General features: G+C 44.6%; 27 protein-coding genes, 4 long non-coding RNA genes and 1 other non-coding gene across 63 annotated transcripts; 19 read left to right on the top strand and 13 right to left on the bottom strand.

The window, feature by feature from the left end:
- The first annotated feature begins 21,038 nt into the window (after positions 1-21,038).
- uggt1 (UDP-glucose glycoprotein glucosyltransferase 1) lies at positions 21,039-33,901 on the top strand. Of its 3 annotated transcripts, none has more exons than XM_049740639.2 (40): positions 21,039-21,119; positions 23,250-23,368; positions 24,056-24,197; positions 24,285-24,361; positions 24,449-24,582; positions 24,655-24,767; positions 24,835-25,009; positions 25,082-25,178; positions 25,241-25,319; positions 25,393-25,493; positions 26,141-26,240; positions 26,313-26,373; positions 27,100-27,191; positions 27,329-27,479; positions 27,547-27,666; positions 27,734-27,819; positions 27,908-28,043; positions 28,122-28,253; positions 28,333-28,497; positions 28,768-28,888; positions 28,975-29,073; positions 29,176-29,273; positions 29,408-29,614; positions 29,697-29,828; positions 29,894-30,024; positions 30,144-30,239; positions 30,307-30,409; positions 30,491-30,570; positions 30,653-30,842; positions 30,914-31,072; positions 31,147-31,232; positions 31,312-31,396; positions 31,489-31,580; positions 31,694-31,883; positions 31,962-32,144; positions 32,249-32,409; positions 32,499-32,613; positions 32,679-32,795; positions 32,961-33,114; positions 33,231-33,901. In XM_049740639.2, the coding sequence occupies exons 2-40, from the start codon at positions 23,338-23,340 to the stop codon at positions 33,248-33,250; spliced, it is 4,611 nt and encodes a 1,536-aa protein (XP_049596596.1). In that variant the 5' UTR covers positions 21,039-21,119; positions 23,250-23,337; the 3' UTR covers positions 33,251-33,901. The 3 variants fall into 3 exon arrangements, with proteins under 3 accessions (XP_049596596.1, XP_049596597.1, XP_049596598.1); XM_049740640.2 differs by having other exon boundaries at positions 21,047-21,119; positions 29,179-29,273; XM_049740641.2 differs by lacking the exon at positions 21,039-21,119 and having other exon boundaries at positions 23,291-23,368; positions 24,062-24,197.
- A 1,888-nt stretch (positions 33,902-35,789) lies between these two features.
- On the bottom strand, positions 35,790-41,497 carry LOC125980996 (transcription factor Sp3). Of its 2 annotated transcripts, none has more exons than XM_049740773.2 (8): positions 40,961-41,497; positions 39,525-39,740; positions 38,877-39,431; positions 38,548-38,751; positions 38,260-38,467; positions 37,925-38,120; positions 37,589-37,785; positions 35,790-37,463 (listed from the first exon to the last, which is right to left on the bottom strand). In XM_049740773.2, the coding sequence occupies exons 1-8, from the start codon at positions 41,012-41,014 to the stop codon at positions 37,207-37,209; spliced, it is 1,887 nt and encodes a 628-aa protein (XP_049596730.1). In that variant the 5' UTR covers positions 41,015-41,497; the 3' UTR covers positions 35,790-37,206. The 2 variants fall into 2 exon arrangements, with proteins under 2 accessions (XP_049596730.1, XP_049596731.1); XM_049740774.2 differs by having other exon boundaries at positions 37,925-38,117; positions 40,961-41,496.
- Positions 41,498-42,077: 580 nt separating this feature from the next.
- Positions 42,078-44,971, bottom strand: ola1 (Obg-like ATPase 1). 2 transcript variants are annotated; one of them, XM_049740866.1, is made up of 11 exons: positions 44,818-44,971; positions 44,434-44,531; positions 44,232-44,375; positions 43,995-44,122; positions 43,570-43,745; positions 43,418-43,498; positions 43,244-43,341; positions 42,972-43,112; positions 42,745-42,841; positions 42,466-42,588; positions 42,078-42,333 (listed from the first exon to the last, which is right to left on the bottom strand). In XM_049740866.1, the coding sequence occupies exons 2-11, from the start codon at positions 44,529-44,531 to the stop codon at positions 42,232-42,234; spliced, it is 1,188 nt and encodes a 395-aa protein (XP_049596823.1). In that variant the 5' UTR covers positions 44,818-44,971; the 3' UTR covers positions 42,078-42,231. The 2 variants fall into 2 exon arrangements, with proteins under 2 accessions (XP_049596823.1, XP_049596821.1); XM_049740864.2 differs by lacking the exon at positions 44,818-44,971 and having other exon boundaries at positions 44,434-44,546.
- Positions 44,972-45,362: 391 nt separating this feature from the next.
- On the bottom strand, positions 45,363-48,925 carry tra2b (transformer 2 beta homolog). Of its 2 annotated transcripts, XM_049740909.1 has the most exons (8): positions 48,729-48,923; positions 47,208-47,347; positions 46,981-47,128; positions 46,684-46,872; positions 46,463-46,578; positions 46,239-46,394; positions 46,097-46,167; positions 45,363-46,011 (listed from the first exon to the last, which is right to left on the bottom strand). In XM_049740909.1, the coding sequence occupies exons 1-8, from the start codon at positions 48,759-48,761 to the stop codon at positions 46,001-46,003; spliced, it is 864 nt and encodes a 287-aa protein (XP_049596866.1). In that variant the 5' UTR covers positions 48,762-48,923; the 3' UTR covers positions 45,363-46,000. The 2 variants fall into 2 exon arrangements, with proteins under 2 accessions (XP_049596866.1, XP_049596865.1); XM_049740908.1 differs by having other exon boundaries at positions 46,684-47,128; positions 48,729-48,925.
- A 223-nt stretch (positions 48,926-49,148) lies between these two features.
- senp2 (SUMO specific peptidase 2) lies at positions 49,149-53,222 on the bottom strand. Of its 2 annotated transcripts, none has more exons than XM_049740786.2 (17): positions 52,845-53,222; positions 52,597-52,658; positions 52,420-52,502; positions 52,224-52,287; positions 52,060-52,141; positions 51,827-51,977; positions 51,607-51,713; positions 51,447-51,523; positions 51,321-51,369; positions 51,113-51,170; positions 50,823-50,972; positions 50,619-50,750; positions 50,331-50,555; positions 50,175-50,254; positions 50,002-50,086; positions 49,820-49,915; positions 49,149-49,725 (listed from the first exon to the last, which is right to left on the bottom strand). In XM_049740786.2, exons 1-17 carry the CDS (start codon positions 52,991-52,993, stop codon positions 49,663-49,665), a joined length of 1,713 nt encoding a protein of 570 aa, XP_049596743.1. In that variant the 5' UTR covers positions 52,994-53,222; the 3' UTR covers positions 49,149-49,662. The 2 variants fall into 2 exon arrangements, with proteins under 2 accessions (XP_049596743.1, XP_049596742.1); XM_049740785.2 differs by having other exon boundaries at positions 52,393-52,502; positions 52,845-53,221.
- A 288-nt stretch (positions 53,223-53,510) lies between these two features.
- On the bottom strand, positions 53,511-76,341 carry pcnt (pericentrin). Of its 4 annotated transcripts, XM_049740602.1 has the most exons (61): positions 76,122-76,341; positions 75,420-75,449; positions 73,818-73,994; positions 73,058-73,192; positions 72,840-72,989; positions 72,102-72,772; positions 71,721-72,032; positions 71,316-71,643; positions 70,834-71,229; positions 70,550-70,768; positions 70,362-70,457; positions 70,061-70,204; positions 69,782-69,983; positions 69,639-69,706; positions 69,487-69,559; positions 69,273-69,370; positions 69,014-69,125; positions 68,791-68,917; positions 68,604-68,723; positions 68,475-68,541; positions 68,170-68,253; positions 67,982-68,093; positions 67,866-67,906; positions 67,666-67,797; positions 67,413-67,602; positions 67,227-67,344; positions 66,689-67,142; positions 66,408-66,605; positions 66,224-66,295; positions 65,977-66,081; positions 65,746-65,898; positions 64,976-65,107; positions 64,196-64,356; positions 63,928-64,100; positions 63,634-63,818; positions 63,282-63,444; positions 62,964-63,206; positions 62,649-62,881; positions 62,467-62,574; positions 62,246-62,266; positions 61,539-61,775; positions 61,285-61,458; positions 61,049-61,201; positions 60,799-60,975; positions 59,775-60,707; positions 58,939-59,109; positions 58,684-58,870; positions 58,269-58,594; positions 58,086-58,188; positions 57,834-58,006; positions 57,478-57,744; positions 57,265-57,404; positions 57,041-57,170; positions 56,264-56,968; positions 56,002-56,184; positions 55,711-55,923; positions 55,218-55,441; positions 55,063-55,142; positions 54,857-54,980; positions 54,660-54,772; positions 53,511-53,895 (listed from the first exon to the last, which is right to left on the bottom strand). In XM_049740602.1, exons 1-61 carry the CDS (start codon positions 76,167-76,169, stop codon positions 53,852-53,854), a joined length of 11,508 nt encoding a protein of 3,835 aa, XP_049596559.1. In that variant the 5' UTR covers positions 76,170-76,341; the 3' UTR covers positions 53,511-53,851. The 4 variants fall into 4 exon arrangements, with proteins under 4 accessions (XP_049596559.1, XP_049596560.1, XP_049596561.1 ...); XM_049740603.1 differs by lacking the exon at positions 62,246-62,266; XM_049740604.1 differs by lacking the exon at positions 75,420-75,449.
- A 349-nt stretch (positions 76,342-76,690) lies between these two features.
- On the bottom strand, positions 76,691-76,763 carry trnak-uuu (transfer RNA lysine (anticodon UUU)). Its single transcript has one exon. It is a non-coding gene; the product is annotated as a tRNA-Lys (tRNA).
- Positions 76,764-76,898: 135 nt separating this feature from the next.
- On the bottom strand, positions 76,899-91,656 carry atg9a (ATG9 autophagy related 9 homolog A (S. cerevisiae)). 2 transcript variants are annotated; one of them, XM_049740722.1, is made up of 22 exons: positions 91,529-91,656; positions 88,314-88,426; positions 82,218-82,379; positions 82,067-82,119; positions 81,582-81,732; positions 81,464-81,507; positions 81,222-81,286; positions 80,996-81,145; positions 80,763-80,904; positions 80,545-80,685; positions 80,364-80,484; positions 80,084-80,259; positions 79,893-80,015; positions 79,633-79,820; positions 79,394-79,547; positions 79,086-79,265; positions 78,789-79,001; positions 78,487-78,716; positions 78,283-78,400; positions 77,948-78,212; positions 77,714-77,862; positions 76,899-77,478 (listed from the first exon to the last, which is right to left on the bottom strand). In XM_049740722.1, the coding sequence occupies exons 5-22, from the start codon at positions 81,682-81,684 to the stop codon at positions 77,470-77,472; spliced, it is 2,571 nt and encodes an 856-aa protein (XP_049596679.1). In that variant the 5' UTR covers positions 81,685-81,732; positions 82,067-82,119; positions 82,218-82,379; positions 88,314-88,426; positions 91,529-91,656; the 3' UTR covers positions 76,899-77,469. The 2 variants fall into 2 exon arrangements, with proteins under 2 accessions (XP_049596679.1, XP_049596680.1); XM_049740723.2 differs by lacking the exons at positions 88,314-88,426; positions 91,529-91,656 and having other exon boundaries at positions 82,067-82,115; positions 82,218-82,587.
- On the top strand, positions 85,352-103,339 carry myo10l1 (myosin X, like 1). Of its 4 annotated transcripts, XM_049740634.2 has the most exons (44): positions 85,352-85,668; positions 88,752-88,850; positions 91,520-91,678; positions 91,876-92,063; positions 92,174-92,308; positions 92,458-92,582; positions 92,712-92,725; positions 92,799-92,883; positions 92,949-93,055; positions 93,145-93,274; positions 93,340-93,458; positions 93,532-93,678; positions 93,735-93,835; positions 93,915-93,981; positions 94,073-94,165; positions 94,232-94,300; positions 94,373-94,455; positions 94,523-94,625; positions 94,791-94,871; positions 94,956-95,080; positions 95,158-95,275; positions 95,360-95,466; positions 95,533-95,809; positions 95,866-96,141; positions 96,225-96,689; positions 96,901-97,024; positions 97,085-97,223; positions 97,308-97,412; positions 97,501-97,596; positions 97,689-97,782; positions 97,891-97,946; positions 98,029-98,165; positions 98,298-98,492; positions 98,557-98,714; positions 98,774-98,894; positions 98,953-99,101; positions 99,173-99,321; positions 99,393-99,600; positions 99,662-99,798; positions 99,869-99,992; positions 100,054-100,398; positions 100,515-100,691; positions 100,764-100,955; positions 101,013-103,339. In XM_049740634.2, the coding sequence occupies exons 1-44, from the start codon at positions 85,648-85,650 to the stop codon at positions 101,115-101,117; spliced, it is 6,105 nt and encodes a 2,034-aa protein (XP_049596591.1). In that variant the 5' UTR covers positions 85,352-85,647; the 3' UTR covers positions 101,118-103,339. The 4 variants fall into 4 exon arrangements, with proteins under 4 accessions (XP_049596591.1, XP_068509013.1, XP_068509015.1 ...); XM_068652914.1 differs by lacking the exons at positions 85,352-85,668; positions 88,752-88,850; positions 91,520-91,678; ... (1 more) ...; positions 92,174-92,308; positions 92,458-92,582 and having other exon boundaries at positions 92,693-92,883; positions 96,901-97,223; positions 98,771-98,894; XM_068652913.1 differs by lacking the exons at positions 85,352-85,668; positions 88,752-88,850; positions 91,520-91,678; ... (1 more) ...; positions 92,174-92,308; positions 92,458-92,582 and having other exon boundaries at positions 92,693-92,883; positions 94,232-94,455; positions 98,771-98,894.
- A 351-nt stretch (positions 103,340-103,690) lies between these two features.
- On the top strand, positions 103,691-106,347 carry pttg1ipa (PTTG1 interacting protein a). The gene is made up of 7 exons (XM_049740972.2): positions 103,691-103,931; positions 104,673-104,725; positions 104,937-105,045; positions 105,164-105,266; positions 105,454-105,519; positions 105,626-105,672; positions 105,748-106,347. Exons 1-7 carry the CDS (start codon positions 103,844-103,846, stop codon positions 105,783-105,785), a joined length of 504 nt encoding a protein of 167 aa, XP_049596929.1. The 5' UTR covers positions 103,691-103,843; the 3' UTR covers positions 105,786-106,347.
- Positions 106,348-106,638: 291 nt separating this feature from the next.
- Positions 106,639-109,290, top strand: sumo3a (small ubiquitin like modifier 3a). Its single transcript, XM_049740993.1, has 4 exons — positions 106,639-106,807; positions 107,862-107,990; positions 108,098-108,169; positions 108,271-109,290. The coding sequence occupies exons 1-4, from the start codon at positions 106,787-106,789 to the stop codon at positions 108,331-108,333; spliced, it is 285 nt and encodes a 94-aa protein (XP_049596950.1). The 5' UTR covers positions 106,639-106,786; the 3' UTR covers positions 108,334-109,290.
- Positions 109,291-109,654: 364 nt separating this feature from the next.
- si:dkey-251i10.3 (uncharacterized protein LOC553498 homolog) lies at positions 109,655-112,091 on the top strand. The gene has a single exon (XM_049740757.2). The coding sequence runs from the start codon at positions 109,747-109,749 to the stop codon at positions 111,916-111,918; it is 2,172 nt and encodes a 723-aa protein (XP_049596714.1). The 5' UTR covers positions 109,655-109,746; the 3' UTR covers positions 111,919-112,091.
- Positions 112,092-112,587: 496 nt separating this feature from the next.
- On the top strand, positions 112,588-117,958 carry tspeara (thrombospondin-type laminin G domain and EAR repeats a). The gene is made up of 13 exons (XM_049740759.2): positions 112,588-112,942; positions 113,394-113,602; positions 113,927-114,252; positions 114,628-114,718; positions 114,801-114,954; positions 115,021-115,152; positions 115,216-115,286; positions 115,352-115,516; positions 115,579-115,774; positions 115,833-116,065; positions 116,995-117,173; positions 117,257-117,358; positions 117,444-117,958. The coding sequence occupies exons 1-13, from the start codon at positions 112,855-112,857 to the stop codon at positions 117,595-117,597; spliced, it is 2,100 nt and encodes a 699-aa protein (XP_049596716.1). The 5' UTR covers positions 112,588-112,854; the 3' UTR covers positions 117,598-117,958.
- A 366-nt stretch (positions 117,959-118,324) lies between these two features.
- Positions 118,325-126,535, top strand: usp40 (ubiquitin specific peptidase 40). Its single transcript, XM_049740673.1, has 31 exons — positions 118,325-118,951; positions 119,017-119,084; positions 119,199-119,312; positions 119,390-119,554; positions 119,628-119,774; positions 119,841-119,984; positions 120,068-120,196; positions 120,268-120,387; positions 120,451-120,558; positions 120,817-120,978; positions 121,055-121,190; positions 121,249-121,330; positions 121,449-121,620; positions 121,689-121,773; positions 121,851-121,921; positions 122,226-122,605; positions 122,668-122,806; positions 122,889-122,937; positions 123,050-123,103; positions 123,295-123,383; positions 123,455-123,544; positions 123,657-123,693; positions 123,764-123,828; positions 123,898-123,972; positions 124,056-124,247; positions 124,327-124,442; positions 124,530-124,595; positions 124,680-124,890; positions 125,100-125,195; positions 125,294-125,367; positions 125,492-126,535. The coding sequence occupies exons 1-31, from the start codon at positions 118,753-118,755 to the stop codon at positions 125,598-125,600; spliced, it is 3,744 nt and encodes a 1,247-aa protein (XP_049596630.1). The 5' UTR covers positions 118,325-118,752; the 3' UTR covers positions 125,601-126,535.
- Positions 126,536-126,655: 120 nt separating this feature from the next.
- Positions 126,656-127,527, top strand: LOC125981121 (fatty acid-binding protein, brain). The gene is made up of 4 exons (XM_049740986.1): positions 126,656-126,821; positions 126,896-127,068; positions 127,141-127,242; positions 127,315-127,527. The coding sequence occupies exons 1-4, from the start codon at positions 126,749-126,751 to the stop codon at positions 127,363-127,365; spliced, it is 399 nt and encodes a 132-aa protein (XP_049596943.1). The 5' UTR covers positions 126,656-126,748; the 3' UTR covers positions 127,366-127,527.
- A 1,115-nt stretch (positions 127,528-128,642) lies between these two features.
- si:ch211-266g18.10 (axoneme-associated protein mst101(2)) lies at positions 128,643-140,741 on the bottom strand. 6 transcript variants are annotated; one of them, XM_049740614.2, is made up of 28 exons: positions 140,527-140,741; positions 139,628-139,810; positions 139,467-139,550; positions 139,282-139,386; positions 139,053-139,208; positions 138,821-138,976; positions 138,583-138,726; positions 138,090-138,308; positions 137,960-138,004; positions 137,824-137,871; positions 137,730-137,756; positions 135,671-137,185; positions 135,246-135,296; positions 134,998-135,138; positions 131,605-134,898; positions 131,436-131,534; positions 131,332-131,373; positions 131,173-131,244; positions 131,060-131,107; positions 130,872-130,910; positions 130,730-130,804; positions 130,563-130,628; positions 130,437-130,487; positions 130,299-130,343; positions 130,195-130,227; positions 130,097-130,126; positions 130,001-130,027; positions 128,643-129,931 (listed from the first exon to the last, which is right to left on the bottom strand). In XM_049740614.2, the coding sequence occupies exons 1-28, from the start codon at positions 140,534-140,536 to the stop codon at positions 129,846-129,848; spliced, it is 6,891 nt and encodes a 2,296-aa protein (XP_049596571.1). In that variant the 5' UTR covers positions 140,537-140,741; the 3' UTR covers positions 128,643-129,845. The 6 variants fall into 6 exon arrangements, with proteins under 6 accessions (XP_049596571.1, XP_049596572.1, XP_049596573.1 ...); XM_049740615.2 differs by having other exon boundaries at positions 130,001-130,024; XM_049740616.2 differs by having other exon boundaries at positions 130,437-130,484.
- A 169-nt stretch (positions 140,742-140,910) lies between these two features.
- LOC125981083 (E3 ubiquitin ligase TRAF3IP2-like) lies at positions 140,911-142,660 on the bottom strand. 2 transcript variants are annotated; one of them, XM_049740935.1, is made up of 7 exons: positions 142,538-142,660; positions 142,339-142,476; positions 142,059-142,222; positions 141,725-141,873; positions 141,431-141,535; positions 141,257-141,331; positions 140,911-141,176 (listed from the first exon to the last, which is right to left on the bottom strand). In XM_049740935.1, the coding sequence occupies exons 1-7, from the start codon at positions 142,549-142,551 to the stop codon at positions 141,018-141,020; spliced, it is 804 nt and encodes a 267-aa protein (XP_049596892.1). In that variant the 5' UTR covers positions 142,552-142,660; the 3' UTR covers positions 140,911-141,017. The 2 variants fall into 2 exon arrangements, with proteins under 2 accessions (XP_049596892.1, XP_049596891.1); XM_049740934.1 differs by having other exon boundaries at positions 141,095-141,331.
- LOC125981142 (uncharacterized) lies at positions 141,143-148,941 on the top strand. Of its 2 annotated transcripts, none has more exons than XR_007485837.1 (3): positions 141,143-141,282; positions 141,750-141,857; positions 148,805-148,941. It is a non-coding gene; the product is annotated as an uncharacterized lncRNA (long non-coding RNA). The 2 variants fall into 2 exon arrangements; XR_007485836.1 differs by lacking the exon at positions 148,805-148,941 and adding an exon at positions 141,956-142,264.
- Positions 143,366-149,069, bottom strand: LOC125981014 (tyrosine-protein kinase fyna). The gene is made up of 11 exons (XM_049740819.1): positions 148,817-149,069; positions 147,691-147,787; positions 147,401-147,499; positions 147,154-147,257; positions 146,770-146,919; positions 146,522-146,686; positions 146,265-146,444; positions 145,632-145,708; positions 145,371-145,524; positions 145,162-145,293; positions 143,366-144,565 (listed from the first exon to the last, which is right to left on the bottom strand). The coding sequence occupies exons 1-11, from the start codon at positions 149,067-149,069 to the stop codon at positions 144,357-144,359; spliced, it is 1,620 nt and encodes a 539-aa protein (XP_049596776.1). The 3' UTR covers positions 143,366-144,356.
- Positions 149,070-153,911: 4,842 nt separating this feature from the next.
- On the top strand, positions 153,912-156,856 carry marcksb (myristoylated alanine-rich protein kinase C substrate b). Its single transcript, XM_049740949.2, has 2 exons — positions 153,912-154,263; positions 155,411-156,856. Exons 1-2 carry the CDS (start codon positions 154,162-154,164, stop codon positions 155,975-155,977), a joined length of 669 nt encoding a protein of 222 aa, XP_049596906.1. The 5' UTR covers positions 153,912-154,161; the 3' UTR covers positions 155,978-156,856.
- A 140-nt stretch (positions 156,857-156,996) lies between these two features.
- On the top strand, positions 156,997-184,798 carry plb1 (phospholipase B1). Of its 6 annotated transcripts, none has more exons than XM_049740733.2 (33): positions 156,997-157,206; positions 158,210-158,303; positions 165,414-165,444; positions 179,270-179,346; positions 179,409-179,459; positions 179,538-179,598; positions 179,671-179,729; positions 179,864-179,937; positions 180,007-180,050; positions 180,129-180,237; positions 180,362-180,413; positions 180,638-180,718; positions 180,784-180,849; positions 180,920-181,020; positions 181,106-181,187; positions 181,270-181,374; positions 181,444-181,539; positions 181,597-181,668; positions 181,796-181,873; positions 182,085-182,145; positions 182,205-182,263; positions 182,338-182,405; positions 182,605-182,648; positions 182,737-182,836; positions 182,900-182,951; positions 183,071-183,151; positions 183,230-183,295; positions 183,363-183,457; positions 183,545-183,626; positions 183,750-183,854; positions 183,951-184,046; positions 184,191-184,265; positions 184,427-184,798. In XM_049740733.2, exons 5-33 carry the CDS (start codon positions 179,415-179,417, stop codon positions 184,649-184,651), a joined length of 2,334 nt encoding a protein of 777 aa, XP_049596690.1. In that variant the 5' UTR covers positions 156,997-157,206; positions 158,210-158,303; positions 165,414-165,444; positions 179,270-179,346; positions 179,409-179,414; the 3' UTR covers positions 184,652-184,798. The 6 variants fall into 6 exon arrangements, with proteins under 6 accessions (XP_049596690.1, XP_049596686.1, XP_068509099.1 ...); XM_068652998.1 differs by lacking the exon at positions 156,997-157,206 and adding an exon at positions 157,983-158,099; XM_049740729.2 differs by lacking the exon at positions 165,414-165,444.
- On the bottom strand, positions 158,995-163,483 carry col10a1a (collagen, type X, alpha 1a). The gene is made up of 3 exons (XM_049740760.1): positions 163,341-163,483; positions 163,008-163,153; positions 158,995-161,511 (listed from the first exon to the last, which is right to left on the bottom strand). The coding sequence occupies exons 2-3, from the start codon at positions 163,135-163,137 to the stop codon at positions 159,677-159,679; spliced, it is 1,965 nt and encodes a 654-aa protein (XP_049596717.1). The 5' UTR covers positions 163,138-163,153; positions 163,341-163,483; the 3' UTR covers positions 158,995-159,676.
- A 156-nt stretch (positions 184,799-184,954) lies between the features above and the next one.
- On the top strand, positions 184,955-190,322 carry LOC125981064 (serine/threonine-protein phosphatase PP1-beta catalytic subunit). Its single transcript, XM_049740907.1, has 8 exons — positions 184,955-185,100; positions 186,214-186,345; positions 187,556-187,786; positions 187,859-187,963; positions 188,067-188,138; positions 188,231-188,382; positions 188,444-188,578; positions 188,641-190,322. The coding sequence occupies exons 1-8, from the start codon at positions 185,049-185,051 to the stop codon at positions 188,743-188,745; spliced, it is 984 nt and encodes a 327-aa protein (XP_049596864.1). The 5' UTR covers positions 184,955-185,048; the 3' UTR covers positions 188,746-190,322.
- Positions 189,868-192,415, bottom strand: LOC137840917 (uncharacterized). Its single transcript, XR_011088093.1, has 2 exons — positions 192,278-192,415; positions 189,868-192,078 (listed from the first exon to the last, which is right to left on the bottom strand). It is a non-coding gene; the product is annotated as an uncharacterized lncRNA (long non-coding RNA).
- manea (mannosidase, endo-alpha) lies at positions 191,285-193,095 on the top strand. The gene is made up of 4 exons (XM_049740844.2): positions 191,285-191,783; positions 191,876-191,985; positions 192,059-192,135; positions 192,196-193,095. Exons 1-4 carry the CDS (start codon positions 191,285-191,287, stop codon positions 192,827-192,829), a joined length of 1,320 nt encoding a protein of 439 aa, XP_049596801.1. The 3' UTR covers positions 192,830-193,095.
- A 423-nt stretch (positions 193,096-193,518) lies between these two features.
- fut9a (fucosyltransferase 9a) lies at positions 193,519-198,577 on the top strand. 3 transcript variants are annotated; one of them, XM_049740884.2, is made up of 3 exons: positions 193,519-193,867; positions 195,789-195,915; positions 195,997-198,577. In XM_049740884.2, exon 3 carries the CDS (start codon positions 196,006-196,008, stop codon positions 197,083-197,085), a length of 1,080 nt encoding a protein of 359 aa, XP_049596841.1. In that variant the 5' UTR covers positions 193,519-193,867; positions 195,789-195,915; positions 195,997-196,005; the 3' UTR covers positions 197,086-198,577. The 3 variants fall into 3 exon arrangements, with proteins under 3 accessions (XP_049596841.1, XP_049596843.1, XP_068509100.1); XM_049740886.2 differs by lacking the exon at positions 193,519-193,867 and adding an exon at positions 193,889-194,323; XM_068652999.1 differs by lacking the exon at positions 193,519-193,867 and adding an exon at positions 195,484-195,686.
- Positions 198,578-199,305: 728 nt separating this feature from the next.
- LOC137840918 (uncharacterized) lies at positions 199,306-200,437 on the top strand. Its single transcript, XR_011088094.1, has 2 exons — positions 199,306-199,987; positions 200,080-200,437. It is a non-coding gene; the product is annotated as an uncharacterized lncRNA (long non-coding RNA).
- A 238-nt stretch (positions 200,438-200,675) lies between these two features.
- LOC125981147 (uncharacterized) lies at positions 200,676-201,962 on the bottom strand. The gene is made up of 2 exons (XR_007485841.2): positions 201,851-201,962; positions 200,676-200,820 (listed from the first exon to the last, which is right to left on the bottom strand). It is a non-coding gene; the product is annotated as an uncharacterized lncRNA (long non-coding RNA).
- An 18-nt stretch (positions 201,963-201,980) lies between these two features.
- fhl5 (four and a half LIM domains 5) lies at positions 201,981-204,083 on the top strand. Its single transcript, XM_049740932.2, has 5 exons — positions 201,981-202,280; positions 202,880-203,054; positions 203,222-203,391; positions 203,458-203,644; positions 203,715-204,083. The coding sequence occupies exons 1-5, from the start codon at positions 202,119-202,121 to the stop codon at positions 203,864-203,866; spliced, it is 846 nt and encodes a 281-aa protein (XP_049596889.1). The 5' UTR covers positions 201,981-202,118; the 3' UTR covers positions 203,867-204,083.
- Positions 204,084-205,502: 1,419 nt separating this feature from the next.
- On the top strand, positions 205,503-207,628 carry ypel5 (yippee-like 5). 2 transcript variants are annotated; one of them, XM_049740988.2, is made up of 4 exons: positions 205,503-205,672; positions 205,755-205,823; positions 205,910-206,055; positions 206,141-207,628. In XM_049740988.2, the coding sequence occupies exons 3-4, from the start codon at positions 205,915-205,917 to the stop codon at positions 206,363-206,365; spliced, it is 366 nt and encodes a 121-aa protein (XP_049596945.1). In that variant the 5' UTR covers positions 205,503-205,672; positions 205,755-205,823; positions 205,910-205,914; the 3' UTR covers positions 206,366-207,628. The 2 variants fall into 2 exon arrangements, with proteins under 2 accessions (XP_049596945.1, XP_049596946.1); XM_049740989.2 differs by lacking the exon at positions 205,755-205,823 and having other exon boundaries at positions 205,504-205,672.
- A 773-nt stretch (positions 207,629-208,401) lies between these two features.
- lbh (LBH regulator of WNT signaling pathway) lies at positions 208,402-216,008 on the top strand. 3 transcript variants are annotated; one of them, XM_049740468.2, is made up of 3 exons: positions 208,402-208,452; positions 212,654-212,756; positions 214,627-216,008. In XM_049740468.2, exons 2-3 carry the CDS (start codon positions 212,679-212,681, stop codon positions 214,843-214,845), a joined length of 297 nt encoding a protein of 98 aa, XP_049596425.1. In that variant the 5' UTR covers positions 208,402-208,452; positions 212,654-212,678; the 3' UTR covers positions 214,846-216,008. The 3 variants fall into 3 exon arrangements, with proteins under 3 accessions (XP_049596425.1, XP_049596423.1, XP_049596424.1); XM_049740466.1 differs by having other exon boundaries at positions 208,426-208,629; XM_049740467.1 differs by lacking the exon at positions 208,402-208,452 and adding an exon at positions 210,947-211,094.
- Positions 216,009-218,045: 2,037 nt separating this feature from the next.
- Positions 218,046-223,166, top strand: lclat1 (lysocardiolipin acyltransferase 1). 2 transcript variants are annotated; one of them, XM_049740469.2, is made up of 6 exons: positions 218,046-218,334; positions 220,076-220,243; positions 220,329-220,527; positions 220,587-220,733; positions 221,435-221,551; positions 221,661-223,166. In XM_049740469.2, the coding sequence occupies exons 2-6, from the start codon at positions 220,076-220,078 to the stop codon at positions 222,179-222,181; spliced, it is 1,152 nt and encodes a 383-aa protein (XP_049596426.1). In that variant the 5' UTR covers positions 218,046-218,334; the 3' UTR covers positions 222,182-223,166. The 2 variants fall into 2 exon arrangements, with proteins under 2 accessions (XP_049596426.1, XP_049596427.1); XM_049740470.2 differs by lacking the exon at positions 218,046-218,334 and adding an exon at positions 219,714-219,913.
- Positions 223,167-229,377: the final 6,211 nt, after the last annotated feature.

The raw sequence follows: 229,377 nt of genomic DNA, 5'->3' as shown, positions 1-229,377 counted from the left end.
AATGTTTTTAGATTAGTCGCCGTAATTATTTTTGCGTGTGTGCCACCCGACTAAGTCTGTTTATTTTGAACAAACTTGCCGTATAAAACAAAAATTACTGCTGCGTAAGTGCTTACTTTTCATTTCCCCCAACTAGCCCATATTATGAAATTGTCTGCGAGTCCTGCTAGCTTTTGGAACTCAGCAACACACCCGCATGGAAACAAATATGGAACCAGATATGCACACATAAATAAATACAGATCTTCGCAAAGGTCAGCAGTGAAGGTTCGTAAGAGGTCATGAAGAAGCGAGGTGGAAAAACACGAGACACACCTGTGCATATCAGATACGATTGGTGTGTGTGTTAGCATTAAGCTAGTTATGTCATTACGTGGAATTATTTGTTTCATTTTCCTCAACATATGTCGACAACTAAGCTCCAGCAACCGTTTAATTATTCTTTAGTGCAAAATGTCTCCCCTAAAGTAGGCAAAGTCACACACATGCACTCGAGCGTCCGAGCACTCCGGTCCTCAACAGCACCCGGAGTAATTTGTCATGTTCATGATGAATTACACCCTCTCCAGTTCATAGCCTACAGAGAGTGAGAGCACATTTTCCCAGCTGTTTATACAAATGTGTGTTCATTGCTCACAGCAAACAAATGAAAGTGACAAAGTGTGACAAGATGAAAAAGTTCGGGCTGCAAAGTGCGGCTCGTCCATTCATCTGGATTACATAGCAAAAAAACAGAGCCATCGCTCTTTTTCAGACTCGGAAATCTGCGAGGGATACTTTATTATTTTATATTTTCAGAATAAGGACAAAATATTGAATTATATGATTCGAATAAATGAGTCAGGGAGGTAGACTGAGATGGGAAACTTTTTTTTGTGAAATAAAGACGTCCCAAGAGCACCTTGTGGCGATATCGTCTCAACTGTATTCACAAAAGGAATTTTATTGCCTCCATGCTCGCCCATGGCGGTTTGAATCGAGATGTGCAGCCCAAGGTGGGTTAGGGGGGGGGGGGGGGGGGGGTCTCATCAGTCCCTTGGCTCTTGGCCGATCCAACACTTAGAATGCCTCCCTCCCCCGGGTAGCATTGCTTCTATAATAGCCTGAAACTATTCAGCATTGGGGAAAGAGCAGGGAGAAAAATAATTCTCACACAGGTCAGGAGGGAAACACCACATTGTGTTGTGAAGTAGTCAACAAAAAGGAGAGCGAGGTGTGAAAAAAGAGGCAGGACTGCAATGGTGTATTTCCAGCAATAAATCAGCTTATTCTTTATTGGCCCTATTGTGCAAAGCTCATACTGCTGACCCCTTTTGCTGACGCCTCCAGATGTGATGTGTTGTTCTAATAAGCCGAGAGTCACTGAAGGGACTGGAATAACATCTTTCATATGCGAGCGCGGAAAACACAACCAAAAGACGGGAAATGGGTTTTAACCAGCATAACCTGAGCGGCCATCGAGCTAACGACATAGCATGAATTGCCGGGGATGTAGACCGGGCTGGCCTCTGAAGAATCCAATGTCGATTAGAAAAGCAAAAAAAAAAAATTCTTGAAAAAGTGTTTTCTATGAGAACAACCCAAAATTCCAAAGATGTTAAAAGTTTCTTGGGAAATGGGAAATGCATTCCTTGGCAATTGCCTTGTAGCATTCTGCCAAAAATGCTAAGAAATTATCTTTATTAATAAGCGTGATGTCAGCATGTACTATGGCCAAATTTTGTAGAGATGAATGAAGCGAGGCTACAAAAAAAGCTAATTGCATTTAACAAAAAGAAATTAAATCAGTATAAAAAAATTAAACCTTGGTTTGTTATTTGTTTTTCTAGTTCATTTCTGACCAGTTTAGTATTTTCAGTTTGTGTGCCCCCTACTGGCCAGGTCTATCTACTGCACTAAAAGGTGTGCACTCAAAGGTCAAAGGTCAAAAGTAAAATCGCCACCTCCAGTGTGTGAGTGTGTACTTGGTGGAGACGAGCGACAGATGGAAGCAATATGTTTTGACATTCAGCAATTTTTCGACATTTTAAATGTGCTAACACTTTCATAATTACACAACCTGTTTTTTATTCTTTTTATTTTTTACCACGGTGTCTTTCAGGAAAGCGTCTATTTATCATTTCAAGGCCAACTTGCTGAGATTCGAACCTGGCCTAACCTTACGTCAGGTCACATCACTTCTTATTTACAGCAGAGAGCAGGAAACATGTCAGTCTTAAATCGGACATAAAGTCTATGTGATTGATCCAGATGGTGCACAGATAAAAGCCAAGTGGGATCTCGAGGTCCAAGTGTGTGCGTGCTTGTGCGATCGCATCACCGTTGCACAACACAAGTGCTGAAATGCTGTGTCGGAAGGCGAGCCATTGATCGATGATAATGAGCGGTCGCTTAAGATCACATGTCGGGAAAGGAAGGAGGGCTGGAAAGCCTCCTCTGATGAAAAACACCAAGTTAAACATGAGGGAATTTTTTTTTTGAAGAATGATGCAGAAGAAAAGAAGCGAGAGTGCAGGAATTAGGAGGGATGAGTTAGCGGATAAGCTCCAAAAAATAATAAATGTTGGATTTTTTTTTCTTCTGCAGGAAAGCTGGGCCATCTGGTGAAGTGGAATTACATTATCCATGCACATATACGCTCCTCCTGCTTCTCCCATCTTGGCGCCGTGCTCAAGCTGACAGCAAGGTGAGCCAGTCGCCATGGGGACAACACACATGCGTGGACAAATTTATTTTCCGTGGCAGGTTTTAATTAATAGGTTGTCATCAAAAAATAAAACTCAGATAACGTAGATAATACTAATAAGAGGATACCCTATCGAGATTCTAGCGCTGAGCATCGATAGACCTCCCTGACGCTAGGGGGCGCTGCGGTACCAATAACTCACGTGAGAAAGAAGCACCTGAATGAGAAAAGTTTTTTTCTCTTTTTTCTCCATTTCTACTTTGTCAACTATATGTAAACTTTTCAACGTAAACTAAAAACAAAAGTAAATTCAGTCCACGATATTCGTCCGAACGACCTATTTTAGTTCACAAGATTCAAATGGAGCCGTTCAAAAAAAAATATATAATCCTCAAAAGGTGGTTGTTAAAACGCCTCCTTAAAAATATAAACAAGCACCTTTTACTCCAATTATTTCCTGTACTCAAAACAATTCATCTTGACTGCAGAAAAAGAAAAGCAAACAAACTTTTCAAGTAGTTTCCCCGCGGGTTGTGTTTGTGCATGTGCGAGTGTGTACGTGTTGCACACGCAAGCACACTAAGAGAAAAAATCTTAGTTTCTATAGCAACGCACTCTTATCTCTCCATCAGGCTGTATATACATAGCTCGTCTCCGGGGTGTTCCTTCTCCGGCTCGGCAAAGATATTAGCAATTATGTGCTTGTTAGGAGCGGGCCGCAGATAAGGAAGATGTGTTTTGCCTCTGATTACCTTTGTAGAGAGTTCCGAGGGAGAAAGCCTTGGAGCCCCCGTGAGGATGCCGCCACCCCCAGCTCATTTAGAACTGGGTCCTTGTGGAAAACATGACACTTTGACGTACGCTGGATTATTCCAGAATGAAATATGGAATTAACAGGAGTTTGTTAGTTGTTCTGACCAATCACAGCGCGGCATTGTGAGCTAGCTAGCTATTTAACGACCTCACTTTCTAGCTTGCTATCTTGAACCAAAGTTCTTACAGATAATGAAATTTACCCCATAACTAAAACTAACACTGAAAATAAACATTTGTTAAGGAAATATACTAAAATCAAGTGTGCTTTTACAACAAGCCTAAATTCAAGAAACTACAGTAGAACCTCAAACTAAGAAAAATCCGATAAGTGCATAGTCAGTTGAATGCATCAAAAAAAAAAAAAAAATCAAAGCTGCTCCAATCTGAGCAAAAGTACGTTTTTATCTTCTTATTGAATCCACAGAAGCCATTTATCTGCTCAGTCATTTAAATCTATGACGCTACTAAGGTGAGGACTAGTTACTAGCTGTGGCATTGTTGCAGTACAATAAATAAAACGGAAAACGTAGCCGAAGAATCCATCGCGCTATACCGTGAAGTCCATTTCCGTTTCATACAGAATCCACAAAGCCAGACAGTTATAGTTTGATGTTATGTAACCGTTGTGAGTGGATGAGTCAAGTTGTTGTGTACGTGTGTGTCTGTGTGTGTGTGTGGCATCAGTTTAGCGGCTTTCTAATAAAACGGCGACCCTCAACCCCCAGCCCTCGTCCTCTTCCTTCCGCCCCTGTACCGCTCTCATTTTACTTTCCACGGCAACACACAACCTTTTTATTGCTTTACTTCACAAACTTTTCCATGAACTGGATGTTCTTTTTTTCTTCTTCTCTTTTTTTTTAATTTGACAAAAGCTAAAGAAAAAGCACAGCTTTTGACGCCACCACTTGATCACATGATCATTTCCTCCAGTCACGGATTTTTTTCCCCCCTCGAATTCACCTTGAATCTTTTCATATAATACCTTTGAATATTTTGCAGTCTTCCTTGCCAATCACAGATACATTCAAACGACCCGTGTGTGTGTGTGTGTGCGCGTGTGTGTTAAACAACCCCGTGACTCTATTTGCTGCATAACGGTGTGAAAATTAACATCTTCACCTGGCTGCAGGTTTGTTCCTGTTAAAAAGCCTAATTAATCACGGCGACAACGTTGGAAGTGGAGTCGGTTCTGCCGAGCGTGAAATTACCTTTCTCTCACAGGCTGAGCTTGCGTGTCCATAAACTGTGATCCTGGCAGCCCCTCTCCCCCCCCCCCCCCCCCTCCACTTGACTGGACTATTTGTTATCTCACATACTGAATGAAAGACCTTGAAAAGGGGACCAAGTACCAAAAAAAAAAAAAATGGCATCAGAGGGTGAGGAAACACCCGATGATGAACAAGGTTGGGGATTTTATCAAGGCCACGTGTAGTTTTTGAATGGCTTAGTCAAGACGAAAACTTTGAGAGCTTGAGAAAGAGTCTTCTTTCATATGCCACTCAATAAAAATAAGTGAGGGGGGGGCAATGAGTTGGAGCAGGTAAGCGAGAGCCTCCTCCGAGTTAGCATTTCCAAATCGATAACTTTTTGAACTCCCCGTTGAGAGATGCTCTTGACATCTGCAGACTTATCCTGGAAAGCGGGACCGGCTCGCATGAATCACTGGAAACACCCACTCGGCCCCCCCCCCTCGCAGCCGCCCACCTTCCAGGCACGGCCCGGCGTCGACCGTCTTTGTAGTTAACCTCGCGAATGGTGTTGAGACGCCACCGAACGGGATGCTGGACTATTTGTGGAGCAGTGGGAGGAGTGGATGATGGCTGCCGAGATTGTCAGACTGATAGAAATTTGTTTTCCGGGAATGAGCTGACACATCCTTCTGTTAACCGTTTGAGTCGACCTTATTCCTTATTTGAAATGAAAAGTAGCATGAAACATGAAAATGTAGCGAAAAGTGGACCTGAGGCTGAAAGTTTTTGTGTCGTTGCTAGTTGGTACGCTGGGTTTATTTTTTTTAATTTTTTTTTTTGTGCAGTAGTCCAAAATAGCACAGTGACATTTAAAAGTGACAGGCAAATAGTAAACGGATCAGCAGCTTCACCGTTGGGCTTTGCTCTGCTTTTTCTTTTCTTTTTTTTTTCTTCTTACCTTGTTTGTTTGTGTTTCTGGACCGTGTGTTCTTTCTATTTTGGAAAATACGGATGTGCAATTTGCGCTGGCCTCTGTTTACAGTCGGGAGCAATTGTTAGCGGTCCGCGCTCCCAGAGCATGATCCCAAATTTAAAACCAAAAATTCAAGAAATATATATATTTTTTTACAAATATTTAATCATATTTAATTTGAATTAAATGTAATAATTAAAATTCAATAATATACCCTTAAATGTCACAAGTCTGTCTGATGGCAGCTTTGAAAATTCAAGAAATATATATTGTTTCTATTTTTTTACAAATATTTAATCATATTTAATTTGAATAAAATGTCATAATAAGATTCAATAATATACGCTTAAATGTCACAAGTCTATCTGATGGCGGCTTTGAAAATTTCGTGTGCTCGACTTATTCACGACACAAATTGCTTTTTTCCTTTCCAGTGAAGCGCGGCAAATAGCAAACCAGATTTTACGGCAAAAATAAAAACATTAATTGTGACATAATGTCCTGACAACACCGTTGCAGCAGAAAACTCAAAATTGACCTGCTGTGGGATACTACCACGTGACACACACACACACACACACGCACAGATGAAGACAGTGTGTCACATGGGACCAATGTTCCAATCTCCCGTACAAATCTGCGACGAGGCGTTTGTGTTTTTTTTTTTTTCTCTGCTGTCCCGTGGGAACTGGCAGATAATTAATTTGGTTTCATAAACGTCTGTCGCGCCACACACAAGAACCGGAAGTTCCCTTTTAAACAAATAATTACATTTCCACACCATTCCCAGGTAGGCCACGTGGAATAATCGGGTTCATGTGTTTCGATGGAGATGCGTAAAGTTGGGATCAAGTCCACAGCTGCTGCTCGCTTTCCTGGGAAATCAGACTGAGGACATGGAGGCGAGGGAGAAACAAAACAAATAAGTACAGTTGCTGGGATTGGGAATGGGGGAATAATTAACGAGACAGAAATGGGGGGAAATGGAGGAGTTCAGAAGAGGCAGAGGGAGTAAAATGTTGATGCTAGCTGGCAGCCTGAGAAGGTAGCCTGCAATCAAATCCATATAAACCGAGTCATCATTCACACCCGCGCTGCTGCGTCACTCGGAGCAAGCGAAGGAAGCACGAACCGGACACAACATTAGGTACACTTGAGGTAAAAATGTAAATATCTTGACATTTAACCTCGGTTAAAGGTCTCAACAGTGTCGCAATAACCCGGGCAAGTTTTAGTGCTGAACTTAAAGCTGAGAGTGCGAAGCCACGACGGGGAAAAGCCAATCAATGAGCGGCACGCCCGAGTCGATCTGGAACCTCTTCCATCACGGTCCGCAGCAATAAGACGGACGCTTACCTGTGCACTTACTCGGCTGGCGGGCACAGTCAGCGAGCGCGGAAACACCAAGTCAGGGAAAAGAAAAAGTGCCTCTCGCTCGCTCCGCGTGCTTGCTAATGCATCTTCCGCCGCGTCCTGCTGGGCTCACCCAGCTGCTCTCTGCACCCGAAATAGGAATAGCACCTTCTCTATGTACACTTATTTTATAGCGGTGGGTGCTTTATTATTCCAATTTGGGAGACACGTGTATAATAAACAAAAGAGGCGAAACAATTCTCTGAAAAATCGAAATCATAAATCCAAAAATCGATGATGTGGCTTGGAATTGGGCAGGTCCAAGCAGATTTCAGGTAGGGGGCAGTGAAATCAAAAAATGCAATTACCTATCATCAAATTGACGTAAAATCTGATTCACCCCGACCCCCTCCTCCCCCCTCGTCGCCTTTGAGTCGCTTTGGAGTGGCGAGTGTCATTGTTTATGTATTTATTCATTGTGAAGCGGGGATTACCGACTTTACAAGGTCACTCAAACACACGAGTGAATCGCCTATTGACTGGAATGTAAATACCGACTTGCCGCCGCTGTCCTTTCTTGTCAATCCTGGTGGGTTAAAAGTGTGTCCCCCTCCCCCTCCCCCCTAAAGTGCTGATGAAGTCTTGGAGGGGAGGGGGGGGGGGGGGGGGCGAAAGGAAAAGTGGACAGAAGCGGAAAATGAGATGTCGGTTGATATCGATTTGACAATCTAATAACAGAGGGCACCTCTCACTCATGATTATTGAGCCGATAAATGTACGATAAATCATCAGGAGCGTAAATAATTTACACAAATTCCCAAATTTTAATCCCCTCGTTCGTCATTTAGACATTCTGTGATGCGAAGAAACCCAAGTGGGCTCATCGGTACTTCTGTCGGCAGCAAAGGTCATTTGCGGGTTGTGGGGGGGGGCGACGGGAGATCAAGGGCGTGTAATTATCATGTGACCTCGCACACCTCGTGTTCAAACGAGGCTCCGCTCCTATTTTAGCAGCAGTCACAAGATTTCGGGGTCGTTTTTATTTTCGTCTGCCGCATTTGTATTCTGTCAAGCGTCTCTCTAGGCTGCTGATGTCACATATTTATTTAGTCGGGCTGCTTAGACAAACCTCATCCAAATGCATTTTAGAAAAAATAAATAAATAAAAACATGGCCGGCGGCTCGCTCGGTCTCGAAGCGGCCGATCCTGCTCGCACCTGATAAAAGTTTGACTTCGCTTCTCCCGTAAATAGGATCAGCAGGATTCCTTTGAGACGGAGGATGTTCAGTACGGCCCCGACATGCGGATAAACGTAAGAGCGGAGAGCAGCATCTGTAAGAAAGGATAAATACGATGACGGTGTGCTCATTGATTAAATTAAGAAACGGCATTTTTTGTCAATTTGTTTGGATGAGCGGCCGGCTTGTTTGGTTGATTGTGCGGCCTGACGTATTTCGAAATTTTCCACGTGATTTTCTTTAATTGCACTTTTCACAGTTTTGCCATATGAGCACACACACACACACACTCAAATAATCCCCCCACATCCAAAAAGGTCTTTGGGGTGTATTTAGCCCTGAGGTTGCCATCTGTTCCCGCCTGCTTGCTTTCCGGCGTTTTCCATCCATTCCTTCTTGGCCGCTGTGGTGGCACTTGTTTGATTTGCCGCGTGTGACATTAGCATGTTGTCGGAGAGTGCCATTTCGCTAGCGCTAATCTTTCAGTATCGCCCAGCGGATCTTTTAAGGATTTCCGAAAACATGTTTGCCTCGATATGTTGTTGCTCTTCTTACTTGGTCAGTCAGAATTTCAAAAATACCAGCTGGACGTTAGCATTCAAATGCTAATATACATAATGGCGGCGATTTGGTCTAATGGGATTCCGAACGCAAACCACTTAAACGGTCGAGAATTTCAAATATATTTCAGGATAGAAAAACGAGAAATCTTCCCCCTTCGTCAAACATAATTACGCTTTGTTCGTTCGTACCTACTTTGAATTTTTAAGCACTCCATCATACCTGCCCCGGGGTGCCGATGAAAAATAAAATTGGCAAGAAAATTCAAACCCACTCGGCTGTTTGATAACAAAACAGCACGATGGCACAAAGTGGGACACATTGACGAAGCCGTATCAATCTTGCATCTGCTCTGTATTAAATATAAAATACATTCGGGAAAGGAATGTCCCTAATGCAAACACGCTACCGGCTGTTTATTCTTTTCTAACGACTTGAGCATGAATAGAAATCTCAGATTTGCCTCACATGCAAACACACACACAAAGATCAATAAAAAAGTTTATTAAGGGAAGATCAATACCGTTTACAATACAGCGAGACCCGGAACGAATTCAAAACATCCATACATTATTAATTACGTTAGCAAGACCTGAAATTAAAAGGACACAACTGGAGCGGATAGTTTGAAGCAATCCGGCCACGAGCTGCTGATTGGTTTTAATTTATGCCAATTAATGCACACTTGTTAAAAGTAAATTGCTGTGAAATAAAGTATCTTTTTTTCTTAATAGTCCTGTTGAGTCCTCCATATCTTACTTAAAATTCTCCACTCTGAGCAATTAACCTGCTGAATAACACGGATAATGTTTAAATCCTTAATAATAGGGATTAGCCGGTAATCAACCACAAGGATCCTCCAGCGACATCATTGCGAAGACATTTTTTTTTTGCGGACGCTGAGACGAGACGCAGGCATGAAAGCAAGCCATCGTCCGAGTTCATCTGGGTTCAGCAGCGGGGGACTCGGAAACTTCCGAGAACGAAGCCAAAGAGTTGGCTAATTACAAAGCGGCTTAAAACGTTCATAATTTGCTTTTTTTTCCGTAGCTCGGGTTATCGACGAGTCACAGCGGTGTAATTTCAAAGACAAGCCGAGTTGAGCTTGTAAAAGCCCAATTATTGTTTGAAAATGGAGGAAATGAGCAACAATTCACAAATGTATTTTTCTTCTTTGATTTTCTATATCGTCTTTATGCAGCGAGCATCCTCACGATGTGGCGAGTCGGCCTTGCCGTGCAGGTGCGGCGGCGCTTATGTTCTCCGCTTGCATGCGGGTGGGATGAAGCGGCTTTGACTACATCCTCCACACAGCAGATAAGGATCAGAGCCGTCTTGATGGAAGGAATTAGGAGCAGAGATTGCATTGATCTCTAATAGAGCGCTACAAACCTGGAAGCGTATCCGGGGAAACGGGATAACCGCCGCATGTTTATGCACGACGCGTAGACCGCTTTACAAATGTGCGAGATCTTTTGTCGAGTGTCTGAACTTTTTCCATGTCTGGGTATGAGACACCTGAGGCAGAATTTAATTTTTTTCAGTACCAGGATTTTATATCTAATTTTAATTGTTTTTCGGGGCCTCTTAAAATGGTTCTTGAACGGACATCATTATATTCTAAATCTTGAAGGTGTTCTCACACATGGGCTGAAGCCCGTGTAGTGTGTCGAGCTATTCTTCTCAAGCGTGTAACTTGAAGAGCCGTGTGAGAGTAAAGCGATACGACGGGAAGTGAAGCGATAACGAAGCGGGCTAGATTTCACAGGACGTTATCAGCCATTATCTGCTCGAACTGTAATGACGACATCATTTCTCACCTCCCGGAACGTACTCTTGTAAAAGCTTTTGCAGGGTCGTCATTAAAATCGTTGAACGGTTTTCACATGATTCGACGCTGAGGGAATAGCTAGCCAGTTTGCTAGCTAGCTTGCTAGCGGGATGGATGGATGGATGGATGGATGGATGGATGGATGGATGGATGGATGGATGGATGGATGGATGGATGGATGGATGGATGGATGGATGGATGGATGGATGGATGGATGGATGGATGGATGGATGGATGGATGGATGGATGGATGGATGTCAAACTGCTCTTGCAGTTTTAGTGAAGACAGAGAAAAACGTGAAGGCTTACTCCGTTCCGATTATTTTGGTCCCACATTTAATCCTTGAGACGTTTAGCCGGTGGAGAGATTTTCCACAATAAAAGCTTCCCGGTTGTTTGGAGGGGACTGCCCCCGAGAGGTCCTGGAAGTTGGCGATTAATTACTTTTTCTTTTCCTTTTTTTTTTCCAGTCGAGCGAATTAAAGACAGCACAGGAAAAAAAAAAAAAAAACCATCGCTTCATCAACTAATGAGCTTCAGAACATATCCCCCAACGCGGCGAAACGCCGACACGCACGCTACTCTTATCATCGTAGGGCCTCGTTTCACTTCCGTCACAGACTAAACAGTCCGTTCGGCCTCTTTTAAAATAGATTTGCAGTTCCACTTTGAAGGCGGGCCAAAAACGTCCTCCCATCAAAAGAGCCATTCGAAACTTTGATGACTGCCGATGTTGTTTGGTACTTTGGGGTCAAAGGCGGAATGCCCATTCAAGTTCACACGCACAATTGGCTGATGTTTACCCCCCCTCGTCCGCCACCGCAGCTTTCATATAGGCCGATAAGAATGAAACAAGCCATTCATTTTTTTTTTTTTAAATAGCTGAAGCATGGGAAAGACGGCAGAAGATATGCGATGGGAAAAAATGTCTGAGAAAAAAAGGAGCGAGAGTTTATATGAAAGCCATTTAATTAAAAATGGACTCCTGATAGGATTACGTCGCTTAAGTCTCAGTTCTCATTTTGACCTTGACTCATCATCCCAACACAGACATGATGACGGTCAAACAGTGAATGAAACTATTTTTTTTTCATACCTGTGAGAAGAATTTCCGCACGCTGATGCCATCCTGGAATTTGGAAGTGGCCCTCACTAACAACGGCAGTTGTACAAATTGTGTTGAAACGGGACGGTACCCAATTACATGGCTTCATTCTCCTCTCCCGTTTTGTCCTTGACATACCATCTTGTCCTTTTTCGTCCTTTCCCTGCAGCTATGTCTCCATCTGGCCTCCTCACCCCTTCCTGTCATCCATGACACCACCACCCCCCCTCCCACACCCGCTCCCACCATCCTCATCCCGTTCGCCTTTGAGCGAGGCCGATGAAAAGAACGACCGATTCTTTATCTCATCACATGTCGCTCGACACCATTCCGCTTCGCTTCCTCCCTTTGTGTGTGTGTGTGCGTGGGGTGTGTGTGTCCAGGTTCAGATTGCCTCAGTGATTAGATGGCTTCCTGTTTAGCAATGGTCCTCAACGGGCTCTGAGTGCTCTTTGGTTTGTGTGTGTGAAGCAGCATGTGGTTCATTACCCAAGGTTATTTTAGCAGCACAAGTCACAATTGTATGTTTGTGATTACGAGGCGACCCAATGTTGAACGGTTTTTCCACGTTACAGCCTCATTCCAATTTTATTTATTTATTTATTTATTTTTTTTTAAAAGACAGACCCTGTCCATCCATTTCCAAAGATCACCAGAAGTAGCAAAGACTCTCCATAAATTCCACTGACAACCCAGGCTAAACTTAGCTGCTAACCGCTAACAAAACTCTCAGTCGTGATGGATCACTTCCGAGAAATTACTATTTACCAGTTTAGACAGGACTTTAGCGGCACATTGCCGTATTAGCTCGTTCACCTTTCGTTGTCAGTGTTGGCCTCTTGCATCCGACAAATGATTACAGTCCAATAAAAACTCAGCGGCGGTTAGCGCTTACAAAATTGTCGCGCATGAGTGTGTGTGTGTTTTCTTCCCTTAGCTAATCAATGTATTGACCAAAACATAATGAGGTGTGTGTGTGCAGGAACCTGCCAACGTCTGGAGGTCACCAAGAATTATTTAGGTAGCATCATGGTAACGTTGAGCCCTCATTTACGCAGCGTCCAATTTCAGTGAACTGGCGTGCGTCTATCTATCAAACACACGGGCGCATCCGGCCGCTTTGTTGATTTTTAACAATATCCATTTCAGTAAGCAAACAGCAAACCAGCATTAGCTATTTATTAGCAAACATTAGCCTAGCGGCCCCCGTTGGACACAAATGGCTGTGCAAATAGTTTTAACTAAGGCTCGAATGGAACTGGAAATAACTCCTGTGACTGCTCAAGAGGGTCATCGGAGTTACTTTGCGTGAAAGTTTGGTACCCCATCCCTCCATTAGACTTTTGACTTCCATACCGTGGTCGTGCAAATGAGTCAGCTGGCAGATGGTTGATGCAGCAATCTGCATTCAAGTCAGCGGCCTCGTAAAAGCGCCTGAAAGGCTCCCCTATGCTTGCGCACGGCAAACATCGCATTTGTCTTCCGCGTGCGTTCGTGTTAGCACGTACGGCGCCACTTGCAAATCCGCTTCTTGAAGGATTCATGCGCACGTGCGAGAAGCGTTTCGGCGTGTTTACCGGGTACACGTTGAGCTCGTTGTTGGCGGAATGAGAATAAGTGGCGCTTTGCCATGGCAACGGACGAGGGGGGGGGGGCGTAACCCGGCGCTCATCACGCAGCAGGGGGGATTTGGGCGCACCTTCCTCGAACGCACCTTCCTCATCAGTAGTCGTCAACATCCTTCAACCTTTTCCGTATCAGTCGCTGTTGATTCTGTCTTTGGTCATTATCACTCATTCTTCATGTCGTCATCGGTCGTCGTGTCACTCGGCATCACTTGGCAGCCTTCCCATTCCATTCTCCTCCTTTTTTTTTCTGGCCCTTCTTCCCGTTGTACTTAAGAGCATGAAAGAAATACGGGGCCCCCTGAGGGCGAGCCTGCCTTTGTACAATCGTTTTAGCGGAGAAAATGTCTCGAAATTAAAAAAATATATATAAGCTCACGCTCTGACCTTGTAAAGACAATTATAGTCCGCCTGGTGAGGCCCGGCGCCGTTTTAATATAATTGACGCTGACGTGCGTGATGTAGTGACCGCGGCAAGTCAGCGGCAGCGATGTCCGCTCCCTCGCCCCTCCCCTCCCCATTTTTGGGTGCTGTCAAAAAAATTATTCACGGCGTTTTCTTTCATCATGACTATTTTTAGGCGCGGCGCTGATGGAATATTCTGGCAATTACATGTGCCGCTGATTCATCTCCTCCTTTTCCTCCTTCACTTACTCATGCAAAAGTTGTGTAACAGATCGTTTTATATACCTAACAGTGCTCCAACGTCCATTTTATTTTATTTTAGGATTGTCCAGCGATAGAAGATTTTTGACGTGACCGTAAAGCAGGCAAAGCGTGGTCGCCATGGCAATGACAAAGATGTTCTGTTCTTTTTCTCTGTACATCTTAATCCCGATTTGACAAAGTCTATTCTTGGCCAGGGTCAAATCTGACCCGGAACATACGACGTGTGTTCGCAAACGAGCAGCATGTCCGGGTTAAAGCGCGTCCTCTGGACTGCCGCCAGTTCTTCCTCTCTTTATCTTTTTCTTACAATAACATCCTCACTCCTAATAACACGCACAGGTCAGCCTGTCTCCCTACCTTAGCTATTTCTCAGCATTGCTCCCAGGAGAGCTTCTAACAGACAGTGGCGGCACGGCACCTCCGCGAGGTCACGCCCGACGTGCGCCTCATTTGTCAGCCCGGCTAGTTCCTCAATACGGGATCCAAATCAGGACGTAAGAGTTGCAAACACGCAGCCATTTTTGTGTCTTTAACATGCACGCTGAATAAAAGATGGATAGGGAGCGTTTGCTGTACGGCTGGGAATGAATGACCCATGACCCCTGGTATACGAGACTTTGTGTGCGATTAGTGAGTAACTCAGAAGTACTTTAAAGAACAAGAAGCCGGCGGTAATCGTTTAGATTTACCATATTATATAATGTTGTATGGGTTTATAAGTATTTGGGAAAAATGGCTTACCTCTGACCCCCCTAAAACAAAAATGGTACCCTCTGTCGTCCTCACTCCCTATTTTTAGGACCCTTCCAAAAACAGATTTTTATTCCGTGTTTTACAGTGCTGACTGTTTTTGGTGAAAAATTCATTAATTAGGCTGTCTTTGTTTTTATAATTTTTACTTTGTGTGTGTGAGACTTTTGTCATATTGTATGTTTTCTAGTATCCAAACACAAATAACAGTTGTTGGGTGTTTGTTCGAGTTGTGTGTTTCTTGTATACGGTGTGGACATTTTGCTTGGTGTACACAATCCAGCAAGAACAAATTTCCTGGAAAGAGATCCAAGCGGTTTCTGCTAAATCCCGTGTTTACATCGAGGATATACGCGCGCGTGTGTCCGAGCGCGTGTACGCTTCTCGCCTATTCCTCTTGATTGGTTGCCAGCGTTTGCCTTGTGAATACGACACAATGGCATCGTTTCATCTGGCAGCAGTTGAGATGGTTGACACCAATGCATTCAGAGCATGATGCCATCATCTAAAGACCCTTTGTGTGCTTTATTTTCCCTTCTTTCAGCAGCATTAATGAAATATCAATCGCACTTGTTGTTTCATTCATGAGCCCGCTTTGGTTTGAGGTTTTTTTTTTCCCCCATCCCATTGATTTGTGGCCCGCAGCATAGACACTAGAGAAAAGTTCTTTTTAAAACAAGCCTTGAAACTTTTACCAATTGTTTACTCGATATGAAAAAGTGGGAGGCAGCGATAGCATATTGCTTGTATCAATTATTGACCGCCCTGCCAAACGTGTACGCCTCCGAGTCTTTACAATTATTTGAGGATAAAGTGACAGAACCCAATATAAATTCTTTTATTTTGGTTTCCAACAATTGTTTTCCTAGGCTCTCTCTACAAAATAAATGATCATTAACTTTTTGCTAATTTATACTATCAATCATATATTACCGAGGGAGGTTACTGCCCTCACGGCCCCCCCTCTAGCTCCACCAATGAATGGTGTTTAAATTTAAAACTCCCACTACGACGATCTCCACGTGCCAACGTTGGCTGATTGTAAACATGTCCGCTGGATCTCGTTCAATCATGAGCGAATGATGAATTCCACCGCCAGGTAAATAAAGCAAGTGAGTGACAGTCACAGTTCCGTGTCTATCCCCAAAGACTCGATAGCAGACAGCAAAGTGGAAGCCAGCCAGTCTCCCATAAATTGCCACCATGAAAAAGGCGATGATGACACTCCATTTCACTTCTCGTCTACCTGCGATTCCCCCCCCCCCCCAACCTCCGTGCCGCTGAACTCTGCTTGGCCCGACAAAGCTATAACCCGGCGTTAACCCCGTGCATCCACTTCCCTCCTCCTCGTCCCGCCATCTTCACTTTCCCCCCAAAAAAACAACACGCTCATTCATCGCGGCAGCTCCTCGCTTGACTGGCGGAGTGAATTGCCTCGCGCCTTACAAACTTCCCATCCATTTTTAATCATGGTCGGAAAGCGGTTAAGGGAAAGATACGGGAAAAAAAAAAACATTAGGATATATGCAAGCTTGAGAATACGGAGCACGCTCGCAAACATGAAAGCGTCGCGAAGGCCTCATAGCCTCGAGAAGTGGCTCGATACGGTGGCTTCAAGTTCGTGACACGGGAAATTTTCCATTTTTAACATAACCAGATAACGTTTTAGCTAGTTTAGCCCATGTGACACTCATATTTAGCCCGTGTGACACTCCTCACAACTTATTTGATCTTTTTTAGACACCCTTGAAGAAATTAGTTGCTAATGTAAACTAGCGTAGTTAGCATAGTTTCGTGTACATTATTTACATTACAAATCTCCTGGAGACTTTTTGGTGGGTCTACTTATCTTGGAAATGACAAACAAATTCCATTTTTCTAACTAAAACTGGCTTCATGGTGTCTATACGCTAACATTCAAGTCAGTTGGAATCAAATAGTGTTTTTTTTCGTGTGAGATAGTATTGTACACGAGCGCGTGTGTTGAACCTAAAAGCATCACATGGTTGAACGCTCTGTTGAATCCCAGCTGGGCTTTTAGACAACTTTGATCGCACACCTTTTTGCCTCGAAAATCTTTTTTCTTGCACCAGTAAACACATGTAAACAACACCGCTAGCATACAGCGAGGCTATCATACATTGCATTTTCCAGATTCGGAATCCAAATAACTTTGTCATTTTACCTCAAAGCGCAAGGAAATGAAACAGAACGGCAGTCTGCCGGGGTTGCCGTTGACAGCGACCTGTTTTCACAGAAGAAAAAAAGAAACATATGGAAGACGAGCACAGGTGAAAGTGAGATGTCAGGCGGGGGAACGTTACAGCGCAGATGCGCGTCGGCGTTGACGATGGGGTCGTGTACTGCGTCATTTGAGTCTGCGGATGCTACGCCAAAACACGTCTGGTTTCCTTGGAGATGACCTCCCTGGCTCCTAAGGAGGAACATGAAGAACGGAAGAATGAGGAGGTGTAGGGAGATAACAGGGCAGCGGTGGGGGTCAAGCGTCTGTTGGAACCAACATCCAGGAGATAAGAGTCTAAAATAACATCTGATTTGGAAACAGGCCGAGAATAATTTCACTGGAGATCTCAATTTGGCCCAATCGGCGATAGATTCTTTGAAGTCCAATTGTCCATCCGTCCATCCATCACTTACTCCATTCAAGTCAACGAGTTGGTGGAACATTATTTAGTGCAAGACAAATGCAAATAGCTTCTGCGAATGGAGTAGACGGAGAGAGAGAGAGGAAGAAGAAGGTGAGGACAGACTGTCAGCAGCCAGAAGGAGATAGATTGCATGATGGATAAAAGGCAGAGAGACCAATGAAATATGCATCAGGGAGGCTCTTGTGAAATTTTAATCCACACTGTTGACTGGAGGTTGACCCCGGCGTGACCCAACACTTGCAGGAGGCGAAATGTGTGCCGCGGGGAGCGGTGAGGAGGCCAAGGCGAGGTCAGGAGAGGGCGGTAAAGTGGTGGAATGGCCGGGAGGACAGGCTGTAATGAGCCTGGCGGCATGTCATCTTGTCTGAGGGTCTCCACTCACTTCATTTTATACAACTGCGTGTGATTTATCATTTTATTTATTAATTATTTTATTTGTTAATTATATTTGATTAATTATTTAATTTATGAATTATTTAATTTTATTTATCATTTTATTTATTAATGATTGAATTTATTCATTATTTCTTTTGTTGTAACGCATCCAACTTTGTCGAACGGTGAACCGGCTTTCCGTCGCTTGGACGCCGGCAGTGATTCCGGCGAGACGGCAAAATGATAAATCTTCCTGTACAGCTTATTCACGGAGCCAAGCTGACCTTTAGCGCCAGAGCCAGAACGCCACGCGAGGCGACGCGACAAGAGAAGACAGAGCGAGAGGAAGCGTAAGGGGATGAAAAAGCAAAGAAGTCACGTGGGATGGGCTTAAAGGGAGCAGATGGGATAGATGATGAGAATGAGGACGAGGTGATAGAAGGGGGAGGTGGGTGTATGTCCATGATGACTAGATGGAGCTGGATAGGTGTGAATTGAGAGGGAAATTATGATGGAGGCAGAAAAATCGAGACATTGACAGCGAGAGGGACCGAGAGGTTGTTTCCACACCAAAGCAATCAAAAGGTGAGAAGAGAAAGTGGACAAGTCGTCGACGGTGGTCTGCAAGAACATTTATAACAGTCCCTGTCGTGTCTTTAATAAAGTCCCCGTGCTTGGGGGGCGGGGGAGCTCTTGGCTCTTGGATGGCGAATCTCCTCAAAAGGCAAAACACGTGGTAATTGTAATTATATTTGTCTTCATTAGTCCTTTTCTTTATTTGTACTTTACTTCCCATGACCGTTAGTGACAACACTAACAAAAGAAACATCACCTGCAAGTGAGTCCGTGACAAAACGGTCAACAGAAAGACAAACGACAAGCAGCAGCAGCGACGACGACGCCTTCTGGCACTTGTCGAGACAAAAAAAGACATTTGGGTTGATCGACACAAAGTTCCCATCACTCCCCATCCTCCTCCCCTTGCCCTCATCTTCCTCCCATATCTCCTGTCTTCCGTCTTTGTCTCTCCTCAAAACGCTGTCGCGGCACCGACATCTGACAAAACATCGTCTGCGCCGTAAAAGTTCACCGGTGGAGCGCTCACCTGCACTTTGACAGTTGTCGTTACATCCAATCCACCGTGTCGGGGCCTCCCGGTGGGACGGCGACAACACAACAGTTTGTTACTCCCAACAAAGCACTCTCTCCGTTTTCTTTTTTCTCCGACGTTCCCGCTCTGCATTAAGTGCATGGGAGTGACTCGGGAACAGTAGCGGGCGTTGGGGGGGCTTTTATCGTTGTAATTTGCCGTCGGGCGAGGCGAGCGGTCGGCGGCGACACCGAAGTGCACTTTCCTCGGGTTGAAATTGACAAGCCAATCACGGATGAATAAATAAAACAAAACAACTCGGCTCTTGGAAGATGCAAAATGGGTGAGGGGGGTGACGTATTTCTCACGCCCAGATGTGAGAGTCAGTGGATGGTGAGTTGGCAAATATGCACAAGAGAAGAAAATGGCGGAGGATAAAATGTCACAGTTGATGGACGGCAAAGGTCCATCCTCTGGCGAAAGATGGAGATGAAGGAGAAGACGGGAGGGGGAAAAGTCGCCGGGAGAAAGGCGAGGGATTACGGAGGAGAGGAGACAAAAAGGCGGCTGGAGATGGAGGGAATATTTGGTGAAGAGGGTCAGGTAGATTTCAATAGCAGATGGAAGGGGAGAAGAATGAGGAGGGTGTCTTGGGAAAGGTTAAGGGAGATTTTGTTAGATGTGATTTTATTTATTCCTACCCGACTCTTTCTAATGGGGACTTAAAGTCACCGTGAGGTTACCTTGGCAACCGAAATGTGCAGTCGGACTTGCGGCGGGATGTTATTCGTGTACAATTATCCCTCTGTGACTATTTGGCTGCGACAGATTAATGGTGTTGCCATTCATTTCAATGGGGAAAGATGATTTGAGTTACAAAGTTCGCTTTTTCGCTTTGTTTTTGTCCTGATGCAGATATCACACATAAAATCATGATTATTTATTTTAATGGATATTTTTTTGTCCCTTTAATGCCGACAATAAATATATAACATCTGATTTTTTTCCAGATTTTAAAATCTTGAAAGACTCAAGTACAGCGTGAGTACTTTTTCCACCTCCGCTGTCGAGAATTAAATCTTCTACTGTGGATTCGCACGTGTATATTGGATTGTGTGAGTGTGTGAGGCCATGAATCTGTCCCTCGACCGCCGCCGTCTCCATGGCTGTACGCCGCGTGTGAATCACCGACGGCAAGCGAGCCCATAAAGCCCCGTGAGCGGTTAGCGGCGATGGCTGTTAAGAATGATCACAGCCTGCCTGGCTGCTATACTTCCATCTCCCCACCCCGCCTCCCCGTAGGCCCATCTTGACGACTTGGCCGGGCGCACGGTCACGGCTGACGGCGGTCCCGATGGCCATCACGTCAGCGGCGATGATGGAATGTATGAAATATGGGCTCTTTGTCTGTGCTGTTGGACGGGGTGGAGGTTAGAGGAAGAGGTCAGGGAAAGGGTGAAGGCAAAAGGAAAATTGCCTGTTTGGAAAGAAAGCCTCGCTCGGCCTACATGTTTTTTCCTCCTCGACAGTGAAAGACATTTGTCAGAGCTGATTCGAACGTGTTAATAATGCACGGTGGTCGGTATTATCAAAGCTGATGCCGGCGTCATATTTAAAGCTACGACTTTAGGATGGATGAGGATGCAGGGGTCTGCAACCTGTGGCACTTTTATCCCTCAGTTACGTCTCGCCTCGATAAATATTTAATTGTGAATTACTTTCTTCGTTTGTCAAATGCAAGTTTGCATTTGAAGGTTATTTTGGAACTTTATTAAAAACATCACTCAGGCATCACAGTGTGAAAATGAAGGTGACGTCGGCGGCGCCGATGTGGATGAGGTTCGGGCACAGATAACACTTTAATCGTGTGAAATACAGATTTTAATTGGCTGTTTGGTTCATACAGTCAAAAATGTGTTAAGTGATGAGTGCAATGTAAGCTCACTGCAAAGAAAGCTCAACAGTGCCCCCGACAGGTGATATGGTGTTATTGTCACTTTTTTATCTAGTCCCTTTGTGAGTCCTCTTTTTTTTGGGGTGTAATGGTGGAAATTTATCAGAAGTATGATCGGCTCATAAAAATGAAATGTTCCGCCGCCTCTACAGGATCTGCTGAAGGATATACGAGGCTGAGGGGGATTAAGGTGAACCCCAAGCTGGCTCCTGTCCAAAGTATTCTTCGCCAAGGTTAGACTATCCTCTTGGCCTTTTATACACACACACACAGACACACACTTTGGCATTATCTTGCCATAAGCAAGGTTAAGGTTAGAGCACATGTCTCTTTTTATGTTACTTGGAAATTTATTTATTTATTTATGTACTTTATTTATTTATTTCGGGAAAGCTCTGTATTTTCAAGCAATGCGTCAAATATTTTCAAGATGAAATATCTTCCAGGGTAAAAGTGGAAACCTTCTGCAAATTAAGAAGACACTCCATAAACGCAAACATAGCAGACAGTCAGCTCCATCCATCACTGGAGGGGCTCACAGGGCCCCTGGGTGCCCCCTGGCAAGTTCAAACTAGCAATCCCCTCACTGGTGGAACACAAAGAAGGTGACCCCGAGCTACGGCAAGGAGAAGGGTAATAATAATAATCATCATCATCATCCCACTGGGTGTATCCAAGCGTTTGGATGGAGATGGCAAGGGCGGGCGGCGGCATTAAAGGTGTCCTCTTTTTGCCGAATGGATTTCTTTCAGCATTTTAAAACATCTGTGTGTGTGTGAGTGGGAAAATATAGAATGTCTGAGATTATCACGTTTGTTGTCACCTACAGACATTGGGTTGCCACGCTGTTAATTGTCAGTAGTCCAAAGTTTATGGCTTGGCTGACATTTCCAGAGCTAGTGAGTCCGTGTAAAAAGTTTGAGACCCCCTTTCTAACTTCAATGGAGCAAGCTGATTTGTGATTTCAGGACAAACTAAAATGGAATGTTTTTTTTTCCTGCATTTGCTTTGTTGATGCCGGCATTTTGCAAATAAACAATTCCGTCTTTGACGGCACCCATTCTTAGCCGGGAGCATGGCGGCGGCTGTGTCGCGAGTGACAGAAGTGGTTCATCGCCGTCAGGTCGTCTTTGTCTCGGCAGACTAATTACGGAGTAATGGCTGTCAATGATGTCAGGGAATTGATGCAGCGCGACACATGCTAACGGCGCTCAGGGGTCTCACGGAGGCTCGCTAACTCGATGCGCTGCTTATTTATAGAGCACGTGAACGGGCCCGAGAGCCCTGAGATTTATGTTACCCTGTTAAAAAAAAGAAAGAAAATGCGATTAGTCTCAAGCGCTTGAATATGACGATGTCATCTGCTCTGCTGATGAAGGACGGATAAAAGACAAACTTACATCCCGCGGCCGATGCATGCCTCCATGGGACCCCGTGCAATATTTGATTTTAGGGCCCTCTGCCAATAACATTGAAGGACTCCTAAATTAGCTAGATCTAGATATGAACACTCAATATATTAACATTTTTGCCAATCTCAAGTCCCTAACCACTAGCTTATTTCCCCTTTTTTTACGATTTGTCTGGTGTTTGCAGTTTCACGACAGGGGGACCCCAAGATGACCCCCATTAAACAGTCCGGTACATTTTTTTAATTAGTGAGAACTGGCGCGAAACGACGTGACGCCTTCATATTAATGGGACTTTAATTGAGGTCGTTGGCGGGTCCCCCGTTGAGGCTTTCAACCTCTAAAATGGCTGACGTGCCCGTAAGGGTGGCGGGAGCAGTAGACGACCCACCGACCCCCAAAGTGCACTATTTGAAAGATGACAGCCATCTCGGTTATTCATGTGAGGATGTCACCTTGTTGACAATGACAGTCTCCTGCAGTGTGTGCGTGCGTGTGTGTGCGTTTTCGACATCATGCTTAATTACACTTGTGCTAACTGACTTGTGGGGACACCGCAGCCAGCCCGTGAATGCGGATCCATCTGATTGTTTGGTGTGTAAAGAAGGTGGCTGCACATGCACTTTAAAAGTGAAGGTCAACGCCGTCAGGATAATTAATGTCGGCCGCTTTTCACAAAATGTTGAATCACAGGCTAGAACCGCTACCTCCAGAAGATCTCTTGTTCAATTTCATATAAGCCGCAGAGCAAGGAAATGGAAAAGAAAAACGCAAAGAGCTGTGATGTATTATTATTATTATTATTATGAAAATAATATGAAGATAGATACATTTAAGTGACCTGACGTTCGTACCTTAAGTCTTAAAAAAAATACCTGAATTAAATTATGTACGCTTGTGTAATTTTGAGAGATGGATATTTAGATTTATTTTTTTTATTTTTTTTTACGGCAGGGTCCACCCACCTCATTTTTGATCAGGCTAATGTATTGGCTACCTAAACTGTCCTCTGATAAAGACCCCACCTACTCTCCGGCAAATCATGACTCCAGGAAGCTCCGAAGCCGGCTTCGGTGAGGAAAACAACACCTTTCTTTTGCCTTCAAAACGTTGCTTACCTGCTGGTTTTAAAGAAAATGGTCTTAATCGCGCTGCGTGCTGACGAGACCTTTCCAAATGATGATTTACTGTTAGCTGATAGCGCTAGCTTCTGCAGCTAGCTGCTATCAACTCGCCGCCATTGATTTTCCTTTAACCACAACATAGTCGTCTGTAGTTCGTATTCACTGAATGTTTAATTGTGGCGTCTGTCAACGCATTCGTGCTAATAATGTGACAACTCTGGCCTATCTAAGAAGTGACAAAACGTACAAACTTTGCGGTCATTGGACGAAGCGGCCACGCTGAGAGTTTCTATTGGTTAGAAGCCGGTAGCGTCTTTCTGTTTACAAGCGAAACTGCTGGTGCATTCACTCATCTTCCCGCTACAGGAAATGTAGGCACATTAAATGGTGTCAATGAGTTTTTAAGGGACCTAATTTACCTGTTTTTGCAATGTGGGAGGAGGCTGGAGCAAACCTAAGAAACACCAGGAAGGTGGATTCAAAAAAGATTATATTGTGGTTGTAAATGGCATTCTACGAATATGTCCAATATCTATTTGAATTCGATTCATTGTTCAGTCCTAATCTCGACAGTTAATTATTATGTTGCTATCGCCTATATTATTCCCTAATGTTTCTTCTAATGTTTGCTGCCAGGTGCAGGCTGGACGATGTGGCTTCTGTGGATCTTACTATTGTCGCCGCTCGCCGCAGCTTCTGGTGGCGGGGCAGACTCCAAGGCTGTCACCACCACCCTCACCACTAAGTGGGCTGACACGCCTCTGCTCCTGGAGGCCAGGTGGGAATTAATAAACACTGCTTAAAATGTCCGTTTAAACATTTACTAAAGCGTAATGGCACATTTCTTTTGCTTCATCGTCTTCAGTGAGTTCCTGGCAGAGGAGAGCCAGGATAAATTTTGGGACTTTGTTGAAGCCAGTCAGAACATAGAGGACCATGACGGTGAGCGGTGATGTTTGCAATTTCTGTCAAAATGGATTCATTTGATTGATTCTTATTCCAATGCCTCGTTTGCTTCTCGCTCTCCAGCCAACACAGACCAGGCCTATTACGAGGTGATAGTGCAGACAGCAAGCGCCTTGCTCAGCTCTGTCCAAGTCAACATGCTCAAGTTCGCCCTGTCCCTCAGAGCCTACTCGGCAACAGTGCACTCCTTCCAGCAGGTATTGTCAATTTAACTTTTTGTTGTGATTGTTTTTTTAATCCAGCGTTTAATGATCCTGCTGTCCCTCTAGATTGCATCCAATGAGCCTCCTCCTGCCGGCTGTTCAGCCTTTTTCAGCGTCCACGGAGAGAAGACATGCAATCCTGACAACTTGATAGGACTCTTGAAAACGGCGTCACAAAGGTAGCGACAAACCGAAACAAATCACCAAGACTCCCGATAATAATTGACCTCTCTGTCACCCTCCCAGGCCCAAGCCTTATCTTTTTAAAGGCGACCATAAATATCCCGGATCAAAGTCGGACGCTCCCGTCGTCATCCTCTACGCCGAGTTGGGGAAAGCGCAATTCCGGGAGCTTCACCTGGCCGTCGTGGACAAAGTCGGCGAAGGCCTGGCCACTTACGTGCTCCGTCATTACGTTGCCGTAAGTGTTACGTTCAGTTTGTCCTTTTGAAATGATCATGAATCTTCCGTCACGGATCATTTTTCCTGGTAGAATCCAAGCGCAAAGAAGGTCTCTCTCTCCGGATATGGAGTGGAGTTGGCCATCAAAAACCAAGAGTACAAGGCTAAGGATGACACACAAGTCCAAGGTACTCATGCACGCACACAAAACCACACGCTATGTGAGTTAATTAAATGATTGCGGTTTTAGGGGGGGAGGGGAACGCCACGATGATCAGAGAGAACGATCCGGTGGATGAGGTCCAGGGATTCCTTTTCGGCCGACTCAAGTGAGCCGAGCACACTTTATTTCCTCACCACAGAATAAGAACATGTTATCAGACAGGCATTGTGTATCTCCAGGACACTATACCCAGAATTGAAAGAACAGCTGAAGGAGCTGAGGAAACATTTAGTGGAAAGCACCAATGAAATGGCACCACTCAAAGTCTGGGAGATGCAAGGTGAGTTTCGGGGTATTCCAAAATGATTTTGAATCTTTTTGAAATGCAGTCATATACAATTATAGACAAAGAAATGAATTTGAAACACCTCAGTTGTAATACGATTTCCCGATCCGTATCACATCAAGTACATCCCGATATCATCAGTTGAATTGATAATGCGCTAATAGAATGGATAAAATGATTCAATCTAAAATATTTTATTCATAAAATGAGAATGAATGTAAAGTGGAGTTAATATTGCTTCGTGACGTTTTTGCCTCTGAGCTCGTGTCATCATGCAGGCAGGCCAAGTCGCAACCCGTCGACAGACTCACCAATCAATAAGCGGGGTCGATTGTCAAGAGGTCACATCTCCGGGGAGATGCTGCAGCATTAAAGCCGCATTGATTCGCATTTTACAGCACCCTTGAAATAATCTACTTTCGCACAGTTTCTTTCCACTCCCACCAATTCGTATGCATTCTGGCGTACTTGGGCACTGTCTCCTCAAGGCCGCACGGGGGTGTGTGTGTGGGGGGGGGGCTGAGCTTCCTCTTCAAAATTTCGGGTGGGCGTCGGTCAGGTCTTTTACAAGGACAATTATGGTGAAATGCAACAAAATGCTGATTCAATAAAAAAAAGAATTTGCACCTCCTATTTTACAGACTTGAGTTTCCAGACAGCTGCCCGCATCCTGGCTGCCCCAGCAGCCGAAGCCCTTAATGTTATGAAGGACCTCAGTCAGAACTTCCCCAACAAGGCCAGGTAAATTCGCACATAGAAGCACCTGCGTGATGAAGTTCCACTCATTAAAATATGTCCATCCCCCCCTTGTAGGTCCATCACCAAAACAGTGGTCAGCGCCGAGATACGCAAAGAGATTGGCGAAAACCAGAAGGTACCGCTTGAGCTTCTCAGCTAGATTTTCAATAGCGTGAATTGAATCGCTTTTCATTGTGCTGCTGTCGTTTTATAATCGACTCTTGTCTTTAAATGCAACAGATAAAAAGAAAATTGTGAAAGTGGGGCAAAAAAATGATAAGTACCACAAACCAATATTGCACAGAGCCCTCAAACCACCTCCTCGTCTTTAGGGTCCAAGGGGAAATATCTCAAAATGAGGACCACTTCCACTTTTTTTTTTTTTTTTTAATATTACTTAAAGTGTGGACGAATGCACCCGCGTGACATTTTCTCTGTCTGTTTGAGCGAGATGCACAATATTTATTTCCTCGGCGTCCTGTTGTAATTGCGGCGCTCCCAAGTTTGATTAAACTGACATCGTTGTCTCTCCCTAATGAGATTGAACGGGCGCCAGGCAGCGACTTCCTGCAATGTCACGCAGGCAATAATTAGCTTGTTTAGCTCGGGCTTGGAATTGCTCAACTACCGGATTCTTGAGCAATGCTGACAGGGCTTGTTTGTGTTGACCACTTAATAGTGTAAGACAGTTTTAGAAACTGGGGAATGGCTCCCTCTAGTGGTACACAAAATCACTTAGACGTTTTCTTAGCGGTGGTACTTGGTGTAAAGGATTTGACAACCACTGGCATAACAAACAAAACAAAAAATGGTTTCAACCATGCGTTTAGTATGAATTTGGGGTTTATTTGTCTTCTTTCAGTTCTTCAAAGGAACGCTGGGGCTGCACCCAGGCGACTCTGCCTTGTTCATCAACGGCCTGCACATCGATCTGGACTCACAAGACATTTTCAGGTACTTGTACTTGAGTATTGTCCTTCTACTGCTGTGATTATTATTTTTATTTTCTGGCATTATTTGTCATTTTTAGTGTTGTTTACAAATATCTTGAACTCTGGCATACTCTGAGCTGTTTTGTGTTTTGGTCCTAGCGTGTTTGAGGTGCTGCGCAGCGAGGCGCAAGTGATGGACGGTCTTCGCTCGCTGCGCATCGACACGCCTTACATCCACGACATCCTCAAGCTCAACGTGCAGCCGACAGACTCCGACTACGCCGTCGACATCCGCAACCCCGCCATTAGCGTGAGAGGAAGCGTCAACCCCTCCAATCATGTTCATCATTTCAGATCATCATGTTGTGTCGTTTTAGTGGATTAACAACTTGGAGATCGACCACAAGTACAGCTCATGGCCTTATAATGTTCAGGAGTTACTCAGGCCCACCTTCCCCGGAGTGATCAGGCAGATCCGCAAGAACTTCCACAATCTGGTAGGACGCCACCCCCCCAAACCAAGCCAGAACCAAGAGCAACACTTTCACTTTATTTTGTGTGTAGGTGATCATTCTGGATCCGACTCAGGAGAGCGCCGTGGAGCTGCTAAGTGTCGCAGAGATGTTCTATTCCAACAACATCCCGCTCAGGTAGCACCTGACATCTTTGGTGAATGCTGATGGAGTGAACAGCGCACGCTCCGCATCCAAATGAGAAGCTCACCTATGTGTTTTGTAGGATCGGGCTTGTGTTTGTGGTGTCGGATGAAGACAACATCAACGGAATGGAGGACGCGGGCGTGGCCCTGCTGCGCGCTTACAACTACATCAGCGACGAGGTGGACAGCCACAGCGCTTTCGACGCAGTCGTCTCGGTGAGTCCAAGCCGCCGACGTGCGATACACCACAACTTTGTTGTCCTCGTCACCTCATCTTTTTTTTTTCTCCTTAAGATGTTCAACCATGTCCCTTCTGGAGGGCGACTGACGGTCAGCAATGTGATTAAAGTTCTGGAGAAGAGGTTCCCCTACGTGGAGGTCAGCAGCGTCCTGGGAGCCGACTCCACCTACGACAATAACAGAAAGGTGAGGCGGCCCGTTTGATCCCGCTCCAATCCGGTTCGCTCGGACGTTCGCTGGAACTGTCTCGTGTGCACATTTTCAGGAAGGACGGGCCTACTATGAGCAAACCGGGGTGGGCCCACTACCGGTGGTCATGTACAACGGAATACCGTTTCCGCGCGAGCACCTGGAGCCGGACGAACTGGAGACGGTCACCATGCAGAAGATCCTGGAGACCACTTCTTTCTACCAGAGGGCCGTCTACTTGGTCAGTTGGAGCGCAAATGAGGATTTGATACTCGCTTTTCCACACCCACTGGAATCCACTGATTTGCGCTGTTTGCTAATGACTTGTTTTAATCTCCGCTGTGCTGACTTGCGCTAAACTAATGAGATCGAATGCTGAGCTAACAGTCGAGGGAGGGCGCCCGCTGCTGATTGGCTGACAACAAAAGGAACAAAACAATTAGTTTTCTCGTTTGGAAACAATTTGAATCAAAGGGAATGGGTCTTTTTTTTTTTTTTAATTCATTCATAGGGCGAGCTGGCCAGCGATCACGACGTGGTGGACTTCATCATGAACCAGCCCAACGTCGTCCCTCGCATCAACTCCCGAGTGCTGTCCACCACCAGAACCTACCTGGACCTCTCCGACACCAGTCTGTCCATTTTCCATAACAGCCCTAAAGTGTCATAAGGGAGCCTCTTATCCAACCCCCATCCCTTTTTTTTTTTTTTTCCTTAGACAACCATTTTGTGGACGATTACGCTCGCTTCTCCACGCTGAACATGCGGGAGAAGAGCACCGCCGTGGCCAACAGCATCAATTACATGACCAAGAAAGGTCAGCACTTTAAAACGGGACTTTTTAGAGGCCTTCACTTGTGAGCTAAACGCACGATAGCACATCAACCCAGCGTGAAACTTTTTTTTTTTTCTCGCTCAGCAGATGATGGCTACATTCGGCCTGTGACCTTCTGGGTGGTGGGAGACTTCGACATGCCTTCAGGACGCCGCCTCCTCTATGATGCCATCAGACACATGGTGACGGCATTTTTTTGTGGATCCCATTTTTGCTCGATTATTCTTTCTTTAGCTGGTTTAATAATTCATGTAAAACAGAAAAGCGCAACCATTTTCCCAGCCAAGTCTCAGCTGACGTTTCTCGTCACCGACAGAAAACGAGCAACAACGTACGCCTCGGCATGATCAGCAACCCGTCGGCCGAGGTGTCGGCCGAGTCGAGCCGCGTGACGCGCGCCATCTGGGCCGCCATGCAGACGCAGTCCGCCAACAACGCCAAGAACTTTATCACCAAAATGGCCAAAGAGGACACGGCAGCAGCGCTGCTCAAAGGAACCGACATTACAGAGTTCGCTGTTGGGGTGAGTGAGGTTCATCTTGCTTCTCCGTCTATGTTCATGTGGCAAGAGTTGTTTCATGTTTTTTTTTGTTTTTTTCCATCAGGGGATGGACTTGTCATTGTTCAAGAGTGCATACGAGAGTCACAAATTTGACTTCCTGCTGTCCCACGCCGCCTACTGCCGAGACGTCCTCAAGCTAAAGAAGGGCCAGCGAGCCGTCATCAGCAACGGCCGAGTGAGTTCTTCTTTTCTTTGCTGGCTTTGTTCCTCACTTTACGCTTTGCCTTCTTCCCGCCGCAGATTATCGGGCCACTGGAGGAGGAGGAGGTTTTCAACCAAGATGACTTCCTCCTGCTGGAGAGCATCATCCTCAAAACTTCAGGCCAGCGCATCAAAACCAAAGTGCAGCAGTTTGGCATCGAGGAGGACAGGTAAAAAAAAAATTAACACGCTTCTTAGCTTCGTGTCTCGTTGGTACACCGACAATAGAAAACTCACGGCCATATTTGTAGTCTTTATAAAAATGGGGCACACGCCTTGTTTCTGCCAGGGCCAGCGACCTGGTGATGAAGGTGGACGCTCTGCTCTCGTCTCAGCCCAAAGGGGAGGCGCGCATCGAGTATAGCTTTGCCGACGACCGCCACAGGTGTGACCTTGTGACCCAAAAACGCAAGCAAACGCGAGCGAATTGATAACTTTGCGCTTATCGGCAGTGCTGTGAAGATCCGCCCCAAGGAAGGAGACGTATACTTTGACGTCATCGCCGTGGTAGATCCTGTGACGCGGGATACTCAGAAACTGGCTCCTTTCCTGATGGTAAGTCCATGAAGACTTAACTGACTTCATCTTCCACTCGTCTCCTGCCCGTGACTCTTTGACGCTGTCGTTTGCTTTCAGGTTCTCAAGCAGCTCGTCAACGTCAACCTGCGCGTCTTCATGAACTGCCAGTCCAAACTTTCTGACATGCCTCTCAAGAGGTACCTAGGAATCCTGTTAGCATTTTAGGAAATTGTGCCCGTTCATATTTGAGGCTAATTTATTTCCCCGCCTCCTCTCCAGTTTTTACCGCTATGTGCTGGAAGCCGAGGTGGCGTTCCAGGCGGACGGCAGCTTCTCTCCCGGCCCCATGGCGCAGTTCCTGGACATGCCCCAGTCGCCGCTTTTCACACTGAATCTCAACACTCCGGAAAGCTGGATGGTGGAGTCCGTGCGCACGCGTTACGACTTAGACAACATCTACCTAGAGGAGGTAACCTTCACGTTATGATCGTGAGATTTTTTTGAATGTGCTTATTTGACCATTGTCTTGCGACATGGCAGGTGGAGAACGTTGTAGAGGCGCAGTACGAGCTGGAGCACCTTCTCCTGGAGGGTCACTGTTTCGACGTCAGCTCGGGCCAGCCGCCGCGCGGCCTCCAGTTCACGCTGGGCACCGCCTCCGAGCCCGTCATTGTGGACACTATCGTCATGGCGAACCTTGTACGCTGCTTCCTGTCGGACGTTGTCACAAATGCTTCGACTTGGCCGTCAACGTGGTGAAATGTGTTCTGCAGGGTTATTTCCAGCTCAAGGCCAATCCGGGTGCCTGGAACCTGAAGCTGAGGAAAGGCAGATCTGATGAAATCTATAAGATTTACAGGTGATGACAGTGACAATCACACTTGGGCAGGAATTCTTTTGGCATCATCATTTTTGGGCCCAATGTTTCCCCATTGCAGTCACGACGGGACGGACTCTCCGACAGACTCTGATGACATCATTGTGGTCCTGAATAACTTCAAGAGCCGAATCATTAAGGTCAAGGTGAGTTGGTGTGTCACGTTAACTTGGTCGGCGTGGTTTCTTCATCTTGAGTTTCCACATCTTACCCACGCATGCACCCGTGTGTCCATCAGGTCCAGAAGAAAGCAGACAAGTTCAACGAGGAGCTGCTAAGCGACAGCAGCGCCGAGGAGAACGACACCGGCTTCTGGAAGTCTCTGACTAGGTAAACTCAAACCTTTTGAAGAAAAGTAATGGTAATTTAAAATGTCTGTTTTTGTTAAAAAACAAAGAAAAAAAAACTTCTCAACCTTCAAAGCCTTCTCCTCTCCCCCACAGAGGCTTCACGGGCGGCAAGAAGACAGAGGAGGCCAAGCAAGATAAAGAGGATGTCATCAACATCTTCTCTGTGGCCTCGGGTCACCTGTACGAGCGCTTCCTCAGGATCATGATGCTGTCGGTCCTGAAGAACACCAAGACGCCCGTCAAGTTCTGGTTCCTCAAGAACTACCTGTCGCCAACCTTCAAGGTGAGGCCTTGTCCATCGCTAGCCGCCTTTAATATCACACGCTATGCTTGAAAGCTTGTCTTTGCCGCCGTCCCGTAGGAGTTCATCCCCCACATGGCCAAGAAGTACGGCTTCCAGTACGAGCTGGTGCAGTACAAGTGGCCCCGCTGGCTTCACCAGCAGACGGAGAAGCAGAGAATCATCTGGGGCTACAAAATCCTCTTCCTGGATGTCCTGTTCCCGCTCGCCGTTGACAAGATCCTCTTTGTGGATGCTGACCAGGTCCATGAAAAAAACAAATTTCTATGACAAACCTTTCTTTGTAAATGTTACTTTTCTTTTGCTCACCCTCATGTGTATAATTTGTTGTTCTTGTGGGCGTTCAGATCGTGCGTACTGACCTGAAGGAGCTGCGGGACTTTGATCTGGAAGGGGCGCCGTACGGCTACACGCCTTTCTGCGAGAGCAGACGGGAGATGGACGGTTATCGATTCTGGAAGTCCGGATACTGGGCCAGTCATTTGGCAGGACGCAAGTACCACATCAGGTACATGAGACAAAAAAAAAAAAAAAAAAAAGGCATGAGACAAAAAAAAGGTTGGTGATTTGGCCTCATATGTGCTGTGTTCCCTCCAGCGCCCTCTATGTCGTGGACCTGAAGAAGTTCAGGAAGATAGCAGCAGGGGATCGACTACGTGGTCAGTATCAAGGCCTCAGCCAGGACCCCAACAGTCTGTCCAACCTGGACCAGGTAGATGCACAGCTTCAAGTTGCACTCAACTCTTTTGAATGACTTTTTTTTTCTTTTCCTGAAAGGATCTTCCAAACAACATGATCCACCAAGTGCCCATCAAGTCACTGCCTCAGGAGTGGTTGTGGTGTGAGACGTGGTGCGACAACGCCTCCAAGAAAAAGGCCAAAACTATAGACTTGGTAAACAGCATGCCCCACAAATGAGAAAAAAAAACAAAGTATGCACACCGACACCAAAGTTCTCATAATTAACAAAAACAAATCAAATAAGTGAAAGTAAAATTGAAAAGATATTGGAAAAAAAAAAAAGTGTCACATCGATTTGCTTCTGCTTGTTTTTTGTAGTGTAACAACCCAATGACGAAGGAGCCCAAGCTTCAGGCGGCCGTGCGGATCGTGACCGAGTGGAGCGACTACGACCAGGAGGTCAAACGACTGCAGATGCTCGTCCAACAGGAAGTGACACAGAAAAATCCCACAGCAGAGTCGTCCAGCACAGGTACAACCTTAGTAATTGACCCACTAACCATGCACAAACACACACATACAAGGCTGACTAGATACAGCTCAACCTCAAACTTCAACATTGCTCTCTTGAACGTTTGCTTCTTTCAGACAATCACACGGAGCTGTAAGGACGCATGTCTTATCAGGACAGACGCCAAAGCCAGCTCTGTTTCAAGAGTGCACCAAACGACTGTCCACAAGATGGCGACTCCCATAATCAAGCCGTGTTTTGGTTCACGGCACTGCCACCTCACATTTTTGAGCTTCTGGGTTCCTTCAGGGTTTTTGGCCTTCTGTGGGGAGTTTGCTGGAGGACTTTGAGCTTTGGTGATGTTCTCCAGCAAATGCATGTTAGTTTCATTCAACACTGAACATAATTGGCAATAGTGATTGTTTCCTCTAAATGTTCCCTGCGATCGGCTGGCAACCGGACCAGGGTGGACCCCTGCCTCTTTCCCAGTCGACTGGGATGGGCTCCAATTTGTGAGCGTATGTGTGTGAGAAAACGTTATTTGTGAAAGATAGTCTATCGAATTCCATTTTTTGTGGTCACGATGATGTCCATGCTTGATGACTTTGTTTTCAATGGCACGCACACACACTGTGGTGTGGTAAGAACTTCTTACCTTTTTTTAACTGCATTTTTGTCACCGACTTGGGGAATGAAGAATTTTCTTGAGTGCCGGCTCAGAGGGCAATAAATTAGTGGAATAATTCCTGTGTTTTTGTTGTCATATTTTTGTTTAATAAAACAAAAATGCCTAAATTGGTTGACTTTAGATGTTTGGTATTCTTTTTGTTTCAAATGTTTTTCTCTGTGAAAGTTACACAAAAAAAATGTATCTCGCATTTAATATAGGTTGGTATGATCTAGGGATGGAGAGAGAAAATACACATCCACCGAAGGCACTGAACCGAAATCCTCCAATTTGAGGGTCAGCGGAGGTTTTGAATTGCTCTGTCGCCCCCTTGTGGTTAAGGTGTGAAGCACATGCTTAAACCAGTAATATCAATATAATGAATAGGTATACACTAATGAATTTATTCAATTAAAATTATTTTAGATTCATATACTATTTTTAAATCTTATATTTATATATTATCTATCCAATATAATATAATTTATTATCATATCATACAATATGTCATATAATATAGCCATGCTGCGGGGCAAAAATACAGATCCACGTAAGACACTGAACCGAAACGCTCCAATTTGAGGGTCAGTGGAGGTTTTGAATTGCTCTGTCGCCCCCTCGTGGTAAAGGTTTGAAACACATGCTTAAACCATTAATATCAAGTGTACCTAATAACAGGCCACTTTATTAGGGAAATATCATGGTCAAAGGTCACAGATGTCAAGCTCTAGTCCTCAGGGCCACATTCCAACATGTTTTCCAACATTCCCTCGTTAAGTGCAGGTGCGTGAAAACTTTTAGCTCCTTTTAACCGTGAAAGAAGCTAAAAGTTTTCACGCACCTGCGCTTAACGAGGGTCACTTGGAAACATGTTGGAACGCGGCCCGAGGACTGGAGCTTGACGCCTGTGACCTTTGACCATGATATTTCCCTAATAAAGTGGCCTGTTATTAGGTACACTTGAAAATGGCGGTGTACCTAATGGAGTGTCCGTGTGATTCCCTCGTTAAGTGCAGGTGCGTGAAAACTTTTAGCTCCTTTTGACTGTGAAAGAAGCTAAAAGTTTTCACGCACCTGCGCTTAACGAGGGTCACTTGGAAAACATGTTGGAACGCGGCCCGAGGACTGGAGCTTGACGCCTGTGACCTTTGACCATGATATTTCCCTAATAAAGTGGCCTGTTATTAGGTACACTTGAAAATGGCGGTGTACCTAATGGAGTGTCCGTGTGATTCCCTCGTTAAGTGCAGGTGCGTGAAAACTTTTAGCTCCTTTTGACCGTGAAAGAAGCTAAAAGTTTTCACGCACCTGCGCTTAACGAGGGTCACTTGGAAAACATGTTGGAACGCGGCCCCGAGGACTGGAGCTTGACTTCTGTGACCTTTGACCATGATAGTTCCCTAATAAAGTGGCCTGTTATTAGGTACACTTGAAAATGGCGGTGTACCTAATGGAGTGTCCGTGTGATTCCCTCGTTAAGTGCAGGTGCGTGAAAACTTTTAGCTCCTTTTGACCGTGAAAGAAGCTAAAAGTTTTCACGCACCTGCGCTTAACGAGGGTCACTTGGAAAACATATTGGAACGCGGCCCCTCGAGGACTGGAGGCCAACACCACACCCGCCCTCACCCCCACTTTCTGATTGGCTGTTTGATCTGTGACGTCACACGGACACTCCATTAGGTACACCGCCATTTTCAAGTGTACCTAATAACAGGTCACTTTATTAGGGAAATAAGGTCAAAGGTCACAGGTGTCAAGCTCTAAAATTGAATTTTATATTTATATATTATAGTAATTAATATAAATAATATATAGTAATATATTTAACCAGTAATATTCAAATATTACACTTACTGAAAATATATTTGTATATATTCATTTTATATTGATATTAATGGTTTAAGCATGTTTCAAACCTTTACCACGAGGGGGCGACAGAGCAATTCAAAACCTCCGCTGACCCTCTAATTGGAGTGTTTCGGTTCAGTGACTTACGTGGATGTGTATTTTTGCAGATGCTCAGACGCTGTGACAGAATGTTTCAGACTTTATTGTGATCGTTTGAAAAAGGTTTTACAAAAAAAGGTAACATTCAATTTTTACACCAACTCTTAATAAAAAGAAAATCATTTTAAAATAAGGTTTCGATATATTGAAACAAATTGTGTCGACTAATTGATGGCTTCTATAAACAAGATAATACACTTAAATGAGTGCTACAAACATGCGGACAAACATGAGAATTATACATGGAGGAAACAATAATACAACAAAATTCACATGATTGTTTTGATTTTGTTTTGTTTTGTTAACTTTCAAGTTCACGTGGCCACACATGTTTTATTGCAAGAATTGAATCTCACCTCATATCTGGACTGGAATGTTTGCCGCTAAGATTTGTTGCATCTGTTTGCCCGAATTTTCACCAAACAAATGTCAATTAACCACAAGTGTTACTGTACGCACAAAAAAAAACATCCAACTCCACATCCTTATGATTTGTTTCCTTTCATCTGAAAAGTTTGGCTGTTTTCCATATTAAAATGAAAGTTTGGAGATGCATGTTTTTCATTGGACTGATGAAACACAAAAAAGCTCAAAAACACAAAGGCTAAAAAAAAAAAAAAACAGGACAAATTTTCAGAGAAACAAAGCAAAAGCATTGTGAGAAACATTCAATTCTGGGCGCTCAAAGAAGCTGCATATTTTGTCAGCTATTTTTGGAAGCTCACTTAGTGTTAGCCTAGCATTCACAAAACCAGCCCTAGATCTTGTCCAAGAAACGGCATGATGTGGTATCATGACATTACCCTCTCTGGAAAACGTTTTTAATTTAGTGCATAACTGAAAGGTGAGAAAAACAAGTGAGCTGTTGTGTTTTGACAAAGGTCTGTGCCAACCTAAACCGTTTCCGAGATGAGCGGAAGTGCCGATCTCGTTCAGGGACCGACCTTTGGTCTTGTGATTATCGAAAAACTCAAACGGTGAGGGAAAAAAAACGAGTGAACTTCTGCATCGGACATTTTATCGGGAAATATGGCTGCTGACTAAATCAACTGTACTGTAAGCGCACTTCCCAAACTTGTCGGGGAATCTTTCCACGGCGAATCTTTGTATTCAATAAACAAAAAAATAAAAAACACACATGCACCTCCAGCATTTTATACACGACTATGATACAAAATAAGGCATTTCGTTGTGTAGAACGTGTGTGAGTGTGTGCGTGTGTGTGTACATAGCAACCATTTTGAATGCTTCCGCTGGCCTATAAAAAGACTGCAAAAACAAAGTCTGAATAACTCTTACTTAAAATATATATATTTGTCATATATATTTATATTCATATGTAAAAAAACAATAAAACAAAAGAACCCAAATCAGATAGGAGATCGGAGAGGCTGTCCTTTCGTTAGAGCAGTTCTCTCTCTCACCTGTCCGTCTCGGCCTCATTCCAAGACCTCGCCGGGCGCCACTGTGACCAACTGCAGCGGGATCTCCTGATTGCCCACCAGGTTGTGAGCGCCGGTCGACTGCAGGATGAGCGTGGTGCCGTCGGCTGTGATGAGGGTGTCCGTGGGCAAGGGCGATGACGACGAGGCGGGCGCGCCGCCTTTCTTATTCTGGTGAGTCTTTATGTGCTTGGCCAGGTGGTCGCTGCGCATGAACCGCTTGGAGCACTCGCCGCACACAAACTTCTTCTCGCCTGGGACAGACACGCACCGCAGTTGGGTATATTAGCTCAGTTGGATTGAAATGTACAGTTGTGGCGGTACAATGAATCGCTACAACTTGCAAACTGCAAAAAAAAAAAAAAAAAAGCTCCGTCACCTGTGTGCGTCCTTCTGTGTCTTTGCAGCTCGTCACTCCTGGTGAACCTCTTGCCGCAGTACATCCAGTTGCACACGAAGGGCCGCTCGCCGCTGTGCCAACGCAGGTGGGCGCGCAAGTGCGACGTCTTGCCGTACACTTTGCTGCAGCCCACGATGTGGCAGATGTGCAGCTTCTTCTTGCCCAGCCCGGAGCCTCTGCGTGAGTGAGACGCGTTTAAATGACATTCCACCTCAAGTCACAAATCCTACCCCAGAAAAACACCATCAAAGTGACACCATCCAATGTTGCCCGCTTGGAGAACGAGTCGTTTCAGACAATAGCGCTGTTGCTCACCTTCCTCCCGACTCTTTACAGTTGGGGCAGGTGCAGGCCACCCGCCGCAGACGCTTGCCCTCGCCGCTGGCGGCATCCGGATCGTCGTCCATGCTCATCTGCACGCGCAGATTGTTCAGGTCGCTAGGGTTGAGCGTGGAGTCGCCGCTCAGGTGCCAATCCTCGGAGTCGGGCTCCTCCTTGATTTGGATGCCTGCTTCGACACAAAGGGAGGAGACGCGCACTGAGGGAGAAGGCGAGCCAGAACCACGTGCAAACTCAAACGCCAAGCCTTACGCCATGTTTTTCAAACGCAAAGCAAAACACAAAAGTAACAGGGCACGCGTGCGTCGTACCAGCCGGGCTGTTGGTGTCGTCGCCCTGCTGCTGGAACTGAACGCCGCTTTGCGTCAGCGAGTTGACGGTCACCGTCTGGAGGTTGGGCAAGCTGACCTGGCCCGCCTGGCCCAGCGGGAGCGTCTGCACGGGGGCCAAGGTCAGCTGCTGCGCCTGGCCCTGCCCCTGCGGCAGCTGGAGGCCCTGAAGCGACTGAACACCCTGCACCTAAAAAAAACCAACACAAGCCTCCATATCTTCTCCCAACAACTTTGTGTTGACGTCCCCGTCACGCCGGCCCACCCCACCTGGAAGGTCTGCCACTGGATCTGCCCGGTGGGGCTGACCGTCTGGGCCTGGATGAGGAAGGTCCCTGGGTTGACCAGCTGGACGCTCTGAAGTGTCTGATTGGCCGCCGCGTTCAGGTCCTGGCCCGCTGTCACCTGGGCCTGACCGTCGCCCGACAGTTGGAGGATGGGCTGCGAGAGAGTGGCGGCGTTGGAGGACGACACCTAAGCAACACCGGTCAGAGGAAAGAAGATGAAGAAGCTTAGGCTGCGTTCGGGAGGATGGTGGAATGATTGATCTGTCAAAATTAAAAATAAGAGCATTCAAACAAAAATATCTGCACGCTGACCTGGATCTGCTGCAGGTGGGAATTAAAGTTCTCCGAAGTGGACGTATGGTCCGACACGCCGGCGGACACAGCCGTGGCTTGGGTCAGCACTCCCGTCCCGTCGATGGTGGCGGGGAGCTGCGAGGGGGCGTCCGAGGCGGGCGCATAGAGCTGCTGGTGTCCGTCGCCCGCCAGTTTGCCGTCCTGCCCGGCGTTCTCCAGGGTCTGTCCGCTCATGATCAGCTGGCCCTCCGGCGTCACGCCCGTGGCGATGGGCACCGTCTGCGCCGCCGTCAGGCCCAGCGACTCCAGGTCCACGCTATTGATGGGCACGAAGGTGATGTTGCCGGGCAGCCCCACTGGGTACGCCGAGCCCCCGGCCAGCGGAAGACCCTGGATGGACTGCGCTTGCCCCGCCTGTGTCAGGAGGTCCGTGGTGGTCGCTGCCGCGCAGCTGATTCCGATGCCACCTTGGCTGCCGTCTTGGAGGAGCTGGATTTGCCCCGTGCCGTCATCCAAGCCTTGCGTCTGGAAGCTCGTCAGCGTCCCGTCCGCATTTTGGATCTGGGGGATGACCTGAAACGTAGATTTTCCCATCAATCAATCGGAAAAGCAAAATCATACAATTGAATAATTAGATCAACGACTCAGGTGACAACTTCATCTTACTTGGTATTGAATGCCCGACACGCCATTGGCCGCCGCCTCGCCTCCCGGCGCAGTGACATAGATAGGCTGGCTCGGGAGACTCCCGAGGGGAAGCACGTACTGCCCGTTGGATGTGGCGATCCCGCCGTTGGGATCATCCTTGGCGGACGAGACGGGCGTTAACACCTCCCAGCGGTCTGATCCCGACAGCTGAATGGCAGACATGTCTGTCGTCGTCTGTGGAGGTGGAAAACGCGCCCATTAAGCTTTAGCAGATTAGCAAGAGGTAAGCAGATCATCACAATTCGAATCACACACACATTCGGGTTGGTGTATAAAGGCCCGTCCATCGTAATATATTTTTCCATTGTATGCTGGTCTTCTTTTACAAAATAAGTGAAGCAACATGCATGTTCTGGGAATGTGTCGAGAAGACAGAGTGGCAGGAGAAAACACACACAAGCACACTCTGGTTCACTGTGTCGCACTAGTGGCCTAACAAATAAGTCACATAACATGTTTCACTTCCAACTAACAGCACGTCACTGTTTTGTTTCCTTTTGCGATTGTGCAATGTCACTCAATAAATAATTACAAAAAGTGGTCTCAATGCTTTAAGAATTTTAGGGATCTATAGAAACCCTGAACAAAGGATCACACTTCAAAACTCGACCCCTATTCTCTTTGCATGAAGACATTATCCAGAAAATTATGCAATTTAAATGAGTCATAGCATTTACTTTAACGTTTGTGTTTTTATTAGTATTTGGGGAAATATGACTGGAATTGTTTTTCAAAGATCTGTCTGATATTGCTGATCTCGTGCATATCAGTTCATCTTTGACATTGTAGAAAACACATACCTACGAAGGCCTACTGGTAGCTAGCTGGCCAGGATAGATTCGAACCAACTGAGCTGAGAGGCATGCGTGCAAACCACTAGTGCACCATGCTGCCATAAAGAAATGGGTCAAGCTGACCACAAATAGGAGTGGATGACCGCATTGCAAGAGTTTTCAAAGCGAAAAATATGCAATAGCGCCGCTAGCTCACATCATGGAGGCTAGCAGGCGAGTGGGGGATGGGCGAGAAATGAACGCTACTGTTTTTGATTATGGACGCCGGAGCGGAGCGACATTACGCCGTCGGTGGTGCGCCTACACCCGCCCTTTGCGTCGCGGAGAGCGCACGGAGGGACTGTCCCCGTACGGAGCGACGGTCTCGCAACGTCCTCCCCACTATGGGCGGGTTTTAACGGGCTTAAGAAGTGGGTGGCCGCTGTAGAGAGTGGGGGGAACACAGGAAGTGTACTACGGCGTTTCACCCTCCTCCACCCTTCCCCACCCCCCAATGGCATCAAAATTTCAAAACGTGTGAACTTCCACGCTCGCTAAACACAACGCCGAAAACCACTCGAGAGGAAGGAAAACAAGGGGGACCAAATTTGGCGAGTTTACCTGCGGTTCCTGAAGAAAGTCGCTTTGACTGCTGTCCACGTCCGCGGACGCCATTTCTCCCTTGTTTCACTCGGTAATCTTCAACTCCCGTCGGGCCTTGAAAGCCCCGCAAAGCATCCCCCCCCCCCCTCGCTACTCTTGCTCGGTTCTACCCCGGCTAAAAAAAACTTTCCCTTCTCCCCCACCAAGCCGAAATTCCCGTCAACTTTGCAGGGACGCGACGGGCCACCGGGACAAGGAGAGCGGCTGTTTACAACTCCGTCGCTAGCCTGCTAGCTCGGCTGCTAGCTCACCATAGCCGAGCTAGTTAGCCGCCGAGCAAAAAAAAAAAAAAAAAAGGTTTAAAAGAGACGTAGCTTCCGTCAATAAAACTCACCGCCCGGATAGCACGTCGATGCGCTAACTGTCTTTATAGTTTACATCCCGATGATGGACGTAATTAAAAGCTTCTAAACTCCAAACATGATCATTTTATCATAGACGAGCTAGTTGGGTTGATCGGTGAATAAGGGGCGATTTTTTTTTCTATTTTGATTGACGGTGCGGGAAACACAAAGGGGCGGGACTTAGCGAGGTCGCCTATGCAATTTGCATCGCATTACAGGACGTCCCACCTTTCTTCTTTGCAGCCATTGGCTGAACGTGCCAGTAGTTCGTAGCCTGATTGGCTGACCTGAATGTCAATCGTTTTTAAAGTACGTGTGTTTCCTGTTTGGTTGAGTTGGAGAAAGAAAGCACGGGAACTTTTGCCAAGTTTTTAACTTTTAACTATATTTTAAAAACGTGTATTATATGCGTGTATATTATTATGATCACCTTTCAAAAAACTACTATCAAAATTAGAGAACATTTTCTGACCAATACCCCATCCAATTGATCATTCTTTGTGCCTCATAATTAAATATTTGATAGCTTATTATTATAATTACGATTATTATTAATTGACTGGACACACACTCACCTGCTCAAAGTTCTAGTATATATATAAAAAAAAGTTATTCATAATGTTGTCATGTTTTATTGTGAAATAAAACCCTTGCTGTAGTTCCCTGGGATTGACCTGCAAAAAAATCTCCACAAAGTCAGAAACGTCAAAAATATATCATAAAATCATGAGTGGGTTTTGTCACATTTTATTGATGACCAGGCTGAGATTTTTGGGGGCAACATTGACAGTCCACATGGTTGCGTAGCGGATCGAAGGCATTCTGTGTATGGTCAAATAAAAAGTGTGGATGGCATTCTCTTCTTTAAAATGATTATTGACATTCCTATTTCTTCTTGGGTGCATTGGGTGTGTTGAACTTAAAGAAGATGATGTCACCGTCCTCCACCACGTAGTTTCGACCCTGTTGTCTGTATTTGCCTGCAGCCTAAATTGGGCAGATGAAAATGCAATATAGAAGATAAAAATGACATATTTTATCAAATAACTTCTTGTGGACCAAAACTGCAAAAATTTCCTCTCTGATGATCGCCACTTTGTGACTCCTGATATGCCGTACCTTGACTGCATTTTCGGTGCCCTCCTCTTTGAAGTCGGTATATTTCATCACCTCGGCCATGATGAAGCCCTTCTCGAAGTCCGTGTGGATCTTTCCGGCCGCCTGTGGAGCTTTGCTGCCTTTCTGTTGGGTTGTAATGATAAAAACAGTTTCATTTTCATAATAACCTGCCTGACTTCACCCTGGGAATAAAAAAAACGAAACTGTTTTTCCAGGTAAATGGTCTCCAAGGATCAGAATGAATCGTTTGACTCGCTTTGTGGTGAAGAACACACTTACCCGGACGGTCCACGCTCGCACCTCGTCCGGTCCCGCAGTGAAGAAGTACTCCAGCTGTAGTGCCGCGTAGCCTGTCTTAATTATTTTGGTCAGGACACTAGAAGGAGACCACGACAACGACATTATGTGTCATGACCAAGGTTAGAATAGTTTGGGGATTTTTCATTATAGCAAAATTGTTTTTAGAAAGCTCATGTATAAAACTGACAGACAAAACTAAGGACCACCTTTGCGTCTTTTGCTCCTCGCAGTATTTTGTCTGGTCTTCTGGCTCCATGTCAAACAGTTTGGACTCCAACGCTCCGCTGAGGGGGATCACCATGGAGCCCGGGTCGTGAACATCCACCCACTCCTTGATTTTAGCCAACCTCAGAGAAGAGAATAGATGCTACTTTCAACATGACAACACACACCTGAACCACAACAACCCCAAAAAAATGACAAAAACAATCCGCAATTTTTTTTTAAAAACAGACACACACAAATACAAGACACATACCACTTGTTCTTTTTGCGGATGTAATCCTTCTCGGAGAGGTTGACCAGGTAGATCATGGGTTTGGATGTGAGGAACAAGTACTTGTTCAAAACCTCAATCTGCAACACGAGCACATTTCCACTCAGGAGAGTGCCACAAGAACGCAGAGCCACTAAACAAGCTAAAACGCCGGACCTCTTTGTCATTCCATTCTCGGCAGAATCGCACGTGTTTCTTCTCATCCACCACCCAGTTCTTCACCTTCACCATGATGTCCTGAATAAAGAGGAGGCGCTCATCCGTTACCTCGCTCCCATCCGTAAGGCCGATGACAACACAAGTCATACGTATTCGGGTTTAAGCTTCTTATCGTTGCCTCGGACAGCCGTCTTCTCCAGCTTGTCCAGAATGGGCGCGATCATCTCCTCATCTTTGAGCCGCAGCTCCTCGTGGATGATCTCCATGTCTCGCACCGGGTCCACGTTGCCCTCCACGTGGACGATGTCCTCATCGTCAAAGGCACCTGGAGAAACGGTGAAGTTAACCCAACTGTAAATCCGGGTAAAAACTTATTTTAGTGATAATATAGTTCAGTCATCCATTTCTCTTATAATCATCTGGTTTCTATCTAATACTTAGCAATAATAAGAACATTATGGCTCTGGGACTTATTTGGGTTCAGCACTTTGGGCTGCACCTGTGCGCCCCACTCAAGTTCTTGGCTCAGGCACTGACACACTGAGACACACACAGAAGTAGACAAGTAACTCACGTGTCATGTGGAAGATGCCATCACAAGCGCTAATGTGGGAGAGGAAAGCGTTCCCCAACCCTTGACCCGAGTGTGCGCCCTTCACCAGGCCGGCGATGTCCACCACATTGAGAAAAGCAGGAACCTTACTGGGGAGGAGATGGCAGAAGCGTGTCACAGTCAAACTTCACTTACTAGAACATAACTAAAACTATAGGTCAGTCACTATCCTTGCTGTATAGAATCAAATAGTCACACCTGGCTGGTTTATGATATTGGCAGAGAAAATCAAAGCGTTCATCGGGTACTGGCACTCTGCTCTCGTTGGGGTCGATAGTGCAGAAGGGGAAGTTCTCCGCTGCTGCTTGGCTCTTGGTCAACACGTTGAAAAACGTGGATTTCCTGCAAACACTTCATCTCAAAATCTGTCTTAACAAAATAAATATCAAATTGTACCAACCCGACGTTTGGCAGTCCCACAATTCCGATTTTAAGCGACGTCCCGAAGCGACCAATCAACGGGGGAGGCTTAGGTGCGTCTCCCTTCTTTGGAGGCATCTGCAAGAGTGGCATCAAGTTACCATTCGGCCACGATACATTCCCCTGAGGAATATCACTACTTTTAGAGCTCCTACAAACATTTTGTAAGCTCTGTAGCTTTAGGCTAGCTGGAGGTAAAAACGTGGAGCTTCATTCAAACCCGATTTATGCTAGCGTTAGCAGAAGGCTAATATGAACCACACCTGAATATGTTACGAGCAAGTCGCTGACCGACTCTCCAAGGAGACACTTAACTTAGACCTTAGGTTTTGAGTTTTGGTGTGAAAACGATTTTCATGTGTACCTTTATTTCGCTTTTTACGTGCCGTACACTTCAGCGATTGCCGCTCACACGGACCACTCGGCTGGGAAAGGCAGCACGGGCTGCAGCGAGAGCTGAGCGGAAGTGTTTTGGCAAGCAAGTCTTCCGATTGGTCAGTGTGAGAGCATACGTCACAGCGACGTGTAACATTTTCATCCCGGAGTAAAAATAAAATACCGAAGTATAAAAACATTGGCGTAGAAGCACTTTCACTATCCCATTCTCTCTTGACTGCATAAACACAAAATTTAAATTTACATTATGCAAAAATGAATTGTCTTAACAGGCAAACGCCTCGATTGGTTGGTGCCAGAGTGGTGCGCCTACGTCAGAGCTGCGCGACGCTCCGACCCCATTTTAATGACACAATCTTATATTCACAAATAATTCACATGGATGGGATCTTTGCATTTAAAGTTTCTTTAACTGGCCTCATCCATGCCCTTAGGGAAGATAATTTGCATGACTGTACTGTCAAGGCATCATTTGGAAAAAAACATGCAAATAAAAACACAAAACTGCTGACAATGGTTTCAGCATTTATTTGAAAATCCACATGACAAAGGTATGACGCATACAAATTCTACTTCCTGTATACCGTGTAATATGACAAACTGCAGAAGGGACAATCCATTTATATACTGTGGTGGGGTACTTCTATTTCTGAACATTGAGAAAACGTAATGAAAGCTTACCATGTCTAACATCCTCATTAAGAACTTCCTCTACGAATTGTGTCTTTATAATGAAAAAAAAAAAAAAAGACTACAATGGGTGTCATACTAAGAGTAACATGGACAGGTATCATGACAGAGAAGATGAACTGAACATTAGCAGATGCATTCAAACCTACCGCAAACAAAGTAGACAAAATTGCTTTGTGTATTGTTAAAAAAAAAAAAAATCCACACTCCAAACATACGTTTCTACTACAAAACAAAAAAGCCATTCTTTTAAACGTCACCGTTTTTGGTTCTGTGTCTAAAATAAAACAAAAGAGTGTCCAGATTTCAGCAAACAAAACAACTTTCAACATCAGGAACGTTGCGCACGTTATCCTCGAAATTTGTAAGGTAAACTTCTATCCTCGTGCATTTCTGTGTACAAGCTGTGGTCTGGTCAAAACATAAAAAAAAAAAAGAAAATTCATGGACGACTTCATTGCTCAGTAGTGACCTGTAGGAAAGAAAGGAAGAAATACATTTAATTTTTTTTAAATAGAAGAGAAGACAGTAATCGTGTGTGCCAGTGTCAAACATACGTGGGGAGTAGGATCGTGATCTGGATCGAGAGCGGTATCCTCTGCTGTAGTACGGCGATGGAGATCTTCGTCTATCGGACAAATAAAAACAATTCGATGTCAACCACTAAACCCACAAGATAACCAGACGCAAAGCACTTACCTGTACGATCGGTACTCCCGGTCGTCATAGCGATCGTAGTCCCGATCGTAACCACGATCATAACCTCGATCGTAGCCTCGGTCGTAGTCCCTTGACATGCGCCTTGAGCCGCCTCCCCCTCCGCCGCCGCCGCCACCACCGCCGCCGCCTCCACCGCTGGAAACGGAACATAGAAGCTCAGGAAAACATTTTCAAATCTACGGCGCGGTCAGGACGACACTCACTATGTGGGCCGTCCCATGTAGATGCCAGGAGTGGGGGTGTGCGCTCGTTTGGTAATGGAGAAATCCACGCGGATTCGTCGGCCGTCCAGTTCCATTCCGTTAGCGTGCTCCTTGGCCTGAAGGAACATGCGGGCGTTAGTCATCCAAATCAGCATGTTGGTGGGAAACCCGTACGGCAGAAGCTTCAAAAGTCAATTAATTCCTGGGTAACTGATACTCGCCTCCTTGGAGTCCTCGTAGTTCTCAAAGTAGACGAAAGCGAAGCCCCTGGAGCGCCGCGACTGCTGGTCGTACACTATGTTGACGTCCGCCAGGGGGCCATACTTTGAGAACACTTCCCGCAGGTCCCGCTCAGTGGTGTACAGGCTCAGGCCAAACACACCCAGGCACGTGTTTGGGTCAGGGTTGGCCTTTGGGAGGCAGAAGGAGTTTGGCAATAAGCACAACAAGATCTTTTTTTTGCCTATTAATAAAATAAACAGCTGGTTTGCAGCCATTTTGGGCAATGTAATAGTTACCCTATTGCCAATGTGCCTGCGGCGGTTGGACATGGGCGAGCGGCTGTGGCTCCTTCGCCGGCTGCCAGAGCGGCTTCGGGATCGGCGACGGCGAGAGCGGGAACGAGAGCGGGAATAGTTCCTACGTGAGCTCCGGTGGGAACGGGACCTAAAAAGATGATGCAGAGCTCATATGAAGAGGCAGTTAACTCAAGACGCTCTCGGTTGTTACCAAAATAAGGTCTTACCTAGATTTGGATTTGGATCTGGAGCGTGAGCGAGACCTGGACCTGGAATGCTGGGAACCATCCTTGGAGCGTGCCGGCGAGCGGCTGGCAGATTTTGCCGATCGCTGAGGGGAGGAACTCCCCGAGCCAGGCTGTGGCTCCTGGACAAACCGGACAGCGACGTTAAGACAAAACAAGTCGCGCTGGTGTTAAGAAACAATGATACAAAATGTGTGACTCCACTCGCCCTTAAAACCTTTAGAAGGACTTTTTTTTTTTTTTTAGGTTAGCGTATTTTTATGGATGAAATACACATGTAATACATTAATGTACTTATTTAGCTGAAAAGCAGATTTGAGATAAATAATAATGAAGGTGGGGCGCTAGCGAGTGAGTTACAGAGAGGAACATTTAACATGCATGATTTAGAGAAAGAAAAGAGAATAGCAACATAATAGGCTGTTAAGAAATTACTCCTACCCGGCCAAACCTCTGATCATAACTTCATAACTTCTTTTACTTCATTACTTCAAAACAACCCGTCATTTCTTCTTTCTTCTCTTTGACATTACGACGTCTTTTTTGCTCCTCTTCCCCAATTTTACCATCTGCCATTACAACACTAGTCGAGGGATAGGATCTTGAGCGCTTCTTTTTTTCTGCTCCCAATACATTAGCATGCATCAACGGCATTGGCTTCAAACATTAATAACTTCGCATCAGAAACGTCTTCCGCCTTTTTTTCTTTCTTCCAACCTCAACCTTGACAAAGAACAAACAAGGGGGTGATAAGGCAAGTTGGTTGGTTTGGTTGCATTTAAACACCAAAAGGCACAAAGAAATACCAGCATAACCAGATAACAGTAAAAGTGCACAAAGGAGTATGTTGAAAGCCACACTGAAAGTGATATATATATATATATATATATATATATATATATATATATATATATATATATATATATATATATATATATATGGTGACGAGCCAACGTCTCAAATTCATTGTGATAAAAAAATAAAACTAGTATTACGTTAAACACAATTGGGAAAAAATCCGCACGACATTGAACGCAACACTACGACCGCCATTTTCCCCTAATGGTTTTATTTTACTCATTTTTATTCAGTGTCGCCCCCACTACTCCTTTGTCACAAAAAAATTCAATACTCAACACAGCATTGATTAAAATTCACATTTACAAAATACAATTTAGACGCTAGTTTTACAACCGTAGGCAATATATGTCGGATGAATAAAAGCATGGCCATGGCGGCGCGGCCTAGTCTAAGAATGACGGCTGATAACGGGCCGCATGCTTTCATTGGTTAAAAAAACACAACTTAAAAATCAAGGGAAACAACTAAGACATTACATGAAAACATATCCAATAACACATTTTTGGTTCACGGTTCAGAAGACACGTTGCCATAACCACGTCGGCTGAACAAAGCAACAAACATAGGAGCTAACAAGCTAACGTTAGCTTGGCGTCTTTTTCCCCGCTCGATGTTTTCCGTTAAAAGTCAAACCAAACTCACCTTATCCCTGAACTCTTTCTCGGTGTCGCTCATGTTCGCGTCACTAGTCACCTTTTTAGCAAAAACTGCTCTGACGATTGATTTTGTTATATATAGATTTTAAGCCCCAAATAGCTTTAACGCTGTAGTAAACTGGATCAAGAGGAATTAGGCTAGTAGAGGGGACTGTCTTTTCGCTTCCGGGATTTTCGAAATAAAATACATAACTTCCGCCTGGACCCCGAGAAAATAAAACAATGTCGAACACAATCCAAGTACCGGTATTTTGTTTTTGTAGATCGTTAATTGCTATACTACTAAACAATATAAAGTACAGCAAGGCCTAAAATTAAAAAACTAAATTTTACATAGTCAAAAGGGAATATGAATATCTTTAACTATGGTCGCTCGCTACACAAAAAATAATGACGTGTAGATACCTAAGTTATACTATAAACTTTTATTACATGAGGGGAAACAAAAAAACACTTTAAAGCATGAACTTAAACATGCATTTGTATACAGTAGTTTGCTATGCATTCAATACTGTACGCAATGTGCCTCACATCTCTTAGCAGTTTATTAAACTGGGGGAAACAAAAATATATACTCTCATTCAGTCATTTCAAAAATAATGATTTCATCTCCGGAGTAGTGCTTGAATAAATTAGCGTCCTGCGAAAAACATGGAAGTGACCTGCACGTACTGTAATAAGTGAATACGACAACATAGCTCAGTATGATGTCAGCCTCTCCAGTTTCAGTGTGAGAACCCTGAAAAGGCACTTGCGGCAGTACTTCCAACACAAAAGTCTTCTTTAAAAGAAAAAAAGAAAATAAACACCGATGGTTGCTGCTTGCGTCTAAATGTCTCCAATTACAACTCGGAGAGGTGTGGGGGGGGGGCGTGTGTGTTAGTCCTTTGCAGGTATCTGATGCTGACACGCTGAGCAAGCTATAGGAGTTTCTGATGCACAATTTCCCAAATCATCAGCTTCCGGAAAAGAGGCATGTGCCACTGCAGAGAAAGTAGATTTTAAAGTTTCTCAACAAAAAAAAGTCATTCATTCTCACTCGCTACACATTGCATAAATACACACACTCTTCCGTACCTGTCTAAAGGTGAGCGGCTTTTCTTTAGCGATATATTGAGCGTATTTACACGCAAACACACCGCAATCGCTGCCATTCTTCTGCTGGGGAATCTCCTGCAAGGAAAGCGACAGCATTTTCATTGCATGTTTGCATGAGCAAAGGAGATTATTTGAGGAAATGCCACCAGTGGGCTTCTTACAGTGGGCCGCATGCAACTGACGGTCCATTTGGTGGTGTCCAGCTCCCTGCCTTTCTTTGCTCTGTGCTCCTCCTTCAAGTAGAGGCTGGGGGGGAAAAAAAAGCCAAGTGTGTGTCAGTTTGGAGATGATCGCACAAAAAGTTGGCGAGAGGGAGACGACAAAAAGGACTCACAGCAGTAGACCGCAAACAGCATCGTGTCTTTGGCCCATCGAGTCGTACGACTTCACCGTCTTTGCTTTCAAGTCTATCACCTGACAAGCAAATCAAATGTTTTTTTTTTTTCTTTTTCATTTTTCACACAGTTCCTGTGTGATGTTGTCGACTCACAGCTAAGGCCCAGTGGACGCCCATATGTAGCGGGACCAGCAGCAGGTCATAGAGGAAGATGTCCACGGCTTTGGTCCAGCGCTTCACGGCGGCGTGACCACCGGCCAGCCCGCCCGGACTGCCGCGGAGCTTGGGGTAGAAGAAGGTGCTGAACGAGTACACCCGTGGCCCCGCGTCCGAGTCGGAACTCTCCTCCATGACCAAGGAAAGGTAGAAGTTGATCACCTGCACACGGGGACAAGAATGTTATCGTTGGCAAAAATGACCGAAACAATTCTGAAGGAATACCTCGTCGTTGAGCCAGCCGCCTTCCTGAAGAGTGGCGAGGTCTCTCTGCGTGATGCGCAGCTTGAAAGCCGCACTCAAAACCAAATTGGGGTCGCTCTGGGCCAGAGCGCCGCACACCTCGGCCGCCATCTCCTGCAAATGCGCAAAGACAGCAAACAGGATGATAAATCTGATCTGATAATGGCGTGAACGTCTGTAAAAGACCTTGGTGAGTCGAGGTATATCGTCGTCGGTGTGTCGGATATGCGTGGAGAGTGTGTGCGAGTCCGCCGGGCTGGCGGCGGGCGCCACTCGGTCCACAAGGTTGAGGCGAGTGGCAACTTCGGTGGAGAGGTCCCAATCGGAAAACGGTTTCTAAAAAAAGACGGGAGAATAGCAATGTTTACAAGCAACAACGTGTGGACTTCCACTTAGCAGAATCATCTTTTTACATGCAGCTTGGATAAAATGCTAGCAAAAAGGTTAGCATCTCATACGTCCTACGATAAATTAACCTTTGAACATTTCATATGCTGTCTGTCATCCGAGTTGCTGAGAGGCAGGGCACCCCATCTGGCAAAAAAAATAAATGGAGTTAACGCCCACACTTAAGACTAGACAGGAAATTCCATAAATAAAAGCCCACAACAGACCTCAAAAATTATTTTAAAAAATTTCAGCTCATCTATCTGTGTTCAACCTCTAAGAAATAATGGCACCAACCTGCTCTTATTTACAGGAGCATTTCTCCGAGTGAGCGCGCCGGGGCAAGCTGTTCCCAAAAAAAAATCATTAGCGTACTTCATTGCTTAACATTTGTATGAACAATTAGCATAAAAAAATATTTACGGGAATATGACATCTTTTTGGAAGCCGACTCGAAAGGCTTTCTTGTCACTGCGTGTTCACCGTGGGAGAGCAACACGCTGCAAAAACAATCAGAAGATAATTAGTTGTCTGACCGACACATTTTAGTCGTTGTGTACCAGACTTTTGGTTTTGTACTCACGCTTTTGGTTTTGTTTGATTGAAAGGTAGCGGCTGGCTTTTGCTGTATTTTTCTGTCACCATCTCCAGCAGGCGTCTGTAGTGCTCTTTGTCATTCTGCTTGATGGTCTACAGAGAAACCAAACAAGAACCAAAAACATTTAGTGAAACGTCTTCTAAGATGAGATCGATTCAGAATGAAACGATCAGGATGAACAAGCATGTCGGCAGGCGTGATGAACCTCTTCCACGGTAAGACTGGATTTGTAGCAGCAATTGTGTCCAAAGCCATTGCAACTAGTCTGGTTGGCGTTGGGCATTCCCACACTCACAGAGGGCCGTGAAGGCAGCAGCTGAAGGGAGCCCCTCATCTCAGAAGACACATTGGTTCCACTGAACAGATGAGCGAGAGAAGTTTAAGGCCTGAGTAAATAAAATTTCTGTTCTGTTTGTCCCCCTCCCAAAATTGACTTGCCTGAATTTCCTCCTTAATGGTGGCAAGGAGCTCTGGAAGGGCCTGGCTCCAGCCCTATCATTCATTCCAATCCCCGGTTTATCTACGGTGAAGAAACCAATTTAAAACAGACAATATGGAGAGAGAGTATACGACATTTTTGTTGATTCATTATCTTCACACACCCATTCTCCAGTCAGGGCCCGTCACCCATGGAGTGCCCAGCTCATCGATTCCCAGAGCGACAGACTGGAAAACAAGAAATGACACTTTTGAAAGAAATGTATTGAAAAAGAAATCCCAAGTGTTATGTTAATCAAAAAGATATATTGACAACTAGCTGGGTATTATGACCTTTAAATAAGTGTCCGGATACTGTACATGTTTATCGGGGCATGGTTTCCGCAACCGAAGCAGGCTAGCAACCCCGGCCACAGTGTTCTTGACGAAACTTATCACCACATCTGTTTGAGAAAAAAATAATAAAGTGATAAATCATTAATTAGCTCATTTTTAAGTCAGTGCAAGATTTATTTATTTATTTTTTTATGCCCAGACCTCGTCTACACCTTTTTGCTGAAACCGGCTCGTTCTGGCCAACACTGTCTGCTGCATCAACACTGGAAGGAGAAGAAAAGCTTCTAAATAAGATGCACTGATCATCATACACTCGCATATATTAAGTTGTGCTTGATCTCACTAGCTTGTTCGGATAACGTAATGTGACGACAGCCAGAATGTTAGTCCAGTTAAATAACACTGCAGCAAAATCGATTAAATTTCGCGTTTACTGTTCGTTTACTAACCTCTGGTAGCTCCTCTTGATCGGTCTACCGTGGGTTTCTCGGCGCCGTGCTAGCGTGCTTGTCAGCAGCTCCCCGTTATTAGCTTGGTGGTTTTGACCCGTAGTGGGCTCAAACAACGACGAGATTCCGTCAAATATCCATTCATACATCCCAGATACATATGTAAATGGCAACCAGGTCTCTACACGGGCTAGGATGGTCTTTCTTCGTCTCGGGGTTGTGTCTAAAAAGAAAAGAAAAGAAAAGATGTACGACACTGGTAACGGTAGCGAAGCTAGCTTAGCTTGTAGTGTGGTTTCGCGATGCGTCTCAAGCGTATTTGGTGTCGTTTCACTGAGTAGGCGGTAATGGATGTTCCTACAGAAGACAACTCTGTAAAACTACCGGGGTCGTTCGGAGTCTTAAAACGAGCGCACCCAAACATGCTGTCACTGGATGACGTCAGGAGAAGAGGATTGGCTGAAACTGATAGTGTCTAATTACGTAATTGTCAATAATAGCAGGAAAAAAACAAAAACATCGAATTACCTAATAAATAGTTTGGATTTTTGTTTTTGTAAAAGATTAGAACTGATCATTTTAAAAGTTTAAATGTAGTATTTCTTAATATATCCCATATATTACATTCTAGTACTTTGTAAAGCAGACTTTGAAAACAAAGACCAGTTTAAAAGCACATTTAAAATATTTATTATCAGAACAATACAAACAATATAAAATGGCCAATGTACAATCAGCTGTACAGCTTAAGAACTTTTCAACACACGCACACAAAAACACGCATAACATAGCACATTTGGTAATGTACAATTCGAGTAGAAAAAAACATTCTTGAAACAAGAGAGGAAAACTCATTTGACCATTAAAATCGAAATACATAGAAAACAAATCTCGTAGAAAAGCTCCAAAAATACTTTGTGCGCAAAATGACACGTTATGTACATGTACAAAATGGTACGGCTTTGACGTAAGGCATAGACAGCTGCAAACTGGGGACACTGACGGCATCAATGGTCACATTTCCGGGGCTCATGCTGGACGACTGAAGGACCTGAACGGACGAAAAACACACTACTTGAGAAGAAAAAAAAAATCATACATTATTGCCTTGACTAAGAGTGTCCCAACTTTCGGAGTGTTTTCAAGTTACAACTCGTGACTTTTGCTTTGAGTTACGAGCGAAAATTCGGGCCATCCACAACTGCGGACAATTTAGAGTCTTCAATTAACCTACCATGCGTATTTTGGCTAAGTGGAAGCAAACTGTAGTACTCGGAGTAAACCCACGCAGGCAATGGGAGGGCATGCAAACTCCATAGAGGGAGGCTGCAGCCCAGATTGGAGCTCATGACCTCTAAACCGCAAGGCGGGTAGGCTAAGCGGTCATCCACCGCGTCGCCATCAAAGATCCATACACTGAAATAACAGGAGACAAGGAGGAAGGGGGGGTGCTGAGGGTGACCCGAGCGGCTGCTGACAGCCATCGACCACTCGCACTCACCTGGGCTGTACGGGCAAAGTGGTGACAAGCACTTCAGGTTCTCCCGTAGCCAGTGCTGCCGATAGCCAATCATATTGGGAGACTGGATCACCTGTGATGTCCATCACATGTTTCTGGGCAGGACTAAATGAGTCTGCTGCGCTAGGTTAGGGAGGGGGCACATTTGGCAACATGGCCCCAGGATCATATTGGGGTTGGGTGGGTGGGGGGTTTTACTTTTAAAGTGAGTGGAGGGATGCTTTAAGTGCCGCTAACGGATCACATAGCATTTGTGGAAAAAAGAAAAAAAGCCTCGAGCTTCAAGGAACGCTCACCTGGCTTGGAACCGACCAGCCGATGCTGGACCTTCTCCAAGTGGTGGATGTAATCAGTCAGGGATTTTTCTGGGTCTTGAGACGTTGAGGCTTGAGTTGGAGTTGAGCAGGACCTACAATAAAAAGTTTTGTTAAAAATAAAATAAAAATCCTAGCTACATGTCATATGGTGCGGTTTCTATGTGAGGGCAGCAGACCTGTTGTGCAACCTGAAGGACGTTTTGCCGGGCGAGACAAAAGCAGACGCCGCATCTCTGTTCGGGGAGGACTCGGGATTTAAGCGAGGCTGCTGTTGCTCTCGTAGAACTTCGGCTTTCAACCCTATAATGGACGCACAGAGTGAAACCCTGCCGACGCACAAAATCCCTGAGTGGGATCGAAGGTGTGCGTCAAAAGAGCTGACCTGGAGCGTGGACATGTGCGGTCGCACACACAGGTAAGCGTCTGATGGCTTTGTGCCACTTCCTGGTCAGGAACTTCATTCTGGCAAGAAACATTTTTAGATTCAGTGCTACAAGTATTAGCGCAACCTAAATGCTTCCTCAGTTCCATCCGCACCTCGAGATGGCGATGACCACTCGCACCGCCGACCGAAACCTTCCAAGGGGCTTCCGGCACGTGGTCGGCGGCGAGGGTTGTACCCCCATGGTGGTGATCAGACACAGGGTGGCCCGCTCGCACTCCTTGAATCCTCCGAGCAGCAACAGCAGGTAGCGTTTCTGGTACACCAGCGCTTTCCGGAAGCTCTCGGCGCGCAGGTAGCGCTCGTATAAACGCTGCACCTGGAAAAGGAACATTAGACAAATTGTTGTTTAATCTATCAAGCCTTGTTGGATATTGAGCCTCTTAGTTTGGTGTGCTTTGCCGCCATCTTGTGGTGTCTACACGCAATTACAAAGCCTTTTTAATTTGCTCCTTTGGAGAGCAACAATTCTTTTCATGAGTTTCAATTGGATGTCCACAATAGTCTCGATTTGATCTCAACAACGATATATTATTATTTTAAAATACTGACAAAAATTCCCACTCTTGGAGAGTTTTACCCACTGACCTTGCTGGGAGCCATTTCGTTGACCGGTATGTTTTCACTCTCTGAGGCCATTTTAGCGAGCTCATTCTCGGCACGGTGCAGTTGGCGCTCCAGGTAGGAGACTTTATGTTTCAGGGCGCTCTTGTCTTGGCCTAGAGACGTCACGCTGCGTGTCAACTGGGCATTCTCGCTCAGGATCTTCTCCAGCTGGCTGGGTGAGGTAGTGGGCGCTCTCTATAGTGAGTAGGGAAACCTTTGATGAAACTTGTGCTCGTTGAAGACCAAAGCGATGCTCGGCCGTCTCGATTGTACCTGCTGACTGCGTTGTGAGGTTTGGCCGCCAGCATCGCCGTGATCGAACCGGCAGCGTTCGCCGCTCAGTCCCGACATCCTCTGAGCGGCCATGTCCCGCTCCTCTTTTTGGAGCTCGGCCAAAGTGCGTTGTAGCTCCTCCGTGTGTTTCTTGTCCTGCTGCCTCAGCAACTCCAGGTCACGCTTCCATGAAAGCAAAACAGAAGGTCAACCTTTCGTGTACTGGTTGTCATAATCCATGGATGAGCCATGCCGCACTTACCAGTTTGTTATTGGTCCTCTCCTGCCGTCGCTCCTTCTCCATCTGCTCCTGCCAGCCCTTTTGGCGCTCCTGCTCCCATTGCTCCTCACGTTCCCTCTGCTTGTCCTTCAACAGTTGCATCCTCTCCTTCAGTTCCGCGAGCTCCACAACCTGCGCCTCCAAAGAGAGGTCGACCTTTCTTTTCTGCTCCCTCAAGGTTTCCTCCCGGCTCTTTTCCTCATCGAGTCTCCTCCTGCTCTCCAAGACCTCCGCTCTCAGTTTGTCCGCCGAGGCGGCGAGATCCTCCCCTCGCCTTCGCTCCTCCTCGAGCTGCGAGCGCAAGTCGGAGATGAACTTCCTGTCTCGGGCGGCGTCGGCTTCGTGTCTGCGGTTCACGTTGTCGATTTGTTTGGAGCAGCGGTCAAGCGCTTCGTCTAGCGTCCTTTGGGAGTCAGCCAGCTTGCAGCGGATTTCGACAAGGCGGGATTCCGATTGGCTCAGGAGGCGTTCCAGGCGGGCGTTCTCCTCATGTTGGTCGGCCGAGTGCCGGCGCTCGTCTTCGAGCTTCTTTTGCAAGTCGTCCAAACGCTTCTCCAGCAAATCGCTGCGGGACTGCTCGATCTGGAGCTCGCGTCTCAGGTTGCTGCTGGCCACCTTCTCCTGCTCCACGAGACCCTGGAGGGCCAGCATCTCGGACCGCCGCTCCTCAGCAGATGCTCGCATAACCTGAGAGAGGACACGGGTTCTTTAGGTGAGTTTGGGAAATCACACAATGCCCCCTCCAGGTTTAGTCCCTACCTCTAATTTTTGCTCGACCTCATTCTCTTGTCGCACGTTGAGAGCTCGTTCTTGCTCCAGCTGCTGCTTAAGCTCCAGGACGAGCGCCCGTTCCTTCGTCAAAGTCTGCTCGCACTCTTCCACAGTCAACCTGCGGGATCCATTTTAGCGCTTATATTTACACGAGGAATGTTTCGCATTTGTCATTAGGAATGCAAGAATATATTTAGATGTTTTTTTTTTACCTGAGTGTCTGTATTTTGTTCTTTTGCTCCTGCTGTGTCTCGTGTGCATATTTCAACTGCTTCTGGCTCTCGTCCAGATCTGCCCTTGTTTGGGATTCTGACTGGAGCTGCTCCTTGTCAGCATCAGCCCTGGTGTCAGTCTGGAGACAGAGGGGAATAAATTTGCCAAAAATTCCGATTGTGCAACACAAACACACACGTTAACAAACTCACATTTGTACGCCTCTGCGCCATTCGGCAGAGTAGCTCACGCAGAGCGATCACCGTCTCCTGCAGGGCCCTCTTCTCCTCCTGCCAGCCCATCGGGGCGTCGGACGACGGCTTGTCCCCTTGGCCCAGTAAAGCGGGACGCTCTTGATCCTGGAGCTGCGAGAGTGAGTTGAATTCCGCCACGTATGACGGATGGAACGAGGACGAGGCCGGACGCTGGGACAAGGTCAGTATTCTACAGCTTTCTTGGTACACTTTCCTTAACAGGGCCTGTTAAAAACACACATATCTAGTCATCCCCAAATAGAATAAATAAAATTAAAAAATAAAATAAAAAATTTTGACAGTGCCAGCTCTACCTGAAGTTCCGGAGACAAGAGGTCATCGCAGTAGCTCATGCTGCCCGCAGCGCTATCGGTGTTAGCCGTGGGGTTCATGCCCCGGCAGCGGAGATACTCGACGAACTGTGCGTCCAGCCTCTCGGTCTGGTCCAGCTCCACCCGCAGCCTGGCGCCCAGTTCCGAGCTCATGTCTGAAGCGAGGCAGATGAAGGAAAGTCTCCGTTAATGCTCCTCTTGGCATTTCAGATGGGGGCGATCGCAACTACTCACTGCTGCCGTAGCCGTCGCTGGCCCATTCTGGTGCCGATATGGAAGAGGCGGAGCCGAGCGGTGATGGAGGTGCTGTCACGTCAAGTCCTTCCAAATCACAGACCTAAAATGGATCGATACACAAAGAACCGATTTCAAACAAATGTCTTCAAAACCGAACACGATCTTACTGCGAGCGCGTACTTTGTCTTCGCCGACCGAGTCCATGATGGAGAAGTTATCCGAGACGGAGAGCGATCGAGGGGAGTGGCTGCTCTGTGTGGTCAGGTCCGGGGTGATGGTCCTGGAGAGCGGTGGCTCCATCGCCACCACGGAGGATTTATTAACCCGAGCGTGGTCCTGATCTAGCACGCTTAGCTCAGACAGACGAGAGCCCAGAGCGGACACGTGGAACTGTTCTTGGAAGAACTCTTCGGAGCGCTCCAGGTGCCGCAACACCTCCGGGGAGCTCAGGGAGGTGTTGTCGCGGTAGAGTCTCACCACGTCTTCTAAGGCCCTCTGAGAAAGATCTGAAAGGTGAATTTGAGAAGGTCATATTGGCTAAAATAGTAATGAAAAGAAACAATCGCTTGACCACGTAGGTTCATGGAGGACTCACCCCTGTACGAGTCTCTCTTATATTGAACAAACGTGTCCGGTTGGCTGTGCTGCCTGGTTAGCTGCAGCTGGCTTTGCTGGGGAACCAGCGTCTCCTCGTGCGTGTTCAGGTCTTCCCGTAGGCGTTCGAGCTCCTCTTTCAGCAGGCGGTTGTTATTTTCCAGGTCCGCTACGGCGCGGTCTTTGCTCTAACAATTGAATTTGAAAAGGAAATTTCAGGTTGAACATTTTCAAAATTTGTGAGTCACATTGTTACCTGTCCTTCTTGGTGTAGTTTTTCCGCCCTTTGAGTGGTGTTGCTTAAGTCCTGTTTCACGGTGGTCAACTCTTCCCTCAGGGCCTGATGCTCTGCCCCCAGTCTCGCCAGCTCCGTCTCGCTCAGCCTTAAGGCGGCATCGGCTTTAGCCAGAGTCTCCTCCGCATGGGTCTAGTGGAGAAGCAACCAATGACACACATGGGATTTATTTTAGTCTATAGCGCGACGCGGACTCAGCTGGATCCCCGGCACAAAGTAGTCCAACGTAATCCAAATGAGCTTTTTTGGCTGATGAAAACCGCACGCAAGAGAACAGCTTGATAAACAAAAATCTTTTATCTGCTTCCTCATTTCAATGTCACTTCCCCCGCGACGCTGCCGTGACGTGCCTTCCGCTATAACTAACTGCAACCAGATGTGCTCCCGCTGCTGCAGTACATAGTACATTTTTTTCTTTTTTTAAGCGGCAGCGAGGCATCCATGGACCCCAACCCCCCAAAAAAAGGACTCCCATACTGGCCAAGAGAAATCATGAACAATATTCTTTTAATAGCTGATCCCATCAACTTTAGCTCATATTTATATTATAATTGTCTGTAGTCACCATTTCAGTCCTAAAGTACAAACTATATATTGTTGGCGTTACTCTTTCCATGACCTAAGGATACATCTCCAATAATTAAATTTGATTGATGGTGTGGTTGATTAATTATGTCTTGAAGCAAGGAAGGCAAAATGGAGTGCAATACTTGGCTGCAACCAGTAGAGGCGCTGTTGCTACTGTCTCAAATTATTAGCATTGATTGTAATGTTTTTTGTGATGAATATAGACTCACCAGAACTTCCTTTTGGGCATCCTCTTGACGAGCCTGCTTTTCCAGAAGCTGAGCAGTGAGCTCGTCAACGCGGGCCCTAAGCGCAGCGGCTTCTTGTCCAAGCCTTTCAATTTCCTCCTGGAGCTGCCCCTCCTTCCTCCTGAGCGTCTCCCTTTCATCCAAAAGCTCCGCCTTGACAGTCTCGAGCGCGTCCGCCCTCGCCTGCTCCTCGGCGACGGCCTCGTCTCTCTCCGCCACTTCGGCTCGGAGCCTCTGGACTTGTGCTTCTAGAGTCAGGCTGTCATTCTTCATTTCCTGGTCTTTGCTCTTTAAAGCCTCGATTTCTCTCACGAGGTCTTGAGACTTCTGTTGAAGTTGAGTAACCAGAGAGCTGAGGTGGTCTCTCTCTTTTTGCACGGCGTCCACTTGCTGTGCCTGTTTTCTGAAAGCGTTCCTCTCCTCCTCGACGCCCACCAGCTCGGCCTCCTTGAGAGCGAGCAGGCCTCGGATCTCGTCCGCTTTCTCCCTCTCCGCCGTCAGCCGTTTGCCAAACTCTTCGCCGTGCCCTCTGTACTCCTCCTCCTGGGTTAGCAGCAAACGCTCCAGGGCCTCCTTCTCAGCCACCGCCGTCTCCAGCTGACTCTGAAGCGCTTTCAGGCGGGTGCGGAGGGGCCGAGTCGACGCCGAGTGACTCAAGCCGAGTTCGTGCTTCAGGCTGCTGGGCCCGACTCGAGGCTCAGGGCTTGGGGCCGGCGATGGGTTGATGCTGTCGCCGTCCTGCGAGTCGCTCACTTCGCACACGTTGGGCCCGAGCCTGGAGAGCTCGGCCTGCAGCGTGCTGATGACCTCGTGGAGGCGCTCTTCTTCTTCGCCCCTGTCCTGGCGCAACCTGGCAATTTCTGACTGGAGATGCTCCACTTGCGAGCTCAGGTCGTGGAGCTCCACCTCCAGATCCTTTTGAGAAAGCAAATAATTTTTTTTCTGTAATTGTGTCATGTACCAAACCTTTTGGTGGAAACCAGGCTTCATCAAGTGTCGTTCGAACCTTATTGTTGGTATTCTCCAGCTCCTGTTCCAGCTTTTGAATCTCATTATTGAGGTGGTCGATCTCCTGGTTCTTCTCGTCCAGTAGAGCAGAGGGGAGGGTCTCCACTTTCTGGTCATCCACCGGTCTTTGAAGCTCTTTTTCCTCTACCAGAATACTTAGGGAAGACACTTTCTCCTGGTAAGAAAAACACAAGGCAGCTGTTAGATGATCACGATGTAAAAATACGTGACGATTGAGACGAGGCTACCTTGAGGGCATCTATCTCCTTCTCCAGCTCATGAACGTGTGCCGCGTTGTCGCTGGTGAGTCGCTCCAGTTGGAGCGTGAGATGTTTCAGCTCCGTTTCCTTGATGCTTAGGTCGCCCTGCACGTTCTCCAGTTGGCCCAGTAGAACGTTGACCTTCCGAAAAACAGCGACGTGAAAAGACTCGAAATTCTTACACGATCCACATAACTGTGAACGGAAGACAAAACGCGCCGTACCTCTTGTTCCTTGCTCTGTAGGCTTTGCTGTGCCACGTCCAGAGCATCCCTGAGCTCCTGCGTGGGTTCTCGCATGTTGTCATGGTAACAGTGTCTCGTCTCATCCAGTTTGGACTGCAGCGCTGAGATCTGAAGCCTGTTGGACAACTGTTGCTGTTCCAGGGCCTGCTTGTCCTTGCGAGGAAGAGTAGACATTTACGGTGCAGGTCCAAGAGAGTTGAGAACCAAAAGTTGAAGGATCCAGCTTCTCTTACTTGCGTGAGCTCCTGTTCCCTCAACTTAGCCCGGTGAAGTTCTTGCTCCAGTTGCCCGACGGCTCTGTCACACTCGGTGCTACTCAGCAGAGCTTGCTCCAGCTCGCGGATCCTTGTAGCCATCTTGTCGAGCTCCTCGTTGCGCTCGGCGAGCTCCCTCTGCGCCTGCTGGTTGGTTGCCGCCAAGGAGGCGTGGTCCTCCAGCTTGTCTTTGATGATGGCTTGCAGACTCTCCACCTTGGAATATATCAAAGGGGGAATGACGTGGGGTGATAAGGAAGCTTTAAGAGACGCAGGGATTTGTGAGCTGGGTGGAACCTCCAAAGTCAGAAACTCCAAGCTCTTCTGTGATGCTTGATGATTTGAAATACATTGATCGCTCTACCTAAAGTCTCACGAAATTTCGTAGTCTCTCTCTTTTATCCACAGCATGACTTTTGACTTTGGAGGTTCCACTGTATATGATTTGGAGCTAAAGAAAAAAAAGGAGGCATTTGGGATGAGCAACATCTGGGAGAAAATGACGAAGCCATTCATTGGGAGGAGCGACATGGACGTGATGGAGCGTTTAGGCAAGGAGGAAGGCAAATGCATGCAACATGACTGACGAAAGGCGGCCACTACACACACAAAAAAAAAAAAACTCGAAAGCGGATCGCACACCATGCATGAAATTGAGAGAAATACGCTCCGGTTGAAGTCCATACCTGCAGAACCAAGTCCTCAAACTACAGCAGTCCATTCAGCACAAGGAATAAACACATGGCAAAAGTCAAGCTTTGTTTCAACACGCTTGCAAACTCCAACAGGCTCGAGGTTAAGAGCTCCTTAACTAACACACCTTCATGCACAATCTATTTTGGAGCTATCGTTTTTTTTTTCTTCTCCATCCTTTAGTGAATTTGTTAAGACGAGCGAGTGAAATCACCTTGTGCCCTTTGACGTCGCCGCCGGCCGTCTGCCTGAGCTGACTCTCCAGCCGTCGGATCTCCTGCTGGAACTCGTCTCTCTCGTGCTCACGCTCCACGGCTTGTTCCTGTTTGACCAAAACTTAAATCCTGGTCTATTCCATGAAAACAGAAATTACGAGAGAAATATTTCTCCCTTTACCTCGATGAACTGCCGATCGTGCTTGAGTTGTTTCTCCAGCGCTTGCACCTGCTGGTCGAGGTCTTCAGCACGGTTCTTGTGGTGCAATTCCTTCTCCAGGCCCTTGGTCTCCTGCTCCTCCAGCTCCCTCTCCAGAGTCCGTAGGCGCTGTGACAGAGAGCTGTGGTCCTTCTCGGCCTGCCGCTGTAGGTCCAGACGCTCCCGGGTCAAACGCTCCGTCTCTGCCAGCAGACCTTTGGGGGTGGAAGATGGTGGAACAGTCAAGTAGAAGGTTTCCAAAATTTCCCCAGCTTAACCTTAACCTTTCCTACCCACCTTTTTCCCTCTCCCCGAGGTCGGCGGAGAGATGCTCCTTCTGCCTCAAGATTGCGGCGTGCTCCTCGCTCAGCTCCTGGTGTTTGGCTCGCAGGTTTTCCAGCTCGGCGCAGAAGCCCTCCGTCTGGTGCGTTTTCCTTCGAAGGTCCTCCAGCTCCTGCGCTAAGCGCTCCTCCTGCGCTTCCTTCTGCAGCAAGGCCTCCTCCAGAGCCGCCTTGTCGGCCATATAACCCTCCAGGAGACCTGTATCATGATGGGTGAATTATTTTAAAAGTGAGGCAGGCCAGTGCTTCAAACAATACAAGACCCGGTGCTCACCCTCAGCTTTGTGGAGTTCCAGCTCCAGTTGACTCTTCAACTTCACTTCCTGATCGACCTGCATCAACAAGAGATTGTGCTGCTCGAAGAGCTGGGCTGAATCCTCCTGGCTTTGGGCGAACCTCTCCTCCAGAGACAAGTGGACGTTATGCGTCTGCTCCAGCTGCAGATAGGAGAAGGATTGAACCTGGGTTAGTAGTATTTGTCAACCGAGGCGAGCTCATCAGTACAGCACTAGTATTAGTCGTGATTCACAGCGGATAAAGAATATACAATGACGATTTTTACGATATATCGTAGTGAAAGGCTTTTCTATCTGGAATTTTAGGAAATCAAATAAAATGTACAGTACCTGTGTATTGGCCTGGTTGAGCAGCTCCAGGAGCATATCGACTGTTTGGCGTAGTCGGTTGGAGGCATTCATGGCCGCTTCCTCTCCTCCAGGATTAATGTGCGTGTCGGAAACCAGCAGACTCTCGCAGAGTTGGTGTGTCAACTCCAGCTCCTCGGCTTGAGACTCATCCGCAACCAGAATGCCTTTTGAAAGAAACGAGTGAAAAGAGTGTTAACTGATTAGTCAAATCCGTTGGTGGGCTTGCTGTCAAGCCCACATGCTGGGCAAAAAAAAAAAAAAAAAAAGACTGACCTGATTCTTGTGCTTCACTATTCCCGAATGGGCTCCTCTGGTGGGTGACTTCCCCCGGCACGTTGCTCCGGGTGTTAATCTTTTTGCCAATCAGCTCTTCAGTAGCAACGGTACTACGAAGCATTTCAATCAGCGCCTTCTTCAGTTTGTCGTTGTCCTGGTGCAGCTTACGTCTACGTGAGAAAAATGAAAGCAGGAAAAAAATTACTGCCACACACACACAAAAAAAAAAAAAAATCTCAGAAGAAAAATCAAAGACGATACAAACCTCTCTTCTTTGGCGGTCTGCAAGTCATGGGTGAGCATTTTGAGAAGGTTGCCTCCCTCCTGACTCTCACGTTCCCGTCTTTGGAGGAGAGTGTCCAGCGTCTCCATCTCGGCGCTCTTGCCTTCCAGCTCTCCTCGCAGGCAGCCGATCTCCGCTTGCAACTGGGAGGAAAAAAAACGAGGTTATTTATCAATCCTATTGGATGACTAAACTTTTAAAAATCCACATCGAGTGCATTCTGCCTTTAAAAAAAAAAAGTTTGTCCAACTTCAGGACTCGCTCGTTAGATTTCTCTTACCTTGCTTATTTCCCTATCTGCCAGCACCACAATCAGCAGAACTTCCCTCCCCCTCCTACTTCCCATTAAAAACGCTTCACGCAGCCACCTGCATCACCCAAACAATGGTATCACCCGGGCAACAGAACACTCCCGGCCCCGCTCTCAAGCTGCTCTTTGCTGACCTCATGATAGAGACGCTTGAGTGCACATGTTAATATCTTACCAGAAAAAAAAAAAAAAAAAAGTATCAGGCGCTATGACAACAACAAAATGGTATGCAAACACTCACTTGCCATTTGCAGCACAAATACTCAAGCAAAAATATTTTGGGGGGGCAAAATGTTTCACGCTGTATTTTATAGTTTGACAGGCACTGCGACTTATACTCAGGTGCGTCCCCTAATCGTGTTGACTTTGTGAATTAGCGCCACCTGCTTTCCACCGACAATAATACACCAAAAGTTTCTGCTGACTGCCCAAAAAAAAAAAGGGAAGCGTACCTGGGCCACCACAGCGTCAAGCTGCTGCAGTTTTGCGGTGAGCTGACTCATTTTGCCGGTGTAGTTGCGCTCCTTCTCTTCCTGTTCCGCCAATGCCCGACGCAGGTCCTCAAGCTCCGCCTCCTTCTCAGCCTTGAAAGAAATAGCAATGGATGAAGTGGGGGGGGGAAGAAAAAAAGAATGCCGATGGCATCTGCTTGTTGTTGTTCGCTGGCTGCCAGTGAAATGTCGGAGAGAAAAAAATATCGTATTCGTCCTACAAACGTTACGCATCAGCGGATAAAAAGCTTACATCCATCCCCCTTAGCAACTGTTCAGATGGCAGCGATGCAAAAAACACGCATGCCGCCTCTCGTATAGGACGGCGGGATTAAACGGAAACTGGGTTTGAATAAAGCTCCACTAGGAAGGAGTCCAATAGCGGGGAGGAAAAAAAAAAAAACTAAACCTTCAGATGAACTAGTGCATGTGGAGATTAGAGGAGCAATGTAGCAAACACACGAGAGCATGAAATAATCCAGAGATTACATAATGTTGACCCAAACGAACACGGTTGGATAGATAGAGAAACTATTAGGCGTACACGACTCCCTCATATTTTCCCTTTTGGCAATTGTGAATTCTTTTTTAGCCAATCCTCATTTAAAGAAAAAAAAACTATTCTGTTTTTCTGATCAAACTATTGGAGTGAGTTGAGGACCTTCATGGCGCCCTCTAGTGTCTAGAATCACAGCCATAGTAAAGAACAAGTCACCAAAACCAGGTTTCACCTTCTTGTGCTGAATCTCCTCTTGCAACCTCTCCCTGGATTGGACTTTGAGGATCTCCGCCTCCTCCAGGAAGTGCTGCCGTTGCCTCGACGACGCCTCTTCAAGCTCCCGACGACATGCCTCCAGTTCCCGTGCCGAGGCTCCTTTAAGCTCCTGTGGTTTCACGGAAATGTCAAAGCCTCTCCTCTAATGGGCTAGTGCGAGAAGAACGTTTCCACACGACAAACACACCTGAAGCTGGAGTTGGTGCTGTTGAAGAAGTTGTTCTTTCTCGGCGGCGTACGCTTGCGTGAGCTCCTCAAGAGCAGTGCCGTGTTGCTCCTCAAGTTCCAGAACCTGCCAAAATAATTTGCTGTTCAGTATAAAGTCTGGAGAACATCCAGAAGCACTTTTATGATATTTCTGTATGTTGATAACTATGTGATTGATATATTATTATTATTATTTGCTAATCGCTATTATGATTGGATGATCATACCTGCGTCTTCAGGCCAGTCAGAGCTTTGCAGTGTTCAGTGTCCAAGGACTCTTTTTGCGCCGACAGTTCGGTCTGTAAAAGGGAACGCAAACTTCTATTAAATTGAAAATATCAAGACGCAAAATAACGATTGCTTTATTGTAATATTTCACGATTCCCATCAAATTCATTAACCCTTGTTCACCTGGTGAGCGTGGTTGAGCTCGGCCGCCATGGCCCTGAACTTGTCCACGTGTATCTGAGCCAGCTCCTTTCGCAGCTCCTCCCTGAGAGCCTCCTGCTCGGCGGCGTGATGCTCCATTTCACGCTGGTGCTCCGACCTTTGACCGGTGAGCTCCTGAAGATGCCTCTGCTCCAGTTGCACCATTTCATCACGCAGTGCCTGATATTCCAAAACAAGGATTAGAAAGCATTTGGGATTTTTTTTTTTTCCCGATCTGAGGTTCTACAACCGTGTGCTCTTACATGTACTTCCTTAAGGTACGTTGCTTCCAGGATGTCCATGTTACTGAGCATCCTCTTCTCCATTTCATCCGTCTCCTCCTGGTGTTTCCGAGCCAGCTCGGCTTCTCGAGCCTCCAACTGAGCCCGACCGGTTTCTTGAAACATGACCTCGAGGGCTTCCAGGTCCTCCTTGCGCTTGGAATTGAGCGCCGCTTCCAAAGCAACAAGCTGGGCTTTGTGGTCCGACTGCAGTTGGGAAATGACGGCGGTGAGCTGCTCCCCGTGCCTGGCGCTGAGCGAGTCCACTTGCTCTTTGTGTTTGGCGTGGAGAGTCTCCGTCTCTTTGGAGTGTTTGTCTGCGAGGGCCGCTCGCTCCTGTTCCAACTTGGCGTGATGTTTGTTGTGCAGCTCCGCCATAGAGATTTCATTCTTCTGAGCCAAACACTGCTCCAACAGCACCTTTTCTTCCTCAAATCTGAATTTAATTCAATTTAATTTTAGGCCCTGGGCCAAAATTATCAAGCAATAGTATCATCATAAATGCTAAAATGTTTCTCACCGGTCCTGGGCTTGCTTCAGTCGCTCCTCCGCCTGCTGCTGGAGAAGAAGCGTCAGCTCTTTCATTTCCTTTGCCGTGTTGTTCTTCTCATGTTGGAGCTCCACAAGAATCTGGGGGCCTACAGGCACAAGCGGCGGAATTATGAACGACCATCACGTCACTGTCAGCAGCGCCGAGTAATCTTACATTCGCTCTCCGTGGACTTTTCCTTCTCTGAGAGCGCTTTTTCCAAGCGTGTCTTCTTCTCTTCCATCTCCATCTGGATGGCAGCCAGTTCTTCTTGGTGCAGGTGTCTCATCCTCTTAATTTCCTCCTGGCCTTGTTGCGCCAGAGCTTCTTTGAGGCTGACACGCTCCTTGTCGAGATCCCTTTTCAGCTACGGCAGACACTTCGATTTAGCTTCCGTATGATCGGTGAATGTTCAGAGTTGTCCTCGTACCTTTTCATTCATCTGATGCAACTCGCCGTTGCGTTTGTTCACGTCGGCCAGCGTGTCCTCCAAAGTGTGGATGAAGGTCAAATTGGTGTGCAGCTCCTCAATGGAGCACCATAGACGCAGTTCAACCTCCACCTGATTAAAATGAGCCTATTGTGTCAAACGGCGGCCATTTTCTAGATATTTAGTTTTGATCCTCTCACCTCGACTTGTCTAGCCAGCTCCATGTGGACACGAGTGATCTCTGCAAAAGACGAGTTACGGGTGAATTTTAGCCTGCCAACTGCTACATGAATATTTGGATTAAAAAAAAAAGCACCTTGTAAGTGACGGTCAGAAAGTTTGGCTCGGAGCTGCTCCAGCTCCAGCGAATGGCGAGTCTTCATCTCCTGCAGTTCGCTGTAGTAACGTTCGGCGAGATCTGAACGCACCTAAATGAGCACGCAGAAAAGTCTGATTTTCCTGTGGGGCAGGTTAAGAGCGAAAGATGGAAAAGACGTGACTTACCTGGTGAAGTTCTTCCTTAAAAGATGATTGGAGGTCACTCAGGTCCATTTTATGTTTGTCCTCCAGTTGAGAGTCAAACATTTTCTGGATATGACAACAATGAGACATTTTCTATGCATTTAAAGACTTGAGTCAAATTTACAGCACCATGGTAGATGTTCAAATTGTTTTTTCCAACTTGAAAAAACACCAAATTTGTACTAAACTATAAATGCAAGGTGCAGGTATTTTTTTCTCCACTTGAGGGCAGCATACCCCCATTCTACACTGCATTCTGAATTCATCTGCAATTTGAATTTGCTCACCTTTTGTTTGTCCACCTCAAAGCTGGTGTCACGTTGCACGTGCTCCGTTTCCTCTTGAGAGATGAAGCTGGAGGAGATATTTCATGTGAGTATTTTAGGAGATTCGTTGAGGTGGCTTTGCTGGTTTACCTGCAGCTCGTGGTTTTGAGCACAGACTCTTCCAAAGCGCTTTCCACCAGTTTGAGCTGGAGCAGAGCAATTTCCTCGCGGTAGCTCTCCTCAGATACTTGCAAGCGCTGCTCAAAATACCTGAAGGTGAGGAGCACAGTTGTGACAACCTACTACTGTGATGAAATATTACAGTTTTGGTGTATACCTCCTCAGGCTTTCCAGCTCGGCCTCATTCTGCTCTTTGATTTCACGCTTTTGTTGGTTGAATTCGGCTTTGAGGCGCTCGATGTCGTCCACGCGGGACGAGCGAGCCAGCAGCTGCTCCTTCAGCTCTGAAATAACAAAAACAAAAAAGGGTCGATGCTTGGAGCGAAAAACATTTTCAGGTTCGTGACGTCGCATTTCATCAGTGAATTTGTAAAGCTCACCTCCGAGCTCTTGACGGCTGGCTCTCATGCTCTCCAGCTGAGTCCACAATTGACTGGCTTCCTGCTGTGAGCTCTTCTTGAGCAGATCTTTCTCCTCCTGCAGCTGCGTCACCTGCTCGACAGAGACCAAACCATGACGGCCCAGCCGACTAGCACGAGAACATCCGGAATAATATCTAAAGGATAATCTGAGTGGTTGATTAGAAGGAATTAAAAGGAAGGTAAAAAATAAAATGCTCAAATTTGGTCTGATGGTCACCTCTTGCTGCAGCTGCTGCATCTCCTCTAGATGGCGCACTTGCTGCTCTCTCTCCTGGAGCAACACATTGTGGCTGGACATTAACTCCTCCAGAGAACCTGAGAGCCATTTAGAAAAAAAAAATATGTTGAAATATTAAGAGAGTCTTCAGAATAAGACATCATGTGACACTTATTCATATGTTTTCATCGAAATTTAAAACTTTTGCATCTACCCTTGGCTTTGACAAGAGCTTGGCTGGTGTGGGCGAGGGAGGCCTGCGTTTCGGAAAGTTCTGACCTGAGAACCTGCGAGAAGAGCGGAAAATTAATTTTCCAAAATGGATACATATGGAAAAACACATTCACTGAAGTCTTTTGGACTGACGTTTATCTCTTTGGTCTGCTTCTCCTCCATGGAACCTTTCTCGTCCGCAAACTGCTGCTTTAAATCCTCTGAGAAAAAAAACAAAAACACAATAATTAATTTCAAATAATAATAAATGAAGATGTCTGCACACAGCCACTCACCCAGGTCACGTTGATGCAACTCACTCAGTCGGTGCCGCTGTGCTTCATTCTGCTCTCTGATGCGGTCCAGTTCCAACTGGTGCTGGTCCCGCAGGGACGCCTGAAGCTTGGCGAGAGCCGTCTCCTCGGAGACCACGAGCTGGGATGACTGGTGGTGCGTCAAGCTCAGGCGCAAGGCTTCCAGCTCACGGCTTTTCTTGGCCTTGGCAAGGAACAAAAAAAGACAACAATGAGGTGATGACAAACAGGTCGTCATGCAAAAAAGAAGTTTCACTTTACCTGTTCCTGTTCCATTTCAACTTGGTGTGCGGCCTCCAGACTCTCCGTCACCTCCAACGAAACTTGCGTCTTCAACCGACTGAGCTCCTCATCGTGTTTCTCCTTCAGCTCCGACACGGTCCGCTCGTGCTCGCGTTCCGTCACCTGCGTCGGGAAGCGTTGAAGATGGTCGTGCACAAGAGCCTTTCAAACTGTTCATTTAATTATTTATAATAAATTAATGAACCAATCATTGATTAATAAATGAATACAATTCCGATAAACTATTTTGGAAAAACAAATTCAAAGTAAATTTGACTACCTGCTTGATGAGTGTGATCTGTCGCTTCTGCTCCTGCTCCATGGCCGCTTTTTGCGCCAGCAGCTCACTTTCCATGCGGCTGTTCAACTCTGACATCTAGCAGTTATGCAGGAGGAGGAAAAAAAATATATTTTTTAAAAGATTACAGAGCCAGAAGAAAAAAATCTTCTTAACAATGTTGGTTGTACCTCTTGTTGATGTTGATCCAGCAGGTTTGCCATCTCTTGTTGGTGGGACACCTGAAGCCTCTCCGTGGCCTCCTCCACAGCCGAGACTTGCCGGTCTATCAAAGCCTTCACCTCGTCCTCCCGCTCCTTTCTGAGCTCCTCAAGGATTTCCCTCACATCCTGAACTTCTTTGTCTTTCTCCCGTCTCTCGTCCTCCCATTTCTCTCTCTCTTCAGAAAACTGTAGAAAGGAGGTGGTAAATTTGGCTTTTTTTTTTTCTTTTTTGTGATTGGTGTATGACTCACCTCTGCATCCTTGACTTGCAGCAAGTTCTCAAAGTGTTCAAGTTCCTCCCTGAGAACCTGTTCCATCTTCTTCATCTGTTCAACCATCTCCTCTTCTTTGCTCTGGTATCTCCCTTTCTCCTGCTTTGCCAGAGCTTGGGCCTCCTCCAGGTTGACCATCTCAGCTTCCAGTTCACTCCTGCGCTTCTCAGCACTTTGCAAATGGCTACACTTCTTCTCCAATTCTACCTGCAGGTTTTTGACCTCCATTTGAACATCTAGTAGGTGGGCACGTGTGCTTTGGAGCTCCTCCGCTGTTAGGTCCATCGCCGAGGTTCTTTCATCCAGCAGAGCAGAAGTGGTTTGATACATTCTTTTTGTCTCTTCCAGCTCCGATATAACTTTGTCATAATTTTCCTTGGAGGTGGAAAGGGAACAGTTACTCGCATCATTTCAGCAGTAATCATGTTATCTTCATCTAAATCTTTTTTTCCAAAAGGTACCTGCAGTGTTTGCAGACGGTTGTCAGCATGTAAAGTACCATCAGCAGTCTGTTTAATCTTCTGTAGAGACGCTTCCAGCATCTCCTGCTGGTTTTGCTGCAACAGGAACAGCGTCTCGTTCTCCTCATTTAGCTTCTCAGACGGTTCATCCTCCTCTACCGAAGAAACCAGCGGGGAGGTTTCCTCCGATAAGGCAGCTGGGTGGTTCTTAATGCCATCTTGTTTGAGACTTCTCAGGTTCATCTCCTCCTCGGCGCAAATCCTTCGCTCCTTCTCTTCCTCGAGCTCTCGGAGGGCTTCCATGAGCTCCTCCGTAACTTGAGCCCACCTGGACAAAGATGGCGTTAGCTGTGCTCCAAATGGCAGAGTAAAAAAAATTTAATTGTTGACAACTTGAGTCTGTACCTGTTCCTAACCTCCTCCACCTCTTCTGCAGTCTTGCACACTTCCTCTCGCATCACGTTTAGTTCACGGTCCTTCATGGACAGCTCCTGACGCAGCTCCCTGCACTGCTGATTCAGCAGTTCTTTCGTGAGGTCCGTCTCGCCGCTCGTCCCCGCTGGCTCAAAAACAGAGTCGTTGAGCCATAAGGCGTTTGAACTTTCGGACGCACGAACGAAGGGGGAGTCGTCGTGAACGTCCGAGTCCTCTTTGGGAGCACGGTTGGAGATGGATAGCAGAGGTTGCTCGCAGAAAAGGTCGCTGTTCAGCTCAAAGCTGTAAAAGGGAGGTGCAAAAGAATGGTGAGGTTGACACAAAAGCACAAGAGAACAAAAGTGATCAAACCTTTGGTCTGAAGAGATGTCCAGCTGACTGCAAGGCCCGACATGAACCTGTGAAGACGATGCAAAGTAGCGTTCCATCAGAATATCCCCAGAAGACGACACATTTAAGCTGTCCTCAACCGGTCCAATTTCGCCGTTGCTTTTGTCGACGCCGGTGACCTCAGAATAACCAAAACCAGCTTTGGCCTGATTCTGAAGGTTCTTGGAAGCTTTCAGTCCTTCTTTGCCGCTTTCCTCCAACAGCCGGTTGATCTTCTCCAGCTCTTCTCTGTGCTCCTCTTCCAACTTCCTCATAGCTTCCTCCTGTTTCAGTCGCTCGTCCTCAACGTTTTGGAGACGGCGGGTGAACACCTCCTTCTCTTCGAGGTAGTGAGTCCGGACTTCGTTCAGCTGGCTGAGCACGTGTTGGTGATTCTCCTTCTCTTTTTCCAGCTCGGAACACAGACGTAGGCAGTTGTCCTTCTCCTCTTGTAGCTTAGCCCTCAGCTCGGACAGGACGTTGTCCGTCTCCGTCTCGCTGTCGAAGCCCTCGGCGCCGGTTCGGGCACCACTTCCCGACCGCTCGCTCGATGCCTCTTCCGTGCTGAGGTCCTCATTTTGGGAGGTCAGTTTAGCCGCATCGCAGATGTCTGCTCCGGGCTGATTTTTAAGGCGTTGAAAGCCCACGCTGGTCTGCGTCACAGAATATTCACAGATTGAAGTTAAGTTTCCAGTTCTAAACCCTCTTCCCCATCCAGACCTGTTGGAGCTGTTTCTGCAGGTCCTGGATCTGGCCGGCGAGGGACTGCACCTCCAGCTGGACCTCGTCTCGACTGGCCAGCGCCTCCTGCAGTTTAGAGCTGAGCTTGGCGATGATTTCATTGCGCTTCTCCACGGCCTGCTTTAACTGCTGCAAAGGTGAATAAAATAATGTTGAATTTGGAAGCCGGCGTGAAAAAGAACCTCGATGGTGCGTACCTGCAACTGTTCTTGACTGGTGAGCGCAAGCAGCTCGTCATCTCTCAGTTCAACGACGGGTGAAATGTTCGCCTCCGTGGTGCGAAGCTCGTCCTTCTGTCGGTGAACCTCGGCGTTTTGGGGCTTCGGTGTATCCTACGGATATTAAAGATTAAAGAAGTTCAAACATTGTTTTGCATTTAAACTCATACAAAACACACTTGCTTGTTGAAAAGGGAAAAAAAAAAAAGGGGGGGGGGTCTGTAAATGTCAGTTAATCCGGGCCAGGTTGCCATGACAACACGGCTCGCAGGCAACATGATGGTTAGTGACCCATTTCTGTAATATATGTTCGCAGAGCCGAGCGGAGAGGAGGGTTACCGGGTTACTCGTTAAAGCGAGCCATGAGAATACAAATCACGCCGACGCACGCTGCGCACGTTTGAGCCATCACGTCGCCGTCACCCAGCGCAAAGGCAAATTGGGATAATGGAGTGTTTCGAAAAATAGCACAGCTTCATACATAGTAATGACGACTATTTATGGAGCGTTGAAAAGTGAAATAAAGAAAAATGATAAAATAAGGCACAAGCTCACCTTTAGTTTTAAACCTCAACTTTGGTGCAACCTGAGCGAGACTGCGGGCGGCTCATAAGAGGGTCAAAGTTCACCAGACACATGTTCTTTAAAAGTACCCAAGCTTACGATTTTTCCCACGTGGTGTCTACCCGTCAGTTCTTGTGTCTGTTCGACTCAGAAGATGCAGCAGTTGGAAGCGTACCTCGTGTACGGAGTTCCCATCCGGCTCGTTGTGATTTGCTGGCGGCGCCGGCGGTGCTATGTGGGAGTCTTGCGTCGCACCGTCATCCTGCGCGAGAGGCGGGCCCGTCCTCTTCGCCGCCTTTTTCGCCGCCCCCGCACCGTTGCTCTTCGCCCGCTTCTGTCGGAAGCTAGCAAGCTACGCAGGAAAGACAGCGAGAGGTAGATGGACACGTAGGTCAGCACCGCTGAGCACCACCACACCAGGAGCATGGTGGACTTAAAAAAAAAAGTCAAGAAAAAGATTAAGAGTCACAAAACGTGTGCACCGTTGATCATCCCCATTCTGGTGAATCAATTCGGTACAACAAAAAATAGAAGAAATTCCAAACTTCGAGGAGGCCACCCATGCAAAATCAGACCTTGTTCATTTTCAAACATCTACCATCCACTTGATGATGCTTCTCTCTGTCCCGTCATTTTTAAGCAGCTTAAATCAGACTAGAGTCGTTCAGATTGTGAAGCCCCCTCGTGACCACCGTTTCGTAGATGCCCGTCGGCAGATTCTCCTGCCACTCCTTCATCCTAATGTGAGCGGCGCACTGAGCCGAGGGACGCGCAAACTCTGAATAAGGGATGGTATGAGTCTAGACGGAGGAAAACAAGGCGGCGCATCGGGACTATTCATACGGAGAGGAGGAGACAAAGCAGAGCGTGTGTGCGTGTGTGTGTGTGCGCGCAACAGAGCGTTCAATTCGATTCAAGATGACATGGCCTTGGGAGATCTACTTGTTGCTCTATGTGAGGAGTCACACGCATGCGCATGTTGGCTTCAGCGCCTTGTTACGACTGCCATCATGTCATATACAGTAACTCGGGCTCAGCTAATGTCATTGTGGATTAGTGCAATGAATCAAAAGCAAAAGGAAAGTCGATTTAGAAACCAGTCTCGCAGTGATTTTAATTCTACACGTGTGGTTTGACTGCTACAGGGTGACGATGCAGCTTGATATGACGGCTCAGTGGCCTAGTGGTAGAGTGTCCGCCCTGAGACTGGAAGGTTGTGGGTTCAAACCCCGGCCGGGTCAGACCAAAAAGACTATAAAAATGAGACCAGTCTAAAGGGTTGGAATTGTGTGTGTGTGACGATCATTGGGACTTTAACTACATTACGGAACAGACCATGTTCTATTTTACTTTTTTAAATCTGAAATAGCATTTTCAAGATTCCTATTCACTGCCTCTGCTTGAACATAGCACAAATAATTACAGTGACTGTCATAACAGAAGTGCTGAAATATGGCCCAAGGCCACTCGCATGTGACTAAACAGCAGCTGAGTGTCTAGTTGCAATTTTATCATCAACAAAACCAATGCCGGAGAAGCCTGTTGAGATTACACTGTGTGCAAACAGAACTGAAATATTGAAAATTGCAAATCAATTGAAGCAACAGCAATGATTATAGAAACACCATTCATGAGATTGACCACACCTCCTTGCACAAGAGTGGCAGTGAAATGTTTCAGCGGGGAAAGGGATAGCACCCTGATTGACCACCCATAAGAGTCTTGAATCCATAAGAATAATGCAAAGTTATGGCATCTCATCTTCGTCCTTACTTACCGACTGCTTTCGTGGCATGTTAGAGGAGTTCTGCATGAATAGAGAATATCGCAAGATGAAATATGTATTGTACTTAAAAAGCAGCATGGCGCTGTTAGAGTCAAACCTACTGTGGTCACCATACAAAAATTCAGTTATCCTTCAGTCATTCTATTTTCATTCGAATATCACATTTCTGCTACCCAAAACCTTAAAGGCAAAAGTGGTTCGATATTGTGACCCCAACATGTTGACCCCTGACAATGACGAAATCAAGTAACTATTGTTATAGATTATTCCACAAGAGCAATTATTAATGTTTTATTATTATTAGACCACCTGCTTCTAACTAATTGCAGTAAAAAGAACTGTTTATCTACATTCCTTCTTGATATGTGTAACAAAAACTGATGATTCTGATACCTGCAATCTTTTTTTTATGAATTCAAAAGAACTGCGCCGATTTGAAAAGTTGGGTGTTATTGTTATCACGATTGCACTAACCCGCGTTTTCAGCGCGCCAAATGAGTTTACGTCGCAATTGTATCATATCCGTTCACACGTAGCCAGGAAAATGTGAGACGTATAATGGTGAATAGTTGGCAAAGTGGTGTAAATTCAGCGTAGCCAAGCAGTGGGCAATATAAATCTGTGACAAAAGAGTTGGCTAACGTGCTAGCATCCAAACACTAGCGTGCGCGCACTGTTAGCCCAGCCACCAACCTTAGCTCTTCCCGCCTCTAGTTTCCTCTGGCGTTCATCTTCGTCCATTTCCTGGCTAAGGCGAAAGAATTAAAATGTAGGACAAACGTCCTGAGTTGACTAAAAAGCACAACTTTTATTTTTTCTAAGCATAAGTTAACATTAATAAATCTTCAAGCTTCCTTGAGACGCAAAACTGTCAAACGCTATTCAATATGGCCGCCAAGTAAATTTGTGTTTTCTGACCAAAAGAGCCAATCAAAATCGTCGCGTTCCGCCTCTTCGTCCAATGAGATTGTCGGTAAATATAGCACAGCGGAAAAGAAACCGCCCACTGATGGGAACGCCAAGCGAAGGTGGAAACTTGATAACCAATCAAATCACGGCCTGATGTTCCAATGCTTGACTATTTTGCCCCGAGAGCCAATCAGGACAGAACAATGTAATGTTATTACAACACGCTCAAAAGAGAACGTAGTATTGTACCAAGTGTAGTATAAGGAAAATAAAATTGTGCGACTGTCGAGTGAATTCGAAATAGGTTACGTATATATTTTACTGCGTTTATCGAAGAGATGGAAAAAAAAGTTCGCCCGAACAGGGACTTGAACCCTGGACCCTCAGATTAAAAGTCTGATGCTCTACCGACTGAGCTATCCGGGCTCTGGCAGACCTGTTGGAAATTCTGTTTATAACGAAACATAAAACGGGTGCTGGCGAAATTCTGAAGAACAGACAGAAATAGATTAGATTACGTTCATTTGGTATCTGGTTGCTCTCATAAAACAGGGACATAAATAGATTAGATGACGTCAGTTTAATGGCTGAATTTACATCTGTACAAATCTTTATTTTACAATAACTATGAACAACATAAAACTAATCTCTTTACTACACCCATAACATTCAGCATCTCATTGGATTGACAATCATCTCTATGGCACATCCCTTTAGTGAGTCACATAATTTAAAAATCAAAAATCGTAAACGTTCAGGCGACACATGCAAACACCAAATCATTCAAGTGTATCAAGAATGGTGAATTGATGACATTTCGAGTCGTGCTGCTAATGCTAAGATGAAATAACTGTTCTTCTCTTGGTTAGCATTAACGACATAAGCTGAGAATTGTTCATTATAACCTTAGTTCAAGATAGATGTAGCGAAAACCACCTGAATCTGTTATTTTTTCACAGCGAGTGTGTATTACTCACCGTCTTTTTTTAAATAATGCTGACCTTGAACTATCTCATGCAAAATGTCAATTCAGGGTCCATTCTTACATTATTTTTAGTATCAGAGTCAAAGAGAAAAGGTGGTGTGTTTAGGTGTCGTTGGAAAGAATCCACTGGTTGATCTGATGTCGTAGCTAACAAACCTGAAATGAAACAAGCAGTTTATTTCCATGTTATTTTACAACAACAGAGTTGCTATGTGAGGTATTTTCATTTTAATACTTTATTTGATCGCAAGTATTTTAAGATTTGCACCCAACCTCAGAATGCAACTAACCACACCTCTTTGGTGTTTACACAAAAGCGAAACACTCGGGTGTGTCAGAACTGGATGGAAGATTACAACTTTTGGATCCAGACTTTAGGTGCAGCGTGTACCTTGTGGATGTGCGGTGGCAACTCATCCTCCGAGCTCTCCTCCGGTAGTGACTCGTGGCGGCGTGGTGCCAATTGGTGCGACTCTTCTGCCCAGCCACCCATCGGAACCCGAGCGGACCTCGTCACCTTCCCCCCTGCACCTAAAATATCTGCGTGGGAAGCAGAGTGTTAACTTCATCATGAGATTCAATCCACAATCAAACATTCTAATACTCTGCCTGTCCTGCGACTTACCGACGTATGGCCGCCGGTTGCTGCCGCCCTGTTGTGACGCCGTCCCCTCCGGGCCCGCGGCGGCGGCGCCATCGGAAGCCGAAGTAGGGATGGCGGTGGGGCTGGGCACCGTGGTAGGGAAGGTGTGCGAGCGTGGTAGGTTTTTATAGCGCGAGCCGGGCACGCTCTTCACCTCGTCCGGGATGCTGTCACTGCTCTCGTCGCTCTCCTGCCTGTGCCACGTGTGGCGGGAGAGCGCATTGCCACGGGACTGTTGTTTGTGCAACTGCGTCAAAACAAATGATAAACGTTTGAAAAAAAAAAACTCAAGAACAACTATGGACACTTGCACTTACCTCGTGTATGTAAAGTGCATGAATGCTCATCTCCGTGGAGGCGTACTCGGACAAGACCAAACTTGTGAGTTGCGCCTCCCATGCACTGCTGCCTGAACTCATCGTGCGGGCGTCCGTCCTTTGGGAATTGAGTAAAGAGAGCAAAAAAACAAATTAGACTTGAGAGATTATCTGCTGTATTATTTTCAGATATCCTGCTCGTACCCAGAGCCTGCCATGGTCCTGCTCGTGGCGGAGGCGTTCCCGGCGGTCCTGTAAGCCCCACTGAAGCTGCCCCTCAGGTGAAGACTGCTGCTGATTGGGGAAAGCGAGCGCAAGGCCGCCACGGCATCGCTGGCCGCCGCCACGTGACCGCTCAGTGAACCATCCCGGCTAAAATGAACCGAGGGTTGAGCGGACGGTGCTGCCAAAAAATTGGCAATCAGGCTCCTCGGCTACAAGGAGACGGGAACAAAACGATAGAATCAGCGGGCGGGTTGTAAACGGAGGGATGCTCGAGCGCGTACTTGAGATTCGGAGAGCGAGGGCGGATGCATGTCTGAGGAAGCGCCGGTGGCCTCTCGCTGAACTCTTTCCTTCAGCTGGCTGATGAAGTGCGTGGTCTCCCGGGGAGGCTGCCACTGCGGGTTGGTGATGGCAAAGTGCATCAGGGACAACTCTGTCTTGCCGTCCTCGGCCTGCTGGTAGATGGATGCCTCGGTCTTGCCCTCTGACATCCACTGTGTAGGCAGAGACACATTTTTACTACATAACAAAACAAATTTGACATTAGATGGATTACCATGACCTCATGAGGTTCTTACCGCAGGGTGGCCGTGTTGCCTGATGTCCATCTGAGCAAAGGAGCAAGTGTCTCCCACACCCACCACCTCTACGGTGAAATTTCGGAAAAAGTCAATGATCTCCAGCGACTTCCTCCTCAGGCAGAAGATGAGGATGATGGGAGTCACCACTGGACTCAGCAGCTCTTCGAGTATAAACACCTTCAAGAAAGATGATGATGAAATAAATTATAAATAAAGCGTGGGCACACCCAGCTCCATCCTTTAATCCGGTTCACCGAGTTATGTCATCAAGAATCCACATTTGCTGGTTTGGCGTTCATACTCACGGCTTTGTACTGGAAGAGCTGGGAGAACTGGTCTCTTGTTTCATATCGGTGGGCGTTGCCCTGCCAGTGGTCAGGCATGTAATGAATATGAGCCAGGATGACCCGCAACAACTGCTCGGGACAAAACACCATGTGCTTATCAGGGATGAACGACCTGCGGACGAAAACGATCCCCATACAGCTCCGATCTTCACACTGACATTTTATTGATGTGAACTCATCCGGAACAATATCCTGACCTGCACACGGTGATGCACACCCCCAGCAGCGTGATCGACGACAGGACGTGTTCAACTGCGAGTACGTCCTCGTCGTAGATGGTCAGGGCGATCAAAACGGCCAGCAGGGAGCCGGCGAAAAAAGCCACATTCTTGGCCACCACGGTCAGCAGAGGTGAGAGGAAGCAGTTCATGTACTTGGATGCAGCCTTTGTGTCAATGAGGAATGGAGATGGAGGTTAGAGAACGTTTATGATTATCGATAGACCTCAGTCAGTCACCTTGTAGCCTTTGCTAAGCCTGGACATGAGTTCATGGTCCAACTCGTTGAAGTGGCGCAGGTAGCATCGGCCGTACAGAGACCAGCATCGCGCCCCGAGAGAACCGGGCTCTCGCTTGATCACCTTGGAACACACACACGCATCATCATCATCACGCTTGATGGAAAAGTTGAATGAGAAGCCGTACGTACTTCTGTGTAGCTAAAGAAAGCATAGAGGATCTGCCACACGAGGATGACGGGACACAAGAGGAGGTTGGCCACGCCGATCCACAGGATGCGCGACGCCAGTCTGTCGGCCAGCTCCAGACGGTTTACTCCTCTCTTATACTCGGACTTCAGGCTCCACTCGTTCTCAAACAGAGAGCCTGGAGGAGGACAAGCAAAATAAAAAAAAAGTGCTATCAAACACAAAGCTATGTTTTTGTGAAAAATCATACACAACACGAACATGATCGGCGAAGAAACCAACCTGGTCCCCAAAAGAAGATAAGCTCAAAGTTGTATTTGAGGCCGCGCGTGAAGAACACAACGTCTCCAAGAAGTGGAAGTCGAAAGCGCACAGGAAGTAGAGATTTATTCACCATGGCAACCTGCAAAAGTGGTCTAAGATTACGCAGAGCTTTGATAGATGCAAAGGCGACAATAACAACCATATAATTTTTGAAGCGGAGGATGCGGTGGTAAATGTCCAGCTCCGTCAGTTCCTTCTTATGAATGCAGATCTGGTGCTCCTTCTGGATCTCCACTATCCTGGCTTGAACCTCCTGCCACGTTGCATACGGCAGCTCCGACTAGTCAAAACAAAGGAGTCAAATTATTATTTTTTTTAATAGTAATAATAAAGGCATGAGTGACACCATCGTCTCACCATTGTCATCTTCAAGGCATGAATGTAGAAGGATCGGATCTCCCAGTAGCAGCACACGTTGTAGATGAATTTCACCAAGCGATGGAGCCAAAACACTCCGGAAATTATCAGCACAAAGATGACAAACGCGTTGTCTCGGATGCTGCCGGGCGGAACGGAGAGCGTTATCACGTTTATGCAAATCTGAGATTGTTACATTAATAAATATTCCTGATGGGAAGAAGCTGCCTTACCGTGCGTTGCAGACTTCCACCGGGACAAAAGCGTCCGGCAGCGTGACCTTGGAGGAATCCGTGTGGTTGACAAACTTGTTGGCGAAGAGGATGTCATAGTCCACGCAGTTAGCGAGGAACACGGTGAAGCCCACCACGAACAGCAACTGACTGCGGGGGCAACACAGAATCCGTTAAAACGCAATTGAACAGCATCGATTCAAACATTTTAGCGGCTATGACGTACATCAGCTCGAAGATCTCTCCCAGGAGCATGCACGTGAAGCCATTTTTCTGATGCAAATTATAAACGTAAAATATGTTAAGGACATTTTCAATTGATCACATCTCATAATTACTCGATACAGAGATAATCAATTTCATGTGATTCTTCCCAAATACTAAATTGGGATATATATCTTGATCGGGATATAAAATTATTAGTATCGGGATATAACAGTTATGGAGACCATAAGCTCAAAAGGATATTCTTTGGAAGAACAGGTCCAGGTTTTCGATGTGGTGCCATTGGGCTGCAAAACAAACAAATCCATAAATATGATTTTTATAAGAGCCCAGGATTTTTTCATTTTGATGCATCACCTACATTTAGCGCCCTCAGGGACGTGCATCAGCAGGTTCTCCTCGCCCGGCGGGGAGTCGCTGTACGACGCCTCCAGGCGCTGGTACTCCGTGTCAAAGTGCGCCATCGTGGGGGAGCGGCGTCAGTGATGAGTCGCCGCGGCCGCAGCTACTGTCTGCAGCCAGGAGGACGACATAAATGAAATGATGGGAAGTAAATATGACAAAAGGAACATAGGCATGTTTACTTCCGTCAAAGGATAACATCTTGACTAGAAAGCACTAGAACATCTAAACTTTAATCATAGTGAATCAGTCACTTAAAATGATAGCAAGTGTATGTTGACCAGTAACATAAATTTAAATATTATTATTATTAGATTATTTAGCTTTACTCCCCCCCTCCAGAAAACCTACAAAGATGTTTTTATTCAATTAGCTTGGACGAGATTAGGCCTACGTTAATGGTGAATCAAAATTTAAAATATTTTTATCACAGCACAGGCTCACCTCCATTCCAGCACAAGGCGTCCACTCCAGCTGTGGATCTTCGTCATTCCTTACTAGGCAAAAAAGGGGAACGACATCAAGGACGACATTAACACACTTTACAGTACATATCAATATGGTAAAATGGTGATATATATAAAATATAGCTTACATTTGACGACGTGCTCTTTTGAAGAGGATGTAAACAAACGGCACATTGGCGAGGTCGGGCTGTGAAACTGGTTCAGGTGTTGTTGCTGTGGTTGACAGCGAAAAGGCCCGCCTTGTCCACACCTTGTGAAGACTCACACGTTCCTCTCTCGCAGCGAATTCTCTTACGAAAGAGAGAATTAGCACGTCGAGAATTTGATGAGTCCAATGTTTTGCTTTCCAATCTGCTCCCCCCCGTCTTCCGCGGTTAGCTTTCGTTTTTCAGACAGCGACTCCCTTGCTAGCGTCAAAGGTATGACGGACATGGAGCGTCAGCCAATTAGAAAGCGTGTTGTAGGAGATCGTCACCCAGCGACTAATCATATTTGAGTAGAGGCGGGCCTTGTCAGGTGACGGGCTCCCTCTGTAAACATTGCGCAATGAGGAACTACTGCCACCGCCTGGTCAAATGATATATGACAACATATAAAAATTGTAAAAAATAACATATGGTTAAGTTAATTTATAAAAGATCATTGATACACAAGTCAAATCTAAACAGAAAATTAAATACAGAGGTGAGGAAATAATGATTAAAAACAAGATTTAATGAAAAGATAAAACATCAAAGCAGAATAAATGAAAAACTCAAATAAAATAGAGATAATCAAGTTAAAATCTCATCATAACGGCACAAGAAAATGAAAAAACTGTTATGTACTCGTGAGTGTGTTATGGTTGTGCTGCCCCGCTCCTCAAAACAACAAGATGAAGGAGCTGACTGTGCATTACCGTGATTAAGGTTTCCGCGGTTGACCCTACCTTCTGTCACCCTGCTTTCCGCGCTGAATATTTAAAAAGTGTTCTACTGCCTGTACGCATGTGGTGGGACAGCTGGGCCTTTTGTACACTGCTTGAGTTGCACATCACACATGCACGAAAAGCACCATTGCATACTGAACATTTTAAAAAAACTTCTATTATCCGGTTAATTATAATGATCGGGGTCGTTTAAATTGGCCAGATTGGGATTAGCCCCCTTTCAGATAAGCATTGAAAGTCACTGAAGCACTAAACTAGCTTCAAACAGTACCGCAATTTTCATCCATTATGCATGAATCTGGAAAGAGGGAAAAAAATAACACGCTCAGGCACACTGTTAACATTTTTTTTTGCATTGAACAGTTTGTACAAAATTGGTGAATCTATGTCATTTTTCAGTGTGATATACGGACCGTGTGTGTGTGCATGTGTGTGTTGGAGTATATTACGTGCGCTGCTCCAGGCTGTAACAAGGCCGATTAAATTACCCAATTGTCTCTCGGGAATTAGGGGTTGGGGGGTTGGGATGGGCCCTCATCGACTAATTTGAACCCAAAGAGGTGCTGTCATGCCAGCAATATACAAGCCACGGGTGGGTAGTATTGCATTAGCCAGGGGGGGGGGGTTGCAAGCGGTGGTGGAAGGTGGAGTGGGTGTGGCCTCTCAGGATGAAGTCATCGTATCTCCAGACACAGCAATTAGGATACGCCCCTTCCTGAATTATCATCTTTATATGGATCACAGTCATCAGGTCTATTCATTGGATCCAGTTTGTGCTCCGACTCTGTTGCTAACCAAAACAGCAGCACTAGCTGATTCTTATTAATAGTATTTATAGTAGCTATTCATACATTATGCGGAGATGTCTTCTTTTAGACCTCCACAACCTTGTGTCAATCTCACCATAAGGAGCCTAGTTGCTAACCAAAACATTAGCACCTACCAAAGCATAGAAACAGTAATATGTGATTTTAGATGATGCGATAATTGCATCTTCTGATACAACACTTGTATTGACGCGGAGTAGATTTTGCAGGTATGGCTAATGCACTCACACTACAAATTTGCAGCGTCAGGGTAAGAGGAGAAGGGGACACAAAGGAGAAAGTGAGCAAATAAAAAAAAAGTTGACATGGTCAGATGAGTAAGCAGAGTTCTGCTCTCACAGAACAAACCTATCAATCCACCAAGGAGATGCTCACACTGTTGTCATGGCGACGGGATTTTAACCGACGTGTGCGTGTTGTCATGCACAAGTGGCTTTCGGCCATGTAATTATCAACCGCCGCGACCCCCACCGTCTTTTTGCACTGCAGGGATTTTCCCGGGAAAATCTCCCGAGCTGTGGCATTTGGAGAATCGACTTCCAAGTAGACCTCCAGCTGAATATGTTGATTGCGTTTGATTACATCCGGGAGTATCGGTTGGGAAAATTAGAATGAGATTACAGTCAAGGTTTTTGTGCTTCTTTTTAGTCGATTTCGATCAATATTTGACCTCCAGTTGGATTTGTTGACCTGGGCCATTCCGAGCATTCCATGATGCATTTAAGGTTCATTTTAAAGATGATCCCTTCATTTCCTGAGTCTATCTTCTCTATGTGAGCAGTAGGGTGAAGACGTAATGAGCCTCGCAGGAGGGCCCCACTTTTACCCCCGGGGCTCCAGAGGGGAGGAGGCTGAGCTTTCACAAAGCCGCACCCCGACGAGGCCTCACGCCGCTGGGCTGACTTCAGCTCTTGCACCTGGCCCCAGCAGGCTCGGAGTTAGGGGGCTATTAAAAGTGCACATTAACCATCTGTCCGTCGCGATACGAACAAAATGATGTCTTTGGAGACTTGTTACGTTTTTCATTCACCCTGATGTAAGGGGGTGTCAGCATTTGGATTTGCTGTAAAGGGGGCGGAGCTGTTTTTCCTGAGCGACAATACGAAATGATTTATTTCGACAGCTCGCTCCATATGGCTAATTTCGACATATTTCATGGTTGAAGTCAGTCTGTTGCTGTCTCCTATGCTCGCTCCACAGTCTCCACTTGGCTGCCATGTTATTATCTGGCTGCCCTCAGTCTCCACTTTATTTTCTGAAGTACTGAACTACTCTAGTGTGGCTATATATGAAAATAAAAATACCCAAACTAATTCTCGGACGATAAGAACTTTCACAACTTTTGTTAAATATATTTGTTTTCCTTAGAAATAAATCTTTAAAAATGCACCACATAACTTCATGATGAAAAACTAGCGAATATGTTTTTTCGTATTTTCAAAACAGGTTTGAGATAAGTGCACCCCCATTCAACACACACACACGACTCGCTCTCCACCCCACGCACACACACACACGCACACACACACGAGACCACAGAAAACAAGCAAACCCTCCGACGAATCCCAGTCAGTCGTGGACATTCTCCCATTCCCCCCTTCCCAGCCCCTCTCCCTCCATCCGTGGATCTGTCACAAGAAGAAGATGATGATGATGACGGTGAGGATGTGAATGGGACACGGACGCATCCAGCATCCGCATTTTGGAGCGAGCACGCGGAGATTTGCGCACCGGCGAGCGGTGCCAGCGTGTGCGCTCTGCCGGGGCCCGGCGCGCGTCGTCTGGGCGAACTGACCGAGAAGGATGGAGGCGTTTTTCACGGAGGTAAGATAAATATCGCATCGTTTAGCCTTGATTCACTTTTGAGGATGCTGTTGCACGTTTTCCTCCATTTTTTTTTATCCCCGGGATGATGGCAGGTGTTGCGATCCCGCTAAGAAAACGGGCCGCCTCCTTGCGTATCGCGCAAGCCGAGCATGATGTTCAGTTTACGGCCACATTGCAGAACAGACCGCAGAGCTTGGATGAAAAACAAATTGGCCCAAACGAGAGCTGACACTCTTTAAGGCTCTGGTCTGGATTAACAGGCAAATCTGTTAACGCGGGTTTTGCAAAAAGAGCTTGGAACGCCCTCATCTCTGTGGATATTGAGGATTTTTTTTTTTCCTCAACGATTTTTTTGTGTGCACTTTGGGGAAGGTGCACGTATCGGGGTGGTGCACAGCTGGAAAAGGAAGGGGGGAGGGTAGGGTGTCTGCCGTGGGGAGTGGTGGAAGAATGGAATAGGCGAGATTGCATTGCAACTCAAGTGGGACGTGAATTTATCTTAATTTTGCAAAGTGTAAAGTCATTCCTGCAGTGAAGCCTGACTGAATAGCATCAATTTGCTAACAATGAATCCCAAAATATGTTGGTCACTTAAGAATTGGAGAAAATATTTGTATTAATTGCACCAGTTATGTCACATTTTTGTTGTGTTTTCAAGAAAAAAAAAATCTTGTAATTTGATTCATCCAGCCAATTAATCAAAGGTATAAAGTTTCTGCTCAACACTACATGCTAGCTGATATGCTAACTACACACAGAACAAATTAAGCTATCAAATAAATGGCACAACTTTTTGAAAATATGATTAATAATTTGTTTCGAAACAGACTTTTTCTTGCAGACGTATTTGACAACGTGGCCTTTTTTAAAAAAAAAAGAAAAAATTGCGGAAAGCTTTTACACCAGGCTGGTGTTTTATGCAAAGAACTTCATAACTGCGTTAAAATATTCATCAGTGGTTAAATCATGTGCAGGAAGCTCGAGTAGAAAAAGACCAGTCACACTATAAAAGCATCTTGTTTGCACGTTGAACAGAACAGAACGTGCGTGTGATACATATTTCAACGTGGCTTCTGCCCGTCTCGATTGTGCTTGAAATTATGCAGGATTTGAAGTAGTGCAGGCAAAGAGGGGAGGGAAGAGTCGCTGGAGATGTGTGACCTATATTCTGAAGCTCCCAACACATTTGTTCTGCTCAGAAAGCTGCATCATTTGACTTATTTTTTTTCTCCTCGTCTCCTTCCTCCCTTAAGCTACAGCTCAGTGCCATGAGTCCTTTGCTGTAGCCTACTTTCATGCACCGGCGTGTAGGTGGGACACCACTATTGCTGTCGAAAGGCATCAAGTCTAAAAAAAAAAAACTAAAATAGCATCTCCCAAAATGCTTCCTTCCCCCTCGAAGGGTTGAACATGGCATATGGCCTACTCACATTCAATTGGTGCTCTTAATATTTTTTCTATTTTAAAACGTTTTTAAGCTTTTGGTGTTTTTTTTTTAGTCCAACACTGGAACTCCATCTCCCAGCATTCATTAGCGGCAACAGAAGGAGCCTGTTACCATGGCGCCCTGTTGCCGTAGAGTCCTGTTGCCATGGTGTGTGTGTGTGACAGAGCAAGAGACTGTAGTCTAATCCAAGATGAGAGAGAATGGAATAATTAGCAGGCTCTTTAAAACGAGCCTCTCAAAGAGGATTTAGGTTTACGCAGACACACAAACAAAAACACAGATATTGTTCGATTCGGAAAATGAAATAAACATTTTTGTGCAGCTAATACATATCGAATGTTTTGGGGCAGTGTTCCGTTTCAACTGTAATCTAGTTTAATGTGACTCCCACAGGACAGGTGACAAGCATACGTCCGACTCACACTGAAACACACCCACACGAAAAAGTCAGATCTCATTTGCCGCCGCTATAATCTGCTGAAAGCCCGTCTGTCCCGATTGTGTTATCACCTTTAATGGAATATTACTGACACACTTTCATGGCCGTCATGCAGCTCAGGGAGGGATCAGAGTGCTTTATGACAGCTCTGGATGAGCCTTTTACACCAAATCAATATAGATACAAATGTATTTCTTTTTTTGCTTTGCACTATAGGACTGTGAGAAGTCAGAGTAGTGAGCCTTGTGGAACTCCACTCACTGTAAAAGCTTTAAAAAAAAAATAACGCAAGATTATGAATTATATTATTTCTCAATTATTATTATCTATATTATTTTTGTGCATTCATTGACAAGTATCCTTCTTCGCTTTGGAATCAGAGGTTTGGCATGAGGTCACAGGGGTCATGATTTCACAATGAGGTTTAATGGAGCATTTCGACAAGATGGAGGGCTTGGTTAGGTTTGGGTTACCGGGATCATATTTCACAGGGGGAGGCTGAGTGTACGGATGGAAGGATTCTGCTTTGGTGACATTCAGTGTCTTTTCGCCCGCTAAAGATTTGTTGTCATGCATGGCCATCTCTCCCTGTCTGGACTCGTCATTCCCAAGACACGAGGGGAGAATGGGGGGGGGGGGGATATATATCAGAGTGCTGTGCTTGGTCTTTCATAACCGAGCAAGTGACTGGATCAATATGAGACTAAAGAGCAATTACCGTAAAGCTATGCATACATTTGTTCATGTTGAACGTACCAATGGGATGGAGAGCCACTGAGGTCATGTGGTCATCAGGTCATGTGCCGGAATCCAATAGATGGGAAGACGAGCAGGTCACTGACTGGGTTCGTTTTTCTGATTTCTCTGACCTGTCAATCAACAGAAGCAAAAAGATATCAAGAGCTTGTTGCTTTACAGAGGTGGAAAGTCCAGATGTTGCAGTCTTTATCTCTCATTAAACACATCTGTCTGTGCACTCGGGCGGGCCTGACCGGAATAATGCGTGACACGTCGAAGCTTTTTTTAAATACAGCTGTTATTTACTTTGATTTTGACATTGCTTTTCCTCTCAGCAAGACCAAGCGTGCCATATCTGCCATCTAGTGGTGAACACTGTTATTACAACTTAAAATAAATCAGCTCCAAACTTCATCTCTTCTCACAATTTTAAGAATAAACCGCTATGTGTTCCAGGGGGCCCGAGTTTGGGTCAGGGAGAAGGAGCAGTTGGTTCCGGCCACGGTCAACTCCTGCGGAGATGGAACCCTGGTGGTCACTACAGACTATGGAGAGGTAAGGACACACACAAGCATAGCGAAGCTCAAGCATGTCAGATGTTAAGCTTGGCACTCAGCATGGAGTGTTAGCTCCTCTGGCAATATGCTCTTCATTTAAGCTTCACGTTGCCATGAAAGGCAGCTGAAGGCAGCTTCGCCACATTTGCATTCATTCTAAGAACAGTAATTAATCCCAAAGCAGAGAGCCTGAGAGGTCTGAGTCTCGTTTTGAAGCACCAACGCTGAGTCATGTAGCGTTTGAAGGTGACTCTCCGGTAAATTGGAGTTCTGTGCTGTCCTTTCATGCTCCAGCCTAAGCATCAGCAATGTTCTGATGCCGTCAGATTGATGTCTCAACCTTTGTCTTTTGCAGCACTTCTGTTAAATATAGTTGCAAGAAATAAAAAAAAAACAAGAATGACCTGGATGGTTTTAACTTTGTTAAGCCCTCCAGCATGACAAATATTCAGCACCTCCAGCAAGGGCTGATTTAAAAGCGAACTGGGGGAGGAAGGACGGCGGGGAGCTTCGTTGTATGTGGAACGAGCGAGGGGGTTGGGCAAATTAAGGACATTCATAAATCCAGAAGAGTAATGAGGGTATTCGATGCGATAGGGAGACTTTAAGATTGGGAGATACAAACAGGAAAGTCCAAAGATATTGTTTTGACATATGTATGAGAGAAGAAAATATATGTGTGTGTGCTGGGCTCAATAACATTAAATCCAAATTACAATGTGTGCCCCTGCCAAGATGTGTAGATTAGATCATCATGCGCACCTTGTTAATGAGATCTCAAATCTTCAATTACATTATTTTGGCGGAGGGGGCTGAAGGCAATGTTTTGCTGCCATAACCAAATGCTGCTTTGATTTTATATTTAGGGCTTTCTGATTATTCCTTAAATGATTAAAGTCTTCCCAGTAAGGAAAATAAACTGAAATAATTTGTGGCGTCCCACAAGGCTCAATATGTGAACCTCTATACTTTCAAATAATTTGCACTCTTTACAAATTTAAGTAAAATTCAGAATGGGAAATAATTCAGAATATTGTGTCCTTAGATATGATTGAAATAAAAAGGTGCTTCCTCGTTCTTTTGAAACAACTTCCTAACATCCCGATAGCAACTCTAAATTTAGCTCTCATATCTCATGTGGGGTTCCTCTCCGGTCGCCATGGTTACCGTCACAGAATCGCTATCCATTTTTTAAATTTGTATTTTTTTTAATCAAATATGCGTTTATTGCGACACAAGAAAGCCAACGCCAGACAAAACGCACAGACGCCACCAGCACCTGTGTGTCTAATTTCATTCCATACGCAAACATGCGCGCAGATAACGTGCGCAAACGCGAACGCACACGCAGGTTATGTTAGCATCGATGCGTGTGTGTGACGTGACCTGGATTTCGAGCGCGGTGGCGAGAGCTCACTCGAGCAGGAAACATGCTGCGGGGATGCTTTACGAGCACACACACACACACATGCTCGCAAATAAAACCGAAATGTGACTGTGCAAAAAAAAAAAAAAAAAAAAAAGAAGCGCTATTTTTGTGGCTGGATGACCCACATTCCTCTTCCCCATCAGTTTAGTGTCACCAGGCGGCCGCAGAGGACACTCATGCGCTTACTCACTCCCCGCTTTTTTAATTAATTTGACACAAAAACACACTTATGCAAATGTAGCGCATTGCATGCTAAAAAAAAAAAAAGGAGGGCGGGGGCGGAAAAAAAATGCAGCAACAACCATGCAACAAATATGATAATATAGTTTGGGCCGGATTGAAGAATGGAATATTTTCCAATGGTGAGAATGATTTAATAATCATAAAGCGGCTCCTGTGTAGCAGCCAGGATGAGATTAAACGATGAGCCATGAAGGTCATCTGATCCCAGGTCAGTGCAGCCAGCTTGCAAGTATCTGATAAATAGTTTGGTCGGAAGGGGAAAAGTATGATTATATCGGTCACTGTGCCAAGGGGTCTTTCTCACTCTCTGTTTTTATTGCTGTCTTCCGAATTAATATGTTAAATCACATGAGGCGCTTCGCAAAGCATATTCACGCATCAGAGAGCTTCAGAAAATAAATCTAGTACATAAAAAAAAAAAGAGGCTTTCCTTTTACGTAACAGACACGAGAGACATGTTGGAAGCTATCGTTTGGTTTCTTTGCTTTGTTAAAAAAATTAATGTTGTAATCTGGAAGAAAAATTAAAAATATATATATATAAATAAACCAAAATTATATGATTCAATTCAGTAAATGACAATGAATTAAAATATCATTCTCATGTGTTTTAATAGGCCAATAGTGGCCATGATAGAAACAATAGAAAATTTCCAAATTTAAACAAAAATCCCCAATATTAATTTGGGTGAAATTTTCATTGACACAGCTAAAATTGTAAAAAAAATAAAAAGGAAGCGGACACAAAAGGCCCAGTAAATATAGCCTGGAGGGACACAAGCTGTGACATTAACAAAGCACTCTTTGAAAAGGCCATACTTCCTATTCTTGGACACGTTTGAAGCAATGAATGGATGACCTTAACGGCCATTATCTCCTATCAGGGTGTGTGTGTGTGTGTGTCACATTTACTGAAGGAGAAAGTCTTTAATTCTGATCATATGAAGACTATGTAAAAGTGTACGTCCGTTGTGATTGACATGTGTCTGTCATCAGGTGCTGTACCTGCAGCAGGCCGAGGTCACCAGGGAGCGTGTGTATGCTATGCACCAATCCAGCGTGGACGGCGTGGAAGACATGTCGGCGCTGGCTGAGTTGCACGAGGCGGCCATTATGCATAACCTGCACCAGCGCTACCAGAAGGACAACATCTATGTGAGAAATGATCTTTCAGTTTGAGGCATTTTGTTATTTTTGATTTACTCAAATCATTTTAAGTACAATTTTCTCAAATGCTGTCACCATGACATTCACGCGAAATATAAAATGCTACCAGTTGCCGTTGGGCTAATTAGCTAAGTAGGCTAACGGGCGCCGATGTTCCAAGGTTAATTGGGGATGGCTCTTTTCAGACAAACATCGGCAGCATCCTGGCGGCCGTCAACCCTTACAAGCAGATCCCAGGTCTGTACGACTTGGAACGGGTGGATCTCTATTCTAAGCATCAACTGGGCGAGTTGCCGCCGCACATTTTTGCCGTGGCTAACGAATGCTACCGCTGCATCTGGAAGAGACATGACAGCCAGTGTGTCCTCATCAGGTGAAATTTGATTTTTACGTCAGTATCTCCTTTTTTGATTTCTGGTGGTCTCATTTGAATCCATTCAATTTTTCAGTCAAAGTTTCAATACCGATTTGTGTGTGTGTCAGTGGCGAGTCGGGAGCAGGGAAGACGGAAAGCACTAAGCTGTTGCTCCAGTTCCTGTCGGTGATGAGCCAAAAGTCGGCTGCGACGCCACTGTCGGAGAAAAGCACGCACGTGGAGCAGGCCATTGTACAGAGCAGGTACTATTTAATATTCGCAATATTCTCGAGTGATCACATGACTACTGGAGTAGTAGTTGCTGTTAGAGACTTGTTTTGAATTGCCACGTCCTTAAAGATTTATCCCAAGAGTTTTGAATTAGCCCTCACCTTCTCCATTGTCTTCACAGTCCTATCATGGAAGCGTTCGGGAACGCCAAGACGGTTTATAACAATAACTCCAGCCGCTTCGGGAAGTTCATCCAGCTTCACTTCTCGGAGTGCGGCAACATCCAGGGAGGCTGCGTCATCGATTGTATCCTCGTTAGCCTACAAAAATGTGAATTGTTATAAAATGAAAGAATCAGCGTAAAAGATTTTAGCGCGCTCAAAATCAGCAAAAAATCGATTAATCGGTGATTTTCCTTGATTCACGTTGTGTCAGATTTACTGGAAAAGGTAATCAACTGTAAATAATTTGTGACAGGGTTTTGTTTTCTGGAATTTTGACGATTGGGTTGATTGGTCGCAGAACCGAGTGGTGCGACAGAACCCCGGCGAACGCAATTACCACATCTTCTACGCGCTGCTGGCGGGAGCCAACAAAGAGCATAAAAGCAAGTTTGCTCGCTAATCAAATTTATTGGATTTTTCTCCAAATTAATTTTTTTTATTCGGTCAGATCTCTACTTCCTGGAGGATCCAGCGGAATCTTTCCATTACCTCAGCCAATCAGGTTGCCTGAAGGACAAAAGTCTGAATGACAAGGAGCTATTTAACAGTGTTATGGTGAGTTCATACAAAATGGAGAAAAAGTGTTAAATATTTAAAAAAAAAAAAATGTCAATTTTGTCTTATCCTTACATTGTTGCGAGCAGGAGGCCCTGAAGGTGCTGGAGTTCTCCGAGGAGGAAATCAGGGACATGTTCAAGCTCCTCTCGGGCGTCTTGCAGCTCGGCAACGTGGACTTCATGACGGCGGGAGGAGCTCAGATCACCACCAAGCAAGGTCAGCGTCAAGATCAAAAGAAGAAAAAAAATATTTTGGATAAAGTGTGATTATGCTTTTTCCAGTGGTGACCAACGCGAGCGAGCTCCTCGGCCTCGACGCCTTCCAGCTGTCCGAAGTGCTGACTCAGCGCTCCATCATCCTGCGAGGGGAAGAGATATGCTCGCCGCTCACCATCGAGCAGGTCGTTAAACACTCGTCGATTGTTTTTTTTATTCCCTCCCAATGCTAACCGACCTTCCGTGGCGTCGTCACAGGCTGTAGATTCTCGGGACTCGGTTGCCATGGCGCTGTATTCCCAATGTTTCTCCTGGATCATCCTCAAGATCAATCAGAAGATAAAAGGGAAGGAAAATTTTAAGTCCATCGGCATCCTGGACATCTTTGGATTTGAGAACTTTGAGGTTTGTGACATAAATGCACGTTTACAGTATATGCAAATTAATTTGCGTGTCTTTAGGTGAACCGCTTTGAGCAATTCAATATCAACTACGCCAACGAGAAGCTCCAGGAGTACTTCAACAAGCACATCTTCTCCTTGGAGCAGCTCGAGTACAACAGGTGCATTTTTGATTTTTTTTTTTTTTTGTGGAATCTAGGAGCACCTCATATCTGATTGTTTACGTCGTTGTCTTCACAGGGAAGGTGTCCAGTGGGACGCCATCGACTGGATGGACAATGCTGAGTGTCTCGATCTCATCGAGAAGGTATCACACGTGACTCGCGGTCCCCGCTTGGATGCAGCACTCGGTTTTCTCGTTGCTCTTCTCGGGCTGATGATTTTGCTTGGCTCTTCAGAAACTGGGCTTGTTGGCTCTGGTGAACGAAGAGAGTCGCTTCCCCAAAGGCACGGACTTCACTCTTCTGGAGAAGCTTCACAGCAGACACTCTGTGAGTTACGTCTTATGTTCTTGGGGGTGACATAGAACCGATACTGACGTTGAGATTTTGCGGCAGACCAACCCCTACTACGTGAAGCCCAGATTGGCCGACCATCAGTTCGGTATCAAACATTACGCCGGGGAGGTGAGTAGCGCTCATCATTTCTCCTTTGAGCTCTACATCCAACGTGATGTCTTCTGTTTCGGGCGTCTTCAGGTCTTGTATGACGTCAAAGGCATCCTGGAGAAAAACAGAGACACCTTCAGAGACGACATCCTCAACATGCTTAAAGACAGCAGGTTGGTAGGACAAAAAAAAAAACTGCTTTGATTCCTTCATGAACTCAATTTTGCACTACGTCTTTAGATTGGACTTCATCTACGACCTTTTTGAGAAGGTGGGCAGCAGGAACAATGAGGAGAAGATGGGGACGGCCAGACGCAAGCCCACCGTCAGCTCCCAATTCAGGGTGCGTGCACAAAACAGCGGCAAATGCATATTTGAACACAAAAGCCGAAGCAACACATGTGGACAGACAATATCACAATCGTCGAGGGCATATATTCTTTATCCTCTGCAAAAATAACGATCAATCAAAATCAAACTGGACACTTTTATTTTTCTCCCCTGCCAGGACTCCCTGCATGCTCTCATGGCCACTCTAAGTGCATCCAATCCTTTCTTCATCCGCTGCATTAAGCCCAACATGGAAAAGGTCAGGATGCTTCTACCTCATGTCTCGTAGATGAAATTATTTTTTTCTTCAAAATTGTTAGTAGTTGATTTTTTTTTCTTGCAGAATCCCAATGTGTTTGACCCTGAAGTGGTCCTCAACCAGCTGAGGTACTCAGGGATGCTGGAGACGGTCAAGATCCGTCGTGCCGGGTTCCCCGTCCGAAGAACTTTCAAAGACTTCTTTGTGCGGTGAGTCATTCTAAAATCCGACCATGTGTGTTGTCCACAATGGAGGAGACAAACGTGTCATTCCTTCTTCTCGCCAGATATAAGATCATTTACAAGGAGAAAGCAGCCACAGCGGGAGATGACAAGAAGAGGAGCACGGATCTTCTGACGAAATATGACAAGACCAAGAAGGAGTGGCAGCTGGGGAAGACCAAAGTAATTTTTTTTTTTCAATTTCCACATTTGCAATGAGATCATTTTCTCAAGCTTCTAAAGTTTTTTTTGCTCTTTCATGTCCAGGTGTTCATGAAAGAGTCTCTGGAGCAACGCTTGGAGAAAGACCGCGATGAAGTGCGACGCCAGGCGGCCATGATCATAAGAGCCCACCTTCTCACCTTCTCCGCCAAGTAAGACCCCCATCTCATTTACGTTTTGCGAATATGAGAATTGTAATAAGAAGATGTGTCGATTAGGAAACACTTCAAACAAGTGCGTGCCAGCATCGTCGTCCTGCAGAAGCACCTGCGCAGGCACATCCAGCGAGGACGCTTCATCCACCAACGCAAAGCGGCGCTGGTGCTCCAGAGGCACCGGCGAGGCCAGGTGGCCCGTACACGTGTCCGCAAGCTTCGAGAGGAGAAGAAGAAGAAGGAGGAGGAAGAGAAGAAGCAAGGGCAGGAGGACGTTGGGGAGACGGAAGGCCGTGTGGAGGAGGAAGGAGCCACTGAAGGAGCCAATAAATCCTCAGAGGCAAGTTTTGATCATCATGAGTGGCAATCACCAATTACCTGGAATCTCCATTCCAGGATGAAGTGCGTCAGATGGAGGAGATCCTTCAGCTGGAGCGTGAGATCGAGCGTCTGCAGAAGAAGCGCGAGGACGAGGTGTCGCAGCTGTGCGAGTCGTCCAAGCAGGAGCTTCAGCTGCGCCGCGACGCCGAGCTCAAGCGCATGAAGAAAGAAGCCTCGCGGAAAGCCACCAGCCTCATCGACCTGCTCAACTTCGGCGGCGTGGATCCCACTCAAGGCGAGGCCGCGCAGGCCGAGGTTGACAGCAAGGCTGAACCTCCCAAAGCTGCTCGGGTGAGTCTGATGTCATCCACGATGTGGTCAACTAATTCCTAAAAAACTTTTTGGGGTCTATTTTTGGAAATCTGGTGGATTAGGCTGCCAGCGCCACGCAGCCCGGCATGTCCAAGGACGAGGAGGTGGACGAGGGTTTCCACGCCGAGGAGGAGTTCATCCCGCTCCCTGACTTCCCCCCCCCGGCTGAGACGGACACCCCAATGGATCAGGCCATATTCGCTCACCTCCCTCCCCCGCCGCCGGCGTTCGCCGAGGGGATGGTGCCCCCTGCCGCGCCCCCGCAGGAGGGGCAAAAAGCCGAACCGGAGAGGAAGGTCAGCATGGTCGACAGCCTGGTGGACGGCGAGGAGCCCATCTACAGCATGCCCGCGGACACCGAGTCCGACTACGACCAGGAGGAGGAGGAGGGCTCGGTGACGGCCGGCGACGACAGCTCCGTGTCGGGCAGCAACCGGGGCAGCGCCGCCGTCGCTGACGAAGAGCACCCGCGCAAGTCCACCTGCACCAGCGTCAGCGCCGAGTCCTACCGGGAAAGCTCCGACTCTGTGAGAACACGTGCACGTAGAAACAATAGAAAAAAATATATATAATTTTAAATAATTAGGAAAAAAAATGAATGAAAAAATAATTAAAAAATAAATAAATAATATATAAATAGCGTAATAATATGATATATAAATAATAAATTAAAAACCTCAAAATAAAATTGATTGATTCCTTCAAAAATGGATTCTCACCTGACTTTTTGGACTTCAGTATGCAGGCAGCGACGACGAGCACGACGGCATGATGGACACCGACGAGGAAGCCGCAAACGGACGGGTGACCTTGTTCAACGGAAACGGGCCGCCGTATTTCCACGGTTACCTCTACATGAAAGGTGAGACTTCATCTGACCTCGCTTTGTCATTTTTTGACTCCGCCTCCTTCCTCCATGCAGCCGGCCTGATGATCCCCTGGCGGAGGCGCTGGTGCGTGCTAAAGGACGAGACCTTCATGTGGTTCCGCTCCAAGCAAGAGTCCCTCAAGTCCGGCTGGCTCTACAAGAAAGGAGGAGGCCTCTCCACGCTCTCACGCAGGTTCTTGTACTGTTAAAATTAACAGGTTTAGTCAAAAGATTATAACAAATGGACCTTCTGAAATCAAAGTTTGTCTTTGAGCAGAAACTGGAAAATGCGCTGGTTCGTTCTGAGGGACAGCAAGCTGATGTACTACGACAACGACAGCGAGGAGAAGCTGAAGGGAACCATCGACATCCGGGCTGCCAAGTAAATCATCTCGGGAGGAGGAAAAGAACCAAACCAGAAGTTCACGTTTTTTTTATTTTTTTTAAACATGTCACGTTTGTGTACTCAGAGAGATCGTCGACAACCACGAGAAGGAGAACGCTCTGAACATCGTGACGGATGAGAGGACCTACCAAGTTTTTGCAGAGTCGCCAGAAGATGCCAGGTCGGTTGGTCCTTGTTGACTACGAGCTTAATTATTTATTCATGCCAAAAATATTATTTTGTGCCGAGTCATTCTCCTTTTTTTATATATAGCGGGTGGTTCAATGTGCTGAGTAAGGTTCGAGTTTGCACACCAGAGCAGCTTCTGGAGATGTCCCACGAGCAGGCCAACCCCAAGAACGCTGTGGTCAGTCCCTAAATACAATTTAGTCGACACTAACCGGTCAAAAAATAATCTCCAGGTGTGCATAAACCTTTTAGAATGTCATTTATGTTCCTAATATTTTGACCTCAGGGAACGCTCGATGTGGGCCTGATTGATTCGGTCTGCGCATCGGACAATCCTGATCGGTGGGTTGCATTTTTTTTTTGGACAATTGCGGTTGTGAAAATAAGTTGGATTTTTGTTTTGGTACTTTGGTGCTTTTTCCAGGCCCAACTCCTTCGTGATCATCACAGCCAACCGCGTGATCCACTGCAACAGCGATACCCCCGAGGAGATGCATCACTGGATCAGTCTTCTGCAGAAGCCTAAAGGCGACGCCAGGATCGAAGAGTTCCTCGTTCGAGGTGACATAACCATCTAGCATCTACGGGTCATGCTAGCTTGCGAGCTAGCTTGAAACGAAACCAACCTCAGAATGACTTTTCAAGTAAAGATTTCATTTCTGCTTGTTCTTTCCCTCTTGCTCGCTTTTCAAGGTTGGCTCCAGAAGGAGGTGAAGACCAACACCAAGAGCGCTTCGCTAAAGCTGAAAAAGCGTTGGTTCGTCCTCACGCACAACTCGCTGGACTACTACAAAAGCTCCGAGCGCAACTCTTCCAAAATGGGCACGCTGGTGCTTAATTCGCTTTGTTCCGTCATCCAGCCGGACGACCGAGTGCACAGGGAAACGGGTGAGCAAAAAGAAACCAGAAGAACTGATTTCCGTAAAACTTCCCAATCCCCTCCTCCTCTCAGGATACTGGAACATCATCGTGTATGGTAGGAAACATTCCTACCGCCTCTATACCAAAATGCTGAATGAGGCCATGAGATGGACGGCCGCCATACAAGGCGTCATTGACAGCAAGACCCCCATCGAGACCCCGACTCTGCAGCTCATCAGAGACATCAAGGTAAAAACCCTGTTAGATAATCATGACTTCATGCTGAGGGCCTGCTGTGATATTAGCAGGAGAACAGTGTGAATCCAGAAATCGTGGAGCAGATGTACAGGAGGAACCCCATCCTCAGATACACCCAGCATCCGCTACACTCCCCGCTCCTGCCGCTACCGTACGGCGAAGTCACCAGCCGTAAGTTCTTCTTCTTCATTCTACCTAGTTCTCCTTTCATTGCCGTGTCTTCGTGTAGTCCAAAGGCAGCAGGGCTACGCGAGTCTCCAGGACGAGGCGGTACGGGTTTTCAACTCGCTGCAGGAGATGGAGACGCTGGCAGATACGGTCCCTATCATCCAAGGCATCCTGCAGACCTGCCAGGACCTGCGTCCTCTCAGGGATGAGGTTGGTTCTTTGGCTTCCTCAACCCAGACCAAAGCAAGTCAACCAATATAACCCTCGGGTGTGGTCCTCAGGTTTATTGTCAGGTGATCAAGCAGACCAATCACGTGCCTCAGCCCAACAGCCCAGCCAATCGGGCGCACTGGCACCTTCTCACCTGCATGAGCTGCACCTTCCTCCCCAGTCGAGTTATCCTCCGATATCTCCGCTTCCACTTGAAGAGGTGTGGTGGTGGACCCCCCTCCCAACTGGACTTCCTGGAAACTGCGTCTCTAACGTGTGCATCCGCATTAGGGTCCGGGAACGTTACCCCAACACGGAAATCGAGCGCTACGCCACTTTCATCGGGGAATCCTTGAAGAAGACCAAGACTCGTGAGTTTGTGCCCTCTCAGGAGGAGATCGCCGCCTTGCTGGTGAGGCAGGAGATGAGCACCACCGTTTACTGCCATGGGGGAGGATCCTGCAAGATCTCCATCAACTCGCACACCACAGCTGGAGAGGTGCAGATGCATTTGATAGTTGAAGGAGAAATTTAAATTAATTCAAATCTTTCTGCTGAAGGTTGTCGAGAAGTTGATCCGAGGGTTGGCCATGGAGGACAGCAAGAACCTCTTCTCTCTTTTCGAGCACAATTCTGTGACGGATCGAGCTTTGGAGAGCAGAGTTATTGTGGCGGATGTTCTTGCCAAGTTTGAAAGGTATGTCGAAGCCCAACAACTAACTGACTTTCCAACTTTGAGCAAACCACCTGACCAAATCTGTTCCCAGGCTTGCTGGCAGTGAAGAAGAAGAGGAAGAAGGAGAATGGAAACTGTATTTCAAGCTCTACTGCTTCTTGGATGTGGAGAGCATGCACAAAGAAGGGGTGGAGTTTGCCTTCATGTTTGAGCAGGTGAGCTTCTCGTCTTACCAAACCGACCGACCTCTACCCTAACCCTCTATCTCCTTTGCAGGCCCACGAGTCTCTCATCAGCGGACACTTCCCGGCATCCGAGGAGACTTTGCAGCATCTGGCCTCTTTACGTCTCCAGTATCTCCACGGTGACGGGGCGGGCCGGGCCGGCTGGAGCCTAGGTACCGTCTATCCAATCGGACGTCTCCGGAGCCGCATCATCCACTCCACCAAGCCGGGGGTGGGCTCAGCGAGCGCCACGGCAGGAGGAGTGACGGCGGAGGGTAAGGCGGCAGCTGGAGGGACGGGCGGCGTTGGCGGTGCAGTTGAGAAACGCAAAACGCCAAGCTTCCTGGACGGCACGCTGAGGAGGAGCTTCAAGACGGGCTCACTCAAGAAACAGAAGGTGAGTGAGGAACAGAAACTGGAACGTTCAGACCTTCACCAAGGTTTAGGTTTGCAATTTGATCAAATGGTTGCTCAACTCTGGATAAGAAGATATGGATGGATATGTGTGTCCAGGTGGAGGAGGAGCAGATGCTGGAGATGTGGGTGAAGGAGGAGACGTCGGCCACACGGACCAGCGTGCTGGAGAAGTGGACCCGGCTGCAGGGAATGGCTCAGCACCAGGCCATGCTCAAATACATGAGCATCATCAAGGAGTGGCCAGGATATGGATCTACTCTCTTTGACGTGGAGGTAAAGATCACCAATGGGATAGGCCACACAGTTTTTTCACGTTTTAGAGATCTTCCTACTTGTCTTCTGCAGTGTAAGGAAGGGGGTTTCCCTCACGACCTGTGGTTGGGCGTAAGCGCAGATAACGTATCGGTGTACAAGCGAGGCGAACCCAAACCGCTGGAGACGTTCCAGTACGAGCACATCACGTTCTTTGGTGCCTCGCAGATCTGCACCTACAAGATCATCGTGGACGAGAGGGAAATGTTCTTTGAGACACCGCTGGTGAGTTTCTTCCTTTTAGTTGTCCATCGTCCGATATTGAAATGAGACTTTCTTCAGGTTGGCGAGATCACCAAGATCATGAGGGCTTACATTAATATGGTGGTGAAAAAACGCTGCAGCATCATGTCCGTCACCAGCGTGGCCAGCTCGTGGGCCAGGTGATTGCCGTTGGCCAATCGGTTTTCCCCAGCGGCTAACGACGCCTCTCCTGGATGGAGGCAGTCGCCCCATCTCCTACCAAGGATGGAAAAGTGGATGCTGAACCCGCAGGGATCAACGGAACTGGGTTGAAGACATTTCACGATTTTTTTTTCATTCAAGCATGACATGAATCTGGATTTTGGAGGACAGTCCTTTCACATTACCCCAGTGGTAGCCCCATGCATGTAGATGTTCAAGCACACTCCAAAAGATCAAATTTCCTTCTACGTAGGCCTCTAGCACAAAACATCCATCAGCTGTCCTGTCCTACTTTGACCAGGGGCTCCTTGGAGGACCTAGCTCTTCTCTCTAAACGAGGTGTAGGCTGCATTAAAATATTCGGGTATGGTCTCTAACACAGGACCTTGGAGTCCCTTCTTGGATCTAACCTTATGACCTGAGGACTGGAGGCTAAAGGCAAAGATCTCTCCCAAGAACCCGCCGCTGGACCATGTTTAGGCTACCTCTTAGGATGCTGGGGGTTTCTCATCCATGGGGCCTACCTCTGAGGCCGCAAGGTATGGCTCCCTGATAGGACTCCACCACCTTAGGACCAAGTTGAACTTGCAGGGCTCTTTCTTTCCTTCCATCTTCACTCTCGTCGCATATTATTAAGTTAGTGTTCAAATCTTTGCTTGCTTTTGTCACTGTTTCTTTTCCATGTGACATCACTTCTATCGCATCTATTGTTATTAAGGGAGGGGGTCTTCTTTTAGGACAAGGGGTTAAAAAAAGAAGACATTCGCTCACCAGTGCCACTGTGTGGCCATTAGATGAAACTACAGCCAAAAGGAACGCTGCTTGGAACGATATCAAGGAAGACAATTAATGCGATGTAACGCGTTCCACTCACATGACTGAACCGAGTTGTTCTGTTTTTGTATTGTTTATCACACATAATAAAAGTTATTATTGAGTTTTTGGCGGTCACAACACTTTACCACCGATAGAGAATCTACGCTAAAGGTGAATTTAAAGAGTGTCATTCACTGGCAGTGCCGTTCATGTGACTCACAGAGAAAATTATAAATTTATCTTTTTTTTTTATGCTAAAAGTACTGTATATGCTTGTTTGCTCATGCTGACTGTTTTTTTTTTCCCTTCATAGCAACAACGACATAAGCGCACCAATCTGTATGTTTCCGTGTAACTTTACGTTCTGGTTCTCCTATTATAACTACAACAACGCCTCCGCTAAAAGTGCTGTGTGTGGAATGCTGCTGTGTGTGTGTATGTGTACCATGTTGTAATCCAAACTGCATTATATTGGAAAATGAAAGGAAGAGAAGTAACAAATGTATTACTCGGAAATGAGATGTATTTATATGACTACGCAAATGATGATGTTGTGATTGTGTGTTAAAGGCAAGGGAAGAGTAAGCGGACATTTAAAGGGAGGGAGGGAGGGAGGGAGGCATGAGGTTATGTATTTATTAACATTGATGAGTATTGAGTGTGAGTATTGATGAGTGTGTTCATGGAGGAGGGCTGTGTCGTCTATTTAAAAAAAAAAAACTTAGAAAGGTGCATCCCATATTTCCTCAAATAGTGCCATCAGCAACATTTAACTGCTGAGCCTGTTGCTAACCAAAACAGTAGCAACCAAAGGTACAGAATCAGTCGATAGTCTTCCGATCTTTAGACACCTTGACATGTATCTACTCAGTAAAATGTTGTTCTTTGGAGCTATGCACCTCGTCCCATCTGCACTTGAGTAAATGAGCGCCCCCTCTGGCCACTAATTGGGGAAATATGAAATGCAGTCTGAAACTGTGAAGAGACAAATGTGGATTTTGCATAATATAAGAATGGTTCCATCCAGCTTGAACTTTTGGCAATAAATAAACGCAAAACTGAAGAAGCCATACATAACAAGGACCCTGGAACCAACCGCCTGTTCGTTGTGTTCGAGCTGTACGCTTCTGTCTGTCACGGCTATTTTACCCAACAGGAACTTGCGACAGGAAAAAACTAAATGTATCCTGCCATCAGCCGCAGGCGGCCAATGTGGGTCTTTTTATTTATTATAATTACATTTTCATGTTATGCTTACTATCATCTTTAAACATCGTGCTTGTTGAGAGACAAAAAAAAAATAAGAGAAAGAGATGTGTGTTGTTATTTTTTATTTTCAACTGAATTTAAAAATCATGCTTTAATAAATTATAGGAATTGTCCATTGATGTAAGTGGATTTCTTGTATTCAACTAACTTTGTATTATGAAAGTCGGCTAGCATAATGTTACTAGACACAATGCTACTCTCTGGAGGATGCCACCCCGTTGCCCCCCTCTCTATGCGCCCCTGGATGACAATATAGTTTGTTTTTTTAAAGGTGCAATCACCCCCTTCTTTAATTGAATTGTAAATGCTACATATTTTAAATCGAATTTATTGTATATGTAAAACAACTACAGAATCTGAAAAGATGAGTGATTTTATGACGCAAAATACACAATGAACAATTATTAAAACAAAAATAGTCTTGTATATTTGTGATTGGATGACGCATTTAAAATGTGTCAGTGTTTCCTCTAACCGGAACGTAATCGTACACGCCTTCCTTCTCTTGCGTGCGAGTTAGAATTTCGGCGTCTCGAGTTAAGAACCCGAAGCAGTTTCCTCTCACCCACTGGATGAAATTTACGAACTAACGGAGGAATATTAGAATTATCAACCAAATCGAGATGGATTTTAGGGGTTTAGGCGCAGTTGTCATTTTTCTTGCGTTCTCTTCGACTCAAGTTTTAGCCCAAAATTCCACACCTGGTGTAGGTAAGAAGAAACTGCTTCTTTCCCCCTTTTTCTAATATTTTATTTGGGTTAACGTGTACTAATATATAAAGTCGTTTGGCGTCAATGTCATGAGGGTTGAAGACGAAATGTTGACGTCTTGGTTGGTTTGTTAGTTTTGGCGTTTTGTCAAAAAACAAAGGTGAACTATTAAACTCACGCCATGTTTTTTCTTATTTCCTCCAAACATTTTTTTTCTTTTCAATTCCCATTTTCCTATTTTACAAAAGAATACCAAACAGTGTTACTTTATCTGTAGTGCCATTTATATATTTATTTATTTTATTTATTTGAAAGGGACTGGTGCAAAAGTAAATTTAAAAAAAATTGTGGCGTGAAATTACACAACTAAGACTATCTGGGGGCCAAGATTGTCTCCTTGGAGACAATAATTATTATTTTTTTATTCCACTCTTGGTCGCCATGGCGAGATTCCCACTAGGATGAGCAGGACACAACAAACCCACCAAGGAACTCATTTAGTCCTCATGGCACCAGTAGGAAATAAAGAAGGACAAATACTTGAATACGATTTTCCTCATCTTGATTATTTTTTTTTTCCTGACAACTTTTTACGCCCTCCATTATAAAACATACTTGAATACAATGTTTCTTTTCACCCCTTCATACCTCAAGAGCTTTTAGCATCATTGTTACTTTGTCTGGTAAATTGAGAAATGTCAACATTGTATTTTAATTGTTATTAATCCTCTTCTGTCACAGCTTGCGAGTCCATGAACGGGACGAGCTGCGAGCAATGTCTGAGCAACGTGACGGTAAGCAACCTTGAAGGAAGTCTTTTTATGTTTGCTTCATGTGAGGGAAGTCGAAAGAGGCCAAAACTTCACCACGGCCGCACTCGTCCGACCGGTTTGAGCACTAACTGATCTCATTGTGTGCCTCCCTCCTCCCCCTCCCTTCTTTGTCAATCTTTGAAATTCCTCAGCAGATATGAATCATTATCTTTTTTTTTTTTTTTCCCCATAGTGTTTGTGGTGTATCAAAACCAAGACGTGCGTTACGTATCCAGTGAGGACCATCCTGCCACCGCATTCACTTTGTCCGCTCTATGACGCCCGCTGGGGGCTGTGTTGGAGTAAGATGATACCCTCGCACAATATGCACGCACGCTGGTCACAACATTAGGCACACCAATGCAAAAAAAAATAAAAATAAAATGTCTCACCCGTTTTGGTGCTTTCTCTGCTGCTCAGTGAACTTCCAGAACTTGATCATCACGCTTGCAGTGTTTGGTGGCGTTATCATCATCGCCCTGCTGATCTGCATGTTCTGCTGCTGCAAGTGTGAAAATATTGGGTAAGTCTCTCGTTTCGTAACGCAGCAGAAAAAGAATGACACGTTGTGACTTTTAAAACGCCAAATAGCCTCCGATGCTAACATACAAGAAACATGAGTTCATCATATTTGTGCTTTGATATCTTTAGAAACCTATGTGAAGGATTTGATGATGTAATTGTTATTGGGGTTTTTTTTTTTGCGCCAGATCGTCAAGGATTATTTCCAAGATGGAGAGGCAGGTAAACAAGTCGAGGAACAAACAGGAGGAAAGGTAATGAAAATTATTTTGGGGAAAAAAAAATTCATTGTGTATTTTTTTAACACAATTTTTATTATTTTATTGTGGTCATGATTTGTCATTACTTATGTCTCCGCAGGCGTGCCGAGATGAAACAGAGACACGATGACATCAGGAAGAAATACGGTGAGGCCTTTTCCTGTGATTGATGGATTATTATAATTATTTTCAACGATGCTAACTTTGAACGTTTGCCACCAGGCCTAAGTGGAGCAAATCCATATTCCCGATTTGGATGAGAGGATTTAAACAGCGGGACTTTATTTAACAAAACACCTGTTTATTTTTTTTTGCAGTAATTAATTAATGTAAATTGCCATGTAATTATTATACAGTAGATGCCGATGATGTCATTCAGCCAACAAAGGAATGTGTGACGAGACGAGGCTATATAAGAAAGATTTTTCTGTTTTTTCCCACTGCACACTACCTATTTGCTAAAAGCGGCTTCGACAAATACTATTTCTCAAGCTTGATGTATTTTTAAATGTTTTCTGACCATACGTGATGTCTATAAGCTGATATCAGTCTTAAGTAGTTTGTTATTATATTTTATCATATTATTTGGCTCCTGAATAAACATTTGGTGAAGAAAATTTGTTCAACTAACTTTCCAAGGGTCCTTCAATGTATTTAAGTAGTTGTTCAATTTTGAATTGTAGCATTAAGAACCTTTTTTTTTTTTGTTGTTGCACTTTTGTCCGGTTTTAAAATGTTAATTTAAGGTGAATGTGTGTTATTCACTGATACACCTTGTAAAGATACACGTTCTGTAGGAAATAAAGTATAAAAATGACACCAGCCACATTTTGTATTTTGTTTGCATGGCAAAGGTTTGGCTGCCAAAAGAGTGGAGAAATTATATAATTTTGGTGTTCCTCCTAAAATTGCAATTTAATATGCATTTTTTTCAAGGTGCTTTGTTTCAGTTTACACCCATGAAAAGTTTCCAATTTAGGAATTTCGCAATCCCAGCCGAGTCCTCCAAGTGCGCGTGGCCGAGGATTTTGAAAGAGGGTGGCAGCGCGCGCTCCCGCCTCCGCGCTCCCGCGACTTGGTGGTCACGTGTCCCCGGGCATCCAATTAATTTCACGATAGCGTTTCAACGCGCGCTCCCGTCACCGGAGGAAGCTAGCCGAGGACACAAGGCGGCAGGAAGACAAAATAAAATACAAACACGCAGTCAACCGGCTTTTATAAAAATCATCTTTCTTCCTCTGCATTTTGAAATCCGGCAGCCATGTCAGAGGAAAAGCCAAAGGTGAGACTTGGCGTTGTTTAAAAAGGTGATAGCTTATCTAAGCGTTTTTTTGCCACGGGGAAATGGCCTGTATTTTGCACGTTTCTCTCAATTGGCGCAGTGTTTGTTTCGCAAATGAACGAGTTTTCCTTTATTTGTGTTGAAATCATCCAACGTTCTTGAGCGTTAACTTCTCCTCTGTGATTTTAAAATATTAAAGTGATTTGAGGATTTTTCTTTTTTCTTTCTTTCTATTTTGGGGATTGGGGGGGGGGGGGGGGGGCAGCACGCAATGTGCGCAACTGCCGCAAACCCTCGCCGTCACAAAGGGTTAACGACTAGCACATAATACCAAATGAACGCAATGCTTCACACTACAGAGCCCCAATTATGTTAGTTTTATTCTCCCTGGGCATTTTTGTAGCACATTAGGACGAAACGAGCCTACTTGCGTGGCCCAAATTGCAACGTTTGTGAGCGAGTGACGTCTCTGCCTGCTAGCATCGAAGCCGACGTTAGCGGAATTGGTGAGGCTGTTGTTTGAGGCCTCGGCTATTGTGTTTAATATTATTTTTAATTTTACGCTAAAGTAATTTTGTGTTCCATGTTTGCCTGTTACATACTGTTTATTTTCATACACATGAATATCCTCATAATGCTATTCCATAATGAACTTACTGTTTTCAAAATGGAATTATTACTTCTTAATAAATCTTAATTCTCTGACCTCTGAGGTCGCTTAAGTTTACTTTGCATGATCATTCTTTTACTTTTTAATTGTTTCAAGATCCCCCAATGACCCTTCCAGGTTCAGGAATGAATCTTCATAGCCCTAAAGATGCATATCTCATTTTATCCTGGGCTAAACGCAGACAGTTCTAAAGTGTTTCAAGATTCCAAGTTATCACAATTCCATAAGTAATACAGACTTACGGCATCATTGTTGTGTTTTTTTTGGGGGGGGTCATTTGCAAACGGCATGTATGGGTTAAACAGAAATGAAATTATGAATAGCTTTCTCCTCCGCTAACTGAATGTTTTGACAAAATATCCACCTCACCTTGAATATGCGCAGGAGGGCGTCAAGACCGAGAATGACCACATCAACCTCAAGGTCGCGGGGCAGGATGGCTCGGTGGTCCAGTTCAAAATCAAAAGGCACACGGCCCTCAGTAAACTCATGAAGGCGTACTGCGAACGACAGGTGAGATTTGCTACTTGTTTTTGGTGAGGTTTTTAGAAGAGGCCTTATTCTGATCTAAAGATACGACACAGCCCACACAGTCTAATTTTATCGTCTCGTTCATACAGGGACTCTCACTTAGGCAGATCAGGTTCAGGTTTGACGGGCAGCCTATCAACGAGAACGATACGCCTTCGCAGGTATGTGAGCCTGGCGCTTTTTCACTTACAGGATGTCGGTTACAATGGAACCTCAAGACTTAGCAAAATGCCTCTTACCTTTTGTTTTTTTTCCCCTCTAGCTTGAGATGGAAGACGAAGACACCATAGACGTTTTCCAGCAGCAGACGGGCGGCCGCTGCTAAGCATCCTCCTATCCTGTTGACAGACCCAACTTGCTCAAGCCCACATTCATCACCCTTTTCCATCGCTTCTCTCAGCTATTTATATTGTTATTATTCACTTAAGCTACAGTACATCCGTTGTGATTTATTTTTTTGTGCGTGTATGGGTGGGGTACTTAGGGGTTCTCTAACACTGGCATCGGTTCGGACCAACGATGCAACAGCTTTGTCGCCAGTGAGCGTTTTGGGAACCGTCTAGTTTTAAAGTGGGCACATGCTAGCCTGCCGCCATCGACATGTTATGATTTCTAGCCGCTTTCGCTAAATGACTGTTTGTTTTTAAGCTCTGACTCTGTGCACACAGTTCAGAATGGGATGTAAGTATCATAACTTTAACATGACCAAACAAGGAACTCAAAGGAAGTCTGTATTTTTGCTTAGTTGCTGCTTTTTTGGTTTCTGCATGTCCAAGAGAGAGAGACTACTTCCGTACCACCAAGTATTTATTCACACAGCAAGAGGAGGACTTGGATTTATGACAGTATATTATTAACACCTCCACCTCACTTGAGTTTGTGTGTCTGTGTGTGAGTGTTTGTTTGTTTGTCTGTGTGCGCGTGTGGCCTACGATGAAGAACATTTAGCGCAAACGCAACAATAGTTGACATGGGAAGGCATGGGGACATCTCATTAGATCTTCAGATCTAAAGCTTCAGGTTAAGTTAGACATGCTGTAAAATAGTTAACCCTTTATTATTAGAAATAGATGACATTGCCCCTACAGTGTTTTTTGTGTGTTCAGTACATCAGCTGTTTGTATTTTTTGTTCAAATAAGAGCACACTTACCTAGCCAAGGTGGAGTAGCTCAAAAAGTTACAAGGTTGCCCAGGTCTTCTGACGTTTTGTTTCTCTACTGATTTGTATATTATTTGTGGTCTTTTACTACTGTATACAATAAATATAGTTTGGTACTCAGATTTCCTGGTGTTAACTTCCGTTTTGTGTATTAAAATGTTTAATATCTTACATGGAAATTAGTCTACATGGCTTATATTGCCTACAAATTCGAAGACTATACACCGGCGCGTTTTAGCTGCCTAGCTAACTTACGTGATTCGGTGTCGGCCATGTTAGAAGGGACAACGTTCCCATTAAAAGGCAATAAACTGAATATTTGGGGAATTTTACGACGTTGTATGCCGAACAATATACCGGCCGCCTTTGTTTTTCGCTTTCTTGCTATCCAGTTGTAACGCGTTGAAGACTCTAGGGGGCAGTGTAACTATTTTATATACTATGGCAAGGGAGTAGTAACAGCCGAAGAAGACGAGGAAAACGACGAAGAAGAAGACGAGGAGGCGGAAGTAGTAATACTTGTTGTCATCGCACGTGTGTTCTCGGGTCACCCATCCTCCTGTGTTGTCAGCAGCAACATGGCGAAAGTTTTGACGAAAAAGCGGACGATGAAGAAGAATCGCAAGAAGACCGTGAGCGTTATAGATGACAAGCCAGAAATAAGCTACGATTTTCAAGATGACTTAACAGAAGCTGATGAGACTATCGCTAGTGACTTGGAGCAAGACAGTGATGATGAACGCAAACGGCTAAAGCTAGTGGAGGCTATCAGCTCTCTTGGAGGTGCGAAGCGAAAGAAAAAGCTCGGGGAGCGATCGGAGCCGGCTGTGCAAAAGTCTGAATTTACCGTCAATGCAGAGGGGGAGGGCGACAAAATAAATTTGACGGATCTCCTGAATTCCATGAACAAAGTCTCGGCTGTCTCGAATAATTCCAAGAAACAGCTGAAAAACCTGCAGCGAAGTAAGAAAACTATTGAATGCCCTCTCAGTAGGCAGGAAAGTGAGAGGATCCAGAGAGACCTGGCTTTTCAGAAAGTATCATCAGAGGTGACCAATTGGGAAAGTGTGATTAAACAGAACCGGACTGCTGAGCAACTTATTTTCCCTTTGAATCAAGAGCCATCCGGCCCTATGCCGGCGGAGAAGGTTGTCACGGGCTGGAAAGCAGAAACTCCCCTAGAACAGGAAATATTTTCCATCCTGTCTGCCAACAACCAACCGATCACTGACCCCACTTTGACCCCTGCCGAGGAGGCTTCCGTGAAGGCGATGAGCCTGATGGAGATGAAGATGCGCCGTGCTGAGCTTCAAAAAGCCAGGGCTCTACAGACCTACTATGAAGCCAAAGCCCGGCGTACGAAGAAGATCAAGAGCAAGAAATACCACCGAGTGCTCAACAAAGAAAAGCGCAAAGATTTCCTCAAGAACTTTGACGACATGTTGAAAAACGACCCGTCGGCTGCTTTAGTGGAGATCAACAAAATTGAATTGGGCAGGATGCAAGAAAGAATGTCGTTAAAACATCAGAACAGCGGCAAGTGGGCCAAGTCCAAAGCCATCATGGCAAAATATGACCAAAGCGCTCGCAAAGCCATGCAGCAGCAGCTGGAGGTCAACAAAGATTTGACGCAGAAACTCGCCATTACTTTGAACGATGAGGACGAGGAAGACGAAACCCCGGAAAATGTGCCCGATTTTATAAACGAAGCACTGCCTGGGACGGATTCCAATCCCTGGATGAAAGGAAAGCTCACCGAAGATCCCGCCGAGAAAGTGAAAGAGACGCACGACGTCGACTTGGCCGCAGAGTCCAACGGAACTGCTGTAAATGTCGAAGAGGAGGAGGAAAGTGAGGTGGAGGAAACTGAAGAAGAATCTCTCCTGCGCGAGTTTGAGAACCGTCGTAAAATGCGCCGACATCCTGACACCCTTGAAAAAGAGAACACCAAAAAGCTTGAGGACCATGGAGAAGTGGAGGAACCCGGAGATGCCTCCCTTCAGCTGACTGGAGGCCAGACGGACCAAATAGAGACTTTGGAGTTCATGGAACTCCTCAATCAAGAGGAGTTAGTTCAACCCGAGAAACCTCCTGTCAAGCCGCAGCCGTCCTCTGAACAAACGAAGAAAAATCCCAACAAAGAAATAACGTTGAAAGAAGTTCTCACTAAAGACGCCGCGGCCATTCTTATGCCGCTCGCTCCGACCACCGTGGTCACGGAGGACTCGGACGAAACGCTCACTCAGACGGACCTCATTCAAGAAGCCTTCGCCGCCGACGACGTCATCTCCGACTTCATCAAGGAGAAGAAGAATCAGCAGAACGCGGAGAAGCCCAGCGTGGTGGACATGACGCTGCCCGGCTGGGGGGAGTGGGGCGGGGTGGGCCTCGTGCCCTCCCGCCGCAAGCGCAGGAAGTTCCGGGTGAAAACGGCCCCACCGCCGCCAAGGAAAGACAATAAACTGCCCGGGGTGATCCTCTCGGAGAAGAGGAACAGCTCGCTCAGCCTTCACCAGGTGAGCATGATGCCGTTCCCTTTCACCAGTCCCGTGCACTTTGAGAGCACCTTGCGCTCTCCCATGGGCCGCAACTGGAACACGGAACGCACCGTTAAGAAGATTACCAAGCCCGCCGTGGTCACCCAGCTGGGGACCATCATTGAGCCCATGACTCGGGAAGAACTGTTGAAGGACAACCAAACACAAGCGCAAAGGAAGAGAGACTTAAGAGGAGCTGTTTATGAAAAGTAGGCTGGCAAAGAGGTGGAACAAATTAAGTGGGAATTTTGTAAATTAGGAGGAAAAATATGTGTAAGAAAATGATTGATGTGGTTTTATGTTTTTGGTTCATTTGTCACGTGATCATGCAGAAACAACACATTTCATCGTGGCTGAAATTTGGAATAAATGAGAATTGATGTCAATTGGAGTGGTATTTGCTTTCTTGGTCCAGAAGAGGGCGCTCGTGCTCCAGTAATGACGTTAAAACTATTAGGGCAGGGGAAAAATAGAGCAGTAGAACCTTTTTTTTTTTATTATTTAAAAGAATGGACTGTAATGAGGAATTCTAATGCACAATTTGAAAGATGCTAAAACATACAGCACTTTAAAAAGAACATTTTTAATATTTTTGAGCACACATGAAGACGGGCTTGACGTGGTTAGTTTATTATTAAATGGTAAATATTATTAATAGTTATGTTACTTGTATTGCATTCAGTTCAACAATTATTCCCTTGTTTGCAATTACTCACTTTTGAATTTGTCTTTAAAATAAATTTTCCATTGTTTTCTCAAATGTTAACAGACATTAACATAAAGTCTTCTGTAAGACTCAGAGTCCCCTGAAAACCTGGTAAATAAGTATGCATGTTTGTGCGTGTGTGTGTCTGAACAAGACTGTTTAAAAAAAACAAAAAAAAAGCTGTAGGACGAGTGACAGCTCATTTGCATGGCGGGGGCCTCTTTAAAGGGGGCTGTGCAGGTGCACGGCTTCTCCACACTTGAGTGGATTCCTCTCCAGACACACACACTCACAGGTCCTCCAGAACCTCCTGTCTTGTTTTTCCCCCCTCAACTTTTGGATTTTTTTTTCTTTCAAGAAGGATGATGTCTAAGATGCTTTTACCAAAAGAACATCCCGCACGGAGACGCTTTGTCAAGGAGATCGAGTAAAGTGAAGAGGTGATGATGTCATCACTGCTACTCTCCCAGCTGCTTCTGCTCAGCCTCAGGGTCACTTTCATGACGGCTGACCTTGGGGAACAATGTCCAGGTAAATATTTCCCGCTCTCTCACATAAAGTCTCTCGTAATAACGATAATCCAAGTAATAATATCCGGGAACCCCCCTCCAGCCATAAATTCCTCCGGATAGCATATCCAAACGACAAGGAGCAAACGCTTTGCCAAGTTTGGGATGCCAATTTTGCACTATCCATTTAATTTCCATCCCTCCCTGCCTTTAAACAAGTACAGACGTGGTCCGAGGTTGGGATTCCGTTTTGCAACCAATTCCCATTTGCGGGAAAACACTCAAAGCCACCGCTTCATCACCCAGGGCTATTCCGTACATGGCAGGTATTCCGGCTACGACGATTTTTGAAAATCCAGGAGTTCCCACTGGTTGGCACCCACGTCATAATCCTCAAAACTCAGTAATCCCCCTTTAAAAGTTAGAAATAATCATCCCCCAACATTTCACCAACCACTCCACCATGCCTCCAGATTCAACTCCTGTGGATCTTCTATCTGCTGTCCTCAAGAAGGACACCGCTGCATTCACGTCAGGGGTTGAAGTGAGGTCATCCGGAGGATTGCGCGGTGTCCATTTCACTGGCCCTCACGATCCCGTCAGCCTGCTCTCCAATTGTGAACGCTCCCCGAAAGACTTTTCCATCGTGGTTACGCTGAAAGTGGCTCACATGGCACAAAAGGTGAGTGACCCACACAAGAGCGCCCTCTAGTGGTGTCTTGGTTCCAAGGAACTGTTGAAGTGAGATGAGGAGTTTCCTTGACACAGAATGAGTCTTGTTGCCAACTAGTGGCAGACTTAGTCAATTACAATAAGAGGGTCAATAACCGGTTTTTGCTATTCCAGTGGCGGTTCTAGGTGGGGGGCCAGAGGGGGGCTAAAGCCTCCTTAATTTTGTGCCTGATCTCCCAAGCTCCCCCAAATAGTCTATGTTCTGAGGATTCACAATAAAATTCCAACTAGCATCATTGAGTAGATTGTGATGGATTTTTTTTTCACCTTCCAGAAAAGTGAGTACATCTTCACCATGATGGAGCCAAAAATCACAGCGCAAGGAGCGCTGGAGGAAAAGGAGGATGACGAGGGAAGTAACCTTCAAATAGACATGAGTGGAAAAAAAGTGAGGAACAACGCAGAGCACCGCCGACTCCTCTTGGGACTGAGGCTCTCGGGGAAGCGGCTGCACTTGCTCTTCAGAGGGGAGCGAGGCGTCACGGAGCAGCAGGTGTTCCGGGGCGCCCACCTCGCAGACAACCGCTGGCACACCCTGGTTCTGTCCGTCGTCGGTCACCAAGGCAGGCTGACGTTGGATTGTGGCTCACTGCGTGAAATGTAAGTAACCTAGACCTGGATAAAGACCACGGAAGTACTTTACTAGCTTTTATTCGTGGAGGCTAACGTCGTCAAAACAAAGGACCTGATTATCATTTAGAGAACATGACGGTGTTTTTGAATTCACATGAACCAGGAAGCAGGATCAACAATCCGAGAATTTTCCAACCCCACCACCGTCCCCTCGAATGCGCCCCGCGGGGATCATAGATCATTCAACACAATACATCAGCAGTTCTAGAAATATGCTCACAGCCTCCGGCCATACAATGGCAGCAACCTGACATCGTTTGATAGATGGCTCGGAGTGCCTGAAATATTGCTAGCCGTTAAGATAATATATATCGTTGACGTCAATTTATTTCTGGCAAGCAGCCTTCCCTCCAGGCCCTTCCCGTCGGACCTCAGCTTTCACCTGTCCAGATTTCACATTGGCAGCCGGGGCAGATGGAAAGGATTGTTTACGGTAAGACCCCCATTCCTCTCTTGATGGACCTTCTCACCTACTGATATTGTTCGAAGAGTAAGGTTTAGGGTTGAATCCACAGGGCCTGTTACGACAGTTGGTTCTGGTTCCGGGTTCTGACGCCACCCATCAGATATGCCCATCTGCCCAAGCTCAACTTGCATCTCTATCTGTTCCACCATTGCTGTTGTCAGATGTTGCCGGGAAGAATCCCGCAAGTCAACTGATCCCACACGGTAAAGTCCATGCAGTATTTGTAGCGTAATATCCAAGGCTCTTCTAAATCTTTTGGAAACCACCAGAATCTGAGACGAGAGTATCAGTGGGTTTGGAGCAGATGTGTTCCGAGCCACTCCGAGGTCAGTTGCGGTTTAACCCGCTTAGGAAAGCCCTTTACGTTTGCGATGGGACCTCGTGGATCACCGTTCTGGAGGGTGAGAAACCAAAATCATCTTCAGTCTCAGTTTGGAAATGAACAAACGTCTGCATCTTCTCAGATCGTAAACGACTGGACTATGTTGAGGAACGGCAGGTTCTCAGCACCAGCTCAGAGACACACGACATAGAGGTAACTAAAAGCTCTTCTAAAGATCAGTCCCACCAAAGACCATCTTTGTTTGGTGTCATCTTCAGGTCTTCCAGGTTCAAGGCGTGGGTCTGATGGCTGCCATGGCTCACCGCTCCACAACTTCTGGTTCCGCAGTGTATCGGTGGAGCCAACAAAATGGCTTCCAGCTGTATCAGAATCTTAGCACACACGGAGCGCTGGCATTTAGACATTTCAACATGGGCAAGAAGGTATGACAAATGAGATTGTTAGATATTCCACCAGCAGCAAAGTTCTTCTTATTTTGTTCCAGACATTTCTGGTGGTGTCCAACTGCAATATAGGCGCCGATGTGGGAAAGGAAGTCGATTTCTCCGTCATCTACAAGTGGAGCCGAAAAAGCAAACAATTTGTGCGCTTCCAGACTTTGGAGACACACTGTGCACGTGACTGGGAGGCCTTCAAAATCCATCGACACACATATCTCGTCGTCGCCAATCACAGGAAAGGTAAGAAAAACAAAAAATGATCAAGACTTTGAAACTAATGTCACGGTCTTTCCTGTAGGTCAAATCAACCACACCATCGATAGCGTAGTGTACAAATGGAACAAGCCAACCAAGTCCTTTGAGGTCCACCAGAGGTTGAGAACATCAGGAGCTTACGACTGGGAGTCCTTCAAAGTGGGGCCTTACCATTTTTTGGTCGTGGCGAACGCCTTTGATGGAGTAACCACATCAGTAGACTCTGTTATCTACGTTTGGGTCGACGGGAGCTTTCGAGTCCTCCAAACCATTAAGGTACACTGTCTTAATTGCAAAGTTAGCATGATTTCCTTGGGGGTGGTAGCAAGTGTCTACAAAACGAATAACCCAAATTATTTTTCAGAAAACTCACATAAAAATTAATTATGTGTTCCTTATGGGGGACAGAAAAAAAAATCCCTGGAAAAATCCCCAAAAGTCAATTATCTGGCCTGGCACCTGTGTGTATATTTCAGGGAGGGGCCAGTGCCTCCCCGCCCCCCCCCTCTAGCTGCGGCAGTGACTTTATCTGAGATTTTACAACAGTCCTGTTATTGCACTCGGATGGAGGGAACAAACACAAACACGGCGAGATGAAAACGAGCTAATGATAGGGACGGGGAGAGAAAAGCATCAGGCGTGTGCCCGATTCCAAAAATAGACCGTAGCCGACAGCAAGTGTCATACCGCACTTTCTGTGAAACGTGTGTTGACACATTGATAATAAGATGATTGTGATTTAGGGGAATTCCACAGCTGAATGAGAAGATTAGTCAGAGAGCAGCCAGAAAAAATTAATCACGTGAAGTCATCCAGAACACTCCGACATACACTCTTGACACTTTCAGATTTTTTTTTTATTGTCTTTCTATAGATCTTTACGCCGTGATGTTGCACGTGCAAAAAAAAAATAAAAAATTGCAATCATTGAGTGACTGGAGGTTCTGTTGCATGGAATTCAATTTGAAAAACTGATTTTTTTTTCTTTTCGTGGGTGTTTGCTTGCTTCGCGTGTAAGCCGACCCGACCGCTAATTGCCTGCCTGATTTACAAGTCGTCCTAACACGATTCGAAATAATAGTCTCCCATTAACTGGGCCGGAACTGATCCGGTTGAGTCAGCTCACTTATACAGCTTTAATTAAATGTTTGCCCACAGACGTCTTTAAACGTTTTTAATATATTTATATTTTTTTTCTCCCGCAGACGTTTTGCGCCACTGACTGGGAGATGTTCCAGATAGGCCCACGGGTCTTCCTGGTGGTCGCCAATGGACACCGTCTCCATGGTAACGGACCCGGTCAATACGCCATCAACTCCACTATATATGAGCTGGACATGATTGGGCAGGTGTTTGTCCGTTTCCAGGACATCGTCACGTACAGGTATTATTAAAAATGTCGTTTGTACTTCTTTACCTCCTGTGTTAGGCAAAAATATTTACAAAACTTTTGCTTTCTACCAACAGCGCAGTGGACTGGGAGTTCTTCAGTCTTGGGGAGGAATATTTCCTGGTTGTCGCCAATTCCTTCAACGGGGAATCGTACTCTCTCAACAGTGTTCTCTACAGGTACTCGTCGTTTCCCGTTTGACAAGGCCAGCATCCTTTTCATTTACTCGACACTAATGTGGGTTCTCGCATCGCCCGTGTGAAGGTGGCAGGGCTACGAGGGCTTCGTTCCCGTCCACTGGCTTCCGACTATCGGCTGCAGCGATTGGGAGTTCTTCAGTGCTGGCGGAGACTCTTATCTGATCTACTCAAGTGCCAAAGCGCCTCTCGCCAAAGTGTTCAAGCTGAAAATGTACTGAGCTCATTCACTACCATATTTATGCGTGTGGATGCATGCCCTGTCCATAGGGGCCCCGCAGGAGTCAGCCCACCATGCAAAAACCTCAGAGGAACTCTTAAAAAAGGAGGATTGCAAGTGCGCACACTAGTTTGTTCGTTGAATTCAGTATTGTCCTCAGAGGACAATTCCAGAACTTTGTCCTACCTTAATGTAAAAATATGCAGTGCATGTGTGTGTGTGTAAAAGTGCCTGCCTTCAGCATGAAGATAAATAAGAATGACAGTAAATTATTAAAAGAACAATAAGCTACTTATCAATTTCTATAAAGGTCACTTTTGTTGACTAGGATATTTTGCACACTATTAAATATCAATTGTTCACTATCTTGGTCGTGTCAGTAAATATTATTTAGTAAGGCCCCCGCTTGGACTGAAGAAACAGATTTTTTTTTATTTGTTGAGAATGCTACTAGACCACCTGGAAGATGTTATATGACATTATTTTTTTCAATTATTATTATTTGTGTTCACGTTATTTTAACTACAACTTCCTGATTATGATGATCATTTTATTTATTTATAGAGACGCACAAGGCTTAAGAAGTTACAAATAAAGATTTCCCCTAATAATACGCTGTTATACTATAAAAAAAAATCTGAATATAGAAATTATTGCACGCAACGGATATGACGTCACTGCGTTATGCCACCAAATGAAACTACAAGGCCCACAATGCTTCGCGGCGACGTTCGTGCCGAAAAACAAGATGGCTGCCCACTGTCCACCGGCGGCATTTGTATTTACGTTTGCCGCTTTAAGACCTAAAGTGGAAAAACAGGACTGTCTAAACAGTGTCGAGTAGATGAACAGTTACCTAGTTTATTCCTATATCGAAACGCTTGGTCTGTTTTTTACTTGACGTCGCTCGTTAAGGACAGACGGACTTTTTCTGTTTCCTTTTACCTGTGCTGTCGAGCCAGGTGAGCCGAACTTGTCAGTTAGCTTTTTAGGACGCATTTACCCGCCCCGGCCGGTCGCTATGTTCATCCCCGTCAAGTCGTCTTATTTTCGCGTCAGTCCGGCAATTGTCAACCGAGAACTGGGCAAGACCAAGATGAGATAGCGGGACGCAGCTGGCGCGTTTACCAAGCAACAAAAAAGCCAACGAAACGTCATGTTTGGGAATCTTTTTGAGGAGGATGGCGATGAGGCTGAAGGAGCCTTCTCCTCTGGGGGGACGAGAGTTGCCAAAGCGGGAGATGAACCCCCAGCTCCCCGAGGAAGAAGCAAACTGTGCGGCATTCGGAACCAGGGAGGGACGTGCTACCTCAACTCCCTACTTCAGACTCTCCTCTTCACCCCTGAGTTCAGAGGTGAGGCTGCGGATGGGATGACAAAGATCTTGTCTTCTTAATTTCCTGTGTGCATGTGTGTGCAGAGGAGCTCTTTGCATTGGGGACTGATGAGTTAGGAAGCCTTGAAGATAAAGATAAACCTGGGGCCAAAGTAAGTGCTGAAAAGTCCAACAGCGCTTTTAGGAACATTCAAAGCTCCATTCCAATGTCCAGTGTCTCTCCACACAGCCATTGTCCATGGTAGTCATAAGGTTTCTTCCCGTAGGTCCGTGTCATCCCTCTGGAGCTTCAGAGACTTTTTGCCCGTCTCTTGCTTGTGGACCAACAGAGCGCCTCCACGGCAGACCTCACTGACAGCTTTGGCTGGAACAGCAATGAGGTGTGTGCGTATAGAGAAGACAAAAGCAAATTGTTGATTCCTTAAATTGTGTTTTTGTTACACCGTGAAAACTATAGAGAACAAACCAACACGACGTGCAAGAACTGAACCGGATTCTGTTCAGCGCTCTGGAGAAATCCCTTGTGGGCACCTCCGGCAGTTCGCTCATCCACCGCCTGTACCACGGCATCATCGTCAACAGCATCGCTTGCAAGGAGTGCGGCAACGTTAGCCAACGACAGGTCCGCAAAACAAATTGACGATGATTCCTTTCTACGGGAATCAATAAATCCATTGGTGCCCTCTACACCTTAGGAGGACTTCCTGGATCTGACGACGTGCGTCTGCGGCATGTCCAGTCTTGAGGAGGCTTTGTGGAGCATGTTTGTGGAGGAGGAATTGTTCCAAGGCAATAATCTGTACAGATGTGCAATGTGTGACAAATTGGTCACTGCTGCTAAGGTAAAAACGACTTGAGTGTCAAAATAAAACTTTTTTTTCAATTGAAATGATTGACATTTTTATCAGTCTGCCAAGTTGAAGAAGCTCCCCCCGTTCATGACCATGTCCTTGCTGAGGTTCAGCTTTGACTGTAATAAGTGTGAGCGCTACAAAGAAACGGGCCGCTACAGCTTCCCCCTCACCATCAACCTCCGGCCATTTTCTCAACAGGTACAAACTTTTTCACGTGATTGACATCATCGTGTGTCCATTATGATTAAACGTCATGTCCCAGTGCTTTTGCGTCCTTGCAGACGGACGGAGATGATGCCGACTACTCCTACGAGCTGTTCTCCGTCATTATCCACAAGGGCGGCTGCTATGGCGGCCATTATCACGTTTACATTAAGGACATCGAGTGCCTAGGTGTCTGGGAGCCGGCGGTGAGATAACAAAACTACGAAAGGCAGGACTAGATCCAAAAATGAAACTAATCTCTAAAAATGTTTGTCAGGAGGAGGACACCGACAAAAAAAAGGCTCCTCCGAAGGCCAAACAGCGAGTGAAGGACCTGCCTGAGAGCAAACTCAATGAAAATGACCCTCTGAGTGTCCTCACTGCTATTATTGAGCAGGTATGAAAAAAAAATCCACTCTTGTATGCAGCAGTGGTGGTGATTTCGTAATTCATTTTCTAGGAGCCATCAAAGAGCATCCGGTTAGACCAATTGGGTCAGAAACTCATGGAGAAGCTCGGTTCCTCCTGGGGCAAAGCCTTTAAGAAAGACTATGGCCCCATTGCCAAGGTGTGTGTATATATATATTTTTTATCTAATTAGAATGTGGAAGGTGTGATGCAAAAGGTCCAGCATTAACTTGCATCAAATTCCATTTAGAACAATTAAAATGTTTAGCAATTTAACAAAACTGCCAAATTTTATGGCACGGCATTACGTTTTTGGCAACGTTACGTGTGACTCAGTCTTTTTATAAGGCTCCTTTTTTTGTCAAAGGGAAAAACAGTTGAACTGACTTGTTCCTCATTTCTTCACCCAATAAAACAGTTCCTGCAGTCACACAGTGATGTTTTCATGTTGGTATCCAATGGTGCCCAAGTAGCACTGAAGACAGAAAGCCCCATGAGCGAGCCCCCTGGTCCTGCCGACCCCCCCGCCGCTGCAGGCCCACAAGGTGACACCGTTGCCGAACTGGAGCGCCAACAAGAGGTCCACTAGAATGATAATAGAATGAGTGACGTGACCCTCCTGGTGGATATTAAGTGATGAAGTCGTGGTTCTGCAGGAGAGCCACTGGTTTGACCTGAACGACTCCGCCGTGACCTCTATCCGGGAGTCGGACATTGAGAAGCAGTTCCAGGGCAAAGAGAGCGCCTACATGCTGTTCTACAGGAAGAGTCAGCTTCAGCGGCCCACAGAAGGTAACAAATAAAAGCCGACAAGACCACCAAAAAAACTGAAGACTCTCTTCCTTTGCAGCTCTGAGCAGCCCTCACTACAAAGTTCCTCATCATCTCATCCAGATGGCACAGGAAGAGAACCTCAAGCTACAGCAGATGCGGTACAGAGAATTTTACAACCCACAAAAGTCATAAAAAGACCGATTTAAAAAAAACGATAGATGTGCAGCAAATCACATCATTGAGGTGATGAAAAGTTAACATTGTTCCCAATCGCAGGGAGGAATACGAGGCCAGCAATAACCACGTGGAGCTGCGTGTCCACCTGGCCTCTTCTTATAGGCTGATCAACGGAGCCCTGCAGCCAATCAACAGCGAGCCCAATCCCGGCACGGCACTTCTTTTCGACCGCAGAAAGACTGTGGGAGAGTTGCGATTGGCTATCTATGAGGTATTTATTCCCAAAAAAACATTTGGCTTAATGACCGGTAGCTCAAATAAGCAGCGTCTTGTCATTAGCAACAAGAACAATGGGAGGGTGACATGGTTGTGACCTTGGCCAAGATGCTTCCAGCGGGTCTTCACCTGTACAACACCCTCACAGGTGAGACACTTGAGTAGAAGGCCTCGGGGTTACAATGGAGGACATGTCTCTTTATATTTTATATTTACTTGTTACAGATGACAGCGTGTTGCTAAGCAGTGCGGGCATCAATACAAACCCTGATCTGTTTGTTTGGAATGGACGCGAGGTGAGAAATTAATCCAAACTGTTCACTAAAAAGTATTATTTTTTACATAATGGTGCAATGCTGCCCTCTGCTGGCGGATTGTGCTCATTACTCCTTAAAGACTCATCAACACCTCCCACCAAAATTACATAAAATCTTTGAGTCTAATGGAGTTATTCTTGGCATTTCATGAGTTAATAAACAAATAATCATAAGTAATACAAATTATAAATATTGGATTAAGTGGTGAAAAGATCAATTCAGAAAATCAGAATAATTGAACTGTTTAATTTGGGATAAGCTAAAGCAACTATGATCTTTTCAGGTATGTGGAGCAAGTGTTCTAACCGGAGTCGAATGGGAGCCGGTGCTGCTCACCGTCGTCCGACCCTCCGTAGAGGCGCGAGATGAGCCGGCGATCGACGAGACGGGCGACAATACGAACGGCGGCGAGGGTCTCAAAAAAGAGGCGAGGGCGTTCGCCGGCGGCGCCACCCTCAGTGAAGTGCGGGAAGCTCTGGGCGAGCCCGCCGGCAGTCTGCTGTGTCAGGAGCAGACGGATGCCAAAGGAGGACAGCGTGGGGGTGGAGGCTCCAGCGGGTGGCGGATGTTTTCGCCCGACGACATGGTCCGCACCCTCAAGGAGCTGTCGCTTAAAGATGGCGACGCCATGCTGGTGCTGGAACCGCAGTCTTTTGATAACGGGTAAATCACATGACATGAGTTGTATTTTCAGCATGGCTCACTTCCGCTCCTGTTTTGTTCAGCATGTTCACCGTCGACGGAGACGTGATCACCGTGATGACGCCGTCCGATTGTCGCTGGCTCCAAGTGGACTTTCAAACGCTGGGTGGCGGCGACGCAGACGAGAGGCGTAGAGTCAAGGTTCCTGCTGCGGGCGATACGGTTAGCCATTTTTTTTATGTTGTTTATTTTATCTGCATTAAATCAAACATTTGAGATTGTACGTTTGTTTGTGTGTCTGCAGCTTCTGTGTGAGGTCAAACAGAGGGCCATCAAGGAGCTTCAACTCCCAGGCAAGTAGAACCTGATGTCAACAACTGTTGAAGAGCATTTGGCGTTAGCATTAGCATGACGCGCAGTGACTATTCATTTGGACTTTGTAAGTTTCCATCTTCTCTTCGCCAGGTGCAGACTACTGCTTGCGACAGATGGACAACAGTGGGAAACTCCTTCCTCCAGGTAGTGTGTTTGATGCGTGTTGCTTCATGGCTGCACACGGGCGGGGGAACTCCCCCCTCATTTAGAAAACACCCCTCGCGCTCACTCTGTCATTGTGGCCCTCATTAAATTCTTAAAAGCTACGGCTGCCTTTTAATTTTCCAGTCTTTGAACTAGGCAGAGTTGTGACACCTTCTCTTCTGCTTGAACAGTAAGCGAGGACCTGTGCGTGCGTGACGCCGGCGTGCGGCTCATGACCACCATGATGCTTTGCGTGGGACGTGCCCCCGAGGCTTCGCAGGTTTGTTTATCTTCTTGATGAGTATAATGCAGGTACCTTGGAAAAATAATTTCTTTTTGTGTGCTTTGCAGCTTTTCCTGCATTTTTCTTTGGGTTCAGCGCCACCTACTGGAATATTGGAGATGGACATAAACATAGAGAAGACCTGCACTGTTAAAGAGGTAAGAATCACCGACGGGGAAAATGAAGCTTCAGGTTTGCTTCATGAACCATTTGTATTTAGGGAGAGTTTGCAAATTCCAACCTCTTTTTTTTTTTTTTTTTAATTCGCAGTGTCTGCAGATAGCGCTTAATGCTTTTGGAATCGATGGTAAACTTCTTTTTTTTTTCTTTTACCATGTAAGTTTGACTTTCTGATTGTAAAAGTTGAACGTTTGCAGGAACCTGCTGGCACTTGAGAAGGCTCGACTGGTGTGAGGAGTTGGGAGAGCCGCTGAACGACGAGGTGGGTGTCGAAAGAATCCTCTCAAACTAATCGTTGCCTCTGTGACACTTTTGGATCATTCCTTCTCAGGATGCATCGCTGTCAGAGTTGAAGATAAACAACGGAGAAACACTCGTCATCTCAGAAGGACGACTTCCTCCAAAAGTAATTCCAACATCTGGTATTTATAATTAGTGCATGTTTTGTCCTCCATAGTATCTTCATCTTTTACCCCCCCCTCCTATTAGGGCTTTCTTGAGCTGTCCGTCTGGCTGTATCGGGGACCCGTTTCCATAGCAACGGATATGAACCACACTGACAACGGCCCAGCTGAGGAGGATCACGCCGCAGATCAAACTGATTCTCACCCATCCGATCTTGCGAGTGTCGGCCAGGTGGAGATATCAGTCGAAGGCAGTCTGGAGGACCTCAAGACTCAGGTTGCTCTGAAAGTCCTGGATGAAGTGGCCTTGTCCGAAACATGATTTGGAAACAATATGTCTCTTATTTGTTTATCAGGTGTTGACGCTTCCAGCTTTACAGAACGTGTGTGCGCCCGCAAACTTTTTGCGGGCGTGGGAGATGGAGGGACGCAGCCTGGCTCGCATCCTCAGAGGAAACCAAATCACACTCAGGCAAATTTTTCAAATAGAATTTAAAAGAATAAAAGAAGATCTAGAATGTGGTATTGTCACTTGATGCTTTGTCTCCTATCTTCTCAGGAAGCTCAAGATAACCAGCGGTTCAAATATTTGTGTGCAACAGTTGTTAAAAGCGGAAGATCTCAGGTGAGAGAAATTTCCCTTTTACTTTACATTTTAGTGTGTGATTGCATCATTGAATTAATATAGATTTTTCCTGCTTTGACGAAGCCCCAAGGAAATTGTGCTGAATGTCAAGATGGGAGTACCAGGGAAGAGCTGCTACCATCCGGCAGAGGAGCTGATCTGGGACGCTTCGAGGGACCCATCGCCCGCCAGCTTGCGTACCTTCGTGGCTGAGAGCTACGGCTTGCCCGCTGCCTCTCTTCGGTTGGCCAAGCAGCGGCCGCACAAACACACTTGGGAAGAAATCTGCAGCTGGGTGAGTCATATATTTGTAATTCCCTATAGATTCCACAAGATGGCGACAAAGCATAACATGAAGCTCAACTCATTTCAACACAGGCTCTTACCACCATGAGTCCGCTAGATGGCGCCAAAGAAATACTTTTGAAAAAGCCTTTTTTGTTTGGCCACAGTCTATTCCTGTAATCATCGATTCTGTTAATTTGACTTTATTTTTTCTTACAGAGTAGCCAAGTTTCCAAGAAGAAAAAGAAGAAAAAGACAGATTCACTATTAGGAGCACCGTTTCATCTCAAAGATGGCGATGTGATAGGCGTCAGGGTAAAGCAAAACTCAAATGAGAGAACATTTTAAAATGAATGAAAAGGAAGTCTTTTTAAAATAAAATAATTGTAATGTTTTTTGTGTCCTGTTTACAGAACCTTTTGATTGACAGCAAGGACTTTGACATTTGGGAGGACGAACAAGAGCAAGCAGAGCAACAACACAAAGGGTAAAGATTTTTTTAATGCAACATGGAAGTGCTTTTTTTTTTTACCCCCTAATATTCTATTACAAAATACCCGTGAAGTCAGACATGTTGAATTGAATACTGATTTCGGGCTTCTTTTTTTTAGAGATCGGGCTGGAGGCTCAAACTGCGCTGGATCACAAACAAAGACGCCCAAAAGGCCCGAGGTGGCGCTATCCATCAATGTCGGCGTCTTCAGCAGCAACTGCCACTAGTGCGCAGCCAATGTCGTTGACGCGTGGCGCCCTGTTGCATAACAGAGACAATCCTCGAAGAAGAACCGGAAAGCTTATTGAAAGTTTATTGACCAGCCACTCAAGTACCAACAATACTGTAGATTGTACATAATGCGGTTGGAACTTTTTTGTTTAATTCAGGATAATGATGTTACGCTTCAAAAGGGAACGAGAGGGAGAAGAGGCCTTTACTGTACATTGACGAGCATCGGTGCCGTTGACCCTCCCTACCTCACTCTTGCAGTCTACCTCCGCTGACCTCCCCCCGTGTTTTTTTTAAGCGCATCAAACTGCCAACCAATCCTGAAATGTTAAAAGTCCCATGCAACAATTTTTTATTTAGATTTTTAAATATCTTTTAAGATCATTTATCTCCGATTTGCAAGATAATTATAAATATGTGAATGAGCTTTTCTCTGATTGGGTCGGTTAGTTACCGATATGTGGCCGTCTTGTGGCCTCAGTCTCGGTCATGTTCCAGACTTGCCTTGATTAAGTTGGACATGAAATGATGCAAAAATTGATTGTGATAAGATTTGACCTTTCATTATTTTGGGGGTTTCAAGTATTGAAAAAAAAAAATCTTCATTGGCTAAACAGTTTAAAGAAACTTTTAAAAGTATTTTGCAGGGGAACCAATGTTTTTTTTAATAACTTGTGATGGTCTGCAAAAGTAAATATATGTATATTTATCTTGGAAAATTAAATGTTCTTGCATGGGCTGTGTGAATTTGTAATTGACATTTTTGAAGGAGAAAAAATATCTTTTTGTTTTGTTGCTGTAATAATCTCACTGTAAGCAGTGCCAACAATTATGGCTGATGATAAATGATCAGTACATATTTTAGAGTATTTTCCTCAATAGGTTTTACTGTAAAATGTATTATCCAAATAAAAGTATCCAGAATAAACTTTTGGTTTGCGCTCGTTAATTTTATTTATTTATTTAATGCCCCTTTGGAGCTTACGAGCGGGCTGTCAAATCGGCTTTCTCGCTTCAGCGCATGCGCCCGCCTCCCAGCCCAAGTCGATATAAAACGGACTTCACTGAATGACGCTGACCCCATTGATTCGTGTGGCGTGGTCAGTTTATGTTGTTAATCCATTTTGACTAAAAACCTGCAAAAATGGTGGATGCTTTCTGCGCTACATGGAAACTGCTGGACAGTCAGAATTTTGATGAGTATATGAAAGCGCTCGGTGAGTCATTTATTTCAAGTTGCTGCATCTTCTCTGGTGAATTTTTTTGCATCTCCAAAATCTATCCCCACTAGGTGTGGGCTTTGCCACAAGACAAGTGGGCAACGTGACCAAACCTACAGTGATCATCAGCCAGGATGGAGATAAAGTGGTCGTGAAGACCACGAGCACCTTCCGCAACACCGAGCTCAGCGCCAAACTGGGGGAGGAGTTTGACGAGATCACGCCTGATGACCGAAAAGTCAAAGTAATATCATTACAAAAATGCAATTAGAAATCGATCTTTTTGATTAACAATACTTTACATTTTATTTGACAGTCCACATTCACCATGGAAGGGGACAAATTTGTGCAAGTGCAAAAGTGGGACGGCAAAGAAACCAAATTTGTCCGAGAGCTCAAGGATGGGAAGCTGGTGATGGTGAGATGACGTCATTAGTTCTTCACTTGCAACTTAATTTTTTTTTGCTTCATTTGTATTTCTTTTTTCCAGACTTTGACGTTTGACGGCGTCCAGGCTGTGCGAACGTATGAGAAAGCCTAATTTTCTAATATTTTATTCGCAAGGAATACTTTGCTATTTTTATTGTCTGTCCTACTGATCTTTTTAACCTATTAAACAGGAGCGTGAAATATTTGCACTTCTGTTTTTACGTTGAAGAAAATGTTTAACATGCAAACATTTAATAAAATAATTGTTGAATAATTTGGGGTCATTTCATTCACAATAAAAGCCTCACTTGTGTGTGTCATAAAAAAAAAAAAAAAGGTGAGATAAACATCAATTTGTGTGTGTGTGTGTAGCTGATTGAAAATCACTGCACAGGGTGTCGCCTGTGCTTTTTGCCAAGTGACAGCTGCAGGGTCCAACGCGACCGGGCAGCGTGAACGACCTGGAATGAACCCTGGAGAATTGCCACACACACACACACACACACACAGACAGAAGCTGGAACGAGGATAGAGGCGGTGACGTCACTAATCTGATTTAGGCCATGGTGTCATGACGTGGAGGCAACATGCGATGGCGTGGACCAACCATAGGTAAATCGCGTGACACACACACACACAAAAGAAGAAAATAGATTGATAGACAAGCTTAAGATGAATTCAATAATACAATCAATCATTCTCAGCATTGTGAATCGGCGCACAAGGAGCTGCGTTCTTCTAGCTGCCAACTTTGCTCTAAATGCACAAACAAAGGTTGTGTGCTAACTGGAGTGGAACTCCGATTTCAATTGAAAATGGAGTCTGCCAAAAGGTTGTCACAAAACGAGCCAAGAGAGCTAAGAAAGAAACAGTCAGTCGTTCCCATAATAGACAAAAAAAATCGTTTGTGTCTGCTAGCAGGCGAGAAGTTCCCTTTTTGTTTGGAGTGAAGTGAACCCATGGACCTCGGTCCAGAGTTTTGGGCCCACATAAAATAGACGCTTGTTTTTGATTGGCTGAATACACGATACAAAATATATCATTTTTTCTCTATATTTGGCTCTGACATAACAATGATTAAAATGATCACCTAAAAATGATCAAAACTAAATTTAATTCAATCAAATATTTTTACATCAATTTTTGTATTCAGTATGAAGTGATTAAAATAGTGTCATGTTTGGTTTTGATTTGGACTTTGATTTGTTTCCCTGGTATTTCTACATGTCTTGTTAGTTAAGCGTTCCCTCCCCTGTTCTTGTTAGCGTCGTCCAATCAGCTCCTTCGACCACTTGTATCCTTGCTTCCTTGCGCTTGGGTCCTCAATCCCACGAAGCAGACAGAAAGCTTTGAATATGTTCAATCAAGACTTTCCACATGACGACACACTTGCGTGACTCTTTTATTGAATGTCAAATCTAAGCGCAATGAGCAGACACAATGGTGCTGTTGTTCTATTATTATCCTCCTCAATGGGGATCAAAATTGTATTTACAAAAAGTCTACACACCCCTCTTCAAATACCAGGTCTCTATCCATTCATTTTTAATTAAGTTGTAAAATGTTTTTGGTCACACTAATAGTGGATTTTTGTTTTACAATTTTTTTGAACGTAGCATTTGAAGAGGGGTGTGTAGACTTTTTATATTCACATTCTTTCTCCCTTTTTTCTATTTTAAATCTCTGACACGCACATGCAGATTTCAGGTAGCTTTGAACCTAACAAATAAATTTTCATTACATTCTAAATATATTTATCTCGGTAAAAATATTGCAAAGCATTGGCGGTAGTGTTTGTTTGTAACAAAACAATACAACTCACACAAGACGTGTCCCACTTATTATGATTACAAAAAAAAATGGGATTTACATTTAGGATGATCCTCTCAGGCTTCGTCAATTGTCACAAAGCGTGACAAACAACATCTGTTAGCGTCTAGCTGCTGACAAATGAGGCGAGCCTCCGTCAAAACAGCATTTTCATTTTCTTCAGAAATATGTAAATCTCCCAATCCCCATTTTGTGCTTTTCATCTGTTTAATTGTCTTCATCGTAATGTACAGTCAGTTGTTTTTGTTCTGTCAACCATAAACGAGCACAAAATGGCGCACTGCGAGCCAACGTTAACATTGGCGCAGACGTGCGTGCTGATTAAATAATCAGACTTTTTAGGGAGTCTTTTTCCATCCGGATGTTTTGGGAGCTCTCATATATGTGGCATGCTCATAAGGGGCGTGCATAGGGGGGGACCGACAGGGCGGTAACCTCCCTCAACCAATTGTCAAAAAAAAAAGTAAATTAAAATGAAAGAGAATAATAAAAAGAATATAAAATAACTACAAAAATTACTGAAAAATAAAATAATATAAAAGAAAGAAAGAAAAAAATAACTTCATAATAAATTAACAATAAAAAAAAAAAAGAAAAAAAATAAAAGTAAAGGAATGACATTGGCTGCACATATTTGGTAAGAGAGCTCAACCAAATGTGACCAAAATGGCTGCTTCCATGTGGCAAGAATTACCCACAATCCCCCGCTCCAATCAGTCGAGTCGGGCTCTAAAATGGCGGCCGGCCGTCAGCTGCTCCGCCTCAAACCTGCAGCGGCGAGAACGCGTAGAAGGGAAACTGGGCTTCGTCCTCGTCCACGAAGAAACACTGGAAGTAGGGCAGGTCGTCTGTGGGCGGAGTCAGGTGATGTCACCTTATGATGTCACATCCTGTCACCTATTGCAAGTTATACTCACCTTCCGGGATAAAGTCATCAGAATCTGCTGAGAAAATAAAAACACTTTTAATGACTCCATTCAACTTAATTTATGTCAAGCATTATTTTTTTTTACCTTTCGGTTCCTCCTCCTTTGAGGATTTATCTGCAACAAAATCAACAAGTTAATAAATAATAATAAATAATGACGTACCCTAAAAGGACTCAACCTACTTTTCTCTTGTATCTCTTTAAGGACTCTGTCTTCTGTGAATACGAGTAGAAAATTAATATTAATAAAATCAAAATTAAAAATCATACATTTAACCGCTTGGTACCTTTCGGCAGGTCGTCTTTAGCTGCCTTTTTCTCCACGACTTTTTCTAAACACAACAGAGAAATTAAGCACACTCGAGATGTTATTCATCAATAGCAAGTTTGGCACTGAAAATAACAACCGCCCCTAAACGCAGCACCTTTTGTCACTGTTGTGGGCTTTTGGTTTTCTTTGGCAGTCTTGTGCTCTGCTGTTAAAATAAAATAAAATAAAAAAGTAATTAAAACTACAAAAACACTGTCAGAGAGGTCTAATAAAAATTTACCTTTTGTCTTTAGGAGTGATGTGGCCTTTCTCTTCTTTGAGTCAGTCTTCTCGACCGAGGTAGACACTTAAAAATAAATAGATAAATTATTATTAGTTGTTTATGAAAAATACAACGTTGGAATGCTATTGCGTGAGTTAGCGTAGCATCAGAAAAGTAGCCTGTACATCCACCTTTTTTTAGCGGAGCCGCTTTCACTTTTTCTCTGGCTAGAGTTGCATTTTTAGGAGCAATCCCCGCTTCTACAAACAGCAAAAATAAAATTGGACAATTTTTATTTTTTAGATTATGAATTAGTGAAACACTTACCTTTGACGCCCACGCTGGGTTTCGTCTGAATTCGAATAGCTTTAAATAAAAACAGAAAAAAACATGAATATTCTTCAATGATATTAGTCTGTCAGTGCTAATTTTGTTAGCCTGTCTTAGGTGTTTTGCATTGCACGTTAGCATTAAGCTAAGAAGGTTTTGTAAGTCACCGCTTTGGATATGCATACGTGTTTTTGCGGGTGTCTCCTGGATTTTCTTTACCGGTCTTGTGATAACTGAAAGAAATTAAAAATGAATATAAATTCAGATGATTTTAAAAGTATAAAAAGAAAGAAATTACTTTTCTTCATTGGCACAATTTTAACTCTCTCCTTCAGCACCGATGTGATGTTTTTTGCAGGAACTTCTTTTTCTGGCAACACATTAAAAAAATATGAGTGTAGATGCTAATGTGGTTAGCTGCCGCTAACATGATAATAAAATGGAAAACACTTGCTACCTTTTTTTGTGGGTTCTGGTTTGGCTTTCACCGTGGGAAGTTCTAGAATTTAAAAAAAAAATCAGGAATTATTTGAAAATTTTGCGTCGAGAGTTTTGACATACCTTTTTCTTTTGTCACGTTGACGTGTTCTTTTTTGAGGACAGGTGCGATTTGCTTTTTGGTGACTCTGAGGAACCTGAAAGGTTTCTTGGAAACATCCGCTGAAAAAAACGAAGAACCAGACAGATGCCACAAAAAGTCGAAATTATGTTGGCGATTGACCAAATTTACCTTTCGGTGCAGGTTTTTCTTTTGGAGTCTTCTTGACTTCTTTGTCCACTTTGGAAGTGTCGATTGTATCTTCTTTGGTGGTCACCTTGACAACTTTTGAGAGCTTCTCCGGTTCTTTTTTAGACGGTTTCAAAACTTCTTTGGAGGGTTCCTTTGTTTTTTGCTTGGAGGGCTTCTCAGGTTCCCTGGAAATGACATCTTCAGGTTTTTCCTCCTTGGGAGGTTTCTTTTCCTTCAATGACTTCCTTCCTTCTGCTTCATCGGCCATCTTGATTTGTTTTTCTTTCTTGGCAGGTTTCTTCTCTTCAACGTCTACTTTGGTGTGTATCTTTGCTTCTTTGAGGGGTTCTTTGGGTGGAATCTCCTCAGATGGTTTAGGCTCCTCTGGGGCTTCTTGAGGTGTTGATTTGGGTTCCTTCTCCATTGGGGTCGGTTTCTGAGGCCTGGTCTCTCTTCTGATCACTTTTTTGACTTCCATCTGCTCTCCTAAAGATTTCCCGGTCTCTACTGTGTCCTCTTCTTTGGGAAGTTTCTTCTCCTCTTTCATCTCAGAAGGTTTACTTTCATCTTCTTGAGAAGGTTTATGAGGCCTGGTCTGTCTTCTGATCACTTTTTGGACTTCCATCTGCTCTCCTAAAGATTTCCCGGTCTCTACTGTGACCTCTTCTTTGGGAAGTTTCTTCTCCTCTTTCATCTCAGAAGGTTTACTTTCTTCTTCTTGAGAAGGTTTTGGAGGCCTGGTCTGTCTTCTGATCACTGTTTGGACTTCCATCTGCTCTCCTGAAGATCTCCCGGTCTCTACTTTGTCCTCTTCTTTGGGAAGTTTCTTCTCCTCTTTCATCTCGGAAGGTTTACTTTCTTCTTGTTGAGAAGGTTTCTGGATGTCTTTGTCTTCTCTTGGTTTCAGAATCTTTCTCTCCTTTCTGAGCGGTGTCGTGATGAGTTTGTGTTCTCCCAAAGATTCGTCAACTTGTTTTTTCTGAGGGACCTCCAACACTTCCTTGGGAGGTTTCTTTTTTTCCTTGTCCTCAGAGGGTTTAGCCTCCTCATGGACCTTCTGGGATGGTTTCATGAGGTCTTTTTGGAGTCTGGTTGGTTTCAGGTGCGCTGTCTTTTTCCTGAGAGATCTTTTGACGTCTTTCTCCTCTTCAAGTTCTTCATGTAGTTTCTTCTCCTCTGTCTTTGTCGTGGTTGTCTTGGAATCTCGTCCTTCTTGTTTCTGGAGATCCTCTTTAAGATGTTTCCTGGCTTCCTTTTCCTCTTCAGGCGGCTTTTTGACTTCAGTTTCATTGCTAAGTTCTTTGTGTGTCTTTTTGAGAACTTCTTTGGACGTTCTTCTGAAGAACAGCACTTTTTCAGGAGGTGTTTTGCCTTCTTTCTCATCTTTGGTAACTTTCTTTACTTCTGTGACTTCTTTGTGGATTTTGAAAAATCTTTTTAAAGACGTCCTCTTGTCTTTGACTTCGGAACCACCTTCAAGAGGTTTCTTAGTGTCTTGAAGGACCACTGAAGACACGTTTGCTTCTTTGATGGGTTTCTCAACATCTTTGGGAAGTTCCTTTTTGAGAGCTTTGTCGACATCTTCCCGAGGACGCCTCTTGTCTTCTTTGCCTTCCTTTGGTGGTTTCTCTTGCGCTTCTTTGATGCTTCTTAGTTTTCTAGGAAGCTTCTTGCTGGTTGTTTTTTCAGGTTCTACAAGCTTTTGTTCTTTGGGAGGTTTGCTAACGACACCCTTGTCCTCTTTTACTTTCAACTCATCCTTAGTCACTTCTTTGACTGACTTCTTTTCTTTCTTTGGTTTCCTGACTTCCTTCTCATGGCTTGGAAGTTCTTTGAGTTCCTTTGGAGGTTTCTTGGCTTCCTTGGAAGGTTCTTTGACTTCTTTCTGAGGTTTCTTGGCTTCCTTGGAAGTTTCTTTGACCTTCTTGTCTTGTTTCTGCGGCTTTGTGACTTCCTTTGTAGTTACTTTGACCTCTGTGTCTTCTTTCTTGACTTCTTTCTCTTTTCTAGAAGGTTCTTTGCCGTCTTTTTCATCTTTAAGAGGTGTCTTGATTTCTTCAGAAGGTTCTTTTGCCTCCTTCTCTTCTTTGAGAGGCTTCTTGACTGCCTTCTCCTTTCTTGAAGGTTCTTTGGCTTCCTTTAGAGGTTTCTTGACTTCTTTGGATGGTCTCTCAACTTCTTTTGGAGATTTCTTGAGTTCCTTCAAAGTTTCTTTGCCTTCTTTCTCTTCTTTGAGATGTTTCTTGTCTTCTTCAGCTTTTTCTTTGACCTGTTTCTCCTCTTTGAGAGGCTTCTTGACTCCCTTCTTTTTTCTAGATGGTTCTTTAACATCCTTTGGAGGTTTCTTGGCTTCTTTGGAAGGTTCCTCAACTTCTTTTGGAGGCATCATGAGTTCCTTCAAAGTTTCTTTGCCATGCTTCTCTTTTTTAAGATGTTTCTTGTCTTTTTCAGCTTTTTCTTTGACCTCTTTCTCCTCTTTGAGAGGCTTCTTGACTGCCTTCTCCTTTCTTGAAGGTTCTTTGACATCCTTTGGAGGTTTCTTGGCTTCTTTGGAAGGTTCCTCAACTTCTTTTGGAGGTATCATGAGTTCCTTCAAAGTTTCTTTGCCATGCTTCTCTTCTTTCTGAGGTTTCTTGACTTCTTTTACTTTTCTAGAGAGTGTTTTGGCTCCCACCTCCTCCTTTGGAGCTTTCTTGACTTCCTTCAATGGTTCTTTGATGTCTTTCTCTTTTTTCGGTGGTTTCTTGACTACCTCCATAGTTTCTTTGACCTCTTCTTTTTGAGGTTTTTCGTCTTCCTTCGGAATTTCCTCGACCTTCTCGGCTTTGTGAGGTTTCTTTACCTCCTCTTTGACTTCTTTGAGAGGTTCCTTGACTTCTTCAGATGGTTTCTTTACTTCTTTCTGAGGTTTTTTCACTTCCTTTTCTTTTCCTAAAGGTGCTTTAACTTCTTTTGGAGGTTTTGTGGCTTTCTTAGAAGGATCTTTGACCTCTTTGACTTCTTTTGGAGGTTTTTTGACTTCCTTCTCTTTTCTAGAAGGTCTTTTGACTTCTTTGAGAGTTTTGGGCATCACCTTCTTGTGTAACGCCTCCTCTTTTATTTCTTCTTTTATTTTCTCAGTAAGGGTCTCCTCCTCTTTTTTCTCCTCTTTAGCAGGCTTCCTCACATCTTCTTTCTCTTTCACGGCCCTTTTTGGCACTTTGATTTTGGAGAACCTGACTATGAAGGGCTTCTTTGCATCCGTTGTGTTAGCCGGAGTCTTTGCTTCTACTCGCAGCTCCTTCAGTGGTTCTTCTAAAGGTGAGGGAAACAAATTATTAAGCATGGGGAATTGAAAAATATTATAAAATATTGTACAATACTGTGAATATGGGGTGATGAAATTTAACTTACCTTTTGATTTTTGTGTTTTTTTCTTAAGAAGTTTTGTGATGGCTTTGAGCTTCTCTGCTGGTTTTTCCTCGCTGGTTTTGTTGGTGAGCGATGGCTCATGCTTGACATCTATCTTCTTCTCTTTCTTTTCTTTCAAAAGATCTGCATATAGTAATAAATATTGGAATATGAATCCCGATTCAAAATAAAAAGAACATTTGTGATGGGATGGAAAACCAGGAGATCGACAAAGGCCGTCACAATATTACCTTTAACTTTAACTGCTGGGGTCTGCTGTTTTTTGGTTTTATGTTTGACAACTGAAACATAGAAAATAATCACATTTATTTATTTATTTATTTATTTATTTATTTATTTATTTATTTCTGTTTGCGCGACCATATACAAATAATACCAAATATTGTAAATAACACTATAAATGGTCGCTGCCAGTCCCATAACCTGGATTTAAAAAAAAAATAAAAAATAAATTGGGTCGGTTGCATCCAGCGTAAAAGTGTGCCAAAGCAGTCATGCAATAGTTCGCTAACGGGAGAAACCAAAAGTCACAATAACGGCAAAATATGTGATGGACAGTCACTTTTTTTGACCACACAGGAACATTTTCATGATTGAACATGAAAAAAAAAGTGCAAGATGGAATGAAAAATGACTTTTTTTTTTGATTGGGTACCTGGGCGGAGCTTGATGGAATATTTCATGTGTGCAGGAACAGGAACAGGAACTTCCGCGTCCTCGCCATGATGAAGGTCTTGCTCTTCGTCATCCTCATGCGCAAAAGGTTTGTCCTCCTCCAAAGTTGCTGTCTCCTCCTCGTCCTCATCTGTGATGGTTGTCTCCTCCTTATCCAGAATTGCTGTCTTCTCACCCTCATCCTCATCTAATGCGGTTTCTTCCTCCTCCTCATCTTCTGGCGTTGTCTTCTCTTTAGTCACGTCTTCCTCGCCAGCAACAGCTTCTTCCTCCTCCTCCTCATCTACTGTTATTTCCATCTCCTCGTCATGATCATCTACTGTTGTGTCCTCTTCGTCAGCAAAGGTTGTTTTCTCAACGTCTTCATCTTCCTCCTCTTCATCATCATCTATATCTACTATTGTTGTCTCCTCAGCTAACGATAAAGTTTCCTCCTCCTCCTCGTCGTGATCATCTTGGGTTAGAATCTCCTCCTCATCCTCAGCTAATGTTGTTTTGTCTTCCTCCTCATAATCATCTTTAGTTCTTTTGTCATCTTCATCTACTGTTGATATGTCCTCCTCTAATGTTGTTATCTCCTCTTTGGTCTCCTCCTGCATCTCCTCTTCCTCCTCTACTGTTTTCTTTTCTTCATCAGCTAAGGTTGTTTTCTCAACGTCTTCATCTTCCTCCTCGTCAACTTCAACAGTTTCCACCGCCTCATCTTCATCATCATCTACTGTTGTCTCATCTAATGTTGACGTTTCCTCCTCCTCCTCCTCATGATCATCTTTGGTTGGAATCTCCTCCTCTTCATCAGCTATTGTTTTCTCTTCTTCATCATCGTCCTCATCGTAATCGTCTTCAGTTTTGTCGTCATCTTCATCAACATCCACGATTGTTGATATCTCCTCCTCCTCTTTGGTCACCACATCTTCGTCGTCATCATCATCACTGGGAAGGGCTTCCTCCTCTTCATCAGATATTTTCTCATCATCGTCATCTTCAGTTATTTTCTCCTCTTCATGATCTAAAATTGCTGTCATCTCCACTTTTGTTTCCTCCTGTTCCTCATCTATGGTTGCCATCTCCTCATCATCTTCATCATCAGCTGAAGTTGTTAATTCCTCCTCTTCATCATCCATCTTTGGTGTCTCCTCCTCCTCCTTCTGATCTCTTATGTCATCACTCTTTTCCTTCTCCTCATCTCCAACTGCGGCAGTCAACTCTTCATCTTCTCCAATCTGCTCTCCAGTCTCTTCATCCTCTATTGCGCTCTCCACTTTTGCATCATCATCAGCATCCAAGGGTGTCATCTCCTCGCCATCTAAAGGAACCTCCTCAACTCCTGCAGCTTCAATCTTCTCCTCTTTCAACCCACCATCCTCTTCATTCACCTCCTCTCCTTGTCCTTCCTCTTCATCCTCCGCTGCTTCCTCCTCCCCCTCCCCTTGGGATGCTTTTTTGTCTTCTCGCAGGTCTTCATCCGAGCGCATCATCACCGTCACCTCTGCAACTGCACCACCAGCTCGTCACGTCACAAACACAGTCCACAAATCGACGGGCGGGATGAGGTGGAATGAGACAGGCGGCCATGTTTTTTTTTTTTTTACACACATCGACGTGCTTACATTAGTGTCCCATGGTTGACGCAATCCCGTTCGTACGAAAAAAAAAACACAAAGTCAAGAGGCAAGCTGTCGTAGAAACAAGATGCATCACTCTCAAAGTACACAAAATTGTGTAAAAACAAACACAACACTGAGAAACAAAATCACATTATCACGTCTGATCCACAAAAAAAATCATAGAGGGGTGTGTTCACTTTTGAAACATCACCCAAGGCTACTTTTAACTGTTATGTTTGGTGTACACACATAAACACAAACATATACAAAACAGGACACTTTTTAAATGTGTTAAATAAATCAATACACATTTTTTTTGCATGCTTAAAATTTTGTGGAACCTTGAAAGTAGATTTTTTTTGTGTGTTCTACTTTCATGGTTTCACTGCATAGACAATGCTTTTTGTATTTGTATAAAAAATATGGTTTTACCTTTTGCAAACGGTGGCAGAAATTCACCTGGATTTTATTTAAAGATGTGTTAATAAATCTTAATTTAATAACACACGACAAACTAGAGTCTCACCTTTGCGTCTCACCATCGGCAGCTCGGAGTGAGGTGCTGCACTTTTATCTAAATCGAGAATTCCTTCATTAAGAATTTCTTTATTGATTATAATTTTACATTTTTATATTTAGAGAATGGTTGTAAAAACAAATACCTTTTTCAGGGATGATTTCCTCAGGCGGCATAGCGACCGATTGAGCTAAAAATAAAATAAATGTCCATTTTTGTACAGTTCATTATATTAGGTACACCTGCACTGTAAATATGAACATTTTAAAACACACCTTGCTTGCCCACAATCATGGCCGACATGTAGGCCACAAATAAATCCTTCTTGCTGGTCAGCTCCAACATGGCATCTTCAACTGTTTTCGCAGGGTCAAAGGTCACGTTGGGGAGGACCCCGGTGATGGCGTTGGCAAGCATTTGGTATTGCTCCACCACGATTTCGGCGGTCCTGTTCAGGGCGGCCGAGGGGCTGAAGTAGACCGCTTCCTGGATGTCTACAAAGGTTAGCGACGGGGGTCAAATTCTGATTTTTAAATTATTACATTGTATTTTGTAGAAAGTGGTGCTTTCTGGCATTTGCGCCCCCTTGTGGACACTCTCTCCGCTGGATTAGAAAATAATGCATCAGACGGTTTTAGCGGTCTGACAAGACATTTTATGAATGTATATATGGAACCTGATGATCCAGATCAGTCTCAAGTCCTGAAATTTCTATCCCTTAACCTTAAACAAACAATCTTATTAGTGGTGAGGATGAAAATCACGTACCGTTGACTATATCAACCACGCCGCCCTTTGTGACAGACATCACTTCCTGCAGGCCGTCCGCCATTTTATGGACAGTGTCATTTGTAATACTGACGAGGTTCCTGCCAAACGCTACGGGGTCCAAAAAGCTGAGGTCCACGCTTCCTGAAAGTGGAAAAAAAACTTTAGTTAACTGGGAATCATTCAAAGTTTTGAACTAGCAAAAATTAGATCATAAATTACAGAGACATATAAATACCCTTGACTAGATCCAGAACAGAGTCCAGGATGCCACAGAAGAACTCCTGAATGGAGCCCAGCAGGCCGCAAACAAAGTCATTGGTGCAGGAGAACACTCCTCGACACCACGGAACCGGATCCATGAAGCTCAGGTCCATTTGACCCGAACACACCACTGCGGGGTCATCAAATGTCAGAGTTTACCGAGACATCACAAATGCAGCATCAGCAAATCGTCAACGTTGACTAACCTTTACTGATATGTGTTATAGAAGATAACACGACATCCACAGCAGCACAGAACGTGTCCCTGAGGGACGCCGCCAACCCGCTCACAAAGACATTGGTGGAATGGAAAAGGCCTCTGCCAATCACCACCGGATCCACGTAACTCAGGTAGAAGACGTCTACATTTGGGAGGACAATCGTACGTCAAAAGTGGAACCTCCAAAGTTGCACATTCAGGATGAAAGTCCATACCTTCTTCGTCGGAGAAATATTGCACAAATTTGTCTTTGGCTTGGGCTATTTCGTCCATGGCGTACGTGGCGGCAGACATGGGGTCACTTAAGTCGGGTGTACATTCTGGGAAGGAGATGAAATGTCACAAGCCTGCCAGGCAGGTGATGGATGCTGTTAATGCTAACGCTAAGCTTTGAGGTCACCTTGGAACTTGTTGACGAGATGGGACACTTCGTCCGCGGCGTCATATGCAGCTTGGAGCGGGTCGGACATGATGTGCTGGATGTCTGCATATTGCAAAATTTTGAAAAGCATGCAAAAAATATTATTAGTTATCAGTTCTGACAGATTATTGACAACTCACCTGGTACTGCTTTGTACTCCACAAAGTCAAACATGACCACGCCCACCGTCAACCAGCATAAGAGAGCGGCCAGAGCAACAAGCAGCTCCACAGACACACGAAGCTTGTTCAGCACCATCATAGCTTTGGACTTGATGGAGCCACCTGCTTCTGCTGCTGGGGGCCCTTTGGCGCGATTGGCCCCTTAATATGGCAAAAAAAAAAAAAATAGAAATAGTTTGTTCCACAAAATATACTGTAGCTTCATAGATATATTATAAAATAAATCTGAAAAATAATTACATAATGGAGAATAATTTGATGTGTATAACAATTGGAAAGTTGGTGAGCAAAACGTTGCAATACTCGTAAAAACCGCTAGACGTCGCTGTTTCAAGCAATGTAATGCACTGGGGTTATAAACTCACAGTTCCCTGAGGCAAGAAACTTCCACGATCCACTGATTTATTCAACGCTTACCTCTCCTATATTGAAAATGATTTAAGAGTTATAAATAATACAGATTCGAGCCCATGCGTCATGGGGCTGCTTAGCCTTTTGCTAATGTTCACGATACATGATAGCTTGTATTTATAGCAACAACTGCTTCAACACATTTGAAACTTTCTGACACTGTTGTGTGCATGACAAGACACTTTTCAAAAATATTTCATGAGCTTCTCATACTCTTTTACTGCATAATGTTCCTGCCATTAATATCAATTATAAATTTATTATTATTATTATTATTATTATTATTATTATTATTATTATTATTATTATTATTACTCAACTGGCGTGACTCCCCCCCCCCCATTTAAAAAGTGAGTCAATTTAAGAGCCATTTAATGTATTTTAAATCTCAGTTTTCTAAAAGTTCAGCAGATGGACCTCATACAAGTTATGTCAATCAATCCTACCTTCAGCCATATTGATCACTTTCTCTTGTTACAATCCGTTTGAAATCAATTCCGGTCCAGTCATTTATTCCATATTTGATCACTTCTTCAAAAAAAAGGAAAAAGATGAATAAAAAGCATGAACAAGTGCACTTTACGGGTGCATGTGGAGCTGCCAGTGCGGAGGCATTGACCGAGGGGAGCGGGGTGGGGGTGGGCCCGGTTGATTTTGAACACAGCACACAACACGAAGATGTAACTTTACCCCCCTGATGGGTTATTCTTAGCCCGGCAGCTCTCACACACCTTTTTTGGAGGTCAACAGTGGGGGTGTAGGAGAGGGGTGTGAAGTGATTTATCAGGAAAGTGCGCCCTCTAGTGGGACAAAACTATAGTCAAACAAACTGAGATGACAAAGCAAATGTTTTATTCCTGTTTTTTTTCTTGAAGGTATAAAAAGATTATAAATCATTTTAGAAAATTATTATATGCCTAAATATATGACGTAGGATTTAAGGTGTGGCAGCCACAGGTGTGATGATGAGTGTGAGCTCCCCATGCACCGGAGGAGGAACAAATCTTTCCTCCCTCAGCAGTCGCAACAACAGGTCGTCCGTGTCCCGCGGCCAGCGGTAGACGCGAGTGTTCTGAAGCCAACCCGGAACATCCTTCTGCACCGTGACACGGCATGGACAAACACTAAGCAAGTTATGTTGGCAATCAAAATAACGTGGAGGAGAACCTGGCTAACCTGGGAGGCATTGAGGAAGAGCACAGGTATGAAGCGGAAGTTCAAGCTGCCCTGTTGGATAAATTCATGCTGCATCTTTTTAAAAAATGTAAAAAAGATAAATAAGTGCACCAATCTAGTGTATGACAAAAATCATGCATTTGAACAGGGGTGTGTGGATTTTTTCTATCTTACCATGGAGTAAATGTATTTAGTGTGCAGACCGTGGCTGTGCACAGCACAGCCTTCAATGTCGGCCTTGTAGCGCGGACTGATAGCCACAATGATTGGCGTGGATGGCTGCAGGAAATGTAAAAACATGGCAATCATGTTTAATTTTTCAGTAATTTATGAAAATATGTATTTTGGTCATGTTTTTGCGTGCGCGTGTCTTGAAAGAGATGAAGAGACCGATTTTAAAACAGCCACCTGGGTGCAAGCAGATTGTCTGTCTCCCCCTGCTGGACAGTTGGGGAACTTTCTACTTACATCTTTCATAATTGTGTCCTCCCAGGTTGTGACGTCCATATTTGTAAGGGGCCCGTCAACCGCAGCTTGGAAGCCATGTTTGGACAGAAAGTCAACAAAGGCCATCATCTCACAAGATGAGTCCGAGGAGCAGGTAATGAAGATTTTTCCTGTCCGCAAAATCAATCAAAACATACTTCAAAATCAATCGTCTTTCATTTATTTCTGTCTCAATCAATCCCCTGGTTTAAGATAAACTAACATAACATGGAGAGAGACTTTATATAGTTTTGGAACTGCTATGCTGTAGTGACACAATAAGAGATGTCGCGTGCCAAACCACAACACGACTCACTCGACTCATTTGGCGAGCTTCCTCGTCTCTGTTGTACGTGCGAGGCTGCGGACGAAGTGGCGGAGGAGGAGGTCGTCGTCGGTAAGGTCACGCCGCTGACCTCGGGTGGCACAGAGAAATGCGGCACGTTCACCGAGACGCTTGGCGACACCTGACGTTGTATCCTGACACAAAAGTAAAAGTACTACATTCAAATATTGCTAAAACTTTGTAAGCCCCCATTCCACTCCTTTTTAGGTACATAATGGATTTTTATGAATTTTTTTTACGGTCTCGTTACCAGTTTTGGGAGGGCAGCGTTAGACTTTGGCATCGCTGACAAATATTTTGAGTCCCATCACCCTCATCCTCAGATTTGAGAGGCAAAGGAGCTTCAAGTTGCTCCACTTCCTCCTCCCAACAGTTTCCATCCTGCAATCTGACAATGGCAATATTTATCAACACCGATAATCGCTAAATTGCTCCCAAACGTTGCTTACCTGTCTGAAGACATCCTTCAAATGCGGCAAACTTTGTTCACCTCGTACATCACCGCAAACAGATTCCAGCGGAGCTCGCTCGCCATCCGCTGAATTCCTGGCGCGCATGCGCGTGCTTGTGTTGCTGCTTTATGCAAATTCTCCACGCCCAAATCCACGGCCCAGGTTTCGAAGTGTGTCGCTAATCCAGATCGTCAAGAAAGGCTACAATGCAGACAAAACTGCAAATATAATTCGACAAAACGCCAGCTAATTGTGACCCGCTGACCTCTTTTATGTGCGCTAAAAGTCAAATATTGTCTGAAGCAAAAAATAAAATGACTGCATAGAACCTGTTTGCAAAATAATATAAAAAAATAGTGTTTTTTAATTAAATTAAATGTAAAAATGCTAAATTAATACATTTAATACATACAAATTGAAAAACAACATTCGTAAAAATGTATTTTTGTTTTTATATACGACAAACATTTACGCCATATTTATTTTACTATGGGACAAAGAAATACATAATAATTAAGCTAATGCTAACAGCAAAAGTGTTTTTCCTTTTTCCTTTACGGTCGTTTCTCAAATGTTGCATATATGCTTTTCAAAATCTCAGCTCCTTTTAGCCACACAAACAACTAAAACAGTAATAAATCTTTGCTCATATCAATTAAACGTCATCGGTCATTATTCTCGTGGCTCTCGCTAATTTGCATACAGGCTGCGGTCGCTTCAGTCACGTCGGCGTTGAGTGATTGACGTTGAGCCCGGAGGGGAAGAAAACAAAAAAACATTTCGCTATCCGTTTTGCAATAATAAGACGCAGCAGGGGAAGCGATATTATTTTGTTGTTTTTAATTTCAAACCATTTACAGGTAATTAGACAGAGACAATAAATTATAACAACACATGAAGCAACAAAAGAGACACACACAAGGAAGGGCTGGCATGGAACGCTCCCAAGCGCCGCAGGCACCCACTCTTAAAAAGATCTGAAAAGATGTAAACATGTTTGGTCTCGAACACGTTTGGCATTTTTGGAGTGGCAGTTTTTTCCTCCCTCTCTTTTTTTTTTTTTGCTTGCATTTGCACTTTGTGTCGGTGCGGGGGTGGAAGAGTTTGCTAGGCAATTAATAGAAGGCATTTCCCTTACAGCGAGCTTTCCCAAACTGGCGTCAGGGACCTAAAATATAATTCTGGGGTTCGGTTATTGATCATCGAGCAGGCACATCGTGTTGTTAATTCCTATTGAATTGTAAATTGTGAAATTTAGGTATGGATCCAGTTTGGGAAATCCTTACAGAGTCTTACTAAAGAGGAAAAAGGCAAGAATGGGTTTTATAGTACAGAGTTCCTTGAGAAAATGAGGAAGAGCAGTAGTAATGTTAATAAACCTGGTAGAAAACAAAAAAATGTTCAAAAAAATTTTTGCAACAATTTATCCAACATTGAAAATGTTGAGCGTCAATTATACTGGGGATTCGACAAAAACAAATTTTAATTTTTATCAACATTATCTTTTATCCTTCATTGGGACTCGAATGAACCGTTTTCCAAAAATATAAAAAAAAAAAATGTTGAATGGAACCAACAGAAAAAGTAACCAAGCAATTTTTGTATTTACACTTTGTACAAGTCACACAGCTCCCTATTTTTTTTTTTTTTTTTTTTTGCATCCAAGGCAGGCCCATCTCCTTCATGATAGTCATCTTTCCTCTGTGTGTGTGTGTTTGTGTGTCTTGGAAGAGGTGAGGAGACAGCTTTTAAACAGTGAGTGGGGGTGTGAGCAAGATTTCTGGCTCCCTCTAGTGGACAGTTGTGGAAAAGCCACTCAAAGATTATCCCCCGGCTGGTATTGAGGCTCGGTGGCAGTGAAGTAGTCCTCCAAAAAGGCCTGCAAGTACTCGAAGGTGGGTCTCTCCTCGGGGTCTTTCTTCCAGCATTGCACCATGAGCTCGTGCAGCGACGTGGGGCAGTCTTGGGGGCACGGCATGCGATAGCCTCGTTCCACCTGCTCCAGCACCTCGCGATTGTTCATGCCTGGAGAAGTGAGTGAAGATTTTAGCAGTCTGATTTAAAAAAAATTGTTGGTGGAAAGAAAAACCGTGGATCATTGTTTTATGTTCCCTGTGTAATGTAGGTCAGCTTAATGGAACACAAAAATATTGCATTATAGATGGTTCTATGTTCTCATCCTGGACTGGAACTCAAAGTAGATCTGACACAATCAGGAGTTTGGAGCTGATCAAATTTAAAAAAAAAAAAAAAAGTGTGATCTCTTCACAGGAGTGAAGTAGTTCCACATTTAATAATTCATGAAAAACTCACTCACGGGCAACACGGAAATTGGTCCACAGTCTATTTTTAGAGGGTTGAACCCATTTTTGGTTTAGCTTCCAGCCATCTTTGGCGGGTAGAGTACAAGAGGGACTAAAAGAACACTTGGTGAGGATTACAAGGACTGGATGAGAACTTGAGGGGGGATTCGGGTGTTACTCGTGGACTAGGCAATTAAACTAGGAGCATGTCTTATTTTATTTTTTATGGATGACGCCGGCGTGCATTATGCAACACGCTGTACTGTTTTTAGAGTCGTGACGCGTGAATATAAAAAAAGAAAATCCCATCAGACGTACCTGGATAGGGTACCCGGCCTTTGGTCACAAGCTCCGTGAGCAGGATACCGAAAGACCACACGTCGGATTTGATGGTGAATTTCCCGTAGAGCGCCGCCTCGGGCGCGGTCCACTTAATTGGAAACTTTGCACCTGCAAATAATGGGAAAGTCAATTTGCGAAATTACAATTTTAATTTTAAAAGGTTTGCAAACTACTGTTTTGTTTACCTTGTCTGGCCGTGTACTCGTTGTCCTCAATGAGCCGGGCCAGACCGAAGTCGGCGATTTTACAGACCAGACTGTCTCCGACTAGAATGTTGGCCGAACGCAGGTCTCGGTGGATGTAGTTCATCCTCTCGATGTACGCCATGCCAGCTGCCACCTGGGAAGTTGATTTATTAATCATGGAAACTGTTTTATAAGCATTTGAGTTGAAGGAATTCATAAGCCTGCACAATTCTTATTCAATATTTCGCATTGATGCCAGACCTGAGCTGCCATGTCCACCAGATTCGGAAGTTTCAGGCATCGGCCTTCTCCGTCTTTCAGGAAGTCGAGCAAACTCCCTGAAACAGAAAAAAAACACACACTATTGTTTGTATCGATCTCTTTTGGGAAAATGATTTGATTGGCTGAGTCGTGTCCTGTGGGAGGAGTCACAAATCATGTGACTGCTATTTACATTTCTGTATTTGGCAGCTTTGAAGTTAAATCTATTTTTTGTGCCATTATTATGGCCCCTCACATGACGCCCCCATTTTTTTTTTTTTAAGTCATTCTCCTTTTTTGTTCTTCTTTTTTTTTTTTTTTAAATCAGCCGGAGATTCGGACAAAAGCTTCCGTGAAATCGAGTTTGCCTTGCGTGCCTTTCGACCCAAAACAACAGAACAGAAAGCCAGAATCAAAACAAGCGACGTGAGATCAGTGCTGGGATCGGCGCCACCAAAGTTCCACTTTATTGGCCCAGATTTTTTATTTGCTGTAGCGACAGAACGCTCGGCAAGACCGCCTGCTGTCATCGCTCTCGCCCGAGCCCCGTTTTATACGCCGTTCTCATGCGTGGATGAATTATATACATGGGGGGGAGGGGGCGAGCACGAGTACGTCACATCGACGCCGTACCTTTATTCATGTACTCGGTGACGATGTAGATGGGCTCCTCGGAAACCACGGCGTAGAGCTGCACCAGTTTATCGTGACGCAGCTTCTTCATGATCTGAGCCTCCTCTAAAAAGGACTCCGGTGACATGGTGCCCGGCTTCAGGGTCTTCACCGCCACCTTGGTGGTGCCGTTCCACGTGCCTGCAAAAAAAAAAAATCACAATCTCAGATTATTTATTTATTTATCTATCAATAATTTTTTATTTTTTAATGCTTACCCATCCAGACCTCGCCGAACTGCCCATTGCCGAGGCGTTTGATGAGCTGCAGCGACTCCCTGGGGATCTCCCAGACGTCTTTGGTTTTGATGGACAGGTCCGTCAGACGGGGCATGCCCTTGTGGCAGGGCACGATCAGCCGGCAGCACAGTCCCGCCGCCCTGGCTGCCCGAAACACGAAAGAGACACGCCGCTATGAAATGTTCGATGCGGTCTCATCCAAATGCGGACGCTTGGCGAAAGCTCACCGGAATAGTGGTGCACGAGTTGTTGGAGCGTCTCGAACTGGGCTCTGGTGGTGATGTAGTAACCGCCGCTGTCCAATTTGCGGATCTTGTAGTGTTTGACGTGGTCACCCTTGATGTCGTCCCAGTCCTGGATGGAGAGGGAGTAAGCGCCTGGAATCGAGACCACACATTGAGAAGATCGCTTTAAAAGACACCTGGCGTTATATTGCACTGACGGTGCTAAGAGGGGGGCCCACAGGGGCACTGCCTCCCCACAGGGGCACTGCCTCCCCCCTTTCGAAATATGCTTGGCATCAGGCCAGATAATTGATTTTCTGTATTTCCAGAAAAAAATATATATTTCTTGATTAGGCAAATGATTTAAAAAGATGGCGGCATGTGTACCTTTGGTTGTCTCGCTCTCCCGGATGAGGAACGTGCCTCTGGCATTGCTGTTGGACAACAGCTGCCGCTCGGCGTCCTTCCGGCCCAGTTTACCAAAATACCAGCTGCGGAAATAAAATAAGCATGGCTCCGTTTGAACATTTCTTTCAGTTCTCGCTGCACGTGGTGTGAGACCAAGTCTGAAATATTAATGACTGTGAACGCCATGCATAAAATGGGCGGGGGGGAAAAAAAAAATTCTACGCACTCCTCGGCTTGGATGGAGTCCACCGGGGCGACGTAATTACTTGGAATGTAACCAGTTCCACCTGTGGTAAGGGAGCGGGCCTCCCACCAGTCGCCCTCTCTGTAGGAAAGGACAGACAGGAAGTCTTAGGAACCGGTCGACACGTTCTTCAAAGCCATACGGTGGAGTTTCATTTTGTCCTTCAACTCTGACCCATTTCGAGATTTTTATTTTTTTTGCCAATGGTCCCTTTGGATGCGATGGGGGGGCTCCGCCCTCCAGCGCTATCCCGCAGATGTTTTCAAGCTTACGTGCTGTTGAGGATCTGGAACCTCTCCCCTTTTCTGAAGCTGAGGTCATCGTCCGTCCGGGCTTCGTAGTCGTACAGCGCCACGAACAGCGTCACCCCTGCGAGACAAAACCATTAGGAACCGATTTGCAGATGGACTCGTGTGGCAGGTTCTCGTCAATGTTGGCTTGTGGATAGTCTTGGAGGAGGATGAGAGACGTGGTCAAGGTTCAGACCGGTGCCAGATCTGCAGGCTTGGTGCTAAGTCTGGTCTTAGCATGTTTGGCTTTTTCTTGTGGTTTTTGCTATTAGGTCGCTCCATATGCTGAACATATGTTGTTTGATATGTCAAAGTCTCCCACATTTTTTTTTTTTTTTTACTTTTGATCTTACTTGCTGCTTTATTTCACAAAACTACACGCAGCTTCTGATCTTTATGATTATTTCCTTTTATCCCACGCTATAGATCTAGTCTGGTTTTGTAATTGAATCAGCAGGTCTTGAAGGAAACACCGACAGAAGGTCATCTGATTGCAATTGTTTTAAGGGCAGTGACCCACTAGATGGCGCTACTGGGACTTTTGAAATCAATTTTGTGAGTTTCTGCAAAACGGCACGCAAAAGGTTAAAGTTCTTTGCAATGTGCCGCTATAAGTAGAACTTGCTGACATATGGCATTTTGAGTTCCATTTAGTAAAGTCAACATTTTGTGCTTGACACTCCACGGACTTCTTCTGGCCTTCAGGAAGTGGTGGAAGCTGGTATAAATAGTCAAAGCCAGGCCACCATTTTGGTTTACGCAGACGACACTCCGACTTGGGTTTGACTTCTGGACTTTACGGTTTGGCTTTATGGCTTCACGCAAAAAAACATTTTTAGACCAATTTTTCCAGCACGTTTCCGGTGCATTACTTAGCGGGCTGATGCTAATTTTAGGACAGAAAAGTCTCTGGGGGAGGTTTTCCCATCATTCTTTGTTGTCGTTAGAAGCAACACTAAGTTATGCAAGCCTTTCAGGGAGTGTCTCTAAATAAATTTTCACAAGCGTTTTAATTGAGGAGCACAGACGCTCATTTAAGATGAAGCTAAATTAAAACAGCTGTCAAAACCCTGCTGGCTGCCATTTTTTTTTTCAGATGAAATCTCACCCGTCCCTCCTCGGGATCGCAGCGTGCCCGACTGCGAGGACGTGTGCACGCCTCCGAAGACGGTGACCCCCTGCGTGGCGCCTCCGCCGCCAAAGTTGTTGTAATTAGGGATGGTGGTGACCCCGAAGTTGGGCGGGTAGTGCTGCGGGGTCGGGTCGGCGCCATAACGATAACCAGGGTGGTGCGAGAGAGCGGCGTCTCGTCCCTCGGTGAGTTTTGCTGCGTCTTTATCCTTACATTGGACGCAGCCCATTCTCTGGCTTCTGAGGAGGACACACACACAAAATTAGGAATGAGTAAAAGGACAGGGGGGAGGGGGGGGGGGGGGGCAAAGTAAAAGAATAGCTGCCAACACCAGTGGGGAAATTATGATTCAATGTTCCATTATTTCAGCGGCTTCCTCGGAGGCTCCGTCGGAACAATCTTTCAATTAGGTTGAAATTAAACACCATACTTTACGCGGCACAACTAATTACACAGTAGAACAAAATGCGGTGACACTAAATTCCTGCAAATGTCTTGACTCTCTCTCTCACCCTCATCATTCGGCTTTTTCAGCCATTTGCATTTTTGTGGGGTGAAACGTTTTTTTTTTTTTTGCCCAAGGATGGCAGACTGTGATTTTCAATGCAAAGCCGTTTACCGTTCTAAACTGGAAATTAATTCACTGAAACAAAAAAGCAGTAATTTAGGCATGAGCGCACATACGAGCGCAGAGCCGGGAGCCGTAACGAGATACAAGTCCATTTATAGTAAAGCGGCAGGGTCAATATCGTAAATTAAACGGTGAGTCATGTCAGGGTCACATAGTGTCGGAAAAAAAAAAAAAACAAGGCAAAGAAATGTTGCTAATAGCGTGGAATTGTGCAGAACGCCACTGCGAATCTCATTCCTTTTACACTTTTGCATGGCCGCCATTGTCGTAATTCATAAATCCTCCGTTTTATGGCGTTGTTGATGTGTAACTGTCCGCGGGCACGTCGTTCAGCTCGGCGGAGGAGGCCACTGAGACTAATCTCTTTAACATTGCCGCAGCATCAAAAAAAAAAAAAAAAAGTTTTTCTTCCATTGGTCCCTGGCAGCGGTTTCAAGAAGTGTTTCATGTTTAAAAGCATTGCCATGTCTTACATCTTGTCTTTCTGTTGTACTGTAGTCAATTGAAACTATTTTTTTCAAGTGGTGCAGCAGTCATGGAAATCACAGATGAAAAGATTAACGCATACAAAGCTGCAGTTTTCCAATATGCGTCGCTCAAAATGAGTTAAATAAGCGATAATGGTGTTACATTTTATGTGGTGATGATTATAAACATGAATTTTTATGTGACATTTCAAGACCTATTCAACTTTAAGTATCGGTAGCTGGTATCGGCGTACTTCGCGAGTACCTCATACTTTGAATTGAGAAACAAAAACACACCAGTGTTGTATTGTGATCTTTGTAAACTGCGTCATCATAAGTCATTTTGCAAACGTCAGCTTGGAGCGTAGGGGTCCCTTTGCATTCACATGACTGAGGTCAACCCCCCCCCCCCCCCCCCCCCCCCTCCACTGACGTCACATGTGACCTTATTCAATTCCGCAATGCAAAATCAAAATGCAACCGTCACTTCTCGGGCTGCGTGTTGACCGCACTCCACAATCTCCCCCATTATGGCGACACCGCCCCAACCGAATAGTTACAATATTTGCTTGTGTCAGACAAGCGACTTCATTCAGTGTATTAACAAGAAGACAATGGCTGCAGTTCACCGGGCTACAAGATTAGCCGGACAATGCCGGCCAGTGTTGCTCTTGCAAAGTGATGACCATGAAAAGAGCTTATTATAAAAAAGAAATTCACAGCTGAGCTTCGCACAAAGTGGATGTGTAGGATGGAGCCCAACGGGCCTTCTTAACAAAGTCAGTGCAGAATCTGTGGATGGCGGGCCATCGCCAGCCCATAATATCTCCATAACGACCAACATTAAAATATAGTGTTGAGTCAATGTGTATTTTGATGAGAAAAAATAATTTGGAGTATTGTGATTCATAAAAAAATCATAGAATTAGTTTAATACATGAATGAATGCATGGAATTGCCTATAGATACCACTAGGGGGCAGAAATCCACCACTTTTGCATTAGATAGGGCTTTGGCTTGAAGATGAAAATATGGATGGATGGATGGATGGATGGATGGATGGATGGATGGATGGATGGATGGATGGATGGATGGATGGATGGATGGATGGATGGAGTCTGTACTTTTTTTCCTACTTATATAAAATATTGGAATCAGTACACACCCTTTTAATAGCTGTACTTCTACTGAAGTATACAGTGTGTACTTTTTCCACTCTTGCTACTCTGCTATGTTTGTGACTGCATGCACGTCGCTCTGTCTATCCGGTCATCCTCCTCCTCCTCCTCATCATCACTGTTTTGATTCCAGTTAAAGATGGACGGACCGCCCTTGCACACACTTGACACACATAACCCGATTAGGAATCAGATTTGATTGGCCATCGGGGGCAATTATTTGCAGCTAAATCAACAGGAGGCTGTCTGGCGGGGGCCTTGTGTGCTGTTTGTGCGGTCAACGCGGCTCTGACTGCAGTGCATCCCCATCCCAGCTGCTGCAACACAAGAGCCCCCCCATCCACTGAATCCCAGTGCAAAAACATCATCATCTCGCATTAACAGAGATGATATTCTGCGCTATCCCATTTGAAAAACAAAAAAGCTGACGGCGGTGCAAGCAATTGAAATGCAACTCGTGAGTAGAAAAATAAACCAAACGTGCTTACCGGAGAGGAGGTGGGGTGGTGGTGGTGGTGTGGAGAGGGGGGATTTAAAACTAATCCATCGGAGTTTCCAGCCAGTGACTATTCGGCTTCGTCCCTGGGATTTTCCTCCTTTATCCCAGAGGCAGTGTAACAGGCGGAAACGAGATACAGAAAAAGAGGGAGAGAGAATAGCGGTTCCCGTCACAGCCGACTCGGGAGCCCCAGGATCTGCCGTGCGTACATACGCCCGTGACGAAGGCGGGGAAAGAGCGTCAAGACAGCATTAATAACAAATACTACTTCCGGTTTGTGCCTTCAGAGTAAAGACAGAGCAATACAAAAAAAGCTATATATTGTGGTTAAAAGTTGCCAGTTTCGACACATAAAAAATTACCAGTACTTTTAAAAGATTTTACAAGATATTCAACGAGAACGAATACAAATAAGATCATTTTAAACGCTGAGAAGACGTTGCGTAAGTAAAATCACTTTTAATTTAAAAACAACCGCTCCGTCTTTAGTTGCTTCACACAATCTAACTTTGTGGATAGAAAATTTGATTGACAGTTAATGTGGCCTATCAAGGGCTACAATAGGGAGCATATTCCACCTTCTGTTTTTTCCTCTTCCCCTCCTCTACCCTGGTTTGAGGTGACAGAATCCAGGGCAAAGTTGGCAAATGGGCTGCTCTGGTTTCTTTCTTTATTTAATTATCTATTTATTTAGCCAAAAATGGAAAAGCATTTCCTGTGTCTGCACAATGAACCATATTTGATTTTAATGAGCATAGTTGCTCAGCACTTTTCAAGATGCAATGTGGGATACACTTATGGGCAACTCACGACACAGGTTTTTTTCAAGGTGGTAGCCTGCCTGACTCATCTTGCATGCACGCACACAGAATTCATGACGATGTGAATCAGCAATCGAGGTGTCTAACATCCCCATCTCGACTAGCTTGTCCCCCACCCTCCTCTCAGAGTTTACATATTCATATGGCAGCGTGGCGTGAAAATGGCAGCTTTGCATGTCATCATGATAGGACAACAATAAAGTGTGGCCTAGTTCGCCTGCAGAGTGGTGCGGGAGGGCGGGTGCAGAAAAGTCAGCCTAATCCCGTGCCGTTTGTCTGCGTGTACTCACTCTCACTCCTCTGTGAGCTGGGTGCCATTTTGGACTTGTTACCATGGAGATGTGGGTCACGTAGTGATGGTAGCTGCTGTCGGCGGAGTCCGAGTGCTGCGGGCTGGCTGGGTCAGGCAGCAGGGTGAACTCATTAGATGTGGGTCACTGGGAAGCTCCAGCTGCAACAAGCAGATAAGATGCTATTATGCAAGTGGTGGGCATATGTTATACTTTTATCATTAGTGTCGGACTTTAGAAGAACTGAAATGGCCCTGGATAAGAAATTGCTTTCCTAACCACAAATACCTCTCTGAGAATATATGATCTAATAGTCAATTCCATTTAGATGAGTCATTGCTAATTTGCATGAGGATTTAGGCACAAGTATTTTGTAAGATTTGACTATTTTTTATGTTTTTTAAAAAATAGGGAATAAACAAGATGTAATTGATTAATCCAGCTCAATGAGCAAAAAAGACAAGAGACATTTTCAGGGCATATTTACTTTTATTTCAAATATATGTCTAATAGAAGATGCTTAAACAATTTTAAGGACTCAACAAAATCACAATAAAAGGGCTGATAAAAAAAAAACTGTTTTCTGTTGTATTATAATAATGTAAGTTGGACATTAAGAGCAAAGGACAAAAGAAATAAAACAATTTTAGGCACATTTTTTAAATCATATCTGGGAATCACGTTTACGTAATATTTTGTTTCAGGGGAGAACTATCATTTATACAACTGTACGGTTTGGTATGTTGTGTAAGAATTATTTGAAATTTCATATAAGGGCAGTAAATGTTTAATTCTGGAATGTATACTAAAGCTCTTGTGCTTTTCATTCAAATAAATCAATGAGGAGTAATAGTAGGAGACAGTAGTAGTATAGCACATTAGGCCTGGACTGTGTTGTGTGCCTGACTATACGAATGCAAACAAAGAAACTGTGCAAAATGCAAACTCTCGAAAAAGCGTCCAGACAAGAACTGAAGTCACTGTGAAGTTTGTGTAGCCATGTTGTTGTCCCTCCTATTGTCCTCGCTGGCCCGCTCCAAGATGGCCCCCCCATGCGCGCAGTCGGCTGCCCGCTTTGTGATTGGCCAGCTGTGACGTCAGCTCCCGGACGCCCATTCAGCTGTCGACTTGGGCGTTGTACTCTGGCGCATCTCATTCGCGGCGGGGCCAATTTCTCCTCTTCCCAAACTCCACTCGACCTACAAAAAAAAGAGAGAGAGGGAAAAAAAAAACGAGATTTGCGTTTGCGATTGTTCTCCCGTATTTCAAACACGTTTTACCGGCTAAAAACCTCCACGCGGCTGTTCGGGTGCCCTTTATTGCCTTGCACGAAGTAGGAAGCTGCCGCGATTTGATTGTTTGGTGAGGGAGAATAAGAGCGCTCGCGGTCTTTGTTCATTCATTTCATCGCTCGGGTTCCCTTTGTTGAACGAGCATGGGAGCACAAATCTCCAAAAACGCCGGAAAGGAGGAAGCCGCGGTGGAGAAGCCCGGCGAGGCTGCAGCTGCTACGGCAGCGGCCAAGACTAATGGCCAGGTAATATTCAATGTAAATTATTTAAAGTATTAATTGCGGCGTGGGCAATGTGTTGCATTAATGGGGTGCTTCTATGTTGGGCTCGCCAGCATCCAGGAGAAAGTGGCGACCACGTTGCCTATTTTTTTCCACGGTTTCCTCAGGAATTTGAACGCCACTCGTGTTTAAAATACTATATCCGCCGACAATCAATTATTGAGACAATACGCTTTTTTTCCCCAAATGGAACCATGAAACATCTTAATTGATTTTAATTGATCACATCCCACGATTGCCTCGTGTTTGATGAAGCAGGAGCATTTTCTTTGTGCTAAAATTCTTAACGTGGGGTCTTCTCTGCTCGTTTAGCCATTTTTACATCCACGCCACGCCTTTGTTGCCAGATTCAAGGAGGAGAGCCATGTTTTGTCCCCCACACCCTCCCAAAATACCCTAAATAATATTTAATACTATCACACAACGCACCAGAAGGTAGATTTTACCACCATTTTAAAAAATAATTTTCATGATGATTTAAATGATGAGGCGAAAGCTTAAAAAAGACGTTTCGACGGGCCCCCACCACGTTAAACGCCGCCATCTCCGCCTAGTGGCGCTGAGAAGGTACTGCGAGTGAAAATGGTCTAGACTCGGCGATCTGTCGTCACTCTCCTAGCAACAGATGTGCTGCGCCTTTTCTTGCTTTTTTCCTATTGGTCGAAAGCAATAGCGTTTGAATTTAATTTGCAAGCGGTATGCGATACGTGCTGACGATAGCAATACTTGGCATTATAAAGGTGGAGGCCATGTCATGTTCAATTTCAATGAAACTTTCTGACCTTGAGGTGATTATGTGAGCCCCCACGCCCCCGCACCACCTTAATGTATAAATAATTAGTTGCAGCAAATTATGAATTTGTTCAGACTAAATAATCACTTCACAAATTAGAATACGTTTTTAAATATTTTATTTTTGAGCATTGTATCAATCTGTTCTGGCATTAGCATTGATATCAATATTAGGCATTGATCCCATTCCAAAGTCATTATAATTCCAATATTGGTTCATTTTTGTAACACCACATTGATATCAATATTGCTGCCTGTCTATAATGCTCGTACTATTTCTTTGGTCAGCCGTTTGAACTCTCACGCTTTCCTGTCTCAGGAGAACGGCCACGCCAAAACCAACGGTGATGCCTCCCCAGCAGCAGAGGAGGCCAACAAGGCCGAGGTCCAGACCAACGGCAGCACCCCCACCGAGGAGGCGCCAAAGGAGGATGGCGACAAGGCGGAGGAAGCTGAGAAGGAGCCAGAGGCCGCCGCCACAAACGGCGAGGCCGCTGCCAAGCCTGAGGAAACGACTGAAGACAGCAAGCAGAAGAAGAAGCGCTTCTCCTTCAAGAAGCCGTCCTTCAAGCTGAGCGGGTTTTCCTTCAAGAAGACCAAGAAGGAGTCCGAAGAGGAGGAGAAGGCGGAAGAAGAGAAGGCAGAAGGGGAGAAGGCACCAGCCCAGGAAGAAGGAGCAGCAGCGGCGGCGGTGGAGGAGGAGAAGGCCGAAGGAGAAAAGGCGCCGGCCAAGGAAGAGGTCAAGGAAGTGGCCGTGCCCGAGGAGCCCAAAGCTGATGAAGTGGCAAAGGAGGAAAAACCAGCTGAGGCTTCTTCACCAGCCGAACCCGAGGTCGCCGCAGCTGCCAGTCCAGAGGCCCCCGTCACCCCTGCCCCTGCTGAATAATTCTACTGAAGAACACGCCGGAATGAAGGAGGCCCATGAAGCCCATCTGAAAGAATGCGAGGATTTGTCTGAAACCAGGGATTTAGTTTTTCTTTATTTTTTTGTCTGTTTACTTCATTTTTACACATCTCATCCACAATGACTGCAAAGTAGGTTCTGGGACGAGCTTCCCCGGCCCTGTGCTTGCATTCGTGGGTGAACGTGCAACTGTGAGCTCGAATGTTTTTTCTTTTTCTTTTTTTCGACATCATGCTGACCTATTTAATTCAAGTATTTGGTGCTGGGCTAATTGGATGTAGCAGCTAAAGTTGTGCGTGTACTGTGCAGCGAATCAAACAAATAAAGGGAAAAAAAAAAAAGCCCTCACACAAGTCTTAAAACAAAATGTCGTCGTTTACAACTCTCGTGGACCACAAGCGTTCCCCTCTCGGCGGAACTAGATTTAGCAACCAAACAAATCTTACAATAACATAGGTGCTTATCACTTCCTCTGCCGTTTTAGAGTCCGTCATTTCCAAACTGTAGTAATGCACGTTGTATAGACTTTGATATTGCTGGTTTTATGACTGAAATGTACCTAAATGACATTTTTAACCCATTGTAAATGACTGTTTTCTTGTTATTTTTTTTTCTCCACCATTTGTAAGACGAAATAAAACTGGGAGATGTTTTAAGCAAAAGCAAAACAGAAAAAACAACAAAAAAATGAGCAAGCTGTGATGATTATATAACACTTCATCTATAGACTAGTACATTTTAGATAGGACATCTTTTTTCTTCTTTTGTACATAAAGATTGAATGTAACATTGGCTACAACATGGTATTTGGGTGGTGACTTTCTGTGAGCACTGAAGAATAAAGGAAAGTGTGAATTGGCACTCTGGTTCATTTTATTTTGTGAAAGTCTTAAATCCAATCATTTCTTTAAATTATCAGCTCTGATTCAAAAGTGCTAACCATGAGTTTAAATGACAAACTTAAAATGGGTTCTTTGCCCTGCAGTGCCCCCTTCTGGTAAAATGGAGAAAATTACTTTTTCCTTTGGCAAGAAAAAGCTTGTTTAAACATTTCTGCATATTTATTATGAATTGTAGAAGTTTGCTAAAGTTTTTTCGACAAACTCAACCCACTTACTAAAATATTTAGGAAAATATCCAAAAGAGAAAACGTGCGCAGAGTGATGACGTCATCAAGCTAATTGCTCCGACTGACCACAACTTGACCTACCGTAAGCCCTCTTTTCAGTTTTTCATATTAAAACAAAAAAAATAGCCATAATTGAATATCCCTCGGACCAAAACAACCAACCTTCTTTCTCATATAATCAGAAAACAATATTGTTTGTTGAAGTTTTGCTTTCTTTTTAGAAGTTTGTACCTGACCAGTTAGCATAGCAGCTATTGCGTGACATGCTAGCATGTATTCTTTAGCAAAATCTCTTAATACTAATTTGAGCAATTATGAGAATTACATCTTTATACTTAAAAAAAATAGTTCCCCAACTGCCAAGTACTTTTTTTAGCTGCACTTAGTCGGGGCTATCAAATATATAGAAGTGGAAAGTATCATTGACACTCATTGGCACTGAGGTACATTATAATGATAATCAGTTTAATGATAGTCATTTTAATACACCTATGAAACTGTAAATTTTACGTTTGTATGACCTCAGGGGCATTGGACTACGGTTATTTTGATGGTTTGTATGTTTATTGCACCAAGTATGATTATACGTGTTGACATTTTCCCTGCAGTGAGAGTAACACAAATATGCAGACGCATTCCGCAATATTTGACGCACTTAGAGACACAACCTATAGTTTGGGGGGTGTCATAAATTACAATGTTTGGGCGCAAACATTTTTTTTTAAGTGTCTGAGGTTGCAGATGCTCTCACCACTGTCATGTCAGGATCGTGTTTGTGAAATGAATAAATACAAATATACCCGGCCACTGAAAAATGTGTTTTTGAAAATTGCAGGAAACCTACCCGACGTGTTTATATCCACCCACAGCTACACACCCATGTTTCTGTGATTAAGGGCTATGTATATAAATAAATTTGACTTGGCATTTCAGACCCCCACCACAAGAGGGCGACAGCAAACTTCACAACATTAGGTCATTAGGAAATGAAATTGGTTTCCTTGCAATGTGAAGCAAACTTAACTGGAGGAAAAGATGGAAGAACAAAACATTAGGTACATTTGTGTTTTTTGCTTGCATTACAGGTTATTTTTCTGTTTTTCACTGACCAAGAATCAGCTAGCGATTGGTCCTGTCAACCACCATTAAACAGGAAGTGGCCTGCTGCTAACGCTTTTGGTAAGTGACCAACCTTGCTAGACTGCCAATCATGTTCCAAACAAGTGGAAAATGATCATAAACTATCAAAAGCAGGCATGATGCATTCCAGGGAGTTATAGTAGTTGGTAATTTAGATGTGCGGCTTGTGGAATCAACCAAAATGCAAAACCCTGTCTGGTCCTGTCTTGTCTGTCTGCCTGCACCGACCACAATGTCCTTCCAGTTTATACCAGATACTTTCCTCATTTTTAGGTTCGGAGGGGGGGCGGTGTATTTAAAACGGCACCTGTACCACATGCTCAGTATTTTTAAGAATCCCACAAGCTAGATTTGATAATTTTTTATGGTCCCCTCAACATTCTTAATAAGACACAGGGCTTAAAATTTTAAAATTTTGTGAACAGGAAATTTATGGCCAAGTAGGGTAGATTATTCAAACTAATAATTTTATTTATTTATTTTCAATTATTTAATTTTTTTTGTTTTTTAGTTGTCATTGATAATGTATTTATTCCTGCAATGCATGTTCTAATATAAATGTATATCGATTCTAACAAATTTTCTTTGTATTTATGATGTTCTTAAGTATTTCTCAAAATCTACCATCCGTTATATTTAAGTACTATATTGAAGTTTTCGATACAATATGGTGTATTTTGCCAACTGAAATCCACGTGGCTCATTTAAAAAGTGATCCCAGGAGAGAATGTTCTTGTTAAGACCTTTTTATTTGAGTCAAATAATGCTTTTCATGACATAATGCATTTCCAGGGATAAAAAATGGCATTTGCTGCTCAGAGAGTGTCGCTTATTTGACAATATTCCGATTATCTTTCTTTATTCATCATGGTCAATTTGACCATTTTGCCATCTCACAATATTCAAGTCATATACAAAGACAACAGTTACAATGTGTTGCACAGGAAGTATTGATGTACTTTTTTTCTTTTAATAAGATTACTGGGTACCAGGACAAGGAATAAAAACAAAAGACAAGGTTGTACCAAAAAAAAAAACAAAGGAAAAAAAACAGACAAACGGTAAAGTCAGAATCACCAGTTGAAGTCTTTAGAAAAGAGTGGAAAAGAAAAGAGAGAGAGAAAAAAACAGGGCACAACACAGATTTAACACCTCGGGTTCACATGCTGTCTTCATTCTGGAAAGCATCTTGTAGGTCTTGTTGTAAATTGCTCTCCCCATCCCTGATCTCCTGTTTACATAAATTAGATTTTTCCTTCTTCGAAGCACCTATTTGTTGTTGTAGTTTTCAAGTCGACATGCTTCTATTCCTCAAAGGCAAGAGTCAGCAGTAGGGTTAACTCTTGATTGGAGCAATAGAGAGCACATTTAGTTGGGTGGCTGTTGGGTTTCCCGTCTCAGAGACCGACTCATCACGTCGAAGCGACCAGGAAACCAGAGAAGGAGCAGTGCACGTTCTCGGCGGCGAAGACACCGTTGGCCTCCTCGTCGGGGATCTGCACGTACACGGTGTCCTGCTCGTTCAGCAGGAGCACGGCGCTACCGGACATCTGGTCCAGGAAGCCCTTGTTGTACTCGTCATAGGAGAACATGACAGGCTCGTCGTTCTTGTAGAGGGCGACCAGGGCGTGAGCGCCGTTCACGTGGATGCTGTAGGAGAAGTAGTAAACTCCGGGGATCTGGCATGTGAAGATGCCGGACTCAGGGTCGTAGTGGTTCTCGGCATTGTACACAATGTGGTCGAACTTGATGGGGCTGCCGGAGGCAGGGTAGGGAGTGGTCAGAGCTGCTGTGAAAGCGGACATGGGAGCCTTGACCATAACCTCGGTCATTCCCATTCCCATTCCTTTCTCAAAGACCACCTCACCGGGAGGGCCGGGAAGGCCAGGAGGGCCGGCGGGACCGGGTGCTCCATCAGAACCGCTCTCGCCAGGTAGACCGGGGGGACCTTGAGGTCCGGGGACACCTTTAGCGGTCATGCCAGCAGGGCCGGGAGCTCCAGGGAGACCTGGATGACCCTTGTGGCCAGGAGTACCAGCGGGACCTTGAGGTCCAGAAGGTCCACGAGCACCAGGAGCTCCATCGGAGCCAGAGGCACCGGGCTCACCAGCGCGGCCGGGGAGACCTTTGGGTCCAGCAGGGCCGGGAATACCTGGGGCTCCTGGGGTACCGGGGGCACCAACGTGACCCTTCTCACCGGTGGCTCCAGTGGCTCCTCTGGCTCCAGCGGGACCAGATGGGCCGGGGTAACCCTGCTTGCCTTGGAAACCTTGGGGTCCCACATCTCCCTTGTTGCCCTTGGGTCCTGGAGATCCAGCGGCACCGGTGTCACCCTTGGGGCCGGTAGCGCCAGTCTCACCTGGGAAACCTCTTACGCCAGCTGGGCCCATAGGACCAGTAGCTCCAGTGGCACCAGTGGCACCAGTGTATCCAGTAGGACCTTGCTCACCCTTGGGACCAGTGGCACCTGGGCTGCCAGTAAATCCTCTCTCTCCCTTCTCACCATTAGCACCTGGCTTTCCGTAACCTGGGGTTCCTGGGGCTCCGGGGGCTCCGGCAGCTCCCTGGTGTCCTTTGGGGCCCATTGGGCCAGGCAGACCTGGGGCACCGTTATCACCGGGTTTGCCAGCAATGCCAACACCGGGGGCACCGGTGTGTCCCTTGGGGCCCTGTGGTCCCATGGGACCAGGGGAACCATCTCTACCTGGGCTACCTGACTTTCCTGGTTCACCGGGCATACCTGACTTTCCTGGCTTGCCAACTCCGGGCTGACCTGGAGCTCCAGCTGGTCCCATTGGTCCAGTGTGCCCTGTGGCACCCTGGGGTCCTTGAATTCCGATACCTCTCTCTCCCTTGGCACCTGGCAGGCCAGGAACACCGGGATGTCCTTTCAGACCAGGCTCTCCTCTTGGTCCCATTGCTCCAGGAAGACCAGATGGTCCGGGCTTGCCAGTAGCAGAGAGGCCGGCGGGTCCGGGGTTTCCGGGAGAACCGGGAGCACCTCTGGGTCCTTGAGCTCCGGGGGCGCCAGTGTGTCCCTTCTCACCGGGGGATCCAGGGATACCGGGTTTGCCGGGGCCGCCGGGGGTTCCGGATTTGCCAGTGATGGAACGACCAGGAGATCCAGGAGGTCCAGGAGGTCCGTGGGGTCCGGGGTGACCAACGCCGCTCTTACCTGCGGGACCAGGGGGCCCTGGGGGGCCCATGGGGCCAGGCTCACCTGGAATACCAGGCTCCCCTGCCACCACTGTAAAAAGTTACCCAAAAAAACATTGTCAGTGGAGAAAAAAAGAGGAGGCAAAATGCAATCAAACGGAAGTTCACAATGTGAGTTTGGAGTTTTGAAAATCTGGACTACAAACATGCCGACAGGAATACTAAAGAATACAAGTCACTGGCAATATTTTACTGGCATTCCTTATTTTTATTTGATAAGTTCCTATTTACCAGGGTTTGTCTCTGTCGCACAAAAATAAATAAATTATTAAAAATAAATGAATTATATGGTTGTATATTTGCTAAAATTTATTTGTAAATTAAAAAAAGCAGACAAAAAATAGTTAACTATATATCACCTGTGCAGTTGGATGTTTTTGTACTTGCTATTGGTTGTCGCCGTCTTTTGTTTTTGTCTACTGCCAGGTTGGCATTGTAAAATAATTTCTCAACAAATATATGTATTTATATTACATATATATATGTATGGCGAAAGGTGGAAAAATATTGAACATTATTAAAAAGTTAAAAAAATGATTTCCTTCCTCTATCATCAGATGTGTTTTGATTTTTTTGGTGTATTTTTGGGCCTTCTTTTACTCGCAATATCCTCAGCTTTTTCTTTTAAAAGAAAATCTCAAAGGAGTCTGCATCAAAAGGGTGGCTTTTTTTTTTTTGGTTGCTCTATTTGCACTTGTAACTTTCTGCTCTTTTTATGTGGTTGCGGTAAATCTCCGAATAAAGCCTGGCACATATGCCCGCCTCCCTCTGTGGCACACCCAAACAAACAAACCACAGCGCCGCTGCTGGCTGACTGGGCTCTAATTTGCCAGTGCCAAAATAGCAGCTGGAGTGCTGCTGTCTGCAAGGCAAGGCAAAAAACATCATCTTGCCTTCTGTGAAACTTAATATGTCTGGAATTATGCATGTATCCCGCACAAAGCCATCATGTAAATGCAAAATAACAAAAATCAAGATTTACTTTAGTATGCCTCTCTGGGTTTAAAATAAATAAACCCAAACCAATCTGTATCTTTGTGCGGAATAGCAGTCACAAAACATGATTTCCATCAAGATTTCTTTGAATATCCCTCCTCCAGTTAAAATATGCATTTTAATCTCACCTTCTTAGAAAAAAAAGTTATATTTTGGAAAAATATTTTTTTTTGCCTTTAACTTCTCGCCACCTAGTCATTCAATTCTACCCCTAAAATGAGATTATTATAACATAATCAGTATTTTGTTAAATTTTTTGAGTTTTTCTGAATATATAAAAAGCAGAGTTAAAGTAAGTATTATATCTATCTGTATATATTTTTGCAAAGATTAGCAGTTCCAAAATAACCTCAAGATGTTTCTTAACGTGACTTCCTTAATGCACCGTTTAAAAAAATGTGCCATCACCTATTTTGTATTCATCTTTATCAGGACAATCAAAACTAGGATTATGATTTTTTTTTTTTTTGCCCCTAAAACAGACTTCAAAAATTCATTCAACAATTGCCCATTATTATCTTATTTTCTCACCCTGGCTCTTGACCTGGTAAGGCTCATACTGGGGAGCGGCCTTCACCACCTTCTTGACAACGTAGCCCTTGCCGTGGCCGGCGACCAGGGCAGCCATAAGGACGACGATACAGGCGACACGGATGTCCATCTTTCTCGATCAAATCCTGCAAGAGAACAATTTTGCTTTAAGAAGACAGAAACATAAATCCTGCTTACAAAGTTCTATCATGGCTGCTAAAACTTCAAGTTCCACCTTGCATGATGCTGCAAGTTAAGCAATCTTCCTTGGAAGTGAGAAACAGCCCATGGATGCTGAGTGCATCCATAAAACAAATAAATAAAAACACTTACCGACACCAAATTTTGGGGAGAAATCACAAAACAATCTCCACAGCACCAGCAAGCTCCCGGTGCTTCTCTGTATATCCTTTGGCTTGGAGCACAACTGAGGATATGCTGCCTTTCCCCTGTCAAGGTTCCGAGTATTTATACCATAGCTGCCCATAAGCATCATTACAACAACCAAAAAAAAAAAAAAAAGTCCCCACCATGCAAGTACCTCCCTTTCTCCAAAAAAAAAAAAGCAGAGCTGTAATTAGCAGGCAGATCGACCCAAAACAGGCATGTCACATCAGGGTGCCTCCGAGTCTTGAAAAAGACACACACATGATGATTATCACTTTTTTTTTTTTTTTAGAAAGTCTTCTTTTGAACAAGACAACAATGCACAAAAAGAGCAGAGAGCCACAGAAGAAAAGTTATGGTAGTTTTTTTGTAGTTGTCATTCTTGGTAAGACTTTAATTCAATTTGACGTATTTATAGTCATGACAAAAAGGCTTGTTCGTTTTTGTTTCTTTTGAACTTTAATAGAATTTATTTAAACCTGATCTAATTTATATATGTGTTTCGTGTTATTATATTTACCGAGCCATTATTTTATTTGCTGGAATTATTACAAAAATCTGCATTGCAAATCGAAATAATGATGTTTTTTGGAAGGTTCCTTTGCTTTTACACCGTATAAATTAGTTTCTGTAAATTTCATTTTATTCTTTAGAAAGAGAGTGGTGGTTGTGGCGAAGGAACAAAGTATTTTTCTATATCAAAATTTTGGAGATGGGGAATAAATTATGACACTTTTTATTTTTATTTAATATAAGCTGATATTTATTTATGACATTTTTATTTTTCAATCTGTTTTTACACTACTTCTAAGACCTTTAATTATTACTTTATTGTTAATTAATTTAATTGAAGCATATTCAGATTTTTATTGATACATTTTCTTTTCCATTTGTTTTTACACTTAGTTACTTGAAATCTATTTCATATCCTGGAGTTCATGTTTACAGCAACCCCACTATATAAATATGCCAACGTCTCAAAATACTTGCCCCTAATCTATTTAAAAAAAAAAAAAGACAGGTCCAAATTGGTATTGGCTCGTTTATTTGTCCGCAAAGCCCACATCGAGTGTGTGCACAGTGTCTGCAACATGTACATGATGAATCTCTCCGACTGTCTGGACTCACCGGAGCTTGTCAGACAAACAGGAGATGTTTTTAATCATAATATGATAGTTAACACTGATTTTTAATATACTCCACTCCTTCACACGTCTACAGCTTTATTGTTGTTAAAATGTGTGTAAAGGGCCGGTTAAATAAATCTAGACACTTGGTACTGTTTGGTGGCTCCTTGGTGTGGTAACCCAGTTCAACGCCAGGTGGCAGCAAAAATAGCAGAGGGAGAGGAGACATCCAAATTATGATTTCCAGCATGAGTTGAGAGTGCAGATAATATGAAATTAGCAAAATAAGTGATTGCACAAATTAAGAAACTTCTATGACCTAGTATATAATTTACACAGAGACCCCTCAAAATAGACACAGACCTGGCAAACAAAATTTCTTGCAGACACCCTATAAAATAATTCTCTCCCACAGATATCCTGAAAAATAAGATACCAGAAACAAAACTATGGAAAGACACAAATATAACACAAAATAGGTAACTTTCACAGAGACCTCAAAAAGACAGTTTTATACCTACCCTACAAAACAAGTATTTTTTACAGAGACCCTGCAAAATCAGGGATGACAAAAAACTTTATTTTTGTTAAACCAGTTTTACTTAACATGAAAAACAAGACCCTGCTAAAAAGGACACTATCAAACTGTTTTAAACATAGACCCTGTAAAATAAAATAAAAATTCAGTCACACATTGACCATATTAAAAAGACTTTATTGCAGTCACCCAGCAAAAAAAAAAAAAAAACATTTATTTTTACAAATAGTATTTACAGTAAGGCTTTTTTTTAACATAAAAACTCACAAAATATGCATTTTTACATAATTATTTTTAATATGACCTGGAAAAGGACCCCTAACGAGGAGTTTATTCATTTTGGGTCTTCTCCAGTTAGGCTGCCGGTCGACAGTTCACAAAGAAGGTGAGTCTAATTATTTTTTTTGACTATTTTCGGGGTTCATGGCGGCGCTGAAAGCTGAACACTAGAGGGAGGGGAAACGCCTACAATTACAGTCGCATTTCTGGTGGTTTGCAGTGTTGTGTTTCCTCCCTCCCGTCGTATTATCTTCCCTCGTCCTCCACCTTGGCCTCGCTGTGCTTTGACACAGTCCAGCTGTAATTTCTCCATTTTGGAGCTCCGCCGCATAGGAAATGCCCACACCCAAATAATCACATGTTCTAAAACACACAAGCGACCATAAATGATGCGTGTAGACTTTTTTCCTCGAGATGGCTAATCTATTTAGAGTGCATATACCCCCCCCCCCCCACCCCACCCACCCACCCAACCAACTCCCCCACCCGACCTCCTCACTCGTTCTCATGAATTCTGACATGGTGTGTATTTACATGACAGCCATCTTTCTTCAGCGGCTTAATTAAAGATTCAGCAGCAGTTTTGTTTACGTAAATGAGGGCACATTATCTTTAATTTCGTCAAAGTGCTACCTTGCTGACGTGTGTCACGTGGCGTCGGCGAGATCTGGAACAACCAGTCTGTGAATGTCTGGCTAACTTGCTAGCTTAGCTAACGATTGATAAGGTCATTATTAAGCGACTAATGCGACTTGGTTGGACCCCAAAGCAGACAGAAAACGTAGAAGGAGCAACTCAAAATCTTTATTCCAAATAAAGTCTAAATAAAAAAAAATATTTCGAAGTCGCACAAAGTATACGATAAAATAAACTGCTACTAATGAGTAGGAATAATAATATTAAACAAAATAGAAAAATAAAAGATTCAAAAAAACTAAACAGCCAATTGTTGAGTTCTTAGCAGCTAGCTGAACTTTTGTTTGACTCAAACAGCAATTAACCACGTTTCCCTTGTGCCACCAAATTTGATATGTACTATTTTGGACTAGTTGAAATGACAGAGCAGCAAAGGGTGGAGCGAGGATTCGAAAAATGTTATAAAATCCTCCCTGCGTGTTTATTTATGCATTCAAACATGGCGATGGAAGTCGTCCGCATTTAGGCCTCCAAACAGTTTTTTAAGCTGGAAAAACAACAACAATCCGCATCTGCCGTCTCTAAAGGGACTTTTATACTAAGATGTGGAACCCGAGTCAACTTTGGATGACTAGAATTAAATGTCCAACCTTGTTTTTACCGTCTGCCGCATTTATTTTTCCGAGCAAACAAGGTGGCTCCTTAAAAAAAGAGAGCGAGTGTAGTGAGTGTTCAGCGCAAGGCTCAGGTCATCACCGCACCGCAACGCGACTGATGTGGTCTGTTGGCTCTATTGTAAAGAACCACAAGGGACCAGGTTCAAAGCGAAGACCAGGGCCGGTGCCACAGTCTCCGTTACAGCGTCCAGCTACATGCTAAGTGACATCAGCTAATATGGAGACACGTCAGAACCTACAGCGCCGCATGACATCATGCGGTACGCTTTGCGGCGAAACATACAGTAGCACTTATTTCATTACTTTCACTTTAGAGTCGAACGAACTAAATAATGAATTGAATGAACGAACAAACAAATTAATGAACAAACAAACAAAGTAATGAACGAATGAACGATGCGTCTGATTCGTTTGATTCGCCTGATGTGTCACTTGACCCTGTGCTTTCTCAATAAAAATGTTGCAATATGAACGAGATTCACAAAAAATATATAAATAGTGCCTTGTGAACGTAGCAAAACTGTTTTGGGTCAAATTTTGAAGTGAACATTTCATGGCCGATTGGCAACGACTGACGCACCTGAAGCGAAACACAATAAGCAAGCTAATGGAACTTATATATCTTCATTTTGTTTCTCGTAATCATACGACAATACACAAAGCAGGGTGTCCAAAAAGCAACTTGGGTGGTAGCAAGCAGCTAGCACAGTGTGCGGCGGCGATATCAAGCACTTTGGAAAGATAACAGCTTCAGAAGAGGAAAGGCTCTCTCGCCTTTCGTGCCTGTTTTGGTGCGCTCCAGTGCACAGGAATGGATGTTTCTGGTTTCTTGTCGCCGTGCTGACCGAGGCTCAACCCACACCCAGGAGGCGCGTATAATTGTCGGTTGATGTAAGCGAGCCGACCGACCAAACCTAATCACGTGAGCCGGGATACGGCTAAAGATACACGCGTCGTCACAAATTTAATGTTTCAATAAACTCCGCGGACCGCTAAAAGCTACTTTAGACTTTATGAATGGCACACTTGACGGGGGCCCGGGGGAAATTACAGGCTCCTGGACATAAGCGCGGACCCGAATGGAGCCGGAAGTGTTATAAGGGACTTAAAAATGGCGGTGGTGGAGCTAGGTGGTGATGTGTGGGAGGTCACACTCTGAGGGATGGATGAAAAGGAACTCTCGGCTTTTCATCCTCGGGTTTTTCTCTCTTCAAGAATAGAAAAAGTCCAAATCTGATTAAAATAGAGGTGATTTTTTTTTTTTTTTAAAAGAGATGACGTGCACTTCAAGCAAGTCGAGCTGGTTTACAAAAGTCTTCCAAGCTTTCTAGTTTTGTCTCAAGTTTCATAGAATCTGAATAATTTTTTTTCGAAACGAATGTACTGCGTTTGTAACTAGTATGATTTAAAGGTTAGCTGAATTCCGAATGGAAATTGGCTACTGACTCACAAATTCCTAGTTTTTTGGAAACCATATTGTGGAAAGTTTCGTGGAACTCGGTCTTTTAAAAACGCTCAGCTTTTAATACCCCCCCTTGAAGTCCAAATGAAAAACTCCAAAACTGTTGAAAATAGAGCTGCGTGCCACCAGACGACGCTTTCCAGTTAAGCGAGTCGAGCTCGAGCTTATCGACGCCGTGATGATAAGTTTTCCTGCCACATTCGCAGCGAGCCAAGTTTATTTCGGAAACCGTCTGACTCAGCTACTTAGGCAAGACAATATCAGATTTGCAGCAGCCAAAGACTCATTTAACTAAAAATACAAACCACTTGCATAAAACAACTCTGTGTATGTGTGCAAAAAAAAAAAAAGAGCAACAAATAATCTTCCAAGCTGACTCAGTAGGGATTTGATGAAAATGATGGGATGCTTATGCTGCGGCCTATCTCGCTCCACTCGAACACCTCCGCCAGATTTATCGCTGACATATCCGCATTTACGCTTCCACTTAGTGGAATCCTACTGTGTCCTGCCAATGCAACCGCTACCGATTAGTCAACTAGGAAAATCATCTTTTTTTTTGTCTTGACACATGAAAATTCATCAAACTTGTCATGTGGTTTTAATCCATCACAGTAGTAAACAAGTGACTTGTTAATCGTGAAAACCTCACTTGGTGTTAATTGCACAAATGGAAACCCCCGTGGAAGACTCTTTAAAAAAAATAAAAAAAATCGTGAGGTGGATTACGGCTATTCCTAGCAGGGTGTGACGGGATTTACAAAGACACTTATTTAAAATTACACACATCGGAAAATTCAGAAAATTCCTCATCAAAATAGATGCCAGACGGTATCTGCTTCTTGTGGGATGGTTTCAAAGTCAAATTAAAACCGCCTCAATGAGAGTTCGGTGCCTAAGTGCGGCTCACAGTGGCGTCTTGTATTTAGGGATAATGACAAATCCACAACACCAAATTTCACGTTTTGACTGCCAGTCAGTGTCGTGTAGTTCTCTACAAAAGCCAAAAAAAAATGGAAAAAAAAATAATTGCGTAGACATCTTCTGGGCCATTCCATTGGAGAATACAAAATACAAAAACATACACTTAAATGAAATAGTTGATATGAGATAGGTAAAATAGTTTTGTCCAAAACAAAATGATAACCCCCCCAAAAATAGTTCGGCCATTTTGCAACCAACGGCAACAATGTGCATAGGAGTCATACGCCCGCTGGATTTCTACAACAATGGCGGCTTTTTATGTAACAATAATGTTGATTCATTATGCGTGGGAACTGCGGTCGCTCCTCTCACCTCTCAAGGCAGGTAGTTAACGCTGCACCGCACAACTTTGCGGAGAGACAATATAAGCGCTTGTTGTCTTCATGCTCTAAAATTGGCTACCCCCAAATAAATGTCAGGCATAGTGTACGTCGGGCGCCGCAAAATGTCAACCATAAATCACACATGCCATCTTTTTATTGTACAGTACGTCTGTCCCCTTGACGATGGTGAGTTCAGGGCCCGACTTTTATGGCTTCCAAAGGGGGCTGATGTGGGCTGTATGCTATAGTTAAAAAAGAACACAGCTTAAATATAGCAAAGGCAGCTGCATCCTAGCGTGATGCATTACATAATATCGCGGTACGTTACAAGTTGAATTTGTTCTGTCACTGATTAACGAACTCAAAGGGCTCTATATTTGTGCCCAAGTCTGGCGTGCGGCGTGGCGTGAATCTGCACATCGGCGAGCTAGACTAGTTTTTTTTCCGCAGATGCACAGAGCATAGAACACAGCCGACTTGTTTCAGAACCACTCGCAGTGGCTCCTCCCATTTCCCTTTTAAAATGGGTGCGTAGCTATAAATTTTCATCCATAGCTAGCTAGCTTATTGCACATGTAAGAGGTACTAACGAACGAACGAACGAACGAACGAACTAAACTAACTAACTAACTAACTAACTAACTAACTAACTAACTAACTACAGATGTGATCCAGTATATCTAATGCTTGAGCTAAAGTGTATCGTTAGCCACTGTTTTAGCCACGCCCCCCCCCCGCCCATATAAGGATTTTACTACTAAATTTGACTACTTTAGCATATAGCACAGTTTCAGAACCAATGGCAGTGGCTCCTCCCATTTTCCTTTAAAATGGGTGCGTAGCTATAAATTGTCATCCATAGCTAGCTAGCTTACTGCACATGTAAGAGGTACTAACGAACGAACGAACGAACGAACGAACGAACGAACTTAACTAACTAACTACAGATGTGATCCAGTATATCTAATGCTTGAGCTAAAGTGTATCGTTAGCCACTGTTTTAGCCACGCTACCCCCCCCCCCCATATTTAAGGATTTTACTACTAAATTTGACTATTTTAGCATATAGCACAGTTTAAACAAAAACACGAACATGGAAGGGTGGAATCGCACAAGGCCCTTCAGTTAATTTGGGTTTTATGGTCAAACACGTTCCCCAAATGGCGCGAGGTACTCTGTGAGAGAGGTGCCGCAACACAGAGGTGTGCGAAATTATTTACTGCGGTTGGAGGTGCAGTAGACCTTGGCGGCGCGTCAACAAAAAAAAGCAAACGGAGACACCTTTACCCAAAACATCCTGTACCTTCTCTCAGTCCTGTTTTTCCCCTTTTAATTAAATATCTGCCAAAATTCCTTCAGCCACTTGACCAAATTGCACTTGTAAAAATGAGGAAAAGAGGCTCTTCCTTTATTTTCATTTTTTGTTGCCCATCCAAGAAACATCCCAGAATAAACCGGGATGAGGACACAGGAAGAGGAGGTTCATTTCTTCTGGTTTGGGTTTTTGGTAGCTGTCTACCGAGCCAGACTTGATATTTACAGCCGAAGGTTCCAGTTTGGATGCAAAAACCATGCAGGCTACTGTCAGCTGTGTGACACAGCATGTCTCCGCTGATGTTTTTAATCCTTACTTGGGAGACCGCTTTGTTTTGACCACCATTTTTGGACAAAATAAACGTAGACAAAATGAACTCACAGGCTAAAATCAGATGTTTGGCAAAGAGACAAGACAAGCCGCCAAGTGTAAATTATAACCGAAAAAAACAGTTGACGGCAACCAACGTGTGGAAAAATTAAACATCAGTTCGGGTGGGGTGGGGGCACTTAAAAAAGAGCCAACAGCAAATTTAAAAAGACAACAAAAAATAGGGAGGTGCAGGAAAAATACAATTACAACTTCCAGACGCCCAGGCCGGAATTTAGATACTAATAATGTGCACATATTTAATCTATATTTTCTAATCTACCAGAGAGGAAAAAAAAATCCTTGTGCATTTTCACAAATTTAGCCAATCAAGGCGATTCTCATTCTGATCCATGATTGTTTTTATTTTTTATTTTAAAGAAGCTGCGGGACCTATCAACCAAATCTGCATGTTCACATCATTCATGGTGGTCAACTGAGATAATAAACACTTTACTGGTGGTCTGCAGTCATGTCGCAAAAAATAAATAAATAATAAAGTCCCCAAAGAGGAGCTTAAGAGCTTGCCGTGTGTTTCTCATGGCCGGCCGAACGTCACCGAGTCATTGCGCTCTGTAATTTGGGTGCAGTGACCACGACGTCGGACCTGTACAAGCGAGGTTGGATCCACATGTAAGACTCTCCTTCCTCGAAACAATAATAACAGTAACGCAGCGGGTCAGGCGATGGATAAAGCACAATGCCAATTGGCCGTCTTACATTTGACCTTTGATACCTTTCCTAAAGTGACCTCAATTATGGAAAAGGTGAAAATCTACCGTAAGCTGCCCTGTGAACTATTTGGGTCCGCACCACGTTTGCACCGGTTACCACGGAAACGGTAAAAGAGTCAAACTGATTCCGAGGATTTTTTTTTGGAACATATCCTGCGATGTGTGCACGAAAAATGAACAGTATGTAAAGTTTCCCGGATTTGAGACTTTGAAGAAGTTTCCGCGGGTTTTATCCGACGCCGCTCTCTCCGCCGTCTTTTCCTGCGGCTACTATTTGTGGATTTCCAAACGGGCTCTCCAAATGTGGAAGACTGAGGTGCTGTGGTCAAGGAAGATTCTAATACAAGTTTGCTTTGCGGTCCATGTCCAGACAGGTTGAGTCAGACTCTGGAGCGTCACTTTAAATACAAAGTCCACCACGACCTGTTCCGTGACGCAGGGTGACTTTGTTATTGCAATGTTTTAAGTAATGTAACTTCAATAATACCATTACTCATTTTTAATTTGTATTAAAGGCGGAATACTATGGAAACGTGATTTTTTTTAATATTTGTATGCAATTAGTTGAGTGCAATTTTGCTTACTTTTCATTTAAGTGGTTATATCCTCCTGCTGTGAATAATGACACAACACTTGAACGGCGCTACGATAAACAAGCGTGGTTACTTCAAAGTCCGTGGGAAAATTCGGGTTCCTTTTTTTAATTTAACGGTTGCAAATCTATATTTAAGAATTGTTTATTTTCTTAAAAAGATGAAGGGGTTTGCGACGTGTCGTGCGTCGATATCGTTTCAAGCGGGCTGCAAATAAGCGGAATGGCAAAGTCTTCCGAAATGCCCGAATTTGAGGTTTCACACCACCGCAAAGGATTGGGTCGCTCCGTCCGTCCACCTCTTTTTACAAGGCAACTTTGGTGCGATTAAAAGAGTGAAAAGTAGGGAGTTAGGTGGCGCTGTAACTCGGAGGTGATATTTAACTTTCATGCAGAGATCATTAAAAGTTGCCAGATGGAAAACGGAATTCATCTCAAGCCAACATTAGCTTCTTCTCACCACTTGGGGCATAGCGACTTTTACAAGCCAAATCCGGGGGACATATTTTGTAAAATTGACTTTTCAATTTTTGAATACAAAATCTTGGGTTGAGGAGGCAGGAAAATGCAAAACATGGCTGTATTTTTATTAAAAGGATTTTTTTCTTTTTAAATCAGTTGGCCTTTGTATTCAGCCGGCAGGTATTCAAATGATCATGAAAAGTTCATCTCATAAAGCCGTAATCTGTTTCCATAGCAACTAAGGTGACATTAAATTTCTCTTCCCATTCCCCCCGAAGCCCCTCACTCGCTTAATTGTGCACCGCAATCTCATATTTGACCTCAGCAGGGTGCAGTGCTTTGCTCCATTGAAATCAAGCTAATTATATCCCGGCTAGCAAAGGCTATATTTTCCCCCTTTATTATCCCTCTCAAATTTGGCAACTGCGAAACACCCTTTTCCAAATTAAAGGTCGTAAAAATGCCAGAACCAAATATTACCAACAACAACCTAACATTTTTTTGCAGTATTTTGCAGTAAAAAGAAGGAAAAAAAACAAAAAAGCGGCCTGGTTTTTTTGGGCTCACCCAAAATAAGACGCAGTGTGTCTGCTTTACAGCACACTTTGTAACAATATGGCGTTCAAATAAGGGCTTTTAAATCATTTGATGTCGCACTAGCTTGTAATTTGGAGAGCAGCTTCTGCGTTGTTGCTATGGTGATTCCTAACGACTTGCTTTTAGCGGTTTGTTCATGGCCGACCAGCCTGGACCACCAATGTGTTAGGGCTAGCATAAATACTTTACTGTTCCGAGGTATTTGCGGAACTCATTCCAGCTTACAACAATGTACAATGGCGAGCTAGAGTGCAAAAAAAAAGTTGCTTTAAGACAAAAGTAGTCCCTCGCAAATTTTACTCATGAGTTGACCCGCCAAAAGAAGGCACGCCGGTAACAGCAAAATATGCCAGTTAGCTTTCAAGCAGCCATTTTAATGTCGTTTTTCCGGCTGTCTAAGAAAGACAGACTTGTTACAGAATTTTTCAAAAAATTATCTAGCGCAGACAGTTTCAATTACCAACACGGAATTTAGTAGCCAAGTCTATAATGAGTAGACTCACAAAAAATCTTACGAACACGCAAAGTTGTCCATTTTGGTTACAGCCACCGACCATTTTATGACCCGCAGACCATATGCTCTCTATTCATGCTGAATATGACTTTTAGTTTAAAGGCATTTCAAATCGTGGTTGATATCAAGCCCTTTTTTTTTTTTATTTAAACATGCGAGGGCCGGTGTTAAAATGTCTAATTATGCCCGACATGTTTTAGCGTTCTCCCACTTTCCCATGCCTTACTCGGCACTCTGTAATCAAGTCGCACGAGACGAAGCGTCACCGATAGAAGGCTGGCAAGAACGCAAGTCGCTGTCAGACCTTTCATTACGCCCCTGTTCACACGGGATATAACAAGGAGACGTTTTTATGGAACTTATTTTCATCACCTGCACATTAAGAACGCATCCCTTAGAATTACCAGACGGCTTACTTTTTGATTTATGCCCAGACTTCCATTTGATTCATAATTATTTACTTGTATATTGCGCACTAAATGACAGTAGGGCTTTTCTGTCATTATAGGCTTTGCAACAATGCAGCAATCATAGCCGCCCTAGTCGTTTTTGTTTTTTTTACATTCCAGGAAAAATACAGTACTCCTGCGTCTTTATTTAAAAGAAAACCCGCATTTCATTTCCAAGAACAATGTTCTAAATCACACAGATGGCAAAAGAAAAATATTTGTGTGTGTCCAACCACTTGTTGCTAGGCAGAATTCAAATGTACAGTTTGAATTGTTTCCCACAAGAAGTCACAATACTAAAATAATGTTTGTGTCTTCTTAATTTACTAACAAATATACTTTGTATAAAAATCTAGGGCTGTTTAGTCATACACAAAGATATTTTGCTGTAGAAATGGCAACAGGTGGATCCACAGGTGAATTGTACTTTACGCCATCTAGTGGAAGAGCATTGAATTGTTTTCCCCTCAACAATCCACCAAACAATGTTTGCCTTACTCAGCAGTTGTTCTTGGTTCCATTCCCAGTACTTTTGCATTGGTTGCAGACACCAGGTGAAAAAAAACCACACCAAAACAGGTGAATTAAAAAAAGTAGCATAAACATGCTGCTGGCCCAAAAAATAATTACAAGTGAACAAAAAAAACCTTTATAAACATTACCTACAGGCGACACAGATCATTTCACTAATGTCACTTAATTTGTTTAGGAAAGTATTCATGCCGTCATAAGCACCTAAAAATATAATATATGCCATATGAAAACACCAGAGCGTACAAATTAAGCAGCAAATGAAATTACTGCTACGTTAGCATTTCGTACCCGCCGCCAAATGGGCAGCTGCCACTCGTTTATAGCTTTTTTTTTTTAAATAGAATTTTCTTTAAGATATGGGATGAGCATTCCAAAAGTCTCTAAAATTCAGTATAAAAAATAATTCATTTAGAAAAAACTACTTTGTTAACTAGTTGCCATGTGTTTGTCACTTATGTGTGCATTTCTACATTAGCTTCTTGCCGTAGCCGCCAACTGGCTAGCTGCCATGCTGGTCACTTATACACAGACTGCCATTTTAGCATGTCACGCAAGGTCGCTAATGTATTTTTACATGCGTGTGACCCCTCAGAGATATAATTTTTTGCAGAGCGAACATGTTTGAAGATGGCTATATCTCCATATATGGCGACCACGAGTACATGTGTGCTCAGGGGCAACAGAGTGGGTGTTTTGTGGTTTTGGCCCTTTGGCGCCTACTGCTGGGCCGCCCGACACATATTTCCCAAAACCCTACAGTGAAAGCTACCATCAAAAACGAGTCAAAAAAAGACTTTTGATCATCCTTTCATGGGTTCTTTCCCGCCATACTGTCTGCACTGTATCTATAGAATTTGTCATTGCGGCCCATTGGATGGGTTAGTGCTACCTTACCATTATTGCTAATTGACATCCTTCTTGTTTCCAGGCGACCGCCGAGCGACTGAAAAATGCGTCACGAAGGGCATAGCGGGGTAATTTGTGGCTTGAACTAGTAGCGTTGTGGTCCACAGAGAGGTATCATATGGTCATTTTTTTCCACTAACCGCCCCCCAGCAGGCTTTTTTCATGGAGCTACCTGTGTGTGCCTACCACATGAATGACTAAAAGTAAAAGGTTACTTCCTGGTAACGCAAATTCTATGTACAACTGACAAAAATACATCAGCTTGGGGGCTACTAGACAGCCGCTAGTGCACAGCAGTCTACGAACAAGTGCGTCTAGGTATTTGTTATTTTAGCCAATGAATGGCTAGCTATTTGCCAGCTCAAAAGCTACATACAAGTGTCAAGCATATGCCAGTCAGCTAGTAGGGAGTTAGCAGTTAGCTAATGTAGCAGTCTACCTACAAGTGTCGCCAAAGGTTTTGCATCCTTAAGCTAGCCAGTCGTTGGCTAGATAGCTAGTAGCTAGGCCTAGAAGCTAAAGTGAAGCGAGAGTGACAAGAAAATGGAAGCAGACCAAATGGCAGCTAGCGTGAGAAGCCACTGGAGAAATCTACGTACGAGCGACGAGCATTCGTCAGCTAGCTGGCGAGAGTGAGAAGCGGATGAAGCAGTTAGCATACTATAGTGACACGCATGTGGCAGCTAGCCATTCAGTGGTTCGCGAACTAGGCGAGCATGAGATGCTAACGCAGCACTCTTCGTACAGTATGTTTAAGAAGCTTTTTTTTTCTATTTTAGTAAACACTGGCGGAAAAAAAAAAATCTGCCGACTTGTTTCCATGTAAATGAACTCCAGTACCAACATGGTTTCTCAAGTATACTGTACATAAGCATCAAAGATGATCTTTTAACTCTATTTCCATCATCGACATTTATTTTCGAGTTTATTTCAAGTATACAAATACAACATGCAAACAGTTGTAAGCCACAGTCCAGACTTTTAAATTTAGAAAAGCACACAACAGGATATTTATAACCCGACACCAAAGCGTGCTCAAACTGTGTGATGTGTTGGTCCTCTGCACTCAAGTGACCATCTGGACGACACCTTAAGTACACGTGAGAACATAGCAGGACAACAAAGCAGAGCTTTTCTACAATATTTTGACATGCTACATCCAAAATGCAGTTGATCCCCACAAAATATATATATATATTATATTTTTATATATATATATATTTGCAGCGCGATTTCTTCTATTGCAGTAGTAGTGGTCTTTCTAAACCCTCGCAAGAGGTCATTTACCAAGCTTGGACAATGCATTGTGGAAATAACCGGTTTCAAAATACGACCCAAAAAAAAAGCTAGCATTGCATAAAACACAATAACTAAAGCTAACCTTGCATTTTTATTTATTTCTTGGAAGGATGGCAGGTCCCCATTTCCCAGCCATAAAGTGCAACATAAAGGACGCCGGAGACCGCGTAGTCGTCAATTAGACAACCGCCGTCGGTCAACCTAAAGACCAAAGGCAATTTTCAAAAGTACGCGGCCATCGCTGTCACACACGCATCACTCTTGTGCAATGTATATTAAGAGCAGGGGGTCCGTGCGGTGTTTACGCACGGCATGCATTAATGTGCATTTACGGCCGAAAAGGGACACGACAATTATAGGTTTAAAGGAGTAATGTAAACAGGCTGTTTTAAGATTGTACATCTTGAGCTCAGAAGATGAAGTCCGAGGTGCAGATTTAGGTAAAAGACATATCATTAAGTTAGAGGACACTGGGATATATTTGTCTATCCCTTTCATGGCAGAAGAAAACCATGATGCCTTATTGGTGGAGCGTGGGTGGGGGGGCGGATGTCCTAAGCAGTGTCTCACAAAAGTTCGCTACCATGAGGGACCATATTGAACTTCCGGGATCATTATAAGAAAGTGTGAAGTCGGAAACACTAAATTTGACACGTCCCCCCCCCCCCCCCATTGAAACCCGAGACCTATCACTAACGAGTCACATGACACTGGGGTTTAGAAATTTTTAGGTGACTGTAAATTCAATGTAGTAGAGTAAGATGCTGAGATAGCAGTTTGGGTTCGGTGGGCTCTTTATGAGCTCTTATTCATCAACTACATTGCAGTAGTGCCGCCTGGTGGTCACAGTAGGAGCAGTACATTACACCCCACTTTGCCGATTTTTTTCTTGCACCACTCCTTAACACGAAAATCCACAAGAGGGCAGTGTTGTTCAATAAATATATACTATATAAATTGACTACACCTCCCCTTTAAACTTTAACCTCCTCAAATACTGCAATAAGTCGTATAAACAACATCTTTTAATCTATAACTGAAATTTTGGTATGATAATCAAAACTGTTTTTAATTTTTTATTCCAGATTCCTCAAAATCAGGAAAACAATAATACATTCATACAAATATTTAGATTTAAAAATGATTAGATAGCTAAAAGGACAAAATAAAACACATATTAAATTAAATGTTAAATTATGTGATACTCTTGCAGTAATTGTAACGTTACAGCTGGTTAATTTTTTTCCCCCCCTGCCGCTTGATGCTAATCTGATTACAAGGCATGAAGATAAACTCCATATCCTGGTTCATTCCAAGGGTCGTGCTATCAACCAAGACAATCTGCGTACACCATAAAACATATTATTACCAACTGGAGTTTCACTGAATTGCCTTTCATGAACGCATTTATCATGCAAGCTCTTAAAATATGCTGAAGAGAAATCTCAAGTTGTAGTTTAACACAAAGTTAAACATCAACCTATTAAATAGATTTTGAGCTTTGGGACCTGCTTGTTGTGCTTTGTTGAAGCTAGACAAAATCCTTTTTGTTCATTCGTTGACTGAGGTCATCGTACTTTTACAACCGCATTATTTTTATTATTCGCCAGGAAATGGAATCATATCACTGTGTCCACAAAGTTTATAATGTTCTTTTAAAGAACGGAGCCTTTTTATATTTTTAAGAAATCTTTTTAAACTTTGCTTTGTTATATTGTACGACTTCTCCGTCATGCGAGGTGGGAGCCGAGCTAATAAAGAGCAAGACAGACGTAGTTAACCGCCTCACTCGTAGCGCAAGGTGATTGTTTAGTCTGCTATCATGTCCGGATCTAATCTCCTCGCTTGGTTTCTTCTCATTAGTTCTTCTCTTTTACTCACAGGTAAGATGCTCCAAGTCAATTTATCGTGCGTAAATCTTTTATTTTTGTCAGGGTCCACTGTGCTCGCTCTTGCTCTCTCTTTCTCTCGCTTTCTGTCTAAATTGAGTTAAAACAATCATTCAAGACATTTTATTTATTTTTTTTATTTATTTTTTTATTTTTAAATAAAATATTTTGTACTCTGATCCCACACAGACACTCTCACCATTGACATTGACGACACCGCCGTGCTGCAGTCAATACCGCTCATCCTGGAGGACACTTCCGATCTGGTAAGCAAATCACGAAGCCCGTCCCGAATGCATACAAAGGCTTAAAAATACTCCGTTTGCAGGAGGACATGTCAAGCAAAGCGGCCGTGCAGCTATGGACAAACAACGTAACGGTATAGTGACATACTGAATAGTGAATTTTAATTTGCTTGAGAAGAATAAATGCCTCCTTTAAATTGATGCTTTTGTAGGTTATGGGCACTGAGATCCCCTGCAAGGACCGCCGACCATCTCCAATAACACCAAACTCGGGTAACAAATCAGATTTTTACAGAAATAACCCAATCATTGCGACGTGAATGTCATTTGGCTTGTCACGTGTAGTTCATCGGCTGAGACCAGCCGACGTGAAAGTGGTGGCCGCAGTCGGCGATTCTCTGACAGTAAGTCAAGTGGCCGAAAATTTATGATTTATTTGATTCATCCAGCTCAACCATCAACTTGATTTAAATACTAATGTATTTTTAGTCAAATGTCCACCAATATCTAAATGATTGATTGATTTGTGGATCCGCAGGCGGGCAATGGTGTAGGCGCCGAGTCCGACGACCTTCTGCTGCTCATGAACGAGTACAGAGGACTTTCCTGGAGGTAACGCAAGACCGGCCACTACTGTAAATCTTTTTTTATTTGACGCATAACCATTTGTTACATTCTCAGCATTGGCGGTGATAAGAACATCACCACGGTCACCACTTTGCCAAGTATGTCCGTGTTTATCGGGTTATCATAATCAGTGACATAATGTCATATGGGTGTATTTGTGTGTGTGTGTTGGGCAGATATCCTGCGGGAATTCAACCCCTCCCTGACTGGTTTCTCTCAGGGAATCGGAAAGCAGGGCTCACCCGCAGCCTTCCTCAACCAAGCCGTGGCCGGAGCCAAGAGTGGGTCAGTAAGCCTCACTCAAATATTAATAAAAATATATGTATTATTTCTTATAAAAAAAAAAATCAGCACCTTTGCCAGACTCCCATTCTACTGTATTTGACCATGAAGTTTTTTTTTTTTTTAGTGATGTCGCGGAACAAGTGCGCATCCTAGTGGACATCATGAAAAACGACCCGGTAATAATTATTAACACTTAATAAGACACACACACACAACGGGAGTTTGTAGTTGCAAGTCGATGCCACAAGGTGGTTGCAAAGTACTTAAAGAGGATCACGAAACATCTCTCAATCGTAAACCCATGTGACATAAAATTGCAATTTATAATTTATTTACATGACCACAACATCCTTTCAGTTTCGTTTTATATTTCAAGAAATTCTTCTTAACTTGAGCGCAGAGGATCGATTTCCACAACGACTGGAAAGTGATCACCATGTTCATCGGCGGGAATGACATATGCGACTTCTGCTCAGACAGTGTGAGTACCCGAAATGACATGCTGCTAAAATTCCCACGCATATTAAATATTCTTAAAACACACAGGTGATCTTCTCACCCAGGAATGTGGCCGAACGCATCCGTCGAGCTTTGGATATACTCCACAATGAGGTACACACACCAAAGTTCTTATCGCCCAGGCTCTGGTCAAATTTAAAACACCTTTTTATGATTTTTTTAGGTGCCACGTGCGCTTGTCAACCTGGTGGAGCTGTTGAACATTATACCGTTGCGAGATCTGCATAAAGATAAAACGCTGGGATGCCCCACCTGGTTCGTCAGGTCAGTGATGATGCCACGATAAACAACACCAACATTAGAGTCACTAAGTGAGAGATTAGTGGACATGATTGTATGTTTTTCTCAGGATGGTTTGCCCGTGCGTATTGTCGCCAAAAGACGGCTCAGTCGAACTACGAAAGACGGAAGAATTCCTCCGAGGTTATCAGGTCAGTTTTGGCATACGGCAGTGAATGAGTTTGAAGCACCACTTTTTTTTTTTTTTTTTTGCCGGTCTGTTCCTTTTCCTAGCACGCAATGCGACAGCTGGTGGACTCCGGGCGCTACGACACCCATGACAACTTCACCGTCGTCCTACAGCCTTTTTTTAGGGAGGTTTTCCTTCCGACCTCGCCGGTAAAACCTGCCACTATTATAACATGCTGTAATAATGATAATCACGATTCCAAATGTTTTTGCTATCAGGATGGAAAGCCCGATCGCTCCTATTTCTCACCTGATTGCTTTCACCTGAGCCAGAAAGCTCACACGCTGATGGCCCGAGCCCTCTGGAACAATATGGTAGGATTTTTGTTGATTTGGTTTGATTTGATTTGAAATCTCGCTCGTTTCGTGCAGCTCGAGCCGGTGGGAAATAAGACGTTCACACAAGACTTCATGGTCGAGTTTGATCTCAAGTGCCCCTCTGAGGTAATCGTTCTTTTGTGTTTGCAATTTGACGGAATTTCCTGGCTCAATTAATTGTTTGGAATATATATTGAAATTTATTTTGGAAATCCGGCCAAGCTCTGAATTATTTGAATGTCTTTTCTTTTAGGCAGCACCTTTCTTTAGAACGGCTGGTAACAGCAACTACACGTTTCCTGGACCTCCACCGACTCCTGCACCGATTACTGTATGTTTTTTTTTAATTTTTTTATTTATCTCAGCTTGATTTGGTTTTTAGCTGCGTTAATGCATTTCTGCTCTTTAAAGTCCCTGTGAAGGGAAAATAAACATCATGTATATTTGACACACCATTTTCAAGAGTGTTGTTAATAATTCTGCCAAATTTTAACTGCAATATACAAAATGCAAACAAGCTAAAATATTCTCTTCTTTTGTAGAACTGGGGCAGCGACTTCTCATGTCTCAACACGGAACCGTCTGACTCAGCGCCCGCTTCAGGTACCAACCTGACTCCACTTGTTGGTCAACAGCATGTCTTATTCTGCTGGTTGTGTTAGCCCACAAGGTCCGGCCGGCTGACATCAAGGTGGTGGCTGCTTTGGGTGACTCCATAACAGTAAGTCTTCTAACCACGACCGCCCAAACAAACCATTTAAACCATCAAAACAAATGTCATATTTTCTGTTTTAGGCCGGCTTTGGTGCTAAGGCAAAGAATCTATTGGAGCTCAGAACGGAATATAGAGGAGTGTCGTGGAGGTGAGACGTTATGTTGCAGTTTTACCGAGCCACTTATACCCACAAAAATATGATTTGACTTTAAAATCAATATTTTCAAGTCATTCGGACGTATTCGTGGAGATTTCGAAAACCGCCCCCTACTGTCAGACATATATTGATGCAACAGTCAACCTCACACTTGTTCAGGTTTAATTTACTTGGTCCTCTCACTCCGTAGCATTGGAGGCGATAAAAGCTTGGAGACTGTTACCACTTTAGCAAGTAAGACATCCTACCACAACATAAAGATGCGATGACACTGCTAGGAAGCAGCGTCGAGCCTATGTTACCCCCCCCCCCCCACCCCCAGACATCCTCAGGAAATTCAATCCAGACCTTAAAGGAGCATCAAAAGGTCAAGGGAAGAAGAAGAGCGGCTTCAACATGTCTGTATCGGGAGCCAAAGTCTCGTGAGTTAAGCTATTTGTTATTTATTTATGTATTCCACATTAATAATAATAAAATAAATACAGGGCAATTCCAGAACAAGTCAGACGACTGATTGAAGTGATGAAAAACGACACTGTGAGTTTTACATTGCATAGTAAAATATATAAAAGGTGAAATATTTGTTAAACCATGTTAAAAAAAAAAAAAAAAAAGTCTATGAATACTAAAAAATATTTCAAAATACGTGGAAGCAGACGGTGGATTTTGCCAACGATTGGAAGCTGGTGACTCTCTTCATTGGCGGCAATGACCTGTGTCAGTTCTGCAACGACCGGGTGAGTCAGCCATCACGTCAATCTCGGGTCATCAATTTAATCTGATCCCATAAGAGTAAACAAAAGTCTTGTCTACAGGCCTCTTTGTCGCCTCAGAACTTCAGCCATCACTTGACGACCAGCTTGGACCTACTGTACAAAGAGGTGAAGTAAGATGCTATGCTAAAAAAAACGTGGTCTCGCTCTAACAATAGTCTGCACACCCTTTTAGGTTCCCAGGACCATAGTCAACATTTTGGAAATCCTGCAGATGGATGGCCTGCGTAGGATCCAGAGGGACAGTATCGGGTGCAACGTGATACAACCGTATGCTCATCGCATCAACTACTCTGTATTATTTATAAAAAATAATGGTTAGCCAAGCATGTGTTTGTTTTGATTATTCGTCTTCAGATTGGCGTGCCCGTGCTTCTTACTACCGGGAGACGACTCCCTTGAGCTGGCTGAAGCCAAAAGGATCAATCGAGAAATACAGGTGAGAACTGTAGTTTGTGTGTGTGTGTTTATATATATATATATATATATATATATATATATATATATATATATATATATATATATATATATATAAATGCTTCATTTGTCTTTTCTCCTTCAGATTGAGACAGAGAGAGTGGCATACAGCGGTCGCTATGACGACCGGAAAGACTTTGCCGTGGTGGTGCAGCCCTTTTTCAGAAACTCCATTATCCCTTTGAATGCTGTAAGTCGCCTCCGCACATACTGAGGACCGTTCGATCGCAGTGAGAGGTAATAGAGAACAAATAATGCTACTTAAAACTTGCTTTCAACTCATTAGGACGGCCGACCCGATGTCACCTACTTTGCCCTGGACTGTTTCCACTTCAGCGAACGAGGACATGCCAAGATGGCCGTGGCCATGTGGAATAACATGGTGAGTGAGACGACATAAGATACAAGTGGAAAAGGAAGCTAACCCTCAGCAGAAGTGCCAAAAGTATTACCACTAGTCTAGCTAAGTAGAAATGCAAACTATCGTGATGTTTTTTTTTGTTTTTAAGTACTGGTTTCTTTCCAGTTGGAGCCTGTGGGGAAAAAGCAGACGTACAATAATTTTGCAAGTGGCAGAGATGTCATCAAGTGTCCCACAGAGGTGAAGAAACTCATGCTTATGTGGTGGATTTAAAAAGTCTACACACCCCTGTTTAAGTGTCTTATACAAGAGACCAAGATAAATAACAATAACAAGGGATGTAGACCTTTTATATCCACTACACATCTCCCATACTACAATATCTGTCTTGTTCATTGCAGGAGCATCCGTATATTTTTACAAAGATGAACAGTGCAGCCAGTCTGCCCTCAACACACTGCTCTGAGGGGGTCCCGCTATGGCTGACCGCAGTGCTCGCCGTTTTGGCCCTCCTGCTGGGCTGGGCCTTCACCTGGCTAATGCTCACATGCAGAGCCAAGATGACTGGGAGGAGCATGAACTCAGTCGTACCAACAGAAGTGCAAATAAAGACCTCTTTCTTTTAAACTAGGGCAAGGTTAACTGAGTCCGGTAATATTCAATATGCAATAATTTATGTGTTAAATAATACTTGTCTTTTAAATGAACATTTTGTTATATATTTTATTCTATTGGAAAACATGATCGTAATAAAGATTTTATACAGTTTCTAATTTTCCAATTTACATGTTTTTTACTCTACTAAATGAGATGTAATAACTAAAAAAAAGGTAAAATTATATAATTTTTAAAAAGATATATAATTGACGAGTAATATAAAAAAAAACGAAATATGACTTGTATTTATTGACGTCTCAATAAAGTTGTAAACGCATCGCTGGGTGACACCAGCGCCTACTAGTGTACGCTGGACGCACTACTACTTTCTCTCCAGTACGAGTCGACTCCCATCAGAGCGTGAAGATGGCGGAGGGCGAATTGAACGTGGACAGCCTCATCTCTCGCCTTCTAGAAGGTGAGTCCAAACACACACACACAGATCCCTGACAAATTCGCTGTTCGGCTTTGCGCCACGGCTTATTTCCCTAAACCTCCGGAGCAGCCGCCTTGTTTTTACGTCACTAAAATAGCAACGAAGCTAGCTAAGTAGCTCGTTAGCTTGACGCTATCTCGAGCCCCCCTCAGTGTTTATAAACAGTCGGGCGGTGAACGCCTACGTTAGCATCGCTTAGCTTCGTCGTGTACTTTATGACGATCAAGGCCCCTTGATGTCCCACGTTGTTTATATGACTAAAATGACCAAGTTTGGACATAATATTTCATCGAGTAGGAGTGGCAGTTTCGCGTATTAGGACATTTCCCCAAACTCACGAACTTAGCTTAAATGGGTGTTGCCTTTCTCGTCGTTTGCGTTACGAAAGTCGGAATCTCAAAGAGTTGTTCTCTAACTCTTTATATAGTTCACACCATTACGGCTAACATTAAAGCGCAGTAGGCCTAATTGTCCATCAGAAATTTTAATTCCTATAAAGTACTGTATTTCGTGACATGTTAAAAATTGAGTCATCGCACAGCCATTTTTTTTCCTTTTATAGAGTTGCAAGCAGAAATTTCAAGTTATAAAGTGATGCCAGACAGTTGAAGAGAATACTCAATCAAGTTAAAACCTTCATTTAAGCTATAATGACATTCAAATATTCCCCACCCCCCTATAAAAAAAATTAGCAATAACCTGCCTTAAATAAAAAATCATATGTGGGTGAACAAGTGGACATTTTGGCAGACTGCTGCTGCACAAATTGCGAAACATTTTTATGGTGGGAGGACCAGATTGCAAGCTAGAAGGGGTGTAAAAGGAAAAAAAAGAGGGAGAGATGAGCAGTATCATCATTTAATGTTCTTAATTAAGAGCCTTGCTGTTCCCAAGAGAGATATTTTTTGCCGTGAGTGCAGCGAGCTGCTTTGGCATCGTTAAAAATGTCCTTGGCGCAAGTTCATTTGATTTATTTCTCACCGTCACTGCCTTGTTGAATGAACATAGAGGGCAAAAACACTCAGTGTGGTTTATGTTCTGTTAAAAAAAAAAAAAAAAATGGATAGAATGACTCCTCTTGTCTGTGTGCTCCAGTGAGGGGATGTCGCCCCGGCAAGATCGTGCAGATGACGGAGGCGGAGGTGCGGGGCCTGTGCATCAAATCCCGCGAGATTTTCCTCAGCCAGCCCATCTTGCTGGAGCTCGAGGCTCCCCTCAAGATCTGTGGTCAGTAATTCGCCAGGCACTTCCTCCATTTTGTTTTTTTTTCAAGCACCTCTGCAAAACATCATCACTTAAGGGTTTGGTTTCAAAAAGAGACAGATGGACCAGGTCATGTAAATTAATAACATTGCATGTAATATATATATATTTTATTGTATTATTTGAAAGTGACACAATTAAATCGTTTTTCTAATTTTGTTTTATTTTGCTCGCAATGAATAATCAAGTACTTTGGGCAACCCAGGACATTCTGAACACTATGAAAGGAATTTAAAAAGTTTTTCATCTGCAAAAGACGAGCAGTCCCCATCGCGAATTTTGGGAATCACAGGGCGAGCTTTCTGCGGATCTCCCCACAAATAGCCAGAGACTTCGATGTTAGTGTGCTGCTCATGCAGAAAGCAGCTTTGCGAGTCCTGAGGGCTGCGCCACTGGGGAACTCCCACTCTGTACACACACACACACACACACAAATGTACAAACGCGCAGTCTATTTCTTGCGCTGCAGCTCCGAGTTGTCTTATATAACCACTCCGCATCACAGAACACTCGCCTGGGTCACTCTTTGCTTGCTCGGGGAAGGCAAACAATGTCTTGTCATTCCATACCCCGAACTCCAGCGTGCTCTGCATTCCAAACAGCTCTTGACTTTTCCTCCATGTTCTTTGTGGACCGCTTATTAGGAAGGAAGAAAGCCAACTTACGAAACCGCCGGACAGATCTCGATCTGCCCCATTTGACTCATTTTGATGGCAAAAAAAAAAAAATCCTGGTTTGCCGCCAAAATATTGTGCAATCTTTCATTTGCACTTAGTGTGTTTTTTAATCTTCGATACAAAGAAGGCCCGAATAAGACATTGCGTTGCAGTCATGTCTCGTTTTGGTGCCAGAGGCGGTTTTCTCTTTAGCCGTGTAAGACAAGACGTACCGTAAATTGCAATTTGGACCATCCAGGTCCGTATGCGGTCGGGTTGTGTCCTGGTCCTGTTATTATTTTTTTTGGGTTGACACGGTTTTTTGGTGGCACGGTTTGCCGGAAAGGCCCTGGCACACGTGGCGGCCGCAACTGGGCCTTGTTATTACTCTGCTGACCTTCAGCGAGGAGACTGAATTAGAGCAGCTCTTACTTGGGATATAAACGGAATCAAGGCTTGGCGTCAGAATTAAGGTAAAGAAAAAGCGTTGGTTCAAACATGTCCTCTCTCGTGGTCAGGTGACATCCACGGCCAGTACACGGACCTGCTGCGTCTTTTCGAGTACGGCGGCTTCCCTCCGGAGGCCAACTACCTGTTCCTCGGCGACTACGTGGACCGTGGCAAGCAGTCGTTGGAGACCATCTGCCTGCTGCTGGCCTACAAGATCAAGTACCCAGAGAACTTCTTCCTGCTCAGGGGCAACCACGAGTGCGCCTCTATCAACCGCATCTACGGCTTCTACGATGAGTGTACGTTTGGACACACACACGAGGCTCACCGCCGCACGCAAATAACATTTGTTCTCCGTATGCGCTCGCCAGGTAAGCGCCGCTTCAACATCAAGCTGTGGAAGACCTTCACAGACTGCTTCAACTGCCTGCCCATCGCTGCCATCATCGACGAAAAGATCTTCTGCTGCCACGGAGGTCAGTAGGTGACAGTTCAAGTAAACAAATACAATGACATAACTCAAATCCAGCAAAACTGTTTACCCTTGGAAAATAACCGAGTGGTGTTTTGACCTTTCAGGACTTTCGCCAGATTTACAGTCCATGGAGCAGATTCGCAGGATTATGAGGCCAACAGATGTGCCTGATACCGGTAACGTGTTGGAAACTATTTCCAGGTTTCCTTATGGCAGCAAATAAAAAATAAAAAAACATCATTTAAATGTGTGTTTTCGTGATCCACAGGTCTGCTCTGCGACCTGCTTTGGTCGGACCCGGACAAGGACGTGCAAGGCTGGGGCGAGAACGACCGCGGGGTCTCCTTCACCTTCGGCGCCGACGTGGTCAGCAAGTTCCTCAACCGCCACGACTTGGATCTCATCTGCAGGGCCCACCAGGTAAGCATAGACGGCCGCGCTGTGGGCGGGCGGGAATGACGACACGCACCTCCTCTGGCAGGTTGTGGAGGACGGATACGAGTTCTTTGCCAAACGCCAACTGGTCACACTTTTTTCGGCGCCCAACTACTGCGGGGAGTTTGACAACGCCGGCGGCATGATGAGCGTGGATGAATCGCTCATGTGCTCCTTTCAGGTACAATCACACACACTGGGGTGTCATGTTCATATCTGATTGTTGATTTCTCTCGTTTAAAGATTTTGAAGCCCTCAGAGAAGAAGGCCAAATATCAGTATGGGGGGGTCAATTCCGGTCGGCCTGTCACTCCTTCCCGCACCACTCAGGCCCCTAAGAAGAGGTGAACGCGCAGCCTTGTAAACCCCCCACACACACACACATAAATACCGCACACCCTCTGACCCAGCAACACCCGCCCTCCCAGTCCGCTGCATAGCACAGCTCCAGTGGAACCTCCAAAGTTGATGTTCAAATTTCTTAGTAACGTTCATGCAATAAGAGCTCACACGTATCGATTAAAACAACTCTGATCAAGTGTTTATTTACGTTCGCCGGGTTATATCGGTCGTAAGTAATTGATGTTTGATTACGCGGCGCTCATTTTGTGCTAAGCAGACGGACGCTTACCTTGCGTGATAGTAAGTTTCATTTCTGGTACCAACACACCAAATTTAATCAACTGGAGTCTCTTATATGTTCCCCCTTAGGAGGTTCCACTGTGCTAAACTGATTTATTTCCACTGACAACTCTTCCCCCAACCATCCATTGACCGCTCTTTTCTTAACGTGTACGCGTACATACGTTTGCTGTGACCAATCTGTTACTTTGTAATCGTTTGCCTGTTTGTTAATATTTCGATAGTATTAACACACATTGTGAGGGGAATAAAAATCTGTATTTTTTTTTATTTTCTCTTGACGCACAAAAAGTCAAATTGGTGTCATTTCGCTGAGTGAGCGCCTCCCGATATTCCAGCTGAACACGCTTACGTACATGTATTTCCATCGCTATCGACACGTGACGTCTCCCTGGTTAGTTGCAAAGAATGTGAAGGGACCGGTATTTATGAAAGATCGAACTTCTCGCCCTCCTGACATGAATTCCACCGTGCCTCTGTTTTCAAATATTCCACAGACAACAGTGGAACCTCTGACGTCAACAACGTAAACTCTCGTTAAAGTAACTTAAACTTACAACCAGTGGCACTCAATCCAAAACGATCCAAATGAAACTTATTGGTTCACAAAATATTGCCCCAAATCAGCATTCAACTTTGGAGGTTCCACTGTATTTTTCTTTTTGTCATTTGTCATATCAGGATTGTTTCCTTAGGCAGTCATATCTTTTTTTTAAATGGTGAAACATAAATTCATAGAATTTTTCGATGATGGTCAGTATTTTTACTTGATTATTTTGAATCGAGACGTGCAGCGTGTGTGTGCGGCATGTCCTTGCTTTTTCTATGATAAGTGCTTAAACCAGCTTGTGGATTCTTGTTAAATGTGTCAAAAGAAAACTACTAAATACTCAAACGAATTGTACGCGATGACACAGAACCGCATCTTTTTGGAGCTTTGCCAAGTGTTGTCCTTCCATCCTACTCCTCCTCTTCCTTTCATCTTTTTTGGAGTCTGATGACTGGCAGTGGAAGTGGCCATAGGCTTGCACATGACCTGGCATTGCTATTGTGATTGTGACGCCACCTGGTGTTTAGATGCGATGTACTACAGTAACGCTCTCCGCCTGCTCTTTGGGGCATACTTCTTCTATATGTGGTTGTTTTTGTTTTGTTTGTTTTTTCCTCTATTCACACGCTTTTAATTTATTTCCTAATAATAACAACATATGAAATGAGTGCGGTGTTAACCTAGTTTTGCAATTTGTACGAGTTTGAAAGTCAATAAATGGGTGGAAACTCAAGTTGTTCGCTTGCTTTTTGAGAGTAAAATACTACTTTTGGAAATACAGGCACATAAACAACAAATAGGTCAAAAAGGTGAAGTGCAGTAATTAAATGTGTCCGGCAGATGTCGCACAAACCCTGGACGAAGAGCACAGTGTAATGCAGCTGTACCGGAAGTCGCTGTATCTGCGCTGATGTACACATAAACTGGATGCCTCGCGAGAAGTGTAGTATTTACATTTGGTGCGTGTACCGTTGTAGCGGAAGTAGCTTCATTCGCGCTGATGTACACATAAACTGGATGCCTCGCGAGAAGTGCAGTATTTACATTTGGTGCGTGTACCGTTGTAGCGGAAGTAGCTTCATCCGCATTGATGTACAAATAAAACGGATGCCTCGCCATGCACTCCGCAAATAGATCCACTATGTATATACATCTTGGATTCTGTCAACCCGGAATCACTGGGGATTAAGTACGCTATAGTTAGTATTAATTGCTATATCATGTCCAGCTAATATAGCAAAAAAAATGTCTGGTATAAGCAATTAGTAAATGTGCCTGTTAACGTATTCTTTGTCAAATGTATCTCGTCAAGAAGGGGTGAGGTCGTGAGGGGGGGATACATCATGCTTTGCGGCGTAAACGTTATCCGTTATTGTCGACTCTGGTGACTCGTCCGAAGTTCATCGATACAGGTAACAGTTGAAGCCTGGTTAGCATTAATTAGCCATTAGCTCACTGTTTTTATATTCGCAGACCTATTTAGAACTTGGCAGGTTTCTGTTGCAATCATATACGTTAGCTACGAATGCTTACTTTTGCGATCATACATTTTTTTGCAGATTAAAATGCATTTATTGTAATAAAATATATGTAACTCATTGTCATTCATGCTTTTAAAAATGTTGAAATGTGTTATTTTTTCTTCTCCAGATTTGTTGACTCCACAATGAGCGACAGCGCTTTGGGTGACGAAGAATGGCCCGGTTCCGACGTAAGCAGTGTGCGGCTTTGCTGGCTGTGGTCCTGCTCGTGCTCATCGTGACTGTAGCGCTCAAGTTGCTCGCCCCGGAAGACAATGCGTTTCCAGATGGCAAGGAGCCTCCCCTGGACCAGAAAGACCAGGCGAAGGAGAGCGACGTCCAACCCGAGCGACCCGGATTGAGCAAAGCCGCCCGATCGGAAGAGGATGACAAACTGGCGGCCATACTAAGCAAGTTCCCCCCGCCAAACTACTACCTTCACGCCTTCTACTACATCTGGTACGGCAACCCCAGCTTTGACAGCAAATACATCCACTGGGACCACCCACGGATGCGGCACTGGGACCCCAAAGTGGCTGAGAGGTATCCACAAGACAGGCACATCCCGCCTGATGACATTGGGGCCAACTTCTACCCGGAGCTGGGGCCTTATAGCTCCCGGGACCCGGCTGTCATGGAGGCCCACATGCAGCAGCTGCGTACAGCTGCCATTGGTATGAGGAAACATGTCATGAAAAAAAACCACCCATGAGTAATGATTTCTTACATGAGATGTGCTAACTGAAATGATTTATGGCGTCCTCAGGGGTCATCGCCGTTTCCTGGTACCCGCCTCATACCAAGGATGACAACGGCCAGCCGATAGATGACATTGTGCCGCAGCTCCTAGACATGGCACAGCGCTACCACATTAAGGTGCCAACGTGAATGTTGTCATCTCTACTGTCACTCAAATTATCCAGATGTAAGCTCACAAATTTCTCCACAGGTGACTTTCCACATTGAGCCCTACAAAGGGAGAGATGAAGTCAACATACATGGCAACGTCAAATACATTATTGACAAGTGAGTCCAACCTGGCAACATTCCGACTCGGGAATATTTTTAAATCTCTAACCCCCCCAGGTACGGCGAACACCCGGCCTTCTTCCGCTACCGCACCGACATGGGTAAGTTCCTCCCCCTATTCTACGTGTACGACTCGTACCTGCTGAACACGGAGCAGTGGGCCCGGCTGCTGCGGCGCACGGAGAGCGGCGGCATCCGCGACACCCCGCACGACGCCGTCTTCCTGGCCCTTCTGGTGGAGGAGAAGCACCAGCGCGAGGTGCTGAGCGCCGGCTTTGACGGCATCTACACCTACTTCGCCACCAACGGCTTCACCTACGGCGCGACACAGCGCAACTGGCAGGCGCTACGGGCCTTCTGCCGCGACAACGGCCTCCTCTTCGTCCCCAGCGTGGGGCCGGGCTACGTGGATACGGGCGTGCGCCCGTGGAACTTCCAAAACACCAGGAACCGCATCAACGGCAAGTACTACGAGACCTCGCTGAGCGCCGCGCTGGAAGCCAAGCCCGACTTACTTTCCATCACGTCCTTCAACGAGTGGCACGAGGGCACGCAGATCGAGACGGCCGTCCCCAAAAGCGGCTCGGTGCTCTATCTGGACTACTTGCCTAACAAACCGACCATCTACTTGGAGATTACGCGTAAGTGGGCCGCCATATTTGGCGACGAGCGAGGAAGACGGCGGGAGTGATCCGCCTGGGACTTGATTGGTCACATAGGTGGGGCACGGGCGGATCTCTGCTGTGAAGAGCAAAAATCTCTGAGTCATTGACGCCCCACCCAAAAGATGTTCTCATGACTTGCATATGCCACAAAATGGAGGCTAAACTCTTAAACTGAAAGGACCATAAAGCATCAACACTATGCATTTAGCATGTATGCAATCATGAACCCAAGGGAGATATTGATGCTACTTTCAATATTAATAAAAATAAATGGTGATTATCATTTAATCCATCATTGACCAGCTCTTTTATAACCTTAACCAATAAAGGAAGCACAGACGCTGTGACTGTCCATGGCAAAGGTCTAACTAGTGACTTAGCCTAGTAAATTGAGTCTGAAGTTGCTTGACAGCATTTATTGTAAACAGAAAAAAATCTACACACCCCTCATTGTAGAGAACCAGATTTGGTGTTATAAAATAAGAAAATCTTTCACAACTTTTGCCTTTATTTGACAAATAACCTGGACCACTTGAACTGCTTAAAAATAATCCATTGTCTTTATAGGACACATAACCTGTGCAACTTGAACTGCTTAAAAATAATCCATTGTCTGTGTAGGGGTGTATTCATATTTTCCCCAAAGCACAATGAATACAAACGCGCAAACTGGAGCGCCGCAGTGGCGCTCAACACAAAGTAGCGAACCTGCACACCATCCCACAAACACACGCACACACACGCGCGTGCACAGTGGAGCCCCGCAGTGGTGATAAACAGAACAAGTCAGCGAGCCAGCACATCACAGCTCAGCAGCACACAAACACGATGCATGCACATGCACCATATTTCTTGATTTATTTATTTTTTAACATGTAAATTCTCTGCTTCCGCCGCAGCATCCATTGCGCATTACACGCAAGGTGCAACGCGCGCGCTCGCACACACGGAAGAAAAACTATGGATGTGGGCTGGTCTGGATGTGGTGACGCTCTCACGACGGTGGATAATTCCGAACACATCGTCGTCATGCGAAGGCAATGACTGGAAGATCTCTCGAGATGGTGAGTCGAATTCCTTTATTCACCCCACCCCCCAGCATCCCTGCGTCAATCCACGCCTTGCTCGTTTAACGCCGTATGGGATGTGATGGATGGCGGGTTTCGCGCACGTCCAGGGGGGCCGAATTGCGCCGACTTGCGTGACGGCGGCATCGTGTCGGCCGCGAATGACCTTCAGCTCCGCATCTAAGGTGCTCTCGTGACGGGCATCGAAGTCTTCCTCCTCAGTGTCCGATTGGAACAGCTCGATTTCGCCCAACACTTGGCCGGTCTCCCTTTTGATCCATTTTTTTTTTCTAGCATTTTCAGTGACAAGGTTCATGCTAATTTTATTCGTGCGCAAAGCGCTAAGTTACATTTAAATAGCAAGCTGCTCCAGAGTAGACGTGACCGGGAAATAAAGAAAAAGGGTGAAGCAACACGATGGCATCAACATCGACTGCCTTTAACTTAAAATCGGTAATATATGCATTTCTTTTTGTCCCCCATAATGAATGAATGATGTCTTTATTTTAAATATATTAAAAATAGCAAAGGATAAAAAATAAAACAAATAACACTTTTAAGTGCCATGTGCAAGTCCATACAACAAACGATAAATCAACAAACTGAAAAAAAAAAATCAGTAACAAAGAATGCTCGAAAAAGAGTTGGAGGAAGCATCGCTTTTTAGGTTCCTTTTTAGGTTCCTACCCCTTTCTCATTCTCTTTACCTCTTCCACCAGTGCCTAGATGTTTTTCTGCTGCATCCTCACAGCAGAAACTTCTTCTGAAAGGAAGTCAAGTGACTTTTTACGTCCTCGACCTCCTCCGTGGACATTGTTCGGGTTTTCAAATTCTCTTGATCGTATGTTGGAATGTAGACTAGATTTCAAGTTATTGTTTTGTTAAGTTACGTCACTTTGCCCGCTCTGTTAATTCGTTTTCTTCAATAAACCCTGGTCCAAGCTGCTTTTGATCGCCCTGCTCCATCCGTTCCATTATTAACTTTGTTTTACCTTTCCTTGCAACTTTCTAAATGGAGTGGAAACATTCTTGCTTAGTTAGTCATTTAAAATGCTCCAGTAGTTTCTGTTTTTCACAATGTAATAAAAAAATAAACTGGGCACTGATTTACCAGTTGCTGAGGTGTCCATCAATCATGTCCAATGTCACGCCCACCCTGCTTGTTCTCAAGAGATATGCTTTTACAAGAGTCCAAAGGCAGACTTTGTTTGAACATCGCTGTACCTACAGTAACGGACAAATTCTCCGCTTGCAAGTGCTCAAAGCGGATACTGTCTCCCGTGTGGTTCTTGCAAAAACGTTAGAGCACCACTCCAACAGACATGGTCAGGTTTTTTTTCAGCCTCATATTGCTCACGTTGGTCCCAACGTTCTCTGACCTCTCCAAGGTAAATCAGCTATCTGCTCACAAAATCGCCGGTTCATGGTCTGCTTAGGTCGGTTTAGTTTTCTTATATTTCCTTTCGCTCTTGAGATCCTTGGTTTTGTTAATTCCTCCCCACGTTCGTTTCTTTCACTCTTGAAAGCCTTGGTGGAGTTGGAAAAGTTGGACCCAAGGTTTAATATAATTAACATAATTTTTGGACTATACATAGCGTTTTTTTTTTCCATAGTTTGGTTGGGGGATTCGATCACGGGATGACAAAGATGATGAAGAGTTTGAAGGAGGCGCGGCGTTGTTGACAAAGGACGAGGAATTTGATCAATGGAATGAATTTCCCCCCAAAATGCAACATACTCCGGAGCGACTTATATATGTGCATTTTATGGCTAATGCGACCTATATTCTGGAGCGACATTTAGTCCGGAAATTACGGTAATTAACATGTAGCTTATTTAAGAAAGGTTGAAGGTTACTGAAACATCACCTGATGTTTCATTTTTGTGCTTGCTTTGCCCCAAAAAAAAAAAATTAAAGGCATTAAGAGGACCTGTTAAAGACACATCCCAACCCGTCGGATCGTCGCTGTAGCCACCTCTCGTTGAAGACTCCATGTAGGAACGTCTGCTCTTCTAGGATTCCAGCTGCAAGTCAAATCCACAAGGTTGGTATCGAGATGTTACCTAACCGCAATGGTCTTCAACCACACGCCGAGATATAATTTCCCGTTCTGTTCTTCTTCCAGTACAGAGTAATGTCCTCGGCAGCCGTGCACAGAATCCTACGACCCCTTTTTGGGGGCACCTTCATCCTCGGGTGCTTCGTGACGCTCTTCTTGATGTATTTTAAGCCGTCCACCAGCTGGCTGTCTGGTCCCGTGGAGTCCAATGTGTCCAGCGAGCATGTCAAGGGCGCCTTCTACTCCAAGGTTGACCGCAACATAACCACGGTGCTCCTCTGGTTCTGGCCTTTCGGAATGACCTACGACCTGAGCGTGTGCCCGTCGGTCTTCAATATCGACGGCTGTTTGGTCACGGCCGACCGGAACCTCTACAACAAGTCAGACGGCGTTCTTATCCACCACCGGGACATCAGCTCCGACTTGTCCAACCTGCCGCCGCTTCAGCGTCCGTCCTTCCAGAAGTGGGTCTGGATGAACCTGGAGTCACCGTCACACTCTTCCCAACTGGCCGGCATCGAGAACATCTTCAACCTGACGCTCAACTACCGTCGCGACGCCGACATCGAAGTGCCTTACGGCTCCTTGTTGGCCACCGAGAGCGAGGGCGACTTTGTCCCGCCCAGCAAGAACAAGCTGATCTGCTGGATCGTGAGCAACTGGAACCAGGAGCATGTGCGCGTCAAGTACTACAACGAGCTGTATAAGCACATCGAGGTGCACGCGTACGGCCAAGCCTTCGGCGAGTACATCGCGGACCAGGATTTCTTTCCCACCATCGCCAGCTGTAAATTTTACCTGGCTTTCGAAAACTCCATCCACAAAGACTACATCACCGAGAAGTTCTACAACCCTCTGGCCGCGGGCACCGTACCCGTGGTGCTGGGCCCGTCTCGACAGAACTACGAGAACTTTGTCCAGGGGGACGCCTTCATTCATGTGGACGATTTCGCTTCGGCCAAGGAGCTGGCCGACTACCTTCTGCTCCTGGACAAGAACGAGGAGATGTATCTCAGATACTTTGAGTGGCGGCGGCACTTTAAGGTGAAGAGAGCAATGTTCTGGGCTGAGCACTCGTGCCGGGCCTGCGACTACCTGCACAGGCACAGGGAGTACAAGACGGTCAATAACCTGGACAAGTGGTTTTGGGGCTGAGCCAGCTTGTGAAGGCTTTTTGATTTGGATTCATTGCTCCCCCCCCCACCCTCGCTGCTTGCACTTTTTTTTGTATTGATTCAGTGATTTGATTCAAAATGAGCCAATTTTATGGGAAGCCTTATTTGGATTTTTTTTTCTCTCGTCCCCGCAAAGTGATGCCTGAACAACGGAATAAGTGTCGACGAAAGTGAGAAAAAAAAAAAAGTCTCACTGGCGGCTCAAGTTTTGACATTTTTGCGTGACTAGGTGATCCCTTGGCGGGGACTCATGGAGAGTTTTGTCTTTTTTATTTTTTCCTCCAAGCATTCCAAATGCACATTTATTTGCGTATATTTATGCAATGTTTATGGTTTATTTGAGTTATGTGCTTTATCTTGTTTTTTCATACTGTAATTCTGACTTAACTCTTGAGTGATAGACTTTGGCATGACGTGAACTGAGAGTGCAAAGTACAAAGTCAGCTTTTTATACATCGTTTTTATCTTCCGCCATACACTGGAAAGTAGTGGTGTACATAAACTGATGATTTACGATACTTAAGATGGATGCCAAATGGAAAATTACAATTTTGTTTTTTTGTTAGTTAGCGGGCAGAATTTTCTAGCAAAATAGTGAAATTAAATTTTGGGTCAATAGAAAACATTTTATTCACTTGATTTTCTGTCTGTTTTCAAACATAAATAATATTTAAAAATAAATAATACATAAAAACTGTGAATATATTTTAAAAAATTATTTCTCCCTTCATTGCACTATTTTTGGGATTTAATCAAAGTCTAAACATGACAAACTATTTTTTTCCATTTGCAGTGCAGTTATTTTCTGACTAAAAAAAATAAAAGTACAATAAATTGTGAGTAAATGTATAAATTACCAAAGTACTCCATGAAATCCTTAAATTTATGGAGAAACATTGTCTGCTATATATTTGAAAAAAAAAATCTCATTAACACTGATAACAATATCAATATCGATATTATCTGTATTTGGATGAATGTGTCCAGTGCTCACCACTACTGGAAAGAACTTTTTTTTTTTTTTTTTTATGGAGTGCCATAGTGAAAGCTGTATTTATGTAAAAAGAAAAAAAAATGTCAGGTGACATAAGAAGGAATGTGTTGTGTATATTTTTCAATATTTGTCACACCCTGACATCGATGGAAGTGTAAATTTTCCTGAGCTTTGACGATTTCACGCTCGGGTGTGTGTTTGTTGCGTTCGCCCGCTTGTCTCTCTTGTTTTGCCAAACTTGTGCGGCCTTCGCATGTGCGAATGTGTCGCTCTCGCACGCCGTGTCTCTAATGTCCGAAAAAGAACAAACTCACATTATACGTGGGATCAACTCGTGTCGAGTGTATTTCCATTTGAAATGGGTCGATTGAGTTTTTTATTTTTTCCATTTTTGCCAAATCACTGTATTTTGCCAAATGTTGTATTTGAACTCTAGATGTCAGCTAGTGTCCAAGAAAAAAATAAAGAGTGAAACATTTGATGGCACCTATTTCAAAACACACACACACACACAAAGTGCAATATAATGCGTGCGGGCTGGTATAAATAGCTTGGGAGAAGCCCAGCTAAATGATTGATGATGTCGAGGAGAGTAAGTTATGGTGGTTATGCCTCAATCCTCGGCCTGTTGTTAGTTACGACCTGACCCTCGCAACCACGTCGCTATTTGCATCCCTATCCTCTGCGTACTAGTGGGAAGTGACCAAGTATATATTTAAGTCCAACTTGAGTACAGAGGAGTTTAACTCAAATCCGCTTTACCCATTGAAATGAATGGAGATGTTATTAATCCGTTCCAACCAACTGATGATACAGCGAAGAAAAGATACAAAAAGGAGCATGTTTGTTTTTTTGTGCGTAGGATTTTTTTTTTTTAAGCACAAAACAGTACTTCTGCCTTCTTTTTGCAGTACCGGCTTTTCTACTCAAGTCCTCTGTCTCTGTCTGTTAGTCAGTTCAGTGATGTTAGTAATCCACTGATGCTATTTGAGGATTAATAGGAAGGCTCAGTTAACATTGGTATAGCGTCCAACCAATCTGCAAGGAATTACTCTGCAAAGCTATATATATTTTGACACTTCTAGTTGGCACACTATTAATTTCAATTTGAAAGTGATTGTATATGATTTTGTGGATAAAAGAGGGATAACAATACATTTATGTTATATAATTGTTAATTGGAAAGTGGTAATCACATCCGGGGTGAGAGGTCACGAAAAGGGGTGGAGCCAAGAAAAGAGAAGATGGACGACATCAGACGAGAGGCAGATATTCGAGTGGATTTAGAAAAGTGGAACTTTTATCCAAAATGTCCAAAATGTTCAGGAAGGATGCTTTTGGAAACGTTAACTGGGATAGAGTTAGTTGGTTTAGTGAACTACTTAGCAGAAGACGTCAGTGAGTGAAATTAGCCGCTAATGCTAGCGCACAGTTTGCTAAGCAATTAGCGACAAGCTAACGCAATAACTAAGGTAGAAACGAAGTTGCCAATGAAGACAAGGAGCGTTTTGGAGGACTTCATGAACTAGGAGCTCTTTACTGACATCGTCTGGTGGACTTTGGACTCGCACTTGTTGCTTTCTCCATCTTTGCTGTCTTGACGACCCGAGTGATCTTAGCATCATTAAAAGTAAGTTTATTTTGGTCCTTGGGTGATGGAGACATTTATTTTAGGCTACTATGTATACAAGCATTGGTCTGGACATTGAGTAGATGCTTCAACTATAAATAGAGGGACTTTATATGTTTGAAATTTTATTGAACCTTCATGGAAGATAAGAACTCATGTGAGCCACCTCTCAGTACTGTACATTGCGCAATCTAGAGATGTGCTACATACCCATCTGTCTAACCTCATTTTTGGTGAAAATTAAGGATAATGGGTCAGGTAAGATTCCCGGACTGGTCCTCCGTGAAGAGATGCCAGGTTCTTTTCGCCCCACCCGCCCGTAACTGTTGCCCTATTTGTTGATGCTCCAGCTGAACCCAGAGGGAGGTGAGGGAGGTTTGGTGGCGCGTTTGTGTCTTTAACCTCCACAGCGGGACTTCGTCTAACGGATGCCACTTAGGATGTCATCGCCATGCCAACCAGCTGTCGGCAAGGCCTTTGTGCCACGTCAATGTGTCCGACAGTCACTCTCTCCCACAAGTCGTCGCCTTGAAAGGAGCCGCCGGTGTAAATACTTCAAACAAAATCCGATGGCGGTTTACAAAGCCTGAGTACATTCAGATAAGTGCCATCGAGGTGGGGGGGTCAAATAAAAGCCTTTTTCATCTGACAATCAGATGGCAGCGGCCTCACCTATCAAAATGAGAGGATTAAAAATACCCAAAATCATCCGATTTTCATTTTGGTGTCATGTATAATCGAGAAGCACCTGCTATCTGTCACTGATGCTAAAAAAAATCCAAGATTCATAACATGGATTAAAAAAATGGCACGCGATTTGTTGAACTTTTCAGAGGTGGTCTTAAGATTTTTTTTTGATTGTCATCCGCTGAGCTTGAGCACTGTTGTGCAACTCTTTGTGTAATCTTCTTAGAAAATGAAAAAAAGGGTCAAATCTGGGTCAGCGTGCGCTAGTCCTTAGAGATGTCTTGTTTAATGCACACGGAGGGAATGTTAAGTGTCGACAGGAGATAGTTCATCTTGGCAGCGTAGCGTTGGAGGATTAGCCCGGTGGTCTTCCTGGGGCTATTTTTATGAAGACGTCCGCCTCTCTTGATCCGTTGGGAAAAACGATAGCAGCATATTAGTTCAAGACTGTAAAGTAATTTGGCGACTGTCAATCACTTGTTGATGCTGCACGAAAAAAACGAGAGGATTTGTGTCGTTCCAGAAGGGTTTTGTTGATAAGTCGCGAAGCACATGCACTAGAAGTTTAATAAGACGTGTAAAAAGTCCAGCTTTGCTTTTTCTACAAAAAACAACAACAATATTACAGCAGCTTTTATTGTCAGGTGCAAATCCAGAGTAAATCTGCCTAGAGGCGTGTTTAACTCCGTTACTAATTTCACAGCCAAGCCGACGTAAAAAGGGCGGTCTGTGCCGTTGTGGGTGTGAACACAGCCAAGCCCATTGGGCTCCTCCGGCCCGATCAAATCCACCCCAAATTCTGCACCACGAGAGAAGTTTTTAAAGTCGACTCTATTTTCCATCCATCCATCCATCCATCCATCTTCTTCCGCTTATCCGGGGTCGGGTCGCGGGGGCAACAGCTTCAGGAGGGACTCCCAGACTTCCCTCTCCCCAGCCACTTCATCCAGCTCATCCCGGGGGATCCCAAGGCGTTCCCAGGCCAGCTGAGAGACATAGTCTCTCCAGCGCGTCCTGGGTCGTCCCCGGGGTCTCCTACCGGTGGGACATGCCCGGAACACCTCCCCAGGGAGGCGTCCAGGAGGCATCCTGATAAGATGCCCGAGCCACTCTCATCTGGCTCCTCTCAACGACTCTATTTTCCGTCACTAATTTCCAAGGTGCAACGAGGGCATGTAATCGAAAACTGCCAGCGAGGGGCGGGATGCTCTGCCAGATTCCCAAACAGGGTAAGCAAGACTTGCCCCAGAACCAAAAAGAAGACACGCCAGTGTTTAATGCGCCTGTCTACGAAAGTAGGTCCATCTTAAAGGCCATCTACTAATATCTCCCCTTTGTCCTCACAAACACAATCCAGTCGTACGAGTAAGAGCGTACTAGTAGTGCACACTAAGATGAAGGATAGAGTATAAATGCCCAAATGGCTTTCCAAACCTCCAGGCCTTTTTTTCTGGCCCACAGTTGAAAAGGCTTAGTGATGTGCTGGACATGGTCTCCCTTAAAAGGTGCAGAATGATGCAGTCGGACCTCCCCCGGAGATTACAGCTAATAAGAGAGGCAGTATTTATAGAAGACACCCCCTGGCCCGGTGGATACCCCTTAATCCGCGCCTCGCCCCTTTTTTTCCATACCGCCTTTCGTCGGAGCATCTTGCGGCTCATCCTCTTTCCGGCTTCGTATCCGCGAGCGACTATCGGCGACAATGTCCACCAACGACCGCTTCGACTGCCATTACTGCAAAGACTCCCTGCTGGGGAAGAAGTACATCATGAAAGAGGGCACACAGTACTGCACTAAGTGCTACGAGAGCCTGTTTGCCAACTGCTGCCAGAGCTGCGCCAAGCCCATCGGCGCCAACTGCAAGGTAGGCACTCGGCAAGTGCTTGACTAACTTTGTGTTGGGAGGAAAAAAAAAAATTTGACTCTCAAATGAACTTTTCATAACTTGTGGTCTTAAGCAAATGAATGAATGCTAAGAATCACGGAGGTACGCTAGCTTAGTGTTTACACATAAAGCGAAGTACGGTTTAAAAAAAAAAGCATTGTTATAATCCCATTAGAAGTCAAGAGGAAGAGCGCCAAAAAGTGTTCCTCTATGACTCAAGTTATTACTTTCCAAAAAAAACGATAGACTAGCATCTAATGTGCTTTAGTTACTCTGACTTTCCACTTGTTAAACTGTTCGAAACTAACCTACTAGCTAGTGAGACCATGAAGCTTTTATACAAAGAAGTGATTTAAAACTGTCAAAAAAGTGTGTCATTAGATAGTGGAAATGAACTCTGACCTACTCAATTGTGATGCTGGAACAGTGAAAGTAACCTAGTGCTTGCCAAATAGTTATCTCCCTTGGACTTGACCAACTATTGCAGTCATCCATGGGCCGCACCTTGAACTTATTAATAGAAAACAATAAAATCAAATCTGATGTGCCTCTACTTATCTGTCCATTGATGTGACTAGGACTTGTCCTACAAGGACCGTCACTGGCACGAGGAATGCTTCAAGTGCGCCAAGTGCAGCCGCTCCCTGGTGGAGAAGGCCTTCGCCGCCAAGGACGACCTGATGCTCTGCACCGAGTGCCACGCCAACGACTACTCGTCCAAATGCACCACCTGCAAGAAGACAATCATGCCAGGTACTCCGATTCTCTTCCGATGACTATTTTAACGTCCATCAACAGCAACGTAATACCACAGAGCTATGCGCTAAATCCCGTCCAAGATAAACACTAGCTCGTCCCAGCCGTGACTATTTTGAGTGTCTGACTCGCTCTCGTCGACCCCCCCCTCTCTCTCGTGTCAGGTTCCCGCAAAATGGAGTACAAAGGCAATAGCTGGCACGAGACGTGCTTCCTGTGCCACCGTTGCCAGCAGCCCATCGGAACTAAGTCCTTCATCCCCAAAGATAACGGCTACTTCTGCGTGGGCTGCTTCGAGAAGCAGTTCGCCTACCAGTGCTGCGTTTGTAAGAAGGTAAGTGTGTGCGGCCGCGTAGGAGTCGCGGTAATAAACTTGACGCGGCGGCACGGTATTTGGCAGGCCATCACTACGGGCGGCGTGACGTACCAGGAAAAGCCGTGGCACCGCGAGTGCTTCCTGTGCATCGGCTGTAAGAAGCAGCTGACGGGTCAGCGTTTCACCTCCAGGGAAAACTACCCGTACTGCCTGGAATGCTTCAGCCAGCTCTACGCCAAGAAGTGTGTGGGCTGCACCAAGCCCATCACAAGTGAGCCACCTTGGTCTTTTTCATGGGAGTGGCCTAAGTGTGGAATGACCTTTTTTTTTTTTTTGCACAGGTATCGCCGGCGCCAAGTACATCTCCTTTGAGGAACGTCAGTGGCACAGCGAGTGCTTCAATTGCGGGCAATGCTCCGTTTCCCTGGTGGGCCGAGGCTTCCTCACCCAGCGTGACAACATCCTGTGCACCGACTGCGGACGCGAGAAGTGATCGGACACGCTCGATGTAGCATCGCGCTAATGTTTACAAAAGAGAGGTCGCGCGAATCGAATCAAGTCTTTAAATTGAACACTTGAAGGCTTTTTGTCAAGGCTCACACTAGATTTGTCTTTACCGTTGTACTTAAAATCAAGAATATTCCTTAGTGGTATGCAACGAAACTTCAAATTAGAATTGTTGAATAAAGAAAAGGCATATGGATACCGTTTGATGTGTCTCATACTTTTTTTTTATTTTTTAATGATTATCTATAGCTCTCGTAGAGCCGTATCCGGAACTCGTCTGCGTTCAGTACCACTACGGAAGCGGGTCCGGTGGACCCGGTAACTCGACAGCGCCCGAATGGCCGCAGAGCTGCCAACTGTGTGACTCACACGAGGTGAAAGGCAGTTCATAAAAGGGCACTATCGGGAGAAGCCGTTTTAGTCATTGTACAGTGGGGTCAGCGTGGGAACAAAGGCACCCACTCACAGGCTCCTTTATCACGGGATGAAATGAGAGAAAAGGACATGTCTTATTCATGACTCACAGCTTGACCGCCGTTTAAGCCGCTTTGGGTTTTATGCACTCGCATGAGAAATGGAGCCGTGCATTGTTTCTGTCATTTGAATGGCAATTTTGTGCTCAGTGAATTGCTGCTTTAAAATGCCAAACTGACTAAAAGTATTCATCCATGTGCAGAAACTGTGTTTAATCCTAAAAGGATGCAATCTGTTAAATATATAGTTTCCAGAAATTTCAAGTGTTGTTAAAACAAAAATAGCCGTTTAAATATAAACACGAGTGGACCAATGGTATGGATTTGTGGAAAAAAACAAAATCTACCAAATTGATGCTCTCGATTTGCTTCTCAAACAGTTGTACCTAATCAAATGGCCACCGAGCCACCATCTTCGTGGAGCAGCTTGAACGTCAGGTGGGTACGCCTCGCTGACACCTCCAAGTTGGCAAGTGAGAAGAGCAGATGGCGAGCTGCATCATGCCATGGATGAACGTCAAGCTAACACGGCCGTGTTTGTTGTATCATCCGGAACATTTTCTGTAACCACTTTGCGTATGGTATTTGGGTATTAACACACAAAGCAGGATAATCGTTAATTTAAGCAAAACCCCAATAACCAGGCCTTTCCTTGACACTGACTGGAAAAGAGATTTTTGTTGGTATGCACTTAACTCAGTTTACAATTGCTTGCACCTCATAGGATGTGTTGTGCTGGATCAGACCCTGGTGTGCAGAAAGGAGGTGGATGGCGCCCTCTAGAGGCTCTATGTCAACTGCGGGACTGCGCACAACAATAACCAGGAGGTTATTCATAATTTATCACTCTGCCCAGCTACAATTACAACATCATGCAAAAGTGAGTCAACCCATCACATTTTTGTAAATGTTATTCTGTGATGGCACAACACTTAATAAATGAAATCTGCAACTTGTATAATGATTTATAGTTACTGTCACTTCAAAATAATCCAAAATAAAATCATATTTAAACGACTGGCAACCAAATTGAGTACACAAAGTGGAAAATTTACAAATTGTTAAATAGTTTTTGCTCACTGCTGCCCTCTGCTGCAGCGTCGTCAAATTGCAGCAGCAGTTTGGCGCTGTGTGACGTCACGACCGGATGTTGACAGTGTGTGCTCTTGGACACGCTATTAGGAACAGCTGAAGAGCAACAACAAAACCATCGACGGAACCGAAACTCACGACGTTTGTCCGTGTAAAACACAACTTAATCCACCCTGACATCGTTTCGAAAAGGAATTCTGGACCTTGCCAGCACCCCGGAGACCTCGGTAAGAAGTCGACAATAAGCTAAAAAAGATGTTAAAGCTCTTTCCCCCCCCCGACGCCGCTGATGCCGTTTTTGTTTGTTAGCGCAAGCGGCTAGTGCGGCGTTAGCTTCCTCAAACTCCTGCGAGGATATAAATTGTAAATTATAGTAAGGTAAGTTTTAATAGCCTCCTCCTTTTTGTGTGCTTTGATATTCAAGTATTTGACGCTTCATAACATATTGGCTTTTGTGAATGTAGTCAGAATGGGCCGCATCTTCTTGGACCACATCGGCGGAACACGCTTGTTTTCTTGCGCCAACTGCGACACCATCTTGACCAATCGCTCCGAACTTATCTCCACAAGATTCACGGGCGCCACCGGCAGAGCTTTCCTTTTCAACAAGGTAACACAACACACTTAATTTGTTTTTCAAAATCCCAATGTGATATTGCATTAAATAATTCATGTGTGTACATACACTCTTCCAGGTGGTGAACCTTCAGTACAGCGAAGTCCAGGATCGCGTGATGCTGACGGGCCGACACATGGTACGAGACGTCAGCTGCAAGAACTGCAACAGCAAGCTGGGCTGGATCTACGAATTCGCCACCGAGGACAGCCAACGTTATAAAGAGGGCCGGGTCATCCTCGAAAGGGCTCTGGTACGGGAGAGCGAGGGCTTCGAGGAGCACGTGCCCTCCGACAACTCCTGAACGTGCAGCCATGCTTCTTTGCTGCTGCACCCATTGACTTCACAGAAAGAAAAAAAAAGATTAGGGGTAGGTTTTTGACCCCCGTTTTCTTGCGGAAAAAGAACGCTTGCTTTAAAGAACGCCTCCAGTTTCTGCGGCCGTGCGCTTTATTCGTACTCAATAGAGACGAGAACAAGCGACCGATTTACCGATTACTCGTCAATTTTCCTACTATTATTGTTTTTGTTTGCAATCGAGAAAGGAGAATTGCTTCCTGAACTCCGGATTTACAATTTCACACAAAATTCTGAACGTTAACCAATTCTGTCGTTCAATTATTATTTTTTTTCTACCACGAATGAAGGAACACAATCTGATTGTAGCATCGTGCATTTTGACTTTCACAATCTAATCCACTCTACACAATCAGTGATCAAATCATTGATGATTAACAACCGGCATGACATCACCAGCCTTGATTCCGGTGCCGACTTTTCTTTTATTAGCGTCATTCAATAGCCACCGCGGAAAGAATGCCTTTGACGTCAACATAGCTAAAGGTGATTGTTAGCCTCACGCTGGGTTTAATTACGCTGCATTCTTCTCACTGTTACGTTGCTAACTTTTCACCATGGAGCGCGCGCAGATACGCCCATTCGTTAAACGGGCTTTGTGCGCTTTCTATAATGGACGACATTCTCCACCCGTTTCCTTGGTTCATAAAAGCAAGTTTGTTGCTTTAGTTGAGCTTATAATAAACATTCACACGCCAGCAAAGAGCTAGGAGAACTTAGCGGCTTCTCGGCCTGCATGTGGCTCATCGGTTTTGTAGATAAAGCCCATCATTTCGTCTCTCCTTTATAATAAAAAATAAAATACAGTGGTGCCTTTAAATACGAGACATATTTATTAAAAAACGTAAAATCATTTAAATAGATGGAATGTAAAGCATTAAAACTTTGCTTTATAATTCAATCCTGGTGCTGCTGCTTCTGGTGTACCCAAATTGGCCAGCAGGGGGCACTGTCTGCCATACATTTGTGTTCAAATATTTGTTTCAAGGTGTCCATTGTTTGCTTTAAGCCGGGTCTCGTATCTCAAGGCACCACTGTATCTGAGGATAATTTTATATATGTAAAAAAAGTTGTTGACAATTGATTGGTTTAGCATTTACGAATGGTACCATTGTTTCCAATTTACTCTATTATTGAGTTATATTATTTTTGTGTATTTTCACGATTTGAAAAACGTTGACTTGTGCTTTAAATACAGCTCTGTATTCTATCTTGTTCCATGTGTGATTTTATATCTTGAATTATTCACTCGAATATTAGCTGAAAAAGAAAATACTGTACAGTGATACGTTTTTTTTTACTCACAAACACATCGTCAATATTAAGCCAATCATTTCTTGAGTAATTTCACACTTAGTGGGCAGACACTCCAGGCATATTTGTACATAATCATTAAAAAGTCAATTTTCCAGCATCCCTGGGGGATTTTACTCTCCTTTCAGCATTTTTGGATAGGGACACTTTTTGTCCAGTAGGTGGCAGTAGAGCACCACGAACGCATTCAGACCTGATCCTGGGCAGGCCTGATGTGTGACGCACTCCACAGGGTAGAATTAGAGTGTCATTGGGGTGGGAGTAGGGGATGTTTTATGAGGCTTGAAGGTCACACATGCAACGCATCATAATCACCATTATCATCATATAAGCGTTATTGTATTTTAAAGGTGGAAGAGTCACAAAGAAAGAAGTGCCGTTTGCATGATGCAAATGACGTCATGCCTTTTGAAAAAGAAAACATTTATGAATGGCAATACAAAACAAGCTCATCATCAAGTAGCTGCTCATCATTCCATCTCCGCCACCACTAGATATATCGATATCATCCTGCCGCAGCTTCTCCACCATTCCAACGCTACACAGACACAAAAATGAGATATGACGGCCGTCGTGACGTCTCCTCGTAGCCGCCGCTCCGATTGGCTCGCGTATGAAAGGGGGCGGGGCGTTCGCCATTGAGGAATTTGACGGCGACGTACGTACACACGCCTCCCGGATAAAAAGTGCACACGAGAGTGGCGGTGACGAGCAGACGAGGTAAGACGTGACAAGACTGGACGAGTCGGCTGGCAGTTTAGTGTCTTTTTTTTAAGTCTCTTGCTTAATTTGTAGTGTTTTAAATGTGATGTTTCAACGTGAAGTTTAGACATTCAAAGAGGCAGTGGCAGCAGGTGCGCTTTGAATGCATGTCTGTATTTCTTCGGACTAATTCAGGTGAGTCCCCCCACCCCATTTTTTTTTTTAAATCTTTTTATTTAAAATAAGCATGTATCCGTGTTAGCAGGCGTCTTTTCGCTCAAAATGCTTCATTTACTCCAATGAAGCTCCACCAGGTGATCCTAATCGACCCCAACGTGAGCATCAAATGGGAAAAAATAAAGTCTGTTTGTTTGTAGCGGGCAACTTTAAAAGAGGTTTTACATTTTTTCTTTAATGTCTTTAGAGTTGAAAATCTATATTTTTTGCCTTGACGTTCTTGCAGGACTCCCTCCCCTTCCTTCCTTCCCTTCTCTCCCTCAAACCTCGGGTTGTATAATGGCTGCAGGTGCACTGCAGTTACAAAAGAGGATGCTCCCATTTTTCCATGTCCTTGATGTACTAGTACACCCTTTATCTTCACTAGTACTATAAATCAGCTTACTAGCAGAAGAAACATTCTGATGCCTCGACTCTCCCCCTTTTGATTGCATATATGAAATCTATTTAATACCCTTGATGTCTACAGGCAACCTTAACTCACCTAACATGTTGAGGTTTTTCAAGACTTTACATTACTTATGTTTCAAACCTCCTTCCTGTCTCCGGGGAAGATATGCGAGCTGCTTTTTGGTCTTCTGTTGCCGAGCATTGTTCTGCAGGTTGTCGCCTCGGCAGGAAGTTGACACTCGACAGCTATCTGCACTGTAACACCACTTTGCTTCTGTACTTTTTTTTTTTTTTAATTCACAATCAGTCCGATGCACTGAAAGTTGTGCAGATATTTTCAGATCAATGTTTTCATTGCAGGGCCATTTTGGTCGGCTTAAAATCTTAGTTTGATTGCCACCTTGGTTTTAAAATACACGAGACAGGACTCAGGTCTCTATTCTTGACATGTGACCTATTTGCCTTCTGTCTGCTGGCCCCTGGGTCAAGATGATGAGGATTTTACCTGTACCTGTTAAGTCACTGTGTGTACGCACGTGATCGTTTCTAAAAGCTCCAGTGTGTTCTATATTGGGTCGCTTTTTGTGTAATCCATTTACAGCCGGGTTACTCGTGTCTGCACTTTTTACAATGAGGCGCACTGTTCACTCTTGCGTGACACTTGGCGACGATCGCAGACGGCATTCTTGTCTTGAGGATTTTGATCCAACTCGAGGTGCGCTCTATCGGACAATTTTGGCACACTTGCCATAGCGACTGTGTGTGTGGACATATTTGTAAGTGCGAACACTTCCTCCTCATTGTGCCCCCCGTTATGTTTTATTAGCCAAATGTTCTGTTATTCTTAGCCAAGCAGGATGTTTATACAATCCCTGCGTAGAAATATGACTGGCAAGGCCTGAGTGTTTATCTTTGTTGCCGCTTCTCAGGTCGTCACTGTCGCACTTGCTTGAGCACCCCCCCCTCCCCCCCCCCACCTCCCCACCCCACCCCCTTCTGGGTTTTGCATGCCTGCCTGGCCCTCCTCTGCATCCAACTCACGGGTGAAATGACATCCACCGTGATAAACTTCTCATCTCACTCCCAAGCCTCCATTAGTATTATTATAGGTGGTAGTTGTATAAAGTTCAAAGTAAAATAAAAGAAATGAATGAAATACTTCAATTTCAAACCCATTTTTATTATGTAGACAAATTGAAGTACACGTGTCGTTTTATTTTTCTGTGAAAAGCGTTTGTCTATTGATAAAGACGTTTTATGCAGTGGCGGAACTAGGTTTTTTTTTTTTCCTTCAGGGGGGGCCAAGGGTTCCTAGAAAAATCTGAAAATAAGTCAATTATCTGGCCTGGCACCTGGGGAGTCTGGGAGGGGGCAGTGCCCAATTGCCCCCCCCCTCCTAGCGCTGCCCCGTGCTTTTTCTACTTGGGACAGGCTTAGCAAATGGAGGTAACATTTTAACCGCTGTAAAGTGAAAACGATTACTCGCTTGCGAACTTGTGACCGAGACAGAAGTAGTATGTGTGTATATTTAACTACACAAGCCCCCGAGAGGCAAGTCACTTGACATAAAGGCTGAACACAGCTGATTTTGTGGTGCGCACAGCGGCCGGCGTCCCTGTTAGCTCATTTCCACCCAAACCGCACTGTACCAAGAAGCCAGGATGTGACTGACATTTTTTCAGCATTAATATTTTCGGCCCGTTATGCCGCATCATGCTACCGATGTGAACTCACAATGACTCACCTGGATGATACTATCTCTTTCACAAACAAATCACATTTTCCAGAAGTGTGTAATTGAGACCGGAAAAATTCCATTAAAAAGTAGACTCGGTCTGTTTTTTTTTTTTTTTTTGTGTGCTTCAGGGGTTAATCAGCTGCCACTTAGTGAGTCGTGTCATGTGATGCCACTACCCCCCACAAGCACTCGTTTGAGTGGACTCTTACTCTGGAGGGATACAATTCAGAGCTTGTGCGTGCGTGTCCTCACGTCCGAAGCTACTCGGGTTCGTTTGCCATTTGGAGTGCCAGTAGTAAGTTTGTTTGTTGCTATCTTTGAGCTTTTTGGGGGGCAGGAATTTCCCAAATGATTTTTTGTCATTGTGCCTGTTTGGGTCGTAGGAAGGAAACTTTTTGATTCATGCTTGTTGTGATGATTGAAATGAAATCGGCCCTTGAGTTGAAGAAATTCTAGTTTGAAGAAATAAGGCATATTTTTTTTCACTTTTTTTAGTGCAGTTCCAATCTTTTATTATATTTTTATAGGTTATATATAATTGGATGTGTTGCTTACGTTTTAACCTTTCAAGGTTCTTCAAATGATCACAGTCAGTTGTTGTTTCAATGTACTTTTATTTTGCTGAGTCATGTTTCTTGTAACCAAGGAGAATTGTGAAATGTTATGTGAACCAGGACTGTGGTTTTTGTGATATTTTGGTCCCGGATGGCTTGTGGTTAAAAGATGAGAATATAAAAATGTCCGCTTGAGCTGTAGACAGAGTTTGAGAGGTAATTGATGTTTTGTTTAACTTTTTGCGTTTTCTTTTTCGCACAACTGCTAAGGATTTGAAATATTAATGAAGTGAAGGCATTCTGCTTTCCCCCCCCCCCAAAAAAAAAAATGTAATTCCACCAATTGTAATTCCTGATCATGATGTTCCTCTCCTTCCCCATGATTGTGATCCAAATGTCAGAGATGTGTGTTGCAGATGCCCCACCAGGCTCCGCCTCTTAAAGGGCCAGACACTAAAATACATTTTACATTTTCACCCATATGTCATGTTTGCAACATTTTGGTTCAAATATATTTTCAGTCTTGTTGAAAACAAGTTGGACAAACTATTTAATTAGTTCTTTTGACCTCTTGCTGCTGAGGACTGTCTGTTCACGGAGTGTGTTCGACACAAGCCAGACCTGTGCTCGCACATTCCTTTGAGATGTTTCAAGATGGTTGAAATTGCAATTTTTTTTTTTTAAAGCCAAGAAAGAACATCTCATGGCCATTTAAATTGATTTTGTGTAAAAAGCCTTTACATAATAGTACTTATTTGGAATGTGTTAATCACCATCCTCGCTTATATCATCAAAACACGTCTGAGATTTAAAGTGGGTCAAGCCAAATCTCCTTTGAGTCGGCTCACGTCGAGCGTCTTGTCAGAGTTTCTCCTTTGCGGCCAGGAGGCATCCCAAAGTCCAAGCTGGTGATGGCCGTCTCACCACGGCACGCTTGAAATAGACGGCCTGAGAAGGCCATGGCGTCCCGAGACGGCGCGTGGGCCTCACCGTCGCCAATCGCCGTCGTAAAACGCTAACGACATAAAAACGCTAAAAAAAGGGCTTAGCCCGCGTGCAATCTCGTGCTCCTTGGAAACTTTGGTCAAGCTTTGATGGAACAAGAGTACATCGAGTTCCCTCCCCCCCAGCGCACTCTCACTGTGGTTCAGTGGAGCTCTGCAGGTCATGAACTTGCCGTGTTGTGTTTGGACGTCTATTTAAAAATGTGTTTTTATACTTTTATTTGCAAAGCATTGCAGTCATTCACATTTGATTCTGTCAAGTGGGTGAACATAATTTTTTTTTTTCCCCTCCGCAGTTGAGTATTTGTGCCCATCTGAGATATGACTGAGGTGATGATCAACAGCACCCCAATGGACGACATGAGGCTCAGTCCCACCAAGGACAGACTTTCTTTCCAGGTATGTTTTATACACGTAAATAAATAAATAAATAAAAAAGTCAGTTTTTTTTATTTAATTTTTTAAAACTAATCGGTGGCCATTTTGTCGAATTTCATCTGACTAAGCAAAATGAAATCAATAACAAGCCTGGTGTAAGGCTAGCAAGCCAAAAGAATATGCTGCGTCTGAACGAAAAGCCCAAAATAATAATAAAAATATGTTTCGGAAAATCTCAGCGCGCCAGTGGAAATTGGCATTAGTGGTGTTTGCGCATTCCTGCAAACAAAGCAGCATAAAAACAATACGTCTTCATTTTGCGCGTGGGAGGAAAGCAAATACGGCGAGAACATCCGACGCACTGGGACGTGTCGTAAAACGAAGAATAAGAAAAGGAGGTGTCGGTGACGCCTCGATTTGCTCGGACGCAAACGGCCATCAGGTGCTCTTGACAAGCACCTTTGTTTCACTGTCACCTCAACAAGGTCATCCAAAACGCACAGCTGCTGTAGCGCCGCTAAATTTCGTAAACCATGTCGCTCGGTGCCCGTCTCAGAGGATGTAGCTTGACCCCGGAGGAAGAGGCCGACTTCCTTGCGCCGTTTCGCACAGCAGCTGTCGCGGATGCCGGGGGTAACGGGTTCAAACCTGCCTCAAGGTTCCAGAGTGCAACTTCTGACCTGGGCTTCGATCGGACCGAGTCCATCTATACATTTTGGTTTCGTTTCCTTTACATGCGAGCTTACGAAGAACTGAGACTCGCTAGAAAATAGTTTTATTCGATTAATCGATTTTCAAAATCATTTTGAGTATGTATTGATCAATTATTATTTGGTATTAAGTGATTTAAATAAAAAACAGCCAAGAGAGATTGTTGGACTCGACAAACTTTTTGAAACCGTGCCATTCAATTTTCCAATCGGACGTGACACGATTACTCGATTTTATTACAATAGTTGCCAATTCAGTTTTGTTTCTGGCCTACATAAAATTCTCCTCCAGCTTTTTACCGTAATTCTGCTCCTATTGTGTTGACGTAAGTCCGTGATAGCTAAGTGTTTTCCGTTTTCAGGTTATGTCCGGAACTCGTAAACCAAGCATCCCTTTTGTATATTTCTATCGCAACAATGAGTTTTTCCCAATATGCTAGCGTATCAAAAGGCACGCCGGTTTGGTCCTGTTCGTACACAACAATCCCAAAATAGCGCTGCCGACGCTTCCTGCCGCCGTAAGCAAAACGAGTTGTGACGCGTGTCCAAAGGCAAAGTCGTCGCTTGTCCGCACTCGCTCCCTCCCTTACCCGTTTTAGTGAGAATAAACCTCCCAGTGATGGACTCTTGTGTTTTCCTAACCTGATCAAATTCTCACAGTCTGCACAGAGGAAGACATATTTGCTGTCTTCTCATGCGTTTGATGGAATTCCTGGAGGCTTGGCCACAGCTGCATCCCCTCTTTCTCTCGCGCTTGTCTCATCTAATGCTTACTTTCCACTCGGCACTTTGCCCAGACGCTGACCCACCGCCCGCAAACGTCTCCGAGTGAAATATGCTGGGCTAAAAATATTCATCCACTTTGTCCAAACAAAAATGCTGTTCTTGGACCTGGAGGATTTTTTTTATTTTGCCCCTTGGGTTTATTCACCGGTTCCTGGGAACGGTTGTCAAATCTCAAATAATCTCCGCTGTCTGGGGCTTTGGCCAAACATTTGACGACTCAACCTTATTCCATGTTCTTTCCTCGGGCTTTTTTTTCACCTCCTCAACTTAAATGAAATCTCTTTTCGGAAAATTATTCCCTCTTATTGGTTTATAACGAGCTGTGAGCGACTTGGCATGTAAATCAAGGCCAAGAATGCATGACGAGTTTTGACATTGGCATCTGTCCTCGGCAGATCTTCCCCGACCCGTCGGACTTTGAGCGCTGCTGTAAGCTCAAGGACCGCCTGCCCTCCATCGTGGTGGAACCAACCGACGGCGAGGTGGAGAGCGGCGAGCTCCGCTGGCCTCCCGAGGAGTTCCTAGTAAGCGAGGGGGAAGACGACCATGACGAAGCGCAGCCCAATCACAATGGCATCCAAAACGGACAGGCCACGGCGAACTCCAAGCACTAGGAGCCGCTAGCCCTTTTTGCTTCCCATGTCCAACCGTTCACGCACTGGTCACGCTGCACCTTAAACCTTTCCGGCTGACACCACACGAAAGAAGCAATAGTTTTGTCGCACTGCCACTCGATGGGACGTCCTTCGCACTCTTGAGAAAAGACTTGGGACTGCGCTAACATGGCTCCACTGAGCCCCCCCCCACCCAAAAAAAAAAAGAATTGCGCTTAACCCTCCAGCTGTGTGTTCACTCTCTGGATTGCTGTTAAGTATTTGCCTCTACGCAAGGTTTAGCCGTTTTTGTTTGATGTCGTGGGTGTCGCATGAGCTGAGGATTGTATTTTTTTTTTTTCAGTCTAAAGTTAACATCTTTGTACTTGTAGTTCAGCGCTAGATGGTAATAGATTTTTTTTTTTTTAGTAGCATGTAGATGTTTAGTGCAGTTTTGCTTCAAGAGAAATACATTGTTGTACTATTTTGGCGATAAAACGGGGTTCTTCACTAAAGTCACAATTCGGCACGCGGGTAGATTTCCAGTTGGAGCCAAAAAGTGCAACGAGGAGAAAACCGATGCGCTGAATAGATTTTACTAGTGACAGCAACTTTGTATTACTCGTGAGGAAAACTGCTTTAGTTGATACTAGCGTGCTAGCTTGTTCTACTTGTGCGCTTCACTGCGGCGGTTTTAAGCAAGAGCAAAGGAAAGGGAAGCTAGTATGCTAACCGGATGCTAATTGCTCGCCCTGTGTGGCCTTACGACTTGACCATTTGCAAATTACAATGGTTTTTTAATTATTTTTTTTTCTTCTCTTCGGTGGACGTATAATGGATCCCGTCACAAGTGAACACTCTGCTCCTCTCTCTATTCTTCCAACTTGTTTCTGTGGAAGCAGCTGTACTTTTTGTCACCATGTAGCTTCAATATGTACCTTCAATGTCAGAAAGTAGCATTGATTTTGTCCGTCACGTGTTCTTCTTCTGACTTGTTATATGTGTGATATTAGGGCTGTGTACAATATCTCTTTTTTTTGTTTTTTCTTTTTTTCTCTGTCTATAACCGAGCTGGTTGTTTTTGTAAAGCTCAGGGAGAATAGCTGCCATCTTTGTTTTGTTTTTGTCATTGTATTTAGATAACTGTTTTTTTTCTCTGTAAATAAACTTTGAATTTGCTAATACAGCTGTGTGGTTTTTGGCTTTGACATATAAAAAAACAATATTTCCTTTGTTTCTTTGCTGGTATGCTATCTGGACAACTCTAAATTTTGCATTTATACTAAAACATTTTTCACATGAACTGAGGTCACAGGTCATGTGACAAATGGTTCTAAAAAATCACATTAAAGCACAATGCGATAATTCTTGCTGACAGCGTGACTTTAATTTTCAACTATGTTATCCCGAAGCTAACATGTAGCATTCTTTTGTAAGTGTTTCACTGATAAAGCTTCTCACTCATTCTTGGAATTCTTTCCGATGGAAACAATGTTAAGGCTGATCCCAGAGTGTCGGCCGAGTCTGACCTGACGACCAGTAGACAATACTGGCGACTGCTTGTCTCTATTAAAATGTCTTCCTTGAACATATACGCACGCTCGCAACTGTTTCCAGTCCACGCGTCACATTAATCCACCGTTTCCCTGCATTAAGTCATAAAAAGAAAAGGAACACTTATCTGATTTACTCTTTTTACACTCCAACCTTTGCCAAACTTTTTAAGCTGCGCACATCATCCCAAATGCCAGTGACAAACAAAAAAAAATATATAGTGGCTTTATTTTGCCCTCCCACATAGTACAGGTATGTCGTAATGTCTTAAATATACCTTGATAAATAAAACTTCTAATGAACAACACGCTTGCTTATATTCATGCCTTTTAAAGAAGAGTGTGTATCGTTTCTTCTATCCACTGCAACACGGCTCTCCTGTTACACATGATGTCAGCATGTAGTGATGCATGTGTGTGTGGTGAGGTAGTCAGGCTGATGGACAGCAAAGAGAGAGAGAACACTTAGTCGAACTCAAGACTTTTCCATGATCCTTCTCCCTGAGGCATGCACTCTATTTGATAGACAGGAGAGAACACTGGATAGATCATTCTAGAATTAGGACACCGATATTTGAGAAATGAACCGTTTATGTGACAATATTTTGTTAGGTTTAAAAAAATTGGGGTAAATATTTAATTGTATAATTGATTCATCAAGCTCAACCATCAAGAATATACTTTATTTGTAATATTTTGTTGTGTTTGGTGCAATCTTGTTACTGATGCTCCGGGATCTCAAAAAGAAAATTTAAAAATATTACAAAATAAATTCTTCTGGCTTGATGATGTCGTTTCTACCATGGTGTCATGTGTCTCATTTTTTTTGCTCTTCTCCAGTATTACTTCAGAACAGATGTTTTCACTTTTTAAAAACACTTGATCATAAGCCTCAAAATAAATAAAGGTTTATGTCATTCCCCACCCTATGTTTAATCAAATTTCCTGAATAAATGCAAAAGAGCCACATGAGTTCAAGTTGGACCGCACGAGCCTCTTATGTAAGCCAACGTGGGAAAGACAAGAGTGACTTTTTTTGGGCATTGCCTCTCGTCTCTTTTGAGTCTATTGATAGCACTTTGAACTTGTTGTTTTTACATTGAGAGGACAAAAACGTTTGTTATGTTTAACATTCTTTTTTTCCACGACCTCTTTAAATCTTCTCGTCTTACGTCCCGCAGGCCTTGCACCTGCGATACCACCACATTTTCTAAAGTCTTTGTAGTTTTGCCATCTGCTATATCGGTGCATTTATCTAGTGTCCCTCTGTGCACTCCTCCATAGTCTTAAAGTAAAACGGATTAAAGTGGCGAGAACATAAGCTGCCTGTTTAAATCGACATGTATGGCTTTTTAACCCGAGGGCCATGAAATACGTACTTGTATTTAATAAGGAGTCATGTGAAGGTGCTTTCATGACACAATTCCATTGCAAAGTAAAAGAAAAGAAAACTGAGGGCATTATTTAAATAAGTTTGGAGGTTGTGAAGTATAATGCCGAGCTGAGTTAAGTCATGGTAGCAGAGAAATGAATGGCCTTGAGAATATTTTATCCAAGTGGAGATTGAGGGCATCTTGAAATTTGTTGAATTTTGAAATATTTTCACAATTTCTCCGTTTGTGTTTTAGTAGGTAATCCTCTTGAATAAAGACGAAACAGCACCCCCTGTCGGAGGCCGGCTGTAATGACTTAACAGAGAGCGAGTTGAGAGGTCGCGTTAGCAACGAGGCGACACTGTCACGATGTTTATTTCACTTGCGCTTTAACTCACAGTTTTCAAGAAATCCATTACGAAAACCGGGTTCGTCTATTTTTTTACTGCCCCAAATAAGGCTCGCTTGTATTCTAAGAGACACCTCGCCCGTTAGCTTCCGTTAGCCAGGTTGCTATGTTGCAGGGAAGCGGTTGGACGGACTCTTCAGAGTTACAACTCTTTTTTTGAAAAGCACTTCAAAAGGTAAGTTTGTTCATGACTGACAGCTTAACGTGCAAGTTGGAAAGCTACTCTTCGGGCAAGTTAAATGAGCGGCACAGTCTAATAAACTATTTCTTTTGAGTTTAATTCCCCGAGTTAGCTTAGCATTCGGGCGAGGCCAGAGAACGAAGCAACACTTGGTGGGCTGGGCACGTTATAAACTGCAGATTCGAGTTGGATAACGCCCATAATGATTCTTTTTTAATTTTTTTTTTAAATGAAGGTCTTTTCACTATTTTAGTAAGTACCACACGTGTTAGTATTTCCTTCAACACTAGAATCAGCCATTCTCGTATCATCTCTTCGAAATTGGGTTGAAATTACGCCCAAGACACCTGTTCTTAAATAAATCTCAACAGGTTGTTGTTTTTGCCTTTGTAACTAATGTTTGTGCACCTAAAGATTAAAAAATATATATATCAATAACTTAAATTATAATTTAAAGTGCACATAAAAGATAAATACAACTGAAGTCTTTTCTGGTGTGCTGTGCTGACGTTTTTAACAACTTTACAAATATGCAGTTTGAATTTTTTTTGTGCAAGAAATTTTAATTTCAATTATTTTATGACTGTCCAACTTCATCATTATAAATATTTATCTATAGAATTTAGCATTATATCCATTTTAGCCTTATTAAAATGGGGTCGCAATATAAATCAAAGAATAACTACTGTTGTTTTTAAGGACGTTACAGAAAATATTTGAAGTGAATCAATTTGCCTGATATTAAAAAAATAATTTGGCCCACACACTGCATGGCAGCATGTTACTATAATGCACAAGATAAGCAATAATAATAATTAAAAAAAATCCAAAGTAACTTAAAATTACAGACATGTCTTGCATGTTTCGAAAAATGGTCACAAAAATCTAAAGAGGTAATAAATTAGCATTTGAACCTGAGTTGACGTTGGCATGGGCTGACACATCACGGTAGGGTGTCTCCAGTTTCGCACGTCAGCGCTGACACGTTCAGCCTTTTAGGTAAAACCTTTTGAGAAAGAAAAATGTACTCCTGATTAAAGACCCACCAGTGGTCATTTTGCTTCTTTGTTAGGTGCACAGTCAAAGAGCGTAATTGATACTTTGAGACTGATTAGTCATTTCTTAATCTCTGCCGTCCATTTTTTCCCCAAACCTCCCCACCACCTTTTTATTTTGACCTATTTAGCACAATAAAATGTCGTAAAAATATGTTGACCAGTGTTATTATTCATGCCTCACATTTTCCGTTATTAATATCAGCACTGCCTGCACGCTGTTTATTTTTTTTCCACCTTAATTAATAAACCCTCGGAGTTTTCACTTGCTGTGTCATATTGCTTTTGATGTGCTTGTGTATTTCAGACCTAGTATGTGTGTGTGCGCCCACGCCGGTAATTGAGGTGGAAAGGTGCGAGCTGCATTGCGCACCTGCTGGATGAAATAAGTCCCTGTAGCGTCAGCTCTAGACTCAGCACGTCAGCGCGGCCTTATCAATTCAACACTCCGCAGGCCCTTTTCACCTCCGCTCGGCAATAATTGACTGGCAGCGCCGTTGCGTTTATGACTGGCCAAGGTTATTTTAAACCTTTATTGGATGGCGCACTTGCTAGTTGTGCATTTGTAGTTCTGCGTGATGTTTTTTAGCTGTGGTTAAACTTGAGAAACTAAAGTGAGAAACTCTATTTGGAAGCTAATGGCGGTATCTCATCAATTTTTTTTTTTTTGGTCCTGACAGATGGCTGTGTCCGTGCGGGGTTTGTACTTTGTCCTGACCTTGTTCTTGGCCAGTTTCTTCGGGAGCATCTTCATGCTGGGTCCGGTTTTACCCCTCATGCTGCTGTCCCCCGCCTGGTACCGCTGGATTACCGACCGCATCGTCGCGACCTGGCTCACCCTCCCCGTGGTGCGTACGTCGGCTCGGCTCTCACTCGACCCACTTTGCCTAGTTTTATTTGAAGATGTATGTTTTGTCTCTCTCCCACAAACAGTCCCTCCTGGAGCTGGTGTTTGGCGTGAAAGTGGTGATCACGGGCGACGCCTTTGTCCCCGGGGAGCGTAGCGTTATTATCATGAACCACCGTACGCGTCTGGACTGGATGTTCCTCTGGTGCTGCCTGCTGCGCTACAGCTACCTGCGCCTGGAGAAGATCTGCCTCAAGGCGGCGCTCAAGGCCGTGCCCGGCTTCGGTAGGTCAAAACGCGGTCGTTCTCCGAGGGCTTCTGATGACAGCGCAGATGCTCTCCAGGTTGGGCCATGCAGGTGGCCTGCTTTGTCTTCATCCATCGGCGCTGGGAGAAGGACAAGGAGCACATGGGGAACATGCTTGACTACTTTTGCGACATCAGAGAACCTCTGCAGCTGCTGCTCTTTCCCGAGGGTACCGACCTCACAGGTGAGCCGCTTTGGTGACGTTTGTGGATTTTAGTTCGTATGGATGTTTCATGTTTTAATACAACACAGTGATTTTTCGAGAGTCACACTTCACCCTTCTCATTTGAACATACCGAGCGACACGGCTATGCAAACACAGTTTAGCAGCGCTAGCGCATAACCAAATGCTTGTCATCGCACTCCCAGAATGCTCTGATGTCAAACGACAAAGCTCTCCCTTAAGCCGAGCAAAGCTACCCCCCGCTCAGGTTCTTATATGGGGGGCGGGGCTAAATTTCTCCTTTCGTGTCATGATGTCATCTCGGGTGATCCAGTCAAGTGACATCATAATTAAACAGAGTTGATTAACATACAAACCTTTTTTTGTACGGGAGCGATTTATTTTTGCCCTGCCCGAAGGAGCTGCGGCTGTTACGCAACGTGACTAATGAGTCACTATAGAGTTAGTTAGCGAGTTCCCCGGGAAATGTTTCATTAATAAACAATCATCTGTCTTGATGTTTATGTCCTCTTGTCTCTCTGCTTCCTCGTCTCGCCTCTACACAAATGTGTGTTTGTGCTCACCAGCGCCGCTGGCATTGTCATCGCGACTGTTTTGGTCATCTCAATAGGGTCGTGTAATTGTAGAGTATACAGTAGCCTAAGTGTTCTCTCGTTCTTTTTTTTTTTTTTATGCCAGCCTTTCTTTGTTCCCTCACACAGAGAACACGAGAGTGCGCAGCGACGAGTTTGCCACCCAGCACGACCTGCCCAAATACCAACACGTGCTGCATCCGCGCACCACCGGCTTCACTTTCATCGTGGAGCGACTGCGGAAAGGTGAGTGACGCCCGGAAAGATACGCTTGGGAAACCAGTTCCAGAGAAGGAGATAGTTTCCCCTGGAGATTAACATAGAAACCCGAAAAAATGTTGCCTGTGTTCCCCAGGAGCGAACCTGGATGCCGTGCACGACATCACGGTGGCTTACCCCAAAAACATCCCCCAGACCGAGCGCCACCTTATGCTGGGTCACTTCCCCCGCGAGATCCACTTCCACGTGCGGCGCTACCCCGTCGCCACGCTTCCCGCCCCGGCCGACGAGCTGGAGTCGTGGTGCCGCCAGCGCTGGGCTGAAAAGGAATCCCGCCTGCAGGATTTCTATTCGGGCCAGCCGCGGGCTTTCGACCGGGAGGGCGTGGCGCGGGTGCCGCCGTGCAAGTCGGAGCTGCGCGTGGCTTTGATCAAAGCGGCTTCGCTGCTCTACTGGACCAGCTTCATCGCGCTGTGCTTTGCCGCCTTGTGGCTGTGGGCTCCCGTCAGGTTGTACTTCCTGGTAGTGGTCGGCGTGTACGTGGCCCAGCAGAAGTTGGCGGGGGGGCTGGAGCTGCTGGAGTTGGCATGCCATCGCTATTGGACTTCCGTGGCGGCTAACGGGGATGACAAGATGCTGGATGGAAAAACGTGGTGAGGACAATGACGAGCTAGTACACTGACGATGCCTTTGGTGGCTGGGGTCCGCCTACAGGCAGCTCACTTGACCTCAGCAGGAGGCTCGAGAGGAACGCGTTGTGATCAGCCCTCATTTGGTCTCCTATTATTATTACCTCCGCCAACTATGGATTGCAGCAGACAAAATTTCTCGCAGAATGACGCATAGAGTGACTCATACGATACGACAACCTGTCTTTTAAGATCTCCACATCTTCCCCGTACGTACTTCAAAATTGATATTTGTTTTAGCGTTTCCACGATGCACGATGGAGCAAAGCCATACATCCTCTGCTCGGACTCATTTAAACGTATTTTCAAATACCTCCACCTTGGGTAGCATTTCGCTTTTATATAAAACATAGGAATGGATTTTTTCCCAGGGGGGTGGGGCTACTTGTTTGTACAAGTACAAAAGCCAAAGGTGAGCGAGAAAGTAAATACTCACTGATGAGGGTTGGCCGGAGTAGTTCCTTGAGATCAGAAGCTGATTTATTTTTTTTTGCTTAAGGCTCAAAGCAAATGTCCTTATTGGGAATGTTTTGGAGGGGTGGGGGGGGGGGGCAGTGTTGGGATGTTGGGACAACATGACCCTCCCGCCACAGTGGTGGCACAGGAGGACCACCAGACTTGGAGTGGAAAACTTAATTTGTCTTATTGTTGAACCCCGTGTCAAATCAGGGCACAGCGTCAATTTGAGTTAAGGCCACGATGTGAAGAAAAATGCTGATTGTCTGTTGAGAAGGTGAAATTTAGAGTCTCTGCTTTCCACACTCACTGTGATCGAATTGTTATGAAAATCAGATTAAATGTACAATCTGTTTTTATTTTTAGTATTATTATTTGTTATTTCCTAATTGCTGATGCTGGACCTCTTACATGGACTACCCTCAGGTAATTGTGGTGAGTTGATTGGGAGAAAAAAAAATATGACTATAGCAGATTAAATGAACTCCATTCAAAAATATGTGTTTGCATCTTGTGTACATTTAATGTGTTTTGCTTTTTCTTTGGCTTTAATTATTGGCGGTGCAACGCTCATTGCAGGACGACGGAGCAGCCTCGAGTCCAGATGTTGAGAAGTTGACTGAAGAATGTCGTGCGTCATCTTAGGGTGAGTCGTACTACATTTTAGTCATGGGAACCGTTACATTTATTTGTACTGAATCCCATTGTAGTTCTTGAAGTCAAGTGGGATTCATAATGGCTTATGAACAGTGTAAAAGTCTCTTGGGCTTATACTGCCCCCATGTGGCCAAGCTGGACGCACCGGAAGCTGTATTTAAGTGAGGGTGCGTGACAAAAATTACAAATTTTTTCTGTTTAGTTATGTCATTGTAGTTTATTAACGAACTGCATTATTGTGGAGTGCATGAAAATATACATTGCAATTTTTTTGCAGGCGGCCAGAACAGATTACTGGCATTGCCATTCATTTCATAGGAAAAAGATAACTTGAGATGTGTCTTCAGTTATGAGCACGGCCACTGAATTAATTGAACTTGTATCTAAAGGCACCGCAATTTATTTGACGTTTATATTTTTATTTTTTATTCTATTCATACTTTAACGATTGAATCGACTGAGTATTTTGGTGTTACACAACAGCGCAGGTCTCATTCCCCCTCCGTCGCCAACAGCAGGCGAGAAAAAAAAAAAAGGTCAGGAGCTTTGAAGGTGAAGTGCGGTCACCATAGTAACAAATGTTGTCTCCGTTGTCGTCTAGCAACGGGATGTGGAGTGATGTCAATGGAAAGCGTGCTATTTTCTCCCCGCTGACACAATGTCACTGCTTTGTGTGTGTGTGTGCGTGCACACACGCAAGGCCTGCTAAGGGAATGGAAAAGAAGCTACGATGTTGACATCCCCACGAGTCAATGATAAGCTAAAATATCCCCCTTGGGTCAATGAATTGTGCCAATTAAAGGTCCCATTGATGCAGCTCTATTTTTTTGGGCCGCCGATACACAGCAGGATCATCCTTTGCATTTAGATGCAAGATCAAATTTGACTTAAGGCAAGATGTGTCATCACACTTGCACATCAGTTTTCAAATCACGTCTTTTACTATAAATACACTTCAACCAGTGGCGTCACTAGGCTTATTTTAGGGGGGGGGGCTTTAAAAAAAAAAAAATCCACCCCTCCCCAAACTCAAAAGGCCCTAACATGCTTAACTAGGCATTCTGCTCATCACATCACACGCTTTTAAGAAGGTTACGTGGGGACAAAGTGAAAAAGACTGCAATGAATTATAAAGCAGGAGCTCTCTCCCTTTCTGGGATGAAAGGTGGAGTCTTCTTACATTCATTTTCCACACAGCCGTAGCATGTTCGGGTTGATTTTGAAACATAATAGCTGATTCCTGGGAAACTCTAAAATAAAATTTGAGAGACCCATAGGTTGCTGTCAACGCCCCCCCCCCACCAAAAAAAAAAAAAAAAAAAAATCCAATTCGACCCGAATAGCTTGTAAAGGTTGAAGAGCACATTTTCTCATTAGATGCTGTCGTTTCTTCCCCAACGATGTCGGCTATTTATAACTGCTCTGCGACAATAAGCAGGAGAATAATCTTAAGACCCTATTTATAAACCCAATCAAATCTCTTCCCGAGGATGACGATTTGAGGGGGAGAATAAAAAAAAAAAAAAAAATGCCATTCATTTTTTTTTGGGCTCCAGGGAGCAACATGACTGCCATGCATTCCAACCCCCTTGAATCGCTGTAGTAAACGACAGCAGTTCTCTACTGCCACCCTGTGGCTGTTTTAGGTCATGACACCAACGCATGTACAGTATTATGATGACCCTTTTGTCTTGCAATGACAAGACAAATCCACAAGACGTCGCTGTTGTCCATTAACTCGTCTGAAAACGCTTCGCAATCTTTTCTGTCACAGCAGCACCCCCTGTCGTTACATTGTAAGAGTGCAGGCCAGCTGCTCCACATAAACAGCTGGCTCTGAAAGGAGAGAACAAGCACCAGCAGGCCTCTTTTTGACTGTTTTTTTTTTTTTTTTTTTTTTAATCACAAACGTGTGTTTTTATAGACTTTACCGGGAATGATAACTTTTGAAGTTAGGGCATCAGTGACGGAGGCACATGTGTTTATGTGCGTAGACAATGATCTAAGTTGCATTTTTAAATTTAGAGTTGCGGTCCCAGTGTCAAAACAACTTTTAGTCACATGCTAATTCATTTAGCATAGGCTTGGTGAAATTAACACTCGTGAGAGTAGCAGTTGTAGTGGTCGTGGTAGTAATTGTGGTGAGAGTGGTGGTGGTAGTGGCATCAAAATGATAATAGTAATAATAATAGTGCGTCGGTCGCCATGCCGGGGCATCGTATCTCTTTCCGGGCTCACTCGTTCTCCCTTTCTGTCCCTCTCGCAGGTGGTCCGTCCGCAGAGCCAGATTGAATATTTCATAGGAGACGAGTGCGCCTCTGGACGCTATCATTGAGGCCACATGTCGGCCCTGTGAAATACGTGGCCTGCCAGACCTCCTCCAACGCCACCCCACAGCCGCCATCTTGGCTCCACCGTGGGCCTCCTAATTGAAAGCCAACCGCGGCGAGTGCAGATGTTGGCGGCTGTCTTTAACCCCTTACGGTCTTGTAGAGGAGCTAACAACGATGCAGTGAAACCTCGGTGAGTTACGTTTTTTTTTTTCTTTTTCAATGATAACCTGAAAAGCATCCACCTGAGTGATGGCGGACACCTAGTTATTGTGCTATGCTATGTTAGCATCGTGTCAAAATTAAGTTGACAACTAATTATTGATATTTCTCATATTGAAAAAAATCAAAACAAATCCGTCTTAACGACACTAAGTTCCATTCCTTCTTCTGTTTATTGTACAACGCCGCTGATTTTATGTCACAGAAGTAGACCTGGCCGACATTTGCCCCTTTTTTTTTTTCTTCTTTTATCCAAGTGTTTATTTTAAAGTGGAAAAAGTCCATTTCACCCCAAAAGACAGCATCTTGAAACGGTTAGGAAAAATATGCCAGATCCTAAACAGAGCAGTCGGGAGTGTGTACATCTCCCTAATTGCACATGTACGTCCCACTTCCCTCTATTCTCTCTCCATTCCTGCTTGCAGCAGGTGAAAATACGCAGATGAGGCTCAAACACTCCACGCACGTCACCCCGACCGCTCGTTCGCAGGAACAAACGGAGCAATAACTCTCTCTCCGAGCGTGAGCAGGTGAAAGGAGAGTTGTCGCTCACCCAGGCTCCGTATAATGTTTTAACGCACCAACCCAATAGGGACCCTGCGTCAATAATGCTGTCAGCACCTCGTGCGAGCGCCGGCTCCGTGCCGTGACGTCAACATCCAGCATCCATGGGAGAGAGAGCAAAGAAAACACACAAAGGAAGCCCTAATCCCATACATCACACATGCTATTCCAATCGAGGGCTTCCCTTATTTAGCGACATGGGAAGGGGCAATGGAATAAAAACAGCTTTGTAGTCGTGCCGGACCGAGCGTTTAGCAGACTCGCTCATTAACGTCGAGTGACGGACAGCTTTTAGTTCTAATTCCAGCGAGTCGTTTATTTGTCTGAAGTGGATTTGGATCTGCCAACCCGGTCAAATCCAGTTTTCCGTTCGGTTAAGTTTTGAGTCCATCTTGTGATGAGAGGAAGCAGCGGCGCAGGGGGTTTCGCTACTAGTTAGTGAACTTGTCCGTCTCCCGTCCGTCCGTCCGCCGTCACTCGCGCGCTCCCTCCGAGCCCTTCTTCTAACGCACATGTTTGGATTGCTGGCGGCCTTGTCAGGAGTCAAGTAGAGCCTCTTAAAATGTGGCCCCGGGCCAAGGGTCATCCGCTAATGAGTAAAAGCTTCTCCATTGTCGGCAAGGAGGGAGCAGGGAAATGTTCTCGCTCGGCGGGCGGTCCGGGCGAGGTGTGAAGGGATGGACGCTGGCAGGGGAGAAGGAAGGCCAAAGGGCCTCTGACATTGTGTCAGGAAGTGGCGAGGGCTCAGGTGAGCGGGGCTGACAATGATAAATTCTCTTTTATGCTTCCAAACTCAAATGGTACACTGGTTAAAAGTCAGGGTGTGGACTGGAAGCTGAAAAGTATAGAGTTAGGGGGGCTGACTGGCAGGTGGATGACACCAAATGATAGCTTGAGAAGAAAAAGATGAGAGACGCTCGCCGTCTTTCTCCCACTCCAGTCCAGACCAAGAGCATGTAATATATCAAGGCTCGCTTGTTCCGACAACTGAACTCTGTGAATACTGTCCGGACTTGTCGGCAGGACCACACAGCCTGATGACCCCCCTCCCCAAATTAAAAGCCCCCTTTGGCTGTCCAGGTGGTCCTCTTGACACTTCATTAGGTACATCTAGTGCTTGGAAGTGAGGAGCAAAACCTTAAGTATACAAAGATGAACTTAATCATTTTTATTTTTTACTTGGACAAAACAATTAATTACCCAAAATATATTTTCTGGAAGACTCCTCGCCTCCAAAACCCCGCTTGGGTGTGTGTGTTTGCGTTACCAGTGGTGGGCTTTTTGAAGGCACCCCCCCCTCCCTCGCCCGTACATTCGATGAGCTCATCCAGATGTCACCACAATTCCCCCGTGCATGTCTTCTTCTGTGTTTAGACAAGAAGAAGTAGAAGAAGAGAGCGGGACCATGTTCCAATTAGAGACGGCTAAACAGTTGATGTAAAAGAAACTAAAACTAACATTTACAGGATGGGGGAAACACTGCTTTTGAGGGATTGCCTTTAAATACCGCACCAAACCTGGCCTCACTGTAAATGAGCGACCAGATTATCAATATTTCCCCCCCCCCATACCTTCACACGAGACGTTTCAGAATTCCCGACCTCGCAAAGAACCACACTTGAGCCGTGACCTCATTTGGGGCGGCAGAGTGCAAACAATTATCCCATTAGTGCTGCCGCTCACCTTTTTCTTGCGGCCGGGATTCCCACATGTGAAGAGGATCACAAAAAGACAGACAAGGAAGGGGGGTTCGGAGGGGTCGGCCCACACACACCTGGACGGGCCCGTGAGAGGGCTTCAAAGCTCCTCCGCCACCTGTGGAACACAGCCAAAGAGGCTTAAATGTTAAGTGTAGTGGTCTGCAGGCCTACTTATCTGCATAGACCAAACAAACACTTAAACACACGTACACACACACATGCACGGAGCTCCATGGTGAGGCTTGGGAACGTGTGGGTGCGGGGCTGCTGTGTAGGAGCCGTTTGAAGCCAGCTGTCTCAACCTGACAGCCTGTTGTTTTAGAGGCCTTCGCTATGGCCGAAGGGGGCCGAGGGGAGAAAAACAACACCAGGAATGTGTACAAGTCAGGACCCAACAGTAAATCCTTCGTCCGCTTCCTTTCTCCCGACGCCCAGCCACGGGAGAGCTGGGCGAAGGGGTCCGAGGGAGGAGGGAGGCGGACGGACGTGGGGGCACCATTTACTGCTCTCTGTGGTGGTGGGCATCGAGGTGGACCAGCGGCTAACACTTGAGATTCGATGATGAAGTTGTCAGGGTGGGAAGATCATCTTATTTTGGTTCTTGCATCACAATTTAAGGCTGATTCACATACAAGTTTGTTTCTGTTGGACCGGAGTCGGGGAATTTCCAAAGCATGTCATCTTTCGCTTTAAATACCGCGATTAGCGCACGGTGCGGCTACGCCATTAGCCGCCATGGTGCATAGCATACGTGCGGGAAAGACGGTTGTCATTAGGAAGTCAGGCCAGAAGTGATTTTGCGCTGTTGACGACGTTGTCGGATGTAATCATCTGTCAATCACGTCAAAAGGTACACACGGGGAGTCTGGGTGGGCTTGGCATCGAGCGCTTTGCAGCAGCAGCAGTAGAAGTATGCAGAAGAAGGCAAACAAACAAGGTCCACCAGAGACCTCATCTGCGATTTGTATCTTTCAGCTGCGCAAAAACAGATTTTCCCAGGTTTTGTTTGGCACATCCAGGAGGCACACGTTGAATGGCGAGAACCCAAAAGTAACCTGGATAAATGCTGCCTGCGTATAGGAAAGGGCTGAGTGATGTAGCCTTGAAATGTCCGATTTATTTTCACAAAAAAGACCAAAATAATATATATTAAAAAAAAGAAATTAAATGAAAATGAAAAAAGATGGAAAAAAAATAAAACAAAGAACCCGCATAAAATTAAAAATTAAATAAAA

This window comes from Syngnathus scovelli, chromosome 14, assembly GCF_024217435.2.
Source record: "Syngnathus scovelli strain Florida chromosome 14, RoL_Ssco_1.2, whole genome shotgun sequence".
In the NCBI taxonomy this organism is placed as follows: domain Eukaryota; kingdom Metazoa; phylum Chordata; class Actinopteri; order Syngnathiformes; family Syngnathidae; genus Syngnathus; species Syngnathus scovelli.
Note: the sequence above shows the minus strand (reverse complement) of the source record. Positions and strands in the feature narration are given on the sequence as shown.

Excerpts from the sequence above, each read along its gene's own strand:
- senp2 (XM_049740785.2), bottom strand. The coding sequence starts at position 52,993 with ATGTATGAATGGATATTTGACGGAATCTCGTCGTTGTTTGAGCCCACT. Across the intron at positions 50,751-50,822 it reads ATATACCTCGACTCACCAAG|GAGATGGCGGCCGAGGTGTG; the intron begins GTCTTTTACAGA and ends GCGCATTTGCAG. Across the intron at positions 50,556-50,618 it reads GCGGCTGGCTCAACGACGAG|GTGATCAACTTCTACCTTTC; the intron begins GTATTCCTTCAG and ends CCCCGTGTGCAG.
- LOC125981064 (XM_049740907.1), top strand. The coding sequence starts at position 185,049 with ATGGCGGAGGGCGAATTGAACGTGGACAGCCTCATCTCTCGCCTTCTA. Across the intron at positions 186,346-187,555 it reads GGCTCCCCTCAAGATCTGTG|GTGACATCCACGGCCAGTAC; the intron begins GTCAGTAATTCG and ends TCTCGTGGTCAG. Across the intron at positions 188,139-188,230 it reads AACAGATGTGCCTGATACCG|GTCTGCTCTGCGACCTGCTT; the intron begins GTAACGTGTTGG and ends CGTGATCCACAG.
- lbh (XM_049740468.2), top strand. The coding sequence starts at position 212,679 with ATGACTGAGGTGATGATCAACAGCACCCCAATGGACGACATGAGGCTC. Across the intron at positions 212,757-214,626 it reads AGGACAGACTTTCTTTCCAG|ATCTTCCCCGACCCGTCGGA; the intron begins GTATGTTTTATA and ends TGTCCTCGGCAG.
- uggt1 (XM_049740639.2), top strand. The coding sequence starts at position 23,338 with ATGACTCCAGGAAGCTCCGAAGCCGGCTTCG. Across the intron at positions 24,768-24,834 it reads TTGAAAACGGCGTCACAAAG|GCCCAAGCCTTATCTTTTTA; the intron begins GTAGCGACAAAC and ends TCACCCTCCCAG. Across the intron at positions 27,820-27,907 it reads TCCAACAACATCCCGCTCAG|GATCGGGCTTGTGTTTGTGG; the intron begins GTAGCACCTGAC and ends TGTGTTTTGTAG.
- LOC125981121 (XM_049740986.1), top strand. The coding sequence starts at position 126,749 with ATGGTGGATGCTTTCTGCGCTACATGGAAACTGCTGGACAGTCAGAAT. Across the intron at positions 127,069-127,140 it reads CTGATGACCGAAAAGTCAAA|TCCACATTCACCATGGAAGG; the intron begins GTAATATCATTA and ends TTTATTTGACAG. Across the intron at positions 127,243-127,314 it reads AGGATGGGAAGCTGGTGATG|ACTTTGACGTTTGACGGCGT; the intron begins GTGAGATGACGT and ends TCTTTTTTCCAG.
- lclat1 (XM_049740469.2), top strand. The coding sequence starts at position 220,076 with ATGGCTGTGTCCGTGCGGGGTTTGTACTTTGTCCTGACCTTGTTCTTG. Across the intron at positions 220,244-220,328 it reads CCTGGCTCACCCTCCCCGTG|TCCCTCCTGGAGCTGGTGTT; the intron begins GTGCGTACGTCG and ends TCCCACAAACAG. Across the intron at positions 220,528-220,586 it reads CAAGGCCGTGCCCGGCTTCG|GTTGGGCCATGCAGGTGGCC; the intron begins GTAGGTCAAAAC and ends GATGCTCTCCAG.
- tspeara (XM_049740759.2), top strand. The coding sequence starts at position 112,855 with ATGATGTCATCACTGCTACTCTCCCAGCTGCTTCTGCTCAGCCTCAGG. Across the intron at positions 115,517-115,578 it reads ATTTCAACATGGGCAAGAAG|ACATTTCTGGTGGTGTCCAA; the intron begins GTATGACAAATG and ends ATTTTGTTCCAG. Across the intron at positions 115,775-115,832 it reads CGTCGCCAATCACAGGAAAG|GTCAAATCAACCACACCATC; the intron begins GTAAGAAAAACA and ends TCTTTCCTGTAG.
- ola1 (XM_049740864.2), bottom strand. The coding sequence starts at position 44,546 with ATGCCACTCTTGCAGATGCCTCCAAAGAAGGGAGACGCACCTAAGCCT. Across the intron at positions 43,342-43,417 it reads GAGAATGGAATGACAAAGAG|ATTGAGGTTTTGAACAAGTA; the intron begins GTCCGGCGTTTT and ends CTCGTGTTGCAG. Across the intron at positions 42,334-42,465 it reads GCACCGAAAATGCAGTCAAG|GCTGCAGGCAAATACAGACA; the intron begins GTACGGCATATC and ends TGCCCAATTTAG.
- manea (XM_049740844.2), top strand. The coding sequence starts at position 191,285 with ATGGCCCGGTTCCGACGTAAGCAGTGTGCGGCTTTGCTGGCTGTGGTC. Across the intron at positions 191,784-191,875 it reads GCTGCGTACAGCTGCCATTG|GGGTCATCGCCGTTTCCTGG; the intron begins GTATGAGGAAAC and ends TGGCGTCCTCAG. Across the intron at positions 192,136-192,195 it reads GTCAAATACATTATTGACAA|GTACGGCGAACACCCGGCCT; the intron begins GTGAGTCCAACC and ends TAACCCCCCCAG.
- fhl5 (XM_049740932.2), top strand. The coding sequence starts at position 202,119 with ATGTCCACCAACGACCGCTTCGACTGCCATTACTGCAAAGACTCCCTG. Across the intron at positions 202,281-202,879 it reads CCATCGGCGCCAACTGCAAG|GACTTGTCCTACAAGGACCG; the intron begins GTAGGCACTCGG and ends TGATGTGACTAG. Across the intron at positions 203,645-203,714 it reads CTGCACCAAGCCCATCACAA|GTATCGCCGGCGCCAAGTAC; the intron begins GTGAGCCACCTT and ends TTTTTTGCACAG.
- pcnt (XM_049740602.1), bottom strand. The coding sequence starts at position 76,169 with ATGGACGAAGATGAACGCCAGAGGAAACTAGAGGCGGGAAGAGCTAAG. Across the intron at positions 69,984-70,060 it reads TTGAAATGGAACAGGAACAG|GCCAAGAAAAGCCGTGAGCT; the intron begins GTAAAGTGAAAC and ends TTCCTTGCCAAG. Across the intron at positions 56,969-57,040 it reads AGGTCGAGCAAAAATTAGAG|GTTATGCGAGCATCTGCTGA; the intron begins GTAGGGACTAAA and ends GTCCTCTCTCAG.
- LOC125981014 (XM_049740819.1), bottom strand. The coding sequence starts at position 149,069 with ATGGGCTGCGTCCAATGTAAGGATAAAGACGCAGCAAAACTCACCGAG. Across the intron at positions 146,920-147,153 it reads GGAGAGCGAGACAACCAAAG|GCGCTTACTCCCTCTCCATC; the intron begins GTACACATGCCG and ends TCTCGATTCCAG. Across the intron at positions 145,525-145,631 it reads TGGTGGACATGGCAGCTCAG|GTGGCAGCTGGCATGGCGTA; the intron begins GTCTGGCATCAA and ends TCAACTTCCCAG.
- LOC125981083 (XM_049740934.1), bottom strand. Across the intron at positions 141,536-141,724 it reads AGGACACAATTATGAAAGAT|CCATCCACGCCAATCATTGT; the intron begins GTAAGTAGAAAG and ends CATTTCCTGCAG. Across the intron at positions 141,332-141,430 it reads CTAAATACATTTACTCCATG|ATGCAGCATGAATTTATCCA; the intron begins GTAAGATAGAAA and ends TTTTTTAAAAAG.
- LOC125980996 (XM_049740773.2), bottom strand. The coding sequence starts at position 41,014 with ATGGCGTCCGCGGACGTGGACAGCAGTCAAAGCGACTTTCTTCAGGAA. Across the intron at positions 39,741-40,960 it reads ACTTTCTTCAGGAACCGCAG|ACGACGACAGACATGTCTGC; the intron begins GTAAACTCGCCA and ends CCACCTCCACAG. Across the intron at positions 37,786-37,924 it reads TGTAAAGAGTCGGGAGGAAG|AGGCTCCGGGCTGGGCAAGA; the intron begins GTGAGCAACAGC and ends TCACTCACGCAG.
- si:ch211-266g18.10 (XM_049740614.2), bottom strand. Across the intron at positions 138,977-139,052 it reads TATAACACATATCAGTAAAG|TGGTGTGTTCGGGTCAAATG; the intron begins GTTAGTCAACGT and ends ATGACCCCGCAG. Across the intron at positions 137,872-137,959 it reads GGAAATCATCCCTGAAAAAG|ATAAAAGTGCAGCACCTCAC; the intron begins GTATTTGTTTTT and ends TTCTCGATTTAG.
- si:dkey-251i10.3 (XM_049740757.2), top strand. The coding sequence starts at position 109,747 with ATGGCGAAAGTTTTGACGAAAAAGCGGACGATGAAGAAGAATCGCAAG.
- atg9a (XM_049740722.1), bottom strand. The coding sequence starts at position 81,684 with ATGGCGCACTTTGACACGGAGTACCAGCGCCTGGAGGCGTCGTACAGC. Across the intron at positions 81,508-81,581 it reads CGTCCCTGAGGGCGCTAAAT|CCCAATGGCACCACATCGAA; the intron begins GTAGGTGATGCA and ends TTTGTTTTGCAG. Across the intron at positions 80,686-80,762 it reads ATGCCTTGAAGATGACAATG|TCGGAGCTGCCGTATGCAAC; the intron begins GTGAGACGATGG and ends TGTTTTGACTAG.
- ypel5 (XM_049740988.2), top strand. The coding sequence starts at position 205,915 with ATGGGCCGCATCTTCTTGGACCACATCGGCGGAACACGCTTGTTTTCT. Across the intron at positions 206,056-206,140 it reads GAGCTTTCCTTTTCAACAAG|GTGGTGAACCTTCAGTACAG; the intron begins GTAACACAACAC and ends ACACTCTTCCAG.
- usp40 (XM_049740673.1), top strand. The coding sequence starts at position 118,753 with ATGTTTGGGAATCTTTTTGAGGAGGATGGCGATGAGGCTGAAGGAGCC. Across the intron at positions 120,197-120,267 it reads TAGGTGTCTGGGAGCCGGCG|GAGGAGGACACCGACAAAAA; the intron begins GTGAGATAACAA and ends AATGTTTGTCAG. Across the intron at positions 121,621-121,688 it reads TGCGATTGGCTATCTATGAG|CAACAAGAACAATGGGAGGG; the intron begins GTATTTATTCCC and ends TCTTGTCATTAG.
- tra2b (XM_049740908.1), bottom strand. The coding sequence starts at position 48,761 with ATGAGCGACACCGAGAAAGAGTTCAGGGATAAG. Across the intron at positions 47,129-47,207 it reads AGATCCAAATCCAAATCTAG|GTCCCGTTCCCACCGGAGCT; the intron begins GTAAGACCTTAT and ends TCATCTTTTTAG. Across the intron at positions 46,395-46,462 it reads TACATGGGACGGCCCACATA|CGGTGGAGGCGGCGGCGGTG; the intron begins GTGAGTGTCGTC and ends TTCCGTTTCCAG.
- plb1 (XM_049740728.2), top strand. The coding sequence starts at position 179,014 with ATGTCCGGATCTAATCTCCTCGCTTGGTTTCTTCTCATTAGTTCTTCT. Across the intron at positions 181,188-181,269 it reads AATTCCTCCGAGGTTATCAG|CACGCAATGCGACAGCTGGT; the intron begins GTCAGTTTTGGC and ends TCCTTTTCCTAG. Across the intron at positions 181,874-182,084 it reads CGACTCCTGCACCGATTACT|AACTGGGGCAGCGACTTCTC; the intron begins GTATGTTTTTTT and ends CTTCTTTTGTAG.
- pttg1ipa (XM_049740972.2), top strand. The coding sequence starts at position 103,844 with ATGGATTTTAGGGGTTTAGGCGCAGTTGTCATTTTTCTTGCGTTCTCT. Across the intron at positions 104,726-104,936 it reads AATGTCTGAGCAACGTGACG|TGTTTGTGGTGTATCAAAAC; the intron begins GTAAGCAACCTT and ends TTTTCCCCATAG. Across the intron at positions 105,267-105,453 it reads TGCAAGTGTGAAAATATTGG|ATCGTCAAGGATTATTTCCA; the intron begins GTAAGTCTCTCG and ends TTTTTGCGCCAG.
- col10a1a (XM_049740760.1), bottom strand. The coding sequence starts at position 163,137 with ATGGACATCCGTGTCGCCTGTATCGTCGTCCTTATGGCTGCCCTGGTC. Across the intron at positions 161,512-163,007 it reads TTACCAGGTCAAGAGCCAGG|TGGTGGCAGGGGAGCCTGGT; the intron begins GTGAGAAAATAA and ends AACTTTTTACAG.
- sumo3a (XM_049740993.1), top strand. The coding sequence starts at position 106,787 with ATGTCAGAGGAAAAGCCAAAG. Across the intron at positions 106,808-107,861 it reads TGTCAGAGGAAAAGCCAAAG|GAGGGCGTCAAGACCGAGAA; the intron begins GTGAGACTTGGC and ends GAATATGCGCAG. Across the intron at positions 108,170-108,270 it reads AGAACGATACGCCTTCGCAG|CTTGAGATGGAAGACGAAGA; the intron begins GTATGTGAGCCT and ends TTTCCCCTCTAG.
- fut9a (XM_049740884.2), top strand. The coding sequence starts at position 196,006 with ATGTCCTCGGCAGCCGTGCACAGAATCCTACGACCCCTTTTTGGGGGC.
- marcksb (XM_049740949.2), top strand. The coding sequence starts at position 154,162 with ATGGGAGCACAAATCTCCAAAAACGCCGGAAAGGAGGAAGCCGCGGTG. Across the intron at positions 154,264-155,410 it reads CGGCCAAGACTAATGGCCAG|GAGAACGGCCACGCCAAAAC; the intron begins GTAATATTCAAT and ends TTCCTGTCTCAG.
- myo10l1 (XM_049740634.2), top strand. The coding sequence starts at position 85,648 with ATGGAGGCGTTTTTCACGGAG. Across the intron at positions 92,309-92,457 it reads CAGGCCATTGTACAGAGCAG|TCCTATCATGGAAGCGTTCG; the intron begins GTACTATTTAAT and ends TTGTCTTCACAG. Across the intron at positions 93,459-93,531 it reads CGCCGCTCACCATCGAGCAG|GCTGTAGATTCTCGGGACTC; the intron begins GTCGTTAAACAC and ends GCGTCGTCACAG.